General features: G+C 41.7%; 2 protein-coding genes and 1 long non-coding RNA gene across 5 annotated transcripts in view; 2 read left to right on the plus strand and 1 right to left on the minus strand.

Moving 5' to 3' along the window:
• Positions 1–26,715: 26,715 nt before the first annotated feature.
• hdac11 (histone deacetylase 11) lies at positions 26,716–160,979 on the minus strand. 3 transcript variants are annotated; one of them, XM_068051794.1, is made up of 12 exons: positions 160,677–160,979; positions 152,020–152,092; positions 151,469–151,617; positions 151,053–151,153; positions 128,364–128,390; positions 115,668–115,784; positions 81,456–81,498; positions 77,938–78,014; positions 69,097–69,159; positions 47,131–47,227; positions 31,229–31,407; positions 26,716–30,273 (listed from the first exon to the last, which is right to left on the minus strand). In XM_068051794.1, exons 2-12 carry the CDS (start codon positions 152,052–152,054, stop codon positions 30,109–30,111), a joined length of 1,053 nt encoding a protein of 350 aa, XP_067907895.1. In that variant the 5' UTR covers positions 152,055–152,092; positions 160,677–160,979; the 3' UTR covers positions 26,716–30,108. The 3 variants fall into 3 exon arrangements, with proteins under 3 accessions (XP_067907895.1, XP_067907896.1, XP_067907897.1); XM_068051795.1 differs by lacking the exon at positions 128,364–128,390 and having other exon boundaries at positions 160,677–160,978; XM_068051796.1 differs by lacking the exons at positions 115,668–115,784; positions 128,364–128,390.
• Positions 151,290–157,313, plus strand: LOC137380121 (uncharacterized). Its single transcript, XR_010976976.1, has 3 exons — positions 151,290–151,353; positions 154,185–154,287; positions 157,131–157,313. It is a non-coding gene; the product is annotated as an uncharacterized lncRNA (long non-coding RNA).
• A 25,193-nt stretch (positions 160,980–186,172) lies between the features above and the next one.
• The window catches only part of nup210 (nucleoporin 210), a 122,769-nt gene continuing 20,583 nt past the window's right edge, over positions 186,173–288,358 (plus strand). The window contains exons 1-31 of the mRNA XM_068051797.1: positions 186,173–186,893; positions 205,585–205,721; positions 206,994–207,125; positions 215,978–216,074; positions 218,283–218,433; positions 222,046–222,178; positions 225,113–225,271; positions 227,830–227,898; positions 229,240–229,346; positions 231,026–231,166; positions 235,639–235,776; positions 237,011–237,166; positions 238,155–238,353; positions 243,197–243,342; positions 246,205–246,426; positions 249,050–249,223; positions 249,461–249,653; positions 249,743–249,849; positions 250,022–250,126; positions 250,228–250,329; positions 253,728–253,856; positions 261,664–261,791; positions 261,966–262,101; positions 262,306–262,368; positions 266,652–266,831; positions 274,707–274,787; positions 274,986–275,117; positions 275,254–275,412; positions 279,593–279,684; positions 286,106–286,280; positions 287,994–288,169. Of these exons, the coding sequence (XP_067907898.1) occupies positions 186,736–186,893; positions 205,585–205,721; positions 206,994–207,125; positions 215,978–216,074; positions 218,283–218,433; positions 222,046–222,178; positions 225,113–225,271; positions 227,830–227,898; positions 229,240–229,346; positions 231,026–231,166; positions 235,639–235,776; positions 237,011–237,166; positions 238,155–238,353; positions 243,197–243,342; positions 246,205–246,426; positions 249,050–249,223; positions 249,461–249,653; positions 249,743–249,849; positions 250,022–250,126; positions 250,228–250,329; positions 253,728–253,856; positions 261,664–261,791; positions 261,966–262,101; positions 262,306–262,368; positions 266,652–266,831; positions 274,707–274,787; positions 274,986–275,117; positions 275,254–275,412; positions 279,593–279,684; positions 286,106–286,280; positions 287,994–288,169 (4,277 nt within the window). The 5' untranslated portion in view covers positions 186,173–186,735. The remainder of the gene's footprint in view (positions 186,894–205,584; positions 205,722–206,993; positions 207,126–215,977; positions 216,075–218,282; positions 218,434–222,045; positions 222,179–225,112; positions 225,272–227,829; positions 227,899–229,239; positions 229,347–231,025; positions 231,167–235,638; positions 235,777–237,010; positions 237,167–238,154; positions 238,354–243,196; positions 243,343–246,204; positions 246,427–249,049; positions 249,224–249,460; positions 249,654–249,742; positions 249,850–250,021; positions 250,127–250,227; positions 250,330–253,727; positions 253,857–261,663; positions 261,792–261,965; positions 262,102–262,305; positions 262,369–266,651; positions 266,832–274,706; positions 274,788–274,985; positions 275,118–275,253; positions 275,413–279,592; positions 279,685–286,105; positions 286,281–287,993; positions 288,170–288,358) is intronic.

The following is a 288,358-nucleotide window of genomic DNA, read 5'->3' on the forward strand; positions in this document are numbered from 1 at the left end:
GTTGGAAAAGCTGGGGTTGTTCTCCTTAGAGCAAAGGAGATTGAGGGGAGATTTGATAGAGGTGTACAAGGTTATGACAGGCATAGATAAGTTAGACAAGGAAAAACTATTCCCATTAACTGATGGTACAAGGACTAGGGGACACAGGTTGAAGGTTTTGGGCAAGAGATGCAGGGGAATATGAGGAAGAATTTTTTTATGCAGCGTGTGGTAATGACCAGGAACTTGCTGCCCACAAAGGTGGTGGAAATGGAGACAATCAATGATTTCAAAAGGATATTGGATGGTTACTTGAAGGAAATAAACTTGCAGGGCTCTGGGGATCAGGCAGGGGAGTGTGACTTACTAGATTGCTTCATGGAGAACCGGCATGGACTTGATGGGCTGAAGGGCCTTCGTCTGTCCATATACGACTCTATGACTCTAGGAGCTATGTGTTTGTAATTTTTACTCTGTAAATAAATGTAAGACGGAGTTAAGATTAGCTCCAGTTTCATCCTTCAACAACTGGTTTTCTGGAATAGAACATGCATTACCTGATATTACAGCACTAACTGGAATGAGCCATAAACAAAACAGTTCAGGGTCTTGACTTTGCACATTTCTGCTGGTGCCCATCACAATGCTGCAAATTGTCTACAAGTATATTTGCTGTAGTTGACTAACTTCTTCCCTGCAGATTCAAAGCAAACTAAAGCAATTGTCCTTGCTTATGAGCAAGTAGAAGTTTCAAGGTCAAGATTTGGTCTGCTGCCGGCTGATCTTCCTGGCATCCCTTCTTTCATCCTGTACCATCTTAAACATGTATATAAAAACAATGTACGTTGAAGGGAAAAACAATTGGCCCCAACAAGTTTTTTCCACAAAAATAGACATTAATATAAAATCACAAATATGGAAAAAATATTCTCGTAAAACAAAGAGCTAAAACATAGCAGAATTACTGCAAAAAATATGCTAAATCTGTGACACTGGAAGAGCTTTTCCTTTGCTTCTGTTGCAAAAGGATATACAAGCGAAAAAGAGCAAACCTGGAACAAATATTCCAAAATTATGCTAGACGTTCATTCAAATGTTTGCACCAAACTGGGACCTAATGAGGCAAAGGCACAAAATGGGCACAAGCACTAAATGCTGAAGACTGCGGAGTTGCAGCCCAGGAGGAAATTGGCGCAGAGCCAGCTCTCCCAATTCTGCTCTCCTTCTGCGTTGTTTGCACACCTGCTATCTTGGAACACAGGGCCTCTGAATCTGCCCAATAATAAGCCCATTGACAAAGATAAAATCTGGTCTAAATATGACTTGCAGGTCTTTTTAAACAGAAGTATGCTGTTAAGATAATTGGATTTGCCCATAATAACTATGGAAATTGGTGCTTTTTAGTTCACCAGTTGTAATCATTTACTGCTGTGGCAAAACTATGCGAGGATGTAGGTATTGGATTTAACATAGTACAAAATACAAAGAAGGTACTGACAACCATGTACTGCTTGGCTGTAAATAAATGGTAAAACTACTGACGTTCTGAATACTGGGCCCTTTGTTTTTATCTGCTGTTAAAGATCTGCAACAAATAATTAGAGCAAGTGTTAAGTATTGGCTATAATATTTAAATTGGTTTGCTGTCTAATTGAGAATAATAATTTTGATCAGCTAGCACAGCACAAACAGAGAATAAAGCTTAGGACTTTCTGCTCTCTGGGGCTTTGTAATTTATTGGGCGGTACCTTTACCAAGAACAATGTAAGAGCTGAGCCTTTGATTTTTGCACTTGTTCTTTGCATTTTCAGGACACCACAGAATTATTTGATCCTGATTGAGAAGCTGGAGTAAGTATACCCATTCTCTCTGCTTTAAATAGCCACTTCAGAAAATGATTAGAGTCGCCACGTCTCAGCATTGTGTGCATTTGCGGAGAATTATCCCTATGCACCAAATTGGTGCCTCACTTTCCTAATAATGATTAATGTTCCAAGATGTGTTAATGGTGCCATTAAGTGTGTGGGTAATATCGCTATAATTAAGTGTTCTTACTGATCTCTTCAGTAGTCGCCTGCAGACACACCACTGGAGTAACCTAAACCACGTGATATGATCATTAATTAAGTAAAGATGAAAGTCATTGGAACAAGATGTATCTACAGCTAAGTTGTAATTTTTAATTACAGGATTTGTTGATTACATTTATTTTTTTGGATGATTAAGAATCATTATTATTCTTGTTCCAGCAGTCAGTTTTTAAAATTAGAATGCTGAAAACAAAGTGTTATGACCGACCGCTCAATTCAAAGCCCCCAATCAAAATATACGATTCTGATTGTGGTGGGATATGTTGATTCAGTCCCATCCCTCCACAGATCACCAAACATATCATTTTTAAACTTTCCAAATTAAAGACCCAGCCAAATTGTACCATCTATTAACCCCCAAATGAGGCTATCCAAACCAGCTGTCTTTAATTAGAAAAACTAAATTCTTAAACACTACTAAGAAATAAACAACATTTAAAATAGAAAAAAATAGAGTCCTTGCATATTTACGCTCCTGCAGAAGTGAAATCTTCCAATGTGGAACAGTCCATGGTTGCTTGAAGTCTTCCCAACCATCCGATGGGGGGAAAAAGGTTCTTCAACAGTAGAATAATCCATAGTCTAATTCAGCAGTTGAATTGATGCTCTTCCTTTCCAGTGATGAATTTCAACAATTACAGTTCAGTAACTAAAGGAATTTGGTTATTTTCTTTTAAGAAATTAATCTGGCTTGACATCAGAATTCTGAGAGTGTAATAAATAAGTTTTAAATAAACCGAGAGAGGGCTCTCATTTCCTTCAGTATATGCTGGTCCAGCTGTCTGTCTGTGTCTCTGAGAGTTAGAACAGTCTGTTTCCACTCTAAGCCAGTTCAAAATTAAATTGTAACATTGTATCTCTCGATCTTCAGTCTCTGAGCGGCTGTATCCCAGGGCAATGAGAATGTATTCTTTAACTCAATCTCTGAGTGGCTGTATTCGGGCAACAAGAATGCAGTCTCTGGAGTTTGATTCCTTAAAGCAGTACTGCTCCTTTTCCAGCCTTAAAGGCACACCGCATTCTTCCCAGAAAAATCATAACACCTCCGCCCTGGTGGAATGAAACACCATTCCTGAAATGGGTTTCATTACAATGTGCAAAAAATACAAATTGATAAAACACTAACTTTTTTTTCGCATTTACAGGCATACAGTTTTCTAAAATGTTAAGACTACAGCAACAAGTTCCACCAGAACATTTCGGCTTTAAATTTTCAAAAGGTTGTCCCAATGAGCCCATTTCAAATTCCCCTTTTACTTCTGACAATGGATCCTGTTTAGCCATTGCTCAGGTAGCTACACACGCAGGAAATATTCCCAGAACTTGTTCCTGTAATTGCTCTGTTTCCTTAATTTCACATGGTTCCTCTGTAACTATAGGAGAAACTGATACTTTTGATCCTGCAAAATCATTTCCTAGGAGTAGATCAATTCCCGTTACTGGTAAACTGTGGACAACACCTACAGTAACTATCCCAGATATTAAGTCACTCTTAATGCATACTTTATGCAAAGGTATGGGTATATACTCCCTACCAATTCCATTAACTAAAACTTTAACATTCAAGGTGCTCTCTGGTGGAAACCTTATATCTTTCCCCAGCAAGAGTGTTTGGGTTGCTCCTGTGACCCTGAGTTTAATGATAAGTTTTCCTGCCTCACTTACAGGATACAGAATTACTCTCCCCTTTGACAAAAATTCATTATAACTCTTGGGTATTTTATTCTTAACCTCTACACTCCTTTCAGTTTTAGTATCTGGTTTTACATTTACAGTTGTCATTAAAGCTGTAGCCTGGTCTGCTATACTCTCAGTCAGAGTCTTTTCCTCTGCACTAACTTTGCGTACCCAACAAGTCCTATGGGTTTACTTCACAATTTCCAGCACTCTGAATGAAGGTGACCCGTTTTGTTGCAATGATAACACTTTGGCATGCAAACCTCACTTCTACCCTCAGCACCTTCCTTTCTGACTTGAGGAGGTGATCCTGGGGTATTCCCAGCTGTTCCTTCTTGTCCCCAGCTACTTGCCTTCCTTTCACTCTCCCACTTTCTATCCTTCTCGGGTTTATGGGGGTGACGGACAAAATAGGTTGGCTTATTCACAAGCTCAAAATCATCAGCAATTTCTGCTACTTGCCTGGCTTTCAAAACTTTCAGGTTATCTATATGAGTTCTCACTACTGTAAGAATGGCGTTATTAAATTCTTCTAAGAGAATCAACTCTCGAAGGTTCTCATTTGTGGTTTATATCTTTAATGCCCATATCCAACAGTCAAAGTTAATTTACTTCACCCTCTCAAATTCTAAATATGTCTGCCCAGCCAATCTCCGTAAGTTCCTAAACTTCTGACAGTAAGCTTCAGGAACTAACTCATATGCAGAGAGAATAGCCTTTTTTGCCATTTCATAATCTGCAGAAGCCTCTTCAGGAAGCATCGCATAAGCTTCATAAGCTCTGCCTACCAGCCTGCCCTGCATGAGCAATGTCCAGCTTTTTTTCAGCCATTTCATCTGTTTGGCTATTTTTTCAAAAGTTATGAAAAATGCCTCTACGTTCCTTTCCTCGACTTAAGAAGAACCTATATAAATTTAAACAACTTTTCGCTGGGTCCTGATCTAAATTCAGATTCTTCCTGGCCCGAATTTTCCCTGGATTTAATACTACCCCTTTGTCTTAGTTCCATCTATTTTAACAAATTCCCTCCATTCTTTTTCACTTTCTCTCCAAAATGCTCTCTCTTTTCCCCTTCCCTCCAATTCAAGTTTTCTTATTGCTATTGCTTTTTCTTTTTCCTGTTGAAGCTCCAGTTTTTAAATTTCTAACTGAAAGCTAGTCAATACCACTGCATCACTCTCAGACCTACTTGTCTCTTGTATTCCCTTTCTTGTTCCTCATATTCCCCTTCAGCTTCATCATCATCTTCTTCTACTAATTCCAGATGTTTGGCTATTATGTCAATTATCTCTGCTTTTTTGGCACCTGACTTCAATTCCAACCCTAATTTTGCTGCCAATTCTTTTAATTTGTTTTTATTTAAAGTTATCAAGTCACTCAGGGAAACATTAATCTTTCCCAAAAACTCTGCTACAACCACTAATGCCACAATGGTATAAACTGTACCATATTATACAAGAGACCTGGTTCTTTTACTTCTTTGTAATTGGCATTAGATTTAGATCCCAACAATCGAGTTTCCAATTGCTATGATCCCAGATGCGAGAGCAATTAAATATATCAAATGCAAGACCCCTATTTAAATGTTATCTCAGAAATGAGTGATTAATATGATTCCAAATGCAAGCCCACCAAATTAGTGTGATTCTGATCCAAGACACGAGCCACTGAATTAAATATGATTCAATCTCGACCAAGCCCCCAATTAATATGTTATGACCGACCGCTCAAGTAAAAGCCCCCAATCAAAATATATGATTCTGATTGTGGTGGGTGAAACGCACTGTTGATTCAGTCCCATCCCTCCACAGATCACCTAACATGTTATTTTTAAAACTTTTCAAATTAAAGAAAGACCCAGCCAAATTGTACCATCTATTAACCCCCAAATGAGGCAAACCAAACCAGGTCACAAATTACTAAGATATAAACAACATTTAAAATAGAAAAAATTAGAGTCCTTGCATATTTACGCTCCTGCAGAAGTGAAATCTTCCAACGTGGAACAGACCATTGTTGCTTGAAGTCCTCACAGCCGTCCGATGGGGGGAAAAAAGGTTCTTCAACAGTGGAACAGTCTGTAGTCTATTTCAGCAGTTGAATTGATGCTGTTCCCTTCCAGCGATGAATTTCAACAATTACAGTTCAGTAGTTAAAGGAATTTGGTTATTTTCTTTTAAGAAATGAATCTGGCTTGACATCAGAATTCTGAGAGTATAATAAATAAGGTTTAAATAAACCGAAAGACAGCTCTCGTTTCCTTCAGTATATGCTGGTCCAGCTGTCTGTCTGTATCTCTGAGAGTTAGAACAGTCTGTTTCCACCATAAGCCAGTTCAAAATTAAACTGTAACATTGTGGGCTGGATTTTACCTTAGGCGGACGGGAATTCGCCACTGACATGAAAGTTGGTGGTGAACCCGCTTCCGCCTAGCCTGGGGATCCGTCCCATACTTTACGGGTCCCCAGGCTTTAATTGTCCCGAGGCGAGACTTCCACCTGCTTGAGGGAGGAGGTCCCGCCTCAGTGAGCTGCTGGCCAATCAGTGGGCCGGTAGCTCTTAGTCCCAGCAGCGCCACCGGAAGCGGTGGCCACTGCTGGGACTGCAGCCCAGCCGACGCCATGGACCCGAGAGAGTGGGTAAGTTTGGCATGCCTCACCAGGGGGATCGGTCGTGCTCCAGTGACGCTAGGGTGGTCGTTTGGGGGGAGGTGGGCATCTTGGGTCCTAGGCGTGGGTTGGGAGGGCGGGGCAGCCCTCAAACAGGCACCCTGTGCCCGACTGCCATGCCCCCCCCTCCCCCGGGACGCAGAAAGGCCGGCAGATATCACTGGGCGGCCTTTCACATCCCTAGCACCCCCGCTTGCCATGGGTAAAATACCCGTGGAGGTGGGCGAGGGCCCTTAAGTGGCCATTAAGTGGCCACTTAAGGGCCTTGATTGGCCTCGGGCGGACGGGCCATTTTCATCACCCCCCCCCCCCACCCCCGCCCGACTGCCATAAAGTTGACCGGAGGCGGGAGCGGGGCGGGTAGGCCTCCCGATCAATTTTACTCCACCCCCACGCCACCAACTTACCCACTGGGACGGCGTAAAATTCAGCCCTGTATCTCTCGATCTTCAGTCTCTGAGTGGCTGGATCCCGGGGCAATGAGAATGCATTCTTTGACTCAGTCTCTGGATCATGTTGCTTAAAAGCAGTACTGCTCCTTTTCCAGTCTTAAAGGCACACTGCATTCTTTCTGGGAAAAAAGAACTACAGGATCATAACAAAAGCTAAGACATCTGTAATTTTGCTGCAAAATTCAAGTCAACAAGTATGTTCAAATATCTTTTACAGCTGGAACAGTTTGCTGAGTTTCAAATCCTGTTATTGGCGAATTACCATTGCCATTTCAATGTATATGTTCCCAAAGTATTTTTTTTTGGAGACATTCCTACAATAGATGTAAAATGGTTCTGACATCCTTACAAGGTTAGCAGCGTGAACCTGAAGGTTACAGCTTCATGCAGCATGACTGACAGAAAGTAAAACAGTTAGATTGCTATTTACATTTTTTTACTGTGTAATTGTGTGTCTGGTGTTTTAAAGTAAAATTGATACCCAGGCAATTTTTTTATCACCTGATGTACATTCTCTACTTTTAGCTCGTTTTCTGATCATGCACCTGAGTTGAATAACTCTGGTAGGTTCCAATACCAACAAAAGCAATAATGGAATCAGGAGGCATGTTGAAGTACAATCCTTGATCATGAAGGGGATAAGAGAAGGCTAATGGTGAAAAATAGAAGAATGATGCATAAAGGACAATTGAATAAAATCATATTGATCCCATTTATTCCCAACAAAGGCATTCTTTACACTTAATGATAATGTTCATACCGAAGTGGTAATTTTGCCGAATCTTCTCAATCAAAGGAACAACTTTGTGCAGGATGTTAGATGCCATACATTCTATAATATCAAAAACTATTAATCTCTTGGTGAAGTATTGTTAACTATGGATACTTCCCTCTCCACCATGATAGTGTGTGCAACTGAAGGAAAATTTAATCAACAGCGACTCCCAAACCCATGAGCTCTACCACCTAGAAGGACAAGGGTAGCAGGCCCGTGGGTACATCACCACCTGCAAGTTCTCCTCCATGTCACACACCATCCTGATCCTGACTTGGAACTATATCGCCATTCCTTTATGTTGCTGGGTCAAAACCCAGGAACTCCCTACCTAACAGCACTATGTGAGTACCTTTTCCACACATGGAGTCAGCAGTTCGAGAAGGCAGCTCACCATCACCTTCTTGAGGGAACTTAGGGTTGAGCAATGTATGCTTACCTTGACAATGATGCTAACATTGCATGAATGAATTTTTAAAAATTATCCACTATTTTCAGGTTAGTTGCTGATTGATTTCTGTTGGCTCTTGCTATGATTGTAGAAGTGCTTTTAAACTCATTAAACTTGTTAAAGTCTATGGGGAATGGTGTGACACATGAAGGACGTTGTCCTGACTTCAAGGATTCTGCACAAACTACTTGCTCCCAAACATGGATGCAGTAGTTTGCATTCCCCTTGGACTACAGTATGACAGGGAGAATGAGCAGAGGTGACACAGAGCAGGGTAAGCTGCTAAAAGAGGGAGGAGGAGGAGGAGGAGGAGGGGGGAAGGATTCTCTGCAGGACGCCATATCTGCCCAGTGTGCCCAGGGAGCAGTTCGCTGACCAGAACCTCAGCTAGGAACAGTGTGTCAGATCTCTCCACTTGAGTAAGGACATCCTTACTGAAATCTGCCATACTGCAGCCACAGCTGCAAACTCAGGATGACATTGCCATTGGCTGTGAAGGTGACCGCAGCCATGAACGTTTTTGTGTGTCCAACACATTTTAGGTTTGAGTAGGCGATATTTGCAACATCTGCCAGTTTGCCAGGAGGTCAATGAAGTTCTGTATTCCAAGAGAGCCAAATATGTTCATTTTCTTTTACCAGAGAGAAGCAGGTGGAGCAAGCAAGTGGCTTTGCGAGGATTGCAATCTTCCTCATGGTGCAGTGTGCCATTGACAGTGCCGCATGTCAACTTTGAGATGTACTGCAACCAAAAGGGATTTCACCTCCACAATACCCAGCCGGTGCGCAATCATACACAACATATCACGCAGGTCAATGCTTGACGTTCTGGCAGCAGTAATGATGCTTTCATTCTGAGGCGATCCACTGTGCCATCTGCATTTGAGCTATCACAACAAACCAGAGGGTGATGACTAGGCAACAAGTTTTGTTAACTCTGTCTCTCCACAGATGCTGCTAGAACTGCTGAGTATTTCCAGCACTTTCTGTTTTTATCTCGAGACTGTATTATAGGTGAGACTGCATTATTTCATAGCTGGTGCCTAGCACTCAGGCTTGATCCTGCCAATGCCAGGGCCAGTATTGTGTGCCTATTCCTACAATTTCCAGTCGTCATGCTCCAAAATAAATGAATAAAGCAGGTGCTCTGTAAAAGCAACCAAATAATTAAATGGCTGCTTTTAATTTTTCTTTTTTTTTTAGAGTGGGTGGCTGTGTTTGTAGTTGAGAGAGGCTTGAGGCTACATTTGTAGAATGAAACTTTTGGAGTCCCGCGTTATTCCAAGTTCCACGCTAAAGCGGACTGTGTTATAGTAGGGTCCCAGTGTATTAGTTTAGTTTAGTTTAGAGATACAGCACTGAAACAGGCCCTTCGGCCCACCGAGTCTGTGCCGACCATCAACCACCCATTTATACTAATCCTACACTAATTCCATATTCCTACCACATCCCCACTTGTCCCTATATTTCCCTACCACCTACCTATACTAGGGGCAATTTATAATGGCCAATTAACCTATCAACCAGCAAGTCTTTGGCATGTGGGAGGAAACCGGAGCACCCGGAGGAAATCCATGCAGACACAGGGAGAACTTGCAAACTCCATACAGGCAGTACCCAGAATTGAACCCGGGTCGCTGGAGCTGTGAGGCTGCGGTGCTAACCACTGCGCTTGCATGACAGAACGCTGAGGTTGCATGATGTCAGTCTGAGCTGCCACTGCTGCACCCTTTTGTTGATGGCTTCTGCTTGTGCTGCAATGGAAGCTGAGACATCATCCATCAAATGTTGCATCATGGTTGGGTCCACAATTGTGCCAATGGAGTCAGCCACACTGCAAAGGATGGGATCCAAGCACTGTACAAAGCACTGTGTAAAGTTGGTGCCAGACACTTCCATGCTCCTTGACGCTAACCACAGGCTTTCTGGTAGGCCTGCCAATACACCAAGCATTCATTGTGCATATCCATCAGCCTTCTATATGCTGCCCTATAAAAGTGATTATCCAAGTCATCAGCAGCAGAACTCACATGATCTCGTCCTCGAGTGAGCTGGCACCTGTGCTACCTTTGTCTCCTGCCCTGGCTGCAGGTCACTTGTGCCCGGTGTTTCAGCATGTGCAGATCCCACCTCTAAGCTGTACTCTAAAGTACAGGCAGTGTCAGCATCAGAGCTGCTGGCCACGAGTGTGTGAGAAAGAGTGAAGGTGTTTCTTTTTCATCATTGTCTTCCTGCTCTTCCACCTGTTGCTTTTCCACCATTGCCTGGTCAGGTTGCAGTTCTTGGAGATCTGAAAAGAGAAAGTAACGTGTGTAGGATTGTAGTGAGGGGAGGGATGGAAAGCAAGAGGTGCATGCTTACATCATCTCCAGTTTGTAAATTATAAGAGATTGTAGGATTAGGTAGAAGTTGAATGTGGGAGGGAGGATTAGGTTTGAGCATACTGTCGTCTTCAATAACTACAGCCCTGCTACTGGCCACTGGCTACTCCAATGATGGCGACCACCATCTCCTCTACCACATGCAGTGCTGCTTGTCCCCTGCCGGTTAGATCCTGCTGCCTCTGCTTGTACACCACATTGTCCTGCAAAAGAGAAGTGTGTCAGTGAGTGTTGTACAAACTGTTGTGATATGGCTGTCATGATTGAAGAGCTGGCAGTGTGTGCAAGCTGTGAGATGTGGATGTAAGGCTTGCAGCAATGCTAAGGGTGAAATGAATGTTATGCATGATTTGTGATTGATAGAAAGTGTTGGTAGGTGAGTGATGCGAGTGTAGTGCGTTGAACATTGTGTTAGGCTAGTGGTGCAGTTGTTAGGATATGGAATTTGAAGATACATTCACTGACTTTGACCACTTGTGTGAGGTCATTGAACTTAAGAATATAAGAAGAGCAGGAGTAGGCTATTCAGCCACTCAAGCTTGCTCCCCCATTCAATAAGACAGTATTTGATTTGATTGTGGCCTTAACTCCACTTTCTTGCCTGCCCCTATAACCCTAGACTCCCTTGTAGGTCAAAATTTGTCTAACTCAGCCTTCAATATATTCAATGACCCAGCCTCCATTGCTCTCTGGGGAAGAGAATTCCAAAGATTAACAACCTCTGAGAAAAGAAATTCCTCCTCATCTCCATCTTAAACGGGAGACCCCTTATTTTCAAACTGTTTCTAGATTCCCCCACGAGGAGAAACATCTTCTCAGCATTTACCCTGTCAAGCCCCCTCAGAATCTTCTCTTTTAATAAGATTACCTCTCATTCTTCTAAACTCCAATGAGTATAGGCCCAACCTGCTCAGCCTTTCCTCATAAGACAACCTGTTCTTAAAGGAATGGTGACCCCAAAGGCAGGCAGGCAATTGGCTACCCGTTGTGGAATTTGGCTGCAGGTCCAAAACAGGGTCGAGGCAGGGTCGCACCCACCCCCCACCCCACCCCCCCAATCTTCTGGCCTGTTGCCAGAACCCCCACTGTGGGGGTAAAATCCAGCCAAGTGATTTGAGTTTCATCTGCCATTGTTTTGTCCAACTGAAAAAATGTGAGTTCATCCACCTTGGATCCAAGGAAGACAAATTTGGAATATTTTCTTAATATTTCAAGAAGGCTAATGGAGTGTTAGCTTTTATCTCAAAGGGGTTGGAGTTCAAAAAAAATGAGGAGTTGATGCTTCAGTTGTGATTGATGGCTTTGGAGGCAGAATTTTCAACTTACAGGTTGATTTTAGTATCCCATTTAGAGAAGACAGCATTTGAAACTTGTAGCCAAAAGGCTGTCTGTGCTTTAAAGGCCTGAACCAGTTTAGACAGAGCTAATTAAGCTAGTGAAAGTTTACAGTAAGAGCTATTCTACCAAGAGATCTTTATTTGAATGTACAAAGGACCTAATGCCTGTTTCAGGCATAGACCCTAGATGCCTACTTTTTGCCTACACCAATATAGTAGGCGGTGCACTTCCATCTTTTAATGAGCATGTGTTTCCTGCCAACCATGTTGGAGGATTACATACCCGTTTAGCACCCAATAAACAGGCATGGCAGCAATCAATTTCTCGGCCAGTGTGATCTTCCATCCACTTAGAACAGGATCACCAACTGGAGTGACTGCAAAAGAAGCTTCATATAAAAGGGTGCCCTTAAAGAGGTAGAGACTTGTTTGTTTAAGTGTCCAGTTTTACAATTCATTTTAGGATTGGCTTTTATTAATCTTGTTGGTAGTTTTATGAAAAGTTTTAATTGCCAAAATAGTAGATAATGTTTACATGAAACCTTGAAATAAGCTGAATTTTGCATCTTAATTCTCAGAAAAGCAATTATAACACTTTAGCAGACCAAGTTGAACTGAAAAAATTTATCTGACAATACAATCTTTCGTGGGAGCATAGGGTACCTGACAATCAGCAACTAAGTTAAATTAAGGATGGGGATTGGTTTTAAAGTGCCATATAGTATTCCATGGTTGCATTGGTATAAGATGAAATAAGGCATGCCAAGGAGATTAGCAGGTACCCATTATTATGTATCAAGTTTGCAAGTCCTGGCACATCTATCTATCAATGATGAAGTGGAAACAAAAACAGAAATGCTGGAAATAGTCAGTAGCTCTGGTAGATCTGTGGTGTGAGAAACAGAGTTAACATTTCAAGTCGATGACCCTTCATTACAATGATAAAGTGGATCTGGCTTCAGTGCAGTACAAAATTATTGGTTGTAAGGTCCTGCAGCCAACCTACAACATGCGATGGGCACCATCAGTGACAGTCAAGGTCACTTGCTCCCTCAGCATCTTTGCCTTCACCTCTTTCCAGGTGAGCATAGGGATCATCTGAAATTAGGAGTCAATGCGTTGCTCACATATGTGCCAAATAAGTGACTGATACATCAGTTAGCACTTACACCTTTTCTCCCCCACTGAATAGTATGAGACAATTACCCAATGTCACTGCACTGCTGCACTTATTTAAAGTAGAAGACCATTAATGACAATCATGTACTGTCCTCCTTCTATGTATTAGTCAGTGAGCATTCATCATGCAGGTTCAGGTTGTATTGCAATTATGTGTGAAGACCTTGGACTGTCAAGGGTGGTAGTTTAAATGTGTCCTGCTGAAGAATAGCATGCATGATAAGCAACGAAAAAATGATACAGTTGTGAGAGGCCATGACATGAGCAAGAAGTTAATGTGGAACAGGTTGACAAGCAATCATTTGTGGCATGCTTACTTGGACCAATATCTGGTAAGTAGTAGTGTTGGATAGTCTTAGCAAGTGGTGTGTTAAGCATGGCTGCCATCTCCATCCAGGCATGCTGTTCTGTTAGTATCTGAGGGTACTCTGAAGTACCAAGCAAGTTCTCTCACCAGGCATTACATGGGGGTTTGGGTGATGTTACTTCCTCACTCACTTCTGGACTCTATTTCCTACCTCTTGTTTTATGCCAACTACTTCTTCCCCCACAACCATATAAATGGAAAAGCTGAAGCAATTGCTATCCTATATAGTTACTTAACTGAAAATGGCCTTCTAGACTAATGAAGGGCAATTTGCCCCTCCCCCACCTTACATTTGATATGCTTACAGTGCTAGGTCCAAATAGGGTGCAGGCTTGCCATATGTGACTAATCAAGACTGACCTCAAATAAAACCCTGAGGCTGCCTTCATGTCAGGTTGCAGAGAGCTAAGCTCCAGACCAAGTGTTCAAGTGGAGGGATCAGATGGTTTCCTTGAACTATGCCGAGAGTTCATATAAGATGCCCAATACATTCTCCAACTTACCTCCAAATGCAGAAAATTTCACACAGTAAGACAGATTTATATAAGCTAAAACTTCTTGGTGAGATTTATTTATAGATAAATGCAGAGACAAGAAATCAAAGCCGTATAATACTAAAAACAAGATTGGAATCAATTTTAATGGGGTTAAAACACTTTTTGATTAGTCTTTTCACAAACAAAAGTTTTAGATGGAGAAGTTAGGCTTGTCTCTTGGTAGACTTTCCAGATGCAATGTTGTTTGTGGATGATGCAAATCTTAATTCATGTACAAAGTTCAAATTTCCTGTCAGAACTAAAGACGTTCAGAGAATTCCCAAGCACTTATTCTCAAAGCTTCTAAAGTCAGGGTTGTCAATCATCCATCATTAAAAACATAACGGTAAGAGCTAGGACACAGAAAACTAACAAATGAGCGCTCACAAAGTCTCTGGGTTACCGTGCAATGTGTTGACCATAAACAATTGAATTAGGTTGGATAACAAAGTCCCATATCCTGACTAAATCAACCTGGTCTGTCTCAGTCAACCAGTCTACAGACCTTCATTTTGATATTACTTAAGGGAAGACAGCTTAAATTATGCGAAATATAATACAAAGTATACTTAATGTCTCCAAATGTTTTATATTCTATCAGAAAGCAATTAAGTGGGTATCAAAAGGATTTTCTAAAGAAAAAGGAGCAAGCAGCAAAATATATTTTCGAAAATGTATATAAAAAAATTGATATTTTCAAAAAAAAAAGTCTCATCTCCAATTGTTTGTTTTTAAAGCCTTTGAAAGCTTTTCTTCAGTCCCTCCATTTAGTTTGCAGCGGGTCACCGATGTAAAGTTTGGCAAAGCAGCCCACCCCCGCTATTAAAATACCAGCAGCGGCAGGAGGAGGCCCTTAAGTGGCGGTTAATTGGTCACTTAAGGGCCTTGATTGGCCTGGGGTGGGCAGGCCATTTCTCGTCACGGCCGCCCCTCATAAAATTGCAACGGGGGCAGGAAGACGTCGGAAACAGCACCACCCACCTCCAACTCAATTTTACTGCGCACACCCCCGCCACCCCCCACCCCCCACCCCTCCCTTGCCACCAGCCTGCTCCTGTGGAGGTGGCGGGGGGGTGTAAAATTTAATCCCGATTCAGATGAAGTTTGTGTTTTGCCCACCTCGATCTGAAAAGGCACAGGCAGGTCACAAATTTCAACCCCCGCACCCCAAAAATGGGACTAACCAATTTCTAGCCCTTCTTCTCTTTCTACAGATGCAACATGACCTGCTCAGTGTTTCCAGCATTTTCACTTTTTAATTCAAAATTCCAGCATCCACAGTATTTTGAACTTTTGTTCAACAGATATTAGCTGGCTGGCATTATTAATCCATTCATTTCAAAAGTCTGACTAATTGTTTCTGAATTATTGAGCCTAAAGTGCTGATTTGAGCGAGAAACACTGAATCCTCGGGGGACCAAAGCAGCCATGAGGCCCAAAAGAATTTAACTGAAGTCTCATTTGCATGTCCTGACTCTGACCTCTGCCCAAAGTCAGCAGGAATGCCACTGCCAGCAGGCTGAATAAGAACTGGTGAGGATCTGGTTGCCACTGGAGACTCAGGGAAATGGTTCCTGTAAGGTAAGCACAAATATGGTGGGTGGGGAGGGGGGAAAATATCAATACGTCAAGCAGGGAGAAAAGGGGAAGCCTGGTGCAGTGGTGTCTGAACTCATCCAGGTGACACCAGGTGGGGCTGGAGCACTCCTGGCCCTCCCAGCACACATGGAACTATAATTTTAAAAACTCGCCTGAGCTCAAGTCCTTGCTGTATGAATGGGGATTAGAGAAATGGCAGAGAAGCTAAATGATTACTTTCTGTCTATCTCCACTGAGGAAGATACAAGAAATCTCCCAGAATTAGAGATCCAAGGGATTAGGAAGAATGAGGAATTGAAGGAAATTAGTATTAGTAAGAAGGTTGTATTGGAGAAATTAATGGGGCTGAAGGTTGATAAGACCCCAGGACCTGATATTCTACATCCCAAGTGTTGAAAGAGGTAGCTACGGAGATAGTGGATGCATTTTTTAAATTCATTCATGGGATTTGGGCGTCACTGGCTATGCCAGCATTTATTGCCCTTGAGAAAGTGGTGGTGAGCTGCCTTCTTGAACCGCTGCAGTCCATGTGGGTGCACCCACAGTGCTGTTAGGGAGTTCCAGGATTTTGACCCAGTGATGGTGAAGGAACGGCGATAAAGTTCCAAGTCAGGATGGTGTGTGACTTGGAGGGAACTTGCAGGTGGGGGTGTTCCCATGCATTTGCTGCCCTAGTCCTTTTAGTTGGTAGAGGTCACGGATTTGGAAGGTGCTGTCTAAGGAGCCTTGGTGCATCGCTGCAGTGCATCTTGTATGTTTGTAGATGGGGTGCCAATCAAGCGGGCTGCTTTGTCCTGGATGGTGTCGAGCTTCTTGAGTGTTGTTGGAGCTGCACTCATCCAGGCAAGTGGACAGTATTCCATCACACTCCTGACTTGTGCCTTGTCGATGTTGGACAGGCTTTGGGGAGTCAGGAGGTGAGTTACTCGCCTCAGGATTCCTAGCCTCTGACCTGCTCTTGTAGCCATGGTATTTATATGGCTACTCCAGTTCAGTTTCTGGTCAATGGTAGCCCCTAGGATGTTGATAGTGGGGGATTCAGCGATCGTAATGCCATTGAATGTCAAGGGGAGATGGTTAGATTCTCTCTTGTTGGAGATGGTCATTGCCTGGCACTTGTGTGGCGCGAACGTCACTTGCCACTTATCAGCCCAAGCCTGGATATTGTCCAGGTCTTGCTGCATTTCTACATGGCCTGCTTCAGTATCTGAGGAGTCGTGAATGATGCTGAACATTGTGCAATCATCAGCGAACATCCCCACTTCTGACCTTATGATTGAAGGAAGGTCATTGATGAAGCAGCTGAAGATGGTTGGGCCTAGGACACTACCCTGAGGAATTCCTGCAGTGATGTCCTGGAGTTCTGATGATTGACCTCCAACAACCACAACCATCTTCCTTTGCGTTAGGTATGACTCCAGCCAGCGGAGGGTTTTCCCCGATTCCCATTGACCTCAGTTTTGCTCGGGCTCCTTGATGCCATACTCGGTCAAATGCTGCCTTGATGTCAAGGGCAGTCACTCTCCCCTCACCCCTTGAGTTCAGCTCTTTTGCCCATGTTTGAACCAAGGCTGTAATGAGGTCAGGAGCTGTGGTCCTGGCGGAACCCAAACTGAGCGTCACTGAGCAGGTTATTGCTAAGCAAGTGCCGCTTGATGGCACTGTTAATGACACCTTCCATCACTTTACTGATGATTGAGAGCAGGCTGATGGGGTGGTAATTGGCCGGGTTGGACTTGTCCTGCTTTTTGTGTACAGGACATACCTGGGCAATTTTCCACATTGCAGGGTAGATGCCAGTGTTGTAGCTGTACTGGAACAGCTTGGCTAGGGGCGCGGCAAGTTCTGGAGCACAGGTCTTCAGTACTATTGCCGGAATATTGTCAGGGCCCATAGCTTTTGCAGTATCCAGTGCCTTCAGTCATTTCTTGATATCACGCGGAGTGAATCAAATTGGCTGAAGTCTGGCATCTGTGATGCTGGGGACTTCAGGAGGAGGCGAAGATGGATCATCAACTCGGCACTTCTGGCTGAAGATTGTTGCAAATGCTTCAGCCTTATCTTTCGCACTGATGTGCTGGGCTCCCCCATCATTGAGGATGGGGATATTTGTGGAGCTACCTCCTCCAGTTAGTTAATTGTCCACCACCATTCATGGCTGGATGTGGCAGGACTGCAGAGCTTAGATCTGATCCGTTGTTTATGGGATCGCTTAGCTCTATCACAAGCTGCTTACGCAGTTTGGCATGCAAGTAGTCCTGGGTTGTAGCTTCACCAGGTTGACACCTCATTTTGAGGTATGCTCCTGGCATGCCCTCCTGCACTCTTCATTGAACCAGGGTTGGTCTCCTGGCTTGATGGTAATGGTAGAGTGGGGGATATGCTAGGCCATGAGGTTACAGATTGTGGATGAGTACAATTCTGCTGCTGATGGCCCACAGCGGCTCATGGATGCCCAGTTTTGCATTGCTAGATCTGTTCAAAATCTATCCCATTTAGCACGGTGATCGTGCAACACAACACGATGGATGGTATCCTCAATGTGAAGGCGGGGCTTTGTCTCCACAAGGACTGTGCAGTGGTCACTCCGACCAATACTGTCATGGACAGAAGCATCTGCGGCAGGCAGATTGGTGAGGACAAGGTCAAGTATATTTTTCCCTTGTGTTGGTTCCCCCACCACCTGCCGCAGACCCAGACTAGCAGCTATGTCCTTTATTACTCAGCCAGCTCGGAGAGTAGTGGTGCTAACGAGCCACTCTTGGTGATGGACATTGAAGTCCCCCACCCAGAGTACATTTTGTGCCCTTGCCACCCTCAGTGCTTCCTCCAAGTGGTGTTCAACATGGAGGAGTACTGAGTCATCAGCTGAGGGAGGGCGGTCGGTGATAATCAGTAGGAGGTTACCTTGCCCATGTTTGACCTGATGCCATGATACTTCATGGGGTCCGGAGTCGATGTTGAGGACTCCCAGGGCAACTCCCTCCCTACTGTATACCACTGTGCCACCACCTCTGGTGGGTCTGTCCTGCCGCTGGGACAGGACATACCCGGGGATGGTGATGGCAGTGTCTGGGACATTGTCTGTCAGGTTTGATTCCGTGATTATGACTATGTCAGGCTGTTGCTTGACTAAACTGTAGGACAGCTCTTCCAACTTTGACACAAGCCCCCAGATGTTAGTAAGGAGGACTTTGCAGGGTCGACAGGGCTGGGTTTGCCGTTGTCGTTTCCGGTGCCTATGTCAATGCCGGGTGGTCCATCCAGTTTCATTCCTTTTTATTGACTTTGTAGCGGTTAGTTACAATTGAGTGGCTTGCAAGGCCATTTCAGAGGGCATGTAAGAGTTAAGCACATTGCGGTGGGATTGGAGTCACACGTCGGCCAGACCAGGTAAGGACAGCAGATTTCCTTCCCTAAGAGACATTAGTGAACCAGATGGGTTTTTACAACAATCGACAATGGTTTCATGGCCATTAGACTAGCTTTTAATTCCAGATTTATTAATTAAATTCAAATTCCACCTTCTGCTGTGGTGGGATTTTAACCCATGTCCCCAGAGAAATACCCTGGGTCTCTGGGTTACTAGTCCAGTGATAATACCGCTACGCCACCGCCTACCTTGATTGGAAGGTCACAAATGTCACCCCACTACACAAGAAGGGAGGGAGAAAACAGGGAATTACAGACCTGACAAGCTTACATCAGTCATAGCGAAAATGCTAGACTCTATTCTCAAGGATATGATAAATAGGCACTTGTATCATAATGATCTGATTGGGCAGAGTCGACATGGATTTATGAATGGGAAATCATGTTTGATGAACCTGTTGGAGTGTTTTTGAGGATGTTACTAACAGAATTAATAAAGGGGTCAGTGGATATGGTATACTTGTATTTTCAGAAGGCTTTTGCCAGGAAGTTGGTTCACAAAATTAAAGCACATGGGATAGGAGGTAATATACTGGCATGGATTAAGGATTGATTAACAGGGAGAAAACAGAAAGTTGGAATAAACGGGTCATTCTCGCTTTGGCAGGCTGCGACTAGTGGGGTACCACAGGGATCAATGCTTGGGCCCCAGCTGTTCACAATATATATCAATGATTTGGATGTGGGGACCAAATGTAGTCTTTCCAAGTTCACAGATGACACAAAACTAGGTGGGAATGTGTGTTGTGAGGAAGATACAAAGCAGCTGCAAGGAGATTTGGACGGACTTAGTGAGTGGACAAGAACATGGCATATGGAATATAATGTGGAAAAATGTGTGGTTATCCACTTTGGTAGGAGGAATAGATATGCAGAGTATTTCTTAAATAGTAAGAGATTAGAAAGTGTAGATGTACAAAGGGACCTGGGTGTCCTTGTCAATAAGTCACTGAAAGCTAACATGCAGGTGCAACAAGCAATTAGGAAGGCAAATAGTATGTTAGCCTTTATTGCCAGAGGATTTGAGTACAGGAGTAGTAAAGCTTTGCTTCAATTGTATAGAGCCTTGTCCAGACCACACCTGGCATACTGTGTGCAGTTTTGGTCCTCTTACCTGAGGAAGGATATTATTGCCATAGAGGGAGTGCAACAAAGGTTCACCAGACTAGTTGCCAGGATGGTAGACTGTACAATGAAGAGAGATTGGGGAAACAGGGCCTGTATTCTCTCGAGTTTTGAAGAATGAGAGGTGATCTCATTGAAACCTACTAAATACTTAAAGGGATAGACAGGGTAGATGCAGCCGTTTCCCCTGGTTGGGGAGTCTCGAACCAGAGAACACAATTCCAAAATGGGGGGAAGCCAATTCAGACAGTGATGAGACATTTCTTTGGAATTCTCTACCCCAGAGGGCTATGGAAGCTCAGTCTTTGAGTATGTTTAAAGCAGAGATTGATAGATTTCTAAATACCAATGACATAAGGGGATATGAGGATAGTGGGGGGAAAAAGGCATTGAAGTGGATGATCAGCCATGATCATATTAAATTGCAGGGCAGGCTCGATGGGCTGAAGGCCTTCTCCTACTCCTATGTTTCCTTCTGTTCCTAGCTGGCCATTGCCCATGTGGGGCATTGGTGGGCCCACTGTTAAAATGTTTATCTTCTTTCTCATTTCCTCAAAGCCTATGGTTCATGCCATTCAAGCTGAGTGTCTTATCTACTTCAAATTCTGCTAATGTTTTCAGACCAGTTTCTTTTCTGTTACCTCGATTCCAACTTTTTTATTATTCATTTTTGGGATGTGGGGGTCACTGGCTAAGCCAGCATTTATTGCCCATCCCTAATTGCCCTTGAACTGAATGGCTTGCTAGGCCATTTCAGAGGGCATTTAAGAGTCAACCACATTGCTGTGTGTCTTGAGTCACATATAGGCCAGATCAGGTAAGGACAGCAGATTTCCTTCCCTCAAGGACATGTGTGTACCAGATGGGTTTTTACAACAATGGTTTCATGGCCATCATTAGACAAGCTTTTAATTCCAGATTTATTAATTGAATTCAAATTTCACCAGCTGCTTTGGTGGGATTCGAATTCATGTCCCCAGAGCACTAGCCTAAGCTCTGGATTACTACTCGTGACATTACCACTATGCCACTGCCTCCCTGACTTTCACCATAATTTGTAAAACTGCCAAAAAAAGTTTATTTAAAGCCCAGACTTTGCGATCAGCAGCAAAGTGATGGCACTCACCACTGTCCTCAAAGAAGGCTGCCAATAAAGATCTAGCAAGCTCTGGGTCGTGAATTTCATCTTTTCCAATGTTAAGTTCATTCTGGTTCCAGCAGAAGGCCTTCAGCCCATTGAGCCTGCCCCGCCATTTAATACAGTCATGGCTGGTCATTCACTTCAATGCCTTTTTCTCACACTATCCAGCAACAGCGATGTCATCTGCAGGCTAAGCAGTCAACCACATTGAAGAATTCTCAGAGATAGCAAACCAAGGCATAACAAGCAGGTTTTATCATTCATCTTTTATACTTTTACAGGGATTCAGGTAGAACTTTAAAAATTAGCTTTTATTATTTTAAAATCTATCAATTTGTTAGCATGGAATGGAGAAATTTAACATTCCACAAATATAAAATTAGTTTATCAAGGCTAAAAAGGTTGTTCAGTGGCAATTATGATTTAGTATGCTGTTAAAAACCCAGTTACACTTCATTCAAAAAGGCATAACTTTTTCATTGACATTTATGGTGAAAACTAAAGCATAGGACTGACACTCCCATGCAGTACTGAGGAAGTGTTGCACTGTCAGAGGTGCCATTTTTCAGATGGGACATTAAACTGAGCCCCCGTCTGCCCTCTCAGGTGGATGTAAAAGCTCCCATGGCATCCCCTGTGTACTGGTCAATAACGATGCCTCAACTAACATCACTAAAAACAGACTGTCTGGCTATTATCACATTGCTGTTTGTGGGAGCTTGTTGGCTGCTGCTTTCCTACATTATAACAGTGACTACACTTCAAAAGTATTTCATTGGCTGTAAAGCACTTTGGAGCATCCAGTGCTCATGAAGGGTGCTATATTTGCAAGTCTTTCTTTTCTTTTACAAGAAGTGGAAGTTCACATCAATTCAGTGATTTCTAATGGTTTCCATCTGTGAGGACTTCAACAGCGCACCCTGTGGACGAGCAGGGAATCAATGACAGAAAGTTTTGGATTTCCACGCTTAACTGCACGTGTAGATGCCAGAAGTTGCTGTCATTACAACTGCAAAATCTGGCCATTATCTTTACCATATCTTCCTCCTCCACAACTAGATTTCTACCTTTGTTTCCAATTGTTCCCCCTCTCACATCAGTTATTTGTCCATCACCCTACTGCAATCTTCAGAAATAAATCAAGCAATGCTTCTTTCTTGGGTAGACTATTATCTAGACGCTTACAGTTTCCTTTTGCTGATTTACAAATCTTTCACTTTACTTCTCCCTTTTCTCTCGCTGGTGTTAGAGCATTCCTCGGCCTTTCTGATAAACTTCCATTTCCTTTTTGTTTTAAATTAAAATTGCTACCATTTTGAAATCCCCTCTCCTCTATGCATCAATGGAAGCATATTGTTATTTTGAACAGAATCAGCGAGTATAACTCATTGCCATTAAATGACAAAACATCAAGCATGAAAAAGTACTACTTGCTTATATATTTGATTTATTAACTATAAATCTATGTTTTGCTCCCATGATTGACAGCATATTGTGGGGATGTACAGTGACACATTGCCCAACCCCAGAGGAAATATTAAAAGATATCGTGTTTTCTGTGGGAAAGTTTCATAAACATAAAACGACAATTCATTATTCAGAATACATGTTATATAAAAAGTGTGCACAGCGGAACATGAAAATCTACAACTGAGGAAGACCTTTATGACTTCACGAGTTATCACAGGATGTGTTTTCTGTTCACGACATCTAGTCATAAACAAATGTAACAGCCTCAGTATTTCCAGTGAAATTACTAATGTATTATTTTTGGATATATTTATTGCTTCTCTAGAGATACCAACTTAAGGAAGTCATTTTACATTTATTTATGATGTTGCTACAATTACCAACTAGCGAAAATCATCCCCAGCAGTCATGCTCACACATGAAATGAATAGGGTTTTCTTTTTTATACCAATGCCGATATTCACTGTCTACTTCCTCTTATATGGGACACACAACACATACTGTAACTTTATAGCTGGGAATAGACATTTTCATGCTGAGTTATAGACAGGATGCTGCCTGCTCATCCGTGGGAGATGGAGCATATATTTTATGTGCAGCTGGCATCATCACCCACAAACAAAGCAGTGAGTTGGTTATGTTGGCCTAATCATGAGTTTAAGAGGTTCTATTTTTAAAAGAAAAAATATTGACAGATTCCTTTCATTCATTTAAAATGTCCAAATGTACTAAAGAAGGATCATATAGTGTTGGGTTACGCCAGATACACTTCCAGGTCTGTAATTAAACACCTCTAAATACTCATTGCAAAATTTCAAACAGTAGTTTTAAAAAAGACAGGGGAATATTATTTAGAAATATAACTTAATAAAGGAATTGACAATTGATCCAGTTTACATATGGAAATTATTAAACAGGAAATAGTATCATTCACAGCATAGGAGGAGGCTATTCAGCCCATCAAAGCCATGCCGGTTCTCCGCGGAGTAATCCAGTCAGTCTCACTGCCCTGCTCAATCCCCGTAGTCTTGCAAGTTTATTTCCTTCAAGTGTCCATCCAGTTTCCTTTTGAAATCATTGATTGCCTCGCTTCCACTACCCTCATGGGCAAATGCTTCTCCTGGCCAGGTGAATACCATATTGAGCCAGGCAGAGGAAACAAAGCACTTCCTGGAATCCACATTGCAGCCACTGTCTGCTATCAGAAGCTGCACTATAAATGCAGCGTAAATGCTTGCAAAGTTGTTGCTCTAGTGATTACTTTGCCATTTCTGTGCTGTATCTTATTAACAAAAGGTGCATAATAAAAACCATGTAACCATAAAAAATTGCCCTGATTGTCAAAAACTTACACTATTTATCAAATTCTCTGCAGATTTATATAATGCTTCACTTTAGATTAACAAATTATCCTACCTTAACATACTGCTAAACATAAGCTGCAACCATTTTTTGAATCTTAATTATTCAAACTTACGTATAATCACAGGACAAAACAAAATGTACAAACCTACAGCTGCGCTATAATTAATGTGGAATGTTACTTATAGCCTGAGGACTATGCTATTCTTCCTCAAGTTGACATGAGAATAGCTTTTGGGTTTGCCTTGTGAAAAACTATCAGCTTGCTGTTTATGGTTGAGTTGAATATGAGAGTGGGAATCTTCATAACACATGGAGCATGTCAGTCTTTCAATGTTGTCAAGCTAATTTGGCAAAACATCATGAAGCATCTTATGAACTTGAAAATATATTGTAGACAACACCCATCATCAGTTTCATAAGTATTTGATATTTAGCTGATAGCTTGGTTTTGGAGGAATTTCAGTTCAGAATAGGTATGTGAGTAATATTCATTGCATTAATGTAATGCAAGATGCCATTAATCCTCCACTACAATGGCATCACCAACAGATTTGCTGTGTCAAGCTTTTTAAACTCAATAATTAACAGGGTGGCATCCTATTCTCTAATTATAAACACATCCGTATTGTAGCATAGTATGATCCAACAACTAGCAATGAGATCGATGAACAATTAATCAGGTTCTATTAGTTTTGGTTGAGAGAGAAATGCTGAATGGGATTCCATAAGACACTTACCTCTTCCTCGTATAGTGACACGAGATCTTTAATATCTACCCAAACCTTTAGGACAGACAGATGGGACCTCGGTTTAATGTCTCAGCTGAAGGACAGCACCTCCAAAAATGCAACACTAACTGGCACTGTATTGGAATGTCAATCTGGATTATTTGCTCAATCTGAAATAAGACTCAAATGCACACCACCTCAGACGCACTAAATTGATTAATGGCAACTAAAATAATGCTCGATTCATTTAATCAGGGAATAAAAGTACAAAATATCGATCAGCTGACTGATTGCCAAGTGCTCTTATCTAATTTATGTTTTCACTCTTCAGCACATCTGATGCAGAAAGAGAAGTCTCGAGCATGTCCCAAAACAAAAACCTGATTCAGGACGAAGCTGAAAGGGCAGAATGATCTGTTTTTATTCATAACGCTTTATGCTTTTATTAATGGCCTGTCTAGTATTTAAATCCCCTCCTTTCAAACACGCATACCAAAATTGAGAGACATTGGGTGGAATTTTACCGGTCCCCCATGTGGCGGGTTAGGAGGCGAGGTGGGTGGCCAGGGAGCCACGGCGGGACTTCTCCCCCATGCTTTCCCACCGTCAGGGATGTTTCCCCCAGTTACGGGAACAGCAGCAGCTCAGTTGCCCACCGACTAAAAGCAGGCAGCCAATTTAGACAATTAAAAGGCGGAATTAAGGTCCCTTTTCCTGGGCTATTCCCCCCACCATGTGGTAAGGTAGTTGGCTGCAAGATGGCAGCCTCCCCGTGGCTTCTGGAGGATGGGCCATTGGAACCAGAGGCTCTAGTGCCCTAGGAGGGGGCCATCAGTAGCAAAGGTTGCACCCCCAGCCCCGGGGTTTCTCCTCCGAATGCCTGCCTGCTTGGCCCCAGCAAAAGCAAAACCCCTCTGCCACCCTGCAAAGGGAGGTGCCCTCATGTTTCCCTTGCTGCCTCAGCAGCGATCACCTCTCTTGATCGTGCATCTGAGGCTACAGAGCTGCCTCTGATTGGACCAGCAGCATCGAAGGACTGTCCACCTTCCTTAATTAGCCACCTCCCCTGCCTACTGGCTCTCGAGTACCTCCTCCTGACAATATTGCAGGAAGTGTTGCCTCCTGCCATAGCATGCTGATCCCCAAAAAGCTCCCTGACGTTGGGACTGCCCCTGCTTCGAGCAAGATCCTGCCCATTAACTACCAATAAAGCAAAAATGCAGATTAGTCAAATTTCCTGTCAATATAAAGCTTTGTAACAGTGGGCTTGAACCAAAGTATGCCAATATTACATTCAGATGAAGTCAAGATTTTAACAAGATATTTACAATGCAAATTATTTCATTTGATACTTAGTATGAATGCCAACAGTGCTTATATTTTGGACTGTATAAAACAAATGTGATTGTCACCTAAATATCAAATCTAACATTCCAGATTTCTTAAAGTATTATTCTGATTTTCACTGTGGTGTTTGGTCAGTCACTGATGACGATACAAGATTGAAAGCAGGATCGTATTTACAGAAAAGTTAGCAATGAAATGTTCCAATTCAACAAATCATAATTTCCATCATTCTGCAAAGCCCTTGATAAAGGTAAACAATAAATAACTAAATAAATAAAGGTCACCTACAAATCATTAGGGTAAGTAAGTGATTTTTACAAAACTCAAAACAAATATATCACTAGCCCAAAAGTGTGATGTGTTCTGCAGGATAGGGGTTAAATGGCACATAGCTAAGCTTATGACTATAATCATGTGCACTGTGGGCAATTGTAAAGAAACACAGCTACCAAAGAGTAAATCCATCAGAAAAATAAACTGCTTCATCATAAATGGAGCAGAATTCATAATAATGACTCTGTTAATTTACACAGTATTCATAACAGGCAAACAAATCTTTAAAATCCTGCCAACTGAATACAGTGAATAGTATTCAGAATAATGCTGCAACTCAGTGTCATTTGCCTCAATTTTAATGTTAAATTGTTTGACTTTTAGCAGTAGTAGAAAAATACATTCAGAAATGATTATTAGTCAACAAGAATAGAGTTCAAACAGGACATGCAGAATGTAACACATTGGCCCGGATTTTACGATTAGCAGCGAAGTGACAGCACTTGCCACTGACCTCAAAGAAAACTGCCCACCAAGATGTAATGAACTCTGTGGCATGGATTTCATCTTGCCATTAAATTCACACTGATACCAAGTCAAGGGAATCTCTGGGGTCTAGCAACACTGATGTCAAGTAGGCTATGCAGCCAATCTCATTAAGGAATTCTCAAAGTCAGCAAACCAAGAAGTAAATTATAATTTTATTTTTAAGAGAGTGAAATAAATATTTGGACATATGCATGGGATTAAAGTAGAAGCTGAAATATAATTTTTTTTTAAAGTTTATCATTTTAAAAATCTCTGGATTTGTAGCATGGAATGGGGGAATTTGACATTCCACAATATAAAATTAGTTTTTCACAGCCACAGTGGTTGTTCAGCAGTAATTATGACTTAGTACACCATTAAAAACTCAGTTACATCTCATTCAATAAAGTGTAACTTATTAAAGTGCTTTTTACAGCAGGAATAGTAGCATATAAAGAGGTCATACACATCCATTCAGTGATTTCTCATCATTCCCATCTGATAGGACATCAACAGAGCACCCTGTGGAGGAGCAGGGAATCACTGATAGCAATTTCTGCATTTAACTGTGCATGTGCAGACTCCAGAAGTCACTCTCAGTTTTACAGTTGTAATGATGGCAAACATTGACAGTTTCATTGTTATTGCAACCGCAAAATCCGGGCCAACATTCAGCTGATAATATCTTCATGTAACAGAATTAAATCTGCAACTTTTACTTTAATCCCAGTGATAAATCAAATTTATATTTTTATTCAGTATCTCTCCTATTCATTCAGATTTTACTTAGGTTTTTTGAAAAAAAAATACCAGTTTATTTTCATTAGATTTCAACATTCTTCAAATGGCTTCAATCCACATGCCTAGCATTATAATGGAGATTGAGCTAAACAAGCTGAGATCACATTGATCAGGCTTAAATTAAAAGAAAATTAATCAATAAAGCTGTTACCTTTTTTGTCCTATTTTCCTGGCATTTTCAAATCACCATATGACATCCAAAACATCTTCCTTGATCAAGACAGGTTATTCTAGTCCTTTGACACAACCATCAATGACATTCCTTACAAAGAATTACATAGCATTTACAGCACAGAAACATGCCATTCTGTAGGTGTTTATGCTCCAGAAGAGCCTCCTCCACTCTATTTACTTCATCTCACCCTATCAACATGCCCTTCTATTCCTTTCTCTCTGGTGTACTTGCTTCCCCTTAAATGCATCAGGAAGCATTTTTCAGTAGTCTAAAAGTGACCGATTACCCCAATTTCATTCTATTTTTAGATAACTACACCAAGCACTAGCTAAGCTTACTTTCAGTAGTCTGGAAGAAGCTAGACTGTGAATATCAGTCAAGACTGGACTTCAAACTCATATCAAGCGAACGCCTGCAAGGCTTGACTGAACCCTTTTTTGCACAATTTTTGCCTGACTTTCCAACATGCATCATGAATGGATGAGGTTCCGCACCAGAAGGATAAAGTCAGAAATGTACTCCTAAAGTACAATTTTACATCTCACATTTCACTTCTTATACAACATAAGATAGATATGAATTGGACACGGGAGTTGGCCAATCCTGGAAAAACTATTCAGAGATAACCTGCAGTCTCTCTCGAACACCCTGCCACATTGCGATCACAACACCCAGACATTTCTTAAATGCTTTCAGGCTTTATTGCCTCCAGTATCCAAACCAGAAATCTAGTCTACATGTTGATCAGTCTGTGTGTAAAAAAGAACTTCCTGCCATCAGTCCAAATTTCTTCCTAAATTTCAACAGTAACTTAATTGACTGAAGTGCTTTGGGATGTCCTGAGGTCATGACTGACGCTATACAAATACATGTTCTATCCAAATTTTTCATTCATTGGAACATACCCCTCATTGCCTCATTATCAAAGTTTAATTTGAAGTTAATATTGCACATTTCCCTTTCATATACCACTTACTATCATAGATGCCTCAATGCTTTCCCCTTTTAATCACCCCATCTTGAAACTTCTCCAGACCTTCCTGATAACTCATTGTTGCCTCTGATTCTTCTCCATATCATCGCCAGACACTTTTGTTCTGGTGACCAGAAATGGGCACAGTATTCATGATGTGGTCTTACAAAAGCACTGTACAGTTTAAGCATGACTTCCTACAACTTGCAATGGCAGATTTTACCTTTCACCAGAAAAGTGGCGGTTGTAGATCGGTCACCCATTTACACCTGCCCGATTTTTCGTTCTATTGCTTTGCTGACAGCTGCTTTTCATTTTGGTAATAATAGGTTTCAATAAGATCAACTTCACAAAACAAAACAAAAATAAATTCCTCAGATTTGAGATCATTTAGCAATAAAATGCAAGCTTTGCAACTATTCAATAAAAGACACATTTAGCATCAGATATATTGAATAAAGGTCAGAAAATATTGTGGTGCACTTAGTTATTTAAATTCCACATTAATCTATAGTACAAAATACTTTCTGTAGGCCATAAATGAAAGATATTCATTCTGAATAACACCATCATATAGGAACACAAGAAGATTTTCAGCCAGAAATTGAGAACAGAAAGCTAGACACTTTGTATTTAAAGGCACATTCCTTTACAAATGGATTGCTGGGCAATAAAATAAACTTTTACAGTAATTTGATCCAATTTTCCAAAATATTTCTGCAGTTAACTCATTTCTCTGATAATTGTTTTGTTACAAATGTAATAACATTCAGAATTACATTGTGTCACCACATCCTCTATTTTGAGTATAATGGAGTGAGGATAGTGCTCGAGTATAATTATCACATTGACACACTACAGTGATTCAACTGTTACATGACTAATAGCTTGTATCAGGGCGGGGAAAAGCTTTCAAATTTTTAGATGTAAATTTTTCAAGAATTGGGGTGTGCTGAGCTCAATGCTTAATTTGAAAATTTATACTCCCCTAGATTCTTCACACAGCCAGGTGTATAATATGTATAACTGTTAATTAAACATTTTCTTGTCTTTATTGCACCAGAAAGGAATGTTCCTTTAAGATTTTAATAGTATTGTAACCCTATTTGTTTAATTATCTTAACATTTATAATTTTCTTTAGTCAGATTCTATAACATTGTTACTTTAGTATTTAAATTCTTTGCATTGATAGTGGTAGCGTTGCAGCTGATACAGACTTGTGTATTAGTAATGTTATGTTAAGAGTCATCCATTTCACCTAAAGCAACTTCTGGTCTATTAGCTGCAAACGGTGCAAATTAAGAATAGAATCAGCTATGATCCGAGCTGTAGACCTTTGGTAGCCCCCAGATGTCACCATCAGGATGGGTATCTTACGCTTGCGAGCTGCTTCAAAGACTTTTTCATCTCTTTTGATAATTCCCTAGACCAAAAAAATGGAATTAGGAGATAGATGTCATTAACACAGACAATTGTTTTTCCATTATTACTAACAATTACATTTCAACAAAACACTAATTCCCACCCCTCAAAAAAGAGCAAAAAGCTGAAAACATTAAATAGGTATACATTATCCCACAACTTAATTTTAGCATGGCATTTATTTCTCTATTGTAACTATTAGCTTCGAGCAGAAATCTCAAATGATAAAACAAAAATCTATATTTATATTTTCAGCAGCAATTTGCTTTTTATATAATCAATACAACTATGCATCTGCAACACAACACAATTATGAATCACATTTCCGCAAGTCAAAAGGGCATTAAATATGTTAAAATGACCAGAATTAAATTCTATGATAAAGAGCTCTTTAGTAAATACAATGAACAATGGAGCATTAAAACAATAATTATTTTCCCAGTTAATTTGAGCATATTTTGTATCTCCATTTATTTACACATCACATGCAAAAACACAACTAAAAAGTTTTAAAATATGTGCATCTAAATTAGTAGTAAATGATCAGTTCCTTTTAAAATGGTAACTGTTATTTTCTTGTGTATCATGTACATGCCAGTTAGGGGAGTGCAAAGGGTTGTAGTGCTACAGCAGTTTACCTGAATAAAGCTAACTAGTAAAAAGACCTATTTCAATTTATTTTAGCTGGGAAGGGAAAAAAGCCAAATGTTGTAGAAATAATAGTGAAGTAAATGTTGCACAATAGTGAAGTAGGAATTATATATATGCACAAGCAGGTATAATAAATAATTTCTTCAAATCTTCCACATGATGAACACAGGTGAATATGCATTCACCTGCATTTAATGAAGTTTGTGCATATTTCAAATTTAAGGCAGAGTTTATTTTTGAAGTGTTTTCACTAATACATATGCAAAACACAAAAATCTGGATTACCCTGACTTTGTCTTACGAACCTGAGGTGAAATAGCCAAACCTCCCAGTTGATCACCATCTAAGATGTCAGTGCCTGCATTGTACACAATGATGTCCGGAGTGACTTCCTGCAATGCTTTTGACATATGTGTTTCCACTTTCTGCAGGTACTCTGAATCCTCTGTGTCCCAGTCCAGCTCAATTTTCCACTTGATGGCTCCTAGTAACAATTCATGAATGATTGCTTTTAATGATTTAATCATTTCACACAACTAACTCTACAGGAAATAAATCTTCAAATACTGTGAGACAAACAATATGAATCAAAATCCAGCTTACAGTTATTTACTTAAATATTGCATAAACAAATATCCTTTCTGTACAGATTTATTCTACAGAAAATGCAAAGATCTTGCAAAGACAAATTAATCAGAAACATTAGAACATGCCAGATCATACCTGGATTTCAAAAACTGTAAATGAGAAAAAGTAGTGTTATGTAACAACAACTGTTACAAACTTTATCTTTAATTACTCAATTATTTTCCCAAACAGTAAGTGATGAGCTTGATCACTGTAACACAAAGAACATAGGTAACAACATCTAGTCCATAGGTAGTCCTTAGTTCCCTCCAATCAGGTTTTTGCCCTGGCCACAGTACTGAAACAGCTCTTATCATCACAAATGACATCTTACATGACTATGACAAATGCAAATTATCCCTCCTCATCCTTCTTGACCTGTCTGCAGCCTTTGACATAGTTGATCACACCATCCTCCTCCAACGCCTCTCTATTGCAATCCCATTCATATCTATCTAAGCGCATCCAGACTATCACTTGCAGTGGCTTCTCTTCTGCTCCTGCACTGTTACCTCCAGTATCCCCCAAAGATCTATCCTTGGTCCCCTCCTAGTTCTCATCTACATGCTGCCCCTCAGCAACATCATCCAAAAACACGTCAGTTTCCATATGTATGCTGATGGCACCCAGCTCTACCTCACCACCACTTCTCTCGACCGTTCCACTGTCACTGAATTGTCAAACTGCTTATTCGACATCCAGTACTGGATGAGCAGAAATTTCCTCCAATTAAATATTGGGAAGACTGAAGGCATTGTCTTTGGTTCCCACCACAAACTCTGTTCCCTCTCCACCGAATCCATCCCTCTCCCTGGCAACTGTCTGAGGGTGAACCAGACTGTTCGCAACCTAGATGTCATCCTTAACCCCAAGCTGAGCTTTCAACTACATATCCATGCCATCACTAAGACTGCCTATTTCCACCTCCATAACATTGCCAGTCTCTGCCCCTGCCTCAACTCTGCTGCTGAAATCCTCAACCATGCCTTTGTTCCTCCGGGCTTGTCTATTCTAATGCACTCCTGGCTGGCCTCCCACATTCTATCCTCAGTAACCTTAAGGTCATCTAAAGCTCTGCTACTGTGCCCTAACTCGCACCCATCACCCCTGTGCTCACTGACCTATACTGGCTCCCGGTTAAACAACACTTTGATTTTAAAGTTCTCATCCTTGTTTTCAAATCCCTCCATGATTTGGCCCCTCCCTACCCCTGTAATCTCCTCCAGTCCTACAACCCTCTGAGATCTCTGCGCTCCTCTAACCCTGGTCTCTTGAGCATCCTTAATTTTAATCACTCTACCACTGGTGGCCTTAGGCTGCCGAGGCCCGAAGTTCTGAAATTCCCTCCCAAAACTCACCCTCTTTCTACCTGTTTTCCTCCTTTAGTACACTCCTTAAAACCTACCTCTATGACCAAGCTTTTGGTCATCTGCCTTAATATCTCTTTATTTGGCTCAATTTCATATTTTATTTTATAATGCCTCTGTGAAGTGCCTTGGGATGTTATATTATGTTAAAGATGCTGTATAAATACAAGTAGTTGTTGATAGCTAAGAGTTATCCCAGACAGGCTTGATGATAAATTCTCAGGGTTTCTAAACAATCATTAGAAACTATTGTATTATCTAGTGGCAACTCCATCAGCCTAGAATGAAAGCAATGATCTAACAATGACACCTTCAGATGATGAGAAAGGAGGGCTCGAATTATCTCTGCATGGCAAAGTTGAAGCAAGCCCAAGGAGCAATAGCTGGGGGAGATTGATAGTGCAGAATAGTGCATCAAATTGTTTCAAATGGTTGACTCTTTAAATTTAACAATTAATAAGAAACCCGTTTCTCCTCTGCCTTGTCTTTTTGTATTTCATAGTGGGTAGCTACTGCTGTCATTTACTATATTTTTATAATTTTATTTACATAATGATTCTCAGACAGCCAATACAGTACCGATGGATGTACAACATGGAGTGTGTCAGACAGCTGCTGCCTGTATTGACATTATTCTCGTCTGGATTTCAGCCCAAGCAACACAGGGAAATGAGTGTGTTAAACCACTGTAACTCTTTTGGTGTAGGTTATAATTACTGCTAAATAATCTTTGTCAGATTTAGCTTAAAATCTCACCTGAGTCGAAAGGCTGTGGATTCCAGCTCTATACCAGAAACTTGAACACACGATCTAAGCTATCACTGAGAGACTGTTGCCCTGTCAGAAATGCCATCTTTCAGATAAGACATTAAACTAAAACCATCTGCCTGCTCACGTAGGCATAAAGTTTCCATGACACTATACAAAGAAGAGCAGCAGAGTTCTTCTGATATCCTGAACAACATTTATTCCTTTGTCAGTATCGTTAAAAACACATTATCAGGTCATTCATCTCACTGGCCATTCAGGAGAGAAGTTAAGATGTGCTTCTTCATACAAAGGGTGGTAGAAGTGTGGAACTCTCTCCCACAAAAAGCAATAGATGCTAGTTCAATTAATAATTCTAAATCTGAGATCAATAGATTTTTTGCTAATCAAGGGTATTAAGGGATATGAAGCCAAGGTGTGAATATAGGTGACTCAATTAGTTTACAATAACTTTTAAACTGTACCTGAAAGTAATAAGGGTTATGAAACAATATGCAAGCAGATAACAGTACTTAACGTGTTGCATTCCAAACATTGAAGCTTTTTCAGTTTGGCCTTTGTTGACCCTTTTAAGCTGAAATTGATCACTGAGGTTTGCAGCTATAGTTGTATTCTTAAGAGTACACGCTTGTTAATTCTCACTTGTCTACAGCGAGAGTCATTAGTTATGGTTTAATGTCCCTCACTCTGAAAATGAACACAGCTCCATGTGTTTAAATGGGTTTCCAACCTGTCTCCCTCTATTTAATCTCAGATGTCATTTCCACTATGTCTGTGGTGATTAAAGGATTGGTTTGAAGGCTGCAGAAAAGTAAACATCATTGGGTTTAAAGTTTGCAGAAATCAAAGCATTTGTTTTGATATAAAATCGAACACTTGGGGGTAGATTTTCAGCTTGCCGCCTGGGCATAAAGCTGACATTGTGGATCAACTGACAGTTATAGAAATCAGCTGATTTTCATTTCCATTGAAATGGTGCTTAACTATTTCAGGCTAGGCTTCTGCTGTTGAGTGCACAAACCTGATTCCACCACATAAATGTAAAGCCTTTGTGGTGTCTGCTTTAATTTCATTTGAAATTTAATAATCTCTTTATTCTAAAGTACAGAAAAGGACAAAATTCAGCAAAAAAAATGAATTAAATAGCTTAGCACCCATGTCAAAAATTCTTAGCCTTCCTCCTTTTCATGTTAAATTGTCCACAACTTGATGGATGATAGCTGAAGATATAGAAACTAATACAGTACATTTATATTTCTATAGGTATTTCAGCCTGTTTTCACGAAAATTTAATTGAACAGGAAAGCATAAATTAAAAACTTTATGTATGATTTTTGGCAATTTGGATTTGTGAAACGTCACAAGGCCAGTGGTAACAGAATATTATACAGAACTTCTAAACTGCAAACAACCAAAGAAAACTTACAAGTAAATCTTGTAAGGGTCAGCATCTACAAACTTAAGTAAATCATCCACGTTATACCAGCCTTGGAGAGCAAATGGCATTCCAACGCCCACACATACTGCAGGATGGTGTTAAATTGAGTCTACAGGGAAGGTTCCTGTTGAATGAATTCTATGCAATATCTTATCAAAAAGATAGCTGATTGTAGGATAAAACAGTGCTAGAACTAGGAGCTCCTCATCCCTGCAGTGCATACAGGCAATAAGCAGAAACTCACATATAAAAGGACCACTACACAAAGCTGAAGATCAGAATGAAGCAAGCTCATCATAACTCATCATTTATAACTCTGATATATGAGAATACAAAACAAATATTTTGCACCTAATTCAAAAGCTCTAATGTTAACAGAGCACTTTTACATGCAAGAAAATTAAACTCTTATATTGAAACTCGTTTATGGTGTATACACTAACTAGTGAAGAACTAAATTAAGGTCACAATTAAAAAGCAGCAGATTCCATTTCCAAACAATCTGGATAAATTAGTGCATCAAATGGATGATTCCCCCAATGTTCAACTGCAATTTGATTATGAAAGGCTGAATTGGCCACAATTGTACCTGATTAGTATTAAGTTTTAAATTAACATTAAATCGATGTTGGATCTATTCCAAATGCGCAGGGCATGAGAGAAGCTAGGATTAACTTAGAACAACGTTAACATAGAATTTACAGTACAGAAACAGGCCATTCAGCCCAAATGATCTATGCTGGTGTTTATGTTCCACATGAGCCTCCTCCCACCGTACTTCATCTAACCCTATTAGCATATCCTTTCATTTCTTTCTCCTTCAAGTATTTATATAGCTTCCCCTTAAATGCATCTTAGCTATTCACCTAGCCATTCCATGATTTTTTTAAAAATTCATTCGGGAGATGTGGGAGTCGCAGGCTATGCCAGCATTTGTTGTCCATCCCTAATTGCCCTTGAGAGGGTGGTGGTGAGCTGCCATTCTGAACTGCTGCAGTCCGTGGGGTATAGGTACACCAACAGTGCTGTTAGGAAGGGAGTTCCAGGATTTTGACCCAGCGACAGTGAAGGAATGGCAATATAGTTCCAAGTCAGGATGATATGTGGCTTGGAGGGGAGCTTGCAGGGGGTGGTGTTCCAATGCATCTGCTGCCCTGGTCCTTCCAGGTGGTAGAGGTCGTGGGTTTGGAAGGTGCTGTCTAAGAAGCCTTTGTGAGTTGCTGCAGTGCATCTTGTAGATGGTACACACTGCTACCACTGTGTGGAGGTGGTGGAGATGGTGAATGTTGAAGGTAGTGGATGGGGTTCCAATCAAGCGGATTGTTTTGTCCTAGATGGTGTTGAGCTTCTTGAGTGTTGTTGGAGCTGCAATAGTGGAGTATTCAGCAATGGCAATGCCATTGAATGTCACAGGGAGATGGTTAGATTCTCTCCTGTTTGAGATGGTCATTGTCTGGCACTTATGTAGCGCAAATGTTACTTGCCACTTATCAGCCCAAGCCTGGATGTTGTCCAGGTCGTCCTGTATATGGACGGACACGGGCTGCTTCAGTATCTGAGGAGTTGCGAATGATGCTGAACATTGTGCAATCATCAGTGAACATCCCCACTTCTGACCTTATGATGGAGGAAGGTCATTGATGAAGCAGCTGAAGATGGTTGGGCCAAGGACACTACACTGAGGAACTCCTGCAGTGATGTCCTGGGTCTGAGATGATTGACCCCAACAACCACAACCATCTTCCTTTGTGCTAGGTATGATTCCAACCAGCGGAGAGTTTTCCCCCGATTCCCATTGACTCCAGTTTTGCTAGGGCTCCTTGATGCCATACTCAGTCAAATGCTGTCTTGATGTCAAGGACAGTCAATCTCACCTCACCTCTTGAGTTCAGCTCTTTTGTCCATGTTTGGACCAAGGCTGTAATGAGGTCAGGAGCTGAGTGGCCTTGGCGGAACCCAAACTGAGCTTCAGTGTGCAGTTATTGCTGAGCAAGTGCTGCTGGATAGCACTGTCGACAACCCCTTCCACACTTTGCTGATGATCGGGAGTAGACTGATAGGGCGGTAATTGGCCGGGTCAGATTTGTCCTACTTTTTGTGCACAGGACATACCTGGGCAATTTTCCACATTGCCAGGTAGATGCCAGTGTTGTAACTGTACTGGAACAGCTTGGCTAAGGGCACGGCTAGTTCTGGAGCCCAAGTCTTCAGTACTATTGCCGGAATATTGTCAGGAACCGTAGCCTTTGCAGTGTCCAGTGCCTTCAGCCATTTCTTGATTTCACACGGAGTGAATCGAATTGGCTCAAGACTGGCATCTGTGATGCTGGGGACCTCAGAAGGAGGCCAAGATGGATCATCCATGTGGCACTTCTGACTGAAGATGGATGAAAATGCTTCAGACTTGTCTTTTGCACTGATGTGCTGGGCTTCCCCATCATTGAGGATGGGGATGTTTGCGGAGCCTCCTCCTCCTGTCAGTTGGTTAATTGTCCACCACCATTCACCACAGGATGTGGCAGAACTGCAGAGCTTAGATCTGATCTGTTGGTTATGGGATCGCTTAGCCCTGTCTATTGCATGCTGCTTCCGCTGTTTGGCATGCAAGTAGTCCCGTGTTGTAGCTTCACCAGGCTGACATCTCATGTTTAGTTATGCCTGGTGCTGTTCCTGGCATGCCCTCATACACTCTTCATTGAACGAGTGCTGGCTCCCTCTGGCTTGATGGTAACGGTAGAGTGGGGGAAATGCCGGGCCATGAGGTTACAGATTGTGGGTGAATACAATTCTGCTGCTGCTGATGGCCCACAGCGCCTCATGGATGCCCAGTTTTGAGTTGCTAGATCTGTTCGAAATCTCTCCCATTTAACACGGCAGTAGTGCCACACAACACGATGGTGGGTACCCTCAGTGTGAAGACGGGACTTCGTCTCCACAAGGACTGTGCAGTGGTCATTCCTACCAATACTGTCATGGACAGATGCATCTGCGACAGGTAGATTGGTGAGGACGAGGTCAAGTAGGATTTTCCCTCTTGTTGATTCCCTCACCACCTGCCACAGACCTAGCCTAGCAGCTATGTCCTTGGTGATGGACATTGAAGTCCCCCACCCAAAGTACATTTTGTGCCCTTGCCACCCTCAGTGCTTCCTCCAAAAGCTGTTCAACATGGAGAAGCACTAATTTATCAGCCATGGGCTGGGGGGTTGGGGGGGGGGGAGCGTTATGGTAATCAGCAGGAGGTTTCCTTGCCCATGCTTGACCTGATGCCATGAGACTTCATGGGATCCGGAGTCAATGTTGAGGACTCCCAGGACAACTCCCTCCCAACTGCATATCACTGTGCCGCCACCTCTGGTGAGTCTGTCCTACCGGTGGGACAGGACATACCCAGGGATGGTGATGGTGGTGTCAGGGACATTGCCTGCAAGGTATGATTCCATGAGTATGGCTATGTCAAGTTGCTGCTTGACTAATCTGTGGGACAGCCCTCCCAAATTTGGCACAAGCCCCCAGACGTTAGTAAGGAGGATTAGTAAGGAGTCGACAGAGCTGTGGAATCACTTCAGTCCTCCAATGAATCCATCTCCACAATTCTAAAACATAAGTCCTCAAAAAATATTTAAAAATAGAAGCACTTTCATGACACCAGGTCAATTGCCCGAGTGTCATTCTGTCCCCCACCACACCCTACTTACTGCTGCTCGCTGCAGGAAGTGAAGACTAGTGACTGCTCAGGTACAGGCTGCACTGCACCAACTCTCCGCTCACTTACTGCTAACAACTGGGGGACACAAATGGAATAAAATCAATCTTGACCCTTTCTGTTCACAAGCTATAAAGGATTGGTGAGCTGAATTGAAAACCTTGGCGGGATGGATTCTGGCCCGCAGGCTGCATGTTGGACAACTCTGCTCTACAGTATAGAAGAATGAGAGGTGATCTCATTGAAGCACACAAAATTCTTACAAAGCTCGACAGGACTGATGCAGAAAGAATGTTTCCCCTAGCTGGGGGGTCTAGAACCAGAAGACACAGTCTCAGTATAAGAGATAGGCCATTTAGGAGTGAGATAAGGAGGAATTTCTCCACTCAGAGGGTGGTGAATCTGTGGAATTCTCTACCCCAGAGGGCTGTGGAGGCTCAGTCATTAAGTATGTTCAAGACAAGAGAGCAATAGATTTCTAGTCATTAAAGATATCAAGGGATATGGGAATAGTGCGGGGAAATGGTGTTGAGGTAGAAGATCAGCCATGATCTGGTTGAATGGCGGAGCAGGTTCGAGGGGCCGGATGGCCTACTCATGCTCCTATTTCCTATGTTGTCTAATCTGATCTATTCTTGAAGGCAAGAGTACAGACTATCTCCCAGTCAAAGATCACATAAAGCAGGCCATGTGATGTCTCAAACTACAATGTATATCAGGAATAAAAGAATGACTAGAGTTAGATTAGGGCCAATCAAGGATAGTAGTGGGAAATTGTGTGTGGAATCAGAGGAGATAGGGGAAGCGTTAAATGAATATTTTTCGTCAGTATTTACAGTAGAGAAAGAAAATGTTGTCGAGGAGAATACTGAGATACAGACTACTAGGCCAGATGGGATTGAGGTTCACAAGGAGGAGGTGTTAGCAATTTTGGAAAGTGTGAAAATAGATAAGTCCCCTGGGCCAGATGGGATTTATCCTAGGATTCTCTGGGAAGCCAGGGAGGAGATTGCAGAGCCTTTGTCCTTGATCTTTATGTCGTCATTGTCGACAGGAATAGTGCCGGAAGACTGGAGGATAGCAAATGTTGTCCCCTCGTTCAAGAAGGGGAGTAGAGACAGCCCTGGTAATTATAGACCTGTGAGCCTTACTTCGGTTGTGGGTAAAATGTTGGAAAAGGTTATAAGAGACAGGATTTATAATCATCTTGAAAAGAATAAGTTCATTAGCGATAGTCAGCACGGTTTTGTGACGGGTAGGTCGTGCCTCACAAACCTTATTGAGTTTTTTGAGAAGGTGACCAAACAGGTGGATGAGGGTAAAGCCGTGGATGTGGTGTATATGGATTTCAGTAAGGCGTTTGATAAGGTTCCCCACGGTAGGCTATTGCAGAAAATACGGAAGTATGGGATTGAAGGTGATTTAGTGCTTTGGATCAGAAATTGGCTAGCTGAAAGAAGACAGAGGGTGGTGGTTGATGGCAAATGTTCATCCTGGAGTTTAGTTACTAGTGGTGTACCGCAAGGATCTGTTTTGGGGCCACTGCTGTTTGTCATTTTTATAAATGACCTGGAAGAGGGTGTAGAAGGGTGGGTTAGTAAATTTGCGGATGACACTAAGGTCGGTGGAGTTGTGGATAGTGCCGAAGGATGTTGTAGGTTACAGAGGGACATAGATAGGCTGCAGAGCTGGGCTGAGAGATGGCAAATGGAGTTTAATGCGGAAAAGTGAGGTGATTCACTTTGGAAGGAGTAACAGGAATGCAGAGCACTGGGCTAATGGGAAGATTCTTGGTAGTGTAGATGAGCAGAGAGATCTTGGTGTCCAGGTACATAAATCCCTGAAAGTTGCCACCCAGGTTAATAGGGCTGTTAAGAAGGCATATGGTGTGTTAGCTTTTATTAGTAGGGGGATCGAGTTTCGGAGCCACGAGGTCATGCTGCAGCTGTACAAAACTCTGGTGCGGCCGCACCTGGAGTATTGCGTGCAGTTTTGGTCACCGCATTATAGGAAGGATGTGGAAGCTTTGGAAAGGGTGCAGAGGAGATTTACTCGGATGTTGCCTGGTATGGAGGGAAGGTCCTACGAGGAAAGGCTGAGGGACTTGAGGTTGTTTTCGTTAGAGAGAAGGAGGAGGAGAGGTGACTTAATAGAGACATATAAGATAATCAGAGGGTTAGATAGGGTGGATAGTGAGAGTCTTTTTCCTCGGATGGTGATGGCAAACACGAGGGGACATAGCTTTAAGTTGAGGAGTGATAGATATAGGACAGATGTCAGAGGTAGTTTCTTTACTCAGAGAGTAGTAGGGGCGTGGAACGCCCTGCCTGCAACAGTAGTAGACTCGCCAACTTTAAGGGCATTTAAGTGGTCATTGGATAGACATATGGATGAAAATGGAATAGTTTCGGTCAGATGGTTTCACAGGTCGGCGCAACATCGAGGGCCGAAGGGCCTGTACTGCGCTGTAATGTTCTATGTATGCGGACACAGACATTGCAGCAGGAAGAATAACTACTCCTCCAATTGCAGGGACATGTTGCTATGAAGCAATAAACTTCTGATTTATTGAATAATGCACAATGGGACAAGGCTCATACTAGAACTTTGCTCTCAGCACAGAGAGTATGGACAGGATTTTCCTTCCAAGGGCAGGAAATGGATGTCGGAACTGTTTCGGGGCCCCGATCCTGCTCCCTGGGGGAGGGGAGGGGGAAAGCAGTCACAGCCTCTGATTTTCACGAGGGCGGACTATTAATTGGCTGGAGGGCAGGTTGAGCGGCCAATTAGCGGCAGCAGAGGCAAAAACGGAGGCAGTGATTGAAAGAGAGCAGACCTGATTTAAACCCACACAGCAGCCATTACTGTGGCTGCCGTTTCTCTGCATGACTTGCTCGAACAAAGATGGGGCAGCAAAAGCAGAAGCCTAGAAGCCAGGGCAGGACTCCCCCTCATTTTGCTGATGCCGACTGGAGGTGCTCCTCGAAGCAGTGAGGAAGTAGAGGGAGGTCTTCTTGCCAGAGCAGGTCACCCTCCTTGACCAAACATGTCTGGATCAAGGTGACCAACACAATGAGCAGAGGGAGTGTGGCATGCAGAAACTGGGTTCAATGCAGAAACTGGGTTCAGTGCACAAAGAGGTTCAATGACCTTATTCTCTCTGGCAAGATGAGTGCAACTCCAGACCCTCTGGGTATTCAACCTTCAGGAGACACACCAGCTGAGGAGCCCGAGACTGCATGCTGCTCCTGAACATGGGAAGAGTGTGCGCCCAGGGTACTTACTGACCCCTCAGCAAGGCTCAGAACCATAGTGCTGCTGAGGATCTGCCAGCACAGAGACATGAAGCTTGTTATGAATATGAGCTGCAGGCATTGGCCATAGAGGCCAGCAGTGCCTGATCTCCTCTCTTTAACTCCTTGCAGGAGAAATGGACATATAATTCCTGCAAGGGGGCCTAGACAGGACGAGGGGTCCCCTCCCTACAGGTCATCACCACAATGGAAGATGGAGCCATGGAGATCGCCAAGGTCGCTAACAAAGAACAAGTCAGGGAAGGCGAGATGAGCATCCCTGATGGAGATGGTGAATAGGGACTGCAATGCTTACATCAAAGGAGGTGCACTGCACTACACCCTGTCCAACAGCATGCCGAAGACTGAGTTGCATTGAGAAGCTTCAACACTGCAGAGGCTTCTGCTCTCCAATGCTAGCTCTCATGATCTCTCCTTGTGTCTCCCATAGATGCTGGTGTCAAGGTATTAAGACTGACTTGTTCGCCATCACAGGGCCAAGTGCTGCCACAGCAGAGGTCAGACCAAGCACCATCACAGCTAACAAGCGCAGGCACAGTCACCTCAGTGGGTCCTTGCACACGATTAGATAGAGTGACATCGGGTGACAAGCACGTCTCCAGTGTGCAGGAGCAGATGACAGGCAGAGGCACCTGTGGGCAGTACCCCTCGGAGGATGCAGATTAGGCACAGCCCTGCTCAGCTGGGCACAGGCCTTGCGAGTCACAGGAAAGGAGGCTGCCCTTAGGTCAGCAGCAACTGATGTAGTTCCGCATGTTGGAGTTCCCTGCGCCAGTGCAGAGTCATGGGCAGAGAATGGAGGAGTCCATCAACTCATGTTTGCCAGCATGGCTCAGGGCTTTGAGCACATGAGCTCCTCCATTGAGAGAGTGGCCAACTTCATGCATAGCCATATATGGCAGCACTTGGAATCTATGCAGGAACTGTGCACTGATGTTCACAGGATGAATGCTACATTATGTAGCCATGAATGGCCAGTGGCGCTGATGGCGCGGAGATCTTTGGAGGGGATGCCAGTTGTGCCCCAAACGCAAGCCAAGGACTGAGGGCGTCACCGAGGAGGATGAAGGTGCCGCCCCTCATGGGGCACCATCATCAGCAGCAGCTTCCTTGGCCCCCTCTGACTGATCGAGCATCTGTGCAGCATGGCCCAGTGATGGAGGCTGCTCCTGCAATGGCAGCAGTGCAGCAGCCTCTGGAAATGCCCCCATTGGCAACTCCACAACGAGGATGACTGCCACAAGCATCTCAGCCGCAAACCAAGACAAGTGAGCAGACTCCCTCCACCTCCTCTGAGACCACAAGGGGAGCACTGCGTAGAATTGCCCATGTGGAGGCCACCACATCGGGCAGAGCACCTTGTGGGTACTGGGGCATCTGTCATGTGTGAATGTGCACTTTTTGCCTTTTTGAGCACCAAGTAAATATAGACATATGAAGCCAGACATATGAGCATCCTTTTATTAATGGCAGTATAGGAAAAGAGGGATGAAGTGGTGAAGGGGAGCAAGGGTCCGTGAACGATGACTTTGAAACCTCTGTGAAGATGTGCATCCTTCATTGGCAGTAAGAGTTGAGCTGTTCCAGGCTGCGCCTTCAATAGAAGTGTTTTCACAGGCAGCTCAGGAGTTTCCTACCATGCCATTCCTCCTGCATTAGAGCGGCTCAGCTGAAATGAGTCTGAATCAGATGATCCCTGACATTAATGGCAACCTGACAAGACTCTTGAGCTACATGCCAGGCCCGGCCACCTCCCTGCGCAGCCGGAGCACCTCTGTGTTTTGCATCTTCCTACTCCACCTCCTCTTCCCATGTCCTGCTCCTCCTCTTGCTCTGTTGAGCTGTGTCCATCCAGCGCTCGACCTTCTTCAAGGTCCACACCTCTCGAGAGGACCATGTTACGGAGAACATAGCAGACCACCATCATGCACGAGACCCCTGCAGGAGTGTACTACAGGCCGTCACCCAACCAGTCCAGGCACTAGAACTGCATCTTCAGAACCCCAATGGTCTGCTCAATGGTTGTCCTAGTGAGAAGATGGCTGCGGTTGCAGCAACTCTGTGTCTCTGTTTCAGGATCTCAGAGGGGTCAGTAGCCATCTCAAGGGATATCCCTTCTCCACTAGAATCCATCCATGTAGTTTGTGGGGGGTGGGGGTAGATGTGGAAATCAAGAGCTGCAGCAACCTGGACTGCTGGAGGATGAAAGAGTCATGGCAACTGCCAAGTGAGCGCATACATGCAGGAAGCTCTTTTGTGGTCGCAGACCAGCTGAACATTGAGGGTGACAGTGAAAGCTCTGGGCAGATGTGCATCCTTCATTGGCGGTAAGAGTTGAGCAGTTCCAGGCTGCGCCTTCAACAGAAGTGTGAGGCACCATCTAACTGGATCTATATGTACTGCTCAGCTTTCAGTGACCTGTGAGATGCAGTGGTGTGCAAGTTTGCAAGACGCCACCCAGGTCTGCAGCTGATCCTTGGAAGGAGCCAGAAGCAAAGAAGTCACAACTGCGGTGGGTGCAACACACAGTCAATTCAGTCCGGTCACTCCACAGGTCGCAGCATATTATTAAGCTTTCACACCCAATCGGAAAACAGCCAAGTTAAACACTCCAGTAACCCCAGAATGAAAGATATCAAACCAGGTATCTTTAGACAACAACAAATTAACTATTTATTAAAACTAAATCTTAAGCGCTATTAAGATAAACCTATGTCTAAAGACCTGATTACTTCTTATCTTAACCTAACTCCTGCATTCATGCACCTTCAAAAATAACAGTAGTCTGGTTTTAAAAGTGGAGTTTTTAAAATTAGCCGTATCTTAAGAAGAAATAAAATAAGTAAGTTTTTATAGGTTATGTTCCTGATGGATGAGGTCTTCTAATGTGAAAACATTAGGGCGGCACAGTGGCGCAGTGGTTAGCACCGCAGCCTCACAGCTTCAGGGACCCGGGTTCGATTCCGGGTACTGCCTGTGTGGAGTTTGCAAGTTCTCCCTGTGTCTGCGTGGGTTTTCTCCGGGTGCTCCGGTTTCCTCCCACAAGCCAAAAGACTTGCAGATTGATAGGTAAATTGGTCATTATAAATTGTCACTAGTATAGGTAGGTGGTAGGGAAATATAGGGACAGGTGGGGATGTTTGGTGGGAATATGGGATTAGTGTAGGATTAGTATAAATGGGTGGTTGATGTTCGGCACAGACTCGGTGGGCCGAAGGGCCTGTTTCAGTGCTGTATCTCTAATCTAATCTAATCTAATCAGTCAAAGGTCACATGAAGCTTTCATCCAGATTTGATGAAAATAGTCCTTCAGAAGATAGGCATTCAACTCTTCGGCTTCAATGGCATTAAACAGTTCTTTGAATGATCAACACAGCAATACAAATAATTTCTTGGAAAAGAAAAGCTTTTCTTCCTCACTCAGGAAATTAGCTTGGCTTGTAACTCCTTGTAAATTTTTCCTGAGAGAGCATAAAACTGCTCCTTTCTTCAGTTGGCCTTGTTGGAAAGTCTCTCAGAACTAACTGGTTTCAGCCAGTTTCTGCCAGTTCCACACACAGTCAAATTGGAAACATCACCATGTGACCTCTCTCTCTCCTGCTGTTGCCCATGGTAACAAAAATGCAACTGCTGCACACTGTGTCTCAGGAATTCCAGAACCTTCTCTCGCTTAAAGGTGCACTGGTTTTAACATATGGTTTTTAATCCGAGGAGGAAAATAGTTACAGGTCCGTGACACAAGGCCACAGTGACTTTCATGGCTTCTGGCAGGGCACGGCGAGCAGTGCTGCGAAATGTGAGGTCTTATGCCATGAGGGCACAAATTTCTGTGACCATCTGACTGGAGAGTCATAGTCTCCTCCTACACTGGTTCTTGGTCATCTCAAGGTAGCCCCATCTTCAGTGCTAGATCATACGCTGGGGAAATGGCCTCTATTGCCTTCCTGATGCCTGGGGCTCTGTATATCTTGTGGAGGATGTTGCTCATTGCCACTGGACCAGAGATCGGAGAGTCATGCTTCCATTGCCAGCTGCTGCCTTCCTTGTGCTCAGGTGATCTCCCAATTGTGTCAGGAAGCCTTGCTCCCTCCTTTTATGCCCCCATGATGCCAGCAGGGTGACAAATCTGTGGGCTGCCCAAGCTCTTACTGACCACACTCCTGGTAACCTCTACAGACCCGATGCCACCTGTGTGCCAATGGCCAAGTCCCCCTTTGCACCATTCTCCCTTTCATGGGGCCAACCTAATATCCTGGCTCCCTGCTGTGTATCCACCTCTATGCACCTGGTCTCCCCCAGACCCAAGAAGCAGCCAGGGCACCCCCACAAAAAATCTGAAAATGGCCCTCTTGAAGTGCTTTAATTACCATTATTACCAGATCGGGTGGATTCTCTGGGGAGCCCTTCCCTCCCCCGCACTCCGCCTACCACAACCACCCACGCCCCCCCCCGGCCTGATGAAACTCACCAGCACCGGGAATGGCGACGGGAATCCGGCATGTTAGCCAGCGCTAGTATTTTCATCCCCCGTCCAGCTACATTCAAATTCCAGCTCTATGTCCTAGTTCAGTTATCTGGTTCAACTGTATACCCTTTGGCACTGACCCATGTAATACATTGCCTGCATCAAAAAAACTAGTGGGCTTCAAAGTTCAGTTGGTATGTTTATATCAATATCTGATAAAAGCATTAAATACTGTGCATGTTTTAATGATGTAGGAATAGAAGTGAGGCATCATTATGACATTTTTCATGTGTCTATTCAGTGCATAGTTTCTCCAGAATTTAAGTAGGTATGTGAAAGGTGCAGAATACATTATTCTTTCAGATTCCAAGCAGCAAAAACCATTCATATATCACAATCTTAGATCAATTTCAAAGGTGCTTTAAATTTATTTTTTATATCTGGTCAAACTGGTAAAAGTTCATTACATGTAAAGCTCTATGCAACACTAATTACATTTGAAATTTAACAGTGATGACTTACGCTTTGCAAATCCATCGCCTGGGTAGATGTATCTATTAAAAACATCCATAATATAGACTCTCTTGTCATCCATAAAATCTCTCTCATGTCCATTCCCCTAAGAGTGAAAAGATTGATGAGTATTTTAAACAGAAAATTGTTCTTTGCAAGACTCATAAAAACATTGCTGATTAAGTTTTTTGTAGGAATAATGGTGAAGAGCATCTGAGCCATAGAACATCCTTGATTGCATTCTGATTTGTTGAAGTTTTCAGAGACAATTAGGGCGCTTAGGCTACTGCTTTATAATTATGCTTGATTGAAATAAGTATTGTGCTTTTCCAACACTGCTTGGATATCCTAATGTTATCCCTCTATCAATTAAGCCATTACTTGACTGTACTGTGTGTTTATCTAAAAAGCATAAGCAGACAATACCATATGGCATTTGCAAGTACAGCATAATTATAAGCAATTACAGTGGCCCTAAAACTGTAGCAAAATCTGACACTTTAGGCCAGATTTTAACTTGAACCAGGAAAACAGTCCAAAGGGTGTAAGGTAGTGGTGGGTGCCAAGGTAGCGCCAAATTCCCTTGACCTCGTCAGTGTAAGACCCAGGCAATTGTAAATCCTGGGCTTCATCTGCATGCTGCTTCTCAGTACCCAATGGGAAGCAGCAGTTGTATGGTGGGCAGCAGCAAAATATTGGTTGGCAGGAAGCCAACGGTTGGGACCAAAGGAACAACACAGAATTCAGGTAAGACCCAGGGAGGGGGAAGCCTCACAATCATGAAGGAGCGAGCCTGAGGTAGGTGAGGCCTAGCTATTCATGAAGAAAGACTCCTGCACCTCCAGGTTCCATGAGGAAAGTAAAAAAAAAAATCCCTTTGGGCCTCTACAGGTCCTGGACCTGTTCCCACTGCCTTCATCTGGTAAGAAAGTTGCAACCATTTCCCTGCTCAGGTCACTGGTTAATAGCAGTCGCACCCCAATGATGTCATTGAGCCTGATATGAATATTTAAAGAATGATCAGTTCTGATGGAAAGATCATTGATCTGAAATGTTAACTCTGTTTCCCTCTCCACAGATGCTGCCTGACCTGCTGAATACTACCAGCATTTTCTGTTTTTATTAACGAATAACCAATGCAGTTTCAGGAGGGAGTCCTTGCCACCTTCTCAGAAAAGCAGGTTATAATTCCAGACTGAGGGAATGTAACGGGATGTCAATGGGTAAGGCTCCTGGCTGATTTTAACCATCCACCTAAGTTTCCACAAGTTGGGTTCAAAATACATCTTTTATCTTCATTTAAGTGATGTGGACACAAAGGAGTATTCCAACATGAACAGTATCTAACTTTTTTTGTCCGATGAATTCAACACCTTGAATTTTATATAGCACTTTTAAAAGTACCAAAGATCTCAAATCACTTCAAAGAACAATTAGGAGCTGTGACCAAAAGCTTGGTTTAGGGGTGGGTTTTAAGGGAACTCTTAAAAGAAGAAGATGGCAGAGGGGAGGAGAGGGTTAATGGAGGGAAGTCTTGATCATGAGGCCTGAGTGGCAGAAAGCAAAGCCATCTATGGTGGGGCAAAGGGAGGAGAAGACACAAAAAAGATCAGCGTCAGAAGAATGGAGAGTTTCCAGTGAGGTGAGAGGTGGTGGGTGAAGGGGTGTAGAGTGCAAGAGTCAAGGAGGAAGAGAGGAGAGGCCTTGAATGGATTTAAAAAAGGGGATGCATATAATAAATTTTAGGCATTGGGAGAATGCGAGCTAATGGAGGTCAGCAAGGACAGGTATGCTGGGTGAGCCAAACTTGGTGCAGGAAAGGATATAGGTAGAAGATCGAGTGACTGACTTTTACAGAGGGTGGAGCATGGGAGACTGGTCAGGAGAGCATTGAATTAGACAAGTATGGAGGTGAGAAAGGCATCGATGAGAGTTTCAGCAGGCATTTGGCTGAGCATTCTCTACCCAAGAGGGCTGCAGCTGCTTGGTTGTTAAGTAATTTCAAGACTCAGATTGATAGATTCTTGCGCACTACAGAAATTAAGGGATGTAGGATAGAACGGGAAAATGGAGTTGAGGTAGAAGATTGACCATGATCTTACTGAATGGCAGAGCAGGCTCAAGGGACTTTATGTCCTACTTCTGGTCCAATTTCTTATTCTCTATTGAGCAGAGGTGGAAGTAGGCGATAATACAGAGGTAGAATTTATAGGGTAGTTATAATGGGGGACTTTAATTAATCAAAGCATAGATTAGGATAATAGTAGTGTAAAGGGCAGGGAGGGGCAAGAGTTCCTAAACACTTTAGGAAAATTCAGGAAAATTTTCGACAACAGTATGTTGCTAGTCCAATGAGAAAGGGGCATAGCTAGACCTGGTTCTTGGGAATGAGACGGGCTAAGTGGATCAAGTATCAGTAGGAGAGTATTTAGGGGATAGTGATCATTGTTTAGGCTGACTATGGAAAAGGACAAAGAGCAATCCAGGGTAAGAATAACTAACTGGGGAAGGACTAACTTCAACGGGGTAAGAATGGAGCTGGGGCGAATAAATTGGAGTCAAAAGCTGGCAGGAAAACCGGTAGATGAACGGCCTATCTTCAAAGAAGAGATAGTTCGGGCACAGTCAAGGTATGTTCCCTCACAGGGGAAAGGTAAGACAAACAAATCCAGCACCCGCTGGATGACAAAAGAGGTACAGATTAAGATAAAAGAAGAAAAAGTGTGCTTACGACAGATGCCAGGTAGAAAATACCATTGAGAACCAGGCTGAATATGGAAGGTCCAGAGGGCAAGTGAAAAAGCAAATAAGAGAAGCAAAGAGAGAGCAGCTAGCAATGAAGGAAATCCCAAAGTTTTTTCTATAAAGTTTTCAGGCATATAAATAGCAAAAGGGTGGTAAAAAGAGGAATGGGGCCAATTCGGGATCAGAAAATGGGTATACACATGGAGACAGAGGTCATAGCTGAGATATTAAATGAATACTTTGCATTTGTCTTTGTCAAGGAAGATGATGCAACCCAGGCAATGTTGAAAAAGGAGGCAAGTCAGACGCTTGAGGGATTTAAAACTGATAAAGAAGTATTAGATAGGCTGTCTGTACTTGAAGTAGATAAAGCACCAGTGCCGGATGAGATGCATCCAAGGATACTGAGGGAAGTGAGGGTGGAAATCGCAGAGGCACTGGCCATAATTTTTCAGGTCTTCCTTAGACTCGGGGTTGATGCCAGAGGACTGGAGAATTGCAAACGTTACAAGGTGAAAAGATAAGCCCAGCAACTACAGGCCAGTCAGTTTAACTTCGTTGGTGGGAAAACTTCCAGAAAAAATAATTCGGGACAAAACCAATAGTCACATGGACAAACGCGAGTTAATTAAGGAAAGCCAGCATGGATTTCTTAAGGGAAAATCATATTTAACTGACTTGCGGGAGTTTTTTGAGGAGCTAACAGAGAAGGTTGATGAGGGCAATGCTGTTGCTATGGTGTCATGGACTTTCAAAAGGTGTTTGAAACAGTGCCACATAACAGACTTGTCAGCAAACGTAGCTCATGGAATAAAAGGGATGAGGGCAATGCTGTTGATGTGGTGTTCATGGACTTTCAAAAGGCCTTTGATACAGTGCCACAGAACAGACTTGTGAGCAAAAGTGTAGCTCGTGAAATAAAAAAATAATATGAAATTGCGTGAGTGACGGGAAACAGAGAGTAGTGGCTAATGGATGTTTTTCGGGCTTGAGGAAGGTTTGTAGTGGAGTTCCCCAGGGATCAGTGTTGGGACCCTTGCTTTTCCTAAAATATATTCATGACCTAGACTTTGGTCTACAGGGTACAATTTTAAAGTTTGCAGATCAAACAAAACTTGGAAGCATTGTGAACTGTGAGGAGGATAGTGTAGAACTTCAAAAGGACACAGAAAAGTTAGTGGAATGGGCGGAAAGATGGCAGATGAAGTTCAATGCAGAGACATGTGAAGTGATTCATTTTGGTAGGAAGAACATGGACAGATAATATAGAATAAAGAACACAATTCCTAGGAGCAGAGGAACCTAAGTGTATATGTGCATAAGTCATTGAAGGTGGAAGGGCAGGTTGAGAGAGCAGTCAATAAAGCATACAATATCCTGGGCTTTATTAATAGAGGCATAGAGTACAAGAGCAAGGAAGTTATGTTGAACTTGTATAAGACACTAGTTCGGCCTCAGCTGGAGTATTGCATCCAATTCTGGGGCCGTACTTGAGGAAAGGCGTGAGGGCATTAGAGAGAGTGCAGAAAAGATTCACGAGTGATTCCAGGGATGAGGAATTTCAGTTATGAAGATAGATTGGAGAAGTTAGGACAGTTTTCCTTGGAGAAGTAAATGCCAAGAGGTGATCGAGGTATTCAAAATCATGAGGGGCCTGGACAGAGTAGACAGAGAGAAACTGTTCCCACTCATGAAAAGATCGACAACGAGAGGGCAGAGATTTAAAGTATTTGGTAAAAGTGACATGAGGAAAAACTTTTTCACGCAGCAAGTGGTTAAGGTCTGGAATGCGCTGCCTGAGAACGTGGTGGAGGCAGGTTCAATTGAAGCAGTCAAAAGGGAATTAGACAGTTAGATGAAAAGGAAGAATGTGCAGGGTTATGGGGAGGAGGCAGGGGAATGGAACGGAGCAAGTTGCTCTTTCAGAGAGCTGGTGCGGACATGATGGGCCGAATGGCCTTCTTCTGCACTGTAACAATTCTGTGAAGTCGGTGCTCTTTGTAATGAACAGGATATGGAGTTGGAAGTTTGTTAGTTTTCCTTGTCCCGATGGCTGCAAAGTCTGTCTCCCTAATCATTTAAAGGTGTGGTGTGTATTTTTGTTTCTACACTATTACATAATAAAACTTTGTTGTTTACACTATAATAAACCTCTTCCATAAATTCTAATCCTAGTTGTGTTTACCACAGTATAAAGTGCTGTGCAAAGGTATTTCAGAATACTCATTAATCACATCCCACTCGCAGGTATAGATGCAACAGCAAAATCACACAACATCTGATATAATGCCAGGACAACAAAGGCACCTCCAGCATTTCCTTGCATTTATAATCTCTATTGCAGTAGAAGTCAACTAAGCCTCTGTGTATTAATTTAAACTAAACTGGCCTGGATTTGATCATTCTTTTTGCAATTCCTCTGTGATCTTATCTTTCTTTGCTTCCACTGGTTCTGAGGGATTTATTTTAAAGTCTTATCCTTTAGTAACCAGAAGGCATTTCAACAAAACATCCCAATTTTGTGTTCGTGATAAACTTATTCAGTTTTAGAACCACACTCATAAATGATACAAACCAAAAAACAGATTTCTAAGCATAGCTTTTTAGATTAGATTAGAGATACAGCACTGAAACAGGCCCTTCGGCCCACCGAGTCTGTGCCGAACATCAACCACCCATTTATACTAATCCTACACTAATCCCATATTCCTACCAAACATCCCCACCTGTCCCTATATTTCCCTACCACCTACCTATACTAGTGACAATTTATAATGGCCAACGCAGACACAGGGAGAACTTGCAAACTCCACACAGGCAGTACCCGGAATCGAACCCGGGTCCCTGGAGCTGTGAGGCTGCAGTGCTAACCACTGCGCCACTGTGCCGCCCATAACCACTGCGCCACTGTGCCGCCCATCACAGCATAAATTTGGTGTTCAAGTAACATCTGTACAGATATAACCAAAATAAGTATATGTATTTGGGCTCCTTTCATCTTTTAAAAAAAATATTTAGTTGCATGAAGTATATATGCAGGTTTGTCCACAATAAATTTTATTTTTTACAATGCTAACAGTAAAATACATCGAGACCTGCAGGTTAAGACAAAGAAACCAATGTCACTGCCACTGTCTGATTTTGATTTATATATATTTTGAAACTAGGTTTTATAAAGTAGTATATACAATGAAGTGCTATTTTACCAATCATCTTTTCATGTTTTCAATCCTAATCAACTGCTCAAGCTATAGGCATCTTGAGGATGTTTGTTATGGAAGTATTTAGCAATTTAAACCAAATGTGACCACAAGATGGAGCTGTAACATAATAAACAGGCTGATGATTTGTAGATTGCAGCTTGAGCTAGCATGCAGTGCAATTTTTCGTGTTTTAAAGAAACTGAACTCTGCAGACACTTATGTCACCCAACCATCGATGTATTTTAGAATGCTAACTGGCAATACTTTGTGGTTGAACTAATCCACTCTTAAACATATTTCAAGATATTTACAAGGTCTTCTTTGGCCTCCTTATCTCGAGAGACAATGGATAAGCGCCTGGAGGTGGTCAGTGGTTTGTGAAGCAGCGCCTGGAGTGGCTATAAAGGCCAATTCTAGAGTGACAGGCTCTTCCACAGGTGCTGCAGAGAAATTTGTTTGTCGGGGCTGTTGCACAGTTGGCTCTCCCCCTGCGCCTCTGTCTTTTTTCCTGCCAACTACTAAGTCTCTTCGACTCGCCACATTTTAGCCCCATCTTTATGGCTGCCCGCCAGCTCTGGCGAACGCTGGCAACTGACTCCCACGACTTGTGATCAATGTCACAGGATTTCTTGTCGCGTTTGCAGACGTCTTTAAAGCAGAGACATGGACGGCCGGTGGGTCTGATACCAGTGGCGAGCTCGCTGTACAATGTGTCTTTGGGGATCCTGCCATCTTCCATGCGGCTCACATGGCCAAGCCATCTCAAGCGCCGCTGACTCAGTAGTGTGTACAAGCTGAGGATGTTGGCCGCCTCGAGGACTTCTGTGTTGGAGATACGGTCCTGCCACCTGATGCCAAGTATTCTCCGGAGGCAGCGAAGATGGAATGAATTGAGACGTCGCTCTTGGCTGACATACGTTGTCCAGGCCTCGCTGCCATAGAGCAAGGTACTGAGGACACAGGCCTGTTACACTCGGACTTTTGTGTTCCGTGTCAGTGCGCCATTTTCCCACACTCTCTTGGCCAGTCTGGACATAGCAGTGGAAGCCTTTCCCATGCGCTTGTTGATTTCTGCATCTAGAGACAGGTTACTGGTGATAGTTGAGCCTAGGTAGGTGAACTCTTGAACCACTTCCAGAGCGTGGTCGCCAATATTGATGGATGGAGCATTTCTGACGTCCTGCCCCATGATGTTCGTTTTCTTGAGGCTGATGGTTAGGCCAAATTCGTTGCAGGCAGCCGCAAACCTGTCGATGAGACTCTGCAGGCACTCTTCAGTGTGAGATGTTAAAGCAGCATCGTCAGCAAAGAGCAGTTCCCTGATGAGGATTTTCCATACTTTGGATTTTGCTCTTAGACGGTATTTACAAGGTATTTACAGATAGAACAATTGTAGTTCATTGATGTTGTGCATTGTTTTTTTTTAAATGATGCATGAATTTGTATTTTGCCCTGTTTACACAAGCAGCTACAGATCTGCCCAAATTTAGTCATGGGTTGGGTTGGCATCCTTCCATCTATGAAAGATGATGGATGTGCAGCAAACAATCCATTTAGGTGGGGTTTCTTCTCTTGGTGGAGCTTTGCTGATGGCTGTGAAGGCCAATCCTTGAGAGGCAGGTTCTGCCACAAGTGATGCACGTGAAGCTGCCAAGTGATGCTGTTATATATTGTTATACTATCTGTAAAGTGCTAGGAAATAGGCGGAACTAATTGTTATATGCAAGTGTTCCGGGGAGGGGCCACATTCATGGCTGCACTGGAGAGTCATGTGACATGTAATAGGACAGCCGCCTGGGGCAGTCCTTTACTAGGGAGCATTGAAGCTGAATGGAATAAACAAAGACTCTAGCCTTTCCAAGTCTAAAGTGTGATTATTTCCAATATATGGGAACCAGAAAACAACCTGGAGACATAAAATGGTGGCAGCGTTTGTCTGTGAGTAAACCCAAAACATTTTAAATGAAGTTAATGCTGAATTAGATTGGGAAAAAATTGACCCAAATTAGGGCCAGAGAGAAAGAAAAACGGAATAAATCGTGCGAAAACAAAAAAACTGAATGTCAGCTGGGGCCAAAATGAATGCACAGCGGCAGCCCATTATGAATTGGGAAGCGGATGTCATAGAAACATTTGAGAAGTTTAAACAAAAGTGCAGATTGACATTCAGTAGTTTCCTAAAAGGCACTAGAGAAGAAGAGAGTGTCAGATATATCCTTCTGTGGGCAGGAGATACAGGATTAAACTTGTTTAATAGCTGGGAGCTGAGTGAAGAGGACAGCAGAAACCCAGACAAAATTTTTGAAAGATTCAGCATCCATCTCCAGCCAAAATCAAATCATCAGATATACTGATATGAATTTCAAGGCCTGACAGGAGCTAGATGAGCCTATTGACAATTTTGTAACAAGTGTTGCGACCAAGGTGAGAGTAATGCACTGTTAACTCAGTCCCACTACTCCACAAGTCATAGCATATCAAATAAAGTTTCCCACCTACCGAAGACTAGTCAAATTAAACACTATATTTTTCCCCAGAATAAAGCACACCAAACCAGGTTTCTTTAAAGAACATTAATTATTTATTTGAAAAGAAATAATAGATCTTAACTACTAACGAGATAAATCTATATCTATGAGAAAACTCCTTAATGCCTTCACCCTTGTGCACACACACATACATTCAAAAAGAAATGGTTAACTGGTTTCAAAAGGGTGTTTTACATTAACACTGTTTCTTAGGAATAGAAGGAATAATAATAATAATGGAGGCTCACGTTCTGGTAGGATGTTTTCGGTACGGTGAGGTGTCACAGAGTCGAATAGTCGGATGCCACTCGAAGTCTCTTCAGGCGAGGTTGATGAACAGTCTGTGATGGGTAGGTGTTCACAGCAATTTAACTGCAGCAGGCATCACATAGGTTTGCCATCAGGGGTGTAGTAACAGGTCTGCTTGGGCTTCGAAGCAGCAGTCTAACAGTGGAAGAATTATTCAGATTTTAGGATTTTCCTGGAAAACAGGAGGCAGCAGGAATCTCACTGGATGCAGAAATTCTTCAGAGACCGGATGCAACAGGAATCTGCTATCTTTCAAATGCAGGATTGCTTTTCAAGAGATGCGAGTCTCCTTTACAGAGAGAGGTAGCACTTTTCTGGTTTTTCTCTCTTGCTACAGGTAGGTCAAGCAAAGAATGCAAATGCCTGCTCGTTGTCCAATTCATAGGCTTTTAAAGGGTCCAAAGTGAAAAAAGAACCTTCCTGAGCATGGTCACATGACCAGACACAGCATCGCCCCTGGTTCAAAAGCTGCTCTGAAGAAAGGTCAAACCCCTGTGATTTCCTTAAAACTGCTGACCTTCCTGTCCTTTTACAAGTTTAACTTCCTTTCAAAACACCCATAAAGTTCAACTCTTTGCTCTGAACTTCCTTTCAAAACATTGCAGGACTTCCAATTATTTTGCAGGTGTCTTTCACTGAGCAAAATCCTTCTTTGATTTTTTTTTTTGGAAACTCATAGAAGTCCAAAATTTTAGTACAAAATTAAAACCTTTTGTGACACAAGATTGAAAAATGCAGCCAGAAAATGTAAACTTAAAGACACAGATGAAAGGCTGATAGATCAGCTAATTTGGGGTCCTGCACATCCTGAAGTACAGAAAGCTCTCATTGGAAAGGACAAACTCACAATATAGCAGGCTGTAGACATTACCAGAGCACATGAAGCCACAAGCAAACAGATGATGACACTCACTACCCAAACAGCTAGCCTTCAGCTAAGCCAAGAGAAAGACAGCAGGGTTGATGCAGTGAAACAACGACGAAAGAAGGTACACCAAACAGAGAGAAAGATGTGCAGCAGCTGTGGACGACCACATGACTTCACAGACAGAAGGAAATTTCCCGCACATGGATCAATCTGCAGAGCTTGCGGAAAGGCCAATCACTGGGAAAAGATGTGCAGAACAAAGGAAGGTGGTGGTAGACAAGTCACCAGAGCCAGAGTAACAAGGCAAATGAGTAGTGAAAGAAACCAAACATCCATAGCTTGGAATATGATGATGAGTTTGAGAACACAATAGCGGTAGGAACTATACAACTGCATGAAATATCTGGATGCGACATATCCCAGAGAAAAGAAATTCATACGACCACTCAGATCAGGAAAAGGGTGAGAAATAAGACCACAACGATAAATCTGAAGGTGAAGATTGATACTGGAGCACACAGTATCATCCCGCTCAGACTATACCAGAAGATCTTTCCTGAAACTCTGGAAGAAAATGGTTATCCAAGGAAAAGTGCTTTGAAATTAAACAACGTCATGCTAACAGCATACGGGGGAACTGAAACTCGACAGGTAGGAACAACCCAAATCAGAGGGACGCACAAAGGAAAAGATGTTAACTGTATGTTCTACGTCACTGAAACAGATGGTCCAGCTATCCTGGGGTTGAGCAGTTGTGAACAGCTGCAGATTATCTCAGTAAACCATGAGGTGAAGGAGGCAACACTGAGGGTTGAAAATAGTACACCCATTGAAAAGTGCCCTCCGATCAGAAGCAAAGAAGGTCTGTTACAAATGTACCCAGAGTGTTTCAATGAGATAGTTGGCTGCTTTGAAGATTTTGAGTATCACATCACTATTGACCCAGCGATGAAACCAATGATTCATCCCCCCACGTAAAGTACCAGTAGAACTAAAAGGAAAGCTTGAAAGAGAGCTCCAAGAAATGGAAGAAAAGAAGGTGATCGCCAGAGTCACAGAGCCTACAGATTGGGTGAATTCTATTGTGGTGAGAGAGAAGTCAAATGGACAGCTAAGAATTTGCCTAGATCTCAAAGATGTTAATCAAGCAATAAAAAGGGATCACTACTCTATTCCAACACTGGAAGAGATCACACCAGCACTGGCAGGGGCAAAAGTAATCAGCAAGCTTGATGCCAGAAATGGCTACTGGAACGTGAAGCTAGACACAGAATCTTCACTGTTGACAACATTCAACACAACCTTGGATGGTAAAAATTTCTGCGTCTACCTTTTAGCCTTAAAGTTTATGTTTAGTTTAGTTTAGAGATACAGCACTGAAACAGGCCCTTCGGCCCACCGAGTCTGTGCCGACCATCAACCACCCATTTATACTAATCCTACACTAATTCCATATTCCCACCACATCCCCACCTGTCCCTATATATTTCCCTACCACCTACCTGTACTAGGGGCAATTTATAATGGCCAATTAACCTACTAAAGTGAGCCAGGACGTGTTCCAACAGAAAGTAAAGACATACAGGGGATGCAAAGCAGCAATCGACGTAGCAGATGATATCCAGATATATGGTGTAGATGGAAAATATCATGACAACCATCTACATGAAGCCATGGAGAGAACTAGGAAAGCTGGGATCGAGCTAAATGCAGCCAAATGCATTGTGAAAATGACAGAAAGCCAGTTCTTCAGAAAAGTGGGCACACCTGACGGAGTCAAACAGAGTCCTGAAAGAATCTCAGCTATCTCTGGGATGGAAGTCCCAAGAGATGAGAGTGTTGAGAAGTCTCCTTGGCTTGAGCCAATACATGAGCTCCTTCATGCCGCACATGTCAGAACACACAGCAAAATAGTGGGAGCTGATGAAAGAAGATGTAGAGTATATCAGAGTCACACGACAGGTGCTTCAACAAACTCAAAAAGGTTGTATGCAAGGTGACAAGTCTGTCCTACTACAACAGAAAGAAACCTGTCACTCTGCAAGTAGATGCTTCCACAAAAGGACTGTGAGCAGCCCTGGTACAAGAGAGAAAGCCAAGAGTATTTGCATCCAAAGCTCTAACATCAGCTGAGACCAGATAGGCCAACATAGAAAAAGAGCTTTTGGCAGTCACATATGTCATGTGAGAAATTCCATACATATCTCTATGGGAGAAAGTTCATAGTGGAGAGTGATCATTGTCCACTGGAGCAGATCTACAAGAAAAATCTATGTAAAGCACCAGCAAGACTGCAGAGGTTACTGTTGAGGCTTCAAATTTACGATTTCACACTGAAATACAAGCCAGGAGGAGAAATGGTGCTGGCAGATACCCTATCTTGGTTGTTGCCACAGGAGAAACATGAGATAGAAGATCCAGCTATAAAGATTCATCACTTAGCAAACGTAACACCACCGAAACTTAGTCAAATTAGAGATGCAACAGCAAAGATGAGGAGTTACAGATGCTGGCTGAGCAAGTGATCCAGGGATGGCCTGAGAAGACAAATCAGCCAGTAATACCGCAGTACTGGTCTATCAGAGATGACATCTCACTAGAAGATGGTGTTCTGCTAGCCGGATCCAGAATAATCATACCCTTAACAATGCAGGAAGAACGTCTCCAAAAGATACATGAAGGCCACATGGGAATGGAGAAGTGTAAGTTCAGAGTTAGATCAGCTGTGTACTAGATAGGCATATACAAAGACATTGAAAACATGGTGTCTACATGCAATAAATGCTGGAAGTACAGAAACATACAGCAAAAAGAGGAAATGACAGCTACTGAAGTACCACCCAGACCATGACGTACTGTAGGGGTCGATTCATTCACACATAATCAAAAATGGTATCTCATAGTCGCAGACTACTATTCAAAGTTCACTTTTATTCGCAAGGTGAAAAACTTGAGGGCCACAACAAATCATCTCAGCAGGACGAGTTCCATTCGCTGAGCAAGGGATTCCTGAAAGATTAATATGTGACAATGTCACCCAATTCACATCCAGAGCATTTAAGGAATTCGCTGACCAGTATGGGTTCAACACTGTCACCTCATCACCACACTACCCACAGGGACACGGGTTTATGGAAAGACATGTCCAGACGGTCAAAAAAACCCTTGCGAAATGCCAAGAGACGATGGACGACCCAAACCTGGCCTTAATTTCACACCGATCCACACCTCTCAAGGCTGACATGAAATCACCTGCAGAGCTGCTGAATGGAAGAAAACATAAGACTACTCTGCCAAGCACAATACATCCTCCAAGTGACCAGGTGGAAGTGAGACAAGTCACTGAAGCACAGGTAAGAGAGCAACACTTCAACAAGCATGCTAAATCCCGACCTGAGCTGTTGAAAGGACAAACTGTACATGTACAGGATCCAATCATAAAAACCTGGAGCCCAACAAAAGTTGCTGGTGAAGCTGAGACTCCAAGGTCATACATCATTGAGACCGAAACCAGCAACCAAATAAGAAGGAATAGAATCTATATTCGACCTACACCTGAGCTGGCAAAACAGGATGTACCATCAACACAAGAAATATCACTATCCAGCGAGACAACATTATCATCATCAGCAAGTGACACAACATCACCTATGCAGCGTGCCAACTCACCACAGAGTGCAATAAATGCCAAATCTGCAAGATGGAGGCACAACATCTCGCAACCTAAGCGATTCCGTGAATAATATTTTTAGAAAAGAATACACACTATAAAAGGCTCAATAAAGGGTTTCAGATTATTTCCAAAAGTCAGTTCATAATCTTCTTTTGTTTAAAGAAAAGTTAACGACTGGGACAGTTATATTGATATAGGGGCATTATGTTTTTAAAGAGGGATATTATATATTGTTATACTACATGTAAAGTACTGGAAAATAATTGGTTAGGAACTAATTGTTATGTGTAAGTGTTTCCTGGAAGGGGGGGGGGGCGGCGTCACATTCACAGCTGCACTGGAGAGTCATGTGACATGTAACAGGACACCAGCCTGGGGCAGTCCTATACCAGGGAGCATGGAAGCTGAATGGAATAAACAAAGACTCTAGCCTTTCTAAGTCTAATGTGTGATTATTTCCAAAATGTGGGAACCAGAAAACAACGAGGAGACATAATAGACATTGTGGGTTGTTGTTTTTGATGTTGGCGCCTGTTGCCAAGCTGCTGGAGCATCTGGTCATCATGATAGTGCACACCAGTCCATAGGATGTGTCGCCAGTTCCCTCTTTCGCCAGCTAGTGACTCGCAGGTGCGATAGTCGACATTTAGGGCTTTCATGTCATGCTTGCAAGCATCCTTAAAGTGGAGCTTTGGGTGCCCCACTGGCCCCAGCTACCTCACCATACAGAAGGTCCATGAGTATGCAACTGTCTTCCATCCTGAAGATGTGTCTGATTCACTGAAGCCGCTTCTGTTTGATTAGTGCCAACACGCTTGGGAGCTCTGCCTTTGAGAGGACTGCTACATTTGTCATTTTGTCTTGCCAGGATATACCCATATTGCGCTGCAGACAGTGAAGATGGAAATTATTGAGCTTATTGAAATTATTGAAAAATTATTGTCATGGATCAGCAGCATAAACTGACCAAAATCAATCTTGGCGTAAAGTACATCTCAGGGTAGGTTTCACCCCAGGACAATTTTAGAGGCGACAGAAACACTTGTCATTGGATTTGCTGTTATAGAATCGTAGAACTGTAGAGTGTGGGATAAAGGCATTGAAGTGGATGATCAGCCATGATCATATTGAATGGCGGAGCAGGCTCGATGGGCTGAATGGCCTATTCCTGCTCCTATGTTCCTATAGCACAGAAAGAGGCCATTTGGCCCTTTGAGTCTGCTATCGCTCTGCCTGCCACATTCAAACTGTTCTGATTATATCTTCCAACTATACATTGCTAAAATTAATGAGATTCTGTTTAGTTGGGCTTTTTTGGAATATGTCACCCAAAATGAATCATAACCAGCACAAAAGATCACAGGATTCTAAGCACAAATTACATTCAGCACAACTCGAGTTTCCTGATCTTTAGCCTACGTTAAAAGACATGGTGCTCGAAGCAGGCATCATCCACAAAACTGACCAACACCACCGACCTCCCTCCATCCCACCCCCCCCAGGATCAATCACCATTGAGAGTTACCACTAATTGAACTCATTTGTGGGCCTTTGAGGCGGCTCTAAGAATTAAGTTGGTTCTTTTGGACGCAAGGACACCAATAGGAAGATTTTAGAAGGTTATGAATATAATTCTTTTCAATTTACTAAGAAAGTGACTACTTTTCCCCAATATAACTAGCAAATGGTTCTGTATATATTTTAAAATTTCATTGTCAGTAATTTGAAATTGGGTCACTCACAAGTAGTGGATTGACACGGTTATTAAAAATGCTTATTTTTGTGATAAACCTATGTTCAGCTATCTTAATAAAACTGCACCAAGTTACCACTCAAATAGATCAAGGAACATGAAAAAAAAATTTGCTTCAAAACACAGCCCGATTGAACTGGCTCATAGCAGATTTTTCGTTTGGTGACATGCAAACTAGTTTGAGCAGAAACTCGAGGGAAAAAAAACACTTCTCAAAACAGGTGCAATTTTGGGCGCAATTTGTGCCTGTTTCACTGATTCCACCCAAAACCAAAACTCTACCCCAGTATTTTTTTTTTTTAAACAGTGTTCAAATGCATACAAGTCTCATGTAGACTGATAATACATTGCCATAAATCAAAAAAAAAATCACCACTGGAGCTGCGTTTCTGAGAACCACTATATTGAATTATGTTACTCCACATAAACATTGAATCAGGTACTGAGCATAGGTTGACATCAGATGGCCATTAATGGACCTTGGGCACTCCACAAACCTGCAGTGCAGAGAGCTGACTGCACAAATGTGCAAGCTCAGCTCACTTAAATAATTCAGTGGCATTAGAAGCACACGAGGTTCAAGAGGCCAGTTATTTGTTGTCAACAGTTTTTAAATAGTTGCTGGCCACTCAAAGTTATTCTGCCCTTGAAGAGGGAGAGAAATGGCTGCATCAAGGCCACACATTAGAACAACAACATTTAGTCGATGTGATGCTGGAAAAAAAAATCCTGTTTAATGAAGAAACTTTTTGCAGCTCAGGGCTAGCATTCAGTTAACAGCTGCACTACAACAGTTTGATGAGGACCAAGACTAGGAATTTGTGGCTGAATGGAGGGAGAGGAGGCCACTAAATAACTGGTCCATCCCTTCCATTTGGTGAGTTCGGACTCTCTACCGTCACCTTCCACAGAAGCAAAAAGCAAGAAAATATACTGGGGATATTTATTGTAATAGTTAAAAAGCCTGTAATCTTTCTAGACTAAACTACCTTAGCTTCATAAGTCACAATTACAGTAGACTTATCGGGCCAGAGGCCCCCCTTCCTCCACCGGCAAACAAAAGTTGGTATGAGCCCACCTCTGCCGGGCCTGGAAGCCACACCATAATTTTATGTGGTCCAGGCCCTTATTTGTCCTTGGGTGGGACTTCCACCACTCTGAGGAAGGAAGTTCTGCCTACAAGAGCTGCCGGCCAATCAGCAGGCTGGCAACTCTTCAGTCCCAGCAGCGCCACTGGGACCGGTGACCACTGCTGGGACTGTACCCAACAAGGACCAGGCCCCTGAATACAGCGGTGTGTGGGGCTCACCATGGAATAGGCTGGGCCCCAGCGAGAGGGGGGTTGGTCACCCAAGGGGTTGCTCCCGTGGTGACGGCTTGTGCCATGGGAGGGGGGGGGGGGGGGGGGGGAGGGGCCGTCCAGATTGGGCACAGGGTGCCCGATTAGATGGGCCTCCCACCCCTCGCAAGGAAGCCGCCAGGTTTTATTGGGCAGCCTTCTGAGCTACTGCACCGCCTGCCCCACTGGTAATATTCCAATGGAGTGGGAGGAGGTTCTTAAGTGGCAAGTAAATGGCCACTTAAGGGTGTTAATTGGCCTGGAGCGGGTAGGCCTTTTGTCACCAACCCCTCATAAAACTGCAGTAGGGGCGGGAAGGTGGGGGGGCGGGGAACGGCACCCCCGGCCTCCCAATCAATTTTACACACCCCCACCTCCCCACCCCCACCGTCGTCTCCAGCCCCGCTCCTGTGGTGGGGAGGGAGTGCATAAAATTTCGGCCCAAAATGCATGAGAATGCACCAAAAAAAGTTTTTTTTTTTTTAAAGTTCACTATTCATGAGCGCATAGATCACACACTTTCAGTGCTCACATTTCCCCTTCAGAAATTTCTAAATCCACACTGGAAAAAAAGCACTTCAGTTTTTTCTGCACTACAAAAAATGGAATATTGGGTAGACATACCAGCAAATGACAAGATTGCTTTCGCATCATAGGCAAGAAGCTTGGGTTTTGGTTTCCACAGAAAACAAAAGGAATGATTAGTAAAATTGACCGCCCCCCCCCCACCCCCAAACATTGGTAATACTCCTAGAATCCTATAGAACAAAAATTTATTTTTAACTTATTCAGTCACTCTGAAGCAGTGGTCCGAGTAATAGGCTTATATTCAGGGCTGTTTAAGTTGTTCCTCGATTTTTGCAATGTCAGCTTTTTGAAGCTGTTAGCTTTTGCATGTTTTCTAGTTTGGTGTGTCTGCCATTGTAGCCACGCGCTTTGACGTATAGTTACTTGATGAAGGATGTATTTGGCAAGGGAATTGGGCACGTGTTGTGCTTTGTTTTTTTCAAGCAATTAACTAAGTGTGTCATATATTATAGCTTTCCTTCTAACTCCTGCAGAGTGACTGGTTCCTTGAGGAAACAAGTGTCCTTTCTTCTGGTCAGCCTAATATTCTGCCACTGGTTCCTGCTGCCTGCCATCTGCTTGCTACATGATAAGACCTTTTATTTTAAAACACAGAAAAGGCAACAATAATTGTGGTCACCTTAGCCTGAATGTTCTACATTCTTCCATTTTCTTTCATCATTTTTTGGATACTTGTCACTGGCAACTATTACCCATCCCTAGTTGCCCTACAGAAGCTGGTAGCGGTCCTTCTTGAACTGCTGCAGCTCATTTACTGAAGTTGCTCCAATAATGCTATTACGCAGGGAGTTTCAGGATTTTGACCCAAGGTGTACTGGTGATGCAGGGGGTGGAGGACATTTAGGCTAATGCAAGACGTGATGATCAAGTGGACTGATTTGTCATGGATCATGTTGAGCTTCTTGGACGTTGTAATAGTTACACCCATCCAGTCAAGTGGAGAGCATCCCATCACACTCATAACCAGTGCCCTGTAGATGGTAGAGAGGCTTTAGGAAGTCAGGAGGTGAACCACTCACGATAAAATACCCAGCCTCTGATTTATTTAGGAGCATGCTAAACAAAGGAGCAATACAATTTTTTTTTAAATCACAATAGAAACAATAATGCAACCTATAAATAACACAATCTTAACACACTAAGGCAAATGTTAATTTATAATTCAATGTCATACTATTGCTCAAATTTCATTGTGAATAGTGAAACACATAATCTATAAACTCAGCAACCAGTGCACATATTTTAATTTGTACTAACACATATTTCAATATTGTAACCTGAACAAAAATTCCAATTATCATTCAGAAGTAAATGGTTTCCCAAGGAGTAAACATAATATAAATACATCATATCTTTATAATAAAATTTTATGACTTATGTTGTCTAACTCGAGACAAAAATTGTTCAATGTCAATTTTTTTTTTGTTTTACTGCTTATCTATTGAAGGTTCCATGATTCCATGTTCTGCTCCAACCTGAAATTTTCGAAGGCCATTCTGCCCTTCTTGTCTGTAATGCACTTAGGCTCCTCTCAAATTATCCAACGTGTTCCCATAAACTTTAATATTCTTTTGAAGCTATCCAGTACCTTTTGAATGAAGCAATCGATTTAGGATCGATCAATCAATGCTAAATCAATTACAGTATTCAGAAAGTCAAAGCATTCCACATTTCAATAAAGCTTGGCATGAGAAAATTTCATTCAATCTCCCTCCTTAGATGTCTTGTGCCTATCAAATAAACTGTATCTGGAAATAATCCATGTTTATGCTAATGCCAAGTTTTGAGCTCTCCGTCCCTCTAATTGTTTTTTCAACAAAGCAAAGAAAAAACATCTCAAGATGTTGTACAGGGAACAAAGGGGGAGCAGGAATGAACACCAAGTCAAAGAAAGAGGCATTAAGAGGGGTGACCAAAATCTTGGTCAAAGAGGTGGGATTCAATAAACGTCTTAAAGGAGAAAGGGAAGCAGAGAGGTGGAATTCCAGACAGTGGGCCTAGATAGCTGAAGGTACAGCCACCCATAGCGTTACAACACTTCATCCTCTGGGCTGCATCTTGTGCCCATGGCGGCCCAGTACCACACCAGCACCAGATTCCCAAAGGTCTCAGGACTGAGACATTCTGGGGCCTACTGCCCCACAACACAAGAACCCTATTCCCCACAGTGATGCCATGGAAGAAATATACCTGAGGCTGCTTCCCAAAACAAAGCAAGAGTTAATTAAAATATAGAGAAAACAACAAAGAAAATGTGCTCTTTTTGATATTTGATCAAATGACAAAGCTTCTTGAATACATTTAAACACCCTAATTTCAAAGTGGAAATTAGCTATTATAACTTTAATTAAATCACAAGATAAGGAATATCATTTATCCCAGATCTCCAGTAGAAAAAAAGACAGCAATCAACTCGATCTTGAATGCCCACTGTCCTCCAAGTGATGAACACCCATTAATTTTAAGAAATAATTCTGAACACCCGAATAAATTCTTCTTTCATCAATGCCAACCCATGCTGTGGTCTATCTTGAAGTAATGCCGTGGATTTACCATCTGCTTTCAAGACTAAAACTCCAGTTTCACTGATCAATCCTCATAAAACTGAGCATCACCTTTGCAGTTTTTCTCTGAATTGCTACCAAGCCCTTAAATATTGTTGATCAAAACTGCACACTGTACTCAAGACCTGGTCACAACACTGTATAATTTCAGTATGATCTCCCCTATACTTTACTGATTTCGCAATGTACTTCAGCATTATGTTCCCATTATAAGTTGCTGTTTAACATTGATTTGACATATGAGAGTTGTTATGATCAGGTGAGGTGAGTCGAAGGACTCCCCTTTTTTCCCTCTCCTTGTTTGACCACAACAGATTTATTTCTTGTTTCTTTTTCCAAAGTGATATACTTGCCAATTCAGGCAGTGTTTAATTATTTATGCGGCATGATCTTAAAAAGAACCAGACAGATTTTCTTGAGTTTAACAAAGAAAGCTGTTAGATCGGTTTAAATACAATAAAACTAAGTAAAATAATAAACTACGCTCCACCTTTCACAGAGTGGTGAAGAATAGATTGGTTGAATTAGAGTCCAAAGAAATAAAAAGGGGTATAGTGTCTGTGGAGGTTGGTGACTCGGCTGGCTTCAGGCTGAATTTGGTGGTCCTGAGGCTTCTGGTTTTTAGATGTGGACACCTGATTTGGTGGTTCTCCTGGAGACAAGATGCGGATAATTTCCTTCAAGAGGTCTCTGTATGCAGCAGTGTTATGCCTAGGTGGTTACAGCCAGCAGACAGGGTTCAAAGCTTGCAATAATAATATTATGCTCTGATGAAGGGTCACTGACCTGAAATGTCAACTCTGCTTCTCTCTCCACAGATGCTGCCAGACCTGAGTATTTCCAGTATTTCTTGTTTTTATTTCAGATTTCCAGCGTCCGCAGTATTTTGCTTTTATTATCTCAGCTTGCAAGGTGGATTAGAGAGAGAGAGAGAGACAGAGAGAGAGAGAGACAGAGAGACAAAGAGAAGAGGGACCCCACTTGGGTCTTTTCCTATCAGTGTCTAGCTGCTTGTCTGTGCTGCAGAGAGAACACCAACTTAAGCATGCAGATGGTGGGCCTGTCACATGACCATCACCAAATGATTCAACATGGTGGTTACCAGTGTGTATTCCCTCTTGCAACTTAATCAGTCCATGTCTAGGGAATTCTCTTCTCACAACCAGGGCCCCATTGTTCAAGTGATTAGGTTTGAGTGGTTTGTCTCCATCAGTTTAATGTCCAGGTGATGGCCTTAATGTCTTGCTAATGAGAACAAGATAGGTAGTTCACTCAGATTCCCTAGGTCATTGCTCTTGAGGGGACTGTGCAGACAGTTTGTCTCCAACTCAAAGCATTGGAATGTGCAGTATAGTGACACAAATTGGGGTGGCCATCTTAGCTGCCAGTAGAGTCACCTTTTATCGTTTTAAAAAAAATTTAATTTAGGTTTCCAGCTGGTGGATCAAAAAAAAATCATCATTCGATATAGCACGTTTGCATGACAGAGTATCAAAAAGATATAGACAACATTTATTATACTGGAAAGTTGTAATTTGAGCTTTGGTTGAAATTAAGGAAAAACGTTAACTATAAACTAAATGGAACAGTGGTTCCACATGTCATTCCACAACCTACTATGATTGAGTTAAAGATAGGAACATTTGTGAGCTCCATTCATTACAAAGTAAAAAGAGAAAATGCTTGAAATACTGAGCACATCAGGCAGCGTCTGTGGGGAGAAACAGAAAATTTAATGTTTCAGGTCGATGGCTTTTCATCTTCAACATGAAACGTTAACTCTGTTTCCCTCTTCACAGATGCTGCCAGCCCTGCTGAGTACTTACAGTATTTTCTGCTTTTATTTCAGATCTCTAGTATCCACAGTATTTTGTCTTCCCTACAGAGCAGGTTCCTTAACTCACCACCTCCTCTAGGAAAGTACAGAGTGAAGATTCTGATTACCAACACTAGGCAGTAGGAATAATAGGGGAGAATTTAAATGCACAGCCACCCATTTCTCGCCTGAGAAATAGGCAGCCGGCAGTTGAAAATGAAGGGGCACCTCAGTACCCCATTGATGCCCAAGGCCTGCTTGATGTCATATTCTGGCAGGCTTATAAATGGGTGAGCAGCCTGCCACCTGAAACAGGCACAAGGTTTCTTAAATATGCAAACTGAAGTTCTACGTTGGTTGTAGGACCCTGCTGGAAAAGTTCAGGTGCAAACAGACTGAGCATAAGCCATTCAAGTTCTTTGCACCATTCATGACAATATATATCATTTGGCATCTTTTCATCCCATTTCTGAATTGCATGTTTAAAATACAATTATCTCAGCAAGTCAATTGCATGCTTCTGTTCATAAAGGAGCAAGAAAAAGAGAAAACATTTTCACTTAGTTATAAAAAGATTATGGTAAATTACCTGATGTGCATCCAAATCAATGATCATAGCCTTAGACACTCCTTCCACTCTCTCAAACAAAAACTGCAACAAAAATACAATCATGATTACACTCGAGCAAAGCATAACTACACACTTAGAATTACTTTTACATAACAAAAATTTTCAAGAATTAGGAAACTGTTAGTCTACAAAGTACAGCGAAAATTTAAAAAGGCATTGGGCACAGTAAAACAGTCAGATATTGTTATAATTAATTTTTAAAAACTCATATTTGCCACATACTTTGAAACACAGGTGACCATTTGGATTTGAAATAAAATAGAGGAAACATAGATGTAAGTATGAGGAGCACAAAAAGGAAATAACAAAAATTTGGAGCAGAAAGAAGGGTGCTTTAGAAAAGTAGAAATGCAAATGTGTGCCTACACACAAGGAATTCCAAAAATGTGTTGAAAAATATTTGACCGTAATAGAATGTTTACAGGGAAATGAATAATGTGAAGCTGTCCACTAAAATGCACATCAAGGTACTAGGATTATTTCCTAACTGTGATGTGTCATGAGGCCTTTATTATGCACAGTAAATGCTTACTGCAGCATTCACAGCTGTGCTATCTTATGTATAATGTTGGTAGCGGGTTACAGTTCAATGACACAAATCTACATGGCAGTAGCATTATAAACCACAAAGCAAGATATTCTTCAAAAAAATGACATAATTGTGGAAACTTGACATCTGCCTGAGAGAATATGATTTTATTGCATCATAAGATTTCTCCTTGTTCTGCCTTATCTCATTAGTTCCTTTCAAAAAAAGCACATTATTACAATACTGACATTTGCACAATAATACTTGTAATTTCCACTAAAAAAAATCTTTTAATGAGCTGACCCTGCAAAAAATGGGCCCAGTTATTTCTGTGCAGTGTTGGATAACAGTGCAAACCAGCCATTTCCAGCACAGATTTTTCTAATTTTGGCTACTGCACAGTTTTCCCTTTGTTGTCGCAACAATGAGAGACAGCAGTCAAATCTGGACAGATCTGGCCTTACTGTACAAAAAAAATTTACTAAAATAACAAAGACAGATCAACTGGTACAGAATATTTTGCCAGATTGTCTCAACTGGTTAAATTGAGTGATTTATGCTGAACATATAATGTGCTGTAATAAAATGTTGAAAAGGAATTCTGATTTTCAGACAGCTGATATGGATTACATAAATGTAATGATAGTGTGTAATGAAGTTGCTAATTGCTAAATATACACATATCTATATGACATGTATTAAAATTCATGTACATGAAATGTATTTTTTGATTATTTTTGTTAACATAAAATGTCAATACAGGAGAATTATCAGTATTCCATCTTTTCATCCAGCGTCGGCATCAAGCCATAAAGGTCAGTGCAGCACAAACTACAAGCACAGTTATATCAGTCTGCTGTACTCAAACAATGCACATTAATCTCAAGTGTTACAACCAGGTGACAAAGGTGTCTAGGGGTCCCTCTCAACCTTCACCTGGCCTTACCGTAACGGGGTTTAATTTTTAAAACACTGTGTTTTTGATCTCCCCCTTGGTGAATCCTTGTTATAATTACAAGGCAAAGAAACCAGCACAAACAGGTTTCTTAGGTTTAAAGAAGAAAAGATGAAATTTATGAAACTTAAACCTAAACTCTAATTCAGTTAACGCCTACGGATACACGATGCTCCCATGCTAGCATGCACACACGATACACACAGGCTGATAGAGACAGAAAGAAAACAGAAAAAATAAAGTGGAAAAGTTTGAGGCAATATCTGAGGAGGTTTTTTGTGTTATTGTTATTCAAGCTCACTGTAAAGTCCTTAATTGTAGGTAGATCGTGCATTTCGTTGGGGCCCAGTATTCTTCTTAAACCTTGTTCGCTGCAGGAGACTTTTCTCTTTTGGGGTTCATGTGTCTTCAGTGGATTCAGAGGCTTGTGAGAAAGAGATGGGAGCAGACAGACAGGAGAGATCTTCTCAGTCCAGGAACAAACAGACACTCTGCTCAAATTGTTTGTACAAATTCAAAAAACTCAGGTTGCCCAGCAGGTTAGTCATGTAACTAGCTGGTTTGACCATGTCCATTTGTGTAGTCGGCCATCTTAGAAGTCAACCTGGAATGCAAGCTCCCCCACCTTCAACGTCTGGTGATCAAAAGTCCATTGTGGGTTGAATGTGTCAGGGAATGGCTGCTTTGTCCTTCCAAACACTATCTGTTAATATGCAAATGTCTTTTCCAGCCACGGCTGATCTGTTTAACAAGTCCTTTCTTCACTCTAGTAACAGTTTAAAATCAATGTTCATGACAAAATCAATGTTCATGACAAAATTAATGTACCTCATTCTTGACAGGTGGGGTCCTAGCATGACACCAAGCCTCCAAATAACATCCCTAATTGTTCCACTTCCATTGCCTAGATTAAGCATCACTGTGAAATCTGAATGACCCTGTCAACGTAGCTTTAATTACTGCTTAAGAAAAAGTGTGCTTACGACTGATAAGATAATACAATGGAGAACCAGGCTGAATATAGAAGGTTCAGGGGGGAAGTGAAAAGGCAAATAAGAGAAGCAAAGAGAGAGCATGAAAAGAGACTGGTACCCAACATAAATGGGAATCCCAAAGTCTTCTATAGGCATATAAATAGTAAAAGATGGTAAAAGGTGGAGGAGGGCCGATTCGGGACCAAAAGGGGGATTTACACATGGAGGCAGCAGGAATAGCTGAGGGATTAAATGAATACTTTGCATCTGTCTTTACCAAGGAAGAAGATGCTACCCAGGCCACAGTGAAAGAGGAGGTAATTAATACGGTGGAAGGATTTAAAATTGATAAGGATGAGGTATTAGATAGGCTATCTATACTTAACGTTGATAAAGCACCAGGGCTATATGAGACGCAGCTAAGGATACTGAGCGAAGTGAGAGTGGAAACTGCGGAGGCACTGGCCATAAGTTTCCAGTCTTCCTTAGACTCAGGGGTTGGTGCCAGAGGACTGGAGAATTGCAAATGTTACACCCTTGTTCAAAAAAGATGTAAAGATATGCCCAACAACTACAAGGCCAGTCAGTTTAAATTCGGTGGTGGAGAAACTTCTAGAAACAATAACTCGGGAAAAAAATCAATAGTCACATGGACAAAGGTGGATTAATTAAGGAAAGCCAGCATTGATTCGTTAAGGGAAAATTTTGTTTAACTAACTGGCTGGAGTTTTTTTGAAGAGGTAACAGAGATGGTTGATGAGGGCAATGCTGTTGATGTGGTGTACATGGACTTCCAAAAGGCAAGGTCGCACAACTGAGTTGTGAGAAAAGGCAGAGCTCATGGAATATAAGGGAAGTAGCAACATGGATATGAAATTGGCTGAGTGACAGGAAACAAAGAGTAGTGGTTAATTCATGTTCTTTGGGCTGAAGGAAGGTTTGTAGTGGAGTTTTGCAGGGTTCAGTGTTGGGACCCTTGCTCTTCCTGATATATATTTATGACCTAGTCCTTGGTGTACAGGGCACAATTTCAAAATTTGCAGATGATACCAAACTTGGAACAATTGTGAACCGTGAGGAGGATAGTGTAAAACTTCAAAAGGACATAGACAAGTTGGTAGAATGGGCGGGCAAGTAGCAGATGAAGTTCAATGCGGAGAAATGTGATGTCATTCATTTTGATAGGAATAACATGGAGAGACAATATGACATAAAGGGTACAATTCTAAAGGGGCTGCTAGAGCAAAAGGACCTGAGGGTATATGTGCATAAGTCATTGAAGGTGGCAGGACAGGTTGAGAGAGCTGTTAATAAAGCATACAGTATCCTGGGCTTTATTAATAGAGGCATAGAGTACAAGAGCAAGGAGGTTTTGTTGAACGTGTATAAGACAATAGTTCGGCCTCAGTTGGAGTATTGCGTCCAGTTCTGGGTGCTGCACTTCAGGGAAGATATGAAGGCATTGGAGAGAGTACAGAAAAGATTCATGAGAATGGTTCCAGAGATGAGGAACTTCAGGTACAGATTGGAGAAGTTGGGACTGTTTTCCTTGAAGAGAAGGCTAACAGGAGATTTAATAGAGGTATTCAAAATCATGAGGGGTCAGGCCAGAGTGGATAGGAAAAAAACTGTTCCCACTCGTGACAGTATTGAGAACGAGAGGGAACAGATTTAAAGTGATTGGCAAAAGAAGCAAAAGTGACATGAGGAAAACTTTTTCACGCAGCGAGTGGTTAGGATCTGGAATGCATCTGGAATGAGTGTGGTGTAGGCAGATTCAATCGAAGCTTTCAAAAGGGAATTAGACTGTTATCTGAAAAGGAAGAATATGCAGGGTTATGGGAGAAGGCAGAGGAATGGCATTAGATGAATTGCTCATTCGGAGTGCCTGTGCAGATAAGATGGGCCAAATGGCCCCCTTCTGCCCTGTAACAATTCTGAGATTCTGTGGGACCTGGATTCAAAACTGGCACCAAGGCTGTAAAAGGTGATTCCGTCAGGATTTTTATAGGTATGGGAGTGTCAATTTATATTTGCACCCTAATTTCACATGCGGTCTGTGATTCCAAAGAGCATTTACAGCTTTGTTCATGTTCCTACTTTTTAATGTCAACATGATGTTACAAGGCTGCAAACTGGGGAAACTTCATATGGGGAACTCAAACACTTGGAAAATGGAATTACACTGTGCAAAGGGGTTTATGCTTCAGCAGCCTGGCAATTACATTTTCTGTTCCTGATTGTGAAACAGTATCAGGCTGACAATTTTACTCTGCACTTATATTTGTTCTATCTGCTTTTAATAGGGAAGTTTCTTCCTTCGTGCTTCATTTGACACACAGGCCAGGAGATCCAAAGCATACTTTGGTGCAGAAGATACAGTACTTTGGCAAAGAACTAGCTTAGCATATCAATCGTAAATCAAAAACTTCAGATACACAACAGTATCCAACAGGTTGAAGTTCTTACAACAGTCTCAGGTAAACAATTTGGTGCAAATAAGCTAGCAGTTATTCAAATCAGATGTAACATCACTTTTTCACCATTTTGCACTTGGCAAAGGAACAAGCTCCATTCTAAATATTTAAGAGACATTTAAAAATGTGTCAAGAAAACACTACATGTCAAATGAGAAATATTAATTCATCGGCTGAAAACTTACATTAGACTTTTAATGGAGAAAATCCTACAGTTAACTTTTTTAAAAAACTGGCAGCCAAGATGGCAATCGCAATTTGTATCTGAAACAACTTGGCATATTCCAAGGCCCAACCGGATCAAGAAGTCACAGAAGTCCTGGACCCAGAACAATGGCTTGCTCTAGATAACTGAACTACCAAGGATTGTTTCATAAGCATAGCAGTCAAGGCAATCCTGACACAGTGGGCTGTACTTTAAGAAGCCCTCGACGTTGTGATCCGTGGCAAGGGAGGGGGGGCCTGAAGATGGCTCTAGATGAGGCCTGCCATCAAACTCAAAGCCAGCAGGGCCCAGCCCAATTGTCCCGGCAGCAGCAAGGCTCTGTGGCAGCGCGCACCCACCCCCACCCCCCACAAACCCCACACTGGGCAACAGGATCACACTTTCAATATTCAACTCAATAAAATTAATTAATTTAAATATACTCACCCACGATCTTGAGGGCTCATCACTTTCTTCAGCGTAGTGACCAGCACTCCCGCACCTTCAGATCCCTGTCTGGGGAAACAAGGCGCCACACTGACGGGGAGGGGGAAGGAGGTAAGTTTATCAGTACGCGGGTGGAGGGGGGGGGGAGGGGGGAAGGGGGACGGGCGACGGTCAAATACACATAATTGGTGTAGGGGATGGTGGAAAGGGTTGAACCTTAAGCTTTGTGCAGTTTCGTGGGGGTTGTGGTCAGATGTTAAAGGTATGTGTTTTTTTTTGTGGGGGGGGGAGGGAAAATAGTTAATGTAATCGTTATTGGAGGGGTGGGAAAGGGGCATTGGAACTTTCTTTATTTAATTTTGGGGGAAGGGTTCATTTAAAAAATTTAAATACCCTGGCAGGGCTGGCTGACCTTTAAAAATGGTGTCAGCGCCTGCGCACAGGCAGCTGATGCCATTGCCGGGAACTGATAGCCCACCCTCTCCATGTGAACTGGGAGGGGAGGGGCGGACGCCCCAGCTATTTAGATGAGCCAGTTCATTGGCGTGCTCTCCGCCATTGGTGGTGGGCTCATAGAATCCAGCCCATTGACTTTGAAAGAGCAAACACCTCCGAATATAAATACTGGCATCCTGGGGCCTGTGGAGCCAATTCTGAACCTTGTATCTCATTCAAAGGTTCCAGAGAATACCCTGTGATCATCTGTCCAACTCTGAAAAAACTGGGAGTTTTGTTACACAGACAAGAGACAGGCAGTAACTGAATGTGCAGCACTAGAAAAGGCTGTGTGCCTCCCTTTCTTTCTCCCTCTCTCTCTTTCTCTCCAGAAAACATCAAGTTTGAAAACGGTCTGCAACTGTGGACCCTCCAAGCCTACAGACTGCTGAAGCCAAACATCAGGGAAGTGAACCACCTACAAGCCTGCCTTCAAGAAAACCCTGAGCAAAGCGGGCCAGCCACAAAGTGCACTTTGACCAGCCAAGGACTTCAAGAATACAACTTCAGCTGGACGACCACCAAATCATCCAACCCCACCAATGGTGTATTTAACTTTTATTTATTCAGGACTTTAATCCACCCAAAAAACCTACTTTTCACCTGGTAATCTACTTGTATGAACCTCGTGTGAATGTGTGCGTGAATGTGTAGAGTATTTTATTATTATTTTAAATTGGGTTTAGCTTGTGGAGTATAATAAATTTACTTCTAGTTTAAACTCAAGAAAACCTGTCCGATTTGTTCTTTCATGATCACAGTAAAGGTAAAAGGTAAAACACTCACTGATGTGTTAAGTACCACCACTATTTAAAAATGAATAAATCCTGTTGTGGTCAAATAACAGGAAGGGCAAGAGAGGCGACTGTGACCCCCTCCTCACCTTGGTCGTAACAAATGCAAGCCGGCCAAGACAAAAACATGATTTTATCATATGTCTTCTATGAATAGTTTTGAAACAATAGGTTAATTTTAAAAAGATCAAGAATTTTAATGCTTTAATGACCAGTATATATACAATCATTGCAGAAAGCAATCAAAAAAGCAAAGGAATACCTGTCTATGAAAGACAAATAGTAGACTACAAGGAAGGAGCCCTTAAGCCATATAATGCCCTGCTCTGACAGCACGTGTTGAGTCTTGGTCACTAAGACATAGGGGAGACTCTGGAGGCAAGGCTTATCCCTGGTGTGGGAGGACTAGCTATACAAAAAGATTGGAAAAATTTGGTAAAAACAAAATACCATGGAAGCTGGAAATCTGAAATAAAAACAGAAAGTGCTGGAAATATTCAGCAGATCTGTCAGCAACTGTGGAGAGAAGAACAGAGTTAACATTTCAGTTCTGATGAAAGGTCACAGAACTGAAACGTTAACTCTGTTTCTCCCTCCATAGATGCTGCCAGACCTGCTGAATATTTCCAGCACTTTCTGTTTTTATTTGGAAAAATTTGGGCTGCCTCAGTTTTGCAAAGAGGTGACCTCATGGAGGCCAACAAGATAATTAATGGTACAGTAGAGATAAATTGAAAACACTACTTCAAACTAAACCATGAGATGAGAACAAGGAGACACTGTTTCAAACCAATGTAGAGTACATTGAAAACTAAAATTGTGAAGCTCTCATCAACACAATAGACTTCTGGAAGTGGAAATAAATGTTGTGATGGGAGAATAGGCTTTTTTTCTTCATACCTAAGCAAAGAATGGATGAGTGGCCTTTCTCATCCATATATATCATTGATCAAGATGCATTAATTCCACCATTGTACTACTAAAAGAGTGAAGGTTATGTGCACTACAGGCATGTGGTCTGTAGGAAACTGATGAATATAGAGTGGAATGATCAACAATAATTGTGCATAGCTGTGAACTAAATGCATATATGGAATGTGAAAAGTGATGCTATAAGATGAAATGTGATTCCAAAGTAACAATCATCTAAGAAGATTTGTTCAGATCATTACTGATTATACATACAGACTGAATGAAAAGACATGGATATAGGAGTGTTGGGAGCACATTTAAATGGTCTGGAAATTATTTTAAGTGATATTATTATATGAACATGAATTTCATTCCTTACTTCATGATTTTAATGGAAGCATGCAGCTGTTAATTTTGAATGCTCTAGTATTTCTATTCAAATAGCAGAGAGGAATTCAATACATATGGATTAAGTATGTATGATAACATCCTCACAGTAATGCCCAAGTTAATATCTTTAAAAATGTTATATCTGCATTGAAAAGCAAGAAGTTAAATTCAATTTAACCTTATCATGTAGCAAAACAATAACACTTTGAACACGGATCATTTTTGATTGAAACGTCCCCCCCCCAATAAATTTGCTTTGCTGCTATAAACAGCTTACTGGAGGGCAATAGGGATAACAGGATATGCAGAATGGAAGTTTCTAAAAACAGTTTACATTAAAAACAAAAAGGTTTTAAAGTGTTTTCTTTAATAGTTAAGATGCTCAGTGTTACAGGAATAAAGTAATTGGTACATTTCTATTACTGAAATATTAGTGTTTATTTCAGCAAAACAGAGTGCTAAAAAAAATTCCTGAGGATTTTACACTTAAAAAATTAATATTTATAGTCATAACTAAATACAAGTAATGAGTTGCATCTCATAAATGCAATTAGTTTTCACATTTGATAGTATCTTAGAACCAGATACAAAATTTTACATTTCATTACTCTGTATTCTTACCTTAATTGCCAAAGTTATGTCAGCATAAGCACAAAACCCCCCTCCTTGTTCACTCGAGCAATGATGAAAGCCACCACCTAACAGAAGGAAAGCAATGATTACCATAAAACCTATAAAGGTGAACTTGGTAATTGTTAAAATTTAATCAGTGGTTTATGCACAAGTTTATATTTAACAAAAAATTATTAAAACAAATGAGATGACTAGCTGTAAAATTTAGAGTTTAGGAATATGAATAAGCCTATTTGCACTTCAATATCAAACTTTTTTTTAAGTATCAAAAATGGCACAGTAGCGCAGTGGTTAGCACCGCAGCCTCACAGCTCCAGCGACGCGGGTTCAGTTCTGGGTGCTGCCTGTGTGGAGTTTGCAAGTTCTCCCTGTGTCTGCGTGGGTTTTCGCCGGGTGCTCCGGTTTCCTCCCACCTCCAAAGACTTGCAGGTTGATAGGTAAATTGACCATTGTAAGTTGCCCCTAGTATAGGTAGGTGGTAGGAGAATGGTGGGGATGTGGTAGAGAATCTGGGGTTAATGTAGGATTAGTATAAATGGGTAGTTGTTGGTCGGCACAGACTCGGTGGGCCGAAGGGCCTGTTTCAGTGCTGTATCCCTAAATAAAAATAAAAATAAAAAATAAAAAGAATGAAGTTGATAGCCATGGAACGTAGCTTTTATGCATGTAGTAAAGATGATCACATAACTTCATATGCAGTGAAGTCACAGATGAGCTTTGAAATGCTGTGAGCTATTTAAATTTAGTAAGATGTCAGCCTTGGCTAAGAAGCTCACACCAAAAGCTTGAATACATATTCCAGGCCGACACTCAAGTGCATGACTGAGGGAGGGCTGCACTGTTGAAGACATAGAAATATAGAAAATAGGAGCAGGAGCAGGCTATTCGGCCCTTCGAGCCTGTACCACCATTCAATATGATCATGGCTGATCGCCCAAACTCAGTACTCTGTTCTTGCTTTCGCCCTGTATCCCTTGATTCCTTTAGCCCTAAGAACTATATCTAACTCTTTCTTGAATATTTTTAATGACTTGGCCACAACTGCTTTCTGTGGTAGAGAATCCCACAGGTTCACCACTCTCTGGGTGTAGAAATCCCTCCTCATCTCTGTCCTAAATGGCTCACCCCTTATCCTTAAGTTATGACCCTTCATCCTGGACTCCCCTGCCATCGGGAACATCCTTCCTGCATCTAGTCTGTCCAGTCCTGTTAGAATTTTGTAGGTTTCTATGAGATCTCCTCTCATTCTTCTACACTCTAGCGAATACAAGCCTAATCGGCCCAATCTCTCTTCATACGTCAGTCCTGCCATCCCAGGAATCAGTCTGGTGAGCCTTCGCTGCACTCCCTCCATAGCAAGAACATCCTTCCTCAGATAAGGAGATCAAAACTGCACACAATACTCCAGATGTGGTCTCACCAAGGCCTTGTATAATTGCAGCAAGACATCCTTGCTCCTGTACTCGAATCCTCTCGCTATGAAGGCCAATATACCATTGGCCTTCTTAACTGCCTGCTGCACCTGCATGCTTACTTTCAGCAACTGGTGCACAAGGACACCCAGGTCTCATTGCACCTTCCCCTTTCCCAATCTATCGCCGTTCAGATAATAATCTGCCTTTCTGTTTTTGCCTCCAAAGTAGATAACCTCACATTTATCCACATTATACTGCATCTGCCATGTATTTACCCACTCACTCAACCTGTCCAAATCACACCAGAACTTCTCTGCATCCTCCTCACAGCTCACACTCCCACCCAGCTTTGTGTCATCTGCAAACTTGGATATATTACATTTAATTCCCTCATCTATATCATAAATATATATTGTGAATAGTTAGGGTCCTCGTACTGATCCCTGCGGTACCCCACTAGTCACTGCCTGCCACTCGGAAAATGACCTGTTTATTCCTACTCTTTGTTTCCTGTCTGCCAACCAGTTCTCTATCCATGTCAGTACCTTACCCCCAATCCCACGTGCTTTAATCTTGTACGCTAATCTCTTATGTGGGACCTTATCGAAAGTCTTCTGAAAGTCCAAATACACCACATCCACTGGTTCTCCCTTATCTATTCTACTAATTACATCCTCAAAAAATTCCAGCAGATTTGTCAAGCATGATTTCCCTCTCATAAATCCATGTTGACTTTGTCCAATCATATCATTGTTTTCCAAGTGCTCTGCTATTACATTTTTTATAATGGACTCTAGCATTTTCCCCACTACTGATGTCAGGCAAACGGTCGATACACCACCTTTCAGAGGAGACATTAAACTGAGGCTCTGTCTGTCCTCTCAGATAGAGATAAAATATCCCATGGAACAATTCAAAGAAGAGCAAAGGAGTTCTCTTCATGTTATAGCCAACATTTATCCTTCATCTCAACATCGCTTTTTTAAAAAAAACAAATTACCTCATCATTGATCTCATTGATATCTTTGGGCCCTTACAAATTGGATATAGCATTTCTCCACACTACAACGGTGACTGCAGTTCAAAAGTAATTCATTGGCTGTGCAGCCATGTCTGGGAATAAATCAGCACTGTATAACGCAGGCTCTTCCTCTTTCTAATATTCCTAAAATGTTGATTGAATGTTCTATTCCTAACTTGTGAAAATGTGTTTATTAAAGGAATATTCTAAGGAAGGCAGGCTAAAATCATATTTGTGAAACTTACCTTGAAATTAGGCAGCCTGAACTGTTTTACACGTACTTTGAATGTTTCCAAATAAAACATTTCAACAAATATACTGGGAACGAAGACAAATACACCCCCCACACTCCTCTCTAGACTGATATGGAGCTCTTAAATGATGTATGGTGATGCAAGGGTATTTGGTATCAAATATAGCATTTCCTAATATTCAAAACTAACTAAAACTTTATGATGCTAATAAACTGCCTCTAAACATGATTTTTTTTATGATTAATTGTGCTTGAAAAGAAAAATAGATCACTTTCATCACAAGTGAAAGGATATCTGGGATTAGCAAATACAGCAGACACCTTTAAATTTAACATTTAATCTTTAAAAAAAAATCAAATAAATAAGCAAGTCATATAAATAGGTTTCTCAGCAGCATTTCAAAAATACTGGCTATAATTAGAAGCCTGTAATAGCCTCAAAAATAGCAATTTTAGTAATTTGCCTGGACGTACTGCACGACAAATAATCAGGACTGTTAAGGTGACAAAGATGACGGTTTTGCTAGCTCATTAGTCATCAAACTGACATATAAAAACAGCAGCAAAGTCTGATGAAATTTATTTGCAATAACACAGCTTCTAGTATAAGGTCACATGTTGTACAGTGTAACCTGATACTAGAAGCTTTGCTTCTTTTCCTTAACTTTATATTCAGCTAGCTGACTGCTGAACTCCAAAACACTGCACTGTCACATTAGCGGTCCAGATTATTTGTTCTACGGTAAATTAAAATTCAAAACTAGGTAGCATGTATATGGCCTAAAACATTTTCAATAATTAAGTTTCTACTACCTACCAACATTGATTGCCCATCCACGGTCAATAGCAAGTTTCCCAGCCTAAATATTAGAAACAAATAAAGGAAACAAATTACTACTGCAACAAAACTTGCATAAATCAATTGATTCAAAAGTGCAACCGTAATGAATGACCAGTTTATAAAACAATTTTACATGCAGCATGGTCGATACGATGTATAATTCAGAAATAAACAGCTATTTACTAATGCTAAAAAAAAAACACCACAGTTTCAAGAATCACATTGCAGACTGCATTCATCAGAACATTCACTTCTGAGAAACTGTTCAAGCATATCATAGAAACTTACAGCACAGAAGGAGGCCATTCAGTCCATCGTATCTGTGCTGGCTCTTTGAAAGAGCAGTTGTGTTTAGTCCCACATCCTCACATTTGTTCGTAACCCTGTAAGTTCATCATCCTCAAGTACTTGTCCAACTCCCTTTTAAAATTTATGGAATCAGTTTCCACCTTTTTAGCTAAAGCATCCAGATCCCAACAACTTTAATTAAAAAGTTTTCTCATCATCTTCCCTCTTGATCTTTTGCCAATGACTGTTTCTTGCTGCACCTGAAAACCGAGTCACAATGTTGAGAAACCCCATGTAAACACAATTAAAAGGATACTTGCATTTGAGTCAGAAGTGTGACCAGTTTTGTGGGTGGAGATTCATTCAGATGGAGGGTTTGTTTGATGAATGGATATGAAAAGATCGAGGCAACTTGGGCCTATTGCAGTTTTGCGTGTAGCTCATTTATGCCCAAAATTCCACGATCTTTTAGACCGCATAATTTGTATGCCTCCAAATTATAGGTGTATCTGGGCACAAACGCAGAGGTTGCTTTTATTGTGAGTATAACATGATTTGAAATGTAACTTAAAGTAATGTTTTTAGTCCAGTTCACTAATGCTAATGACTGCAAAGCTCTGATCAGGTGATCATTACTCATTTTTTAAACAGTACATTCTTGTATGAAATAATTATAGGAACCAAATTTGGATGAAGTCAAAATTTGACCAGTATCCATGTCCAAAAACATTAATACTGAGTGCAAATATCAGTGTGAACTGTGCAAAACTGTGCAAAGCTTTTTCTCAGTTTTAAACTCCACATTAATACATACAAAGCAGTTGTAGGATAACTTTACTAATCTGCTCCCTAATGTTTTTTTAATTACATGGCTTTAAGAGAGAACAGCTAAATAGATTGCAAAGTTTCTCCAAAGATTAATAATAATTTTCATAAAGTTTAGCATTAGTCCTCCAGGAACTCAAATGTGGAAAAAGGCTGCCTTTACACAGAACCAATTGCAGCCTTACAGAACTTTGTTTATACTGCCTGGCTGTGAAATGAAGAGTCAAGACCAGAGACATTGGTGCAGGAGTACAGAAATGTGTAAAACCCATTTCCAGTTAAAAAGCTTTAAATATTTAAGTGCTGGGATTATCCACATTTAAAGCATATTTAAAGATGAAGTGGCAGGTGCAGCTCACTGTAGCTGTGCTGAGAAAACGTGAAATAAATAGACTATTCACCATCCAGCTATCAGGCAGTGGTCATGGAAATGCATGGCGAGTGAGGGGATGTAATCTCGGGATTACTCCCTGTGCCATGTGCCAGTGAAGCTAGAAATAGGAAGATAGTGCAGCTAAACATGTGGCTAAACAGCTGGTGTAGGAGGGAGGGTTTCAGATATCTGGATCATTGGGATCTCTCCCAGGACAGGTGGGACCTGTATAAGAAGGACGGGTTGCATCTAAACTGGAGGGGCACAAATATCCTGGCTGCGAGGTTTGCTAGCGTCACTCGGGAGGGTTTAAACTAGTGTGGCAGGGGGGTGAGAACCAGAGCAGTAGGTCAGCACGTGAAATAACTGAGGGGGTACTAGTGAATAAGGCCAGTAAGACTGAGAGGAAGAGCAGGCAGGGAGATGTTGCTGAGCACAGCGAGACTGGTGGTCTGCACGTGAAATAACTGTTTCAATGCGAGAAGTATGACAGGTAAGGCAGATGAACATAGCTTGGATTAGTACTTGGAACTATGATGTTGTTGCTATTACAGAGACTTGGTTGAGGGAAGGACAGGATTGGCAGCTAAACTTTCTGGAATTTAGATGCTTCAGGCGGGATAGAGGGGGATGTAAAAGGGGTGGGGGAGTTGCATTACTGGTTAAGGAGAATATCCTTAATATCCCAACAGCCAGCGGGAGATACAGGAGCAGATATGTAGACAGATTTTGGAAAGATGTAAAAGCAACAGGGTTGTTGTGGTGGGTGATTTTAACTTCCCCTATATTGACTGGGATTCACTTAGTGCTAGGGGCTTGGATGGGGCTGAATTTGTAAGGAGCATCCAGAAGGGCTTCTTGAAACAATATGTAGATAGCCCAACTAGGGAAGGGGCCGTACTGGACCTGGTATTGGAGAATGAGCCCAGCCAGGTGGTCGAAGTCTCAGTAGGGGAGCATTTCGGGAAGAGTGACCATAATTCCGTAAGTTTTAAGGTACTTGTGGATAAGGATAAGAGTAGTCCTCGGGTGAAGGTGCTAAATTGGGGGAAGGCTAATTATAACAATATTAGGCAGGAACTGAAGAATTTAGATTGGGGGTGGCTGTTTGAGGGTAAATGAACATCTGACATGTGGGAGTCTTTCAAACGTCAGTTGATTAGAATCCATGTTCCTGTGAGGATGAAGGATAAGTTTGGCAAATTTCAGGAACCTTGGATAATGAGGAATATTGTGAGCCTAGTCAAAAAGAAAAAGGAAGCATTCATAAGGGCTAGAAGGCTGGGAACAGACAAAGCCCTTCAGGAATATAAAGAAAGTAGGAAGGAACTTAAGCAAGGAGTCAGGAGGGCTAAAAGGGGTCATGAAAAGTCATTGGCAAACAGGATTAAGGAGAATCCCAAGGCTATTTATACGTATAGAAAGAGCAAGAGGGTAGCCAGGGAAAGGGTTGGCCCACTCAAGGACAGAGGAGGGAATCTATGCGGGGAGCCAGAGGAAATGGGCAAAGTACTAAATCAGTACTTTGCATCAGTATTCACCAAAGAGAAGGACTTGGTGGATGATGAGTCTAGGGAAGGGAGTGCAGATAGTCTGGGTCATGTCGATATCAAAAAGGAGGTGGTGTTGGGCGTCTTGAAAAACATTAAGGCAGATAAATCCCCAGGGCCTGATGGGATCTACCCCAGAATACTGAGGGAGGCAAGGGAGGAAATTGCTGGGGCCTTGACAGAAATCTTTGCATCCTCATTGGCTACAGAGGACTGGAGAACAGCCAATGTTGTTCCTTTGTTTAAGAAGGGTAGCAAGGATAATCCAGGAAATTACAGGCCGGTGAGCCTTACATCAGTGGTAGAGAAATTATTAGAGAGGATTCTTCAGGACAGGATTTACTCCCATTTGGAAACAAACGAACTTATTAGCGAGAGACAGCATGGTTTTGTGAAGGGGAGGTCGTGTCTTACTAATTTGACTGAGTTTTTTGAGGAAGTGACGAAGATGATTGATGAAGGAAGGGCAGTGGATGTTGTCTACATGGACTTCAGTAAAGCCTTTGACAAGGTCCAGACTGATACAAAAGATGAAGTCAAATGGAATCAGAGGTGAGCTGGCAAGATGGATACAGAACTGGCTCGGTCATAGAAGACAGAGAGTAGCAGTGGAAGGGTGCTTTTCTGAATGGAGAGCTATGACTAGTGGTGTTCTGCAGGGATCAATGCTGGGACCTTTGCTGTTTGTAGTATATATAAATGATTTGGAGGAAAATGTAGCTGGTCTGATTAGTAAGTTTGCGGATGACACAAAGGTTGGTGGAGTTGCGGATAATGATGAGGATTGTCAGAGGATACAGCAGGATATAGATCAGTTGGAGACTTGGGCGGAGAAATGCCAGATGGAGTTTAATCCGGACAAATGTGAGGTAATGCATTTTGGAAGGTCTAATACAGGTGGGAAGTATATAGTAACAGGCAGAACCCTTAGGAGTATTGACAGGAAGAGAGATCTGGGCGTACAGGTCCACAGATCACTGAAAGTGGCAACGCAGGTGGATAAGGTAGTGAAGAAGGCATACGGCATGCTAGCCTTCATCGGTCGGGGCACAGAGTATAAAAATTGGCAAGTCATGCTGCAGCTGTACAGAACTTTAGTTAGGCCACACTTGGAATATTGCACACAATTCTGGTCGCTACACTACCAGAAGGATGTGGAGGCTTTGGAGAGGGTACAGAAGAGGTTTACCAGGATATTGCCTGGTCTGGAGGGCATTAGCTATGAGGAGAGGTTGGATAAACTCGGATTGTTTTCACTGGAACAACGGAGGCGGAGGGGCGACATGATAGATGTTTACAAAGTTATAAGCGGCATGGACAGAGTGGATAGTCAAAAGCTTTTTCCCAGGGTGGAAGTGTCAGTTACTAGGGGACATAGGTTTAAGGTGCGAGGGGCAAAGTTTAGAGGGGATGTGCGAGGCAAGTTTTTTTTTTTTACACAGAGGGTGGTGAGCGCCTAGAACTTGCTGCCGGGGCAGGTGGTGGAAGCAGATATGAAAGCGATGTTTAAGAGGCATCTTGACAAATATATGAATAGGATGGGAATAGAGGGATACGGACCCCGGAAGTGCAGAAGGTTTCAGTTCAGACAGGCATCATGATTGGCGCAGACTTCGAGGGCCGAATGGCCTGTTCCTCTGCTGTACTGTTCTTTGATATCCAACAAAACACCAGAGTCAGGTCAGTGCTGGAAGTGTGAGGGAGGAAGCAGAGCCAGAGAAGTTGGAACATGTGTCGGTCAGCGAGCAAAAGGGCAACTGGACCAATATTTGGGGTGGCAGTGAATGAGGAGTCATATTCCATGTGATGAAAACTCTTTTAAAGAGTCCATGTCTCTTGGAAGCCCAGGCCTATTTACAACAGCATGCTGTAAATGAAGTTATAAGTTTGTGTGGGTAATTTCTTAATCAATTTACCCCTCGGAGTTTGAAAATACACTCAATTCAAAATTTACAACATTCAAAGCAACACTTAAAAACTTTCTTCTCAGTCTGAGCCTCAATGAGGAGTGTCACAATAACCATATTTGGGATTTTTTGTTGCTTGTTTAAGAAGTGATTTGAACATGCTAGCACTTTTTGCTGCAATGTGACTGCAACAAAAATTAAATTCAGGGCAAGAGGTCTTTCAAACGAGTGATTACCAAATAGAAGGAAGAGAAACAGAGTTAAATATTTAACCAGCCAAAAAGAAAATAGTCTATGGCTCAAAAGTCATGACACAGATGACAGACTTGACATATATGAATGACACTCAGAACATTGTTAAGATATTGTTCCGTACCTAATTCATTAATAATACAAAGGTCTTGAAAACTCAGGAAACTTCTGTTCCTGAAATATTGAGTGGGAACTTCCTGGAGACTTGCTCTATTGGAATGATGTATGTATGACATGGGTCTGTTTTTCACTTCAAAGGTCCCAAGAGGTTATGCTGTGAGTTATGACACTATTCATATAATGCCATAATTTCCTTGGGAATTTTGCAATGTTCCACCAAAACCCTTACTGAAAGTGAAAAGCTGATCATAGTCCTGCCCCTATTCAAATCAACAATGATTGCAAATTTCCTTGGTTCTCATTAGTTTTCTCACCTCAGCCCTTAAACTGAAAAATAATTGTGCAGGTGGGCGCTTAGTTGTCTGGGGTACCATTAAAGTTGTGGAGCTTCAACTCTCCAGTCTGGAGTTGATCTCAGATTGTTTTCTTTGCCTTTTTCGTACGGAGGTCTACAGTTTTGCCAGCATCCTGGAAGTCTAAAGGTAATATCTTCAGGGTCCCGAGCCCTCTCAACACATTAAGATTAAAGGATTGCAACAGCCATTCCACAGAAAAGTTCTCTACTCTGCATTATCATAGACAAAGAGGAAGAGCAGAGGTAAGAGGCACGATATGTAAGGCACCATGGTCAGAGACTGCAACACTACTAATGTCTGCCACTGGGAATGAATGTTATACCAGTAGTTGTCAAGGGATTATTACAGACTTTGCTTCAACAGAGAAGCCATCGCTGCCTATGTAAAATGCTGAAAGAAGACCTGAATTCACAATTTACTTCTGATGTGGAAATGAAGGTGAACATGCCATTTAATTTCTACTGCTCCAGGTTCTTCCACTCATTCACTAGAAATCTGCGCAACATCAGCCAGGGAGATGTGAGGGCATTGTACTTCATATAGTATGTTCCCTGCAGAGCAAAAAGAGAGGAGGTCATCAACTTTCACAGGCTAGTTGATTTCCCCAGGGTGCAGGGGGGTGTCAATGAATGTCCATATGACACTGAAGACTCCACAGAGGCCCTGGCACATTTATCAACAGAAAGGGGCTCCACTTATTAAATATGCAAATAGTCTGCAACAGTCAGCAAAGGATCCTGCATGTAAATTCTACATACTAGGGAAGCTGCCATACCGCCTTCATCGTTTGCTATGCCACCATCAGGTGCAAGATAAAAGGAGACAGACGCATCCTGCGAACAAGGTCTATGCCCTGAAGCCATGGCTGATAGCATTGTTCCATGTCACAACAAATGCAGCACAAAATGGATATAACTGTGCACACATAGCAGGTCTAGAGTACTATGGAGGTACTGAAAGCTTGTTTCATGCACCTGGAAGGTCAAGGAGTGGAAGGTGTCCCACAGCACATCCCTATAAAATGGGAAAGATTGTAGTGTTGTGCTGCGAACTGCAAAATTTCATCCTGCAGTAGGTGCTCAGCCTGAACCTGGTAAACTAGATGCCCATGGAACCAGAGAACTCCGACCTGCACGTCCCCAAACTGAGGAGTGGTGGCCCATCAAAGGATTCTACACTGATAGTCGCCAGATAGAAAGCAGCTGATGGTACAGGTCTTCGGCCAGTGATAACATCCAACCGATCCCTTGTAATCCCCCCTACATCAAACACATGCATCATACGGCATGAGCAACTCGAGTAAGGAGAAGCAAGATAATTTAAAAGTAACAGAACTTTTATTCAGTAACAAAGGTACGATTAAAACTTATAATCAACAAACAATGAAGAAGTGCTCTAGAACTAGATGCACGAAACTTTTATCTTTACTATCAGAAAAAATGTTTACTCAACAAGATGCAAAGACAGAAAATTGAACGGTTTACAAATCAGAAGACCCAGCTGGTGAGGTCCATTACCCACTACATAAAGCAGCATTGCTGGGCAGCAGTGCAGCAGGTAAATGTGACATTTTAGACACTCAGGGTAGCATCTTGATATTGTTGTAACAGAAGGATATGACCATGGACTGAAAGTCCAGAATCAGTGACAGTAGTGAAGTAGTCAAGTATCAAGCTGGGTACAAAGATTTTTCTGTGACAACTGTTTAAATATCTAGTTGTTTAACAATGAAGAAATTTTCTCAAATGGGTGTGCATGATTGCTTTTCAAGAAACCAAGAACATAAAAATATTTACAGTAGTGGAGTTAAACAAAAATAAGGTGCACAAGGAAACCCCCAAGAGGGAGAAAAAGCAGGAAAAAAAAAGATGGACTTTACAGACAGGCAAGCATTCTACCTCAAGACACCATATTTCCCCATCACATCCTCAGCACCATGATTGCTGTTGACTCGGGAAGGGGCAACAGCTGCAGGGTGGCTGTTGAAATCGCAACCAGATTCCAAAGGTCCTGAACAACCTTCTGATAACAAGGTAGCCATCTCGTGCTATAATCCCTGGAAACCACCACTGATCACAGCAGCCAAAAGGCACAAAAGACGGATGATCAACTCCGGAGTTGGAAACAACTTGTGGTGATCAAGGATTCGTGACTGACAAGATGGAAGCATCTGAAGACCTCTTCTCATGCCTCCTCAGTCTTTGCCCTTTGCTGACCTTTCCTCAATGGGGACTGGATCACATTTCTCTCGCTACCCTCGTTTTCTGATCCTCTCTGCTTCCCCCACCTGTCAAACCTAAGGGCTGCTGAGGTGGGTGCATCTGCTACTGAGTCGCAGTGGCACAGAGTAAGCGAGGAGGCAGCACAGTCATGTGAGGAAAGGCGTCCTGGTCTTGTCCCTCCTGCACTTCAGCACCATTACAGTGCAGTGTGGGGATGGAAAGGCCCACATCCTGTCTCCCAACTTCTCCCTGGGGTTGCTCCTTATGCTGGTTCTCTGGTTCTTTCGCTCTCTCCACTAGCATTGCAGACCTCTATAGATCTGTAAGAGGGAAAGACAAAAGGATTAGAATGGTGCAGCTGTCCATCTTCAGATGCAGCCCTGGGAGACAAAACAGCTTGTGCTGAGCTGAGGTCACCAACTTCACAGCATGCCACAATAAAGGCACTGTGGCTTCTTGCATCCAGAGGGGAATCCTGTCATGCAGTCAGTGCTTTGAAAGCAACAATCCTCTGCTGGTTGCCCTGCACACATGCATATTATGTGCTAACTTGCCTCACAAAGAGAAAACAGAATTTTGAGGTGCATAGAGCATTGACAGCATGCAAGCGGTGCAGGAGTTCGGCTACCAGCTTGTTTGGAGGCTCTGCTACTCAGTGCTGCTTTCTCAGGGACATTGCAATGAGTCCTTGAGTAGGGGCATGCTTCTGCCCGATTCAATCACAGGCCACATTTAAAAGCCCATCTTAGTGGGCGAACATGTTCAAGGAGATGGTCAGCGCATTTGGTTGCTGGGTGCAGAACAGAGTATAGGAAAATATCCGGCCTGAAAGAAGTCATAGATCCTGCATCAAATGACCAATTCCTAAATGGCACCTGCTGCTGAAAGACCAGCCTGAAGTTTTAAACGTCTTTCCTTTTAAACAGTATGAAACAAAATCGGAGCAAAATCGAAACACTGAGGATGAAAGGCAGCAACTGCAAAGAAAGACAGACCTGCAGTAATTCGGTTTGGTTTCCCGTTACTCTTTGCAGGCAGCATTAGTTATCTTGTTTGCCAGTCAGATCATTGTACTTTTACCAGCATTGGTCCTGTCCATGGCACCAAAGCTGCACTCAGGAAAATTCATCTCCTCCCACACATCCAGCTTTCTTTCTCAGCATCCCCAGCAGCCACTCATAGGATCTTTCCACTTCATGGAGGGCCTGCATGTCCTCAACTCCAAAGTCTACTGCCCTCTTTTTTTGCATCATCTTGCAACATTTCTGTGAAAATGGGGATGTTCAGACACTCTGGGGAGAATTTTACAGACACCCGCAATGTCAGGGGTCATGGTAGGGGAAGGGAGGCCTGGAAAATGCCTCTAGGAGACGCCCGCCACAGGGCTCGGTGCCGGGAAGGCCCGGCCCCATACTGCCAGCGACAGCGAGGCCTCATGGCAGCCCCCCCACCGTTCGGCAACAGGAGCAGAATTTAAATATTTTAAAACATGCAAGTTAAAGAATTAATCACTCACCCGCTCCCACCATATGTCCAGCTCTGATATCAGTGCCGGTGGCCGGCACTCCCGCTCCTTCGGACCTCTGTCCAGAGATCCAATGCGGGACACTGGTGGGGAGAGGGGAGCAAATAAATATTTCAGTGCCTTGGGGGAGCGGGGATCAAAGCAACCTGATTGCTTTGGGATGGTGTGAAGGGGTTGAAGTGAAAAGTTCATAAATTTTGGGGGTAAAGGTCAGGTACACAAGGTAAGTATTTTGGGGATGGGGGGATAAGAGGGCAAGGAATGAACTGTATGCTTATTGGGGGCAGTGGGAAAGGGGCTAGAAATGTTAATTTAATTTTTTTTTTAATAAAAAAGGGCCAATATCTTTAACTATTTCAACTAAATTGAAGGGCTCTAAACCCTTTAAAAATGGTGTTGGCGCTTGCGCAATGGCACCTGACACCATTGCCAGGAACGGACCCCCCCCCCCCCGCCCCGCGGTTCGCCCCCAGCCATTTAAACGAGCCGCCACGTTTAATATCGCGGCGGCTCTGCAAAGCTGGGCCCGCATGTGCAGGCTACCACCAATCACGGCAGCAGCAACATAAATTTCAGCCCTCTATTTTGCAGCAATTTTCAATTAAAATGAAAGTTTTCAATCATTTGAAGCTATTTCAAAAGAGATAAAAGGATTCCGACACTTAGCTCACACCACCAACACCCCACATCCCCACCGCCCACCCACCCCAAGCCTCACTATGAGGAATGACATCTGTTCTGAGCTTTTTATATTGTGCATGGGATTGGTTTTCAGGGTAAGCCATTGGCAATGCTGTTTGAGGTCCTAGATTCAGGATTTTGCTCACTGCAGTGTATTCAAATTATGCTTCCAGGAAATTTTGCTGTAACGGGTAGATCATGGAGCAAAACGGCACAATTAATAGTGTATGTTGGCTTTTACATTGTTCCAGGAAATACCATAACATTATTAAGTCTGTATTTCGTTTCAAATAAGGTTCTGGCCAATTAGCTAAAAAAAAATTTTTATTGCAATTATCCCACACAACTTCGCTTCACTTCAGCTCATTGTTCTAAATTTCTATTCAAATACTGCTCACTTCAAATTTCCCTCAGTTCCATTAATCTTAATAATGTTATTGTTTCCATATTTAATTTCATTAAATGCCATCAAAAACTATTTTCTTTTGTGCAGGCGAAACAGCTTCAGATTTCTGTGTGTTGGAACCTGTAGAAGCCAAACAGGTTGCACCTGACCAGGGCTGGGATCAATGTCGTCGCAGGGAGGTTAACTGGAGCAATGGGGGAAGAGTTCAAACTAATTTACCAGGGGAGGGAAGAACCACAATGTAGCAGCAGAGAGGAGAGAGAAGGTGCATAGAAAACTAGGTGAGACAAATAACATACGAATTCAGAGCAAAAGTAGGTCATTGGGCCCCTCGAGCCTGCTCCGCCATTCAATAAGATCATGGCTGATCTGTTTGTGTCTCGAATTCCACACTCCCATCTACCCCTTATAACCTTTGATTCCCGTGCCTAACAAGAATCTATCACCGCCTTAAAAATATTAAATGACCCCACCTCCACCACCTTCTGAGGCGGAGTTTCAAAGTCACACAACCCTCAGAAAAACATTTCTCCTTATTTCTGTCCTAAAAGGGCGATCCCCAATTTTAAAATAGTGCCCCCTAGTTCTGGACTCACGCACAAGAGGAAACATCCTTTCCACATCCACCTTGTCAAGACTTTTCAGGATCTTATATCCGTCAATCAAGTCTCCCCTCACTCTTCTAAACTCGTCTAAATGTAATAAAATAGTGTAGGAAGTGCAGCAATTAGATGAGGAAAAATAGCAAACCAGACTAGCACGGTGTTGAAATGCAGAAGTACGACAAATAAAGTTGATGGGCTTCAGGCAAAAGTTGCAAAGAGGAATTACGATATAGTTCCTATAAAAAGAGACCCAGTGTAAACATGGGCAGGAATGGAAACTAAACAGCCCTGGCGACAATGTATCAAGAGGGAAAGGAAAGGAAACAAATACAGGAATGGGTTGGGGAAAGAAGGATTGATCAAGAATATTACAGTTTTAAAGAGACAGTATATTAGAAGGTTCAAAGTCTTAATCTATTTGGCTCGAGTTAAGGAACTGAAGAATAGCTGCTCTATTGTTGGGTGTTTAAAATAGACCTCCCCCAATAGTGAGCAGGAAATAAAGGAACAAATCTGTAGGCAAATTTCAGGAGAAATGTTAAACTCAAAGCCGTAATAGTAAGGGACTTCAATAACCCTAATAAAGACTGAGAAAACTCAATATAATGGGCAAGGAGGGTGGAGAGTTTTCTCAATATGTTTCTAGTGAAGAAGGAAGAAATGCTGGATCCACTTCTGGGGAATGAAATCGGGTAAGTGAAGGGTATTTCAGTGGGAGAGCACCTGGGTAATTGTGATCATAATATAATTAGGTTTAAAAGTAGTTACAGTGAAAGTAGTTTGGGGCGGCACAGTGGCGCAGTAGTTAGCAACGCAGCCTCACAGCTCCAGTGACACGGGTTCAGTTCTGGGTACTGCCTGTGTGGAGTTTGCAAGTTCTCCCTGTGACCGTGTGGGTTTCCGACAGGTGCTCCAGTTTCCTCCCACAGCCAAAGACTTACAGGTTGATAGGTAAATTGGCCATTGTAAATTGCCCCTAGTGTAGGTAGGTGATAGGAGAATGGTGGGGATGTGGTAGGGAATATGGGATTAATGTAGGAGTAGTATAAATGGGTGGTTGTTGGTCGGCACAGACTCGGTGGGCCTAAGGGCCTGTTTCAGTGCTGTATCTCTCTATGACTCTATGAAAGGGAATAAGAAAATCAAAAAGGTGAAAATACCCAATTGGAAGAGAGACAATTTCAGTGATCTGAGAAACAATCTAGCACAAGTGCACGAGAAATGAAGGTTGACCAAGAAAACAGTAACTAAGCAATAAGCCTTCAAGGCACAAATAGCTCAGGTAAAAAAAAAACAAGCATATTCCAATCAGGAAGAAAGATAGGGCATCCAAACTTGCAGCTTCCTGGATGACAAAGAAAATAAGAGGTTGAAATAAAGCAGAAAAATGAGATTCATGGCAAATGCATATACAGAATACAACAGAAAACCGGGCAGAATACAGAGTGCAGGAGGAAATTGAAATTTGTTAAGAAGGAAAGAGAGAGTATGAGACTAGATTAGCAGATAACAAAAATCTTTCACAAAACATATAAAACGTAAAAGGCTAGTGGCAAGTTGGCCAATAACCAGAGGTCATAGATTATAATAATTGGCAAAAGAACAAGATTGGAAATGGGGAATGTTACGACCGAGGCAGGAGGAGTGCACTGTCTTTCTCCAGCTTCACTTCTCCACGGTCACAACATATATTTAAATGTTTATCCAGTTACCGATACGGCCAATTATATACTCTTTTTATTTCGGAATAAAATCCACCAACCTGGTTTCTTTAATAAACAAAATTACCAATTTATTATAAAACAAGATTTATTCAGTAAAGATGCAAAAGCATTAACTCACAGACTGAAATATGAAAGTTTCCCTCTAAATTAGCCCAACACACACACACGTTAAAGAAAAAAATAAAGAAGTTTTCTCTGCAGAGATCTCTTTACAAAAAAAGACACAAAACTTTGGCCAAAAACTTGTTAATTCTTGAAGGAAAAGGAGAAGTTACGGAGTGTTATCAGTTGTCCCTTTATTCTGGCATCCGAAATACACATAAAGGGCTGTTACTGGGATCTTTTGGAGCGGTTCTCTTCAGGCGACGTCAAGGATTAGTCTGGCAGGCTTTCCTGGAGAAACGCAGCATCAGGGCTTTCAGCTATCGCACTGGATTTTCAGTGTTTCTCAGAGAGGTGGAAAAAGGATGAACTGGTGTTTTTTCACTTAGCAGGCTGACTCTCAACTGACTCAAAACAATATTCAAAACGAAACCAACTCTTGATCACCATAAATCTTGACATGTCACTTCTCTGTTAACAACTCACCCAGTCACCAAGGCTTTTGCTGTTTACTTAGCCGAAGACATGTGACTTCCAGTAAGTGTGTTTCGAAACCAAGTCCCAAAGTCCTTCCAGTGACTATTTAAAAAAAAAACAAAGTCCAGCATCTATGTAATCGCTTCAGTCCTCCAAAGGAATCCATTTCCACAATCATAAAACACGAGTCTTCACAAAATATTTTCTTCAAAATGGAAGTACTTTCATAACAGGAGAAATTTCTTTACAGAGGGTTACGATCTGGAAGCAAATTCTGCAGGAAGTTTCAAAAGACAATTGGACATGTACAACAAAACATTTATATTTATGTAGTGGTTTAACTGTAATAAAATGTCATGCTGAAAAGAGTTAGGTGAGGAAAGGCAGGAGGAGACTCAAGTGGAGCATAAACGCTAGCAAGTATTGGCTGCGCCGAATGGCCTGTTCCTTCCTGTAAGGTTCTTTTATTTGCCATCAGTGAGATAAGCCACATTGCGCTCTCAACCTTTCTCATATATGTTACCTATGACATCTTTCATAATTTATTTTACAATCTTGATATTAAATAGGACATTAGCATATTCAATGACACAACACAGCTATGGTTGAATAGGCCATAATAGTATCATGCAGCACACAATCCAAGTAGACAACATCACGGTCAGCAACTCCACTAGGAAATCAGTTACACATTCTTGACAGGATCTATCCTCCTACCAATCATGTACATAGTAGATCACCAAGTACATTATAAAATACGACAGGTATGGGGGAGTAATTTTCTTGTATCTCTCAATTTAAAGTTCAAATCACAAACTTCACTTTCCTTTATTAGTTAAAATGCTTGAGAGATTACAACCTTGTAACTAAAGCAAGGCACCAATCTACCTACAATAAACATCTTACATTTGGATGCACTTCCTTATAACTTTTCCATTATACATTCCAATGTCCACATTTAAAATGGAAAACTGTATATGTAAATTTATCATGTTGTAATTACATTTATTTGCCAGTGGAGGTGCTGCTGCATTACCATTGAGTGCAGTCTCCAGGCCTAATTACCCAATCATCTCCTTTCTGTTCGGAACCAGTGGTGTCACTATATGTAGCCGAACCAAAACCACAACATCTCTGAAAAAAGCAGGGCTATTTCTCCAGAAAATTGAGTGAGTGGAGGATAGTTATATACAAAGTCTGTGTGTAAAATCAATCCAGTCACTTGCAGATTTTTTTTCTGAATTCATTCGTGGGATGCAAGTGTCATTTCCCATCCTTAATTGCCCTTGAGAAGGCGGTGGCAAGCTGCCTTCCTGAACTGCTGCAGTCCATGTGGTGAAGGTACATTGATCCTAGGAATAATGTTCCAGGATTCTGAACCAGCGACAGTGAAGAAAAGGCGATATTGTTCCAGGTCATGATAGTGTTTGGCTTGGAGGGGAACTTGCTGGTGGTGGTGTTCTTCTGCTGCCCTTGTTCTTCTCGGTGGTGGAGGTCACATGTTTGGAAGGTGCTGTGCAAGGAGCCTTGGCAAGTTGCTATCCAAAGGCCTACCTACCGTCTTGTAGATGGTACACACTGCTGCCACTGTGCACCAGTGGTGGAGGGAGTGAATGTTTAAGATGGTGGATAGGGCGATGATCAAGTGGACTGCTTTGTCTTGGATGGTGTTGAACTTCTTGAGTGTTGTTGGAGCTGCACTCATCCAATGTGGCAAATTGTCTAAGTACATCCTGTCCACAAAAAGTAGGACAAATTCAATACAATTACCACCCCATCCATCTAGTCTCAATTGTCAATAAAGTGATGGAAGATGTCGTTGATAATGCTATCAAGTGGCACTTACTCGCCAACAATCTGCTCAGTTTGTGTTCCGGCAGGGGCACTCAGCTCCAGACCTCATTACAGCCTTGGTCCAAACACGGACAAAAGGAACCGAATTTCAAAGGTGAGGTGAGAATGACTGCACTTGACATCAAGACAGCATTTGACTGAGTGCGGCATCAAATAATTTCAACAAAACTGGTCAATGAGAATCAGGAGGAAAACTCTCCACTGGTTGGAGCACAAAGAAAGATGATCATAGTTTTTGGAGACCAGTCATCTCAGCTGCAGGAGTTCCTCAGGGTAGTGTTTGGCCTAGGCCCAACCATCTTCAGCTGCTTCTTAAATGACCTTCCCTCCAAGATAAGGTCAAAAGTGAGGATGTTCACTGATGATTGCACTTATTCAGTACCATTCACAATGCCCGAGTACTAAAGCACAACATTCAGGCTTGGGCTGATGAGTGACAAGTAACATTCATGCCACACAAATGCCATGCAATGACCAACTCCAACAAGAGAGAATCTAACTAGCTCTCCTTAACATTCAACTGCATTACCATCACTTAATTTTCCACCACCATCCTACAGGTCACCATTGACCAGAAACTGAACTGAACCAGCCACATAAATACTATGGCTAAGAGCAAGTCAAAGGCTAGAAATTCTGCAGTGAATAACTCACATCCTGATTCCCCAAGGCCTGTCTGCCATCTACAAGGCACAAGTCAGGAGTGTGATAGAATGCTCTCCACTTGCTTGGATGAGTGCAGCTCCAACAACACTCAAGAAGCTTGACACCATCCAGGACAAAGCAGCCTGCTTGATTGGCACTTCATCCACCACCATAAACACTTACTCCCTCCAACTCCAACGCACAGTGACTGCAGTGTTTACCATCTACAAGATGCACTGCAGCAACTCACCCAGGCTCCTTGCACAGCACCTTCCAAACCCAACCTCTAACACCTTGAAGAACAAGGGAAGCACGCGCATGGGAACACCACCAACTGCAAGTTCCGCTCCAAGTCACACAGCATCCTCACTCGGAACTTTATCACCACTCTTGCACTGTCGCAGTGTCAAAATCCTGGAACTCCCTTCCTAACACTGCTGTGGGTGTACCTACACTGCATGGACTGCACTGGTTGAAGAGACAGCTTCTCAAGGGCAATTAGAGATGGACAATAAATGCTGGCCTTGCCAGCGACGCTCACAACCCACGAATGATTAAAAAAAAGGCAAGTATATAGTTTTCCATCACAATCCTGACTTGTGCTTTACTGATGATGGACAGGCTTTGGGGAGTCAGGAGGTGAGTTATTCACTGCAGAATTCACAGGCTCTGATCTACTCTTGTAGCCACACTATTTATATGGCTGGTACAGTTATGTTTTTGGTCAATGGTAACACCCAGGATGTTGATATGGGGGGATTCAGTGATGGTAATGCTATTGAACATGAAAGGGAGATAGTTAGATTCTCTTTTGTTGGAGATGGCTATTGCATGGCATTTGTGTGGCACGACACCAGCCCAAGCCAGAATGTTGTCAGGTCTTGCTGCTTGCAGGCATGGACTATTTCAGTATCTGAAGAGTCATGAGTGGTACTGAACATTGTGCAATCATCAGCAAACATCCCCACTTCCAACCTTATGACAGATGAAGCAGCTGAAGATGGGTGGGCCTTGGGCACTACCCTGAGGAACTCATGCAGCAGTAAAGGATGCTGTTTCTGGTACATTGGGAAACACAAGCAAGGCAAATATGACAGGATTTGCTGCTAGAAACTTAATTTATTAATCTACAGCAATAAGATAACTGTCATTATTCTGTTGCTTACCTTTAGGAGGAGGCCGAGATGGATCATTCACTTGGCACTTCTGGCTGAAGATGGTTGCAAATGCTTCAGCCTTGGCCTTTGCACTGATGTGCTAGGCTCCCCCATAAGTGAGGATGAGGATGTTTGTGGAGCCTCCTCCTCTGGTTTGTTGTTTAATTGTCCTCCACCATTCACAACTGGATGTGGCAGGACTACACAGCTTTGATCTGATCCGTTGGTTGTGAGATTGATTAGCTCTGTCTGTCGCATGCTGTTGCCACTGTTTGGCAGGCATGTAGTTCGCTGTTAAAGCCTCACCAGCTTGGCACCATATTTTTAGGTATACCTGGTGCTGCTCCTGGCATGCTCACTTGCACTCCCCATTGAACCAGGGTTGATCCCCTGGCTCGATGCTAATGATAGGGGAAGGATAAGCCAGGCCATCAGGTTGCAGATTGTTGGTAAATACAATTCTGCTGCTACCTATGGCCCACAGCACCTCATGCATGCCCAATTTTGAATCTATCCCATTTAGCACAGTAGTAGTGCCACACAGCACAATGGAGGGTATCCACAGTGTGAAGATGGAACTTCATCTTGTCAAAAACTGTGTGGTGGTCACTCCTACCAATATGGTGATGGACAGATGCATCTGCAACAGGTAGACTAGGGAGGGTGAGGTCAAGTAGGTTTTTCTGTCTTGATGCTCTCACCACCTCCCACAGCCCTAGTTTGACAGATATGTCCTTCAGGGCTCGACTAGCTCAGTCAGTCGAGGTGCTACTGAGCCACTCTTGGTAATGGACATTTAAGTCCCCCACCCAGAGTACATTCTGTGCCTTTGCTACACTCAAGGATTCTTCCAAATGGTATTCAACATGGAGGAGGACTGATTAATTAGCTGAGGAAGGGCGGTGAGTGGCGATCAGCAGGAAGTTTCCTTACCCATGTTTGACCTGATGCCATGAGACTTCACAGGGTCCGGAGTTAATGTTGCGTATTCCCAGGGCCACTCATCCCATGTGCAATCTCCAGGCCCGATTGACGGGAGAATTACGCAATCGTCTCCATTCTGGCCAGGGCCAGTGGTGTCACTATATGCAGCCATTTTCCATTTTACATGTGCCCATAGGAATTTATAATTTAAAATAATAAAGACATAACGTATGGCTCTAAAACTGTGACAAATTACATCTGCCCTGGTCCAATTCTGCACCACACTCTAATGCTGCTTCACTTGAGGTCTATAAACGTATAGTGCCACAAGATGCAATGCATGTTCTTGTTCTACAGGTAAAGCAGGAGTTAGGCTTTTCCAATGTCTATGTGGCGGCACAGTGGCGCAGTGGTTAGCACCGCAGCCTCACAGCTCCAGTGACCAGAGTTCAGTTCTGGGTGCTGCCTGTGCGGAGTTTGCAAGTTCTCCCTGTGACCGCGTGGGTTTCCGCCGGGTGCTCCGGTTTCCTCCCACAGCCAAAGACTTGCAGGTTAATAGGTAAATTGGCCATTGTAAATTGCCCCGAGTGAAGGTAGGTGGTAGGAGGATGGTGGGGATGTGGTAGGGAATATGGAATTAATGTAGAATTAGTATTAATGGGTGGTTGTTGGTCAGCACAGACTCGGTGGGCCGAAGGGCCTGTTTCAGTGCTGTATCTCTAAATAAAATAAAAAAATAAATAATCCAGTGTTTAATCGCAAGATAAAATACAGAACCAGGACAAGACGGAACCTTAATGTTATTAACGTCTTTTCACAATCAGTGCATTATTGACGTGGTTTATGGAAGTGAAAGTCATCAGTCACAGACAATCCACTGACAGCAATGAATACTTTTTAAAATTTTAATACTGCTCAAGCCTCACTATAAATCAGAGATCTCCAGATTCAAAATGTATCCCAGGGTGCAGGAAAAAGTATATATTAGGGTCCTTTTTATCTTCAGTAATAATATTGGAAGAGGCTGCTTCTAAGGCTTTTAAATTAAAAGGCTCCTGATACATTAAGTTAAAATGCATCCCCATTAAAAAAAGGTTAAAGTCCACTGATCTAGAGTTAATCATTATCAGAATAATATTTTTGAACCATACAAAAGGCATCAAATGTCTATAGGTGTCTGCACTGTGCATAGCTTTTCTCGTTAAGCAATGGACTCAAAATTGACTGGTGCGATAACTGATTTTGGACGATGTCATGCAACATGATGTATGCCCTTTCAAAAAAAGTCAATACAGCTTCTTGTGCAGCACACGTACATTTGGTGAATGTCAAATATTTTTGGTACGTATAATCTGGTTGCACCTGCTACATCTATGGATTTCTAAATGAGAAAGAACTACGTCCCTGCAAGTTCAAATCATGAACTGGAGCTGTGGTGTTAACATTTATTTTTACAATGGAGGATAAATAGTATTGTATTAACACTAAAAATTTCAGTAGCTTTATTACAGTGGGGACCTCAATTGTACAGGCCATCTGATTTTTAACCTCCAATTATGTACTCTTATGTACATATGCAGGTACAGCCTTTGCAATAATTCTCTATTTTAATTTTAGAATATCAATTTTAAAAACAATAAGTAAATGACACTTTGCCTAATAATCTAATTATTGCCTTCTACAATATGGTACCAAGGGCTTCCTCCTCCATTCCTATCTGTTCTTGCTGATTATTGCATTTTATGTTCATGAACCTGCTTCAGATTATATTCAAAACCTACACTCCTTACAATGAATCACATCTTATGCTACTCCATGCCTTCTGATGGGGATATGAAAATCTTGCTTATTTCAATTCTTCAAAGACAGTTTCTTGATTTCTCTCATCAATCTAAGCTCTTCTCATTGGTGGCTCCACATTTGAGCTTTCCTCTTCTAATAGTATTTTTGGCCTCACTATCTAAAGAGGAACGCGCATGCTCCAACCAGCCCACCCACCCCCTTGCTAAAGGTGCACTTAAAAGGTACAATAAGGTGTAAATTGAGATAATCAACTATCCCACGGGATTAACTATTCGTGTGCTCAAGGAGAAGGAATGTAGTGTTGGTAAAGGGTTGACAAATGTGAATGGATAGACGGTTATACTGAAATTTTCTTCAGTTACCTTTGACAATGAAGGACTATTTATGCAGAAATTTCACTCCAAAGCTTAAATGGGAGGGGTTGAATTCATAGTGTGGTACATTTAACATTGTTTGTAGAAAGAGCTGGCATGATAGGCTGCGGTATTTTCTTGTTCCATACTTTATGTTCCTATGAATTTCCTAGAATCACTGCAACAGTCAAGCAAACCATTGAACATCATAAATGTACACATAATATTTATATAGATGTTGAAAGATGAATTCAGGTGCAAACTTTTGAACTTTACTTACACACAGTTGAATGGCCTCAACATGACTGCAAAAGCCTATGTTAATATCATAATTGCAGTACATGTCCATAGGCATTCAAAAAATATAATTTCTTCATTTTACAACATTCAAACTGAAGGATTTTGGTGCAATCTCAGTGCTTAAAAGAAAGTTGTATAGCTTAGTGATATTCTTCTTTTAAAAAAAAGCAGAAACTGAAATATTTAGGAAATCATTAAAAACAGGAAACCTTTCTCCTACTAAACCCATCAGTATAGTGTTCTAGCTATCAAGCTGGGATGCCAGGGAAGTGAACAGAGGCAATTCCAGAATTACATCCTGCATTGATGAGACCACATTGGAAGTATTGCATTTAGTTATGGTCTCAGCTTAATATTTTTAAAATAGTTAAGCTTTCAGACAGAATGTAGAGAGTTAATAGATCAACTGCAGACCACAAGGTTTAGAGCCACAAGGAGAGATTAGCTACCCTGTGTCTTCACTTATTAGAAAAGAAAATACAGGCCCATGATTCGTTCAACATTGTTCAAAATGATAAGCAAACTGGAAAATGCAAATTCATTTAGGTTTATCTGCCATGTGTGAGGTTAAAGAACAAGGGGTTGTACATCAAGGACAATAAAAAAAATTGGAAATTCGGGCAAAATTTTTCAATAAAAGGGTAATAAATATATAGAACAGATTACCAGCAAGGATGGTGGAAGAAAAAGCTATGAATTCAATCGGGGATTAGACAAGTTTCTGCCAGTAAATGGGATTCACGATTATTAAATCTAAAACTGTGCCGGTTGGTAATCTTATGGGAAGTTGGATGGACCAGTTATTTCCTCTTGCCCGAAAAATTTTGTTATTCATTGTATTCATTACTATACCATCAGACCAGAATTTTGTGATGTTAAAGAAGGAGGATTCTTGTATGCAGAAGTAGCATTTCACATGATGTTTGTTTTCAGGTTGATTCTAGCCAGCAGTTAAATAAGAAAGAGGCAACAAGATATGACAGAGACATGACTACATATATGAAGAAGAAGGGTCACTGACCCGAAACGTTAACTCTGCTTCTCTTTGCACAGATGCTGCCAGAGCTGCTGAGTGATTCCAGCATTTCTTGTTTTTATTTCAGATTTCCAGCATCCGCAGTATTTTGCTTTTATTTTAGTGTTTAATTCACTGCCACTTCTCTTCCAGGAATGCCTACCTTGAAGAAGTTCTGCTCTTCTCTCCGACGGGATTTTCGTTTGTCTCTTTTACCTTGTTCACCTTCATTGCTTTCTATTTCCCTCCTGGTGTTTGATAAGGTATCTACCAAAACTCGTTTTCACAGCCACATCTCCTTCCGCAGTGACTGTCTCCGGCTCCGACTTATTCCACGTGGATTCCAACTGCAGTTTCACCCATCATGTTTTGAAACCACCCAGGATCACAGGTATCTCCGAGAAATACAACGTTCCTCGGACTGCTACTCTCGCCGCATCCTGAGATCCACGCTCAGTGCTATGCGCCGCCACATGCACACACTGGACCTCTCTCTCCAGCAGCACCACCTCATCTTATCTCAAAGCTGTTCTACTCCGCAGTTTCATTTCATCTTACGTCTCATCCGACGCATTAACAAAAAACTTTTTTCCTTCCTTTCAGGGGTTAAGGAACGCAAGCTCCAGCAGCTGATGGGGACTAATGCCCCTCCAGATCCTCCCTCCGCTTCACTTCCATCTGACCCCACCCCTTCTGATCTGACCCCTTGCCGTGTATTCACTATACCCTCTGACCTCCCCCTCTCTGACGCTGAGCGTTCTGTACTCAAAGGTCTCAGTTTTATCCCCTTACGCCCCCACCTCAATGAATTTTGCGCTCGGCATGACGTTGAGCTCTTCTTCCGTCGCCTCCGCCTCCGGGCTCACTTCTTTGACCAGGAGTCCTCCCCCCGACCAGCAGACCCATTCACCCGCCTCCAGCATTCTCCCTCTACCTGGACCCCTCCCCCTGGCCTCTTACCCGCTCTTGATCTTTTCATTGAAAACTGTCGGCTAGACATTGGTCGTCTCAATTTCTCTGCCCCCCTCACTCACTCTAACCTGTCCCCCTCTGAACTTGAGGCACTCCGTTCTCTCAGGTCTAACCCCGACATGGTCATCTAACCTGCAGACAAGGGTGGTGCTGTTGTCGTATGGCGTACCGACCTCTACCTTGCAGAAGCTCAACGCCAACTCACGGACACTTCTTCCTACCTCCCTCTGGACCATGACCCCACCACCGAACATCAAGCCACCGTCCAAAGGACTGTCACTGACCTCCTCTCCTCTGGAGATCTTCCCTCTACAGCTTCCAACCTCATAGTCCCACAACCCCGGACAGCCCACTTCTACCTCCTTCCCAAAATCCACAAACGGGACTGTCCCGGCAGACCCATTGTGTCAGCCTGCTCCTGCCCCACTGAACTTATTTCTTCCTATCTAGACTCTATCTTTTCTCCGCTGGTCCAGTCTCTTCCCACCTACATCCGTGACTCTTCTGACGCCCTACGTCATTTTGACAATTTCCAGTTTCCTGGTCCCGACCACCTCCTCTTCACTATGGACGTCCAATCGCTCTACACCTCCATCCCCCACCAGGATGGTTTGAGGGCTCTCCGCTTCTTCCTGGAACAGAGGCCCAACCAGTCCCCATCCACCACCACCCTCCTCCGCCTTGCTGAACTTGTTCTCACATTGAACAACTTCTCCTTCAACTCCATGCACTTCCTTCAAGTAAAAGGTGTCGCTATGGGTACCCGCATGGGTCCTAGTTATGCCTGTCTTTTTGTGGGATATGTCGAGCATTCTTTGTTCCAGTCCTACTCAGGCCCCCTCCTCCAACTCTTTTTCCGGTACATTGATGACTGTATCGGTGCCGTTTCCTGCTCCCGCCCCGAACTGGAAAACTTTATCAACTTTGCTTCCAATTTCCACCCTTCTCTCACCTTTACATGGTCCATCTCTGACACTTCCCTTCCCTTCCTCGACTTCTCTGTCTCCATCTCTGGGGATAGGTTGTCTACCAATATCCATTATAAGCCCACCGACTCCCACAGCTATCTCGACTACACTTCTTCACACCCTACCTCCTGTAAGGACTCCATTCCATTCTCCCAGTTTCTCTGTATCCGACGCATCTGCTCTGATGATGCTACCTTCCATGACGGTGCTTCGGATCTGACCTCCTTTTTCCTCAACCGAGGATTTCCCCGCACTGTGGTTGACAGGGCCCTCAACCATGTCCGACCCATTCCCCGCACCTCTACCCTCACCCCTTCCCCTCCCTCCCAGAACCGTGACAGGGTTCCCCTTGTCCTCACTTTTCACCCCATCAGCCTCCATATCCAAAGGATCATCCTCCGCCATTTCCGCCACCTCCAGCATGATACTACTACCAGTCGCATCTTCCCCTCCCTTCCCGTCAGCATTCCGAAGGGATCGCTCCCTCTGCGACACCCTGGTCCACTCCTCCATTACCCCCACCACCTCGTCCCTGTCCCAGGGCACCTTCCCCTGCAATCGCAGGAGGTGTAATACCTGCCCATTTACCTCCTCTCTCCTCACTATCCCAGGCCCCAAACACTCCTTTCAGGTGAAGCAGCGATTTACTTGTACTTCTTTCAATGTAGTATATTGTATTCGCTGCTCACAGTGTGGTCTCCTCTACATTGGGGAGACTAAGCGCAGACTGGGTGACCACTTTGCGGAACATCTCCGCTCAGTCCGCAAGCAGGACCCTGAGCTTCCGGTTGCTTGCCATTTCAACACTCCCCCCTGCTCACATCTCTGTCCTGGGATTGCTGCAGTGTTCCAGTGAACATCAATGCAAGCTCGAGGAACAGCATCTCATTTACCGATTAGGCACACTACAGCCTGCCGGACTGAACATGGAGTTCAATCATTTCAGAGCATGACAGCCCCCCATTTTACTTTCAGTTATTTTTTCTTCCTTTTTTTTTAAAACATTCTTTTTTACAATTTTTTTTGCATTTATTTCATTTCATCTTTGTTTGTTCAGTTTGCTTACCCACTGTTTTTTTTCAGGTTTGCACTTGCTGCTGTTCAATATTCAGTGTATTTACACATAATCTGTACTAATGCTTTGTCTTTCAACACACCATTAACATATTGTTTGCCTTTGCTCAGTGACCTTTTGGTCAGCTATGTGGCCTGGTCCAATCTAGATCTCCTTTGTTATCTCTTGCCCCACCCCCACCTCACTTGCTTATAACCTGTGACTTTTCTAATATTTGTCAGTTCCGATGAAGGGTCACTGACCCGAAACGTTAACTCTGCTTCTCTTTCCACAGATGCTGCCAGACCTGCTGAGTGATTCCAGCATTTCTTGTTTTTACTACATATATATGTTTTAGAATACTGGGCAATTTAATAGAATAAATTTCCTTTTTAAATTCAGTAGCTATAGTATTATAGACTATGAGAATGCACACTGCATGAAACAGTTCCAGTGCAGTATCCCATTATAAATTTAATTACATTTATTTGAGGAAGGTAACTGCAGTTTTATAATGTGGTCTCACACTTTACTGAACTGCAATTCAATGGCTGAGCAGTTATTAGCATATAAACAAGTTGAAACTTCAATCTCAAACAACAGCTCATTCCTTCCTTAAATATTTCCTCAAATTAAGCAATTTTGAAACAGGAACCATTATAAACCTCTCTCTGTGCCATTAATATAACATACAGCAAATGATAGAGGTTACTCAGCTTAGCTAAAAGTATGGCTTCTGATCCTGGTCTCAAACCTGACACCACCAACTAAATAATAGCCAAAATAAGGAGTCAAAATATGTACTGCATAGATATGTATTAAATATTTTTTAAAATTCAATGTTGTCATAAATTTAAAGGTCTGCATTGGATATTTGCTTGAATTCAACATCACTGGTCTCTCCTGTCAGTAGAGTATGATCAAGACTTTACCTCTACTGCCCAATATCCAGGCCATATAACAGTATCACTCTCGTTATATGAGCTGAATACTACAATCCCACATATGCTCCTACATGCACTCTATGTTTGGAAAGGAAGATTGATGAACACAAGTGTAACGTGTAAACAAGTTATTTATTTTAGTATTGCAGAAAAAAAGAGACATGCTGTCGAAGCTTTCCCTCTTGCACTCATTAGGACAAATCCAAGAATTCCAAATTTCAAAATGAAGCAACAATTTATACTATGTTGTTGATATCCCAGTTGTACCCGTCTCAGGTATACAAATTGTTGCTTGGTAGTACAGAACTTGCGTATTGCTGAAAAAAAAAAGACATGCTGTCAAAGCTTTTCACATTGCACTCATTGCTTGAAATTTGGCATCCTTGCATCTATCCTGATGAGTGCAAGACAAAAAGCTTCAAAAGCATGTCTCTTTTTCAGCAATACACAAGTTCTAATTTATTTTACTTATATGGTCAGGAAAACACAATATGCCAAATGAGAAATATTATTTCATTGGTTGGAAACTTACAATAGGCTTTTAATGGAGAAAATCCTACAGTTAGCTTTTAAAAAACTGGCAGCCAAGATGGTCACCGCAATTTGCATCTGAAATACCAGGAGATCGAACTGGAGACAAAAGTCCAACAAGAATCCCAGCTAGGACAATGCTGAGTAGATTATCCAGATCACCTTCGTTAGCAGGACACTCTAAGCTATCTTGAGGCATTCATTACTGGAGATGTCCCTCCAGGGGGTAAACGCTGACAATATCACCTGAGAGAGGTTTTGGGTTTTAGACTTTGAACCTCATTAAAAACAAAGGGGATTGAGAGAACCATGTAACCATCTATCTATCTCTGGAAAAACTGAGTGTTCTGTTACACAAAGAGACAAGCAGTAACTCAGACTGTGCAGCAGGAAAAGGCTGCGTGCCTCCCTTTCTCTCTCTCTACCGCCCCCCACACACCCAAGGTAACACAAGTTTGAAAACCGCCTGCAACTATGAATCCCTTCAAGCCTACAGATTGTTTAAGATAGAGACCAGGGAAAGAGTACCAACTACAAGTCTGCCTCCAAGAAAGCCTTAAGCCAAGCGGGCCAACCACAAAGTGCACTTTGACCAGCTGAGGACTTCAAGAATACAACTTCATCTGGAAGACCACCGAATCATCCACTTCACAAACTGTGTATTTAACTTCCATTTATTCTGGACTCTAATCCAAACACAAAACATATTTTTCCCTCTCTAATCTACTTGTGTGCATGTGATTCTCATGTGAATGTGTGCATGAATGTTTGGCTTATTTATTATTATTTTTAAATCGGTTTAGACTGCTGAGTGCAATAAACTTATCTCTTTCTTGTTTAAACTCAAGAAAATCTGTCCAATTGGTTCTTTCACGATCACATTAAAAGGTAAAACACTCAGAGGTGGTAAGCACAACCACTGTTTAAAAAGTAATAAACCCTTTTGCAGTCAAATAAGAGGAAGGCCATGAGGAGCAACTGTGACCCCCTCCTCACTTGGCCGTAACAACATGAACAAACAAAACACTTAGTGAACTTAAATCTATTGCAGACTGCTCCTTTATAAAATAAGGAACTGCACTGTACTCTCCCTGTTAACAGGCTAAATTCACTCTAACTTGCAATTCTCTGAAATGGAGTAGTGCTAAACTGAAGTAGGGAGTTCTCACCATCTGTGACTGACTTCCAGTCCAGACTTCTATAAACTATCTGTTCTTATGCAGCTGAATAGGAAGCCAAAGGCTGTTTGGGGTTTTGGCCAATTAAGCTGCCAATCAAACTGGTTACCACGTCCAAAGTGTGAGCTGGCTAGCAGTTACACCCACTAAGCTTACTTGAATGAAGCCATCTCAAACTATTCCATGCAAATAACGCTCCAATGTCTCAATCTCATATGGTATGTAGGAAGCACCACTTCTTCAGATGAATTTAACTCACATTCACATGTTTTGTGCATTTAGCCTATATGTGGCCAGTTCATCTTAACAGCAACTTGATACATTACCTAACATTTCTCCTCGGTCAAATTGTGAGATGGGTGGGGGGGCTAATAAATACTTGAAAGGTGGGGGACAGGCTGACGATACAAAGCTAGGTGGGAATGTAGACTGTGAGGAGGACACAAAGAGGCTTCAAACAAATATAGACAGGGTAAGTGAGTGGGCAACAAGATGGCAGATGGAGTATAATGTGAGGAGTACGAGGTTATTCACTTTGGAACGAAGCATAGAAAAACAGAATTTTTTTTTTAAATGCATGAAACTTCTCCATGATGATGTTCAGAGAGACTAGAGCATACTCATACAAGGGACACATTTAGCATGCTGATACAGCAAGCAATTAGGAGGGCAAATAATATGTTGGCCTTTATTGCAAGGGACTGGAGTACAATAATAAGGAAGTCTTGTTGCAATTGTATAGGGCTTTGGTGAAACCACACTTGGGGTACTGCGCACAGCTTTGTTCTCTCAATCTAAGGAAGGATATGATTGAATTGGAGGCAGTACAGTGAAGGCTCACTAGATGGATTCCTGGGATGAGAGGATTTTTGCATGATGAGAGGCTGGGTAAATAGGGTCCATATTCTCTGGCATTTAGAAGAATGAGAGGTGATCTCAAAGAAACATTCAAGGTTATGAAGGGGCTTGACAGGATAGACACAGACAGGGGTGCCCCTGGGTAGGGAACAGAACATGGGGGCATAGTCTTAGCATTCGGGGTTGATGATTTAGGACTGAGATGAGGAGAACTTTCTTCACTCAGAGGGTTGTGAATCTTTGGAATTATCTACCCTAGAAGGTTGTGTTTCCTCCATCATTGAGTATATTAAAGGCTGAGATATACAGAATTTTGGTCTCTCAAGGAATCAAGGGATATGGGGAGCAGATGGGAAAGTGGAGTTGAGACAGAAGATCAACCATGATCGTATTGAATGGCAGAGCAGGCTTGAGAGGATGATGGTCTTCTACTTCTAGTTATGTTATGTAAAGGGAATAAAAGAGAATCCCAAAGTAGGTAGGGGCCGATGAGAGACCAAATAGGGGATTCACGCATGGAGGCAGAGGGCATGGCTGAGGTTCTAAATTAGTACTTTGGATTTGGCTTTACAAAAGACATTGCGAAAAAGAGGTAGTTGAGACACTGGATGGGCTAAACATTGATAAATAGTAGGTATTAGATAGGCTGGCTGTAGCTAAAAGTTGATAAGTCACCAGGACCAGAGAAACATGGAAAATAGGAGCAGGAGTAGGCCATTTGGCCCTTCGAGCCTGCTCTGCCATTTATTGTGATCATGGCTGATCATCCAACTCAGTAACCTGTTCCCGCTTTCTCCCCATACCCTTTGATCCCTTTAGACCCGAGCTATATCTAACTCCTTCTTGAAAACATACAATGTTTTGGCCTCAACTGCTTTCTGTGGTAGCGAATTCCACAGGTTCACCATTCTCTGGGTGAAGAAATTTCTCCTCATCTCAGTCCTGAAAGGTTTACCCCGTATCCTTAGACTATGACGCCTGGTTCTGGACTCCCCCACCATCGGGAACATCCTTCCTGCATCTACCCTGTCAAGTCCTGCTAGAATTTTATAGGTTTCTATGAGATTCCCCCTTATTCTTCTGAACTCCAGCGAATATAATCCTAACCGACTCAATCTCTCCTCATACGTCAGTCCTGCCATCCCAGGAATCAGTCTGGTAAACCTTCGCTGCACTCCCTCTATAGCAAGAGCATCCTTCCTCAGATAGGAGACCAAACCTGCACACAATATTCCGGTGTGGCCTCACCAAGGCCCTGTATAATTGCAGCAAGACATCCCTCCTCCTGTACTCGAATCCTCTCGCTATGAAGGCCAACATACCATTTGCCTTTTTAACCGCCTGTTGGACCTGCAAGCTTACCTTCAGAGAAGATGCATCGAAGGATAATGAGAGAAGGGTGGAAATTGAGGAGGCACTGCCCATAATCTTCCAATCCTACTTAGATATGGTGGGGGTGGGGTGGGGGGCAGTTGGATGGGCAGGGTGGTGCCAGAGGACTACAGAATTGCAAATGTTACACCCTTGTTCAAAAAGGGGGTAAGGGTAATCCCAGCAACTACAGGCCAGTTAGTCAGACAGTTTAACTTCGATGGTAGGAAAGCTTTTAGAAACGATAACTCGGGGAAGACAAAAAAAAAAATCAACAGTCACTTGGACAATTGTGGATTAATTAAGGAAAGCTAGCACAGATTTGTTGAGGGAAAAATCACATTTAACTAACTTGCTTGAGTTTCTTGATGAGCTAAGAGGGTTGATGAGAGTAATGCAGTGGATATGGTGCACATGGACTTGCAAAATGCATTTGATAAAAGTGCTACATAACAGACTTGTCAGCAAAGTTGAAGCCCATGGAATAAAAGGGACAGTGGTGGCATGGATACAAAGTTGGCTAAATGACAAGAAACAGAGAATAGTGGTGAACAGTTGTTTTTCAGACTGCTAGAATGTATATAGTGGGGTTCCCCAGAGGATAGCATTGGGCTACTGCTTTTCTCGCTATATATTAATGACCTAGGTGTACAGGGCACAATTTTAAAATTTGCTGATGACACAAAGCTTGGTAGTATTGTGAACAGTGAGGAGAAAAGTGATAAACTTCAAGAGGACATGGTCAGGCTGGTGGATTAGGCAGATATGTGCCAGGTGAAATTTGAAGTGTAAGTGAAGTGATTCATTTTGGGAGGAAGAACAAGCAGAGGCAAACAAAATAAAGAGCACAATTCTAAAGGGGGTGCAGGAGCAGAGGGAACTGGAGGTATTTATGCACAAATTATTAAAGGTGGCAGGGCAGGTTGAAAAATCAGTTAAGCATAATGGTTTCTGGGCTTTATAAACAGGGCTGTAAAGTAGAAAGGCAAGGAAGTTATAATGAACCTGTGTAAAAGTCAGATTTGGCCTCAAATGGAGTATCGTATCAAATTCTGGGCACCACAATTTAGGAAGGATGTGAAGGCATTAGGGTGCTGAAAAGATTCACGAGAATGGTTCCAGGGATGAGGAACTTCAATTTTGTGGATAGAATGGAGAAGCTGGGGCTGTTCTCCTTGGAGAAGGCAAGATTAAGAGGAGATTTGATAGAGTTGTTCAAAATCATGAGGTGTCTGAACAGATTAGATAGGGAGAAACTGTTCCCGCTAGCGGAAGGGTTGAGAATCAGAGAACACCAATTTAAAGTGATTGGCAAAAGAAGCAATGGTGACGTGAAAAAACCTTTTGTTAGGATCTGGAATGCACTGTCTGAAATTGTGATGGAGATAGATTTCAACTGTAGCTTTCAAAAGAGAATTGGATAATTGTCTGAAGAGAAAAAGGCTAAGGGGAAAAAGGCGGGGAAGTGAAACCAGGTGAGTTGCTCTTAGAAACACAGAAAAATAGGAGTAGGCCATTCGGCCCTTCGCGCCTGCACCGCCAATACAATCATAGCTGATCATCCAAACTCAATACCCTGTTCGCGCTTTCTCCCCGTATCCCTTGAACCGTTTAGCCCCAAGAACTATATCTACCTCTTTCTTGAATATATTTAATGATTTGACCTCAACTGCTTTCCATAGTAGACAATTCCACAGATTCACCACTCTCTGGGTGAAGAAATCCCTCCTCATCTCAGTCCTAAATGGCTTACCCCTTATCCTTAGACTGTGACCCTGGTCCTGGGCTTCCCCGCCATCAGGAACATCCTTCCTGCATCTAGTCTGTCCAATCCTGTTAGAATTTTGTAGGTTTCTATGAGATCTCCTCTCATTCTTCTAAACTCAAGCGAATACAACCCAATCTCTCTCCATACGTCAGTCCTGTCATCCCAGGAATCAGTCTGGTGAACCTTTGCTGCACTCCCTCCATAGCAAGAACATCCTTCCTCAGATAAGGAGACCAAAACTGCACACAATACTCCAGATGTGGTCTCACCAAGGCCTTGTATAATTGCAGCAAGACATCCCTGCTCTTGTACTCGAATCCTCTCGCTATGAAGGCCAATATACCATATGCCTTTTTAACTGCTTGCTGCACCTGCATGCTTACTTTCAGCGACTGGTGCTTAAGGACACCCAGGTCTCGCTGCACCTCCCCCTTTCCCAGTCTATCACCATTCAGATAATGATCTGCCTTCCTGTTTTTGCCACCAAAGTGGATAACCTCACATTTATCCACATTATACTGCATCTGCCATATATATGCCCACTCACTCAAACTGTCCAGATCACACTGGAGCTTCTCTGCATCCTCCTCACAACTCCCACTCCCACCCAGCTTTGTGTCATCTGCAAACTTGGATATATTAGATTTAATTCCCTCATCTATATCATAAATATATATTGTGAATAGCTAGGGTCCTCGTACTGATCCCTGCAGTACCCCACTAGTTACTGCCTGCCACTTGGAAAAAGACCCGTTTATTCCTACTCTTTGTTTCCTGGCTGCCAACCAGTTCTCTATCCATGTCAGTACCTTACCCCCACGTGCTTTAATTTTGCAAGCTAATCTCTTATGTGGGACCTTAATTGAAAGCCTCCTGAAAGTCCAAATACACCACATCCACTGGTTCTCCCTTATCTATTCTACTAGTTACATCTTCAAAAAGTTTGAGTAGATTTGTCAAGCATGATTTCCCTTTCATAAATCCATGTTGGCTTTGTCCGATCATGTCATTGTTTTTCAAGTGCTCTGCTATTACATCTTTTATAATGGACTCTAGCATTTTTCCCACTACTGATGTCAGGCTAACTGGTCTATAATTCCCTGTTTTCTCTCTACCTCTTTTTTTAAATAGTGGGGTGACATTAGCTACCCTCCAATCCATTGGAACTGTTCCAGAGTCTATAGAATTTTGAAAAATGACCAGATATGCATCTACTATTTCAAAGGCCATTTCCTTAAGTACTCTGGGATGTAGATTATCAGGCCCTGGGGATTTATCAGCCTTCAATCCCATCAATTTCCCTAACACCATTTCCCTACTAATACTGATTTCATACAGTTCCTCCTTCTCACTAGACCCTATGTTCCCCAACATTTCTGGGAGGTAATGGGTCCTCCTTTGTGAAGACAGAAGCAAAGTATGCATTTAATTGGTCTGCCATTTCTTTGTTCCCCATTATAAATTCCCCCGTTTCTGATAATAGATGCTTTTACAGTCAGTTTTTATGTTCTCTGCAAGCTTACTCTCATACTCTATTTTCCCCTTCTTAATCAATCCCTTTGTCCTCCTTTGCTGAATTCTAAACTGCTCCCAATCCTCAGGTTTGCTGCTTGTTCTGGCCATTTTATATTTCTCCTCCTTAGATCTAATACTATCCCTAATTTTTTTTGTAAGCCAAGGTTGAGCCACCCTTCCTGTTTTATTTTTGTGTCAGACAGGAATGAACTATTGTTGTAATTCATCCACGCACTCTTTAAATGCTAGCCATTGCCTATCCACTGTCAACCCTTTAAGTAACGTTCCCCAATCTATCATAGCCAACTCGCGCCTCATACCTTCATAGTTTCCTTTATTTAGATTCAGGAACGTAGTCTTGGAATCAACTCTCTCACTCTCTTGCAGAGAGCCTGGCATTGACATGACAGGCTGAATGGCCTCCTTCTGTGCTGTAACCATTTTATGATTCTATGAAGAGCTAAGATATTTACAAGCTACCATTGAATAGTTATGTAAATTATTAAACCATGGATATTGATGTATATGGAGATTTAATTGATAAATTGAACCCTCTTGGCATGCTTTGCCAGTCTTGGAAGCAACGTATTAGGTCGGAAGCAACTTGTTCTTGTACTATATGATTCAACTGCATTAGTGCAGGGAAATCCTACCCTCCAGCAGTTATGGTGGGCTGGGATTAGTACTGCTGGCTTGCATTCACTTCCTGATTACAGAGAGGTAGTTTGGGTGTTTGGCAGGGGAGTTGTAAAACTGAGTCTCCAGGAAAAGACCTCAGATTGTTCGATATTTCTCCTGTTCAAGGGAAAGGGTAAACATCAGTCATTTGGCTTGTGATGCATGTCCCATGTATGTTGGGAGGGAAGGGCAGAGTGGACTCGGTCACATTCAATGAGAGGTCATATACCTTATGCATAGTACAGGACCAAATTTTAAGGAAGCAATTTTAAAACAATAGTTCATGTACAAACTTGTAACACAATATTACCACAATCCTACTTATTCTATTTTTACATAAATGTTAACCAGTTTATTTAGGAATGGACAACAAATGCTGGCCTTGCCAGCAACACCCACATCCCATAAAAAAAAAATTTAGCCCATGTAAAAAAAATGCATACAGAAGAAATTAGTACGAAGGTATTAAGAGTTCAAACATTCTACCCTTTTATCTTGAGCAACACAATTATGTGGCATTTCTGAAGAACTGAGCAGAATCATTTGGATTTTCCAAGACAAAATTGATCTGAAGGCTCTGAATAACTTGCTAGCAGCTATTCTACAGGAATCAATCTTTCACTACATAGGAATGATAATGCACTATTTAAACAACTGGCAGCTACATGCATTGTAGAATTTAAATACTGTCTAATATTTGAAGAATCATTCATTGACAATGGCTCATCAGAGATTAAGTTCCAGATGTTCAATCACTTGTGTAAAATTAAGTGACCAGACACACACACACCCATACACCTTTGACTGTGATGAATAATTTTTCAGTTATCAAAGAATATTGGTAACTCACCATGCAAGATAGCTTTCAAATAAAACAATTTTCTTACCATAATTGTTCCACCAGTTTGTGTCCTGAAAGGTCTTAGTACTTTTCTCTGGATGATAAAGTTAGGCAGGAATGCCACAGGTAGTATCTCAGTAATAGTGGCAACTATAAATGACCACTGCAGAAGAAAGATACGTGGGAGGTTAGGTGCTGTGTAACAATTAAGTAAATTTTGTATCATGAAGAAATGTAAGAACATAAGAACATAAGAAATAGGAGGAGCAGGCCATTTGGCCCCTCAAGCCTGCCCTGCCATTCAATAAGATCATGGCTGATCTGCCCCAGACCTCAACTTCTCTTTGGTGCCAGCTCCTCATACCCCTCAACTCCTCTATATGTCAAAAATCTATCTACCTCCTCTTTAAATACTTTCAGTAATCGCGCCTCCACATATTTCTGGGGTAGAGAATTCCAGACATTCACTACACTCAGAGAAGAAATTCCTTTGCATCTCAGTTTTAAATGAGTGCCCCCTTGTTCTGTAACTATGTCCCCTAGTTCGCGATTCCCCCACTAGTGGAAACATCTTCTCAACATGTAACCTGTCAAGCCCTCTCAGAATCTTGTACGTTCAATAAGATCGTCCCTCATTCTTCTAAACTCTAATGAATAAAGGCCTAACCTGTTTAGCCGTTCTTGACCAGTCAACCTCTTCATCCTAGGAATCAGCTTAGTGAACCTCTTTTGAACTGCCTCCAATGCCAGTATATCCTTTCTTAAATACAGGGACCAAAACTGTACACTACACTGTACTCCAGGTGCGGCCTCATCAACACCCTGTACAGTTGTGACAAGACTTCCCTATTGTTAAACTCCAACCCCCTAGCAATAAAGGCCAAAATTTCATTTGTCTTAATTACTTGCTGCACCTGCACGCTAACTTTTTGTGCTTCATGCTCAAGAACACCCCGATCCCTCGGTGCTGTAATTTTTGGAGTCCCTCGCCATTTAAATAATAGTCTGCCTTCTGATTCTTCCTACTAAAGTGCATGACCTCACACTTTCCTATATTAAACTCCATCTGGCAAGTTTTTGCCCACTCAACCTGTCCATATCCCCTTGCAGATTCCTTATGTCCTCATCACAACATGCCCTCCCACCTATTTTTGTATCGTTATCAAATCTGGATATATTACACTCTGCCCCCTCCTCCAAGTCAATATAGATAGTAAATAATTGAGGCCCTAGGACTGATGCTAGTGGCACTCCACTAGTTACGTCTTTCCAACCTGAAAAAGACCCATTAATCCCGATTCTCTGTCTTCTGTGTGTTAACCAATCCTCAATCCATGCTAATACATTACTCACAACATTGTGAGCTCCTATCTTGTGCAATAATCTTTTTTATGGCAACTTATCGAATGCCTTCTGGAAATCCAAATACACTACATCTACTGGTCCCCCTTTATCAACTCTGCTTGTTAGATCCTCAAAGAACTCTCGCAAATTTGTCAAACATGATTTCCCTTTCACAAAATCACATTGACTCTGTTTGATTGCCTTAAGCTTTTCTAAATGTCCTGCTATTTCTTCCTTAATAATGGATTCTAGCATTTTCCCAATGACCGATGTTAGGCTAACTGGCCTATAATTTCCTCCTTTTTGTCTCCCTCCCTTCTTGAACAGGGGCGTCACATTAACGGTTTTCTAATCCGCTGGGACCCTCCCGGAATCCAGTGAGTTCTGGAATATTTTGACCAATGCCTCCACTATTTCTGCAGCCACTTCCTTTAAAACCCTTGGATGTAGGCCATCAGGTCCTGGCGACTTGTCTGTCTTTAGTCCCATTAGTTTGTCAAATACTTTGTCCCTTGTGATAGAGACTGTTACAAGATCTTTCCTCCCATTAGCTCCTTGCTTATCTGTGGGATGTTTATAGTGTCCTCCACCATGAAGACCGATGCAAAATATTGGTTTAAATTATCTGCCATTATCCCTGTTCCCCGTTATCAATTCTCCAGTCGCATCCTCCAAGGGTCCCACGCTCACTTTAGCTACTCTCTTTCTTTTTATATATCGCTACCCCCTAAAGGATCCTTAACTACAATATCTCTTATTAATCCTACCTCATTACACATTACAAGAAACATTGACACAGAAATCAAAATGGATGGTGTACAATGCTAAATTTTAGAAATCATTATCTGAAATTTGATGGAATGATTTTCTCAAACTCTGCTCATTCAAAATTGCATTGGATATGAAAAAATCATTTCAGTGAGCAAGCTGAAGAATTCCTTTTCCAATCTGTTACAAGAAAAGGCTCTCCATTTTATTTCTCAATCTTCATCCCCAGTAAACAGATGTCTACATAGTCAACGTCAAATGTTATTTGCCCCCATAGCAAAAAAAAAATGCGTTTAGGTATAAATTTAAAATTGTGACACTAAAGAAATCTCAGCCGATCGATATCGAGGGAAGAAGTTTTTGTACTTTAACATTACCATAGTAGGACACTACAAACCCTGGGACAATATTTGCTGGAAACTTACACCATAGTAATGGTGCATCTTTGGCGTACACTGTTGCTATGGGACATTGGTCCAGCTTTTGCGGTCATTGGCAAAATGCTGGTGTTTGCCACTGACTGCAATAAGAAATGCAAACTTACCTAGTTTGTTGACTGCGTGAAAATTTCAACTTCTTGTTGTTGCATGGCCCACGGACAAAATGATTTGTGAGGCCTAGCAGCAAGGCACATTCCCAGTGAAGCCACACCCCCTAATGACATCATGAGCTGAAGCCACGTCCCTTGTGGTCAGTCTTCAGCTCAAAGGGCAGGTGAGTGTTTTATGATGATTTTAAGTATTGTTATGAAAGTACTTCCATTTTTTGTTAAATTTTGAGGACGTGTTTTAAAGCTCAAAAAAAGAGTTCATAGCTGCTAGATTTTGTGGGGTTTTATTTAAAAATAGGTCATTTTAAGCTCTTTTGGACTTGATTTGTAAGCAACCCTTGCTTCAGATAATTACCCAGCAGGGGCTTTTTTGACATGAGGGGGCTGTTTACATAGAAGTGACAGGTCATGATTTATAGGAGTCAGGAGGCTGGACTCTTGAAAAATTATTTTGGTTTCACTTTGGACAGTCAGTTGGAGTTTTAAAATCCAGCCAATAGAGCAGTCACCCCAGATCAGCCTTTTCCATCTCTTTAAGAAGCTCTTAGAAGCGAGTGTAAGAAATAGAGAAATTGATACTACATTTATCCGGAAAGGCCTGCTTGAAATGCCTGTTGCCGCATTTCTCCTGAGACGTTGGAAAAACCTGCCGGATAAATCCTCAATGCTGCCTGAACGAATTGCTCCAGAGAAAGATCCCAGTGACAGCCGTCTACATGTATCTTGGACACCAAACTATAAAAGGGACAACTGACATCTTTCTATATCGTCTCTTTTTTCTTCAAGAATTAGCAAGTATTTGGCCAAAGTATTCTTTTTTGTCTTTTTTTTTTGGTAACAGAGCTCTGAAAAGAAAATCTTTATTTTTTCAGTTAACCTGTGTGTGTGTTAAGGGGGCCTTAGCCCCTTAAAAGGGAACTTTCACATTTCACTCTGTGTTAAGGCTTTGCTTCGTGACTGATTATATCTTGTTTCATAATAAACTGATAACTTTGTTGCTTATGAAAGAAAGCTGGTTGGTGTATTCTATTCTGGGTTAAAGAGTAGAGTATATGATTGACCACATCGGTAACTGAGCAAACATTTAAATGTGTGTTGTGACCTGTGGAGAAGTGGAACTAGAAAAAAAACAGTGCACTCCTCCCACCTCAGTCGTAACAATACTTTTAAACACTTTAAACACTTTTTATAACCTTCAAACACTTCCACAAACTTTTAAATACTAAGGCAGTAGAAGAAGGGAAGAGCAAGAGAGAAAGAGTGAGAGAGAGAGACCGGAATTTTACGTTGGGTGGGAGCAGAGTCCACCTGTCCCGGGCCTGGGATTCCCCCCCCCCCCAGGCCTTAATTGGTCTTGGGCGGGTCTTCCACCTCCTTGAGACAAGATGTCCAGTCTACTGGAGCTGCTGGCCAATCCTCAGCAGTGCCACCGGGAGTGGTGGCCATTGCTGGGTCTACACCCAGCCATCGAAAGCAAGAGGAAAGACGGCCCGATAACCCAAGTAAGCTTGTGGGGCCTCACCCCGGCAAGATGGGGGGGAGGGGGGTGGTTGGAGGCAGCCATCTGTGGGGCACAGACTCCACGGGTAAAATATGAGTGGCAGTGGTTGGAGGCCCTTAAGTGGCAGTTAATTGGCCACTTAAGGACATTGACTGGCCTGGGGTGAGCAGGCTGTTTCACCGCTGCCCCGCATAAAATTGCAGCGGAGGCAGGAAGGCGTTGGGAACGGCCTTCCCTCCCCACCCCCCCCCCACCACAGCCTCTCACTCAATTCTTCAGCCCACCCTACCACAAGCCCACTTGTTGGGGGGCCGTGAAATTCCAGCCAGAGAGGAGGGAAAGAGACAGGTAGAGAGAGAGGAGGGAGACAGACAAAGTATACTATGTGTGTGGATACACATACAAACAGGGAGAGAGGAGAGAAATCCTAGGCACACACTTAGAGACCCAGACCCAGAGGGAAACACTGAAACAGACTCACTCAGAGACTCTAGACACTGGAGGTGGGGGGGGGGGGGGGGGTGGTGGGGAAGAGAGACAGAAACACAAGAGACACACGAGTGCGAAGCTACTTTTTGTTAATTGGGTTTTCCGTGGAGGAGAAAAAGGAAAGCGATTCAGTTTGTCAGTCTCTCCCTCCACCCTCACCATTGTAAAGATTTTAAGATCCAAACTATGATTGGTTTCCATTATCTGGCTGCTGTCTGCCCAAACGGAATAAACTTACGCAACCTTTCTTTTAAAATGTATTTGTCTTTTACGGACAGTTACTGTATTTGAATACATTCTAGTTACCAACTGACACTGAGGCTGGAGGTTTATGCCCCCCAAAGAGCAAAATGGTGGTGGGGGGGGCGGGGGGTGATGTAAAATGGAGTGGGAGGCTTGGAGGGCCCCTCCCAACACGCTTCCACCACCATTTTACACAGGGCAGCAGGAATCCACCCCCCCCACCCCAGGCCAATCAAGGCCCTTAAGTGGCCAACTGATGGCCACTTAAGGGCCTTCACCCGCCGCCAGAGGGATTTTACCCATGGCCAGTCGGGTGGCCCAGGCCTGGGAAAAGCCGGCTGACTAAAGCAGGCAGCTCTCTGACAGCTGGGGGGTGGGGCGGACGGTGCCTGATGGAGGGCCACCCCAATGCCCTAACCACCCCCAACGTCCAGCACGCCACTCGCCACCCCCCAAATAGACCACCCTTGCCTCAGAGAGGCCCCTAAAACATACCTTTTCCCGGGGCCATCCTGCCTCTTCTTCGCGAAGCTGGGCTGCAGTCCCAGCAGTGGCCACCGCTCTTGGTGGCGCTGCTGGGACTAAGAGCTGCCGGCCCACTGATTGGCTGGTAGCTCCATTTGGCAGGACTTCTTGCCTCAATGCAGTGGAAGTTCCGCCTCAGACCTATTAAAGGCCTGGGGACCGTAAAATCCGGACTAGATCCCCTGACCAGGTGGAGGGAGGATCGCCACCGACTTTTCGGTCGGTGGACAGCTCCCACTCGACCAGGGTAAAATTCAGCCCTGGGACTTTACAGAAGCGGCTGCAACTAGTTTATTTAACCCAGGCACCGCTTCTAAACTCAGAACCAACTCGCCATGAAAATATTAGACTCAACACAGCTGGGTATAAACCAGAGACAAACCAGGGAAATACATTTACTTTTAGCCCCAGACTCCTGTAAGTATAGAGATGGGAATGACAGAATTAATTAAAGGCAGCAAAGTATCTCCTCTGTTCACCCAACACTCTCAGCATCAGCTCAGAGTCCTGTACACATACAGTGTCTCCAACCGCTGGCGTGTTGGGAAAATATTTCAGATGAAGAATCCAGCCTCTCGGGTTCAGACAGTCTCCCAGTATAATATGGAAGGTGGAATCAGGATTATTAATGTATAGGTAGTCAGGAGGCAGCTGTACAAAATTGTACAAGTTCATCCAGAATATTTAATTCATTTTAAAAAGTATGTCATCAGGTTACATCCCCACCTGATTCCCACATCTAACATCCAGTATCTGTGCTTTACAGCAGTTTGGTATATTGCAAAAGCTCCTTTCAATGCATTTTTTAAAAAAAATGAGTATTAAACTTTAAAAAAGTCCTACGAATCGGGAGGTTTGCACTGCAAAGTATCCCGTTGTTTGGAAATACTTTGCACATTTCAATGTATTTGTGGAAAGGTGTTTTAGGTTAAGGGGCTTGTTAATTTATCGTGTGAAATCTCCCAAAGGCCTGCTAATATCAGCTTTAAAACAAAACGTGAAAATCTCCATAACTTGTGAGAAAATCAGCCCAAATTGTTGATTTACAGGTCCCTGCCACTTTACAGAGTGGCTTGGCAAGATCCACCAGAGCCCTGCAACTGCTGGTTTTCAGCGCAAGCCGGAAGTTGCAATGCCATTGCAATCCTCAATAGCAGGGAACATCTCAGCATTTTCTGCTATCGGGACCACAGTCCAGGCCATTATTTTCCAGGAAATAACACCGTAGGTGACAAGCTATTATTTGCGCCATGCAAAGATTTCCTGGACCCTCTGAGCTGCTCTGCCGTAGTCCTCACTAAAAACTAAAAATTCCATTATTATAGCTCCACCTCCCTATAAAATCATTGACTGAACCAGAATGATGCTGGGGACCTGGAAGCGGTGTGATTGGTGTTGAAAGAAGAGAAATGAAAAGCTTAATTAATTGAAGAACTTCAACGAGCTGGAAAAGACTCGCTTAGCAAATGCTAAACTAACCAAATGGCAATTACGTTTAGTAGAATAAACACAAATTGAGATATGCATTTGGGCTGAACCAAAGCAGATTTGACCCTTCACAAATATCAAGGCCTTAGACAATAACTTTTCACAAAAAAGGCAACTATAGATGGTTGTTTTATCTTAATGCTTCATTCACACTTTTTGGGAATACAGGGTTTAAAATGCATTGGTAGTATATCTCCAAATATTTCCTGGTCGCTCTTCCTGATCAGACAATTGCAATTCATGCATCATTCAGTTCCTCTTAGCTGTTAGAGTTAAGGGATCAATACATTGGCCATCGCACTACTTCAGAAATGCCACCATCCTAATTGTTTGCTGACAACTTTGGCATAAAGCCCCTTTAAGATGCACAACTGTCTAATCTATGGTACTTGTGGCCAAATGTGTCATTCCAGCAAATTCCAGGTCAATATTCATATGCAAGCTATAATCTATGTATTTTCAAGCTCTCCACTAGAAATGAACAGAATTTGTTCCAGCCTACGCCAAAATACATATGAACATAAGAATCAGGAGCAGAAGGCCGCTCAGTCCCTTGAGCCTGCTCCGCCATTCAACAAGATGACGGCTGATCTGATAGTCACCTCAACTCCACATTCGCAGCTACCCCCAATAGCCATTCACCCCCCGCCCCCCTTGCTTATCAAGAATCTATCTACATCTGTCTTAAAAATATTCAAAGACTCTGCTTCCACCGCCTTTTGAGGAAGAGAGTACCAAAGACTCACGACCATCTGAGAGAAAAAAAATTCTCTGCATCTCTGTCTTAAATGGGCAACCCCTTATTTTTAAACAGTGACCCCTAGTTCTTGATTCTCCCACAAGAGGAAACATCCTTTCCACATCCACCTGTCAAGATCCCTCAGGATCTTTTTTGTTTCAATCAAGTCATCTCTTACTCTCCGAAACTCCAGCAGATACAAGATTAGCCTGTCCAACCTTTCCACATAAGACAACCTGCCCATTGCAGGTATTAGTCTAGTAAACCTTCTCTGAACTGCTTCCAACGCATTTACATCCTTCCTTAAAAAAAAGACCGGTACTTCAAAAAGAGCGTGGAATGCTGGGAGAGGCTTCACTTCAAAAACAGCGTGGAGAGCTGGGAGAGACTATCCTATCCTCTCCTCTATCCTATTCCCCTGTCCTATCCAGTTCAGTGGAACGAGCCCTTCAAAGAAAATCAAGTGTGACATCACAGGCAAGCAGTTAGGTGATTGGTTGGGGAAGACGCTAGCTGTTTGGTGAGTATCTGGTACATGATTAAGGTTCATTCTAATCCTAACGTTTAAAATAGTAAAGGAACTAGTGGTAAGCTTAATAAAATATATAGAAAAGGAAAACAAAGTAAATAATTTAATAAAATAATTAAGTAGTTAATTGAAACACATTAAGGATGGCATAAAGAGGCTACAAAGGGATATAGATAGGTTAAGTGAAGGAGCAAAAATCTGGCAGATGGAGTTTAATGTGGGAAAATGCGAAGTTGTCCATTTTGGCAGGAATAATAACAAAGAAGCATATTATCCAAATGGTGAGAGATTGCAGAGCTCTGAGATGCAGAGTGATCTGGGTGTCCTAGTGCATGAATTGCAAAAGGTTAGTATGCAGGTTGTTACGACCAGGTAAGAAAGGTGTCTAGGGGTCTCTTCCAGCCTTCACCTGGTCTTGTTTTAACAGGGTTTGATTTTAAACACACTGTGTTTTGAGCTTCCCCTTGCTGAATCCTTGTTCACCGCTTTCCAATTATAAGCCAAAGAAATGAGCACAAACAGACCTTTAGGTTTAAAGAAGAAAAGTGAAATTTATTAAAACTTAAACTCTAATTTGGTTAATGCCTATGGATACACACTGCGCCCCACAATAGCATGCAAACGCATATGCAAATAGAGACAGAAAAGAGAAGAAAAAATGAAGTAGAGAGGTTTGAGGCAATATCAGAAGAGTTTCTATTTACTGTGCTTCGAGCTCACTGTAGTGCTTTTGTAAGTAATCTTGCTTTTCGTTGGGGCCCAGTATTATTCTTAAACCTTGTTCACTGTAGGAGACTTTTCTCTTTTGAGGTTCATGTGTCTTCAATAGGTCTTCTGTTCCGTGAGAAAGAGATGGGAGCAGACAGGATAGAGACGTTCTCAGTCCAGGAGTCAAGAGCTTTCTGAGTTCAAATTCTCTGTGGCAAATTCAAATTCAAAAAGCTCCAACAGCCAGTTAGTCATGTGACTAAATGGGTCTGACCACGTCTGTTTGTGTATTCGGCCATCTTCGTAGTTAGCCTGGAATACTAGCCTCTCCACCTTCAACATCTGGTAATCAAAAGTCTACTGTGGATTAAATTGGAGCAGGGAGTGGCCCCTTTGTCTTTTCCAAGTACTGTCCGTTACTATGCAAAAATGTCTTTCCAGTCAAGGGTCTAGTGGGTTTTTTTTTTTTTTAAGTGCTTTCTTTACTCCAGTAACAGTTTAAAAATCAATGTTCATGTGACAAAACTAATGTGACTCATTCTTGACAGATGGGGGCCTGCATGACAAGGTACAGCACGTAACTAGGAAAGCTAATAGAATGTTAGCGTTTATCACAAGGGGAACTGAATACAAAAGTAGGGAGGTTATGCTTCAGCTGTACAGGTTATTGGTGAGACCACATCTGGAGTACTGAGTACAGTACTGGACTCCTTATTTAAGGAAGGACATAAATGCATTGGAAGCAGTTCAAAGAAGGTTTACTAGACTGATACCTGGAATGGGCAGGCTTATAAGGAAAGATTGGACAGGCAAGGCTTCTATCTGCTGGAATTTAGAAGAGTAAGAGGCGACTTGATTGAAGCATACAAGATGCTGAGGGGTCTTGACAGGGTGGATGTGGAAACGATGTGATCCTTGTGGGAGAATCTAGAACCAGGGGTCACTGTTTAAAAACAAGGGGTCGCCCATTTAAGACAGAGATGAGGAGAATTTGTTTCTCTCAGAGGGTCGTGAGTCGTTGGAATTCCCTCCAAAGGCAGTGGAAGCAGAGTCTTTGAATATGTTTAAGACAGATGTAGATAGACTCTTGATAAGCAAGGAGGTGAAAGGTTATCGGGGGTAGGTGGTAATGTGGAGAAATCAGTTCAGCCAAGAACTTATTGAATGGTAGAGCAAGCTTGAGGGGCCAAGTGGCCTACTCCTGCTCCTAAGTCGTATGTTCGCATGCACACAATTCTCCAGATGGGGTCTTACCAATGCACTGTATAACCGAAGCATAACCTCCCTACTTTTGTATTCAATTCCCTTCACAATAAATGATAACATTTTATTCGCTTTTCTAATTACTTGCTGTACCTGTATACTAACCTTTTGCGATTCATGCACTAGAACAACTACATCCCTCTGCATTTCAGAATTCTGCAATCTCTCACCATTTAGATAAATGTTTCTATTTTTATTCTTCTTGTCAAAATGGACAATTTCACATTTTCCCACATTATACTTGATTTGCCAGATCTTTGCCCACTTACTTAACCTATCTATATCCCTTTGTAGCCTCCTTACGTCCTCTTTACAACTGACTTTCCTACTTATCTTTGTGACATCAGCAAATTTAGCAACCATATCTTCAGTCCCTTCATCTAAGTCATTTATATAAATTGTAAAATGTTGAGGCCCCAACACAGATCCCTGCGGCACACCATTCATTACACCTTGCCAACCAGAAAATGACCCATTTATGTCTACTCTCTGCATCCTGTTAGCCAATCTACTTTCCATGCCAATATGTTACCCCCTACACTTCTGCAATAACCTTCTGGAAACCTAAGTACAGTACATCCATCAGTTCCCCTTTATCCACAGCACATTAGTGGATACTCCAGTAAATTGGTTAAGCATGATTCCCCTTTCATAAAACCATGCTGGCTCTACCTGATTACCTTGATTTTTCTCTAAGTGCCCTGCTATAACTTCTTTAATAATAGCTAACATTTTCCCTATGACAGATGCTAAGCTAACTGGCCTGTAGTTCCCTGCTTTCAGTCTCCCACCCTTTTTGAATAAAGGAGTTACATTCGCTGTTTTCCAATCTAATGGAACCTTCCCCGAATCTAGGGAATTTTGGAAAATTAAAACCAACGCATCAACTATCTCACTAGCCAATTCTTTTAGGACCCTAGGATGAAGTCCATCAGGACTGGGGACTTGTCAGCCCGCAGCTCCAACAATTTGCTCAATACCACTTCCCTGGTGATAGTAATTTTCTAGAGTTCCTCCCTCCTTTCCAATTCCTGATTTACAGCTATTTCTGGGATGTTACATGTATCCTCTATAGCGAAGACCAATGCAAAATACCTGTTCATTTCATCTGTTATCTACTTATTTTCCATTAATTCCCCAGACTCACTTTCTATAGGACCAACGTTCACTTTATTAACTCTTTTTAAATAAAAATCGATAGAAACTCGTACGATCTGTAATTTGTAGCATTTTCTTCATTAGCAACATCAATTGAGATAACATCTGCACAATCTAATGTGGTACAAGGCAGTCAGGAATAGGATAGACATTCTGGCTTTGGGTGAGGGGGTGAACTGTCTCCAATTTTCTGAACATAATAGTAAAAACACAATTTGTACAAATTCCTTATGAGAGATAATATTACAGCAATGGAATAGGTCTATTTGTTAAATTAATTCAAAATTCTTATCAATGCTTTTTCATTCCCTCCTAAAAAAAAATGCTACATTCACTTCCATCTTTTTCTCTGGATGCAATGCCTTATATATTGAACTCATTGCAGCAAAGTAATCATTAGATCAAAGTATATGATCTGCTGCTAAAATATCACTGCATATTTTCACTACGCAGAATGTAGAGTGGTGGAAATATTTTCATATACTACACATTTTCCATTAGTACACTGAATGAAAATTCTGTCTTTAATGTTTGTGAACACAAAACATATACACAAACAATAAGCATTCTGTAAGCACATACAGCAAGCCAAATAATCAACACGCACATTGGGATACAACATATAGGGCCAAATTTCCCTCCCCCTTCACATTCTAGGAGTAAATACTATTTGCTTATTAAAGCCAACGCACATTGCAAGTGCAAAACAATTGGCAATGAGTTTTGCAATTTTTGCACTGTTTACATAAATACGAGGAAGTAAGCACCGATATTTGGAGATTGCCAGATCAATTATCAACATAACAGGCTGCTGCATATGGCATATAGTCTTTCTTCCCTTGAACAGTAACTCTGAAATTTGTGCATATGGTTAATCTGTGGTCGGTCAAAATCAAAAATCATTTTCCATTAAGTTTTGGGTTCCCTGTCGCCATTGGGACAAAAATTCAATGAACAACCTGGGAACTTTGATTTTAAATAATAAAATCATGGAGTAATTAGAATAGTTTACTGAAGGTCGCAAACAATGATAAATTCCTTTCTATAGAGCTTCCAAATGCCCATTTAAGATGCGCTTGTGTACTTCGCTTAAATCCAAAAATCAGGCATTGGACATTTAGAACAATAACAGGTAGCAAAACAAAATGCTCATCCATGGATGTAAAGAGCCAGTTTTGCACTTCCAGTGTAAGGGTGGAGAACTGGGCCCATACTACTTAAAACAAAGAAACAATGATTTTTGTCTGTATTAAGAAAAAGGTTCCATTTTTGTTTAATATTGAAGCACAAAAAATACTTGTGCAAATTTTAATCACTACTAATCACTGCAGGCAAAAGAAATGTTAACTCAAGATCACAATCTTGGGCTAACTTTTGGGTTAATTGATTTTCACAAGCATGTACACAGCAGAAGCACAAGATGATTTACTGAGATACCTCTTGTAAGCCTTCCAAGAAATGGTTCTGTATGCAGGAAGAAAAGATATTCACAGAATTTAAAATGGATGTAACAATGAAGCAATTCATTTTAGGTGCCAGGACAGTAGTTTTTAAAAAAGGCACATGAAGAATATTGCCATCCTGCAAAGACAGCAATGATAGCACTAAGTCAATCATCCAAAATATATATTTGTGACTACTTTATTAGATTATATATTTTTAGAAATTCAAACAAACAGAGGCGTTTGAAAACAGCAATTCAGTGAAATGATTTTGGGAGCATTTGTTAGAAAGTGCGCATGATGTCAAAAGGAACCCACATAATACTTCATCTTGAATTGTAAAAGTTAAATTGAATTTGCAAGTTATAATAATAATATGCAGTAACATGGAATTAAAATGAAACAAAATACAAAAATACGTTAATAGTACAGGCTCCAAAACAGCATTTTATAAAAAGAAACCTCAGCTGACGATACAAAAACCACATGCTTGAGTGACGGGGAATTACCATTATTGTTTTTGGACTGCAAGAGGTACAAGAATTGGTAGTTTACTGAAAATTAATTTTAATGACAGGTATATGTACATGAACCCAAAGCATGCAACATATGGAGAGCAAATTATTTCATTTTATTTTCCAAAAAAAAAGACACATTATGTATCTTATCTATTTCACAGTAAATATTACAGGTTTTTTTCACCAAAATATGGAAACAAAACTTTACATTGTGGGCACTTTCAACCACCTGCATTCCGCTATGTGCTCTGTGATACAGAGCTGCTGTACTGTGATGCACTCAGGTAGCAGTTGGCAAGATCAATTGCTGGTTTATACATTGTGAGGTAATTTTTAAAAAAAGTGTAATTTATATTACACAGGAGATAATCCAGATGTCAGCATTGTGGTAAAATAATTGTTACTGGTAGAAATTTTGGTATGATACAGAATAATTTAAAATAGCTGCCATTAGGTGAACTGAAACATTAAGGGAATCAAAATAATGCCAGTTTTAGAGACAATCCAGGACAAAAAAGAACAAATAATTTTTCAGCTTACGTGTGACAAGAGAATTTCAGATGTGGCAAATATGAGAACATTTGTAGAGTTTTTCATTTCTAAAGAACACCAGGAAATTACTGGTCATTAATGCTGATAAAAATATGTTTCATATAAATATTGTACAACATTTTTCACTTACAATTTTAGCTTGAGCACCATAACATTTGTAAGTCACACAAAGCTGTATCTGGTAACTATGTTTCAAAAGTTATTTAACTGCCCAAGAGGTTTGTGATGAAAAAGCTAAAAAAGCTAACCGTCCCCTGTTGAGTACCAGCTTCTCATCAATAAGCCTCTTTCACATCATTGTTACATTGATCTCAATTTTCAAATGAAAATGGTCCAAATCACACAGGTACCATAATACTCTGCACAGTATGAGTATAAAACTAAACAAACATAATCAAGTTCTATTCTTAAATATTCATCCAGAACTTCATTTCTTTATTAAGCAACATTTCTCAAGTCTCTTTTCAACCTTTTCTTAATTCCTCAAAAGAGACGAGTCCAGTTTGGAGCCTCTTGCTTTTGTCTCCAATAGTCAGAGCATTTCTAAACAAGGTAAAAGGTGCTCCAAACTTCAGACAACACTCTAAATATATTCTTGCCAATCAGTAACATGCATTAAAGTAATCTGTTTCATTGTCAAATCAAATGCCTCCAAAGTGTATTCCAAATTTGAAGACATCTCAACACTAAGCAGATACTACAGGAAGATTTTCATATGGTGGTAAATCAGGCAGGCAGTGGGTAGCTGGTACGTAAAAACCTGGAGAAGTCAGCGCGTACCCCCGTTAAAGGCCGGCTCGAGTCTGCAAACGAAACCCGACCCGAGCCCGACCCGGCCCGAGTCCTTTCATTTTTCCCGCGCCCAACCATCAGTTTTCCTAGCTTCCGTTTTTCACTTTGTTGCTTATCTGCACAAGTTTAAAACAACTGTAACTGGACTTGAAAGGTTGTTTAAAAAGTACATTAACATTACAGCCACGTACCGGAGGTGGTGATAGTGTGTGTCCGACCCAGCCCAGTCCGACCCGATCCAAGCCCGAATGCCGGACCCGGAAGAGCGACCCGACCTGAACCGGACACATGTCGTCGGGCCCGTGGGGTTCGGGTCGGGTAGCCATTATCTACCCCCGTGCAATTATTCAGCGTGCTGTCAACACAAAAAATGTCCCCAATAGGCAGCTTGACAATTAAGATATGGGCAATCCAGCTGCGGGATGATAGCTTAAAGCCTACATCTGCACCTTAAAATAGGTGTTTTTTTTGGGAGGAAACAATCCAAGCAAGATTGTGTAACAGCAGGCAACAGTAGTTCCAACATAACCTCCATGGTTTTCCAATTATAGCAATTGTTATGACCAACTGCTCTAGTCAAAAGCCTCCAATCAAAATATAAGATTCTGATTGTGATGGGAAAAATGCACTGTTAATTCAATCCCGTCTCTCCACAGATTGCTTAACATATCATTTAAACTTTCCAAATTGGACCATCTATTAAGCCCCGAATGAAGCTAACCAAACCAGGTGTCTTTAAATCAACAAATTAACTGTTTAATAGAAAAATGAAATTCTTAAACACGAAGATATTCTTTCTTTTGGGCTTCCTTATCTCGAGAGACAATGGATACGCGCCTGGAGGTGGTCAGTGGTTTGTGAAGCAGCGCCTGGAGTGGCTATAAAGGCCAATTCTAGAGTGACAGGCTCTTCCACAGGTGCTGCAGAGAAATTTGTTTTCTTGAGGCTGATGGTTAGGCCAAATTCATTGCAGGCAGCCGCAAACCTGTCGATGAGACTCTGCAGGCACTCTTCAGTGTGAGATGTTAAAGCAGCATCGTCAGCAAAGAGGAGTTCCCTGATGAGGACTTTCCGTACTTTGGACTTCGCTCTTAGACGGGCAAGGTTGAACAACCTGCCCCCTGATCTTGTGTGGAGGAAAATTCCTTCTTCAGAGGACTTGAACGCATGTGAAAGCAGCAGGGAGAAGAAAATCCCAAAAAGTGTGGGTGCGAGAACACAGCCCTGTTTCACGCCACTCAGAATAGGAAAGGGCTGATGAGGAGCCCCCATGTTGAATTGTGCCTTTCATATTATCATGGAATGAGGTGATGATACTTAGTAGCTTTGGTGGGCATCCAATCTTTTCTAGTAGTCTGAAGAGACCACGTCTGCTGACGAGGTCAACACTTAAAATAGAAAAAAATTAGAGTACTTGCATATTTACGCTCCTGCCGGATGTGGAACAGTCCAAGGTTGCTTGAAGTCCTCACAGCTGTCCAATGGGGGAAAAAAAGGTTCTTCATCAGTAGAACAGTCTGTAGTCTAATTCAGAAGTCGAAATAGTTGCTCCTTCTCCAGCGATGAATTTCAACAATTAACAACTTGCAAACACTTTTTTTTAAATGAATCAATTTGGCTTTAGAATTTTTGAATGATAAAAGGCTGTCACAATCCAACTTCCCTTCCTTCATTTAAAATGAGAGATCTCTGTTTTGGCTTGAAGTTTTAGAATTTTGATAGAGAATAATAAACAGACTAAATTCTCTTCCTGCAATTTAAATGGTCTGAGAACACTCCTTTCAGTTGCTAACACACAGCTGTTTGTCTGTTTCTGGGTTAGAAAAGTCTGTTTCCACCATAACCCAGTTCAAAATTAAATTGTAACCATGTATCTCTCGATCTCTGGTCCTAAATGGTTGTATCCCGGGCAATGAGAATGCATTCTTTGACTCCGTTTTTGGAGCTTGCTGCCTTAAAGCAGTATGGCTCCTTTTCCAGCCTTCCATTCTTCCCGAAAAAAAAAACTGCAGGATCATAACACAATGAAGATATTAAGAAGGCAAGTGAACATTAGGAAAAAGATCTTGTTCGTCACAAATAGTTGAGGGGTACCAAGGAAAATTATTCAGTGAGCATGGAATGTGGTGACAGAAAATGCCAAGCCTCGAACCTGGCTGCAGGGCAGAAAGAAATTTAATGATTTGTGAAGGCAAGCCTCCCTTTCACATTTCTCACTCCCTCTGTATAGTCCTGCAGGACCTTACCATTGCCTCACTGGCTACACTTACTGCTTTTTCATGCCATCATGTACATGATGAAAGCCATTGCCAAGGGCACTTACTAGCACACATGCGCTTTTTGTGAGGAAAGATAGCACTCAGTAGGAGGGAGACAACCAGAACAGGATATGGCCCTTACATTCAAAGGAGGTACTGTCATTCTACTGACACTGACACCAATGGAAGAGGTCGTAATCAACATTATTGGCAAAGAGCACAGCATCAAAGATGGTCAGGTTGGAGGCCATTCATGGCAGGATGTTTAGGAATCTTTCTTTTCATTTCTCTTTCTACTAACACTCTGCACAACCTTTCTCTCCCCTTTTCTTGTTTCAGAAACTCAAGTATTCCAGAGAATCAGAGAGCCCTCCAAAGGGTGCACTGTCGCTCACTCGAATCTTTCCAAAACCCAGTACAGAAAATGATATCTTGCAGGGCATAGGAAGTTATATAGAGGTATGCACTGGACGATTCGCTGAGCACAAATTAGAAGGAGCAGCGAAAGATGGCAAGGAAGATCCAAAAAAAAAAAAGAGTTCAACACAAAGCTATCTCATATCCCAGCTCTGCTAAAGGCAGTGATCCTTAAAATAAAGATGAAGTTGCTGAATGCTTCCTCACTATCTTCTGTATACCTCAGTGTCCTCTCACTCACTGTGCTGAAAACCTTCCTCCAATGGTCATTCCATGCCTTGTGGCCACTGCAGAGCAAAGTTATATAGGATACAGCAAGCTACCATCATACAGGACACTGTTTCAGGGCTGTTGTTTGAGGAGTCCAATGGTCTACTCAACAAGGGCTTAAGTTGACTCAACGCATCAGATTGTCACGCAGTTGTAAAACCAGGCCTGGGTTTCTAAGAAGATTCATATCAAGCATGCAGGAAATAGTCCTTGTCCCCAAGCAGTCAGCATCTCACTTCATGTGTGGGGTCAAAATATTGGCAGAACATCATCAAGGCACAGATCTGAATGATCCACTGTGGGTCATCACACACCAGTCACGCATCAATGGAGTAGAAGCCTCGTAAGGCTGTGGCATTGTGTGAAGAAGTCCACAGGGTGACCAAAGTGCAGCTAATAACACCTAGCCTTTGCAGATTCCAGTAATATGTGCTGAATGAGCGAGCCCTATCCTGCTGCTTCTGGATGTCCAAGGGGAAAGTGATTAAACTGCTTTTGCAAACAAGGAATCAATCAGCTGCTTAATGCAAACATTACTGAAGTTGGTATCCCCTATGGAAGCCGTGAAGGAGCCGGAAGAAGGGAGTCGAGTGCTGAAATGATCTTCATTAGAACTGATAATGCTTTGCAATTTGTAGCCATTGATTGTGGGCCTTGTTGCAGGAGAAGGACAATTCGGTTACGAGAGCAAGAACTTTTGGAGCACATCTCATTCTGTTAGGTCTGCAGCTGAGAAAGTCCAGTTTGGCTCGACTACTTGCTGTTTCTCCTCTTGCCAGAGTGAGATCCATGGAAGGACCTCCCCCATGAAAAGAAGTGTGAAGTCAGAACTATCTCAAGAGTTTTGGATGCTCGACAGTAACTGCAAGCATTTTGAAATTGTCTAAGGTGAAAAAAACTCTAAAATACTTAATGCCAACATAACATCTCAAAATTTTCTGCAGCTTTACTTGAAAGCAGGCAAGGATGGTTCTAATTAAATATCACTAAAAATAGCCACCTGCCCGACCATGGCTGACAAGGAGGAAACAGTAAGTGCTGAAAGCAACACAGGCAGGGATCAAAATGCTACTGAGGGTTTCAATTGCATCATTTGACTCCAATCTGCAGTCAATGTGCAGGTTTATGGGTCGCCATGTTTCAGGCAGAAGCTCTGGCTGTCAGGATGGAAATCCACCTAAAAAGAAAAATGGAATGTCTCCTGACAACACAGAGCAATCGACGATGTCATCGGTGCATCCAACCATTTGCCAGCTTGCCTGTATGAGTCCACACATGCGCGGATCGACATCACCACGTAACAACGTTAGACATAATGATGTCCGAGTGCTGCCTCACCCCTCGATGGCCGCAATCGCTGCTTCCACCCTCCAACAGTATCCTTCTCCCACCCACGAGCGCTGCTTCTCTTCCCACTCCCACCTGCCTGCCGCTTCTGCTCCATCCTGCCACTTTCCCACCTCACCACTCAACACCGGGCAGCGATGCGGGGAGCAAGGGCGAGCAGACAGATGTGGGAGAGAACAACGGGGAGGGGAAATGGAGGCGGTGATCGCGGCCTTTGAAGAGTGATGGGGTTTGAGTTCAATTTGTGTGTTAAAGATGGCGCTGCTCAATTTATTACAGCAACGTTTCAGTCTATGAGGCTGCATTTGCACATGTGCCAGTAGTGCGCTACCTAGTGGTTGCATTGTCAGCAAACACGGCCAAAAGAAAAATCAAGATGGACAGAAACTCGCTGGCAAATTGGCATTTCAACAAGTTGTGTAATTTTGATCTTACTACTGTAGTATCACTTGTTCCTATGATATGTGAACTACTATAAGACTCACAGGACTTCAAGTAATATCCAAAGAAAACGTGGGTTTTTAAACAGTTACTGCACAAGCCAAATCTAAACACATCTCACTCTGGGTCAGGCTATACCCACAACTCCCTGGTCATGTGACATGACATCACTTCCTCTGGTGACCTTCACTTGCAGTTTCTTAAGGTGGTCTGCTCTTAAGGTCGTACCACAACATCCCCCTTTTTTCCAAAGATGAAAGCATATGTTTTCAATATACAATATGTTGTGGCTCGAACTAATTACACATGATAAAAACAAAACATTATTTTCAAGTAAATTTAAACACTCTCTGAAACGTAGAAGAGGTTTGTTTATTCGTCCCAATCTAATCATAAACCTCTTCCCAGAGCTGAACTCGTCTTGATGACTCTCGTTCTTCCTCTGTGCTCACAACTTCAAATTTGGTCCTTGAACGTGTCCGCGAAATGCCACAGGTTTGTCACAGTGTTGTCATACAGCTGTCTGGGTTGACTTTGGTTCCATCTGAGAATCGTACCATTGGGTGTCTGGACCTCATACATCTGGGCTAGTCACATATTCTAACAACCACTGCAGGATACAAAGTTCCCGATGCGTAGTTGAGGACTCTGACCTTCTGTTCCACTTGCAAATTGAGCTAATTCTGCTCCTGCTTGTCTGTCATACGATGCGTTCATCTTCCCTTGTTTGGAAAGTTTAGAAAAATGATGACTGGCAACTTCACCAATAAATCGACCTCCAGGTACTTGCTGCAGTGAACTGAAGCCAGAGGAGAGACTCATTTTGCTCTTTGTGTCATGACTCCCAGCCTTTGTGTCTTCCTTTACGTGGACTAACCCGATAAACTTTACCTGGATATTTTCTATCATCTTCAGTACATTATTGACTTCATGTCTTGTGACAACTCGTAGACCTCGGCATACTGGAAGTCCTGTGACAGCTGGTCCAGTTGTGTTTACAATATAAAACATTTGTGGCAGCTATTCAGAGCTCTCATAGCTGCACTGTTAGGTTGTCACAGAACTGTATTTTTTTCCCTCCTGTTTGCAACAATGTACCTTTAAGACAGAAAGAGAAGTTTTAGATTTCCGAGAACAGTGTGCCACAGCTGCACTTGTTACCTAGGCGACAGCAGGCGAGCGAGGAAGGTCACATATGTTTCAATTTAACTGTGTGTAAAGAAACAGTTTTTTTGAGACACACCAGCAAAGTGTGCTTACGAGAGAAAAAAGCTGTCTTTTTCTCTCAGCAGAAATTCTACAATGAGCTACAGACTTAATTGCCTTAAGAGGAAAAACACTTTGAAGAGGCCATTTGTATTGCTGGAGGTAGCAAAATTCTTTTTCTTTTTACTTCCAATCCAAGAAGTCTTTGCTTCAAGACTGAATCGCTCTTGATTGATTGTGGTTTCTGGAATTCGCAGTGAAGTTTCGACTGAGATACTGTCGGTTTTTAGACCCATTGTTATACGCCTTGTTTAAGGAACTGTTTGACGCCTGCTGCAGCCAAAGTGCTTTGAATGCTTATCTACTAAAGTACTGTTTCATAAAATTCGCGTGGAGACTTCAAGTGGCATTTATAATCACTAGGATGCCCCACCCATCAGGAACATAACCCAAAAAGACTTAAAACCCAGTTACTTATTTATTTTTAAGAAACTCATTTTTAAAAGATAATTTTCAAAAAAAAAGTTAACCGTTGATTTGAATGTGTGCGTGAATGGAGCAAGTTTGTCCTGTACACAAAAAGCAGGACAAGTCCAACCCGGCCAATTACCGCCCCATCAGTCTACTCTCAATCAGTAAAGTGATGGAAGGTGTCATCAACAGTGCCATCAAGCGGCACTTGCTTAGCAATAACCTGCTCAGTGACGCTCAGTTTGAGTTCCGCCAGGGCCACTCAGCTCCTGACCTCATTACAGCCTTGGCTCAAATATGGACAAAAGAGCTGAACTCAAGAGGTGAGGTGAGTGATTGCCCTTGACATCAAGGCAGCATTTGACAGGAGTATGGCATCAAGGAGCCCTAGCAAAACTGAGGTCAATGGGAATCAGGGGGAAAACCCTCCACTGGCTGGAGTCATACCTAGCGCAAAGGAAGATGGTTATGGTTGTTGGAGGTCAATCATCTGAGCTCCAAGACATCACTGCAGGAGTTCCTCAGGGTAGTGTCCTAGGCCCAACCATCTTCAGCTGCTTCATCAATGACCTTCCTTCAATCATAAGGTCAGAAATGGGGATGTTCGCTGATGATTGCACAATGTTCAGCACCATTCATGACTCCTCAGATACTGAAGCAGTCCGTGTAGAAATGCAGCAAGACCTGGACAATATCCAGGCTTGGGCTGATAAGTGGCAAGTAACATTCGCGCCACACAAGTGCCAGGCAATGACCATGTCCAGCAAGAGAGAATCTAACCATCTCCCCTTGACATTCAACGGCATTACGATCGCTGAATCCCCCACTATCAACATCCTAGGGGCTACCATTGACCAGAAACTGGAGTAGCCATATAAATACCGTGGCTACAAGAGCAGGTCAGAGGCTAGGAATCCTGTGGCGAGTAACTCATGTCCTGACTACCACCTACAAGGCACAAGTCAGGAGTGTGATAGAATACTCTCCACTTGCCTGGATAGGTGCTACTCCAACAACACTCAAGAAGCTCGACACCATCCAGGACAAAGCAGCCCGCTTGATTGGCACCCCATCTACAAACATTCACTCCCTCCACCACCGATGCACAGTGGCAGCAGTGTGTACCATCTACAAGATGCACTGCAGCAATGCACCCAGGCTCCTTAGACAGCACCTTCCAAACCCGTGATCTCTACCAACTAGAAGGACAAGGGCAGCAAATACATGGGAATACCACCACCTGCAAGTTCCCTTCCAAGTCACATACCATCCTGACTTGGAACTATATCGCCGTTCCTTCACTGTTGCTGGGTCAAAATCCTGGAACTCCCTCCCTAACAGCAGTGTGGATATACCTACCCCAAATGGACTGCAGCGGTTCAAGAAGGCAGCTCACCACCACCTTCTCAAGGGCAATTAGGGATGGGCAATAAATGCTGGCCTGGCCAGCCGCGCCCACATCCCTGAATGAACAAAAGTTAAAAGAATAAATTATAAAAGGTCTTTAGACATAGATTTATCTTAATAGCGCTTAAGATTTAGTTTTAATAAATAGTTAATTTGTTGTTGTCTAAAGATACCTGGTTTGGTCGGTTTTATTCTGGGGGTTACTAGAGTGTTTAATTTGGCTGTTTTCCAATTGGGTGGGAAAACTAATAATAAGGCTGCGACCTGTGGAGTGATGGGACTGAATTGACGGTGCATTGCTCCCACCTCGGTCGTGACGTTAATCATTCCAATGCAATTGAATGCAGTCAGCCTAGATGTGGTGGGTCATACCACAGATTCCCATTTCTTGGAGTACATCCTTCAGTATACAGATGGATGGAATATTTGCACTTGTGTCAATTTTTACTCTGAGCTGAAACCTGCCACTCTTCTGTGGACATATCATCCCAATCATGGCAAATAACTCAGACTGTGTAACGGCATTACCATGCTGATCCAAACATGTGAAACTATGTGAAATGCTTGCTCAATGTTCGCATGAGTGCATTTTTCACCCGTGTCCTCCTAACAATCTCTCTCTCTGCTGGCCTGATGTACCTGCTTGGCATTTTGTGGTGTGTTGGCATACCTTTCATTGTGTTTGCCATCCTGTCTTGCAGACGTTCTCCCTGCATGTGATCTGCCACCGTTCCTGTACGCAGTATCTGAGCTGAGCCTTCTGCATTGCCTTTCCCAATGTCCTCAAACGTCACAAGCTTTGCGCTGGTCCTGGTATGCCAGACAACTGTGAATTGGGTGAGTCAGGGCACATTTGCCATAAGGCTAAGCAGATTTCTGAGCCTTGGTTACCATAATAATTGTCATAGCCACCCTCAACGCTTGTAACTGTTGGCGCCCAGCCATGATGGTTTAAAATTTCCTTCCATCATTAAGTAGTGCATCTGTGCTGTGCCCTTTCTTCTTTTCTAGCAGGTCTTTTTGAAAGGCCTCTAGTGGGGTAAACGTGATTACTAGCCCGATAATCCATTCCAACAATTCCATATCTGCTAAGTCACATTCCTGAGCTTTGTCTCGGTATCTTGCAACAAATTGTCAATGGACTCATCTTGCCTTTGCGGCCATAAGCTTAAGCCTATGTACTCGGAAATTTATCTTCACCTTCAGCTGATGCTCCAGGAATATCCATAGCTTGCTAGGGTCCTTCTGATCCTCAGCTGCCAATCCTGATGTATAGATCTGTTACAGGACTTCATTGCCCAGTGCGATCTTAATTTTGATAGCCTGTTTGTCAGGTTTCCTCACTTCTTGACCAAAAAACAGTTCCATTCACGATCAAAACAATTTAAATTCAGATGCTATATCCGACACCTTCCAAGCTATAACTGGATATCTGAAAGCCATTGTCTTAAATGATACTGCTTTTTTTCTTTATAGAAATATGGGACTTTTACAGGTTTTCTTTTTCACAGGAACACTTTTTTTCTTGTTTAGACAGATTAGTTTTCTGCAGGTCTGCCCCCTTGAGTGAGAGTAATTTTTTTTTTAAACTGAAGATTTTTTTTTTTTTAAAAGAGGGCTGCAGCTTGCAGTACCAGGCTTTCTCACTGTGCTGTGGACCTCCAGTGGCACTGTCGAGTTCTTCCCTCTCTTTTCGGCTTAGGCCCCACTCACGAAGCAAAAAAACCTGGGAAAAGTAAAACAGTAATAGCTTCAGCTACTGCTTTTCAAATTTTTCGACCCACTACCAGATTAGATGAGAGCTGCGAGCTCCTGGCAAATTGCCTATTGTACTCAGAGTTTCAACACCTCCCGGGGTCCTGTCTATGGTTCTAGATCGCTGCACTGTTATGGGGTCTCCTGTGAACTGCTCTCCAGGATCTTCAGTCACTCCAGGTAAGCAACCTGCTGTTCTTTGTTCTCTCAGTGCGTTCTTCAGAAAAAAAAAATCAATCATGCCCCGATGTAATATTTGGTGGCCTTCAGAAAAAAATATATCCTAAATGTTGCCACCATGTAGTATTACAATAGTTCACACATCAAAGGAACAAGTAAGATTCACAGGACTCCAAGTAATATCCAAAGACAACATGGGATACATACACACAGTTACTGCAAGAGCCACATCTAAACATATCTCACTCTGTCGGGCTACACCCACAACTCTCTGGTCATGTGTGGCATGACATCACTTCCTCCAGTGACATTCACTTACAGCTTGAGGTGGTCCGTTCTTAAGGTCGTCCTACAACAGCTACCAACCCATTTTAAGCACAAACAAGGCTGCAGCAACATGAAAAATCACCCACTTTGAGTGAAAGGTCAATATTACACCCAAATCCTTTTTTGTGGTCCAATATAATGAGATCAGCTAAGCACAAATCTTCGTGATTTTAGCAAATTTTGTAACATTAATAGAAGTGCTGCCCTTTGTTTCATGTGATTTATGCACAACTCTGTAGTCTAAGTCAAACATCTATTGTTTTTCCATTTGTCACATCATCATTTCCTTTTCTATTGCCAAGCCAATTTTCAATTAAATTAACCAGTAAAAACAAATCAGTATCAGGCATTTTGAAACATTTTTCATAATGACAAATCACATGAGGCAGTCTATAAAAATAAAATGAAGATTCAAGAATTTGAGGCAAAACACACAATCATGCTAACTAGAAACAAAAAAGACATGGAAAGGAGGGTTCAATCTGAACAAATTATTTAAAATCAGGTTACTCACAGGTGGTGGACTAGACACTAATTAAAAATGCTTATTTTTGTGACAAACCCATTTTCAGCCGTATTAATCAAAATGCACCAGGTTATCACCCTTAAATGCATCAAGGAATATTTTTAAAGCAAAAACCTTTTAAAATTACATTCTATAACACTGCCCGATTGCACTTGTCATGGCAATTTTTAGGTTTGGCATAATGCAAATGAGTGAGCACAAATTTGAGAAAATAAACACTTCTCAATTTTGGGTGAAATTGCACCTGGATCACCAATTGTGCCCCAAACGGAAATCCCAGGCCATGAACATTTGGTCTCACGATGTACAAATTCTCAGAGCAAATCTACATGCAACGTTACACTTGATATTAAATAATTGTACAGTACTGCTTTTTCATTCACAAGAACACGCTTTGCTATGAAAAATCAATTGCAATGAAATATTATTTTTATTCTTTTGATCACATAAAGCAAAACATAGCAAAGTGGGGCTTGTCTGGTGGTTCATTGACAAGTGCGTTGCCTACTGTGCAAATGTGCCAGTCACCCAGGCCAATAAACCCCAAGTTTAATCCCCAGTTTGTGCTGAGAATTTCCTGATCTTAGCCACAAATGATAATAGGGTGCTACAACTAGTTTGTGCCCCTAGGGAGGTGGGATACTGACATACTGACCACACACGATTGCTGTCCAGTACATCCTGTTGGAAAGGACATTCATATAGTGCCTTAATACATATCAAAGCACTTCATATGAATTACACTGAAGGATAATGTGATTGAATAATTTGTACACAGCTCAATCCCATAAACAGCAATGAAATAAATGACCAGTTAATCTGCTTTTGATGGCAGTGGTTGTGGGAGCAAGGTTGGCCAAGAGACTGGGAGAATTCCCTGCTCTTAATCATCTAAACAATCAAAATCAAAAACCTTTCAACCAAGACTCGATTTTTAACAATGAAGTGTATACTTTCAGTATTACATAAGAGTATCACTCTTGATACACCCAAGCCTTGGAGTCAACAAAGGGCTGAATTTTATGCAGCCGTTGAAGGTGGGTCTGGTGACCTGGTGGGACAGAGAATCACATCGGAGCTGTCCACCCGGAGATCAAGCGCGTGATGTTGGTTCCAGATTTCATCAGTGGCGGGCAAGCACCTAAATGCATTTAAATATAATTAATTCCAATTTAATGATTGGCCCTCGATTTTGTGAACAATAGCCAGCACTCTCATGCCTTCAGGTTCACAACTGTTAAAACCTAATGGCACCGACGCAAGAGGCCACATTGCCACAACTGGGAGACAGCCTTGAGCACTGTTGCATAGGGGAAGAGGGGGCTCGGAGGCCATTGTGGGACTGTGTTCTGTGTGCTTTGCAAAGGGATCTGGGGGCTCTATTGGGTTAACAAACTGCTGTGTGATGTGTTTGGTCGCTCACAGCTGGAACAGAGGGTGGGCCATGAGCAAGGTTGGGCTCTGAAGTCCATAAGTGGCTCTGCCGAGAGAATTGTCAAAACCTCAGCTGCCAAGGCAGGGTTGTCTCTGCATCAACAGTGCTCTGCAGGCCCACAGGTCACCTGGCGTGGGCCTCATACACTCTGTATTTCTGGACCATGTTGGATGATGCAGTGCCTCTGACGGAGGAAGGGACAAAAGGCCACTATGCCTACCCATGGAGTTCCACAACAAGAGCAACAGCAGCTGGGCAGGCCAAGAAGGGCCCTCGTATGCCACAAAGTGTACTGGACCCAGATCAGCTACCTCCAAATGTCCGAGGACCACTGTCTGCTAAGACTATGGCTCTCCAGGGAGGCAATCACCGACTTAAGCGCCCTGCTGCAGGCTGAGTTGTGACCTCTGCTATTTGGGGGTCACCCTATGCCAATGGCCCTGAAGATCACCGTGGTACTCAACTTCTAAACATCTGGATTTTTCCAAGGATCCACCAGAGACATGTGTGGCCATCGCTGCATCAAGGAGGTGACCAATGCCCTGTTCAAGAGGGCCGGTGACTACGTGCACTACCAGACCGACCCAGAGTCAGTCGGACAGGGCCACTGGGTTCAGGGCCATCGCTTGGCTCCCCCAAGTGCAAAGTGTGACAGATTGCACACACGTGGCCATCAATGCTCCAAAGGACCACCCAGCCATCTTCATCAATAGGAAGGGCTTCCATTCAACAGGTCTGCAACCACCAGAAGTGTTTCCTGCAGCTGTGTGCCCCATTCCCAGGAAGCAGCCACGAGGCCTGCATACCTCAACAGTCCCAGATGCCTCAGTTTTACAGCCCACCCAAGCACCCCACCCCCCCACTCCACCTTCAAGGATAGATTCTCAGGAACAAGGGATACCCACTGAAGACAAGGCTTCTTAAGCCAGTAAGGAACCCTCGCAATGCAGCAGAGGAGGTAGAACAACTGCCAATGCTCCACTCGAGTGGGTCATTGGGCTACTTAAGATGAGATTCCACTGCCTCGATCGATCTGGTGGAGACCTGGGAGTGAGGGTGTCACCTATCATCGTGGCCTGCTGTGCTCTACACAATCTAGCGCTGCAGAGGGGGGAGGCCCTACATGATGAGATGCCTAAATGACACACGTCCACCGATGATGATGCAGAAGAGGGAGAGGGGCAAGCAGCAATGGATGTAAAGACCCTGCACAGGAGGCCAGATGTGTTGAGCAAAGCACAAAAGGAGAGAAGAGAGTGCCTCATAATTACCTGTCTCCAGCCACCCTTATGTCTACTCATAGAGAGTCAAATAAAGACACCTTAATGCTTGAATTCTGTCACCGCCTTTACATTTCTGCTCCCTGACTTGCCACTGACTGCTATGCACTCTAGTGCCCGTGGGAGAACAAATGCCATCATATTGGCATGTTAACATGGGCAATGATCACACTGGCATGGCTCTAAGGGGGAAGCGGGAAGTCAGCAGCTCGCAAGTAAGGTATAATGGAACATGGCATTCAAACAATGATGGCTAACAATTTGCACAAATAAACTTTTAAGCAATTACAACATTACATATTTGCTACAACTGTGAGGGCCTAAGTGTGACTACTTGTTCTTCTTAATACGGCAGCGAGTGCTCCGACACAGTGTGGTCCCTGCAACAGCAGCTGGGCTGGAGGCAGGGTGCCGATCAGGCTGCCCCTTGGCCTATGATGATTTTGACAGACATCCTCTGGCTGCCAGAGGATGGAAGGCCCCAAGTGCCTGAGGGTGTCCTGCACTGATGAAGGACTCTTCCCAGGTGCCGCGACTACTGGGGCTGGACTCACTGGCGGAGGGATTGAGGAGCCAGTGTCTACACTTGGAGCACTTTGAGGGAGAAGTCACTAGGACCCTGTTCCTTCTCTCACCTTGCCACTGCTGTGTTGAGCTCATGGCCAAGGTGATGGTGTCCAGGTCTGCACTCATCTGAGGGATCTGGCTCTCCATGAGGGTTGCTAATCACTTGATGGAGGAAGCCATGCAATCACACGCCGGAGACATGGCAGCAGTCATGGCATGGATGGACTCCTCCATTTTCTGCTCAAGGCTATGCATGGCCTCTGGCATCTCTGCCAGATGTTGCCTTACCTCTTCTGCACCTCCAGTATGCCTTGTGCTGCTGACACTAGAGGCTCGACATCAACTTGGGGCTCAGCACAGGTCTGGCCACCCATAGTCATCTCCAACTGTAAGAGGCCTCAGCCTCAGCCAGCTGCTCGGGCGCATATGTAGTGCTTTCACCAGCTTGTGACCCTAATTCTAAAGCCGATTGATTACCCACCAAGGTGAACACATCTGCACTGGTGGAAGGTGTAGGAGAGTCATGGGATGGTGTATCCTCCGAGTGGTCCTCCTCCTCAGAGGTGGAAGACTGTCCCCCTGTGGCTGCAGTCTCCTGCGCACGACAACCTGCTTGAGAGAATGCAAACAAGTGTGGGCTAGGCTGTGCAGATCTCCTCAACCATGCATGATGGGGGTCTCCATATTAATGAGAATAAATCATTGGATGCAAATCCTCACTCATTTGCACAGGGACTCCAGTCTCCCCATACAAAATTGCGAGACCACCCTGTGTCCCCGCCAGTTCCAAGGCCTCTTCCTAGGCGGTGGCAAGAGGACGCAGATCAGGAACTCCTCTACTAGTCCAGGCCGTCTCCCTCCTGTTGTGGGTCCTCTTGTCATGCAAGAGGAAGGATGGAGATAGCAGAGATTGGCAGAGAGATCAACATGACAAATCTGCTGGTGTCCGACCTTAGTCCCCTACTGGGGGATCTGATCTTCCTCATGCTGAAACACGCTGCCAGGGGAGTTAAGGCGGGTGAGCGGTGAAGCAAGATGACTGTGAAGGAAGGTTTCCTGTGGCCAAGATGCAGCAATGATTTGTCAGGATGAGTTAATACCCTAGCCTCTCTGCCATCGCCATCGTAGTGGTACCCTCCCCATGTCACACATCTTCCTATGTAGTCACATCCACTCCCCAGAAATGAGAGTGGTATGAAGCAGAATGCAGGAGGTCGTTGACCCTCTTTCAGTACTGGGCCCCATTCCGGTGGGTGACCCCACAGCTGCTGACCTCCTCTGCAATCTCCACCCGGATTTGCTTGGTCACGCAGCAGGACATCATCTTTCCATGGCTTGGCAACAGAACTTCCCACCTTTCCCTTGCAGCCTGGAGGAGAATCTGTAGGAGGCATCACTGAATGGTGGGGCCACCCTGTGTCTTGTCTCAGGCATCGTCTTCTGCCCCCCTCGACTCTTCGCTGAGGGGGGTGGGTAGGGGGGTTCCATGAATCAGTTCAGCAACATTTTCACCAATCCAATGAAAGCTGCCAGTGACACTAAGGCAGGAGTGACTGCAGGGCTGGCAGGCCTTTACATATGGTACCAGCACCTGCTCTGGAGTCATCTGATGCCATAAATCAGTGACTCACCTTCCACCCCCATCACATGATTGGGAGGACCCACACCTCCAGTATGCAAAATGGCCACCTGCTGCATGATTGCAGTTGGGTGATCACCCACGTGACGGAAGGAAACAACGCCGTTGCCGGGGTTATTAAATTCAACCCAAAGTCTACCTCAGAGACAATATATAGACATTAAACAATGACAGAAATGAGCTCAGCTATGTTGCCCCAATGGTCAAATAGCCTGTCTACTTTCATCACTAGTCCTCACATATATGAAATTGACACTTGGGCAAGATACCAAAAGGAGGCTCCAGAAAATGGAACGATATTGCAACATGAATCAGCCCATTCAGGAGAGGAGTGGAGTAAAGGAGATTTCTTTTAGAAAAGAGAGAGAAATTAGAATGCTGCTCACATCATATTGAAATGGAGCAAGTGTAGTCAGTTTTATATTTTAGCAGCTAGTCTATACTGGTCCAAGATATACAAGTGCTACAAAATTACTATTGAACACAATCTTCTATTCTTAGATGTACATCTAATTTTTCTCCATTTCTAAATAAATCAACAACTGATTCTACTAGCAGCCAATATCCCCAATTATATTAGTAACGGACAATCAGAGCAATTGCAATTGTAAACCGACTAAAATAGATGCTCTGATAAGCAGTTTTAGTACAAGATAAACCCACCTTAATTCCACTTGTAAAAAAAGTAATCAAGGCAGAGAAGTGATTTGTCCTCTCCACTATGTCATGAGGGGTTTCTTTGTGTTATCTTAAGCAACACAATGAGGTACATGGATTCCAGTTCCTTGAAGATCTCTAGAAAGTTTATTAACAGCCGAACGAGTACATACAATACAGAGCAAACTATATACAGAACCTTTGTCCAAGGTGTTGCTGTGCAGAGTGACGATGGCTTCTAGTCACATGACTACATCCTGGTACTTCGCTCATTAGCATACTGAGTTCTTAAAGGGACCATACAATACACTATACCTGTTCCATTTTGCTTTCCATATATCACCCACACAATGCAGCCTGCACACATGCAATCAACAGCTATAGGATTGTCAGAAAATACTAATATGCCTAGTGTTTCTATATGTATCAGTCTGAAATAGGTAAAGGAATAGGTTAGTGCTGTAAGTTTTGTTTTCCTGGAAACTGCTCAAGGTTTCATTTCTCTAGGACCAAATCAGTGAAATAATTATTCTTAGATCATGACAGCTGTACCTAGCCCGAAAGTGGCCCATGGGCAGACAAGGCCTCTGCAGTAGTCAGAGATCAACTGGTAAATACTTAAAACAAACAACAATACTACAAATCTGTGCTGGGCTTTTCATTCAACCTTGCTTAATTAGGACTCTGCTGGAATACAAGTTAGTTAATTAGTCTGTGGAAGGAGAATACCAGAAAAAAAAAATTATGGCACAGAAGGAGGCCATTCAGCCCACTGTGCCTGCGCCGGCTGCAAGAACTAGCTGCTCAATCTAATCCCACCTTCCAGCATTTGGTCCGTAGCCTTGCAGGTTACAGCACGCCAGGTGCACGTCTGGGTAACTTTTAAATGAGTTGAGGGTTTCTGCCTCCACCACTGATCCGGGCAGTGAATTCCAGACACCCACCAGCTTCTGGGTGAAAACGTTGTTCTTCATGCCCCCTCTAATCCTTCTACCAATAACTTTAAATCTATGCCCCCTGGTAATTGACCTCTCTGCTAGGGGAACCAGGTCCTTCCTGTCTACTCTATCTAGGCCCCTCATAATTTTGTACACCTCAATTCAGTCACCCCTCAGCCTCCCCTTTTGTTTTTTATATAACTCCTCCCCGCTCCATGTTTCTCCCGCAGGTCCGCTCCCATCCGCTGCTCTCCTGGAAGTCAAATCCTGTAGGCCGTGATCCTCTGGCTTTATTTAATTGCTCCCCGCTCAGTGTTCCTCCTGCAGGTCCGCTCCTGTCTGCTGCTCTCCCAGAAGGTAAGAACTTACTTTGGCAAATCACTCCACGGTGAATAGTTTGATAAAGAAATAAGAACACCTGAACTAAATGGCCGTTATGAACAGCTTACTAACAGGCCTTAAAAACAGCTTGAGGACAGATAGGAACTAATGAAACTTCTGAAAGTTAACTTTGAAGGCTGGAGGTGGAATTTTCCTTGAGAGGATGGAATTGATCAAGGGGAACAGCTGGAGATGAGCTAAGGAAAGGATGATGCAAGGCCTAGGCCTGATTATCAAGGACGGAAGGTATATGCGAAGGCCCAAGAAGCTAATGGCAAGTGAATGATATTAAAGGAGGATTTTTCAACCCAAAGTTTAGACAAAGAACTTGACGCTTACAGGTTATTTTTTAATAAAGTAAATCTTTATAGGGCGAAAAGGCCTGCAATAATCCATCCAGGGCCACCACTGAAAGAGGGAAACCTCAGTGCAGTGGAGAAAAACTCCTAAGGGTAGATCCATGCTCACACTATTGGGTAGTTTGAAAAGTCGTGAAGTCATGAAGACGCGAGTCATTGAGAAAAGAGAAAGAGCGAGTTGTCCATGCATGCCAGCTGTCCCACCCACCTGGACTGGTACTTGCTAGTTGTTAACGTCATATGTTTTTGCCGTATAACTGGTGTGTTATAGCCCATCTTAAACTCTAATCAAACTCAACATACCCCCCCATATTGGTTGCAATCGGTCCTGATTAAAAGATGAATATCAATACAGGGTATAGTGTATATGCTCAAGATAGTAAATTAACTTAAAAACATGGAATTGCTCTTTGAAGAGCCAACAACGTAAATAGGTCAACTTCAAGCACAGGTCAAGGCTCTGAAATTCAGTTTATTAAGGGCCATGTAACAGAATTGAATAGTCTTGTCCCAGAATACACTGCAGTTGACTGACTGTTCTATAGTTCAAAGGTTCTGAAATGTTTTCACGCCAGACTGAGTCCAACCATAATTTTTCCAGTGTCTTCGCCCCCACATGCTGTCAATATTGCAAGGAAATCTGTAAGCTAAAAAAAACTCTCCTCCTTTACTTTTGCTTCTCTGTCTTTCATTCTGTCCTTTTCTCCAATGGTCTCGTTCCTTCTTTTGTTTTTGCTTATCCTTTTTAATCCTCCTGTTTTCCTTGATTCCTCGCTACCTCCTTTGTTGTTCTCCCTACCCTACTTTCCCTTCTTCTCTTCGCTCCAGTATTTTAGTCTTCTATTTGACTCCATTTTTCACTTTAACTTTTGTCTCAGCAACACTCTTCCTTTTCCCTCCCCTCATACGTTTCTTGCAGTGTTCTTGTTGTGTTGAAAGAAATTGAGGTGAAAGTAGTTTGGATGCGATACCAGTGACAGGAGCATGAGCAGCAGGTAGTGAGTAGCTACATCAGAAGAGTCGGGCAGAAAGCAGTAACAGATCATACGAGCTGGTTGAGGGTCTCATTATGCTCCTACCTGGGTATGTCACATAAGACGCAGCGTAAAGTTTAAGCACCGCTACGCTGATATGTCATATGCCAAATGTGATTTACACTGTCAAATTTCTCCTCCGGTTTTATTTTATTTAAAACATTCATATCACACAATCTTCACAAACCACTTTTTCAAAGAAATGAATAAAAGCAACACTGAGATTAAAAAAAACAGTAATGTTAGAATGAGTCCACAATCCACATATTAATATTTTTTGCATTTGTTACTTTTACTTAATCCATGACAATCTGTGGAATACAATTTATATCCCAAATATAGCACTGACCACTTCAATTCAACTTCATTGATTATTTTAATTTCAGCCTAATCATGGGTCAATTGCATGTATTTGATTTATTTTTCAATAATTAAAATCTGATGGTGAAAATGAGGAGGAATTATATTTATTTAAAAAGGCTTCAAGAGGCAAAACCAAGCAATTAATACTAACTTCTGTTCATCAGAAAATGTAATGCCTCTCCAAAGCTTCTATTAGATTACAAAATAAAAATACAAAAATCGATTTTTTTGGTGGGGTTAAAGACAACACTGACCAAGAGTAAAGAGTTTTGTTACAGTACATTTTACTTTTCCAGAGTCTTCTGGTATCCTGTAAGTATTAAAGCTTTTTTTAAAAAAAAGCTTGAGCACAAAATGACACCTTTTTAAAAAATTGACACCTACATAGAATATTTAACATCTCTATTGTTGTAAACTAACATTTTTTCCCAGTTGTTTTAAGATTTTGATACATGAGGAAGCATATGATTTAATCCACTGGACATTGAATGCTTCAGATTAATTTAGCAGATAGAATTCCATCCATTGTTATGAAAGTGCTTCTGTTTTTTGTTAGATTTTTTTGAGGATTCATATTTAAATTGTGGAAATTGATTTTTTTTTGGAAGGTTGACGATTTCATTGATGTTGGACTTTGTTTTGTTGAAAAGACTCCATGGACATGTTTTTCTTTTTACAAGGGTCACTGAGAGGTCTTGTTTGAAAACAACCTTTTACTGGAAGTCACATGCCTTAAACTCAATAAAGAACAGAAACCTTGGTGACTTGGAGAAGATGTTTACAGAGAAGTGACATGTTACAATTTATGAGGGTCAGGAGGTTCTGACTTGCTGTTTGGTTTTGCTTCTGAGATATTGCTATTGGTTCAGTTGGATTGTGGACTGTGTTTGAAAGCGGTTGGAGATAAGCCTACGGGAGAGCAGCTCATCTTTTCCTGCTCTTTGACAGGCCCTGAGAATCAAGCGCAAGAAATAGAGAAACTGAAGCAGTATTTCTCCTGAGTTGCTCCTGGAAAGCTTGCCAGATTAATCCAGAGGTGCTGCCTGAAAAGAACTGCTCCAGAAAAATCCCACTGACCCATCAATGTGTACTCGGATGCCAGACCGTATGCCATTTTGGGACACAACCTATCTCATCTGTTTTCTTGAAGAATTCACAAGTATTTGGCCAAAGTTTTTTTTTTGTTTTTTTTTTTCTGTAAAAGAACTCTGCAGAGAAAATCTCTATTTTTCAGTTAACCTGAGTGGGTGTGTGAGGGGCTAAGGTAAAAAGGGAACTTTCATATTTCAATCTCTGTGTTAATGCTTTGCTTCATTACTGGATAAGTCTTGTTTTATAATAAACTGATAATTTTGTTGTTTATTAAAGAAACCTGGTTGGTGTATTTTATTTGGGGATAAAGAGTACAGTATATGACTGACTATATCAGTAACTAGGTAAACATTTAAATATATGTTGTGACCTGTGGAGAAGTGGAACTAGAAAAGATAGTGCACTCCTCCTACCTCGGTCATAACAGCATCCACAGTTGAGAATCACAAAGAAAGCACTGAAAATGAATCACCTTCAGCTTATTGAGATACCGCCTTGTGTGTACAACCAACAAGTCGTCTTCTTGTGCTTCTCGGGCTTTTACAATGGTCTCATCATTTATCATTTTCTCTTCTAAAAGTGCAGAAATTCAACAGAGATAAAAGCCATGACTTGCAAGAAAGCTATCTTCTCAAACTAGAGTTTTTACCAAAACTTCACTTAAAATTGGACTTGTCCCTAGCAAGATATTAAATACTGCACTTTCTCTTCCAGGAGTTGAGAACAGAAAACACTCAAGCTTATGAACATTGAATTTCCTATGTTCTGAACATGTAAGCAACATTTCTGCAAAACAATTTATGAACAAATTGGTTAATTAAAATATCTTTGGTCTGTAAAACACTTCAAATAATCAAAAAAGTAAAAAAAAAAATTAAAAAGACATACCTTTTAAAAAGTGGACAATTTTCCCCCACTTTCCTGAATCAAAAGGATGAAGCTTTTCCAGGCCCAAGAATGAGATATTATAGTCAGGAGAATACACTATAGGCCATTGAGTTGATGGAAGATCAATGTATAGGTTGGTTCTATGTGGCCTTTAAAATGAGCAACAAAACATTTAAAGAATTTTCAAGGATAACAAGAAAGATCCTGGGTGTATTCTTAATAAAGTCAATAAATGCCCTCATATACTGATCTGCTATCCACAGATATTCAGGAGTTACTGATCAAAACAAGGCAGCAGAAACTTAGGCCAAACCCTCCCCCACAAACCAAGTCTGGAGTCACAGAAGCCAAATGTTGTGTCCATGCTGCCGCCTGGGTACATAACTAGCTAACAGCACCACACTTGAAACTCCTAGCAAACCTATGCTGTATAGGCATAGCAAAGGCAATACAAAGTTATTAATACCGCATTTAAACTCACACATATCCCACTGAAATATGATATAATGAGAGATTCGGTTCAACACTTAAAAATAGTATCTCCAACTTACAGTTTGTCTTTCTTTCTGCTTTGTTGCTCTGACATCTTCTTTCTTACATATTTGTGCTTTTAGACGATTCGTCCTGGAGAAGACATAACAATTAACATTTTCTTGAAATTCCTACAATCTTTTCTCAATTAAGCAAAATTGTGTAAAGTGACTTGTTGATTTCTTGTTGCTTTGTTCACAATAGAAATAAGCATTGCACCACCCCGCTTCTCTCCAACTGTAATATTTCATTTTTGACAAGACTTTAAATCAAGGAACATGCCCTCTCACATCGATAAAAAGATCCCATGGCCCCTTTCAAAGAAGAGCAGGGTAGTTCTCCTAGTGCCCTGGCATACATTCACCCTTCACAACATCAAAAAACAGATTACCTGGTCACTATATCAGTGTTGTTTGCAGAACTTTGCTCTATGTAAATACAAAACATACAAAAATGACAGGCAGGAAAAGAACAGCTGATCCATCAAACTGTTGTGGAAAAATCTAACCACTCTCGGGTCCAGGGGATTAAAGCAAATAAAGACCCTATTTCAAGCATATGCAAGGGAGAAGCTTCTAGTAACCCAAAGAACTTCTCAGTGATAAAGTTTACAGCACACATTTATAGGATACAACAGTCATCACACTACCCCTGAAGCATACCAGGTTTACGATATGACCAATGAACTGGATTGTATTGCCCCACAGATTTCTTCCTGTTATCTCATCCTCCAACCTTGAAGCTACCAGTTCCCATGGTTTATTGCTGCCTATCTCCAGTCTTCCCCTTATGTCTCTGATTAGTGAAAAAAGGACAGCATGTTTACACAGGCTACAGAGGCAATTTCGCACCAAGTTGTACAAATCCCAGCATAATGGTCAAGTATCCCATCATTCAACGGGTCGCTCACAACTCCAGTGTTTCTTCTAAGCTTATTAATGCCTTCTAATATTGACCCTTAAGCCCCACTTCAAAACCTACCTCACATCATGATGGCTTGACCATCCAGGCTAAACACACCTTCTCCTCCTCCTTCCCCTCCTTTTTCATCAACAATTTCTAAGAATCTCTCCTGCATCCCCGAACCTTAATCTTTGGACAGGTTTGTCCTTTCTCACTCTACACAGCAAGATACCTTCCACTCTTGTCCCCTGCTCAACAGGGTCTCAATCACTTTCTATCCCTCGCTGGCTTCTTATTAATGCCAAATCCAACAGTGTAACAGCCTCACTGTCCTGTTTGACACTCACTAACTAATAAACAAACACAGTATCAGAGTATGCACAGGAGCTTTACACCATGTAAAATAAAATATTGGTTTATGTCCTGTTAATGCTAGAAGGTATTGTTACTCTGCATAATTGAAATGATTAATAATTCCACGATGAGGTCAGACTGTGAAACAAAACTTTTTTTTGATGACCGGTCAATTGTCAGTTACAGACAATGCGGTGCCTGTAAGGGGGTGGGGAAAATCCTTAAAAGATTGAGCTTTCCTACATTTACACCTTGATTTGTTTTAACTTACTTACCCATGATCCACTACAGTTCCTAATAAAATGAAAATCAGGGCTGAAGTAGAATAAATTTGTCTTGGATTATGAATGATGCAGAAGCATTATATGAAGTGTTAAACAAACACACTGCAGGAAGAGAGTGATGGCATGCATTATACAGAACACATTCATGAAACAATCTCCGGTTGCATTCTTCGAGAGAGTTAGAGGATATGCTGTTTTATCTCATGTAGCATACAATACATCACAGTCAATTATTTAAAGTTATTAAATTATCATGGGAACTTTAGAGCTATTTACTAGTTTGAATTCCATGATTGTGCCTATTGTTCTGTGAAAAATATAAATGAATTGGTGTGTTTGGCAGCAGGTAGGTAGCAATACTGGGCAATGGGGATGGGTCCCTAATGGGTTGTTAATGACACCAATGTTATTTACTTAATTCTATGGATTCTGATATTACATATTTAATGAATTCTGGCCCTGAAATTATATAAATCTTTGGCTGCATTTATCTAATTCCATAGCTTCAATAAGTTTTACATAATAATAAGAGCCAGAAATTATGTAATCGGTTCTCATATAATTCATTTAATTCTGTGGCTCTGATATTATTTCGCTGTCATACTTTTTTGATTATTTATTGCTTTTTGCATTGATCCAAACAGGCATCAAAAGTGTACAGATAGAAAACTGCCAGTCAGAAACTGCAAGAGACTTATGAAAACAACCAACCCCAACTGACCTACTAAGAAAATTGAAAAAAATAAGGTGACCAAATCAATCCACTTAAAACACTGTTGAAAATAAAATTGGTCAATTTTTTTCCTCTTAGTACCTGAAACTTCTAAGGTCCAAACTAATATTTTATATCAAATAAAACATTTTAAAATTACATATCACAATTAAGATTAATTTTAGTCATTGAATTCCCTCATGTCTGCTTTAATACCTTGATTAAAGTGTTTACTTGAAGATTTCTACCTGATTAATTGACCAACGTCACTCAACTACAATAACTTAACTTTACTAAATTAAGCCCTTGCCTTGAATATTTTTGTAAGCTTACCAGCTTACAATGGTCAATTTATGTCTCCCCTTCCAAATTTGCCTTATTTAAATATACAGCCTTGGTTTGTGACGCTCCTTTCTCCCTCTCAAACATAGTATCAAATTGGATATTATGGTCACTATTCCTTTAACATATGACTGTTAACTAACTCTATTGTGATGGGATTTGTGGTTGCAAAGCTTCTTTTTTTTTGTTACACACACACCCTAACTGAAAGAGAAACTAGAATTGAAACAGAAACGGAAACCAAAACTGAAACAGAAACTGAACCAGAAACTGAAAAAACTTCAAATTTCCAAGGAAACTGACACTGATTAGAACCAGATAAAAGGAGACAGAGTGCTCCCCGGATCAAGCAGATGAAACAGATCAGGCAGGAGTGGAGTGATGGCAAGCAGAAGAAAGTGAACACTGAATCCAGGAGCAGTTTCAGTTACTGCCAACTGACCAAAACTGGCCAAAAAGTGCACAGGTTATCACTGCAGGACTCTGACAAACAGAAGACTGGTAAATCCATGCCATCAAGATTGTCATGAGCAGAGCTGACGTGGTTCTGGAGAAGTGTGCCTTGTGAAGACTGTACCCAGTGAAGTTCGGATTCAGAGGGAACTGCTGTCAAAAGAAGAAAAGTGGCTAAATCCTTGAAGAAAAAGGACCTGAAAATCTACCTGAGGAACTTCAGGGTTGTGAAGAACTGTGTGACTGTAATTTGGTGTCATATATGCTGAGTAGACTGCTCAGTGAAACTGTGAGGCCCATCTCTGTTGTATCTGACAGTTAAGGTGCAATTTGTAATATCCATAATCTGTCTGTTGCTTCAGGTTTAATTTATGTTGGCTTTGGTTCGAGTGTTAAAGTAAAATTTATAACAGTGAAATTTTATCCATTTAATTTGTGACACTGATTGGAACCAGATAAAAGGTGCAATTTGTAATATCCATTTCTTGTGATGCCCAGTACTGGCCTGTCCTGTTCCTAACTTTAAATATGGACTATATTCAACATAGCATCTTCTGGAACTGAATATTCCTTTTGTTTTAAATGAACCACAGCGGGCGTTAAAAGTGGACAGTGGCTGCAAAGATGGCAGCCAAAGGTCAGATGACTTTCGGCTTCTATATTCAAGAACTGTCTCACTATCGGAAAGGACAAAGGAATACCTTCCAGACTAAGGGTCATCAACACCCATCCTGAAACCATAGGGAGACATTCCTGAATTGAATGGCTATCTCCTGAAACAAAAGTGATTGTCTTAACCCTTCTTAGGATGAAAGTCTTACAACAATAAACAGGATGAGGTTAATCAACCCAGATCCCCCACACCATATTTGGAAAAGGAACCGTGAGATGTCACATGGTGGGCCAGCCATGTTGGTCTCCTTTTAAAAATACAGACTGCAGAAAAAGCAGCAAGCAGATCGGGCAGCACCATCACGCCTTAAAAGAACTGGAGGCTGAAACATCTTAAAGTCTCCAAACCTGTTCCATTTCAAGTCCACCAGTACAGAAAACTAACCTCCTAATAATAAGTCTACAAGCAACTAACTTCGTGACTGCTGAAAATTCACCTCTTCGAGAAAATTCTGCAAAAACTTTAATATACTACTCCGACTTGTTGCAACCAAGGTGGGAGCAATGCACTGTCAATTCAGTTCCAGCACTCCACAGGTCACAGCACATTAAAGTTTTCCCACCCACCCAGAAAAGAGCCAAATTAAGCAGTCGAGTAACCCCCAAAATAAAACAGACCAAACCAGGTATCTTAAGACCACAACAAATTAACTATTTATTAAAACTAAATCTTAAACACTATTAAGATAAACCTATGTCTAAAGACCTTATAACTTCTTATTTTAATCTAACTTCCCCATTCACACACATTCACTTTCTTTTTTTAAATGATGTTTTAAAAATTATCTGTTTAAGAACAAATAAATAACTGGGTTACAAGTCCTTGTGGTTTACATTCCTGATGGCTGAGGTATCCTAGTGTAAAAATAATCAGAAGCCCCTCAAAGTTTCCACGCGAATCTGATGAAAGTCTTTTCTTGATAGGCATTCAAAGAACTTCAGCTGCAGCAGACGTCAAACAGTTCTTTCAACATGGGGTATAACGTCAGATCTATGTTTGCATATTAAAACTGGTAGATTTCAGTTGAAGTTTTACTGTGAATTCCAGAAAACGCAATCAGTCAAGAGAGATTCAATCTTGAAGCAAAGACTCCTTAGATTGGAAGTAAAGAAAAAGGAATTTTGCTACCTCCAGCAATACGAATGTTCTCTTCACAAGAGACTTTTTCTCCTTATGCAATTAACACAGCCTGTGGCCCGTTGTAGAATTTTTGCCAAGAGAATTCTCTTCTTTCAAGGCAAGCATGCTTCACTGTTGTCTCTCAAAACTGGTTTTAGCTGGTTTCTGCACACAGTCAAATTGAAACATTACACCATGTGACCTCCTCACTCTCCTGTTGTTGCTGAGGTAACAGGTGCAGCTATGTCACACTGTTCTCAGAAATCTAAAACTTTTCTCTCTGTCTTAAAGGTACACTGTTTCAAACAGAGGAGAAAAAAAAAAACACAGTTCCGTGACAGGTTATCGAATCCACCTAACTACACTTCAGGAGTGAAAACGCCTTCTTCACTGGGCCCACAATGCACGCCTTTTCCCCCCAAAAATGAGCCAAATCACGTGACTTATGAAATATCCCTATGCTTGTAATTTGTTAAAGTGCACTATCCTTAACAGCTTTCTTTCTCAAGTGTGTTTATGTGTGTGCGAGTGGTGAGTGACGTAGCGTTAGACTTTCGGGTTGAACGTGTGAACAAAAATAATCCTCTTTACTTAAACCCACAAAAAGTGTGCTGCTGGTATTCAAATTGTCCATAAACTCAGGGGTTAAGAAACACATACATCTTCCTGGTTAAAAACATACTGATTACAGACAGAAAAAGGGAAAAGAACTGGGGTTTCAGTTCTCTCTCAATTCTCTCCGTAACACTTCCTAAATTGTGGTCAGTCAGTGGATTTTATTATTTTAGTTTGTTGGTGATCTCCACGGGGATCATAACACTATCTAGTTACGAACATACGAATTAGGAGCAGGAATAGGCCACTCGATCCTTCGCGCCTGCTCCGCCATTCAATAAGTTCATGGCTGAACTGATTACTCCACATTTCCACCTACCCCCGATGACCTTCCACCCCCTTGCACTAAACCCGGTAATGGCCTGTTCTCTCATCAGTTCTTAAATATTCTTCCAGAACACCATCACGAGTATATTCTAGAAATTCACCGCACTTACAACTTGAGCTGTTTTGCTTCTCCCAGTGCATGTAAAAATTAAAATCACCAATTATATATGCAGGCTATCGGCTCCTCTAGTCTCTACTTATACATATTGCCACTATATCACTACTATTAGGAGGTCTGTAGACACTCAAAATCACACTGCATGCAAGGAGGCCATTCAGTGCATCGTGCCTGTGCTGGATCTTTGAAAGAGATGTTCAATTAGTTCCACTTCTCTGCTCCTTCCTCATTGCCCTGTCATTGTTCTTTCCTTTATGTCGATATCTAATTCACTTTTGAAAGTTACTAATAAATCTGCTTCCACCACCCTTTGAGGCAATGCATTCCACAGTCTTGCATCCCTTGCTGTTCCTTAATTCTATCATGTTTCCAATGCCTACTCACCCTAACTGAAATCCTTTCTTTCTACTGCAGCAATTTTGACTTTTATCAATATTACTACTCTTCCCAATTCTCCAACAACCACAACTTGTATTTATAGAGCACCTTTAATGTAATAAACTGACCCAAGTCACTTCACAGCAGCATTAATCAAATAAAATCTGACACCGAGCCACATAAGATGATATTAGGACACGTGACCAAATGGTTGTCAAAGGTTTTAAAGGCTTCAAGAGCATCTTAAAGTGGGGGAGGGGGAGGGGGGGTGGAGGCAGAGAGGAAAGAGAGAACCACAGAAAAATTACAGCACAGAAGGAGGCCATTCAGCCCATCGTGTCTGCGCGGCCGTAAAAAACTGGTCGCCCAATCTAATCCCATTTTCCAGCACCTGATCCATAGCCTTGCAGGTTACAGCACTTCAGGTGCATGTCCAGGTACTTTTTAAAGAGTTGAGGGTTTCTGTCTCCACCACCATTCCCGGCAGTGAATTCCAAACACCCACCACCCTCTGTGAAAAAGATATTCCTCGTATCTTCTCTAATCCTTCTACCAATCACCTTAAATCTGTGTCCCCTGATAACTGACCTCTCTGCAATTGTGCAGGGTAGCAATATGGGTAAATAATAACCAGAGTGTGGCAGTGAGAGACAGAGCATACAAACATAAGCATGCACCAGCAAATAGGGTCAGAGTAGGAAAAAATGGTAAAAAGACTAAACTAAAAGCTCTTTATCAGAATGCATGCAACATTCATAACAAGACAGATGAATTGATGATACAAATAGAAATAAATGGGTATGATCCGATAGCCATTACAGAAACATGGTTGCAAAGTGACCAATGCTGAAAACTGAATATTCAGCAGTACTTGACATACTGGAAGTGCAGGGGGAAAGAAAAGGAGGTGGGGAACTTCTGTAAAATAATGGGGGCTTGTAGGAAAAGTACTGCAATAATCGTGGATGACTTTAATACTCATATAGATTATACAAATCCAATTGACAAAGGTAGCCTTGAGGATGTGTTCATAAAGCGTGTTCAGGACAGTTTCTCAGAATACATTGTGGAACCAACCAGGGAACAGACTAATTTTGGATCTCGTAATGAGACAGGATTAATTAATGATCTCGTAATAAAGGATCCTTGAGGGAAGAGTGAGCATAACATGTGGAGTTTTCCATTCAGTTTGAGGGTGAGTAACTTGGGTTTGAAACTTGTGTCTTAAACTTATATAATGGCAATTACAAAAGTATGAAGACAGACTTGGCAAAGTGGACTGGGAAAATAGATTCAAAGATAACAGTAGATAAATAGTGGCAGACATTTAAGGAGATAATTATTCCAAACACAGATATATTCCAGTGATGTTGATTCCTGGGATGAAGGGGTTGTCTTATAAGGAAAGGCTGAACAGGTTGGGCCTATTCTCAGTGAACTTTAGAAGAATGACAGATGATCTTGTTGAAACATGAAAGATTCTGAAGGGGCTCAACACTGTGTTGTGGGGAATCTAGAACTAGAGGCATCATTTCAGAAAAAGGGATTGCCATTTCAGACGGAAATGAGTATCTCTTTTTTCAGAGGGCCATGAAGCTTTGGAATTCTCTACCCCAGAGGTTGTCATTGAATACGTTCAAGCCTAAGACAACAGATTTTTGAATTACTGGGGTGAGGGGTCAAAGGGTACGGGGAACAGGCAGGAAAGTGGAGTTAAAGCCAAGATCAGATCAGCCATGATCTTATTGAATGGCTTAGCAGGCTCGAAGAGCTGTCTAGCCTACTCCTACTTCTATTTATGTTTATATTCTGATGTTCTAAGGCACAGGAGTTAATAAAGGCTATTGCTTCCTCATTGAATCGGACCATTCTCAATGCTACAGGTGGCGGCACAGTGGTTAGCACCGCAGCCTCACAGCTCCAGGGACCCGGGTTCGATTCCGGGTACTGCCTGTGTGGAGTTTGCAAGTTCTCCCTGTGTCTGCGTGGGTTTTCTCCGGGTGCTCCGGTTTCCTCCCACAAGCCAAAAGACTTGCAGGTTGATAGGTAAATTGGCCATTATAAATTGTCACTAGTATAGGTAGGTGGTAGGGAAATATAGGGACAGGTGGGGATGTTTGGTAGGAATATGGGATTAGTGTAGGATTAGTATAAATGGGTGGTTGATGTTCGGCACAGACTCGGTGGGCCGAAGGGCCTGTTTCAGTGCTGTATCTCTAATCTAATCTAATCTAATCTAAAAACTACAAATCCCAAAATGAACTGCAAATACAGCACCTGCGCACAAATTGAACGCCTCCGTCCAGCATATAAAATAACACTGGCGGTTGACACAATCAGGGGTCGGTCCAACAACTGGTAAAACGGAAGCCAATTTAAAGTGCACAATTAGCATGTACCTGTCAACAGCCTCACGACGGAAGAAACTCAGCTCTTCCGGCCTGACGATGTTAAAATTCCAGCGGAGAGAGGGAGAGATTCCTGGGCTGACAGAGGCTGCGAATTCAGCCCAGCTTCCTCCTGGAGGCTGCCTCCGCAAGCGCAGCGGAATTTGCGCTTAAATACTTGGGGGCTTCTATAAATGTCACCTTTGAAAGGTCATACTCGGCTGTTCTGCCCTGAAGGTGAAGGCTGTGTTGTGAATAAGCTGAGGCCAGGGCGCTCCCTCATCACGCACCGTCTCACGCCGATTGTGCGCAGTGCGGAACGTCACTAGGGGCAACGCCAAAGTTTATGCTGCTTCTGTCTCATTCATTGTGCATCACAGCTGCTTTCTTCAGACAAGGCAATGAATGGCCAATAAATAATTGCCTCACGCGAAAGGACGTGTGTGGGACACAGAATGAAATTGAGAAGGACACAAGTCGGGTTGCTGTTTGCCTTCACTCCTATATGTAATCGAAGGCAGCATTTCATACGTCAACACAAATAACCAAAATCAAACATTTTAAGATGTACCAGGTTGTCTTGCACCAGAGATCTGTTGCAGTTTTTGATGGCTGCAGCCTAAATAAGTTATTAGTTCGCCTATTGTAGAAAAAAACTTCCTGAAACAATGTATCACATGGCTGATAGCAGGTAAAATTGTTACATATTTTAATTAATTGGTACATAACACAGGTACATTCATCAACTGCTTTAAAAAACTTGCTTAACCTGCAAAAAAGTTTTCCACCCCACTCCCTGCAATGCCTAATTCACTTTTTTTTCCGAAAATATACTTTATTCATAAAAATATGTAAAAAAAAAATTACAAAACAGTTCCAAGTTGACATTCCAGAAAGTGCAAAAGAAATCAGTTTTCTTCAATACAGAACGAGAGTTGCCTCACAGCCCTTCCATTCCATTTTACATGCAATGTACATTTGCATTACACAGCAAAACCATATTTTGTTGCATGCAGCCCGAGGGGTTTTACACAGGTTCCATCCCCTCAGTTCACTACGGCGGGAGGACCTTACACAGTGGCCTTTCCCCGTTGAGCCTTTGCGGCAGCTGCTCCAACGTTTAGTGCGTCCCCCAGCACGTAGTCCTGGACCTTAGAATGTGCCAGTTTGCAACACTTGGTTGTGGACAACTCTTTGCACTGGAAGACCAGCAAGTTTTGGACAGACCAAAGAGCGTCTTTCACTGAGTTGATGGTCCTCCAGCAGCAGTTGTTATTTATCTCATGTTACGTCCCCGGGAACTTTATGGGTAGAGTTTAGGAATAAAAAAGGGACAGCCACATTGCTAGGTGTTTATTATAGACCCCCAGATAGTCAGCGGGAAATTGAGGAGCAAATATCTGCGCAATTTGCAGAGGTGTGTAAAAATAATAGGGTAATTATATTAGGTGATTTCAACTTTCCCAACATTAATTGGGATAGTCATCGTGTTAAGGGCTTAGATGGAGTGGAGTTCTTAAAATGTATACAGGAGAACTTTTTAGCTCAATATGTAGAGGATCCAACAAGGGAGGGTGCAGTGCTGGACCTAATTCTGGGGAATGAAGCCGGACAGGTGGTTGATGTGTTGGTGGGGGAGCATTTTGGTGATAGCGACCACAACATGGTACAATTTAAGTTTGTTATGGAGAAAGAAATAGACAAGTTGCAAAAAACGGTTTTGGATTGGGGGAGAGCGAATTGTAGTAAAATAAGGCAGGATCTGGCCAAGGTAGACTGGAAAGAGTTACTTGTCGGGAAATCTACAGAAGAGCATCTGGGGGGGCATTCAAAAAGGAAATGGGGAGGGTACAGGCCCAACATGTTCCCTCTAGGGTAATAGGTAGGAGCAACAAGCCCAGAGAACCATGGATGACCAGAAACATTCAGGGTACGATGAGAAGGAAAAGAGAGGCTTTTAGCAAATACAAGGAGAGCAAATCAATGGAAGCATTAGTGAAGTACAGAACGTGTAGGATGGAGCTTAAGAAAGCAATTAGGAGAGCAAAGAGGGGAAATGAGAAAGCTCTGGCTGGTAAAAGTAGGGAAAATCCCAAGATATTCTGTAAGTATATCAATGGGAAGAGGATAACCAGGGAAAGAGTAGGACCCATTAGGGACCAAGGGGGAAATTTGTGAGTGGAGCCAGAGGACATTGGTAGGGTGTTGAATGAATACTTCACATCTGTCTTCACCCAAGAGAAAGAGGATGTAGATATGGAACTTAGAGAGAGAGACTGTGAGGTTCTTGAGCAAACTGTCATAGGGAGTGACAAGGTATTGGAGGTTTTGGAAGGCTTAAAAGTGGACAAATCTCCAGGTCTGGACGATTTGTGTCCCAGGATGCTGTGGGAGGCGAGGGTGGAGATTGCAGGGGCTCTGACCCTAATTTTTAATTCCTCTCTGGCCACGGGGGAGGTGCCAGAGAACTGGAGAACAGCTAATGTGGTCCCACTATTTAAGAAAGGTTGTAGAGATAAGCCAGGGAACTACAGACCAGTGAATTTCCGTCAGTGGTAGGGAAACTATTGGAGAAAATTCTGACGGAGAGAATCAATCACCACTTGGAGAGGCAAAATTTGATTAGGAATAGTCAGCATGGCTTTGTCAGAGGGAGGTCATGCCTAACAAATTTGATTGAATTTTTTGAGCATGTGACCAGGTGTGTAGATGAGGGTAGTGCAGTTGATGTAGTTTACATGGATTTCAGCAAAGCCTTTGACAAGGTCCCACATGGGAGACTTATCAAGAAAGCAAATGCACATGGGATACAAGGTAACTTGATAAGGTGGATTCAAAATTGGCTTAGCTGTAGGAGACAGAGAGTGATGACAGACGGCTGTTTTAGTGACTGGAAGCCAGTGTCCAGTGGCGTACCATAGGGATCTGTGCTGGGTCCCCTATTGTTTGTCATTTATATAAACGACATAGATGACTATGTGGGGGGTAGGATCAGTAAGTTCGCGGATGACAAAAAGATTGGCCGAGTGGTTAACAGTGAGGTGAAGTGTCTTAGGTTACAGGAAGATATAGACGGGATGGTCAAATGGGCAGAAAAGTGGCAGATGGAATTTAACCCTGAAAAATGTGAGGTGATATACTTTGGAAGGAGTAATGTGACACGGAAGTATTCAATGAATGGCCTGACACGGGGAAGTTCCGAGGAACAAAGGGACCTTGGCATGTTTGTCCATAGATCTCTGAAGGCAGAAGGGCAGGTTAATAGGGTGGTGAAAAAGGCATATGGGACATTTGCCTTTATCAATCGAGGCATAGATTACAAAAGCAAGGAGGTCATGTTGGAGTTGTACAGAACTTTGGTAAGGCCACAGCTGGAGTACTGTGTGCAATTCTGGTTGCCACATTATAGGAAGGATGTGATTGCATTGGAGGGGGTGCAGAGGCGATTCGCCAGGATGTTGCCTGGGATGGAACATTTAAGCTATGAAGTGAGGTTGGATAGGCTTGGGTTGTTTTCATTGGAGCAGAGAAGACTGAGGGGTGACCTGATCGAGGTGTACAAGATTATGAGGGGGGTGGATAGGGAGCAGCTGTTCCCCTTAGTTGAAGGGTCAGTTACTAGGGGTCACAAGTTTAAGGTGAGGGGCGGGAGGTTTAAGGTGAATTTGAGGAAGAACTTTTTTACCCAGAGGGTGGTGACGGTCTGGAATGCCCTGCCTGAGAGGGTGGTAGAGGCAGGTTGCCTCACATCCTTTAAAAAGTACCTGGATGAGCACTTGGCACGTCATAACATTCAAGGCTATGGGCCAAGTGCTGGGAAATGGGATTAGGTAGACAGGTCAGGTGTTTTAATGCATCGGTGCAGACTCGATGGGCTGAAGGGCCTCTTCTGCACTGTTTTATTCTGTGATTCTGAACAGACCGTAGAACACAGACTCCTGTGTTATGGAGCTGCTCGGGATGAACCGCGACAAAAACCACTGCATCTCTTTCCACACCTGCTTTGCAAAGGGACGTTCCAAAAGGAAGTGGGCAACAGTCTCTTCCCCACCACAGCTACCTCAAGTCAGCATGTGGAGGCAGGGAGATTCCGGGCATGCTGGAAGGATCTGACAGGAAGGGTCCTTCCCACCACCAACCAAGCTATATTTTGGTGCCTGTTTGAAAGTTCTAGTGATGAGGCATTCTACCAAATGACTTTGGCAGTCTACTTGGGGAGCCATCCGACAGGATCCACCATTTCCTTTTCCCATAGGGCCTTGAGGACATTCATGCAGGCCACTGCCTGATGGATTGGCGGTCTGATGTGTTATTCTGCACAAACTTTTCCACGAAGGATAGATGGCGTGGCACGGTCCAACTGGATGGAACGTTCCATGGCAATGTGGCCAGACCCATCCTTCGCAGCACTGGGGACAGATAGAACCTCAGCACGTTGTGACGCTTGGTGTTTGCGTACTGGGGTTCTATGCACAGCTTGGTGCAGCCGCACACAAAGGTGGCCATCAGGATGAGGGTGATGTCGGGTACGTTTTTTTCCCCCTTTATCCAGAGGTTTGAACATCTTGTCCCTCCGGACACAGTCCATTTTGGATCTCCAGATAAAGCGGAAAATGGCTTGGGTGACCGCGACGGTGCAGGAGTGGAGTATGGGCCAGACCTGCGCCATGTACAGTAACTTTTTTTTTATTTCCAAAATATACTTTATTCATAAACATCTGTAAAAATTACATTGCCAGACAGTTTCCAAACAGCACCAAAAAATACAAACATTGCAAGGGATATCAGTTTCCTTCAATACTGTCATGAGTTTCTTCCCAACCCTTCCGTTTCACAATTGTCATGTCAATTACAGTTTTACATTTACAGCAATTGAGAATATTAACGATACAGTTCGAGGGGTTTCCCAGTGATCCAGCCCCTCAGTCCAGCTTGGTGGGGGAACCTTACACTGTGGTCTTTCCCCATTGAGCCTTTGCTGCGGCTGCCCCAAGCTTTAGTGCGTCCCTCAGCACGTAGTCCTGGACCTTGGAATGTGCCAGTCTGCAACATTCGGTGGTGGACAACTCTTTGCGCTGGAAGACCAGCAAGTTTCGGGCAGACCAAAGGGCGTCTTTCACCGAATTGATAGTCCTCCAGCAGCAGTTGATGTTTGTCTCGGTGTGCGTCCCTGGGAACAGCCCGTAGAGCACAGACTCCTGTGTTACAGAGCTGCTTGGGATGAACCTTGACAAAAACCACTGCATCTCTTTCCACACCTGCTTTGCAAAGGCACATTCCAGGAGGAGGTGGGCGACCGTCTCTTCCCCACCACAGCCAACGCGGGGGCACTGTGCGGAGGGGGCGAGACTTCGGGTGTGCATGAAGGATTTGACGGGGAGGGCCCTTCTCACCACCAGCCAAGCTACGTCTTGGTGCTTGTTTGAAAGTTCTGGTGATGAGGCATTCCGCCAAACGGCGCCACGTACAGTAACAACGTGAGTGCCTCGCACCCGATGGCCTGGTTCTTACCCGCAACACAGAGAGAACACTGCTCTCACATGCTCAGTCCTCACTCCCCATAGTGAATGTGTATGTTTTTTTTTAATAGACACTGATTATTCACACTTGGCTGACTGATTCCAACCTCCGCATCAGTACAACTCAAGCACATCCCTCCATCAAAAACTTGACCCGTCAGCAATATAAAAGCATTTCATTCCAGGCAACACTATTTGCACTGAATTCTTCTGGGGAATTTGGCGCAGTGCATTATGGGTATTGTAGTTCCACAGGGGCAAGTGGAATCATCTCTGACATATAGAAAATTACATTAGGATCCAGAACTCCTCTGCCCTCTTTAAGCCTGGTTCTCCTGTAATACTGATGTACTCTCCATGGAACTGGGTGAAAGGTACAATTCCTGTAATGTATCTTTCTTTTGCAAACACACAATGACTTAGATTTTGCAGTCAGCAGAGAAACAATGCATTCACCACTGACCTCAAAGAATGCTGCCCCACAAAGAGATAGCGATCTCTGTGGTGCGGACTTCCCCTTTCCCAATGACAGTTTAAATCTCACACCATATCAGGATCTCCAGGCAGCAGTGATGTGACCAAGCAGGGTAAGCAGCCAATCACATTGAAGTATTCTCATAGACAGCAAAGCAGGAAGTTAAAAGCACTGAATGTCTTCACTTTTAGTTTAAGTTTACTGATAGTGGAATAAATTATAATGATTATAGATTAAGATAGAAGCTAAAATATTATAAGAAAAATGTTTTTTAAAATGTTGATTTTTATCATAATGGAGGAATTTAACATTCACAAATATAAACTTAGATTTTCAGGGCCATTGAGGATGTTTGTAAGTAATTATGTAGTATGCCATTAAAATCCCAGTGGTGTAACTTTTTCAAGGGTTTTGACGAGATTAACAGCGTAAAAGTGGGACGGTTTCATCAATTCACCGATTTCTTAGAGATTGCACTCTGGGGGGACCTCAACACTGCAACCTCTGGAGAAGCGTGACTCACTGACAGACACTTATGAATTTCTGCATTGTTCTGCATATGTGTTGTCTCCCAAGCTGTTGTCAGTTTCAGTGGAGTAATGGCAGCAAAAGCTGACAGTTTAGTAGTCATTACTACCTTAAAATTCAGCTTGGACAATATTCCAGCCACAGTGGAAAATTCCTAACATTCAGGTGAAATTGCTAACCCATGCCCCCTATGAAAGGATAAGATAATGGGAGGGAAATTATTGCACATATTTCTAACATTTAGGAAAACTATTTTATCAGTAACAGTATTAACTAATTAATTTAAGCAAATACTTATATTTTTCTAATGTGCATTTTAATGTGTTATGTTATTTCCAGGACGTTGCTCGTATCATGGACAACCACATATGCAGGAAGTGTCATCAGCTGGTAGAGCTCGAGATCTGGGTTTCAGAGCTTGAGCAACAGCCGGCACCACTGCAGTCACAAGGGGAACAAACAGGCATTTCTGCGCCTGCAAATATGATTCCAGGATGGTATGTTGCCACCCTGATGCCAGGATCAGGATGTCACTCAGCAATTTCTGAGGGGGGAATGGTGAACATACATACAATGAGCAAAGTTGAAGCCCATAATATTAAAGGGACAGTGGCAGCATGGATACAAAATTGACTCAGACAGGAAACAGACAGCAGTGGCGAACAGTTGCTTTTTGAATGGAGGAAGGTATATTGTGGTGTTCCCAAGGTCAGTACTAGGACCTCTGCTTTCCTTAGTATGTATTAATGACTTGGCCTTGCATGTACAGGGCCAAAATTTCAAAATTTACAAATAACACAAAACTTGGAAGTGTAATGAACTGTGAGGAGGAGAGTGATTGACTCAAGAGGGTAGATAGGCTGGTAGAATGGGCAGAAACATGGTAGATGAAATTTAATGTAGAGAGGTGTGATACATTTTGGTATGAAGAACGAGGAGGCGCAATATAAACTAAAGGGTATAATTCTAAACGGAGTGCAGGAACAGAGGAAGCCTGGGGTTATATTTGCACAAATTGTTGAAGATGGTAGTGCAGGTTGAAAAAGCTGTTAAAAAGACATAGGGCATCCTGGTTTATAAATAGAGGCATAGAGTACAAAAGAAAGGAAGTTATGATGAACCTTTATAAAACACTGGTTCGGCCTCAACTGGAATATTGTGTCCAATTCTGGGCACTGAACGTTAGGAAGGATGTGAAGGCTTTAGAGAGGGTGCAGAAAAGATTTACAAGAATGGTTCCAGGGATGAAGGACTTCAGTTATGTGGATAGATTGGAGAAGCTGGAGTTGTTCTCCTTAAAAAAAAGCAGTTTGAGAGGAGATTTGATAGAGGGGTCTAGACAGAGTAGATAGGGAAAAATTGTTCCCATTAATGGAAGGGTCTAGAACCAAAGGACACAAATTTAAAGTGATTGGCAAAAGAAGTAATGGCGAAATGAGGAGAAACCCTTTTTATGCAACGAGTGGTTGCAATCTAGATTGCATTGCCTGAAAGAGTGGTGAAGGCAGATTCAATCAAGTATTTCAAAAGGGAATTGGATAAGCAACTGGAGGAAAAAAATTTACAGGGCCCCAGGGAAAGAGCGGGGAGTGAGACCACTTAAATTGTTCTTGCAGCGAGCCAACATGGGCTCAACAGGCCAAATGGCCTTCTTTTGTGCTTTAACCATTCTATGATTCTATTCTTATATGATTCTAGTTGCTTCCCTGTGTAAAGAACAAAACTGGGAGACAAAGACAGAGTGAAGAAATTATGAGCATTTTCTGGTCCTTGCAGGTTAACACATGGCAGCTTTGATCGCTTGTTCTCTGTTCATTCTTCTTTATACTTTGATCCATTCACATTTAGTCAGTCAGATATTTGTTATTTTAACCATGGATGGATTAACGTACAAATATGCAGTTCCCCCCACCCCACCTCAGCCATACAACATGTCTCTGGTTTAAAGGATCAGGAAGCGGGTTGTGCTGGGGTGGGGGAAAGTACTATGGAGTATTTATGTTCGTAGTGCCCAAGGGGGAGAGGGTGGCATAGTAGTAATGTCACTGAACTAGTAATTCAGAGGCCCAGGCTGCCGCCCTGTGGACACAGGTTCGAATCCCACCACGGCAGCTGGTGGAATTTAAATTCACATAATTAATAAATATCTGGAATTGAAAGCTAGTCTCAGTAACGGTGTCATGAAATGAGCATCGATTGTCGTTAAAAAAAAACCATCTGGTTCACTTATGGCCTATAGGGAAGGAAATCTGCCATCATTACCTGGTCTGGCCTACATGTGACTCCAGACCCACAGCAATGTGGTCGACTTTCACCTGACCTCTGAAATAGCTGAGCAAGCCACTCAGTTGTCAAGGGCAATTAGGGATGGCTAACAAATGCTGGTGATGCCCACATCCCATGAAAGAGTCTTTAATATGGCTCTGATTTAAACAAATAAATGTTTATTTCAGCTGATCACTAATTTTTGCTCTATGAATGTTTGGCACTTTGACATTCCGAGTTGTGATGCCTTGAAATATGATATTTTTGAAATGAGATGCTTTTGAAAGATGGGTGTAACATACCAGACAAAACATTTTTAATTATATAGATCGGTTACCTTCATAAATGTGGACATTTGAACTTATGATGGAAATATGAAATAAGTACAGAATGTATGAATGGGAACTGAATTTCATCTGCATGCACTGGGCCAATATGCACCTCCCTCTAACCCCACTTCAGTTGAAGACTACATTTGATCTGAACTCATTGTTCAAAAAAGCTCAGCAAATACAGGCCAGTCAGTTTAACTTCGGTGGTGGGGAAACTGCTAGGAAGAATAATTTGGGACAAAATTAATAGTCACATGGATAAATGCGGGTTAATTAAAGAACAGCAGCATGGATTTATTAAGGGAAAATCATGTTTAACTAACTTGCTGGAGTTTTTTGAGGAGGTAACAGAGAGGGTTGATGAGGGCAATGCAGTTGATGTGGTGTACAGGGACTTTCAAAAGGCATTTGATACAGTGCCACACAACAGACTTGTGAGGAAAGTTATAGATAATGGAATAAAAGGGACATAGATATGGAATTGGATGAGTGACAGGAAACAAAGAGTAGTGGTTAATGGATGTCTTTCGGGCTGGAGGAATGTTTGTAGTGGAGTTCCCCAAGGATCAGTGTTGGGACCCTTGCTTTTCCTTATATATTAATGACCTCAACCTTGGTGTACAGGGCACAATTTCAAAGTTTGTGGATGATACGAAACTTGGAAGCACTGTGAACTGTTAGGAGGATAGTGTAGAACTGCAAAAAGACATAGACAAGTTGGTGCATTGGGCAGACAGGTGGCAGATGAAGTTCAATGCCGAACAATGTGAAGTGATTCATTTTAATAGGAAGAACATGGAGAGACAATATAAACTAAAGGGTACAATTCTAAATGGGGTCCAAGAGCAGAGGGACCTGGGTGTATACGTACATAAGTCATTGAAGGTGGCAGGACAGGTTGAGAGAGCAGTTAATAAAGCATACAGTACCCTGGGTTTTATTAATAGGGGCATAGAGTACAACAGCAAGTAAGTTATGTTGAACTTGTATAAGACACTAGTTCGGCCTCAGCTGGAGTACTGCATCCAGTTCCAGGCGCCGCACTTTAGGAAAGATGTGAAGGCATTGGAGAGAGTACAGAAAAGATTCATGAGAATGGTTCCAGAGAGAGGAATTTCAGTTTTGAAGATAGATTGGAAAAATAAGGACTGTTTTCCTTGAAGAGAAGGCTGAGAGGTGATTTGACTGAGGTATTCAAGATCATGAGGGGTCTGGACAGAGTAAATAGGGTGAAACTTTCCCCTTGTGTAAGGATCGAGAACAAGAGGGCACAGATTTAAAGTAATGAGTAAGAGAAGCAAAAGAGACATGAGCAAAACATTTTCATGTTGCAAGTGGTTAAGGTCTGAAATGCGCTGCCTGAGATGGTGCTGGAGGCAGATTCAATTGAAGCAGTCAAAAGGGAATTAGCCTGTTATATGAGAAGGAAGAATGCGCAGGGTTACAGGGAGAAGGCGGAGGAATGGCACTAAATTAATTGCTCATTTGGAGAGCCGGTGCAGACATGATGGGCCAAATGGCCTCCTTCTGTGCTGTAATTCTGTGATTCATTGTGTGCAACACAACAGAAAGTTGATTAGGAGTAGAAAAAATTCCAAACAAGGTTCAGAAATGTTAAGCTGAAACTCTTGAGCAAACCATTAAGTCTATAATAAATGATATGGTTATCTTTACCAAAGCTGCAAAACAGTTTAATTCTTCCACACACATTAGGATTGTTGAGAGGCAACTGACCTATTCAGTTAATTAAAGATCATGGTAAGTCTGGATGAGTTTCAGACTATCCAGAACAGAGGAAAAGTCTCTTGAAAGTCTAGCAACAGGTTGCATATTAAATGATGGAGCAAGATTATCACTAAAATCTTCTCTCTGTTAGTTGTACATTATTGTGCTTCACTTAAGTAATCACCTTACTGTAAATTGAGAAAGTAGAAGAATCATTTGGCCAAGCATCCTTGGCAGATGTTAAGATGCATCCATTCTTCAATTGTTTAATTTTATTACTTCCTTTTATATTTTTCAAAAAAAATGTGAACGGGTTTTTTAAAAAAGACTCAAACAGCCATTCTCCTTGTATTGTGGAACGGAATTATGAACTTTGGGTTTGGAGTAAACTTTAGTTCAGCGGAACAATTATTTCTGGAAAGTGCATTTCAGTCTCCAAAATGTATTTTTGTTTTTAGTAATTGCCCATAATTGAGTACAACCTTTCACTGATATTTTAATAATATTTAATCCTTAGCCCAAAATTGTTAATATCTGTCAGTGATTTCTACAGATTTTCCTGTAATATGACAGCCACCCAGCATAGAGTATTTTTCCTTTTTTGGATTTGTCGATTTGGAAGAGGAACAATTAGTTTTTTTTTTGTTTCCCTGATTAGTCCTCTTAGAAACACACTTAAGTAGCGAGACTTCCCCCTTTGAGGTAGTTTTGTGAAGTATTGCTGTGAAAAGTTTTTAAGTTAATTAGATAGGTTCAGATTTGTTTCTCAACCCTGCCATCATCTCATTACAGATCTTCTTTTAATATCCATCTAAACAGGTAGACAGGATCGTTATTTAGCATCTCATCTGGAGGATAGCACATCTGACAGTGTAGAACTCTCTCAATAAGGCACTGGAGTGTCAGCCTATATTACGTACCTGAGTTCTGGTGTAGCATTTAAGCCCATTATCTTCGGCCAAATGAAAAGAGTGTTTTATAGGTATGCAAACAGAATTGCAATTAACAATGGAACTCAGGCATGTAAATCGCACAGCTTTTTCTAAATACAATATCTTACGTAATCAATCCTCTGTTCATTGATGTGTGTTCTAGTAATGTCATACATTTTCAAATAAAATAAGTCTGTTATTTAGGTAACTATGAACTGTTGGTAATGCTTTATATTATGCAAGTTTTGCCATGTTTTCCAACAACGATTTGGAGGTCTCTCGCTGAAACTATTTTTTTTAAAGTTATACTAAATCTTCTTCTGAGCTGACAGGAACTCACTTCCCTGCAGGCACTTTTAGCTTGTCCTTCTCATGCATGTATCCTTCATTCTTCAGCTCTGTCTCCTGACTCTCCTGCTATTTCATTGCTCTACATTACACTTCCTGTTTCAGTGAATTTCATTGTAAAATGGGTGAATTGTAACTAAACTCTTGGAAAATTTAATTACTCAAATAGTACACATATTTCTTTAAAAATGACACCTTTATCATTGATTATAGACGACCACGCTCTGGAAGTGGTTCAAGAGTTCACCTACCTAGGCTCAACTATCACCAGTAACCTGTCTCTAGATGCAGAAATCAACAAGTGCATGGGTAAGGCTTCCACTGCTATGTTCAGACTGGCCAAGAGAGTGTGGGAAAATGGCGCACTGACACGGAACACAAAAGTCCGAGTGTATCAGGCCTGTGTCCTCAGTACCTTGCTCTACGGCAGCGAGGCCTGGACAACGTATGCCAGCCAAGAGCGACGTCTCAATTCATTCCATCTTCGCTGCCTTCGGAGAATACTTGGCATCAGGTGGCAGGACTATATCTCCAACACAGAAGTCCTTGAAGCGGCCAACATCCCCAGCTTATACACACTACTGAGTCAGCGGCGCTTGAGATGGCTTGGCCATGTGAGCCGCATGGAAGATGGCAGGATCCCCAAAGACACATTGTACAGCGAGCTCGCCACTGGTATCAGACCCACCGGCCGTCCATGTCTCCGTTATAAAGACGTCTGCAAACGCGACATGAAATCCTGTGACATTGATCACAAGTCGTGGGAGTCAGTTGCCAGCATTCGTCAGAGCTGGCGGGCAGCCATAAAGACAGGGCTAAATTGTGGCGAGTCGAAGAGACTTAGTAGTTGGCAGGAAAAAAGACAGAGGCGCAAGGGGAGAGCCAACTGTGCAACAGCCCCAACAAACAAATTTCTCTGCAGCACCTGTGGAAGAGCCTGTCACTCCAGAATTGGCCTTTATAGCCACTCCAGGCGCTGCTTCACAAACCACTGACCACCTCCAGGCGCGTATCCATTGTCTCTCGAGATAAGGAGGCCCAAAAGAAAGAAGTCAAACTTTTTAAAATCAGCAATGAAACAAGGATAATATTATTTGACTAGGTAGATGTTATATGGCAGGAAGTGGTGAGTTATAAAAAGAAACGATTTACTCACTTCCTGAGATATGCAGGCCTATGATTTCTAGCCACACACCAAAATGATGTCAGATTTCCATTGCCGACCGGGTTGAACATTCAGTCTGCATAGAACATTACAACCACATTATTTTTGGAGTATTATCTTATAGGTGTAATTAAGTGTCTTACATTTGTGTCATATTAAAATGTATGAAAATATTTACAGAAAATAATTTTAAAGCTACAATAGTTTAATATAGTCATTACTACTATCATAAGTTTAGAAAAGATGTTCCTAAACATCTATCCATAAACTTTCTAACCATTTAACAGCAACCAAACTTGCATTGAAAGTTCTTCCCTGCCACCACTCAGATGGAAAATAAGCCATTAATCAAAAACATAGCAAAACCTCCCCACAAGTTCACGCTGAGTTTTACCTGAAAGCGCATTACGGGTGCACTTAGCCACCAGTGACCAATGGGAATAACATGACAGTTATTGCAGGTTGATAGATTCCTTAAATTGAATCTCAGGGTCTGACCTTTGGGGAGGACAAATTTCTCTTTGGTGGATACTCACCAATCTTTCTGCTAAATCTCAATGATAGCTTTTGTTAGAAAATTATCTAATATGGATTTATTGTGAGTTAAGACAAATACCAGCAGCAATTATTTTGGATTGAAGGGGTACATGAATCTTAATGTAAGTCACATTTTTCTTGTAAAATAATTCTGTATAGAGGTGATGTTGCATAATTTTCAGGTCATACAAAATTTTCACCCTCCTCAGTGCTGATGAGGAAATATTTGAAAGAACTAGTAAGGATTCAGGCAGGGATACACAGAGTACCACAGATGATGCAGCCACAATGATAATTGTATATCAATCATTCTTGGATAATGGCCTTTATGCCTTGGAGGGCAGCAATAATCTTTAGGTGCATATACATACAAAAGAGCAGTTATACGGAGAGAAGAGTTAAGCTACTCCAGGTAGTATCAATTCATTTCTATTAATTGGATGCTACTCCAGGTAGTATCAATTCATTTCTATTAATTGGATGCATAAGAAGAGTGGCTGGTGATGCTTCTTTGTACTTAGTACCTGAGTTTAGGCATGTATCCAGTACACCCTGCAGTCCCCAAGTGTTCTCCAAGTACCACCAACAACCAGTGGATTGATTGTCTCAATAAGTCAGATCTGACAATCATAATTTGAATCATTTTTATTTACTTTGGGACTTTAGTTTGGACATACCGTCCATACCAACTGTAGCTTTGCAACCAATATGTCAGCTTGTTCCACAGGAATAATCATTTTTTCACCTGCATTGAAGATTATTGTTATGAATCAATCAGATCAGTCGGGAGACACAACTGGAGGAACCAATCAGATCAGTTGGAGACAGAATTGAAGGCTGCAAGAACATTTTTCTCCCATCGTTGCTTGCAGAAAAACCTAAGGCAGAAAGTTTTGAGAGCTGAAGGTTTCCAAGATTCAGTTACAGGTGCTGTTATTTAGTATTGCTCCCCAAGGAAGTTCTATATATTAAATAAACCCATTAAAATACAATTTTAACAGCTTGTAATATTCCTCAAAGAAATTTTTAGTTTTTGTCTTACACGATGGTTTATTTTCCTCATGACTAATTGCAGTCAATTTTTGAGATATGAAGGATGATCCCTGGAGTGAATATATTAAGTGGCTTTATTGATCATTTATGTCTCAGTACTGATGCAAGTACCAACGTTTGAAAATAAAGAGCGATGTAGTGATGGGAAGAGATTTGCGTTGTTTAAACAAATCACACAGAGATTCCTATATTTAGGACTTCACTACAGTGCACTGTTTACAGCAGTGTACAGTTGGCTTATTTATGTGTATATGACAGTACCTGATTATGTTCTGTAACCTCACTGTTATCAGTTTATTTACATACATGATTGAGTTCCCTTTGTACCCTTTGAGTAATCAGTAAGAGAGCCCACACAACCTGCATTTGAGCAAGAAACATCCAAAGGGAATAATGAGAAGAGATATTAATAATCAGTAAGTATACAATAGATTGCTATCCCTCCTCTCTAGACTAGAGATGTGCCTGCAGCACATTTTTTGTTGCTCTTAGGATGTGGATATCACTGGCAAGACAGCATTCTGAGTCAATTCCATAGTGGTCGGCAAAATCACCTATACGGCAGTTAAAGGCAGTAGGTTTCCTTCCCTGAAGGATATTAGTGAAGTGGTTTGGTGTTTACAATCCAGCAACTTTCATTTTCTTTTCCTGGTGCTAGCCCACAAATTAGTTTATTTATTACATCCAGTTTAACAACATTCCATGATGACATTTGAATTCAGAACTAGTAGGTTACTAGTTAATTACTTTCACCACTATATTACTGTATCTGTTTTCCACAGGTAGAAGGAAGCTTTCTTCATGATAAGTAAGATTGAAGCTGAGCCATGGGTGGAACAAGACACCAAGGTTTCACACAGTCTAATTCAGCCTGACCAAGTGTTTGGGGACAGGAATGGGGTCAGAAAGAGTTAATGCCAAGGGACAAAAATGGTCTTCCCAAAATTCATTTTGAGGAAATTCTGACTCATCTGTGACATGTAGAAGCTAACTCCTTGCCTGTGGATGATAACACAGACAGCAGCATGTAGATAAGGAAAACAACAGGACCAAGGATAAATCCATTGGCGATTGTGGAGGGGACTTTGTAGAGGTGGGAAGATAAGATATTGGAGGAGATGTGTAAGCTGCATTTGGAAAAATAGGGCTTGAGAACAGATCACCATTAAAAAAGGTCAGCAAGCATGGGGACAAGAGGTGAATTTGAAGGTCAGGAATTTATGGGGAAGGAATCAAAAGAATATGAGATGGATTTTACGAGAGAGATGAGCTTAGCGAAGGTGGGTAAGATGGGAGAATAACTACACACAGGTTATTGGAGGTATGGTTGATTTTAAAATTCTCATCCTTGTTTTCAAATCTTTCCATGGGCTCCCCATCCGTATCTCTGTAACCTCCTCCAAATCTATGAACCTCCAGGATCTTTGCACTCCTCCAATTCCTCCCTCTTGCACATCCCCAATTTTCATTGCTACACCATTGACAACTGTGCCTTCAACTGCCTAGGCCCCAAGCTATGGAATTTCCTCCCTCAACCTCTCCACCTCTCTGTCTTCCTTGAAGATGCTCCTTTAAACCTACCTCTTTGATCAAGCTTTTATCACCTGCCCTGATACCTCCTTATGTGACTCGGTGTCAAAATTTGTTTGGTAACAATAACTACGTGTATTTACATAGCACTTTTAACAGAAAAATGTCCCAAGGCATATCACAGGAGTCTTATCAGTGGCGCTGAGCCACATAAGGAGATATTAGGGCAGATGACCTAAAACTTGATCAAACAGCAGCGTCTTTAAGGAGGGAAGAGTGGCATAGAGGCAGACAGGGTTAGGGAGGGAATTCCAGATGTTAGGGCCTTGGTAGTTGAAGGCACAGCCACCAGTGTTGGAGAGATTAAAATTGGGGATGACCAAGGGGCCAGAATTGGAGCAGCATAGATATCTTTGAAGGTTTGTAGGACTGGAGGAGGTTACAGAAATATGTGGCAGTGAATGGTTAAAACAGTTGTTCCCCATATACATTCAGTCTGTGTCCCTTGGACTTAAGGGAGCGGACATGAGGGCATACTGAGAGAATGACCAAGGTGAGACAGAGTACTGGTTTAAATGCGAGCTCGGGCAGCAAACAGGGAAGTGAAGATGTGGTTGAACAGATCAGTAGGTACAGAAATAGTGTGATGAATGGATGGTCAAAGGCTACAATTCAGGATTTTGAAAGTGCAGTTGTAAGGGAATTGTGAGCGAGATTTTTCCAGGGTGGCACAGGAGGAAGTAGGGCTTGGGCGGGGTGGTGGGGGGGAAGAGGGATGTGAATGAACAGCGATACAAGGAAGTGATCAGAGATGATCTTATCTGTGATTGGCACAATGGGAGTAGTGAGGCCACGTGAGATGGCAAGGTCAGGAAGGCTGCTGTGAATATGGGTCAGAGTGTTTATATGGAGGGAAAGATTAAGGGATGACTAAAGCACAGTGAACTCAGAGATAGCTTGAGGAGTTGAGATGGAAGTTGAAATCTCCAAGGATGAGGTGTCACTTGGCAGGAAAGCAGGAAAGATATCTTGATGAGAAATGTGCCGTGGTACTTGGGTGGGTGGTAGTGAATGAGGGTATAAGGTAACAGGTGAGAGGGATGGAACAAGGTGAGATGCTCAAAGGAGGAGTAAATGTCAGAGGAGTTTGGGGATAGAGCATGGTGTGAATTGGTGAGATGAGACACACTACAGTGACAGTTTGGCCAGAGCAAATGGTGAAAGGTTTAACCATGTGGGAAGCTTCATGTAGGTGGGAAATGTCATCTCCCCTGAGCCAGATTTCCATCCAGGCCATGATGTCGGTGAAATCATCCATAATAATCTCAAGGATGGAAAGGGCCTTGTTCAGAAGTGCATGGACATTCTGGGTGGAGATGCAAAGAGGGGCAATGATAACTGATCCAGTGGCCAAGTCAACAGGGTCAGCATTGGGAGAGGTGAGTGAGACAGGAAGGATGTAGGAAGGATTAGACCTCAGCAGGTGAGGTGGGCAGGAAGGTCAGCAAGAGAGTAGGGTGGGCAAATAGGGATTGTTACTTGCAAGAGGCAACGATTTGGGAGGACAGAGTAGCTGAGGGGAAATATAAAAGCTGGTACGACAACAGGAGAGAGGGATCTAGGAGGGGTAAAGAGAAAAGGAGGAAGAAAATGGGGAGAAAAAAGTGGAAATAGAAGTGATGGGCTTGGGTTCAGTGTGGCAGCCAAAACCCACAAGTGAATGGACACAGGAAAAACTCAAGTTACATAGGACTGGTTATGTAGCAGGATTAGGAATGCAACGGGCAAGAAAGTGGAGTTGAGGCCAAGATGAGATCAGCCATGATCGTATTGAATGGCGGAGCAGGTTCAAGGGGCTGAATTGCCTACGCCTGCTCCTAGTTTTTATGTTCTTATGTTCTTATATATCCTGGTAATAAATGGGGAATGGAGAACAGACAATAGGAAGAGTTCCAGAGTCGGAGGTCCCATGGTGTATCAACAAAACTGTTGCCCTAGTTTGGAGACAGGTATGGTGGGTGAATGAGTCCAGAAGCTATCTGAAGGGAAGAGAATCAGAGGACACACTGCTGGAGGTATTTCCATAGGAATGGAGATCCAGGATGTGTGCAAAATAGATTGTGGGGCAGAAAAATAGAGGTGAAGTTGGAAGTCACCACATAAGACCCAAAGTGGCAGAACCAGGAGAGTGAATCTCTAGTCAAGAAGCAGACTGTAGGTTAAAGGCACCATATGAATGTAAGTTGTTGTTGAGAGACCAAAGGGAATTCAGGAGCAAGGAAAGAGAAGGAAGAGGTAGCAGCAAACACAGTTACATTGTCAATCATTTAGTGGTTTGCACTTTGTATTGGAGGTGAAGGTGGAGGGGTGATAGAAAGCAGTTTGAGGAGCCAGTTCATTATGGAGAAAAGGAATTTTGGGTTGTCCTTGAAGTCCAATATGATCTTGAAGTAATAGGAGGCTTAGTTGAGGAGTGGAGGTATGGTAATGCTTAAACTGGTACGGCTAACTCTGGTAATGAATAACCACAGCAATTATACATTTATTCCTGTTAATTCAGTCATTATTTGCATAAAAATGAAATATACAGTTAATTCAAATGAAGCATTTACTTCTTGCTTGAAAATTTTTGAGTTTGGATAATTTAAATTCAGCCCCTTTGAATTAAAAGTAGATAATAATAATAATAATAGACAAGGTACTATTTTGTTGTCAGGGTGGCATTGTGTTGAAACTGACCCAGCTCAGACTGTCTAGTTCTGTGGCCTGGATTTTGCAGAGTTAATGATGGCGAAACTGTCAGCGTTCACCGTCATTACTCCACAGAAACTGACAGCAATCTCTGGAGCCCACACATGCACAGAATAATGCGGACATCTGATGTGTCAGCTGTGGATCATTTGGTAGCACTCTCAACTCTGAGTCAGAAGTCCCACTCCAAGGCTTGAGCACAAAATCAAGGCTGAAACTCCAGTGCAGTCAAGTTGGGAGTGCTGTCTTCTGGATGAAACATTAAACTGAGGTCCTGCCCTCTCAGGTGGACGGACTAAAAGATCCCATGACGCTATTTTGAAGGAAAAAATCTAGATTAAAAAGCTAGCCTCATTAATATGATCATGAAACTACCAGATTGTTGTAAAAACTTATCTGATTCACTGATGTTCTTCAGTGGAGGGAATCTGCCATCCTTACCTGGTCTAGCCTACATGTGACTCCAGATCCATAGCGATGTGGTTGGCACTTAACTGCACTCTGAAAGGGTATAGCAAGTCACTCAGTTGTATAAAACTGCAACAGAGAAAAGCACTGTGGGTGTACCTACACCAAATGGACTGCAGCAGTTAAAGAAGGCGGCTCACACTACATTCTCAAGGGCAATTAGGGACAGGCAATGAATGCTGGCTTTGCCAATGATGCTCACATCCCAAGACCAAATTTTTAAAAAAATTGAAGAGCAGGGGAGCTATCCCCAGTGTCCTGGCAAATATTTATCCCTCAATCAGCATCACAAAAACAGATTACCTAATTATCACATTGCTGTTTGTGGCAGCTTGCTGTGCAAAAATTGGCTGCACTGTTTGCTACATTACAACAATGACTACACTTTAAAAGTTCATTGGCTGTAAACTGGTTGGGACGTCCTGCGGTCATGAAAAGTTCTACAAAAATGCAAGTCTTTCTTTCTTTTGTTTCTCCAGATGGTGCACTGTTGAGGCACCCCAAGACAGCAATCAATGGGAAATCTCTGGGCTTGATTTTGCAGTCAGCAGCGAAACAATGACACTCGCTCCTGACCTCGTAGAAAGCTGCCCATAAAGATCAAATGATCTCTGTGGTAGGGTTTGCCCCTTTTTCAATGGCAGTTTAAATTTGGCACCAAGTCAAAGGAATGTCTTGGCATGCAGCAGCCGTGATATCAGCAAACAGGTGAGCAGTTAATCATGTTTAAGTATTCACACACAACAAATGAGGAAATTAAGAGCACTAATTATCCTTCACTTTTAATTTACAATTTCAGATCGCGAAATAAATGATTATAATTAGGTTAAGATGGAAGGTAAAATGAAGATCAACAAAACTTTTTAATTATTTTTAAACAGGTGACTTTTTTATCATTAATGAGAAATTTGACATTCCACAAATATAAAATTAGCTTATCAGGGCCAGTGAGGGTATTTAGAAGTAATATTAAGTTAGCACATTGTTAAAAACCCAGTTATGTATCATTTAGCAAGGTGTAACTTTTTGAAGAATTTTTATAGCAAGTCTAATTGCTTAAGAGTGGAAGTTGTCATCAATTCAATTCATTTCCCATTGATTGCAGTCTGGGGGTTCTTCAACAGTACATCTCTGGAGAAGTGTAGAATCACTGACAGTGACTTCTAAATTTCTGCATTATTTGGCGCATGTGCAGAGTCTAAAAGTTGCTGTCAGTTTCAGTGGCGTAATGATGTTGATGATGACAGTTTTGCCATCATCAGCACGACAAAATCTGGGTCTATCAATTGGCAAGAACTTCTACTTTTAGGCTGTTAGTCTTGCTGTAAAATCTCTTGAAAAAGTTACACCTTGTTGAATGAGGTGCAACTGGGTTTTTAATAGCATACTAACTTCATAATTACTGTTAAATACCTTCACTGGCCCTCAGAAACTAATTTTATGCTTGTAGAATGTCAAATTTCTCCATAATGATAAAAGACATTTTTTTTAAATTAAAGTTTATGTTTATTTGACTTTTAGCGTCATCTAATCATAATCATTTATCTTGCTATCTGAAATTTAAATTAAAAGTGAAGGATATTACGTGCTTTTAACTTCCTGGTTTGCTTTGTGTGAATACTTCAATGTGATTGGCTGCTTACCTGCTGACATCACTGCTGCTGTCTGCCAAAAGATCCCCTTGACTTCACGCCAGATTTCCACTGAGGCCAGGGAGGAGGAAAATCATACCATAGAGATCGCTAGATTTTTTTGGGCAGTCAGCAGTTCAGTTTGAGTTCAGCAGCAAGCACCATTGCTTCATCACTGACCACAAAATCCAATTCTATATGATCTGATGCAAGTTCATCCACCTGAAACATTAACTCAGTTTCACTCTTCACAGATGTCCCTTTTAATTGAATGCTTAAGACGACACTGGGCTGCCCCAATGTCATCAAATAAAATACCTAACAAAAGTGTCTCCATTTTGCAGGGGCACAAATAATAAAACCAATGAAAGTCATAGAATCATTATGGCACAGAAGGAGGTCATTGAGTCCATGCCAGCTCTCTGTAGAGCAATCCAGTCAGTCCCATTACCCAACTCTATCCCTGTAGCCCTGCAAGTTTATTTCTCTCAAATGCCCATCCAATTTCCTTTTGAAATCATTGATCATTTCCACTTCCTCTACTCTTGTAGGCAGTGACTTCCAGGTCATTACCACCTGCTGCATAAAAACTTTCTTCCTCACAAACCCCTGTATCTCTCGCCCAAAACCTTAAATTTGTGTCCCCTAGTCCTTGTACCATCAGCTAATGGGAACAGCTGTTCTTTGTCTACCTTATCTAAAACTGTCATAATCTTGTACACCTCTATCAAATCTCCCCTCAGTGTCCTTTGCTCCAGGGAGAACAACCCCAGATTTTCCAACCTAACCTTGAAGCTAAAAACTGTCATCACTGGAATCATTCTGGTAAATCTCCTCTGCTCCCTCTCAAGGACCCTCACATCCTTCCTAAACTTTGGTGACTAGAACTGGACGTAGTACTCTTGTTGTTGCCTAACCAGAGCTTTATAAAGGTTCAACATAACTTCCCTGCCTTTGTATTCAACACCTCTATTTAGGAAGCCCAGGATGTCATATACTGTGCTAATTACTCCGTGAATATGTCCTGTCACCTTCAAAGATCCCAGGTTCCTCTTTCCCTGCACACTCTTTAGAACTGTGTGATTCAATCTATAATGCCTCCCCTATCCCTTCTGCCAAAATGCATCACCTCACACCTCTCTGAATTAAATTCCATCTGTCACTTGTTTGACCATTCTGCTTCCCTATCTATGTCCTGTTGCAGTCAATTGCGCTTTTTACAGTGAGGATGATATCAAAGAAAACGTAACAATTTAAATAATAATGCTTTGAGAGTACACACTCCACAGATATTTCCTGACCTGCTGAGTATTTCCTGCATTTTCTGGTTTTATTTCTGTCTGCTACTCTACATCGTGGTCAACTAGGATGACCCTGGTGTCATCAATCAAAATCAATTTGATAAAGGTGTCCCCTCTTTGCAGGGACAGAAACAATATCAAATTATAGGCAAAACCAAAGGAAACTTAAATCATAATATTAAGAACATAAGAAATATAAGCAGGAGTAGGCCATATGGCTGATCTGATCTTACCCTCAACTCCACTTTCCTGCCTGTTCCCCATAACCCTTGACTCCCCTGTAGATCAAGAATCTATCTCAGTCTTGAATAAATTCAATGACTTAGCCTCTACAGCTCTCTGGGGTAGAGAATTCCAAAGATTCACAACCCTCTGACAGAAGAAATTCCTCCCCATCTTAAACGGGCAATCCCTTATTCTGAAACCATGCCCCCTAGTTCTAGATTCTCCCACAAGGGGAAACATCCAATCAGCATCTACCCTGTCAAACCTCCTCTTATGTTTCAATAAGATCACCTCTTATTCTTCTGAACTCCAATGAGTATAGGCCCAAGCTGTTCAACCTTTCCTCATAAGTAGAGCACCACCAAATTCACAGCCATGAAAAATGCATCACAGACCATGAAACGTCGGGTCCTCAGTGAAATCGGCCATTTTGCGAATATCACGCGTTTTACTGATCGACACAAGGCTCAACTCACTGATTGGTAGATGAGGGAGGGCTTCTGATGCAGTTTAGAGAGTAGCAGTCTCAAGTGTTAGCAGACAAGCGAGAATGCCAGAATGAGTAAATCAAAAACAGGAATGCTGGAATGAGAAAATGAAAAAGAGCCACAAATATTACTGCAGCACATTGAATGAAAGAAATTTGGAAGCCACATTCTGATGGTGGAATACTGTTTTGCACAAGCTGCAATGTTTAGTTGGATCACACACAGTGGGCAACGGTTCAGCGCCACTTCGAGTCCTAAAGTCATCGCAGCAGAAAGAGAGCATCCGACACTGCACTGCTAAAAAACAAACACACAAAAAAAAGCAATGATTTCATCTCCTTTTAAGAAGGTAACAGAGAGCTCAGAAAATCATCAATCAATCTTCTAGTAGATGCTTTTGCAAACGGCAACATACCATTGGAAAGGCTTGATCACCCAACGCTGCGGATATTAATTTAATATAATGTGCAAAATGATGGTTGCTTGCCAAGTGCAAATAAACTACGAAAGAACTACCATGCTCACATTCAACTACTGACTTCAGTGAGTAAAGAATGTGACCTGTTGATAGCCAGCTTTTTAAAATGGCTTTTGAGTATCCAATAAATGCCATTTGAAACCAGAAACCTCCTTTGTTTTCTTTTTGTTTGTTGCAACACCATGAAATTTACGATTTAAATGCATATAATCATGTCACAATTCTTAAAATGCTATTACGGTGAAATTTGTAAAATTTGACTGTGAATTTGTTAAGCTCCTACTCATAAGCCAACCCCTTCATCCCAAGAATCAACATAGTGAACTTTCTTTGAACTGTATCCAATGCAAGTATATCCCTCCTTAAATAAGGAGACCAAAACTGTACACAGCAACGAATCTAGGTGTAGTTTCACCAATGCTCTGTACAGTTATAGCAAGACTTCCCTACTTTTGCACTCCATTCCCCTTACAATAAAGGCCAACATTCTATTTGTCTTCCAAATTACTTGCTGTACCTGCATACTAACATTTTTTGTTTCATGTACGAGAACAACCAGATGCATTCTGCAGTCTCTCTCCATTTAAATAATATTTTGCTTTCTAGTCTTCCTACCAAAGTGGATAAACTCAAATTTTCCCACACTATACTCCATCTGCCAAATTTTTGCCCACTCATTTAACCTATCTATATCTCTTTTCAGACTCTTTGTGTCCTCCTCACAACTTACTTTCCCACCTATCTTTGTATCATCAGCAAAATTGGCTGCAATACACTCGGTACCTTCATCCAAGTCAATAATAGATTGCAAATAGGTGTTATTGTCAACCCGAAAAATGACCCATTTATCCCAACTCTGCTTTCTATTATAAACACAAAAACTGCTGGATAGGGAGTGGCACAGTGGTTAGCACCACAGCCGCACAACTCCAGCAACCCAGGTTCAGTTCTGGGTACTGCCTGTGTGGAGTTTGCAAGTTCTCCCTGTGACTGTCTGGGTTTCTGTCAGATGCTCTGGTTTCCTCCCATAGCCAAAGCCTTGCAGGTTGATAGGTAAATTGGCCATTGTAAATCACCCTAGTGTAGGTAGGAGAATGGTGGGGATGTGGTAGGGAATATGGGATTAATGTAGGATTAGTATAATATAACACTTGGTGGGCCAAAGAGCCTGTTTCAGTGTTGTATCACTCTATGACTCAGCAGATCTGGCAGCATCTGTGGAGAGAGAAAAAGGTTAACATTTCAGGCCATCCTTTATCTGTACTAATATATTAGTCCCAACACCATGAACTCTTGTGCAGCAACCTTTTACGTTGCACCTTATCAAATGCCTTTCGAAAATCCAAATGCACTACAAGTACATTGTCAAAGAACTAGATTAAATTTGTCGAACTAGTGTTCCTTCCTCTCCATTTTGCATCTGTTTATTTTAATGGGCGGAAAATCACGAGTTATCAAAACCAAAAGTCTCTCTTCCAGTCTGATTGTTACAAACAGACGAAATATAAGGTTATTCTACATGCAGTCTTACCCAAAGATTTGCAGACTGCATCTCTAAGAGACGCTGATAAATGTCAGTTTCGGGTCAGAAAAAGCAGCACAAAAGGACTAACTCAATTTCATACTTGAATTGTGATTTCTAACGTTACGTTTTCAATTTTTTTTGCGGGTAAGAGGAAGAAGTGAAAGTGAGAGTTGATATTCATCCAGCAGCCAGTTGGTTAATTGAGTCAATCCTTTCGAGCGCATGCGTTAGATTTACTCTGCCTGCAGCTTTGAGGGTGTTGTGACGTTGGTCAAATGGTGGGAAAAGGCGGGTAGTTCTTGTGTGGAGGAAAGAAGCACTGGGGTGAAGCTGTATTTTTTAAATATATTAAAAGTGAGAGGTAGTGGCGCTGGGAACACAGTTATTTGCAGCGTTGTGGTGAAGGGGCCGACCGTTCAGGGTCTTTCAGGAGGCGCTGGGGAAATCACTGGGCTTTGTCCCTGTGTGGGTTAAAAAAAACACTATATGTGTCTCGTGCTTTCCAAGTGCTCAGTGAAACCTGTTTGATAGAGGTAGTGTGCCGAGTTATCGGAATAACCCTGACCGTTCGATACGCGCGTGTTATTTTGTATCCTTTAACTGCAACATGTCCGCCTGCCTTGAATACACCAAGAGCAGAGACACTTGCATTGGGCCCTCACTGTGCAATGCTAAGTTTTATTTTTGATACAAAACCCCATTTATTTCGTGTTGTATCAATCAGCAATTAGGACTTGAAGTCAACTTGCCGTCTACCTTTTTAAAGCAAATGATTGAACTGTGACGAAGGAAAGCATGCGTCTCCACTTTGGCAACTGGATTTTGATTCTGGCGAACTGCATAAGTTTTTACACTCAAGCCTCAAAACTGAACATTCCTAAAGTTTTGCTCCCCTATGCTAGAAGTACAACGGTCAACTTTACACTAGAAGCTGCGGAAGGATGTTACAAATGGTAAGTGTGACTAAGCGATAATCATTTTTTTTTTGATGGAACGTGTTCACGATTTAGTCTTTTCGTTTTGATATCCCGCAACGAGGAAATTCAACAGTTACTGGTTGAATCGGTCTTTGAGTGCAGCCAGTTCCATTGAGTGCACGTGTGTAGTGGATGCTTTGCTTGAAGGTTATACGCCATTTCTTAGCACAGACCTATAGTTAATAAAGGATCCACTGAGTCTCGTTTTACTAACCGGATTGTATAAAATATGTACTGGTCAACCAATGAGCCGACTGTGTAAGTGTTCAGCCCAGTATGTATGAAATGGGTGTAAATTCTCATGATCTGCCATTCACGTGGACATGGCGCCTAACATGTAACCAGTTTGACAGCGTCTACAGGTTAATCTACTGTAATTTCAAAAGACCCATCCATATCTTAGCCTCGCTGCCCACCCCCGCCCGCCCGCTGTATTGAATGGCCTATAACCCACTTAATTTTGAAAATATAAAGTTTATGTATTTATCTATTTGCGTGGTACTATATTCACTGAAAAGTAAGCAGAGCCAAATGAGCAGATTGTATGGTTGTCATGCATTATTTTAAAACAGCATAACGACTATTTTGTTTATGATTTAATTGCTGTCTGACTTGGCCAAATACAAGAAAACATACAGAAACGAAGCCAAAGCTTGGCCGTTCAGGGGTGATGTCAGAAAGCACTTAATATAAAATCTGGAACTTTTTCTCCCACCCCACTCCCCAGTCTGAAGAAAAAGGTTATGTCTGGTGGTCAATTGAAAATCTCAACTGAGATTGATGGATTTTTGTTGTGCAATGGCATTAAGAGTAGTGGAACCGAGGTGAGGTAAATGGAGTTATGATGCAGATCAGCTATGATCTGATCTAATTGAATGTCAGAACAAGCATGAGGGGCTGAATGGCCTACTGCTATGTTTCTACCAAGGTAGAAAAACATAGAGGATGTTCTTGAAATTACTAGCCAATGATCTAATTAATATCACAAGTGTAAATAATGCATTGTGAGCCAGCAAAGGGGATGGAAATGTATATTAAATGCTTATGCTGATTGGCATCAGCGTGAAGTGCTTTTGCTCTGTACTGATGCTGCAGTTACTGTCATTGTAGGCCAAATCCACTATCAGTGCAAAGTTGCAATGATACTTCCTGGAAGAGGCAGTAGCTTGGGCCCAGATAACAAATTTTACACAAGTTTAGTGTCTGTGCAAAGCCTAAATAGGTTTCTACTGATCCTGGCCTTAAAGTGTAGTATAAATACATTGTTACAAATATGTCACTGAAGGGAGAGGGAATCACAGTTGGGACTAGATGCCAATGATTCATTAAGTGGAAAAAAAATTAAGATGAAGCAGAAATATTTTAAGATACCAGAAAATACATCTGAAGATTGCCAATAAGAAATCGGAGCAGGAGTAGGCCATTCAGCTCTTCGAGCCTGCTCCATCATTCAGTATGATCATGGCTGGTCTACTTCAACTCCCCTGTCTTGCACTATCCCCATATCTTTAATTCCCTTAGTACCCAAAAATCTCTCAATCTCTGTCTTCAGTATACTCAACTGCTGAGCATTTACAGCTCTCTGGGGTAGAGAATTCCAAAGATTCTCAGCCCTTGAAGAAATTTCTCCTCATCAGTCCTAAATGACCAACTCTTATTCTGAGACAGTGACCCCTAGTTCTGGACTCCCTAGCCATGAGAAATATCCTCTCAGCATCTTCTCTATCAAAGCCTTTAAGGGTTTTATATGTATTATATATCTGAAGAGGTATACCAAGAACCAGTTTTATTTTGGTATAAGTATTATTGCAAAGCAGCTTCTTTTAAACTCCGCCTTACCTGTATCTAGTGTGTGCTGTTTTTATTTCTTTTAAAATGTTAGGTTGTAGGGACCAGCATAAATTTGGAAACAGTAGCTTATGCCTATTAAGTTTCTGCTGGATTTGTCAGCACCTTTTCCTCACAGTCAAATCAAAACATTATACTATGTGGTCCCTCTCCTGTTTTTGCCTAGGTAACAAAATACAGCTGTAGGACACTGTGCCCCCAGAAATCCAAAACTTCTCTCCCTGTCTTAAAGGCACACTGTTTTATTCCAAGGAGAAAAATAATATAAGTCCGTGACACTGTGCAGGTAGAAAGACTATTGATGTTTTGTTTATATGGTACCATAGTATATTTTTAGGATGTCATAGAGAGATACAGCACTGAAACAGGCCCTTCGGCACCCGAGTCCATGCTGACCATCAACCACCCATTTATACTAATCCTACATTAATCCCATTCTTCCCTCTCACATCCCCCACCTTCCCTCAATTCTCCTACCACCTACCTACACTAGGGGCAATCTTTTACAATGGCCAATATACCGATCAACCCGCAAGTCTTTGGCATGTGGGAGGAAACCGGAGCACCCAGAGGAAACCCATGTGGTCACAGGGAGAACTTGCTAACTCCACACAGGCAGTACCCAGAACCAAATCTGGGTCACGTGAGCTGTGAGGCTGCGGTGCTAACCACTGTGCCACCCCAGAGTATTTCACCCCCAGTGAGTTAATTTTTGATGTATGGTCAACTTATATGGAGCAACATGGCTGTTAATTTGCACAGGACAAGAACCCTTAAAGAGTGAGATGAATAACCAGTTAATCTGTTCTTATTTTTGTTTGCAGCAGAGATGTTAGATGAGACAGTCACCTGACCAGGTACACTGCCTCAGTTTAATGTCTCAGCCACATGATATGGTAGTAGAGTTTCCACTTTGGGTGGAATCAGTGCAAATTGTGCTAGGTTTCCAAACTGAAGCTATAGTTCAAATTTCTGCTCAGACCTTGGTAAAGGCTGGCTACCCGACCCGAACCCGACGGGACCCGACAATGTGTCGGGGTCGGGTCGCACTTCCGGGTCTGGCATTCGGACTCTTGTCGGGTCAGGCTAGGTCGGACACGCTCTATCACCACCTCAGGTAAGTGACTCCAATGTTAACTTATTTTTTGGACATTAAAGGTGCTTTTGTGTGTTCCTTACCTGCACAAGCTTGAAATAACTAGGTGAAAAACAGAAGGTAGGTTAACTGAGGGTCGGATCGGGCGCGGGAAAAAATGGAAGGACTGATCGGGCCTTGGGGTCGGATGGGGTTCTGCCAGGCTCAGGTCGGGTCTCGTTTGCACACCCGAGCAGGCCTTTAGACCTTGATGCATAATCACAAATGTAAAATCTTTCGTGACCCAGTGCAATCAGGTTGTATTTTGGAACATAATTTTTGCCCTTGCATTAAAAAAATTCTGTAATCTGGGTGGCAACCTGGTGCAATTTTATTAACACAGTTGAAAATGGATTTATCACCACAATTAGGATTTTTTAGTCAGTGTTTAGTCCACTACCTGTGACTGACCCAATTTTAAATAATTGAAAATGACTTGGGAACTATACAGGACTATTTACTGGTATCAATGGTGTACAATAGTCAGTTCTTAGCAAATTACATTTAAAAAAAAATATTTTTAAGGGCCCATGCACCTAAAATTAATCTTTTTTTTTAAGAGCCTCCTTTAAAGACCCACAAACAGTTTCAATTAGTGGAAACTCAGCTCAGTGATTCATTCATCCTGGGCATGACTGATTTTCTGGACACGGCTGGCTTTCAATGTGATGTTTTAAAGTAGCACATAGGATTACAAACATATTGGTTTTCCGCAGGGTGCGACTTGCATGAGAAATTCCTTGATCTTTCTTTTGACCTGGTTTGGTCGATTCCAGGCAAATCTCGTGGAAAAACCAGCACAACCTAGCGGAAACTCTACACCACTATATCCAACAATGTAGTATTCTCTTAGAACCGCATTGAAGTTTAGCCTGGAATTTGTGCTCAAGTCTTGGGTTAAGACTTGAACCCACAACCTGCCAATGCTAGAGGAAAGAGTTCTATTGGGCTAAGCTGATTGTTAATATGAAGTTTAAATGTGATGGGCATACAGCTGTACTTGATTCTGTTCTCGCCTAGCTGCCAGGCTTTCAGCAAGGGTTGTTGGTACTGATTAGGAGAGGGAGCCCTGCATCCCTATTCCTTCCCTTCTCAAGAGCCAGGTGAATGGCAAGTGAATTTTTGTGTGGATAAATGTAGTGTTTTGCACATTGGGACATGTAATTTGTGTCAATGGGCAAAGAATTTAGGTGTTGGCATCCATTTGAAAGTATCCAGGTTATGGTTGTTAAACTTATTAACGATTAATGGAGTGCATCTCTGGGGTGTTTGATCATAATAGGAAACAGGCTGAAGTTGAAATAAGCCACTCTGAACTCAAATCGTTGGATGAGACCATTTTTGGAATATTTTAAGGTTCACTAGATTGGTTCCTGGGATGAGGGGGTTGTCCTATGAGAGGCTAAGTAAATTGGGCCTATATTCTCTTAGAGTTTAGAAGAATGAGAAGTGATTGCATTGAAACATACAAGATTCTAAAGGGGCTGGATAGGGTGGACATTATTTCTGCTAGTTGGGAAATCTAAAACATGGGTGCACAGTCTCAGGATAAGGGGCTGATCATTTTGGACTGAGATGAGGAGAAAGTACTTCACTCGCAGGCCTCTGTTCTGAATCTTTGGAATTCTATACCCTAGAGAGTTGTGGATGCTCCATCATTGAATACATTTAAGGCTGGGATAGACAAATGTCTGATCTCCCAGGGAGTCAAGGGATATGACGAGCGGGTGGGAAAGTGGAGTTGAAGCCTGAGATCAGCCATGATCATTTTAAGTGGCGGAGCAGGCTCGATGGGCCATGTGGTCTACTACTATTTCTTGTGTTCTTGTGGAGAGGGTGTGAAGGAGGACTAGAATGAATCTGAAGAGAAGATCTCGGAACTCAACATAGTTTTACAGAAGTTTAGTTTAGTTTACAGCACTGAAACAGGCCCTTCGGCCCACTGAGTCTGTGCCGACCATCAACCACCCATTTATACTAATGCTACACTAATCCCATATTCCTACCACATCCCCACCTGTCCCTATATTTCCCTACCACCTACCTACACTAGGGGCAATTGCTAATGGCCAATTTACCTATCAACCTGCAAGTCTTTGGCATGTGGGAGGAAACCGGAACACCCGGAGGAAACCCACGCAAACACGGAGAACTTGCAAACTCCACACAGGCAGGACCCAGAATTGAACCCGGGTCGCTGGAGCTGTGAGGCTGCGGTGCTAACCACTGCGCCACTGTGCTGCCCCATAAAGTTGTGATCCAGGTCTTTAAATCACTGAGAAATGTGAGTGATGTAAAAAAAAAAGACTAATTCGGATTGAACACAGAACTAGAAGACACGCATACAAAATTGGTAACGATTCATAAGATTAGATAAGCAGTGGGAGTGGTTAATGCTTTGCTGAATTCACTTTATTTAAAAAAAATGATAAATTATATCTGAAAATCCAAGATGATTTGGTGGACTAACCCTTTCTAGAAATTGTCAGTTCCTCAAAGTATTCTATTGGATTGGTGAAACAATATTTATTGATCAACAAGAACTGCCCTGATGGCCATTACAGAGACGCGGCTACAAGGAAACCAAAGCTGGGACCTGAGTATCCAAGGGTACGTACATTCAGGAAGGACAGGACGCTGGGAAAGGTGGTGGGGTAGCTCTGTTAATTAAAAGGGGCATGAGAACTGTAGTGAGAGATGACCTTGATTCTAAAGATCAAGACGTAGAATCAGTTTGGGTGGAACTAAGAAACAGCAAGGGGCAGAAAACATTGGTGGGAGTTGTTTATAGGCCACCAAACAGCAGTGCTGATGTAAATCACACTATAAATTGACAATATTGAAAATGCTGGTCCCTTTAATTCAACAGGACTCACTTAGTGTTGATAGAGAGCAGGTGATTGCTCATTATAGTTTTGTATTTAAGGGCTGGGTTTTTGCCCAGTGGGAGAGTTGCCTCTGGACAGAGTTAGTCCAGAAGGAAAGAGTGGGAACTGATGTTTGGACTGAACTATAAAATGTCAATAAAACAGTTTTGGATCAGGGACTGTCTTTTGCTTCCTTGTTTTGGTGACTGAACATCTGCCTGTTTAACATGGTAGCAGAGGATTAACTTCGATCTCTTCAGGTGGGAATATAAGAAAAACAGTTTCTTTCCCTAACCAAAGCAAGGCTTCTGGTGGCTTTCGGGGTGAAATGGCTGAATCATGCTGCAGGCTCTCGAACTATGATTACCGGCTGATCTTTTTGGAATTGGAACCATATGAACAATGCAAGAATGAAGTGGAAATGTGGACTCTGGTCACTTCCCTAACCAAGAGGAAGTGCGGTATGGCCTTGGCTTTGTCTTTACCAGGAAAAAGCAAGATTAGAAATAAAGTATTTTCAGAACTGAGCATTACTGACTTGGATACTGAAGAGGGATTGCCAATTCTAATACAATTTATGGACAAGATTTACAAAAAAGATGATTTGTTGGAAGCCTATGAGGCATGGTCGATTTTTGATTAATTTAAGATGGGCAATCAGTCCATGGAAGAATATGTCATGGAATTTGAGAGGTTATATAACAGACTAAAAAAATTCAGTCTAGAAATTCCTGAGTCTGTGCTTGCATTCAAATTGTTAGCTTGTGCACAAATCTCTCATATAGATAAACTTGGTTTTGACAGGGGTTCAACTCCAATGGTAAAAATTCTCTTTTTGAGCAAATGACTGCAGTCCTAAAGAAATTTTTGGGAAAACCATCATTTCCAGCTACCTTCATGTCACAAATTGGAAACTCTGCAGTGATACAGATAATGGAGGACTCCATGATTACTGGCTCTCAAAATCGATGGGGGCCTAGTCACGGGTGCTTGTACAGAGAGGGAGTTGCTGGAAGACCTTTTGAAGTGGGTCGCATTTATGATGGATCTATGAATCAAAACAGAAGGCAAGGTTGGGATGATAACTGAAGGCAAATGAATCCGAGATGCGTGGGGAGTGGTTAATTGTTTTCGGTGTGAGGCTAAGTATCGCTATGCAAGGAATTGTCCTAGAACCAGGAATCGAGTATTTGAAGTGACTCATGAGACGGACGGTATCATTGGTGACTGAAAACTTGAGTCAGGCCATGAGCATTTTGGTTGCCAATTCATTCAGTTGTGCAATATTCGATAGTGGTTGTACCTCAATTGTGTGTGGAGTCGATTGGCTGAACTGTTACTTGGAATCCCTTGACAAGGTAAATAGAAGTAAAGTTAGAGAATATGAAAGTGCTACTTGCTTTAGGTTTGGAGACGATAATATGTTAACGTCTTTAAAGAGAGTGGTCCTCCCGTGTGAAATAGCAGAAATGCATCATTTCATCAGCACTGATGTGGTCCAGAGTGACACACCGCTGTTGATGAGTAAATCTTCGATTGAAAAAAGCGAGGATGAGGTTGGACATGGAGAAAGCGTGTGCCTCCGGTAAAGCGGATCAGGACATTATTGTATTCTGTTGAGGCAACCGAGTGTTTCTCGCCGAGAAGTTCAAGAAGTGGGGCGGCACAGTGGCGCAGTGGTTAGAACCGCAGCCTCACAGCTCCAGCGACCCAGGTTCAATTCTGGGTACTGCCTGTGTGGAGTTTGCAAGTTCTCCCTGTGTCTGCGTGGGTTTCCTCCGGGTGCTCTGGTTTCCTCCCACATGCCAAAGACTTGCAGGTTGATAGGTAAATTGGCCATTATAAATTGCCCCTAGTATAGGTAGGTGGTAGGGAAATATAGGGACAAGTGAGGATGTGGTAGGAATATGGAATTAGTGTAGGATTAGTATAAATGGGTGGTTGATGGTCGGCACAGACTCGGTGGGCTGAAGGACCTGTTTCAGTGCTGTATAACTAAACTAAACTAAGTATTATTGACGTCTGGAGACAAGAGCCTGGCTAACGAGGATTATCTGGAAGTTGCACAGACAATTTGCCCATCCTTCATCGCAGAAGTTAAAACTACTACTAAAGGATGCCAGGGTTGTGGATAAAGAATACGACTGTCTTGTTGAATACATCATATCTCAATGTACATATGTATTAAATAGCGGAAGACACTGCCGCGCCCACTTGTGAGTGTCCCATTAGCTCGGGAATTTAATAAAGTGTGGGACGGAGGTCATGGTGTTTATCTGTTGCATTTTGTCGATTATGGCAACTAGGTTCAGCATATCTACGGTAATAAACAATAAGGAAAAACGGACAATAGTGGATAAAGTTATGGAAAACTGGGTTGGTACAGGTCTTGGAACGCCGGCAAAATTTCTGACCGATAACGGAGGGGAATTCGTAAATGACAAGTTTAGGGACATGTGTGAGAATTTAAATATTGTAATTATGAACTCTGCTGTAGAAAGTCCATTCAGCAATGGATTGTGAGAGAGAAATCATGGGATAATCAATGACATGTTACACAAAATACTGGCGGATAAACCGAACTGTAAGCTACAAACGGCTCTGGCATGGGTAGTACATGCAAAAAATTCTTTACGAATGGTGGCCGGGTATAGCCCATACTAATTGGTATACGGCTGTAATCTAACATTGCCTTCCATACTATGACGATCCTGCGGCCCTGTAGGGAACGACTATTGGCTCTACTTTCTGTGCTCACCTAAATGTGCTACATGCTGGCAGGAGAGCGTTTATTCAAGCTGAAGCATCAGAAAAAATTCGGAAAGCATTAAGACATCGCAAAAGATGGTCTGGGGAAGACTTTAGTTCTGGAGATCTTGTTTATTATGAGAGAAGGGCATAGGGAATGGAACGGTCCAGGAAAAGTTATCGGACGTCACGGGAAAATTTTAGGAATACAACATGGGAATCAAACCATAAAAGCCCATTGTTTGCAGGTACTAGGAACGCGTTATGAATTTTCGAACACCAAGAACAAGAGGAGGTGATGATCATGAGGCACAAAGTACATTGCATACCCATGCATGCTGCGATTTTGAGCCAGAGGGGCTGAGAGATCAAGAAATATATACTGATACTTGTACTGTTCGGGAAGAACAAAAAGAAGCCATCTCATCCAGGGATCAGTTGCCCAAAGTAGGTTCCCGGGTGGTGTACCAGCCAGCTGGGTCCAATAACTGGAGGGAGGCTACAATAATTGGACAAGCAGAGAAGTCTACAGGAAAATACAAAAAAAAGGTTAAATGTCCAAGAAGAGGGACATGAAGTGAAGGCCATGGATTGGCAAACAGGAGTTCAAGAATGGAGAACGAGAAAACGTAGCTCGGGTTCAGATAGTTCAGGAGATGCGTTTGGGAGGAGAGAAAAGTCACGTACAGTTGAAAGGACCTCTAGTAGACATTTTGATGGGTAGTCCAGAGAGAGCTCGACGTGAGAGAGGTGACAGTGTAGCCTAGATAGACCTTCTCTGGATAAGGTCAGAAGCAGAAGTCCCCGTGATCGCGAAGTGTTCGTAGCCGCTAATAGCAAAAGCAACTATGAAAGTATGAGGGGCAGATTGGCTATGGTGGATTGGTAAAATATGTTAAAAGGTATGATGGTAGACGGGCATTGGCTAACATTTTCAAGAACTAATACATTGTTTACAACAAAAATACATTCCTTTAATGCAAAAAAACAAAGTGAGGAAAGTGTTCCAACTGTGGCTAACAAAAGAAATCAAGGATTGTATTAGAGCAAAGGAAGAGACATATAAAGTTGCCCAAAAAAAGTAAGCCTGAGGATTGGGAGCATTTTAGAATTTTGCAAAGGACCAAGAAAAAAAATTAATAAAGGGAAAATAGAATGAGAGTAAACTAGCGAGAAACATAAAAATGGACTGTAAAAGCATCTATAGGTATGTTGAGGAAAATATTAGCAAAAACAAATGTGTGTCCATTATAAGTGGAGTCAAGAGAACATAAAATGGGTGAAAAAGGAAATGGCAGAGAAACTAAAATATTTTATGTTCATCTTGATGGGGGAAAATACGAGAAACCTCCCAGAAATAATGGAGAATCAAGGGACTAGTGTAAATGAGGAACTGCATGATATTCGTTAATAAAAGAGTACCAGAGACATTAATGGGACTTAAAGTAGATAAATACCTGGACCTTATGATCAACATCCCAAAATTTTGAAAGAGGTGACTGTAGAGGTAGTAGATTGGTGGTCATCTATAGCCCCTAAAATGGTTCCTGCAGAACGGAAGATGGCAATTGTAACCCCACTATTTAAGAAAGATGGGAAACAGAAAATGGGGAACTACAAACCTGTTAGTCTAACATAAGTCATTGGGAAAATGCTAGAATCGATAATAAAGGATGTAATAATGGGAACGTAGAAAATAATGGTAGGATTGGGCAGAGTCAACATGGATCTAAGAAGGGAAATCATGTTTAACAAACCTGTTGGAGTTTTTTGAGGATGTAACTAGCAGAATAGCTGAAGGGGAACTGATGGATGTGATATATTTAGATTTTCAGAAAGCTTTTGATAAGGTCCCACACGAGGTTAGTAAACAAAATTAGAGCACATGGGATTGGGGGGATTATATGGCATGGGCTGAGAACTGGTTAACGAACAGAAAACAGAGTAGGAATAAATGGGTCATTCTCAGTTTGGCAGGCTGTGATTAGTGGGGTACTGCAAGGATCTGTGCTTGGGCTCCAGCTATTCACAATTTATATCAATGATTTGGGGATTAAATGTAATATTTCCAAGTTTGCAGATAAAACAAAACAAAGTAGAAGTGTGAGTTATGAGGAGGATGCAAAGATGCTTCAAGGGGATATGGAAAGACTAGGCAAGTAGATAAAAAATTGGCAGATGGAACACAATGTGGAGAAATGAGATTATCCACTTTGGTAGGAAAAACAGAAATGTGGAATATTTCTTAAATGGTGAGAAGCTGGGAAATGTTGAAATTTAAAGGGACTTGGGTGTCCTTGTTCATGAGTTACTGAAAGCTAACAGGCAGGTACAGCATGCAGTTAAGAAGGCAAATGGTATGTTGGCCTTTATTACAAGAGTATTTGAGTCTAGGAGTAGAGATGTCTTACAGCAATTATATAGAGCCTTGGTGAGACCGCACCTGGAGTATTGTGTGCAGTTTTGGTCTCTTTACCTAAGGAAATATATACTTGCCATAGAGGGAGTGCAACAAAGGTTCACCAGACTAATTCCTAGTTGCCCAATAAGGAAAAATTAAATAGACTGGGCCTTTATTCTCTGTAGTTCAGCAGAATGAGAATCTCATTCAAACTTACAAAATTCTTACAGGGCTCGACGGGGTAGATGCAGGAAGGATGTTTCCCCTAGAGTCTAGAACCAGGGGACACAGTCTCAGATTAAGGGGCAGGCCATTTAGGACAGAGATGAGGAGGAATTTCTTCACTCGGAGGTTGGTGAATCTTTGGAGTTCTCTGCTCCAGAGGGCTGTGGAGGCTCAGTTGTTGAGTATGTTCAAGACTGATTTCAAGAGATTTCTACATAGTAAAAACATAAGGGATATGGGGATCGTGTGGAAAAATGGTGTTGAAGTAGAAGATCAGCCATGGTTTCATTGAATGGTGGAGCAGGCTCGAAAGGCTGAATGGCCTACTCCTGCTCCTATTGCTTTTGTTCTTGTGGTTCCGTTGGTAGATTGGCAAAGCTGTAGTCCTCTAGAGAAAAGATTGAGAGGCAATTTGATACAGGTATTCAAAATCTTGGGTCTGGACAGAGTAGATAGGGAGAAACTGTTCCCATTGGCAGAAGGGTCGAGAACCAGAGCACACCAATTTAAGGTGATTGGTAAAAGAACCAGAGGTGACATGAGCAAAGATATTTTTACATGGAAAGCAGTTAGGATCTGGAATGCACTGCCTGAAAGTGTGGTGGAAGCAGGTTCAATTGTAGCTTTCAAAAGAGAATTGGATAATTATCTAAAGAGAAAATTTATAGGACAACAGGGAAAAGGCAGGGAAGTGGGATTAGCTGAGTTGCATTTACAGAGAGCCAGTACAGACATGGGCCAAATGGCCTCCTGTGCTGTAACAACTCTGATTCTGTTACTTCTCGTTCCACGTCCATTCTCAATCATTCATTCATTTATCATTTCGGCTGTGTTCATCCACTGTAGGATGTTGCCCTCCTTATGCCTTTTCCATTTATTTCTATCCCCTACTGATCACACCCGTGTGGTTCCTATGTATGATGTGTCATTCTCTATACATGAGGCCTATTTGGGAAATTAACCTCAATGCTTTGTTTCCTTTTTTTGCTTTGCTTTGAAATAAATTAAGAGTTACAGGATCTTTACAAGATAAAAAAAACAATGAAATTTAAATGTTAGACATTCTGATAATTATCACGTTGAAAGTGAAAATATGTGCACAGATCATCAGGCCAGTATACCACAATTTTGCATTTATACACAGCTTAAATGGTCTACAACTGTGAATTACTGTCTTTGAACACATAATCTGTACATCTTCTATTTTAATTATGTCTATGTGTGCTTAGATCAGTAATAGATGTCAGTGTGGATGAGAACTAATTACGTGCTTTCAATTCATCGGGGAGAACATTTTTGGAAGAATTGACTAATGTGGCTTCAAGTTTGTAGAAAAATGATCTACAGTTGCTTACTGACAATTTAATGAGATGGCTATTGTAAACAACAATGCCTGAAGTCTACAGCTGATTTATAAAGAATACTTACCTTGCTCTATGGCAGCGAGGTCTGGACAACGTATGTCAGCCAAGAGCGACGTCTCTGTTCATTCCATTTTTGCTGCTTCCGGAGAATACTTGGCATCAGGTGGCAGGACCGTATCTCCAACACAGAAGTCCTCGAGGCGGCCAACATCCCCAGCTTGTGCACACTACTGAGTCAGCGGCGCTTGAGATGGCTTGGCCATGTGAGCCGCATGGAAGATGGCAGGATCCCCAAAGACACATTGTACAGCGAGCTCGTCACTGGTATCAGACCCACCGGCCGTCCATGTCTCCGCTTTAAAGACGTCTGCAAACGCGACATGAAATCCTGTGACATTGATCACAAGTCGTGGGAGTCGGTTGCCAGCGTTCGCCAGAGCTGGCGGGTAGCCATAAAGACGGGGCTAAAATGTGGCGAGTCGAAGAGACTTAGTAATTGGCAGGAAAAAAGACAGAGGCGCAAGGGGAGAGCCAACTGCGCAACAGCCCCAACAAACAAATTTCTCTGCAGCACCTGTGGAAGAGCCTGTCACTCCAGAATTGGCCTTTATAGCCACTCCAGGCGCTGCTTCACAAACCACTGACCACCTCCAGGCGCGTATCCATTGTCTCTCGAGATAAGGAGGCCAAAGGAGACTTAATACAGCACCTTCAATTCTACTAAATTCACTATCATTTTGGTTTGCATTTTGCTCCAATATGTTAATATAATTCATACAAAATATTTCATTAGGTAAAACAGACACTTTGTGGTTCAAGGCCAGACTGAAGGTAGTGTGCCAGCTCCTTCCAAGGTTGCATCTGAGATTGAAGGGAATGAAGATGGGGGACAGTACCAGCGATGTGAGACATAAAATGATTTTTGTAGCAATAAAGGTGTCAAAGGCAAAGTAAAGGAACAATTCAGCAGATTGACAATAGCAGAAATATTACTGAGGGAATTGGGAGTTTGAGTGTGAATTATGGAAGAAAACGGACAATTTTTTTCCAACGTTGGTTGGTAGTCATGTTATTGAAGTTGGAGGAATAGGAAATGTGAAGGAATATGGGTAAGAGTAATGAAATAATCAGGGAGCCTGTTGCATGGAGCCATGGACATGGTTCTTAATGAATACTTTGCATCTGTTTTCATGAAAGAGGGGGATGATTCAAACATTGTAGTTTAGGAGGAGGAGTATGAAATATTGGATGGGATAAACATAGTGAGGTGGTTTTTTTATTTTTTAATGGGATATGAGCGTCACTGGCAAGGCCAGCATTTGTTGCCCATCCCTAATTGCCCTTGAGAGGCATCTTTGAAAGTAGATAAATTGCCATACATGGATGAAATGTATCCCAGGCTGTTGAGAAGCAAGCAAGGAAGGAAATGGAGAAGGCTGTGACTACAATCCTCTCTGGCTGCAGGCATGGTGCCGGAGGGTTGGAAGACTGCTAACCTTGTACTAATGTTTAAAATGGGAGGAAGGAATCGACTAAGTAGATGCAGGCCAGTCAGCCTAACCTTGGTCGTGGGAAAATTATTGGAAAAATTTCTGAGGGACAGTATAAATAGTCACTGAGAAAGGCATGGATTAATCAACGATGGCCAGTATTTGGTTGCTGAGGGAAGGTCACATCTGACTAACCTGATTAAATTTTTTGGAGGATCGATGAGGGTAGCGCATTTCATGTAGTCTGCATGGATTTTTGCCGGGCTTTTGATACGGTCACACATGACAGACTGGGCAGTAAATTGAAAGCCATGGATTGGCTCAGTGGCAGGAAGCAAATAGTAATGGTCAAATGCTTTTGTAACTGGAAGCTAGTTTCAAATGAGGTTCCGTAAATCTCCGTACTAGATCTGTTTTTGTGGTATACATAGATTGATTTGGACTTGGGCATGATTTAAAAAGTTTGCAAAGTTACAAAAATTGACCCTATGGTTGGTAGTAAGGAAGATATCAATGAACTTGTGAGATGGGCAGAAAAGTGGTAAATAGAATTCAATGTGGAGAAATGTGGTGTAATGCATTTCAGGAGGGTGAACAAGGCAAGGGAATGCACAATAACTAGTAGGATACTGAATATAGAGGAATGGAGGGATCTTAGAGTGCATGTCCACAGATCCATGAAGGTAGCAGGACAGGTAGATAAGATGGTTGAGGCATACTGGATACTTCCCTTTATTTACCAAGGTATAGATTATAAGAACTGGGAGGTTATGCTAGAACTGTATAAAACACTTATTAGAGTGCAGCTAGAGTACTGTGAACAGTTCTGGTCACCATATTGTAGGAAGGATGTGTTCATACGGGAGAGGTTGCAGAGTAGATTTACAAGGATGTTCACAGGAATGGAGAATTTTAGGTATGAGGAAAGATTGGTTTGGTTTCTTTGGGACAGAGATGGCTGAGGAGAGATTTAAGTATGATGCATAAAATTGAGAGGCCTTGTTATGCAGGCCCCCATCTGCCAAGAATGAGGCACGTTGGTTTCATCCTATGAACATTGATTTTGAACTGTTGCTGGAGCAAGGAAATAACTTGAACAGTTCAGCCGTGGCTGGAAAAAACATTTGCATACTAACAGATGGTGCTTGTGTAGACAAAGGACCATTCCCTGACACATTCAACCCACAATGGATGTTGATCACCAGACAGTAAGGGGGTGGGGAGGCACATTCCAGGATCTCCTGGGATGATGCAATCCACAGGGGCCAGGGCTAGTTGGGCCAGCTGGTCACATGACTAACTGGCTGTTCCAGGGTTTTTTGAATTAGCCACAGAGTTTGAACTGGGAAAGACTGTTTGCTCCTGGACTGAAGATCTCTCCTGTCTGCTCTCATCTCTTTCTCCCAAGCCTCTGAATCCACTGAAGACACATGAATGCCAAGAGGAAAGTCTCCTACAGCGAACAAGGTTTAAGAAGAATACTGGGCCCCAACAAAAAGCAAGATCTTCCTACAATCAAGGACTCCACAGTGAGCTCGAAGAACCGTAACAAAGTCTTCAGATATTGCCTCCAACTGTTCCACTTTATTTTTCTTCTCTTTTCTGTCTCTACATGTGTGTATCGCATATGCATGCTCGCGTGGGCAGTTCGTGTATCCGTAGGCGTTAAACAAATTAGAGTTTAAGTTTAATAAATTTCACCTTTTCTTCTTTAAACCTAAGCGAACCTGTTTGTGCTGGTTTCTTTGCCTTATACTCACTGGAAAGCAGTGAACAAGAATTCACCAAGGGGGAGCTAAAAGCACAGTGTTAAAAGTTAAACTCTGTTACGGCAAGATGGTGATGGCTGAGAGGGAGCCCGAGACACTTTTCTCACCCGGTCGTAACAGGCCCAGATAGAGTGGCTAGGAAGGATGTAGCAGATAGGTCAGTAACCAGGGGGCACAGATTGGATTTTTGTTTTCACTTGAGTGTGATGGGGATCTGGAACTCACTGTCTTGAAGTGTAGTAGAGGCAGAAACCCTCATTACATTTAAAAAGTACTTGGATATGCAGTTGAAATATAACCTGCAGGTCTACTGGGCAAGAGCTAGAAAGTGGAATTTGGCTGGATAGCTGTTTTTTGGTCGGCAGAGACAGGGTTGAATGGTCGCCTTCTGTACTGTAAATTTTCTATGCTTTTGATGACCAGCATTTCACAAGTCTAGAGGCCAGAGGTATGATGAAATAAAGTAGGTGGCCATGAGTGAGTTTTTGTGAAGAGGAAGAATGAGGGAGGCTAAAATAAGAGAAGTCTGAGGATGTGAGGCTGAGGAAGCTTAGGAGGAGGTTGTTGTGCTTGAGTAAACTAGTCATATCCCATAATGGATATTGTAAAGAATACCACCGGAGGCCATAGGCTCAAATCCTCCTTCAATGAGCCTGAAACAGTAGTGAGATGAGGCTGAGGAGCAGTGTTAAGTTGGGAAGGAGTCAAAGGGCTCATGGTGCTAGTGAAAAGGGATATAGCTGAATGAGGTGAAGAGAAGAGAGTTGAGCAGGACTGGGAAGGAATCAAAAAAAAGAAAGTGGCAAGAGGCAGCTGGGGTCCAACTCAATCATTCATCTGTACAGATTCTTCAAATACAATAGTGACTACACTTCAAAAGTATTTCCTTGGCTGTAAAGCACTTTAGCGACATCCTGAGTACATGTAGGGCATTATGTAAATGCAGGCTTTTTTTTTTACTGAAGTGAAGAATATAAGGCTACCAATTATTGAGTGCGTTTTGTGATCATTTTAATAATTAAAACAGAGTAGGGATTATAGGTAGTTACTTGTACTGACAAAAAAGGGGAGGTGGTATTCCATAAGGATTGGCACTGGGGCCACTTTGCTATTTGCATGAACGATTTGGACCTGTGAATCAGATGTACAAATTTCAGAATTTGTAGTACGGCACCAAATTGGAAAGTGTACTTAATACAAGGGAGGGCTGCGATAAACTAGAGGAAGACCTTAAACATGCAGAATAGGGTTGAATTAGCAAATGAACTTCAATATAGCTGAATGTGAGGTGGTACATTTTGGTAGGAAGAACAAAGAAGCTGCATACTGCTTGGAAAATGTGTCCAAATGGGCTCAAGGAGCAGAGGGATCTCGTGACTCATGCTGCAGGTTAATAAGGCCATTAAGAAAGAAACAAAGCACTAGGATTCATTTCTAGAACGAGAATGGAAAAGTAGAAGTTATGTTAAACTTATATTGAACCTTGGTTAGACCACACTTGGAGTACTATGAACAGTTCTATCCTCATGTTAGAAAAAGGATACAGAGGCATTGGAGAAGCTACAGAAAAATATACTGAGATGTTACCAGAACTGAGAATTAATATTTATCTGGAAAGATTGAACATGCTGGAGCTCTCTTTTTAGAAAAGAGAAGACTGAGGGGAGACCTGATAGAGGTCTTCAAGATTATGATCAGGTTTGCTAGAATAGATGTAGAAAAGATAGTTCTATTTGTGGGGGAAACCAGAAGTCGGGGCCATAATTGTAAGATAGTCACTAATATATCCAGTAAGTAATTGAGGAAAAACTTCTTTACGTAGAGAGTGGTTAGAATGTGGAACTCATTACCACGAAGAGTAGTTGAGGCAACTAACGTGGATGCAATTGGAGGGGCAAAACATGAGGGAGAAAGGAATAGAAGGATATGTTGATGGATTAGATGAACAGTGGGAGGAGACTCATGTGGAGCATAAACACCAGCATGGATCTTTTGGGCTGAATGCCATCTTACTGTGCTGCAAATGTTATGTAATACTATGCAATAATATTGGAATTGTAATGCTAGCTATTCAGACCGAATGGAAAGAACCCAGACCATCGCTATATCCTTCTTTCAAGGTCAAATCTTTATGGACATGAAATAATTTCTCCTTCCTGCACAACCTCGTGCCACCCTCCACAACCCTTTGTTGTGGTGGGACAAAATGTAATGTTTCAAAAATCTCAACAGCAAAGAAAACAAGAGGTCATTACCAACAAGATAATGAGTAAACCAAAGGTATTGTTTTCACAGTGAGTGAAGCATTAAATTATAATCTATGGGAGGGGAATGAATAATTAAGGAAAAATTATTGAGCTTTTTATTAATAGCTGTTACTGTTTCTGTTAAGCATACAGCTGTAGAAAATGTGTTTGGTTTCTGGTTCTGCCCGACATCAATCACAAGCCTTGACTTCAATCAGAAAAATAATTCTTGCTTTCAACGCTACTTTCTAATCAGTCAATATGCCACATGCTTTTTAGGCTCTTTGTTATGCATTCTTCTCACTAGAGGTTTTGGGTGTGGAAATTTCCCTGACTAACCAGCAAAAGATTTCAACCAGAGTAAATTGGATAACTACTTTTCTCCATTCAAAATTATTTGCTTTATCTGCTTGCAGGTTCAGTTCTTGGGTGAAGATGTATATAGATGGACAAAATTATGCAATCTCAACCTGAAGTTATGTTCTAAATTGGTGGTGCTATTTCTGTTATTTCTAATGGCAGTTTAATAATTATAATACAGAAGAAAAGTTTAATCATGATTTGTTTCTTGTAGGTGGTCAACAAGACCAGAGGTTGCGAGTATTGAACCCATAAGCCCAAATGATCGACAGTGTTCGCAAAGAGCAGTTGTTTTGGCACACGCATCCCAACCAGCTCGCCTCACCAGTATTATTTTTGCTGAAGAAATAGGTATGGTATTTCTGCGTCTATTCTGAAAGCTAAAATTTATACAATTGTATAAAACAAAGTTGCATTTTTTTTTTTAATTGCTTAAGATTTATGTCAGTGAATACACCTCGGCTATGCTCAGCTATAGAAACTGAGTTTGAAAATCTGTTAATACGCAACAAATTTTACAAATACATTCTGTTTTGTAGTTGTAAATTTTCTCATTTTTGTTTACCCATTACAATCCCAATGCTAGCAGGTGCGTGAGTAGGTGGCTGGCTTTCAAGCTGCTCGGAGTTTCTGTGTAACGAAATAAGCAGTTGTCTTGGAGCTGTCCAGGGTAACGTGTCCTTCTGCCTTCCCAGTATTTTGCTTTTATTTTAGTGTTTAATTCGCTGCCACTTCTCCTCAGGAATGCCTGCCTTGAAGTTCTGCTCTTCTCTCCGACAGGATTTCCATTTGTCTTTCTTATCTTGTTTTCTATTTCCCTCCAGTTCTGATGAAAGGTTACAGACCTGAAATGTTAACTCTGCTTCTCTGTTCACAGATGCTGAGCATTTCCAGCACTTTCTGTTTTTATAACATGTCCTTTATCTGTTTCTGCCTCTCAATGCCTTCTCTTGAAAGGAGAGTTGAGAATTTAAAATTTGTTACACCTATTACTGGTGTGTGCCAATGCTGCTACATTCTGACAGTTTTTATTTGTATTCTTAAACTCGATTCACAGAGTAAATACCTTAAATTGTACCTGTTAATAACTTGTAACTTGAATATTTTTTGATTTCACTGCACTCCACAAATTGTTGTAAGCCTCTGTGTGAAGAATTTTGTGACTGCTTCAGGCGCAACTGAGATGTATCCTCTGCTCTTTTTCTTGCATTGGTATGTACATGGTCTCATTCAGTACTAGGTTCTCTTCTGCCACCACGAGTTGAGAAACTGGAGGAACCTACAATTGGGTCTTGACTTCAAGGATGAACAATAATTGAATCATGACAAGCATTTTAAAAAGCAGCTAAACGTTTGAGCTAATGGGATTTTTTGAACATTGGACAAAATCAGCTGCAAAGAAATGTTAGCTGCTTCATGTAATTGCTTTCTATGTGTATCTTTTGAAATAGATTTTCAGTATTTAACAAGTGCTTGTTTCCAATTGGAAGATCTTGCGTGGACAAAAGTTTTTTATTTGATGACTGTTACTGTTTATGAAATATTGATGATTTTTTTTATTTACTTGTCCTTAATTCCTTTGTGTGTGTGTGTTAACTTTCAAGTTATTTTTTTTTTCAATAGCAATTGGACGAGTGTTACGGTGTGATGCAATAGTTGATGTCATCAGTGAGATTGAAATTGTGTCCACAACTCGTGAACTTTATTTGGAAGATTCTCCACTGAAATTGAGAATTAGAGCTTTGGATGCAGAAGGTATGTAACTAATTACTTAGTAACTAACACAAAGTTTGTATGAATATAAATTCTGGATTCCTTAACTATTTTAAATCTTATTATACAAGTCTTTTGCATGCTCAGACATATCAGTAGGCACTTAAGAGACCAAATTGTTACATGTTTCATGTTGATAATTGCTAAGAAAAGTTTTCAAATGAGAAGCAAATTTCAAAGATAATGGTCTGGACTACGAAACTGTCAGCAACTTGGAGTTTGGACATGTGCAGATAATTGCAGAAATCCAAAAGTTGCTGTCATTGTGTCTGCACTCCTCCATGGGGATGTGCTGTCAAGGTTTCCACAGACTAAATTCTCTCTTGCAATCATGAATTGACATTGTTCGTCTCAAAGGTTGCATCTTGTTGAATGAGGTGTAACTAGGTTTTTAACAGCATACTGTCTTCATAATTGCAGCTAAACACCCTTACTGGCCCTGAAAAGCTAATTTTATATTTGTGGAATGTCAAATTTCTCTACAATGATTTAAAAAATTCCATATTTTTAATTTTCTTTTTTAAAACAGTCTACATCTTTATTTTAGTTTCTATTTCATTATCTGAAAATATAAATTAAAAGTGAAGGATTTTTAAATGCTTTGAACTGTAAATATTTAAATTAGATTGGCTGTCATCACTGCTGCCAAGAGATCCATTTGATTTGGTGCCGGGTTTAAACACCACACAGATCACTCGATGTTCATGGGCAGCTTTCTTCGAGGTCAGCAGCAAGAGTCCTTGCTTTACCACTGACTGCAAAATCCAGGTCATTTGTTACTTTTCCCCTCTTGTCCTGCTTCTGAGATTAGCTAATGAAATAAATCTGTGACCCCTTGCTTTAAAAATGTTAATGTGTCCTAGATAAATATTTTAGGAGCTTATAAAAAGCTTATTTTGTCTATTCATGGTGGGATTCACTTTGACTTAATTTGTTCTGTGTACATAAAACCTTGATCTCGCACCCATTCACTCCACACACTATCTTATATAATATATAAAAAAATCTTCTATGCTCTATCTGACTTGCTGTTGTCATGTCATGTTTTTGTTGCACATTTTGTCAATCTTTACCAGTGTACATTGCTTTTTCCATATTTATTACAAAAACTGCTCGTAAACGTTTAGAGCGGTAATTGCACTGTCCTGTCAGTGGCAATGTCTGTAGCATTTTAGTTTTGGATCCATTTTATTTGTTCTTGGAATGTGAGCATCGCTGGCATGGCCAGAATTTATTGCCCATCCCTAATTGCCCTTTTAGAAGACAGTGGCGAGTCGCTGCTTTGAACCACTGCAGTCCACATGATGTAGGTGCACTCACAGGACCCAGCAACAGTGAAGGAATGGGTTTACAGTTCCAAGTCAGAATGGGGTGTGGCTTAGAGAGGAATGTGCAGGTGGTGTTCTCATGCATCTGCTGGCCTTATCCTTGTTGGTAGAGGTCACGGGTTTGGAAAGTGCTGTTGAAGGAAGCTTGGTGAATTGCTACAGTGCATTTTGTAGATGGGACACACTGCAGCCACAGTGGGCTGGTGATGGAGGGAGTGAATGTTTAAGGTGGTGGATGGGGTGCTGATCAAGTGGGCGGCTTTGTTTTGGATGGAGTTGAGTGTTGGTGCTGCACTCATTCAGGCATCACATTCCTGACTTTTGTCTCGTAGATGATGGGCAGGCGTTGGGGAGTCAGGAGGTGAGTTACTAGCTGCAGAATTCTCAGCCTCTGACCTGCTCCTGTCGCTGCAGTATTTATATGGCTGGTCCAGTGAGTTTCTGGTCAATGGTAACCACCAGGATGTTGATGGGGAATTCCACAATGCTAATGGTGTCGAGCGTTACGGAGAGATTGTTGAATTCTCTGTTGGAGATGGTCATTGCACTTGTCTGGCATGAATATTACTTGCAGCTTAGGAGCCCAGGCCTGCTGTACGAGGACACAAAATGCTGTAGGATCTGAGGAGTTGCGAATGGTACTGAATATTGTGTAATCATCAGCGAACATTCCCACTTCTGATCTTTATGATGGAAGGAAGGTTATTGAAGCTGCTGAACATGGTTGGGCCTAGGACACTACCCTGCGGAACTCCTGCAGTGATGTCCTGGGACTGAGATGATTGGCCTCCAACTCCACAGCCACCTTCCTTTGTGCTAGGTATGACTCCAACCAGTGGAGAGTTTACACCTGATTCCCATTGACTTCAGATTTGTTGAGGCTGATTGACGCCACACTCTGCTAAATGCTGCCTTGATATCATTAATGTTAACTCCCCCACACCGACCGCCGCTGCCAGCTGGACTTGGGTTGACTCTGAAGTGAATTCAGAACTGGTATCCAGTAAACGTGGATTATAATCTCTAATTTGAATTGTGGTCCAGATTTTCCTGGGGCCGTGAGCTACAGTAATGGAGCAAAAGAAAGAAGATTATGGAGTAAGTGGCTTAAGCCATTAATTATACTACTGCGTATTTTCATGGGACTTCTGCAATGCTTTGCCCATTACCTTTGCCAAACTGGTAATTCATGGTGTCCACGGATGAAAATCAGTGGAAATCAGTGTTTTCCTGTATTTTAGCCAGTTTTCATACCACTGTTACTTAGCCTGAAAAATAATGGTACTGGTGGGGGTGTGATTTATTGCTGCAAAAATGATATGGAAAAAGGAGCCGAAATCCAGTTGTATTCCATGGTGGTATTTATGCTTACTCTGAAGCTTTTTGCTGTAATTTTGTGATGATTATCCTGAGAGTTTCATCTGCCTCAGATCACAATGTAATCAAGGCAGTTTTCACCAGTTGTTGATTTAGCTCAGTAAATCATTTTTCTTAATCTTTCTATCATGCACATATTAATATTTTAGCAAGACATTAGTGCTCAATGTGAAGTTCAATTGTAGATTAAGGTTTTAGCAAGTTGCACTTCAGTTCATTTAAACTCTCCCTCGGCTTTGGACGTTGAGCATATTGTCACTTCAGCTCAAATGCCTGATCCACTGTTATGCTTATGAGAAAATGAGTAAAATTTGGAACAAGTTAGCAACATTGACATCTGGTAGACAGAAATTTATGCATACATCACCAATCTTGCCACTGCTGTAAATTCTGGACCTATACCTAGACAACAGATGTGGTAACCTATGTCATGACTGAACTTTACATCTGATTTCTTCTTTTTGTAAATAAGATAAAACTCTTAACATTGAGAAATGGAACTAAACAGCATGCTATTAAGTGTGTCCATATTGTTTTGTATAAATGGGAATAGAATATGTGAATGAGCTAGAATGTGCTGCTCACTGCCTACACCCCTTCTCCCCGCCCAACAACTCAAGGCAACAGTTGGTGAAGCCTATGTGAGTGTCAGCAGTTGAATTTTTAATTTTTAATGTGTTGTTGGCAAGCTGGCTTCCGTTTGGTCCAAAACAAATCCGGAAGTTAAAGAACAAGTGGTGGGAAGAGAAAGCTTGAGATTTGTTTTTGGGATACAGCACTGAAACAGGCCCTTTGGCCCACTGAGTCTGTGCTGACCACCAACCACCCATTTATATTAATCCTACATTAATCCCATATTCCCTACCACATCCCCACCATTCTCCTGCCACCTACCTACACTAGGGGCAATTTACAATGACCAATTTACCTATCAACCTGCAAGTCTTTGGCTGTGGGAGGAAACCAGAGCACCCGGCGGAAACTCACGCGGTCACAGGGAGAACTTGCAAACTCCGCACAGGCAGTACCCAGAACTGAACCTGGGTCGCTGGAGCTGTGAGGCTGTGGTGCTTAACCACTGCGCCACTGTGCTGTCCATCATATGCTGACCATCATGACATGCGAAGCTTTTTTGAAGCCACCAGGGCCATCTATAGACAAAGGTCAAATGGACAAAATCCCCTTCGTTCACAGGTTGGTGTCTCTCTTAAGGATGACAATGCCATCCACCAACGCTGGAAAAACATTTCAGCAAGTCCTCAACTATGAATCCACAGTGGCAGCTGATATTCTGCAGGCTATCCCCTAGTATGCTGCAGTAGAATCCATGGATGAATCACCATCAATGGGAGAGGTGAAAAAAGCAATCAAATGGATGAAAAGCAACAAAGCCTGAGGGCTTCAAAGCTGGTGGGCTTTTGCTCAGTTCAAGACTCCATGTACTCATCTTACAGATCTGGGAGGAAAAAGAACTCCAAAAATTTGGATGTCTTCACAATCCTACAATTGCTGCATGATGATATGACTGCAATTGTCCTGAGTGAGAGATCTGAAACAGACGCCTTCAAAATCCAGACTGGGGTCAAGCAAGGCTATGTGATATCCCCCATGCTATTTATAATCTACCTGATAGTGGCTATTCACCTCATCAAAGATTAACTGCCCTCTGCTGTGAGTATTAAATACTGCCTCGATAGAAAACTCTTCAACCTCAGTCCCCTCTATGCCAAAACGAAACTGACCATCATAGATATACATGATCTACAGTTTGCGGATGACTGCAGTATCGCTGCTGCTCTGCACCAGATTTGCAAGCTACGACGATCTCTCCAATTCTGCATACAAGAGACTTGGCCTGTCCTTGAACGTTGCCAAAACAAAACTCATCGCGCACACCTGGTCAGCCAAATATTCCTCCACCTATATATGTCAAGGGAGAGATTCTGGAATATGTTGAGCACTTCCCATACCATAGCAGCCGCCTCTCTCAAAGGGTCACCATTGAAGAGATCCAACACCGGATTGACTGCACTAGCTCAGCCTTCTACAAACTACAGCAGTGAGTGTTTGACAGCAAAGACCTCCACAAGTCAACAAAAATCTTAGTGTACAGAATAGCTGTCGTCGCCACATTCCTGTACTGCAGTGAGACCTGGATTGTGTATCAGCGACACATAAGAGCTCTAGAGAATTTCCATCAGCAATGCCTCTGCCACATCCTCTGGATTCAATAGGAGGACTGTTGAACAAATGCTAATGTCCTTATTGAAGCCAGTTCCACAAGCATTCAGGCAAAACACCTGCAAAATCAGCTTCATTGAACTGGACACTGTGTCCATATGACTGAAAACCATTTCGTCTGCCAGATCCTGTTTTCTCAACTCTCAAATGGCCAGCGTTCCAGGGGAGGACAAAGAAAATGCTTCAGAAGACACTGAAGCTCTCTTTGAAGCGTGGCAGCGTTGACATGGATGACTGGGAGAAACTTGCTACCAGTCATTCAAAGTGACAACAATTTGTTCAAGTTGCATCATGCTTTGATTCCAAATGCCTTAATGATTAGGCAGAGCGGTGGCAGAGAAGGAAGTAAATCCTGCACTTCAGATCCCACTACCTCATGAGACATGCTGCTGCATGTGCTCCACAATCTGCGGGTCGAGAATCGGCCTCTTCAGTCACACCAAGACCCGTGGTAGAAACTTGCAACCCTGAGTAGACGTCCTCCTCAAATCGAGGAACAACCAACGATGTTTGGTCCATTTGGTCAAGTTTTGGTTGGGGGGATGAAGCTAGTAAAGAGAACCTCAACGAGAAAGAAGAAAGCAAGAATTTATATTTATGTAGCACCTTTCACAATGTCAGGATGTCCCAAAGTGACATGCAGCTAATTAACTACTTTTGAAGTGCTGTTGTAATGTAGGAAACGTAAAAAAACAATTTGCATACAGCAAGTTCTCATAGGCAGCAATATGGTAACCAGATCACTTTTTTGTGATTTTTGATTGAGGGATAAATGTTAATGCAAACACCAGGGGACTGCCTCTGCTCTTCAAAATAGGGCCATGGAATATTTTACATCCACCTAATAGGGCAGACTTGGTTTAACATCTTATCTAGAAGATGGTACTTCTGAGAGTGCAGCACTCCCTCTGCATTCTTCAGTCGAGATTTTTGTGCTCGAGTCTCCGGAGTGGGGCTTGAACCCAAAACCTTCTGTCAGAAACTGAGCCACAAGAAAGGAAGTGTGTGCAAAATGTTTATTTGTCCATTACCATCCAAGTTGCGGGGGATGTAAGTGACTGCATTAGCAAAATATAATGGGTTTCTAAGTCTGTACTATCAGCAGAAAATGTTGTATGTGCAGAATAGGTCAGTGTCAAATTGACTAGATACATTGCTGCTCATCAAGGCTATGTGCAAGGTTTCTGTTACTGCAGTCTCCTAGTAAATACACATGAATTTAGAGCACTTGTGTGTATTCTGATGAACGGTGATAAAATCTTACAGATGCTCAATGCAGTAAAATATGACCGATGTAAGAAATGAGGTCCTCCAGTACTGTGTAAACACTAAATACCACAAATAAACAAAATTTACATTGTACACTTACACCAGCACTCCCTAGCTCGTATTTTTAGGGGGAGGAAATTCTGAATTTTTGATTTTATTAGTTCTCGGAAGATTATAAAACTGGGTACATTTTCAAAAAGTCAAAGCATGGCTTGACTGTTTTTGGCATACCGTTTATTAAGAAAATGTTTCTTTTATTCTATTGAGAGCTAGTAACAAAATAAGGACACTTCTTGCTGCCCCTCATGCAGGAAATTCCAATATTTTTGAATGAACTGCCTCTTGTAGTTTACCATTTATAGCTTTTACTGCTTTTGTGCAATAGAAATTTAATTGGCTAATTAAACATCGTTGAAAGTTTTCAGTGTTATCAGATGCATGTCCAAATGACCCAGATTTCCCTGGAGACTTGCACTATTATAATAGCAAATCTACGTCATTGTGATCTTTGGCAATAAGGGGAAATTCTGGAGTAAGTGCCTAATACCAACACCTACATTGCACCATATTTTCCTGCACCTATTGTGCCCCTCTGCCATTGCCCCACATCAATAAATTGGAAGCTAATTATCATAGCTCCAGCCCGTCATTGAAAACAACTACAATAACAATTTTGTTGGATTCCTGACATTTTTCATGTCACTACCGCTTCTACTTAAAAACCGGCAGCAGTGGCCTGACTGTATTTTATAGTTGGCTATTTTATAATCACTCAACTTATTAAATGTGAGCCCGTCTGAGCCTTAAATAGGCTCTGCACACCCGTGTAATCTCCATATTCATTCACAATATGGTATGAACAGAAGCAGGCTAACTGATTCCACCAGGAAGGCATACTATTGGGACCGGCATTTTGAATGAGTGCCATGCTTTGAATTCAAAATGAAGTAACATTTTAATACTTAAGATTGCCACCCAATTGATGTATTTGTGGAATTGTCAGGGAAAAAAATGGCAGTGCCACTTCAGACTCACTGGTATTCTAGCTATGGCGTGCATATTCTACTTATAAATGCAGGAAAATATGGAGGAACTTATCGTAGGTGAGATCGGCACATTAGATGCCTAAATTTACAACAAAGTTGCTGATCCTACTGTTGCAGTAAAATCTGGTTCACTATCTAAATGTCACGCTGTAGATTTCTACTTGAATGGCACTAATGTAAAGGTAAGCATTCCCCAGACATTGAGCAAAGAAATTTATTATTGATCCCTCTGAGCTTTAAGCAGAATGGATTTGCTCGGGTGAAGTAAAGTAGAGGTCCATCTGTTCCTTATACAGTTGATCTACTTGGAGATTACCAGCAATTTAAAAAAAAAAATCTATTTGTTACCTTTTAGAAAATGTTAGTAACGTGTGTTTTTTTTTAAACAGCTTTTCTGTGTGCATGAGGATTTGATCAAAATGATGCAGATCTTGCAGATTAAATAGCAGCATACTGCAAATAAATCCTTTCCCTCTTGCCCATTGTTGCTCTTTGTAATCTTGTGATGTAACACACATTTAGCTTTGTTTCCCTGACGTAGGAGGTACTCCCTGAGCTATTCACTGCTGCTGCTATGGACTTTCTTCCCCCTCTTTTCTTAGCTAATCTAGAGTCATTTAGGCCAGTTATAATAGCTGCCCTCCTGTGGCCTCATCGAGATAATCCAACTCTGAACAGACCAGTAATGGAACCTATTTAGTTCATTCTCATACTGGAGAGTGAATTTGCCTATTGAGCCACGAGGATGCTTTGCTTTTAAAGCAATCAATGCTGTGAAAGTTATTTTACGAGAACAGGAATTTGTGCCCAAAATATGCAGCAGATCTGGGTTCCAGAGGGAAGCAGCAGCAGTTGGTGGTAAATCCTGAAAGGACGTTTGCCTCTATAAACTGGGAAGCAAGAAGATAATAGAGTGATTGAGTACTGGGGCGGGCGGGGGGTGTGGTGGGGGTGATTTGGGTCAGTGGGGGAGAGCAAAATGCCAACATAATCCAATAGGGAGTCAGTGAACAGGCAAGTAGCAAGAATGGTAGTGTATACTTTCCATTGTGAAGAATTGTCATGTAGATTGTAGATCTTCGCGTTTGTAACAAATCGAAACAAACTTGCTTCCAGTGCCCTGTTTGTAAAATGTTATTGTTGCTTTAACATTTTGTGCAATATTGGCAACAAACCATGCAGTCCATTGTTGCTGTGCAGTTATAAAATTAGTTCAGCTGATTGAATATTAGGGGTTTGAAAGACCCACATCTCACATTTGACAGATACAAAATGTCCTACATTGCAAACTCACTTAAGCAAAATTCATGGTAATATTTTTATATTTTCCTCCTTTCAGTGCACACTGTTCCTCATGTTACTACATAAGATGTTTTGACTACATATATTCCATTTGGAAAAAAATAGAATTCTTTTACACTGCCTTTCATTTGACTTTCAAGCATCAGTCAACAGTTTCCTTTTCAGAATGTCATGAAATAGACACTGGTCACTATCGTTCATCAGCTTTTTACAGCTGCTGTTGCAAATTTGTGGTGCAGATATTAAGATATTTGTGCTTTCTCTTTCACAGGCAACACATTCAGCACGTTGGCAGGATTAGTGTTTGAATGGAATATAGTGAAAGATACAGAAGCTGCTGGATACTCAGACTCTCACAATGCACTGCGGTAGGTAGTTTTGGATTCATCAGAAGCTAGTGTTTAAAATCCTTTTGTTGCTACTTCATTAGTGACCTTATTGCAGCACAGCAAATAGAACAAGCCTGTGTTTTTACATAGCTATTTTCTTCCGTTTGTTCTATATCACACTTCCTTTAAAGCAGCTCATCCAGCTATAATTGCTTCACACGTTATGAGTCTTTTATTAGAGAGGATATCAGATGAATTTGCAATATTGTAATATTTTAACCAGTTCTGAAGAGGTTGTAGAGTTATAATCACTATTCAAGGAAAAAAAGTGCAATCTTTATATTTCTTGTACTAATCAATCTAGAGCCTCTGAAGGGATAACTTGAGTCCAAGATTTCCATCCTGTTTTTTTTAATGAAAGCGTTGTCTGCCATCTTCCGTTTTTCTCATGCTAACCGTGTCAGTCATAAAGCAATCAACACACTTAAGTGTTGTTCAAGATTGTCCTGTGCAGTTTGTTTCAGTTTCCTAATGAAAATGTTTTGTACTAGCTGCATATAGTATCTGAGGGTCTTGATATCTAGGTTCTAAATTATGTGATGTAGCACTGTGCTCTCCACTATCGGGTTGTCACACCTGGTGTTTTCCATTTGATTTGACAAGTCTTGCCTCATGCAAATTGATTGTGAGCTCAGGGAAGGGTGAAATGACGAAGATTGCAACTCCCATTAAGATTATCCAAGCTGAAAGGGGGGAGATGGGTTTGCTTTTTAAAAAGCCAGTGCAAAGGAACCAGTCAGAACGCAGTTTCTGAGCTATTTACCCTTGACAGATTACACAGGAAACATTACGAAGTGTTCATATTCATATAATCCGTGAGTGCTTTCCACATGTGCTCTGATAATACTGCGCATGGAATAATTCCATCCTTCAGGAAACTGCTATTACTTTCTAAACCTCTGCCAGTATACATGAATGGCTTATCTTGTTAAAAGGACAATCCAAGCACGAGGCATTTTCATAGCCATTGCCACATTTCTGTCTGATATTGTAGTTATCGTCAAGAAAGGTGCGCATAGATGTTAAATGCCAGCCTCTACCTCCATGCCAGATGAGTGCTTGGCACACCCTAATTCATCACTGCTTTCTGAGTCCCTTCTTGCTGCTGTACATGCATCGAGCATGATTCTTGTTTAAATAGAAGTCTAATCCTAGAGCAATTGCCACTATTCCAATTTCAAATGGGTTAGCTTGCAGTATGTATGCAAGGCAGGCTGTTCCTGCTTCGCACTTATGGCTGATAGCCATAATTTTTGGATGCTGATTTTTCCCTCCCTCTAGTGAATCCAACCTGAAATTTGTCCTCCTACATAAACTTTGCAGAGAGCAGTACTTGATTCTGGTTCTGTTGGAAGAGCATGAAAGTTACTATTGAGTGAGGTATAACTGCTAAGTGGAGCTTTGTAGATTTATACAAATTAATATTTACTTCATTGTATTGGAAGCAGTTCAGAGAAGGTTCACTAGCCTGATTCTTGGGATGAAGGGGTTGTCTTATGAGGAAAGATTGAGTAGGTTGGGTCTATGCTGATTGGAGTTTAGAATGATATTGAAACATGTAAGATTCTGAGGGGGCTTGACAGGGTAGCTACTGAGAGGATGCTTTCCACTCATGGGGGAATCTAGTACTGGGGGCACAGTTTCAAAATAAAGGATCTCCCATTTAATACCACTTCTTGGAGATCAGTGATCAGTAATTTTCTTTACATGACTTAAATGTTTTAGCTTTAATATTTGTGATTTTGCTTGGCAATTTATACAGAATAAATATAGATTTAATATTAATTGCTATACAGTATTGCCATGGTGATTCATTTGTATGGTAACAACTCACAAGATTTACAAAATGTTTTCATTTTTGAAAATGATTGAGATTTTTTGTTTATTTTGGATGATGCAAGTGCTCGTATGCATTTTTTTCTCCCTTTCATAATGGTCTTCCCAGTCCACCAAAAGCTGTGAAGCATCAAACCATTAATGGAACAGCAGATTTGGGAGTCTGGAAGTGAGCATTCAGTTAACTGTCTTGTATCAGAAATAACAGAAGTGGTGATATGAGGCCAGCCATTATGATGTAAATATTTTGTACAAATGAGTCAGATGATATGAAAGTTCCTTGATACCTTTAATCAATCTTTATTTCTCCACAATAAATTTTGAGTAAATAACACTGAAGTTTTATTGCAGCATACTTAAGTTTTCTGAATCTACCTACACTCCACCTACTTACATATCTGAGATGGAGAAACATGGCAAACAAGGGGATACAATCTTAGTGTCAGGAATGAAGACTGGAAATTCAAAGTTGAAAGGAAAAATACAAGAATCAATTTACAAGGTAATTTAATGGTGATGAATTATTTTCTGTCATTCTTTTAAGTTTTCTAATGTTAGGAGCAAGAAACAGACAGGCAACCTACTCCTGGAGCTTTCTTTGCCATTTGCTGAACTTGCCACTATGCACCATTATTTTGCTCCCATTTTGTCTCTAACTGTTGCAATTTTTGAAAGTGTTTCAATCAGGACCCCTCTTTTCAGCAGATATATTAATCTTAAAAGCAACTGTTGAAGCTCTAAAATTCAATTTTCCAGCATTAAATCAATGAATTTGGTAGCAGTAAAGCATTTTCTATGCGTTTCATGGAATATGGGTGTTGCTGGCAAGGCCAGCACTTTTTGCCCATCCCTAATTGCCCTTGAGAAGGTGGCCGGTGGTCCCACGGGTCTGCTGCCCTTGACCGTTTAGGTGGATGAGTTCACTGGTTTGGAACGTGCTGTTGAAGGAGTTGCTGCAATACATCTTGTAGATGGTACACACTGCTGTGTGTTGGTGGTGGAGGGAGTGAATGTTTAATGTGATGGATGGGGTGCCGATCAAGCAGGCTTCTTTGTTATGGATGGTGTCGAGTGTCTTGAGTGGTGTTAGAGCTGCTCTCATCCAAGCAAGTGGAGAGTATTCAGTCACACTCCTGATTTGTGCCTTATACATGGTGGACAGGCTTTGGGGAGTTAGGAGGTTGGTTACTCACTGCAGAATTCTCAGCCTCTGACCTGCTGTTGTAGCCACAATGTTCACTACAGTTCAGTTTCTGGTCAGTGGTCAGGATGTTAAGAGTGGGGGATTTAGCAATGGTTGTGCTGTTGAATGTCGTGGGGAGATGGTTAGATTCTCTTGTTTGAGTTGGTCATTACCTGGCACTTAAGTGGCAAGTAACACCTGCACCACACATCAGTCCAAGCCTAGTTAATACCAGTTTGTGTATGCATCTTTTCCTCCTCCTTCCTATACAGAAGGTCTAACAATTGTATTGCCTCGCGATTTCAGGGGTGGAAACGTGTGGGGATGATGGGGTAATAGGGTTTTTTAAAACATATAATTCATCACGAGTGCATCTGAGGTTTTTTTTTTAGTTTTGTCCCATGTTTTAATCATAAAAAAAATGCTGTTCCAGTAAGCTGTGATAGAACTACCAGTGGATGACCAGGTTTTTGTGGCTGTTTTCTTCCTGCTGCCAGTGGTAGTATCCTGTACCATAAATGGAGCATTTGAATCCATGGGTGTGGATTGGGTTCAGGCAGGTGGGTTTCAAGGAGGGCAAGAAATCAATAATTTGTGTTCTAAATTCCCTTGACAAGATAGACCTTCAGTATTGAGTTGATAAATGTGGAGTGCTGGACCAATTATCTTGGTTGGCTGATCTATTCAGTGCTTTCATGCTTTTCAGATGGGGAGACCACTTTTGGACATTCGGTCATCTTGATGACATTAGCTACAAGTTCTTAATGTGTTTTGACAGTTTCAGAAAAATAGTCAAGAGGATGATTCTGGGCTTGGAGTTCTAAATTAAATTGTCCACAGAACTGACTCTATTGGAGGAGAAAAAATTGTAAATGCACATAATTTTTTAATACATTCTTGGGATGTGAGTGCACTGCCAAGGACAGCATTTAATGCCCTTCAGAATGTGGTGGTGAACTGCTGCATTCCATATGGTGTTGGTACTGCCCAGGTGCTGTTGGGTAGTGAGTTGCAGGGTATTGATCCAGCGACAGTGAAGGAACGGAGATGTATTTCCAGGTCAGGATGGTGCATGACTTGGAGGGGAACTTGCAGGTTGTGTTCCAATGTGCCTGCTGCCCTTGTCCTTCTAGACACTGGAGGTTGAAGGTTTGGAAGGTGCTGTTGAAGTCATTTTTAAAGTATCAAGAATGGATAACATGGCTATTTAAATAGGTCTATGAGTACGACTAGCGGACACAAATCATCATGACCTCCCTTGGCCCCCCACTTGCATTTGTTTGAAGTCTGATCCACTTTGCCATGCTGTCAGGCTTTTGGGGGAGGGATGAGGAAAATATTCACAATGTTTTGTTGTGGATGGTATGTGGTCTAGGAATGAAGGTTTGATGATCTAAATGGTCTTGTTCCATGCTTTTTATGTTGATTAGATTATAAGATGCAATAAAGGTGGCAACAGTTGATTCAGGGGAGATCCATTTAATCCATCTCACCTCACTTAAAATAGGGAACTATTTGGGTATTTTATAGGAAGAGGTCCGCATTCTGTACTGTGTAACTTTAGGCTGTTAAATCTTGTTACACACACTTGGATGAGAAGAATTACTGAGCATTGAGACTCTCTTCTGTCCTGATGTTCACCAGTCTGATTCCTCACCTTTTCTATTCCATATTCTCAATGAATTTGTCTATGCATATATAATAAGCCATGCTTGTAATTGACATAAATTGACTTATGTTGGAGGCATATTAAATTTTTCAAGGTATATCAGAGATTCCACAACACACCCACACATTGACTAAATGGCATTAAATGTTTCAACGTACAAATGTATGTGAAAATAGCACAAGACAAGACCATGTGGTCCACTAAGCCTTTTGCACAGTCATGATGCTTGAAGCATCGTGATTAAACCAGCCCTATCGATCAGCAAACTGGGAGAGGCAAAAAAATTTAAAAACCCAAGACAGGCAGTCAAAACTACAACAGGAAACTGCACCAACAATGCTTTTATTGCAGAGGGAAACACTCTACATTTTTAGTTAACTGGACATTCACGTATAAAAATCCAGTATCCAAATGGAAGTGTTTCAGCGTAGAGTTTGCAAAATTGCCTTTATTCTGTCCTAAACTGTAATTGGAAAAGAATGCGTTAGATGGCTGGTTACTTGCAAGAAAACTGCTCTAGAGCAAGTGAGACTCTAGAGGAAATCCGTACAGTGATTTATTTTGGTACAGATAAATCTAGCTGGAAAATCTATGAATACATAACTTTTCTATGATTTGAAAAAGGTTAAGCAAAGGTAATGTATTTACCTTTCCCATCGCACCGGTAGGTTCAACAGCAAACATAAATGGCCACATCTGGAGGCATGATTTTGCCATTTATCTGGATGCAGATAAGCTGACTGCTCAGTCTGCCTATACAGGCCAGCTGTGTGTTCTTTGTGGTGTTGGGATGTATATATTTTTGCCCGTTGGAGGAGATCCTAAACCAGGAAATAAGTCACAGTTGCTACTTCTAAATGTGTGCCAACCTTGAGCTCTTGAAGTCTGTTCCACAATGTAAAGGGTCAGCTATCAAAACAAAGTAGTCCATTTCTGCAACTCCAGATGTAAAGAAATGGTCTCCAGTTTGTATACTGTCCTTGAGGATCAGTTATCTCATTGTGTTCGAGTAGCTTACTAAAGTTGTAGAATCTTTTGTAGTGTGTAATGCATATTCCCTGAAGGTCTGGCTGAAAATTTGATACGGTATGTTTTTACAGCAGTAACTAACTTTTTTTATTTTTTTTTTAAATGTGATTTCATTGATCGGTTTAAACAGTTTTGTTACCTAGCAAAAGGTTACACCCAATATGTGATGAGTGTATTTGATTATTTTTACATTAAATTTTAATACCCACATTTTGTCATTCCTTGTTTACAAGAATGTGCCAGCTGCCGAGGTGAGACTCCTTATTCTGGAAAACATTATGCTGAATCCAGTTCATGATATTTACTTGATGGTGGGCACCTCTATTCATTATCGGGTACAGAAGATAAGACAAGGGAAGATCACAGGTTTGCCTTTTTCCCCCATTTAAGTATTTATTGAAGCAGGAGAGCAAGTGAAGGAAAAATCTGCATGCAAGACGTCTGTAACCTGTAACGCTGCTGCCATAAGATCACAATTAAAGTAATCTTTATCTAATTAGAAAGATGGTACACTTGCCACTTTATAGCATTCAAGATTTTTGCCTTCTCTACTCCACCTGAACATCTCTTCCATGTAGTGATCACTCCTTGTTTGAAGAAGGTTCTCCTGACATCTCTGCTAAATTTATCTCAGTTTTGAAACGTGTGTCCGTTCTCTTGCCCTACTTGTTAATTGTGTCCTAATTTTAATTGTATACCAATTGTGTTTAATCATATGCAGGTGGAAGTCAATAATTGAGGTTTCATGAGGAACACTCATAAATGAACTTATTTGAAACTAAGGTGTGGTTGAGTTACGAGGTGTACTCTTGTAATGTTTCACTCTGTAAATAAATGCTGGACTGAGTAAAAATTGGCTCCAGTACTATCCGTCACAAACTGGCTATCTGGTATATAACACTACGTTTGTAATTTAAGTTTGAAGTAGTATTCCGGACCATTCACTATTTTATATATCTCTAATTCTGGTTACTGAAACACGAGATACAATCAAACATTGGAATAGTTGTGGAAGCTCAATCATTGAGCATGTACAAGACTGAAATCGATAGATATCTGAATACTAATGACATCAAGGGATATGAGGAGAGCACAGGAAAGTGGTGTTGAGGTAGATGATCAGCCATGATCTAATGGAATGGTGGAACAGGCTCAATGGGTTGAATGGCCTACTCCTGCTCCTATGTTCCTCTGTTACTAGTTCAAAGAAGAGCTGCAAAGCTGATCCTTAGTGTCACAGAGGTCCAGAGGTCTGTTATAAACAAAGTGAAGAAATGTGGATTTTCACCTTGACAGACATCTAAAAAGTGAATTTATGTAAGTTTGTGATTAATAGTTGTTGGTTAATAGTAAATCAGGAAAATTGCTTTAAAGTAAGTTGTATGCCGTGGTTAAGGGGATAGGTTCCAATTAGTAAAAGGCAAGTTTAAGGCTGATAGGATGTTATACTCTTTATGCACAGTGATTAATACATGGAATGAAATTTTACTATGTTGCATTGAGTTTCTGAATCAAAGTTGTTGACATAAATTATAAACAGTTGTGTTCCAGTACCAATGCCTGGGACTCTGCATTCAGTGCACTCTTCCTTCAATCTGCGACCCCACCCCAAAACAACAGAACTCCTTAAACAAGTACCTGCTGTTTCTCTCTTCCCACACACCACCCCTCGCCCTTCAGTCAATTTGTTTTATTCATTCCCAAAATTTACATGAATTCCCCAAACTTGGAACTTTACTATCTTTTCATATGGAAATTTGTCAAATGTGTTTTGGAAACCTAACCAGGCCACTTCATTGCAACTAAAATAGTCCATTGAGGTTGATCAGGCAAAACATTTCTAATCTAAATCCATGTTGATTACTGTTTACTAAAGTATTGTTCAGATGACGATCAAGTTTAATCCTGATCATTTATTCTGTTAACGATGTTGTATTAAGACCCTGCCTGCAGTTACTGTCGTCCGTTTTGAAAATGGCACCACATTAGCCTAACCCTCCAAACCAGTATTCACCATTTCTCTCCTAATGATTTGTAAATAGCGCTCAAATCTCCGCTCTCGCTCTCTCCCCCTCCCTCGCGCCCCCGCTTATTTATTAATCTGGAATAAATTATGATTTGTTTTGAACCCTTTTAGTCTGTTGAACACTTCCATCTACTTGATATCAAAAGTAATCTCTGTCCCAACATTATTTCTGCCAGTCACTACTTTACTCTCCATGACTGACTAAAATTTCTAGGGTCCTCTTGGCCAAATAATCTGAAATTCAGCAACTTCTTCCAGATTAGGACGTTGTTTACAGCTCAGTAAACAGGAAGCACTTCAGAGAATCGTCCTGGCATCCAACTGGAATTTTTGTTTGCATCTATGCAGGAGAGGTATTTCCTTTGTACATTACAAAACATCAACTTGCAGTGACCCACACAAAAAACCAAAGCTTCATGTCTTTGGACCATAATACTGTTGTGCTCACAACACAGTTATGACATTTATCCATGTAACTCGCGTTGTAACTTGAGGTGTTTGGGTCAGACTTAGTTGTGGAATGAAGTATACAGCAAATGTTTTCCTGTTTGAGTCTCTTGGTACTACCTTAGAACCTTAGAAAAAGTACAGCACAGAAGGAGGCCATTCAGCCCATCATGTCTGCGCCAGCTGAATAAACTATCCGCCCAAACTAATCCCACCTTCCAGCACCTGGTCCATAGCCCTTTAGATTACAGCACCTCCAGTACACGTCCAGGTACCTTTTTAAAAGAATTGAGGGTCTCAGCTTCCACCATCATTCCAGGCAGTGACTTCCAGACACCCAACACCCTCTGGATGAAAAAGTTTTCTCTCATGTCCCCTCTAATCCTTCTAGCAGTCACCTTAAATCTGGCAACATCCCTCCTGTCCACTCTATCTAGACCCCTCATAATTTTGTACAGCTCAATCAAGTCATCCCTCAGCCTCCTCGGTTCCAGGGAAAACCATCCTAGCCTATCCAATCTTTCCTCATAGCTGCAACCTTCAAGCCCTGGCAACATTCTTGTAAATCTCCTCTGTTCTGTACTCCAGAGCAATTATGTCCTTTTCTGTAATGTGACCAGAACTTTACAGCTGTCTTTTACATTAGCCAAACAGAAGAAGACTGATGGCATGTTTAATGATTTGAAGTGAATTCAAAGGACATTGAAATGTTTCTTTTAGGCTGGTTATTGTAGCTAACTTCATTTTACATGTTTTTGTATGTTAGCTTTGCAATTTAAAATTTATCTACTGTAGTTTACTATCGTTGCTTGCTTTTTCTTTTCCAGAACTAATGATGCCTTCTGATCAGTATCAATTAGAGCTGCAAAATAACATAGTAAGTCCAGGGGGAGATGCAAATCAACCGGTGGGCAAACTAAAGCAAGCCACGTCAACAGTAACCGCACTGCAGCAAGGGCAAACAAACCTGGTGCTGATGCATAAAAGTATCCTTTGCAGTTTTGATTAGCACCTTGCAGAAGCTAAATGATGATGCATGTTCAAAAGTAACAGCAATGCTAATTATATAATGCTTTCTCCATGCAAGCTCACATAACTTAATATATTTGCATGGCATGGTTATGTTTTGGTGAGCCAGCTATTTATACCGCAGTATTTGTATTTTCCCAACTTTGGCATGTTTGCACCTAAAGGATCTTAACTCATTGCTTATTCTGCATACACAATATGCACAGGAAACTGTGTTCTGGGTGCATGATACACGATGCTCCTCCCCTCGATGAACAACAAGTCAAAGTTTACATAGTTTGTGCAACTGTCATACTGATTATTATGTATCTAATCTAAATTTGTGTAATCGAGTAGGGTTTTCAATAATAGGGAATTACAATAACACAGATAATGTAACAGCATAAGTTTGCACCTACAGTACAATAGCCTTATAGGCTTGAACATAATGTAGCATATCAACGCTATCCAGCTATGTATTTTGTATAGTACATGCTTGAAAGTTGGTTGTTTTCAGTTTATTTAGCAAAACAAGTGCTAGTAATCATATTTTTATTGTTTTAACTATTTCTTGAATAGCATTCATATAAAAAAAAAAGCCAGAGTTTTAATTGTTGTATGATAATTCCAGCTTTCTCTGACTTTGAGCCTGACCTTCAGCTAATTCCCAGTAGTAGTCATCTTTCCTGGTTCATTAGTGCTCCTCCTCTACTAACTTCAACTATCACCTTGCATGTGTTTTTGTTTCTCAAAATATCTATTGGACTACTCAGCAGAGTTTACAATAATGTTAACAACACATTCTCCTTCATACATTCTTTCTGACTTCTAAATGAAACATCTTACTCTAACTAAATTTCTCTGGCTCTAACTTCTGAAATAAAACCAAACAAGAACCTCCTCTTTATAGCTGCCTAAAATTAAAACATTAGCCCAGAAATTCCACCTTTGGGATGAAATTCTGGAATCTGAAAAATGGGAGACTACACGTTGAGTCATAATACTGCTCCAGTTGGTTCCCACTATGGATTGATCAATGTCAAGTTTGATGCGGTGGGGGGAGCTGGGAGTTGGGGAGGAAGATGGGAAAAGAGGTGCTTTTTCCTCCAACGTCCCAACCACAATTTAGGGGCATGTCTAAAGTGGGTTTTAGCCTCCTCTTGGATGCCTACCAGTTATGCCGCTCTAAGGCCCATCAAAATGTAGGGGCAGGTGCAATCCTGGACTGCACATGGGATCCACTTAAAACAAGTCAATTGCCATCAGATTCTGTTGTCTCTTATCCTTGGATGATGTGGAATTTGGGTGAGCTCAAATCTTTGGCCCATCTGGCCTGTGGTTTCACTTCTCCGAGCAGCAGGATGTTGGCTTGTTTGGAGAGGACTTTTCCTTGCAGGAATTCAAGAATTTGAGCACCGTTCTCATAGCCAGTAATGCTAAATGCTCAAGCTGTTTTGGATATCATTGCTTCACTGAAACTGGCAGCAACTTTGGGAGTCTGCACATGTGCAGAGTAATGCGGATATGTAGAAGTTACTGGCAGTGATTCTACAGTTCCCGAGAGGTTGCGCTATTACAGTTCCCCCGAGTACGATCAATGGAAGATCTATGAATTGATGAGACCTTCCAGTCTTGTGCTGAGTCTCGCTGTAAAAACCTATGGAAAGTTGCACCTTTTTGAATGAGATGTAAATGGGTTTTTAACAGTGTGCTAACTTCATAATTTCTGGTAAACACCCTCACTGGCCCTGAGTAGCTAATTTTATAGTTGTAGAATGTCAAATTTCTTAATTCTGATTAAAAGAAAATCCATGTTTAAAATTAATCTTTTAAAAAGTTTATCTATATTTTAACTTCCATCTTAATCCAATCAGCAGTAATTTCGGAATCTGAAAATGTAAATTAAAAGTGCAAGATAAAGTGCTTTTAGCTTCCTGGTTTGCTGTCTGAGAATATTTCACTATGATTGGTTGCTTACCCTGCTTGCTAACATAACTGCTGCTGGACATCTGGAGAGCCCCTTGACTTGGTGGTAGAAATAAACTGGTGTCAGGAAAGGGGATGTTGGCACCACAGTGATTGCTAGATATTTGTAGGCATCATTTTTATCGACAGTAGTGAGCACCGTTGCCTCGCTACTGACTGCAAAATCCAGGCCATTATTTATTGGGGCTATTAAGGTCCAGGATTGCACCTACACCCTCATTTTGATGCGCTTTAAGCATAATTGTGAGGAACTCTAAGGAGTCTGAAAACAACTTCAGACGTGCAAGTTTAAGCTCTTCCTGATACTTGCTTTAGCACCTTTTTTTTTGGTTCAACAAGGTTGGATTGAGGGTTTGAACAGGTCAGCAAAATAGTTCTAAAAGGAATTAACCTTTTAATGTCATGTTGGCTACAAGGTCTTATGGATATTCAGTTTTATAACTATTGGCCTGTAGGAATGATTTCAAATCCCTATAATGTTCATTTCTTTTATTTGAGAAAATAGATCAGTAGCAGTTTTAAACTTGCATGACCTTAACAAATTGTTTAGGCATTCGTATGCAAGGTGTATCCCGGTTACCAAACTGTACAATTTATGTTGTTGAGCCACGTTACCTAGGTTAGTATTTTAAGTAATTTTATCAGTGTAACATATGTCAATTGAGTACACTTTGTTAGATTTGTGAACTACTAAATTATTCAGTTTAGTGATTATTGAGATGCGTATGAGTAAAAATTATTTTAAAATAGTTTATTTTTTAGTCTTGCGATCTTAATAGGGTAAGGCTTTTCCCCTTGGGAGATAAAACTCCAGTAATTGCCTTAATTTTATATTTGCAATCAGATAAAGTAGGAGTGGAATTGTTTTTCTACCCATTTCCTCATAGCCAAGTGATACTTCAGGTTGAGACAATTAATCAAGAAATGAGTTTCATTTCGCTTGCAGTATTCGAAAGCTGAAGAGATTCCTTGCTCTCAATGTTCGAACCAACTACATGAATTATTTTTATCCTTTTAGGTCATGGTGGCAAAAGGGCTGAAAAGTAATTTGCTAAGTATTTGTATGTGCACATGTGGTATAAGAAATTGTTTTCCTGTATTAGTACTAACATTGAATTGTTAGTTCTATTTTAGGATAGGAGTTAGGTTTTTAAATATATTGAAAAATAAGGCAGCAATTAATTAATAGTTCATCCAAATAGCTTGTGCTTCTAAGATTTTTACAGCCTACTAGCAGCCAGGTAAGCCACATGGTTTCCCACAGTCTTTGTTGCATATAAGCCCTTATTGTGCACTAATTGTTCTTTTTCTTGAATTCTGAGAAATAGTACTCCAGCAGCCACTCAAAAGAAAACAATTAAGTTTGTAGACTATTTGCTCATTTGTCTGTTTAAATTGCTTTAACAGTTTAACTGATAGCTTTTTCTTTATGCACAGTATATTTTTCTGTACTTGGTCTGCTTGTTTCAAGCTGCCTTGGAAATGGACCAGATAAATGTCTCTGACTGGATGTTCCATGATAAGACAATACATGTCTTTGATAGATGGGCCTATCCAAAGATCTCATGGCAACCTTCTGGAATAAATAGTTGCTGAGGTTTTGCTGCAGTAGTCTGAACAGTCAATAGGTTGTTGAGGACAATTGATCCATCTTTTGAGGATGGAAGGTTCTAGTTATATTTCATCTCTTAATTCTGAGAATCATGTACAGCATCCAGCTAGAGCAAATTACCAAAATCATATTTCAGTAGTGGCTGAGAACTTTTCTTTCCTGTCTATTTGGCAAGTAAGGCAGTATCATAAATATCTGTCATGCACTGGTGTTTCCAACAGCATAATTTCAATAAATGTAACTAATTTAGGAAATCATTTTACAGGGTGTGGAGGTTGAGCTATGCTCAGACAAAATGATTATATTGAAGACGAGGAATCTTAATGCGTTTTTTTAATATATGCACAGGGTTTACAGTTCACCCTGGAGACAGATGGATCTTGGAGACTGGCAAAGTGTATGGTCTAACTATTGATGTGTATGATAAAGAAAGTAATAAACTTTATCTATCTGATGTAAGTATTTTTCTTTACATAAATTAGATGGCTGAAAAACCTGTGACATCAGATTTCCCAGCAATTTTTTTTAAGATGGTAGTGTAAATTAAAACAAAACAATTGTGGTAATTGCTACCCTATTTTCCAATATTCTTTGACAGCACTCTCGAATGGTGTAGCAACTGGCTCACCTCTCGCAACATCTTTGTTGGAAATTGGTAAACTGAAACTGAGCAAGGAGCAAATTGTATAACTTAGACCATGTTCAAAGATTCTTCTTTCCTTCAAAAATGTGTATAGGTTTTTATGGACTATAATGGGCCAGAATTTGCTGGAGCAGGGCATCCTGCCGCATGCCTGATTAGGTAGACATTCCCAGCGGTCTTCAGCTCAGATTTTTTACCCTGGAATTGTGAACTGGTAACAATGCAGCAAGGGAGACGGAGCATCTGGGACTTTGACAAATGATGGGACCAACCGTATGTCTCCTTAATCAATCAGATTTAAAGGTTGTGAAATAAACAGAGGAAGGACTGAGATATTGAATTACAGTGGGATTCACTGTACAATCAGATACAAAGAGAAATAGAGGGAAATTAAGATTGAATTGAGAGATAAAAGACAAAAGAAAAGTAATCATTATTTAAGTTGGACTTTTTAAAACTTTCCAACAATACACTACCTGAAAGAATAGGACTGTATACTTTTAATTGTTCAATTTCTGGGCCAGAGAGTTTAGCGCTCAAGAAGACTATCATGTAATTAAAAGGGTACTTGTACTGTTAATTACTAGACTTAACTTTCATGGTGAATTAAATTGGCAATTAATGTGGAAATGCAGCAACTTCATGAACTGAACAATGAGGTTAAGGGCAAGATGCCATTTTCACGAAGTTAACTAGGAATCATCCTGCAACTTGTGGTGATTTTCAATTCATAACAGTATCTCTTGCTCATCACAAGTTGCTGGTTAGTTTGAATGTTAATACTTTCATGTGTCTCAGGCCATTATTGTTTCAACAAATGCTAGCCCAATACAAACCTATTTTTCTATGTTCTAAGTGGAGCTTTCAAACCAATTTATTTTTGATTAAACAATAATTGCTTTCCCCAACAATTGTAAAAAAAAAAGTGAGGGAAGAGTATTGAAAGATTTTCAGTTTTCAAGTACCATTTCTGCCTAAACATTGTGACCTCAATGGAAACTGGGAAAGCACAGAATGGGAGACATTTTCACACACTAACTCCCTTACAGCACCCCCCGGAACAATGTTGAGCCTTATCTTGAAAAGGCACGTCACTTTATTTTAACAGTCAGAAAACCAGGTCTCATTAGGATCCCATTTATTGAGTAGCCATTTATTTTGTCTTTTTTTTTCTGTTAAGGTATTTGCTGCTCAAATAATGAGAACTGACTTCATCAGGAGTATTGTCTTGGTGGAAACAGTTCAGGTGCCCTATGTTAACATTTATTTATTGATCACAAGGGATCTGAAGGTAGAGCAGAGTTTGTAACTTGAGTTATTTTTACTGTCAGAATTCCATTTTGTAAATTGTGGCTTTGTTTTTACCATGTTGCCTGTCTGGATAGTTGTTCATAGCCTTTTTTTTTATTGACTACATATAAGTTAAAATATACATTATTGGTTTTTGTATTTAACTTTTTGTGCAAAACCATTTCTTTATGGTAAATGTAGGATATTCGAATTCATACTGAAATTCCAAAGGAGTACTTGGAAATACTGGAGACCTCTGTGAATGGATCATACCATCGTGTAAGAGCTCTAAAGAAGGGGCAAACAATAATTGATGCTTCATTAACCAATGTGGTATCTCAGGTCAGTTGTATTCTATGTCTCGTAGTCCCTTCCCATTTAATGCCAAACCTTCATTTAGTAATAAGGAAGCATGTTGAAAAAAATAACCTAAGAAGTAAGAGCAGGAGTAGACCATATGGCCCCTTGAGCCTACACCACCATTAAATACAATCATGGTTGATTTTCTACCTTAACTCCACCTTCCCGCACTATCCCCACATCCCTTGATTCCCCAAGAGATCAAAAAACTATCAAACGAACATAGGAATTGGGAGCAGAAGTAGGCCATTCGGCCCCTCTAGCCTGTTGCGCTATTCAATAAGATCATGTCTGATGTGTTTGTGTCTCGAATTCCATGCTCCCATCTACCCCGATAACCTTAGATTCTCGATCGGCAAGGGAATCAATCTACCCCGCCTTAAAATTATTCAATGACTCCGCCTGCGCCATCCTCTGAGGCAGAGAGCTCCAAAGTCGCACAACCCTCAGAAAAAATTTCTCATCTCTGTCCTAAAAGGTCGACCCCTAATTTTAAAACCGTGCCCCCTATTTCTGGACTCGCCCACAAAAGGAAACACCTTTTCCACATCCATCTTGTCAAGACCGTTCAGGATCTTGTATACTTCAATCAAGTCTCCCCTCACTCTTCTTAACTCCAGTGAAAACAAGCCCACTCTGTTCAACCTTTCCTCTTAAAAACAACCTGCTCATTTCCAGGTATCAATCTAGTAAACCTCCTCTGAACTGCCTCCAGTGCATTTACATCCTTAAATAAAGAATCAAATTGCGCACAGTATTCGAGATGTGGTCTCAATAATGCCCTGTATAACTGAAGCATAGCATCCTTACTTTTATTTTCAATTCATCTTGTAATAAAGGATAGCATTCCATTAGCCTTCCTAATTACTTGCTGTGCCTGTAAACTAACTTTTTGTGACTCATGCACTAGAATACCTAGATCCCTCTGCACCTCAGAGTTCTGCAGTCATTCTCCATTTAAGTAATACTCTGATTTTTTATTCTTCCTGCCAAAGTGAACAACTTCATATTTTCTCACATTATACTCCATCTGCCAGATTTTTGCCCACTCACTCAACCTATCTATATCGGTCTGCAAGCTCCTCATGTCCTCTTCACGACGTACTTTCCTACCTACCTTTGTGTCATTTGCAAATTTAGTTACCATGTCATTGCTCCCCTCATCTAAGTCATTGATATAAATTGTAAAAAGTTGAGACCCCAGCACAGACCCATCCGGGACTCCACTCGTCACATCCTGCCAATCAGAAATGACCCATTTCTGCATACTGTTTTCTGCCAGCCAGCCAATCTTCTGTCCATGCTATTATGTTACCCACTACACCATGAGCTCCTACTTTGCGCAATAACCTTTTATATGGCACCTTGTCAAATGACTTCTGGAAATCCAAGTACTGTAGGTCAACAGACTCCCCTTCATCCACGGCACATGTTACTCCTTCAAAGAACTCCAATAAATTGGTTAAATATGATCTCCCTTTCGCAAAGACATGCTGACTATCGATCTCAGTCTTGAGTATACTCAACCATGAAGCATCCACAACCCTGGGGTAGGCAATTCCAAAGATGCACAACCCTCGGAGAAGAAATTTCTCCTCATTTTAGTTCTAAATGATCACCCTAAGGCTGTCTCCCATGTTGTAGATTTCCCAGTGAGGGGAAACAACCTCTGTGTTTAGTCTGTCAAACCCCTTCAGAATCTTGTATGTTTCAATGCGATCTCCTCTCATGCTTCAAAACTCCAGAGAGTATAGACCCAGTTTACTCAGCCACTCATCATAGGACAACCCCCTCATCCCAGGAACAAATCTAATGAACCTTTGCTGTACTGCCTCCAAGGCAAGTTGTATCCTTCCTTCAATATGGAGACAAAAACTGTGCAAGTTAATAGTGTACAAAATGCTGTACCTAAGCTGGTTAAAAACTAGAATGGTTTTTTGTTCCCTCTTCAATGAATAAGATGAAGCATTTGCATCCTTCCTCATTTCCTGACTTATTAGTACTGCCAGACTACAGAGAAAAATAACTTTTTGTAGGGTTAGGCAGCAGACATTTGATTTCAGCATTGGAGCAAGTTTTTAAATTGGGAAGTTGAGACCTTTGAGGTTGCATGCATTCTATTAAACTGGTTTTGGCTGAAGTTTCAAACTTGATTACAATTCTGTTTCACACCCTTTTGTTCCAAGAGGAAATTGAATTTATAGGAGTAGTATTAAATAATCTAACAAAATAACTAAAGTGTTTATAATGAAAAACACCTAATCCATTATCCAGTTTGGAGCTCTAACTTTGTACATCCAAACAGATAAAATGTGGATAAATGAATGTGACCAAATCCAGAACACCATGGAGAACTGTACTGCTCTTTAAATAGTGAAATGAGTGCTTTATATAGTGCTTTTCACCAATCTCAGGACATCATAAAGCTCTTTACAGCCAGTGAGGTAGTTTGGATGTGTAGTCATTCTTGCAATGCAGGAACACAGCTATGTAATGTACATAATGGAAGGAAATGCAACAGGTGTGTCAGAAAATATGACACTTGCCATACTAATGTACAGTAATAAACTTCTAAGTAATAAACTTCTAAATAATAACCTGATGCCTTGCTGGTTGCTGAGTTAAAACACCTTTGAAGAATTCCTACGCTTATCTTAAGTTCAGAATATTGCATTTTGGGAAATATTATAGAGTTTCTATGCTATGTATTTAACAAAATAACCTAGCTTGCTTAACTTTTTTTTGTAGGACTTGCAAGCATTTTATTCCTCTGACATAGTCAGCCTTAGCTTTTCATTCTATCGTATCCAAGTCTGACAGTCATGTGTTGAAGCCCCACTTAAGGAGATGAGCATATCATTTAGGCTGGCATTTCAGTGCAGCACTGAAAGTGTGCTGAATTGTTGGAGGTGTCAACTTTTGGATTAAAAGTTAAATTGAGATCTCTTCAACCCTCTCCAGTAGGGGGAAAAGATTCCACAATACTATTCAAAGAACAGCAGGGGAGTGCTCCTGGTGTTCTGGCCAACTTTTATCCCTAAACCGACGGTTGGAAAAGGAACAGATGATCTGGTCATTTATTTAATTGCTGCTTGTCTGACTTGGTGCAAATTGGCTGCTGTGTTTCCTGCATTGCAACAGTGACTACACATCCAAACTACATAGTTGGCTGTAAAGAGCTTTAGGATGCCCTGAGGTTGTGAAAAGTGCTATATAAAAGCAGAAAGTACTGGAAATATTCAGATCAGGCAGCATCTGTGGAGAGAGAAACAGAGTTAATGTTTCAGCTCTGATCTTTCATCAGAACTATATAAAAGTGCTCATTTCACTATTCAAAGAGTAGTGTAGTTCTCCAGGGTGTTCTGGCCAATACTTATCCCTCAACCAACAACACTCAACACATAGAAGCCAAATACTGCAGAGGCTGGAAATCTGAAATAAAAACAGTGCTAGAAATACTCAGCAGGTCTGGCAGCATCTGTGGAGAGAGAAGCAAAGTTAACGTTTCAGTTCTGATCAAAGGTCACAGACCTAAAACATTAACTTCTTTCTCCACAGATCCTGCCAGACCTGAGTATTTCCAGCACTTTGTTTTTTGTCGCTGAAACACATATCTCTGGTCGTTATATCATTGCTGTTTGTGGGAGTTTGGGATGTCCTGAAGTGTTGAAAGATGCTGTATGTCTATCTGTCTGCCTTTTGTTAGTCTGTTGAGTAGTGCTTCAAGCTTCTGTGCAGTCTGATTACTTGACGGAATACTGTTGGGTGTAAAAGTTCATTTGAGCTGGAAAAAAGAAATTGATCATACATGTGCGTTCTTTATTGTAGCAAAGTAAAATGTGGCCTTACTCGATATAATTAGCAATTATTAGTCAACCCATTCTGTTTCACACTTTCCAATTAATTATCAAAACAAAGATGTGAAATTATTTTGCATTGTTAATTTGGCATGTTTTGTTCAAATTGTTATGAATTTTTTTTGACTAAAATCATGCATAAAATGTATCAAACAAAATATGTTAATTTTCAACTTTTTTATGAATACGTTTAATAAAGTGAGAACATGAGTGTTAAATTTTATTATGTATCTGAGCTGGTGGATGAGAAAGAAAAAATTTGGAATGTCAGTCTTCAAAATCTAAGTCTGTAGTAAGAAATTAATGGATTGTAAATTTAGAATTTGTATTGCTGTAATGCAATAAGCTTTTTGTTATATAAATTACCAAAAATCTGCTTTTGTATCAGTGAAGCATAGCCACATGCTGTTGAAGTGGTTGTCGTAAACTGCAAATAGCTACAAGCTCTGAAAGTTTTTGGTTTTATTAAGTAGTTTATAAAACACTTGGTTTTTAAACATACACATCATTTTGCCGCCTTGCCTGACAAATCTTGGTTATTTCAGTACAGTTCATAATTTAACTATCTCTAATTTTTTTGTTAATTTTGACTTTCAGAATGGAATTGTACATTCCCTGCCTGTCCCTGTGCGGAACCAACAGGAAGTAGAAATTTATAATCCAATAGTTCTTACACCAAGTATTTTGACCTTTCCTTGGCAGCAGATGACTGGAACGTATCAATATGCAATAAAGGTGCATTTTTTTTCTGTAAACTTAACATTTTTTGATATTCATTATGTGCGCAAGATTTCTGTTAATTACCTTCAGTCCCATGCTACAGGTAGAAATCAGTAATGAGTTTAGTTTGTTTCTTTCAAAATAAATTGTTTTTTATACAGCTTATTCTCATTAGACTTTGTCTTTGTTTCTTTTCACCCTTTCTTTACTGTCCAGATTAATATTTAAATATGATCTCTGATGCAAAATTTGTTGAGTAGTACAGTACTAAAGGTCGGGGAAATTATTTCAGAGATTGACCGTGTAAAACTTTCTCTCCAGTTTTGTGAAGGCGAGAGTCTGTATATTGAATCTTGATTGACAGTGCCTTCTCTGTTGACTGACTGGCCCCAGTAAGCAATAATGAAAATTATCTTGACGCAAAACTACTCTTCAGTCAGTAGCTTGCTTATTGTTTCAGTGCAAAAGAATGTATGCATAATTTGAGCACTTTTTTGGGCTCCTAACCTGCTGTAGAAGCCATGGAATTATCTGGCTGGTCGAGTTGAGTTTCTGATCACTGGTGACACTAGGATGATGCTGACAGGGGTCTCAGATGATATTGCCTCTAGAGATGCTCTCAGATTGGAGTTAGTATTTGTCTGGGACTTCTGAAATGCAAATGCTACTTGCCATTTATCACCCCAAGCCTGGGTGTTCTCCAAGTCTTGCTGCATGCAGGTATGAACTGCTTCATTATCCAAAGAATTCTGAATGGAGCTAAACATTGCAATTATTAATCAACAGCCCCACTTCTGACCCGATGATGGAGAGAAGGTCGTTGAAGATAGTTTTGTCCTCCTGAGGAATTCTGCAGAGATGATTAGCCCCCAACGACCATAACCATTTTCCTTTGTGTCAAGTATAACTCCAGCACTGGAGAGTTTCACCCTGATTCCCATTGACTTCAATTTTCTTAAGGTTCCTTGGCGCCACAGTTGATCGACTGCTACCCTGTTTCGAAGGGCAATCACTTTCACACCACCTCTGGAATTCAGGTCTTCTCTCCATGTTTGGACCAATGTTATAATGACATATTAGTTTGTTTTGTGGAGGTCGTTTTGCAATATCCCAGTAATTCTTGCAAGGTATTCGATACACATTTCCAAATAAATTAGAATGGCATTCTGCTTAATGTGATTAAAGTTGCAGTATATTTTAATTACATTGTATATTTATTCCAATAATTTATGTTTAATTTGTTACACAGGCAGAAGGTGGGAGTGGAAATTTTACCTGGTCATCATCCAACCAGGCTGTGGCAAGAGTGACCGTTAAAGGAATTATGACAACAGGAAGCGATATAGGATTAAGTGTAATACAAGCACATGATGTTCAGAATCCATTGCACTATGGGCAAATGATGGTAAAATTATTTTTTTTCAAATTCCTATCTCTACTTCTGTTCATGAACTTTCAGGAAATGCAAAAATGTGTATATTTGCAATAAAATTATGTACTCAGATTTTACAAAATTGAAGCAATAAAACAATGGCCCTGATTTTGCAGTAAAATTAACAGAGGCTATTAATGCTCACTGATATTGAAGTGTAAATAGAATCTCATTCCATTGGATTTTCATTATGTTTTGAGATTTTTTTTTAAAGTAATAAATGTCTCAAAGTCTCTCTCAATCCCATCTTTGATTCCTTCTTTTCATTTTGCTTCCTGGGCATGATTTGGTGTCAGATTAGTTCTAACATTAGAACAGTTCTAATGAAGGGTCACTGACCTGAAACATTAACTCTGCTTCTCTCTCCACAGATGCTGCCAGATCTGCTGAGTATTTCCAGCATTTCTTGAAGTATAATGAATGTTCGTTTGCTGTTGACTGACTAGAGATCTGGGCCATTAATTGTTAAGGACATCCCTGTAGCTTCAGTTTTCTAAAAGGTTATTTTACCTTCGGGTAATAAGCAGGGAAAGTTAGATATGTGTGTGGTCCTGAGAATGCCATTTGGTCTAAGATATTGCCCCAGGCTTGGGCAGGCCCTTTTAAAAGAAGGACTAAAACTGTACCTTTAAGTCTTTGATCACCGTATGTTACTGTAGAGCAAGAACTATTTCTTACACTTCTGTCAGAGTTTTTGTCCCTATAATATTTACTGCAAAGTGTATGTGGTTTTCAGTGTTTTCTTTACATGTATCCAGGAAAATTTTCTCGAAACCAATGAAGTAGTTCATTAACCAGACTAATTGTTTATCAAATTATCAATTTTATCAAATGAAATTGATCAGTCCCATTTTCAAAAATGACTTGCCTTTAAGTGTTATGGCTAGTAGCTTGGATAGTTTTTAGCTTAATGTCTTGATTTTAATTTGTAATACTGTTTCAATTTTTTTTTTAAACCAAGGTTTATGTAATAGAGCCAATCCAAATGGAATTTACACCTTGCCAGGTAGAAACTCGAGTTGGACAAATACTGGATTTGCCCCTCAAAATTTATGGTCTTATGAACGTGGAAACAAAAGAAAAAGTTATGCTAACTGACTGTTCCCATTTTGATCTGGTGGTAGAAATTGAAAACCGTGGTGTTTTTAAAACCATAGAAGGTAATGAAGAAAGGACATTTATCTTTGTGATAAGACTAATAGCTGGAAGAGACAAACTAGTAATTTCTGTTTTAGTATTTTTTCATGTAAGTAAATAATATTTATCTTCAATGGAGTAAAAGATAGAGCTGTGAACACTTCAGCTTGTATTTATATAGTGCCTTTAACGTAATAAAATACCCCAAGGTGCTTCACAGGAGTGTTATGAAACAAAATGACACTGAGCTACATAGAGATGTTAGATAAGGTGGCCAGAAGCTTTGTTAAAGAGGTGGATTTAAGGAGTGTTTAAAAGGAGGAAAGAGAAGTAGCAAGGTATAAGGAGGGAATTCCAGAGCTTAGTCAGAGTCATACAGCACAGAAACAGGCCCTTCGGCCCACCGTGTCTGTGCCGGCCATCAAGCACCTACCTATTCTAATCCCATTTTCCAGCACTTGGCCCGTAGCCTTGTGTGCTATGGCGTTTCAAGTGCTCATCTAAATACTTCTTGAATGTTATGGTTCCTGCCTCTACCACCTCTTCAGGCAGTGCATTCCAGATTCCAACCACCCTCTGGGTGAAATTTTTTTTCCTCAAATCCCCTCTAAACCTCCTGCCCCTTGCCTTAAATCTATGCCCCCTGGTTATTGACCCCACAGAGTCATAGAGTTAGGGCCGAGGCAACTGAAGGCACACCCACCAGTGATGGAGTGATTAAAATTGGGGATGCTCGAGAGGCCAGAATTAATGAGTGCAGATAGCTTGGAAGGTAGTGGTTCTGGAGGGGTTAGAGATGGGGAGGGGTGAGGCCAAGGAGGGATTTGAAAACAAGGATGAGAATTTTAAAATCAAGACATTGCTTGACCTGGAGCCAGTGTAGATCAGCAAGCACAGGGATGACAAGTGAACGGGACTCAGTGCGAGTTAAGACACGGGCAGCAGAGTTTTGGAGACCTCCAGTTTACAGAGAGTAGAATGTGGCAGGCCAGCCAGGAGGGTGTTGGAATAGTCAAGTCTAGAGGTAACAAATGCATGAATGAGGATTTCAGCACCAGATGAGCTGAGGGAGGGGCAAAGTTGGCTAATGTTATGGAGGTGGAAATAGATGGTATTAGCGATGGCACGAATATGAGGTCAGAAGCTCATTACAGGGTCAAATATAACACCAAGTTTGCGAACATTCTGGTTCAGTCTCAGACTATTGCCAGGGAGACGGATGGAGTCAGTAGCTAGGAGCAGGGGCTAAAAACACTGGCTTCAATCTTCCCAATATTTTATTGCACGAAATTTCTGCTCATCCAGTACTGGATGTTAGATGAGCAGTCTGATAATTTAGCAACAGACGAGTCGCGAGGGGTGGTGGTGAAGTAAAGCTGGGTGTTCTCTGCATACATGTGAAAACTAAGGCTGTGCTTTCAGTTGATGTTGCCAAGGGGCATCATGTAAATGAGAAATAGGAGGAGATCAAGGCTCAATCCTTGGACACCAGAGGTAATGGTGCAGGAGCAGGAAGAGAAGCCATTGCAAGTAATTCTCTGGCGATGATAGATAAGAATGGAATTGGGTGAGAGCAGTCCTGCGCAACTGGGTGACAGTGGAGAGGCGTTGGAGGAGGATGGTGAGGTCAACAGTGTCAAAGGCTGCAGACAGGTCGAGAAGGATGAGGAAGGAAAGCTTACCTTTGTCACAGAGACACAGGATGTCATTTGTGACTTTGATAGCTGTTTCGGGTACTGTGGTAGGGGCAGAAACATAATTGGAGGGATTCAAAGATGGGCACGATTTGGGAGGCAACAGCACATTCAAGGACTTTGGGGAAGCATGGGAGGTTGAAGATGGGGCGGTGTTTTGTAAGGATGGTGGGTTTCTTTGAGAAGAGGGTTAATAGATTTAAAAAAGAGAGACAAAACTTGAAGATGAACTGTTAGCGTTATCGGATAACGTGGAGACCAGGAGGGGAAATTTGAGTGGTTAGCAGTTTAGTGGGAATGGGGGCGAGGGAGCAGGAGGTGGATCTTATGGACAAGGTGAGCTTGGAGAGGGAAAGGGGGGAAATGGGAGAGAAACTAGAGAAAGATGCAAGTTCGAGGCTAAGGTGGGGTCGGGAGGAAGATTTCGAAGAAGTTTGGCCAGGTGGGCAAGTGGAAGGGAGGGATGCGGCTGAAGCAGCTGATCAGACAGCCTTGATCTTAGTGACAAAGAAGTGCATGAGCTCCTCGAACTTATTGTTGTAGGTAAGGGGTTTAAGAAAACTGTTTGCAGCAGAGAAAAGAAGCCAGGGCTTATCTTTGCATTCCAGGATGATCCTGGAATTGTGAGCAGTTTTAGCGGATGAGAACAGGACCTGAAAGTGTTTTTAAATGGTCCAGCCAGATCTGGCAGTGGATGGCTAAACCACTTGTCTGCCATATCCTTTCAAGTCTGTGTTCCTTGGACTTGAACTTAAGGGAGTGGAGATGAGGGCCGTCCCAGGAGAATGGACAGGACGAGAGCATCAAAGGTGGAGGTGAGGATGTGATTGAACAAATCACTAGCTGCAGGGAAAGCGTGGGCCAAAGGCTAGATAGTTGGAATATTGACAGTGCAGTTGTAAGTGAATTGGGGGATAATTTTTTTCCAGGGACGGATATAGAAGGAAGTAGGGTTGGGGTGTGGAAGGGCGATGTGGGTGGTGAGTGCTATACGAAAGTGATCAGAGATGGCCTTATCTGTGATTGATACAATGGGTGTAGCAAGACCGCATGAGATGGCAAGGTTGTGGATGCTGTGAATATGGGCCGGGGAGTTTACATGAAGGGCGAGATTTAGGGAGGATAAGAGGTCAGCGAAGTGGAGAGGGAACATGATGAGTTGAGAGAGAGAGAGGCTGAAATCACTCAGAATTAGAAGTCATTTGGTGCAAAGGCTGAGGGAGGAAAGCAGTGACGACATGAGAATTTTTAGTGCACTTGGGAGGACAATAGAGAACAATGATTATGAATGAGGGGTGGAACAAGGTCCGATCCTCAAAGGAGGAGAAAGTGCCAGAGGAGTAGGGGGTCAGGTTGAGGTGTGATCTGGTGATGAGCGCCACACCACCACCGTGATGGTCTTAGCAGGGCAAGCAGTGCAAGATGCATCCAGCAAGGTGGCTTCATTAAGGGCAAAGGTGTCATAACCTCTGAGTCTGGTTTCTGTTAAGGCAATGATGTTGATGCAATCATCCACAATACGTTCATGGATGGCAGGGGCCTTATTCACAAGTAAACAGACTTCTGGAGCGAGATGCATAGAGTGGTGGGTGAAAACTCATTTCACTGGCAGAGTCCACAGGATCAAAGTGGGAGGGGTGATTTGATTTGGACAGGAAGGAGATTGGCAAGATTTGCCCCCGGTGGGCGCACTGGGTGGGAAGGGCGACGAGAGAGTGGGATGTGTCACTTAGGGTTACTGCACATAATGAGCCAGCGCCAAGTGCCTCAATGAGCCATTTGGAGGATGCCAAGAAGCACAAAGGGAAGCTGTAGGCTTATCTAAGAGGAAGTCAAGCCTAGGATGGAAAAAGAGAGCAGGAAGGTTGAGGAGTACTGAAAGATCGCGATATGGAATTGGGAGGGAAGAGTACCTGAGAGTGGAGAAGTGAAAGGAGGAATGACGATAGAAAAGAGGGGTCTTGGTGCGGTAAAGAGAAGAGGTAAAAAGAAAGAGGAAAAAGTGGAAATAGAATGAAGGGCTCAGGCCCAGAGCAGCAGCCAAAATGCACATGGATAGACTCTGGGAAAGCTCAAGTTGCATAGATCTGGTTAAGATTTTTAATAGTACTGTAAACTGAAAATTGAATTTTTTAGTATTTGTTACCCGCAGTCAATGCTTCAAGTGCAACCAGGATTCTGGTGATAGTGTGTATGAACTTGGGTTATAGACAGCATTGGGTTTGGTGCCAATGCTCCACTCCTTTCGTTCCTCTTCGCGCCCCCCCCCCTGCCCAATGACCAATCACACAGACACAGTCAAACCTTACAAATGAATTTTTCTCCGGGTGAAATACTGGAAGGTGCCCGCGTCTTTAGATTTAAATGCTACCAAGGAGCCTCATGGCTTCAGCAATAAGGGGAGAATACTAAAATACTAATTGGGGTGGGGAGACATGACGTCTCTTCAAAGATGACTCACATAAATTTTCTTTTGCATTGTTAGTTTGTACATCATACCGCATTTTGTGCTGGAAATAAAGCATTGTAAAGTTCCTAACTACGTTTATGAAGCAGCATTCCCACTATATAATGTTTATTTATTTATTTAAAGATACAGCACTGAAACAGGCCGTTCAGCCCACCAAGTCTGTGCCGACCATCAACCACCCATTTATACTAATCCTACATTAATCCCATATTCCTACCACATCCCCACCTTCCCTCAATTCCCCTACCACCTACCTTATCAGTATTTGAGTGAGCTCAGCTATCCAAATCCAGTAGATTGAGTCCTACAGTTCAGTTTGTCAGTTTTACACTTGAATACCTGGCTAATCAAGATTGGTTAATACATTTGTAATGGCAAGTTGTCAACCAGGATAAATTGCACGCTTTTTAATTTATTTGCTTTGTAGGATAGAAATATTCCCATTAAAATGTTCTACTCTTGCAATGATATTGTGTATGATGGAGAGATTAATGCATGATATCTGGAAGGGATAGGCTTGACACCTCTATGCTGCCTATGTTCTTAAAGGGGAAACATTTACTTGGGGTCAGAAGGAAATGTATTCTGCCTGTTCATTTCAAAGCCAATTAATGGCGCAAACGATGGGGTGTAGTGTTATAATACAGCATATAAAAATGAATGAAATGTTTAAATTTATTTAACCAGCCTCTTTCTTAACAGGGCGATTGGAACCAGGCCCTAAGCACTGCAGTGGAATAAGAGTTCAAGCCGAAGCTCAGGGTTACACCACTCTTGTGGTTAGTTATAGTCATGGCCATGTATACCTTACTGCCAGTATCACTATTGTTGCATATGTGCCACTGAAAGTAAGTATTAACTATGCAAAGGTTTGTATTTCAGGATTTACCTTTTTTCCTCCTATGTGTCTCCTCTGTTTTCATTATGTATAAATTATAATTTAATGTTGGAGTCTCTCCGCATTTATGCACATTTTAATGTTGCCATTGGTGTAAAGTTGCACAACTTGCCTTTATTTATCACCTTTTTAATATAGAAAAACATCTCCCAAGGCACTTCAGAGATATAAGGAATACTCACCAAGTCAAAGAGAGATTAGGGAAGGTGATTTTAAAATTTAAAATCAATGTCAAAAAGCTGGATTTTAAGGAGGGCTGTAAAACTGGAAAGGAAGGTGCAGAGCGAGAGGAGTTTAGGGAGAGAATTCCATAGCGTAGAGTTCAGATGCCTTAGGGCATGGCTGCCAATAGTAGGGGTTTACAAGAGACTGTGTTTGGGAGGGCTTTTGGAGCTAAAGGAGGTGAGAGTTGGGAAAGGTGAGGCCATGGAAAAATTTAAACAAACTTACAAATTTTAAGTTGACATTTTTAAGGGGCAGGAAGCCAAAGTCGTTCAGTGAGGTAATGGGCAAGTGGGTAGTGGTGTGAAATGGATTGTAAGCAGCAAAGTTTTTGGTGAGCTGAGGTTTATAAAGGGTGGAGGATGGAAGGCTGACCAAAGAGAACATTTGACTAATTGAGTCCAGAGGTGGCCAAGCCATTGATCAGGGGTTTTTGGGGACACGTGTGTTCAGGTGGGGCAGGGGCAGCCAATGTTGTGGAGTTGGAAGTAGGCAGTCTTTGTGACAGTGGGGATGTGGAATTGAAAACTTGGTTTCACAGTAAACGGGTGCCAAGCTTCTGAGCAGCCTGGTTGAACCTGAGGTGGTGGTCACAAATGCGGATGAAGTTGGTGAGAAAGTTTGTTTTCTGCAATTTTTAAAAATCAGAGATTTCGAGCAGCTCTCAACCCATTCTTGTAGTGAGAATACAAGCTTTGTCACCTCTCCTAAATCATCATCTACCGCTTGGTGAGATGCTTTGGGACTTCCATTTACATTAAAGGCACTGTATAAATCTAAGTTGTTGTTGATGGGAAGAATTTGCATACTGCTGTCTGTTATGCCAATGCTTTGTAAGGATCACTCCTTGGTTGTAACTTGACCTATTAAGTGCACAGCTGTAATGATTAGTTAATAGTACAGCCTGTGATGTTGTATTGGAAACTTTTGACTGTAGTAACATTCAGCATTTCAAATACTGGCTGCCATTTTAATTCTCATGAGTGGAGGTCCTGAAAATAAAAAGAAGAGAATATTTTGCCCAGGCAGTGCAATCCCAACATCTGTGGCACAAATGAGAAGGTTCTATTATAAAGTACAGTTTTCTGTTGACTTTGTGAAAGTTATTTAGCAGTTAATTTAGTGGCTGCTATTTGATTTTAGTTCACCTTTAACTTAAGCGAGTAAGAAAAGGGACTTGTGGGTACATAATGTTCTGTAGATAAAAGGATGCATTATGGCATTGAGAGAAATATATTCTTCATTACCCAACATTAATTTATTTGAAGCTAGGAATTCAAGAAACATTGAACTTCATCTAGATATTATAAATGGATTGAAATAACTATATGTAACACAATTGATTAGGTTGGCTACTGTGTTGTGATCTGTGTTAATTTAATATACAATTTCTGGAGCTATATTAAAAATAGTTGAATACTCTTCATGTGAAGGCAAATGAGAGACTATTTGATTGTGATTACGTTCACATACTTTGATAAACAGAATTGAAGTTTTTCATTTGAAGAAAGTAATTTGGAACATTTTTTGGATTGTTTAAATGCACTGGGAAGGGCAGAAGAACCATGGTTACAAAATACTAGGGCCCACAAGAAAGTTGAGATTCGTAGTATCACAGAAGGTTACCAATGTCCTTGTTGATCAGAATCAACAGCACTGAAATTAGAAGTCAGATGTGGCTGTATGCAACAATTACAATTGTCACAGAAAAGTTTTGAGTTCCAAGATTGGCAAAATTGCTGCAGGATAATTTAGTGCAAACCTTGTCCAGGTAAAATTTGGAGTTATATAGCTTACTCTAATGGATTTGGTGAGGTAAAAAGGGAGAAATATTAATTACTTGTATTTAAGCAACAGTCCCATAAAGCATGAAGGAGTTACTATTTAATGAATTCACTTAACCAAACAAAGAGTGCAGTTATTATGGACAGATGTTGGAGCTTGGCCTTTATCAATATTTGAATATACATTAACAAGTGATTGTCAAGTTGAACCGTTGCCTAAAGATGAAGTTATTGGCATAACAGTGGCAGATTTGATCGCAAAAATCTTTAACTTTCACAAAGACTGACAATTATGGATCTTATGGAATCCCTCGACAGGCATTTAGTGTTTATATTGTTTTAAAAATAAACAAGTGCAGTCTTGCTGTTAGTAACTTGGGTGCTTCTAATTGATGTAGGACCTTACTGGCTATTGATTTGTGATGTAATCTTGCAATAATGTTCACAAACTGTAATACAGAACATAGTCATTCTGGTTGGTTAATTCCCATGCCTCCTCCTTGCTTTGGAGACTTTTGATGGTTGGACTTGCCATATTTAGAAGATACCACTGCTACTGTTAAATTTTGCTTTGATACTTGATATGTTGTAGTTCTTTAAAAATATAAGTAAATAACCTGATGCAAAATGGACTTATATTTCTGCAATTTGCTGCCTATCATAAGCTATAGTTTTAATACCAAAATGAAATGAAGTTGCAGTATAGAAATTTGGTTTGAGTTAGTAGTACTAATTAGCATATACGTAACAGTTTGGAAGCAGGAGTTGACCATATCATGATTTTTATCTACCTAATTTTATTTCAGGCTGTTGATCCAGTATCTGTTGCTTTGGTAACTTTGGGATCCTCAAAGGATATGCTGTTTGAGGGAGGACCCAGGCCATGGGTCTTGGAGCCCTCAAAGTTCTTTACAGATCTCACAGCTGAAAATGAAGGCAGTATTATTCTTCATCTGATTAGCTCCCCAGCATTTAGAAACCAACCTAAGCATGTGGTGAGGGCTACCTGTACAGCACTGGGAGAGCAGGTGAGAAACAGCAACTTTTGCTATATACCCTGTATTGCTAAATTAAACTTCTATACAGCAGTTTCCTGGCATACCTGCTGCAAGTTGTGCAATAATATGTTGACTATATAAACTTTTTTTTTGCACAATAAATTATGTCTCACAATCTTCAGCCAGAAGTGCCGAGTGGATGATTTATCTCAGCCTCCACCTGATGTCCCTCCACAGATGTCAGTCTTCAGCTAATTCAAATCACTCAATGTAGGTAGATAGGTTGGTTAGGAAGGCATATGGGATACTTGCCTTTATTACCGAGGCATAGGATATAAGAGCAGGGAAGTTATGATGGAGCTGTATAAAACGCTAGTTAGGCCACAGCTGGAGCACTGTGTACAGTTCTGGTCACCGCACTATAGGAAGGATGTGATTGTACTGGAGAGGGTGCAGAGGAGATTCACCAGGATGTTGCCTGGGTTGGAGCAATTCAGCTATGAAGAGAGACTGCATAGGCTAGGGTTGTTTTCCTTAGAGCAGAGAAGGCTGAGGGGGGACCTGATTGGAGGGACTTTGATAGGATAGATGGGAAGAGACTTTTTCCCTTAGCAGAGGTGTCAATAACCAGGGGGCATACCTTTAAGGTAAGGGGCAGGAGGTTTAGAGGGGATTTGAGGAAATATTTTTTCACCCAAAGGGTGGTTAGAATCTGGAACACACTACCTGAAGGAGTGGTAGAGGCAGGAACCCTCATAACATTTAAGAAGTATTTAGATGAGCACTTGAAACGCCATAGCATACAAGGCTACAGGCCTAAGTGCTGGAAAATGGGATTAGAATAGATAGGTGCTTGATGGCCGACGGGCCTGTTTCTGTGCTGTATAACTGAGTCTATGGCTCTATATGATATTGTGATATCAAGAAACGGCTGAAGGCGCTGGATATAGGAAAGGTCATGGGCCCTGACCATATCCTGACTGTAGTATTGAAGACGTGCTCCAGAACTATCTGTACTTCTAGCCAAGCTGTTTCAGTACAGCTACAACACTGGCACCTACCCGACAATGTGGAAACTTGCTCAGTTATGTCCTGTTCACAAAAAGCAAAACTAATCAAATGTAGCCAATTGCCACCCGATCAGTCTACTCTCAATCATCAGTAATGCGATGTAAGGTGTCATCAACAGCGCTATCAAGCGGCACTTACTCGACAATAACTTGCTCACCGGTGCCCACTTTGGGTTCTGCCAAGAGCACTCTGCTCCAGGCCTCATTACAGCCTTGATCCAAATATGGACATAAGAGCTGAATTCCAGAGGTGAGGTGAGAGCGACTGCCCTTGACATCAAGGTGGCATTAAGGAATGCGAGCAAAATTGAATTCAGTGGGAATTGGGGGGGTAACTTTCTACTGGTTGTATTGATACCTAGCATAAAGGGAGATAGCTATGGTTGTTGGAAGTCAATCATCTCAGCCCCCAGTGCTGCAGGAGTTCTTCAGGGCAGTGTCCCAGGCCCAACTATCTTGAACTGTTTCATCAATGACCTTCCCTCCAGCATTAGGTCAGAAGCGAGGATGTTTGCTGATAATTGCACAGGTGTTCAGTACCATTCGCAACTCCTCAGAAACTGAAGCAACTTGTGTTCAGATGCAGTAGACCTGCACAATATTCAGGCTTAGGTTGATAAGTGGCAAGTAACATTCATGCCTTACAGGGCCAGGCAATGACCATCTCCAACAAGAGAGAATCTAGCCATCGCCCCTTGATATTCAATGGCATTACCATTGCTGAATCCCCCACCATCAGTGTCCTAGGGGTTACCATTGACTAGAAACTTAACTGGACCAGCCATACTGTGGCCAGAAGAGCTGTGAATTCTGCGGTGAGTAACTCACCTCTTGTCTTCCCATGCCTGTTCACCTATCTACAAGGCACAAATCAGAAGTGTGATGGAATACTCCTGTTGCCTGGATGAATGCAGCTCCAACAACACTCCAGAAGCTGGACACATCCAGGACAAAGCAGCCTGCTTGATTGGCACCCTTTCCACCACCTCAAACATTCACTCCCTCCACTGGTATACAGTGTGTGCCATCTACAAGATGCACTGCAGCAACTCGCATAGGCACCTTCAACAGCAGCTTAGAAACCCACAACTCTATCACCTAGAAGAACAAGAGCAGCACCAGCGCCTGCAGGTTCCCCTCCAAGTCACACCAGCCTAACTTGGCACTATTGCTGCTCTTTGTCGCTGGGTCAAAATTCCACAACTCCCTCCCTAACAGCAGTATGGCTGTATCGACACCATATGGACTGCAAAGGTTCAAGAAGGCGGTTCACCATCATCTTCTTGAGGGCTATTCGGGGTGGGCAATAAATGCTGGCCTTGCCAGTGATGCTCACATCCCATGAATGAATTTTTTAAAAAAAACTTACTACATACAAACTATGATGAATTTAATAGATCTGATTACTTTCTGTACTAGTTTTCCTGGTACTTGAATTAGAAAACCCATTGTTTTCCTTCAGTTTTGGAGTTAAATTTGGCTGTTTTTCACCCTAGCGCTGACATTTTGGGATGTTGTATTGGCATATTTGTTGATGTTTGTTTCTTCAAACTATATATTGTATATACTTTTTTCTCCTTTAGGTTTTGGCTTTGACAGTTGGGAACAAACCAAGTTTAAAAAATTCCTTCCCTGCAGTAGAACCAGCTGTTGTCAAGTTTATTTGTGCCCCTCCGTCCAGGCTCACATTGGCTCCTGTGTATCTGAGTCCTCAGCTGGACCTATCCTGTCCTTTGCTTCAACAAAATAAACAAGTGGTATGTCTAATTAGCTGTATTCTAAATTTGTAACATTAAAATTCCTTGTACTTTTTTGTGCCGTACTTCTAAAATATTTACCCTGTTCGGGTAAGACTCTTTATGTAGTTGCTTCAAGTATTTCAAGTCAATTGTTTTTAATTGAGAATTTTCCTTTAGTTTAGTACCTTCAATGATTTCAATTTGTTAAAAAACTCAATATTTCTTCATATTCTCATGGTACTGCTTCTCTTCTAGGTTCCTGTGTCAAACTATCGTAACCCAGTCCTTGACTTGGTAGCATATGACCAGCAAGGGCGCAGATTTGACAACTTTTCTTCCCTTAGCATTATCTGGGAATCATCAAAACTTTCCCTAGCCAGCATCGAACTCAGTATGCCATTGCAAATGAATGACAAAGATTATGGAAATGGACAAAAGAAGCAACATGGTATTGATTTGATTAAAATCAGATGGTTTATATTGCAAAAGTTGAATAGTTCACTTATTTTGACTCTGCATTTTATTTTGTTTTATTAGGTTTGCAAACTGTGTTGGTTCATCACGAATCAGGGACTACTTCTATCACAGCAACTGCAATAGGCTACCTGCAGGATCATCTTAATGCAGCTAAAGTTAAATCTAGGGTATGTCAAGTAGTTAGATTAAAGCAACTTAGTGCAGGCTTGGGTAATTGGATTTGTTTGAGTATGTGAAAAAAGTAATTTAAATCTTAAACTGTGTTGTGATCATTTTAACTTCTGACTGAATTGTAATGTAATGAGCATTCTAACTTAGTTTGGTACTTCTTTGTAACAGTATGATCCATTAATACCTGCATCTGCTACAATTGAGTTGTTGCTTGTGGAAGATGTTAAAGTCATCCCAGATAACATCACCATTTACAACCATCCTAACGTTAAGGTAAAAATATATTAATTATTTTGGGATGCATGGTCAAATAGGATCTGCTTTACAAAACATATTTATTACCATTAAAAGCTTTCAATCTTTCTGTCTAAAAGGCAGAGCTTTTGCTCAAGGAAGGATCGGGATACTTTTTCATTAATACGACTGCAACAAATCTAGCAAAAGTCATTTATCAGGAGGCCCAGGGCATTGCTCAGGTGAGTGAATATTATCTGTATAATACTTTCGGGGGGGGTGCGGAATAAAGTTCCAGTATGTTCTTGGCACTTTGCAGTAGAATTTATCTGTTATGTAGTCTTCAAGAACTGGATAGCTGAAAATGCAGTGGTTGGAGATATGTAAAATACTTGTATTGCTGAAAAAAAGACTTTCTGTCAAAGCTTTTTTGTCTTGCACTCATTAGGACAAGTGCAAGAATGCCAAATTTCAAAGGGAGTAACTATGCAGGAGGAAACACAAGTGGTATTTTCCATTAACAGGATGCTGCCGTCAAGCCAAAATGACGTTCTTTCCACACAAATGAGTAATGTGGTATATAAATTCCAGTGCCAGTGTAATGCCAAGTACATAGGCCATACGTCCCAAGGACTGGTCGATCGTATCAAACAGCGTGTCCCTTTGACTGTTCACAATAGGCAGAGTACTGATTGGACTCAACCAGCCCATATTTGGAAAACTCAACACGATGTCATGGAATCATAATTATACAGCACAGAAACGGGCCCATTGTGTCTATGCCGGCCATCAAGCACCTAACTATTCTAATCCTATTTTCCAGCACTTGGCCCATAGCCTTGTATGCTACGGCGTTTCAAGTGCTCATCCAAATACAGAGGTTCCTGCCTCTACCACCCCTTCAGGCAGTGCGTTCCAGATTCCAACCACCCTCTGGGTGAAATTCTTTTTCCTCAAATCCCCTCTGAACCTCCTGCCCCTTAATTTAAATTTATGCCCTCTGGTTATTGACCCTTCCACTAAGGGAAAATGTTTCTTCCTATCTATGCCCCTCATAATTTTGTATACCTCAATCATATCTCCCCTCAGCCTTCTCTGCTCTAAGGAAAACAACCCTCGCCTTTTCGGTCTCTCTTTATAGCTGAAATGCTCCAGCCCAGGCAACATCCTGGTGAATCTCCTCTGCTCCCTCTGCAGTGCAATCACATCCTTCCTATAGTGTGGTGCCCAGAACTGTACACTGTACTCCAGCTGTGGCCTAACTAGCGTTTTATACAGCTCCATCATAACCTCCCTACTCTTGTATTAGCCGAGGCATAGAATATAAGCAAGTATCCCATATGCCTTCCTAACCACCTTATCTACCTGTCCTGCTGCCTTCAGTGATATATGGACAGGTACACCAAGGTCCCTCTGACCCTCTGTGCTTCCTAGGGTCTACCATCCATTGTATATTCCCTTGCCTTGTTAGTCCTCCCAAAATGCATCACCTCGCACTTCTCAGGATTAAATTCCATTTGCCACTGTTCTGCCCATCTTACCAGCCCATCTATATCGTCCTGTAATCTAAGGCTTTCCTCCTCACTATTTACGACAACACCAATTTTCATGTCATCTGCAAACTTACTGATCATATCTCCTGTATTCACATCTAAATCATTAATGTACACTACAAACAGCAAGGGACCCAGCACCGATCCTGCCTGAAGTCTGATGTTTAGATGTGATTCTGCAATTGGACAGCACTTGCTGAACAATCCCGAGTGTGCTAAGACAACCAATTTAAGATCATCAGTCGGGCTCGCAATGTGGTGCACTTACACTTGCCAGAAGCTACAGATGCAGGAACCTGTCTTTTGCAGGCAAAAGGAATCTGTCCAGGCATTGCGCATTTTTTGCATTTAACAAAAGCTTGGGGGGACAATAGTTCCCTGGTGCATTCTCCGTGGCAACGCTTCGACCAATCAGCACGCTTTTCTCATGCAGTATAAATTGTTCCCTTTAAAATTTGGCATTCTTCGTCTGTCCTGATGAGTGCAAGGTGAAAAAGCTTCAACAGCATGTCTCTTTTTTTTTCAGCAATACTAAAATATTTGGAGCTTTGGATGGTAAATTTCAGAACATTGAGTTTCCCTTGAGCAGAATATTCTTGAGCAATATATATATTTTATATTAGCATTATAGTCAGTAAACTAGGTTTTTAGATGAACTTTATAAAGCAATTTTTTAAAACCATGAACTACCCTCAGCCAAATAATATCATCTTTTATGTCTTGCACTAATAGTTTTCTAAAAGCTGCTTACTTTCAGAAATGTGGAATTGCACAACTCTGTTGCATTTCCAAGGCACCCAATAATTTAGCTTGCGTCCAGGCTCTGCGATGCACATGGCCAACAGTCACAGGTTTGGCCAACAAGTCTCTGAATTTAACACAGCTGGAATTGGCACTTTTTTTTTTTGTTCCTGTGTGATTAGGTACTAGCTGACTAGCAGGTTGTTTTGGAGCAGTAAGTCTGGCTTTGAGTTCAAGTAAAATGAAGCAGGCTCCAAACATAACTATTGAAAGGAGGTCTAGATTTTTGTAGCTTGCAGACCTACTGTTAAATGTCAGATCAGAAGTACCTCGAACATTGTGCCAACATCTCTCATAGGAGGAGGATCAAGTAGCATGAAGACGAGCAAAACTAAAATTGGTGATTTCATCACTGCCAAGGAAAAATTGCAGAATGGCATTGCAATATTCTGTAGTATCTCCAAATTGTCTCGGAACTTGGGGTGAGGAAAAGAATACATTAAAAATGTTCTTTATCCCATTACATTATAAAGTAATATCTGTGGCTGTGGATCAAAAACCATAATTCAACTGGATTCCTATAGATGCATAAATTTTGTTCCTGTGGTTTATGGCTTAGTCAGAACCCATTCAGTTATACTCCTGTGACTCATTCCCATGTAATGACAAAATTTCATTTTAGGCCTAAAATTCTTTTAAATTTTATTCGTCTATTTAACATTAGCAATGCCACCAGGTAGCATGGCCAAAACTTGTATAAAAACATGGATATGTTGAGTCTTGGACATAGGCTGGAGCTTCCTGTGGCTTTGTTTGGGAGCAAAGCCTTCACGCCCCAAATACCACCACAAACGGAGGTGTGGGGTAAGGGCAGCAACTCCCTATGCTGGAAATTGCCACATCTACAGCCTTAGAACAATCCAGTGTACGTTGGTGAATAAATACGCCATGTTGTGGGGGAAGTTCACACAAAGACCATGCTTGACCCCTCAAGAAAATGTTACGGCACAATTCAGAGTGGCCCCTGTGGCAGAGGATTGTTGGTGGCATAGGCAGGACAAACGGGGAAGGAAGAATTAACTTTTCTCTCTTCCCCTCCCACCTTGACCACAAATGTTGAATTTTGTGGTCTCCAAATGTAAGGAGGCATTGAGGATGTCCCTTGTGACAGGGACATTGGCTGGGTCCATGCAAGTTGAATGACTTTTCACTAATCCTGCGTAATCTGGCAAAGTCGGTAGTGTAGGTCACTGGCGTTTACAGTCCATGTGCCCTAGTAGTTTCAGGCTGACATGAGTTTCTCAAATTACACAATCTGCAAAACTTTTTTTTTCTCTGTTAAACAGGTGCAGCCAATTCATCCAGGAATTCTAACGGTTTTAGTCCATGATTTGTGTCTTGCTTTTTTGGGGCCTGCTAGAGCCGAAGTACATGTGTCTGACATATTGGAGTTGTATGTACGAGTTGTGGATAAGGTTGGTTGAATGACAGTAGCTTAATGGTTGAAATATTTTGGTTTCTATTTTTCTTGAAAGTGCAGGTAGGTAAGCCATAAAAGTTAATAAAATGTTGAGTTTAATAAATTAAGATAATAAATATAAAAGCAAAGAAGTAAACTTCAATTTGTGCAAGGTAATGGTTACATCACAGTTAAAGTTTGGGCAGCCCATTATAGAAAAGGCATTAAAACCATGGAGATTATAAAGTGTAGATTTAACTAAATGATAGAGATGAGAAACTATAGTTATGGGAAGAAATGTACAATATAAAGATTAATTCCACTGAAGCAGAGAAGGCTAAAAGGAGATTTAACAGAATTTGTAAAACTGTCAAGGATTTTGATAGGGTGACTTGGGAATACCTATTGCTGTCTCCACAAGCAGAGAAAAATGTATCAGTTCTCAGTGAGTGAGGAAAGCCATTAGGAGAAATTTCTTTACATTAATGTGCTGTTTGAGCATGAAATGTTTGTCTCAGCTATTCTCTGTGGTAAAGAAACCATTGCATCCTTTAAGGGAAAATTGGATCCATATTTTAAATGGAGGAACATGAAAAATTATGGGGAGAGAGCAGGGCTGTTGCATTTATGGAAAAGCAAAACACTGGATGTTAGAAATCCAAAATAAAGACAGAAATGTGGGAAATACTCAGGTCAGGAAGAATTGGACAAAGTTGGAGATGTAACAGGTTTTAAGTAAATGCAAAGGCAGGGAAAGGAGTGGGGGGTGGTGGTGAAGAAAATAAAGGAAGGTCTGTGATGGGGTGGAATGTAGGAGAAATTAAATAACAATTATAATGGGACCAGTTTTTATAAAAAATGTATCTCAGGGAGGTGTAAATGGGAATAACGGAATTAGAAAGGTCATCGACCTGAAATGCTGTTTCCTCCACAGATGCTGCCTGACCTGAGCATTTCCAGCACTTCTGTTATAGTAGGATTAATGGATTGCTCTAGTGCTCTAGCAAATAGATGCAGACTTGATGGGCCAAATGGTCTTCTGTGCTATAATTTTTTTTAGAGTTTTAGAATGTGTTTTGCGAATTATAATTGAGATGTTCTGACTACATTCTAAAAACTTCAAAATAGTTGCATTTATTTCTATTGAATTTAACATCATTTTATAAAGTGCTGTCTTCCCATCTCAGCACATTATCTGAACTGTTTCATGAAAAAAAATGCAGATTATAACCCTTTCACCTTGCTGTTAAAACTGAGCTATGTTGTACTATAGAGCAGCTTTTTAAAGAGAAACCAATAGGTTTATAATTAGTAAGGGAGAAAGAAACCAAACAAATTATTGTGAGAGGTCTAACAGTAATGCTTCACAATAAACGAAGACTGTATTAGCAGAGGGATGAAGTATAAATGAGGGCACATTATATTTGCGTAAGTCATTAATCAGGCCTCAGTGAACAATAAAAGCAAAATACTGTGGATGCTAGAAATCTGAAATAAAAACAAGAAATGCTGGAACCACTCAGCAGGTCTGGCAGCATCTGTGGAAAGAGAAGCAGAGTTAACGTTTCGGGTCAGTGACCCTTCTTCGGAACTGACAAACAATAGAAATGTCACAGGTTATAAGCAAGTGAGGTGGGGGTGGGGCAAGAGATAACAAAGGAGAAGGTGTCGATTGGACAAGGCCACATAGCTGACCAAAAGGTCATGGAGCAAAGGCAAACAGTATGTTAATGGTGTGTTGAAAGACAAAGCATTAGAACAGTTGAGGTGTTAACGGACTGAAGATTGAACAGCAGCAAGTGCAAACATGAATAAAAAACAATGAGTAAGCAAACTGAACAAACTAAGATGAAATGAAATAATTGCAAAAAAAAAAGATTGTAAAAAATGTAAAAAAAAGAAAAAACGACTAAAAATGAAAGTAAAATGGGGGGCTGTCATGCTCTGAAATTATTGAACTCAATGTTCAGTCCGGCAGGCTGTAGTGTGCCTAATCGGTAGATGAGATGCTGTTCCTCGAGCTTGCGTTGATGTTCACTGGAACACTGCAGCAATCCCAGGACAGAGATGAGAGCAGGGGGAAGTGTTGAAATGGCAAGCAACCGGAAGCTCAGGGTCCTGCTTGCGGACTGAGCGGAGATGTTGCGCAAAGCGGTCACCCAGTCTGCGCTTGGTCTCCCCAATGTAGAGGAGACCACATTGTGAGCAGCGAATACAGTATACTACATTGAAAGAAGTACAAGTAAATCGCTGCTTCACCTGAAAGTGTTTGGGGCCTGGGATAATGAGGAGAGAGGAGGTAAATGGGCAGGTATTACACCTCCTGAGATTGCAGGGGAAGGTGCTATGGGACGGGGACGAGGTGGTGGGGGTAATGGAGAAGTGGGCCAGTGTGTCGCGGAGGGAACGATCCCTTCGGAATGCTGATAGGGGAAGGGAGGGGATGATGTGTTTGGTCGTGGCATCACGCTGGAGGTGGCGGTAATAGCGGAGGATGATCCTTTGGATATGGAGGCTGATGGGATGGAAAGTGAGGACAAGGGGAACCCTGTCACAGTTCTGGGAGGGAGGGGGAGGGTTGAGGGCTGAGGTGCGGGAAATGGGCCAGACACGGTTGAGGGCCCTGTCAACAACAGTGGGGAGGAATCCTCTGTTGAGGAAAAAGGAGGTCGTATCAGAAGCACCATCATGGAAGGTAGCATCATCAGAGCAGATGCGTCGGAGACGGAGAAACTGGGAGAATGGAATGGAGTCCTTACAGGAGGTAGGGTGTGAAGAAGTGTAGTCGAGGTAGCTGTGGGAGTCGGTGGGCTTATAATGGATATTAGTAGACAAATAGTCTACTCAGTGAACAATAGTCGTTTACGGCATAGAAGGAGGCCATTTCTCCCATCGAGTCCACGCCGGTTCTCTGCCGAGAAGTCCAGTCAGTTCCACTCCCCTACTTGATCTTCACAATCCTGCAAGTTTATTTCCTTCAAGTGTTTATCCAGTTTCCTTTTGAAATCATTGTCTCCACCTCCACCACCCTCATGGACAGCGAGTTTCAGGTCATTACACTGGTTGCGTTAAAAAAAAAAGTTCCTCACATTTCCCCCTGCATCTCTTGCCCAAAACCTTCAATCTGTGTCCCTTGCCCTTGTACCATCAGGTGGTGGGAACTATTTTTCCTTGTCTAACTTACCTATGCCTGTCATAATCTTGTACACCTCTGTCAAAACTCCCCTCAATCTCCTTGCCTCCAGGGAGAAGTACCCCAGCTTTTCCAGCCTAAATTTGTAACTAAAATCCCCCATCCCTGGAAGCATTCTGCTAAATCCCCTCTGCACCCTCAAGGACACTCGCATCTTGTTTAAAGTGTGGTGACCAGAACTGGATGCAGTACTCCAGTTTGGGTCTAACCAGAGCTTTATAAAGTTCAGCATAACTTCCCTGCTTTTGTACTCTATGCCTCTATGAAGACCAAGATCCCATATGCTTTGCTAACGACTCTGTGTCCTGCCACCTTCAAAGATCGATGCAGATGCACCTCCAGGTCCCTTTGTTCCCGCATACTCTTTAGAACTATGCCAGAAGTCTGTATTGCCTAACCCTATCCCTTCTACCAAAATGCATCACCTCACACTTGTCTGTATTAAATCTATCTGCCACTTGTCTGCCCATTCTGCTAGCCTATCTATGTCCTGTTGCAGCAGCTTGTATCATTCTCAGTGTTTGTCACTCCTCCAAGTTTGGTATCGGCAAATGTTGAAATTCCACTCTGTATTCCAAGATCCAAGTCATTTATATAAAGCCACAATAGCAGTGGTCCTACCACTGACCTATGGGAAACACCACTGTCTACCGTCCTCCAGTCTGAAAAACAACTATTTACTATGATTCAATTTTCTGTCCTTGAGTCAATTTTTTTATCCAATTGAACACTGACCCTCTTATTCCATCAGCCTCAATTTTATTAACCAGCCTTTTATGTGGTACTTTGTGAAACATTTTCTTAAAATCTAATATAGACAACATCCACTGCATTTCCTTCATTAGCCATCTGTTCAAAAAATTCAATTAGATTAGTCAAGCATGATCTTTCTTTTATAAATTTGTGCTGGCTATCCTTAACTCAAACCTCTTCAAGTGTCTGATTTTTTTTTTTCTCTGATTTATTGTTTCTAAAATCTTACCCACCATTGATGTTAAGCGAACTGGCCTGTAGTTGCTAGGACTGTCCTTAAACCCTTGAATAAGGATGTCACATTTACCACTCCCCAATCCTCTGGCACCTCCCCAATATCAAGGGAAGATTGGAAGATTACGGCAAGCCCTTAAGCTATCTCCATCCCCACTTCTTTTAGCAACCTGGGATGCTAGCTATCCAGACCAGGTGGCCTGTTTACCCTAAGCAGAGCCAGCCTTTCCAGTACCATCTCCCTCTCCATTTTTACCCAATCCATTGCCTTTACTCTCTCCATTTCTACTGGTATTTTGCCAGATTCCTCCTCTTTAGTAAACACTGCTCCAAAGTACTCTAAGTGTTCTAGCCTTGCCCTGTGCTGCTAAGCATATTTTACCCTCTTAGTCCCTAATAGGTCCTGCTCCACCTCTTACCACCTGCTTAGTATTTACATGCCGGTAGAAAATTTTTGGGTTCCCTTTTATGTTGACTGCCATTCTATTCTCGTGTTCTCTCTTTGCTAGTCTTATTTTCCTCTTCCTCCCCCCTCAACTTATTATATATGGCCTGGTTCTCACTTGAAGAATTCACCAATCATGCACCCTTTTTTTGTTTCATCATAATCTCTATCTCCCTCATCATCCAAGGAGCCCTGTTTTTGGTTCTTGTACCTTTCGCCCTTGTTGGAATGTACTGAGTTTTTCCTGTCAGTCTTTGGTTCCGTTTAATCCTGGCTAGACCCCTTCTTGTTGAAATTAGTCCTCTTCCAATCTAGCTGTTCTACCTATTTATTGTTTTCTGCATTGCTAGTTTAATCCTTATGATACAATGGTCTCTGTTACCCAAGTGCTTCCCTGCAAACACTTGGCCCATCTCATTTCCCAGCCCCAGATTGCAGTGCTTCCTGTCTAGTTAGGCTGTGAACATACTGATCAAGGACGTTCTCCTGAATGCAATCCAGAAATGCCTTCCCCCTCCTTTCCCTTTACTCTACAATTATCCCAATTAATATTTGGGTAATTAAAGTCTGTCAATATCACTGATCTGCAGTTCTTGCACATCTCTATGATTTCCCTGTAGATTTGCTCCTCTGTCTCTCTTTTACTACTTGTAGGTCAATAGAATACCCTCAGTAGTGTGATCATACCCTTTTTGTTTCTCAATTCTAACTAAACGAACTCTGTCCATGCTCCCTCAAGGGCATGCCCTCTTGCCAACACTACAGTATCTTCTCTAATCAGTACTGCCACTCCAGCTTTTTTTCCCCCCCTTGCTCTTTCCTGAACACTTGATATCCTTGTATATTAAGCACCCAGTCCTCTCCATTTTTAAGCCACGCTTCCGTTATTGACACTACTGCCCATACTGCTATTTGTGTTTGTAGCTCACCACACTTTGTGTGTTTGCATACATGCATTGTAATCCTGTCTTTGCATTCCTCGTAGCTCTTCTCAGTCTGCTCCTATCTAATCTGGAACGACTTCCTTCTCTAGTACTATCCATAACTCTCTCATTATGCACCTTTATTCCTCTTTTCTACTTCTATATGCTGGTGCCCATCCCCCTGCCAATTTATTTGAGACCCTCCCCAACCACACTAGTGAACCTCCCCATGAGGACATTGGTCCCACTCCTGTTGAGGTGTGACCTGTCCCTTTTTTGAATAGGTGCCTCCTGCCCCAAGAATCTGAAGTGCTCCTTCCTGCACCATGCTTCAAGTCAGGCATTGATCCTTCCTGTCTTCCTATTTCTACACTTGCTAGTGTGTGGCACTGAGAGTAGTCCAGAATTCACTACTTTTCAACCTCCTCCCTAGCTCCTGAAAATCTGAAAGTAGGGCCTCAATACCTGCCCTTGCTATGTCTTTGGTACCAATATGTACCACAACTTCTGGCTCACTCCCTTCCCCCTGCAGAATATCCTGCACCCTTTCCATGATGTCCTTTACTCTGGCACCAGTGAGGAAACACATCATGTGGGACTCACTATGACTGCTTCAGAAATACATGTCTGCCCCCTGACTATGGAGTTGGGCGGCGCAGTGGTTAGCACCGCAGCCTCACAGCTCCAGCGACTCGGATTCAATTCTGGGTACTGCCTGTGTGGAGTTTGCAAGTTCTCCCTGTGTCTGCGTGGGTTTCCTCCAGGTGCTCCGGTTTCCTCCCACAGCCAAAAGACTTGCAGGTTGATAGGTGAATTGGCTGTTATAAATTGTCATGAGTATAGGTAGGTGGTAGGGGAATATAGGGACAGGTGAGGAGGTGGTAGGAATATGGGATTAGTGTAGGATTAGTATAAATGGGTGGTTAATGGTCGGCACAGACTCGGTGGGCCGAAGGGCCAGTTTCAGTGCTGTATCTCTAAATCTAAAAAAAAAATCATAAAATCTCTTAGAACAACCGCATTTCAACACTTTGCTACTTCCTCCTGTGAAGTCCCATTGGTGCCATGGTCTGGACTGCTCTTATTCAGGGTAACATCGTTCTCAGCAGTCTCCAAAGCTGAGTATCTGTTTGAGTGTGGCACACACCCTTAAGATTCCTGCACCTCCTGCCTGTTCCTCGTGTTCCAGGTGGCCACCCACCTCGTAACCTGAACTCTTATTGCCTTTGTGGTGACCACCTCCTGGAAGGTATGATCCCGGAATGCTATTGCTCCCTGATGCTCCGCAGTGACTCCAGCTGCCCCTCAAGCACCGAAATCCTTCCTACACATGTGTTTGCCCAAGACGCATGAAGTGTCCTGAAATTCACTAATGGTGCAGGAATTACAAGCAACAGGTTGCAGCTGCCGATACATGATCTTCAAACAAAAGCTCTTCCCTTGTTTCAAATCAATCTGGTACCTTGTTTAAACAATTAATTTTAATTAATACCTCTTGACATGCTCTGTGCTGATACTTATTAATTGACTCACTGTTGTACTTACCCTGATTTGAGGTTATTAATTTCCCAGCACCTAATTTGATAAACTGCCCAGTTTAGAGAGTGAAAAAGAGAAATGCTCCCCCACCAATCACTTACCTGCTTTCCTGTAACTACACTCCTCAATTTTTTTTTTCTCCTCTCTTTATCCCTGCTATGCTTTTGGATCATTTGTGCTGTTCTCGCAGTTCTCCCTCTTTCACGCTCTCACGCATGTGCGCGCTCTCTCTCCTCCCGCTGTTCTCGCAGTGCCCTCGGGCATGCGCGCTGTCCCGCCCAGCTGTCCTTCTGGAGAGTGAAAAATCATTAACGTTTCTGGTCGATGAACTTTCGTTGGCAAGGTCATCGACCTGAAACGTTATCTTTTGTTTTTCTCTCCACAGATGCTGCCAGACCTGCTGAGCATTTGCAACATTTTTTGTTCTAATTTCAATTTTTTTCAGCAGTCACAGTATTTTGCTTTTCTCATCTTGAGTATTCTGTGCCCTTGTGATCACCTTATAAGGATATTATTGCTCGTGAGAGCATAGAGGCAAAAAACTGGGAATCCTCAGAATCAGAAGTTATGAGAAAAAAACTAATATTGAGCTTAGTTTTACATAAAGCTTGATTGGCTTGTGCAATAAGTTACCAGGAAAGCCCATTGCTTCTAAAAGTGTCCATAATTTCTTCAAATTTACCTGGTGTATCTAAATCTTTAATGTGAAGTATTTTCATAATTTTGTCTTCCACAGGTGGAAATTGGTAACACGGTTAAAGCCTATGTGCGAGTACTGGATTATTCAAAAAAACCTTTCTTTTCTAAATACTTCCAATTTATGAATTTAAAGCTGAAAGCGGCCTCGCAAATACTTGCTTTAGAGTAAGTAACCTTTTTCAGCTTTGAAAGAATGAATAGCTCAGTCTCTTTAACCTTTGATTAGATGCAGTGCTCCACTGATGTCCCTGTTGGGTTGCTGACGCATTTTTCATTCTTAACCATTTAAGTGCTTGATTTGTATGCGGTTATTTTTTGAACAAATACTTCCTGTTTTAGGCCACTTGATGAAATCCTTGATGATTACACTGCAAGCTTTACAGTTCAGGGTAACGCAGTAGGACAGACCAGTTTGACAGCAACTGTAGCGAGCAAGGATGGCAAAAAGCTAAGTTCTGCACCTCAGCAAATAGAAGTAAGTTTGAGCATTTTCCCTCTACTAACTACAAATAATTCAAAATGCCTAATTTTTCCAATGTTGTTTAAAAACCACAGAACTGACGTGCAGAAATATTCAAAAGCTGATATTGTAAATGTTAAAAATTAGGAAAAGATTTCTGGTGTCATCTCGGTCTCAAAATCAATGCACTTTAAATCTTGATTTGTTTCTGTTCTGTAGGTATTTCATCCCTTTCGCTTGATTCCAAGAAAAGTAACACTCATTGTGGGCGCAATGATGCAGGTACATTGTGTTCAGAATGCAATTGCTTCTAATCATTTAAAAACCCTGCTGAAGTAATGATTACCATCTGTTGAAAGACGTTGAATTCAGTTCCCCAAAGTCCATTGGCAGTACAGTATCAAAATATGATCTCCTTTTTCCTCATTTGTTTTTGATGAATATTCATTTTGATATTGATGAATCTATTGTTAAAATGTCAGCCAAACATAATTTCCCTGCAATTTTATTAATCAGAAGTTCTATGAATATTGGTCTCTAAATTGGAATATGTTCATGAATACTTCATGCTGTCACATATGACCATAAAACTACAACTTGTTTGCACTTAAAGTATTAAAAAAAATTGTATGCCTGCCCAAAACCAATATGCAGAGGAGCACTGGTTTCAACAGTCAGATGAAGGAATTCTTGATATTCACTTTCAGAAGATTTTCACTTGTTCATAGTAAATATCAAATGGCAGTGGAAAATACCTCTCCCCAGCATTCCTAATGCCATTCTTGTACTACAAATTAATAATGAGAAAACTGCTCCGATTAATAGCTTAATAAGGAACAAGTGAGTAGCTGTTTTTTTTTTTTGGAGTAAGGTTCATTTTAACTAGTGAACTGTATTTTTTTTTTTGCAGGATTTATCAGTACTAAGGTTTTATTAATTCTAAGGTGTTGTAGTATTAAGGTTTTTTTTTTAGCAGTAGCAAAGGGTCAACTAATAAAGGAATGGCAGGGTTGCTTCAACCTCGTGAGTGCACCTCCTGTGCGATGTGGGAATTCCAGGATGCTTCCTGTATCCTGGAGAACCATTTGTGCAGGAAGTGTCGTCAATTGAAGCAGCTTGAGCTCCGGGTTTTGGAACTTGAGCGGCAGCTGGCGACACTGCAGTACACATGAGGATGAGTGCTATGTGGATAGCATGTTTATAGATGTGGTTGCCCCAGAGCTTAAGAGTATGTAGGGACAGAGGGAATGGGTGACCACCAAACAGTCAAAAAGAATCAGGCAGGTAGTGCAGGAGACCCCAGAGTGCATCTCATTCTCCAGCAGGTATTCATTCTGAATACTGAGGAAAATGATGCTTCACCTGGGGAGTGCAGCCAGAGCCAAGTCCATGGCACCACGAGTGGCTCAGCTGCACAGGGGGTTACATGGAATACTGGAAGAGCCATAGTGATGGGTGATTCAATAGTCAGGGGAACAGACAGGCATTTCTGTGGCCGCAGATGTGAATTCAGGACGGTGTGTTGCCTCCCTGGTGCTAGGGTCAAGGATGTCACTGAGCAGCTGCGGTCCACATCGGAACCAATGACTTGGGTCGAAGGAGGGATGTGGTCTTGCAGTCAGAATTTAGGGAGCTAAGTAAGAAATTAGCAAGCAGGACCTCAAAAGTAGTAATCTCCGGATTACTCCCAGTGCCACGTGCATGTGAGTATAGAAATAGGAGGATATAACAGATGAATGCGTGGCTGGAAAGATGATGCAGGAGGGAGGACTTCAGATTCCTGGTACATTGGCACCGGCTCTGGGGGTGGTGGGACCTGTACAGGCCAGACGGGTTGCACCTGAACAGAGCCGGGACTGAGTTGCTTGCGGGACGTTTTGCTTGTGCTGTTGGGGAGGGTTTGAACTAGTGTGGCAGGGGGACGGGGACCTGAGGGTAGAATCAGTTGGGACAAAATCAGGACTTAAAATGGAAGGCAGAAAATTAATGGATGAGTTTGGAAGACCGAGGAAATGAGGGTTAGAAAAAGAGTTTGGCAGTGCTCAAGGGTATCTATTTCAATGCAAGGAGTATGGCAAATAAAGCAGATGACCTGAGGGAGATAGAGCAGATGTGTAGGCAAATCTCTGAAAAGTGCGACAATAGGGCAGTAACAGGGGATTTTAACTACCCCAATATTATGGAAATAATAATTGTGGAAAAGGACGGAGATAGAACAGGAGTTAGAACTCTCAATTGGGGCAAGGCCAATTTTACTAAACTGAGGAGTGATTTAGCGAAAGAGGACGAGAAACAGCTACTTGAAGGTAAATCAGTGTCAGAACAGCAGGAGGCATTCAAAGGGGAGATTCAAGGGGTTCAGGGTAAAGATGTTCCCGCAAAGAAAAAGGACGAGGTGGCCAAATCTAGAGCCCCATGAATGTCAAGGAACCTACAGGGTAAGATAAGGCAGAAATGGACAGCTTATGTCTGACACCAAGAACTCAATACTACAGAAAGCTGAGAGGAGTATAGAAAGTGGAGGGGTGAAATCAAAAAGGAAATTAGGAAAGGAAAGAGAGGGCATGAAAGAATATTGGCCTGCAAAATCAAGGTGAACCCAAAAATGATTTATCAATACATTAAGAGTAAGAGGATAACTAAGAAGAGAGTAGGGTCCATAAAAGACGAAAAAGGTAACCTATGTGTAGGAGCAAAAGATATTGGTATGGTTCTTAATGAATACTTTGCATCTGTCTTCACAAAAGAGGGGGACGATGCAGATATTGTAGTGAAGGAGGAAGAGTGTGAAGTATTGGATGTGATAAACATAGGGAGAGAGGAAGTATTAATGGGATTAGCATCCTTAAAAGTTGATAAATCACCAGGGCCGGATGAAATGTATCCTAGGCTGTTAAAAGATGCAAGAGAGGAAATAGCAGAAGGTCTGACCATCATTTTCCATCCTCACTGAATACAGGTGTGTCGGAGGATTGGAGATTTGCTAACATTGTACCTCTGTTTTAAAAGGGAGCGAAGGATAGACTGAATAATTACAGGCCCGTCAGTCGAACCTCAGTAGTGGGCAAATTATTGGAATCTATTCTGAGAGACAGGATAAACTGTCACTTAGAAAGGCACAGGTTAATCAAGGAAGTCAGCATAAATTTGTTACGGGAAGATCTTGCTTGACCAACTTGATTGAATTTTTTGAAGAAGTAATAAGGAAGTTAGATGAGGGTAGTGTAGTTGATGTGGTCTACATGGTTTTTAGCAAGACTTTTGACACGGTTCCACATGGCAGACTGGTTTAAAAAAAAATTAAATCCCATGGGGTCCAGGGATATGCAGCAAAGTGGATGCAAAATTGGCTCAGTGGCAGGAAACAAAGGGTACTTGTTGACTGCTGTTTCAGCAACTAGAGGGCTGTTTCCAGTAGTGTTCCGCAGGGCTCAGTACTGGGTCCCCTGCTTTTTGTGGTGTATATTAACGATTTGGACATAAATGTAGGGAGCATGATCAAGAAGTTTGCAGACGACACAAAGATTGGTCATGTGGTAGATAGCGAGGAGGATAGCTGTAGGCTACAGGAAGATATTGGTAGGCTGGTCAGATGGGCAGAAAAATGGCAAATGGAACTCAACTTGGAGAAGTGTGAAGTGATGCATTTGGGGAGGGGTCAGCAAGGCTAAGGAATACACAGTTAATGGGAAAATAATGAGAAGTGCAGAGGAAGTAAGGGACCTTGGAGTGAATGTCCACAGATCCCTGAAGGTAGCAGAACAGGTCGAATAGGTGCTTAAGAAGGCATATGGACTCATTTCCTTTATTAGCTGAAGTATAGAATACAAGAGCAGGAAGGTTATGCTGGAACTGTACAGCTCATTGGTTAGGCCAACTTGAGTACTGTGTGCAGTTCTGGTCACCTCATTACAGAAAGGATGTAATTGCACTGGAGAGGGTACAGAGGAGATTTACGAGGATGTTGCCAGGACTGGAAAAATGCAGCTATGAGGGAAGATTGGATAGGCTGGGGTTGTTCTCCTTGGAACAGAGAAGGCTGAGGGGAGATCTGATTGAAATGTACAAAATTTGGAGGAACCTGGATAGAGTGGAGGTGAAGGGTCTATTCACCTCAGCAGAGAGGTCAAAGACAGGGGGCATAGATTTAAAGTGATTTGTAGAAAGATTAGAGGGGAGATGAGGAAAAGCTTTTTCACCCAGAGGGTGGTGGTGGTCTGGAACTCACTGCCTTAAAGGGTAGTTGAGGCAGAGACCCTCAACTCATTCAAAAGGAGTCTGGATATGCACCTCAAGTGCCGTAAGACCAAATGCTGCAAGGTGGGATTAGAATAAGTGGATCTTTTTTGTCCGGCACAGATACGATGGGCCAAGTGGTCTTTCTGTGCCTTAAACTTTCTATGATTATTGTTAAGCTGAAATTTTTATTGTATCCAAGCATTGAGAACAAAAACCTGTTGAAGTATTTTTACTTCAGTTTGAGGCGTTGAATGGTAAAAACATTTCATTAAAAATCTGAATGCTTCAACTAAGATATTAATTTTTAATCTGTTACTGTGTTACAGATTACTTCTGAAGGTGGTCCACAGCCTCAGTCCAACATAATGTTTTCAATAAATGATCAAAACCTTGCTTCAGTAAATAACATTGGGCATGTAAAGGGACTTGCAGTTGGAAATGGCAAAGTGACTGGCGTAGTTCAAGCTGTTGATGCTGAAAGTGGCAAAGTAGTGGTGATCTCTCAGGTAAGAGATGGGAAAATGAAATCCGATGTGTTTCAAATGCATTTTACCTCAATTTTGAGAGCTTTTGTAGGCCTGCTGAATTTATTTTGTCTATTCCAGATTACAAGCAAAATATTAGCTAAATACTTATTTTTTTAAAAAGTGTTTCTTTGAACTTGCATGTGAGATGCCTTTTGCTCCAAGGTACACAGGAGAATCCTTGTAAAATTTATTCACGGTCATCGAGCATGTCAATTCAGAAACATTTATTGATCCTCTAGTTCTCTAGTTATAAACCAATGGCTGAAGCCCTTATTGTTATGAAGTGATTTAATTTTTGAATGGATTTACACTTGCAGGTTTTCTATTAGTTTTATCATGTGTGGTCACCAGGAGTTTGTTTTTATTTTGCAATGGTGGCATCATCATTCAAAACAATTAACTTTTTGCCCAAAACAGTTTGATTATATTACAAGATAATTGCCAGTAAGGATAGCCATAATGCCAATCTTCATTCATCCACAAATACCTTACATTCTGTATTTCAGCATCCGATTGTTCAGTGGTTTTCACCTCCACAATTGTCTTGAAGTCCATTCCATGTGTTGATTTACTCGGTGTGAAAAAGTTTGCAAATATCAGTTTGAAGTTTACTACTTATTAATTTGAAACTCTGCTGCTTTTCTTACTCTTGCAATAAGTAATATTTCATTTATAAGAATATAAATAAAAGTAATTATCTTGTATAATTCAAGACCACGTCATGAGTGTTGCCTCTTGAGGATGAAGTTACTCCAATCTTTCCTCATAATTCAGATCCTTTTACACTTGGATCAGCCTCATGGCTCTTCTCTGTACTGCCTCCACTGTCAAATGCTTCCCCTGTTTCTCAGCAACCAGAAACGGATACAGTGCTGTCTTACCAGATCACCTATACAGTTCAGCAACAATCTCTCTTGACTTGTATTCTATTATTTTAGTATGCGCTTTAGTTGAACATGCAGAGTATCATGTTTATTAGGTGTCCTAGATCATCATCAGCATTATTCTTGGCAATTTCAGCCTCATTTATCAAAGGGTGCACTTGACAATGCAACCACTAGTTGACACAGTTATAGCACATGCGCAAATGTAGCCTCTTCCACTTAAACGTCACTGCGATGTTTCAGGCAGCTGCCAGTAATAAAGATGGCACTGCTCAATTTATCAGAAAAAACAAATTCAATCCGAAAATCCCCTCAACAGTCGCCATCGCTGCTTCCATCCCATCCCCAACAGTTCACCGCTCCCTCCTGCCATTACGGTTCTCTTCGCTGCTCCTTCCTGCAGTCATCTTCTCGCCGCTCGCTCCCTGCTGCCTTCCCTGAGCCACTCGCTCTGACCTTGCCGCTCCCCCACCTCCGGCTACTCGCTGCCTGCTTCTCGCTTTCTCTCTTTCACCCCGCCAAACCCCCCCCCCACCCAGCCCAACCTGCTCTCCAGCTGCTTACTGCCTGCTTCTCATTTCTCCCCCACCCCCAGCCGTTCGCTCCAGGCCGCGCAGCTTCCCTCCTCAGCCACTTGCTCCCATGTTCAATTGTTCGCCGGCAGGCCACAAAGGGTGACGGAGCCATGTGGGAGCAAGTGGCCGAGAGGAGGGAAGTGGCGCGGCCAGGAGCGAGCGGCTGTGGGTTGGGGGTGGTTGGGGGAGCGGGGATTGAGTGGCCGGAGGTGTGAGGGTAGTGGGGGGACAGGGTAGGGGATAGTGAAGAGCGGGGAACAATCAGCCACGGGGAGGGGTGTGGGATGAGGGGGAGCAGTGGCGAGGTCTGGGGTGAGTGGCTGTGGAGCGGTGGGGGGGGTGGGAAGCGTCAAGGGTGGGAGCGAGTGGCTGAGAGGAGTGAAGCAGGGAGGCCTGGAGCAAGTGGCTGAGGGAAGGCAGCAGTGTGGTGGGGAGTGAGTGGGGTGAAGCGGCGATTGAAACAGGGATGGTGTGAGGGAGCAGGTACTGTTGAGGTGAATGGAGACAACTATTGAGGGGTGAGGACGTCATTGTGTGGTGACGTCTTGCGTGCTTTCATACTGGCAAGCTGGCTAATGTTTGCATGCACTGATGACATCTGCGATTGCTCTGTGTTGTCGGGAGTCACTTCATCAAATGCATGTAATCCATTTTTCCATGTGTGTAGTACTTAAATTGCATTTGCCATTTTTCTGCTGTCATACATATATTTTATCCAAGTCATTCTACATTTTATGAGCAGTCTTTTTAGATTCCATTGCCCCCCCTTTGTTTGATTATCAACTGTAAATTTGACTCATTTGCATTAAGTTTTTGATTTCATCATTGCTATTTAAAAACTGTAGCAATTCCACTGATGAGCCCCAGGGCACTCCATTTGGTATTCCCCAATTTCCCCTCTCCTCCCAATTCCTTCATAATTCCTACCCAAGTTTCTGTTCTTTACTATGCTTCAGACAATTTCTTATCCGTTCCCAAGATTTACTTGGATCCCTCTTGCTTTGAGGTTAATTACCTTTTCATGTGAATCTCTTGGTAAATGCCCTTTTAGCAATTTGTGTCCATAATCTGTGAATCGGTATCAGTTTACATTTTAAATTGATTTTAATTGTCATTTCGACTGAACATATAATGGACAATTCGGTGGAGTGTAAATCCCATTACACTTGGCATGATTTATAATTCCCTCTTGATTTTGTGATTTGTCAAAGCTTTGTACCATTGTAACATAAATGCGGCCATGTTCATGTACTCAACTGCGATGAAGCTCCATTATGCACATTATGATTCTCCTTTCTGATTATCTGAGCATTTGTATAGGTGCACCTTCATTGCAGGGGCTGCTAATTTTTTTTGTTGGTCATGAAAAAATATATTTGCCAATTTGTCTTAGTTACTGGAGGGAGATGATCCATTATGGCAGTTAATGAAGCTCTGTCATATTCCAAAATGTGAGATTCTGGGCTCTTTAGTAATTGTGAATTGCATTCAAAAACAATTTTTTTAGCCAATTGTTAGCAGCTACATAGTTATACTATGTTGTTTAGTTTGTTTCTACTGTGCCTACCCACTTTTTTTTTCGTGTTTGTGCTTGGTGCCAGGCTGTTCATTTTTCTGTCAATTAACACTCTATCTGCACTAACACTTTGTCTTTCAACGCAGCATTAATGTACCGTTTGCCTTTGCTCCATGTCCTTCTGGTCAGTTATTCCGTGATCCTCTGTCCTATCAATACCTTGCCTTTTGTTATCTCTTGCCCTTTGCATTTCTAATACTTGCCAGTTCTGATGAAGGGTCACTGACCTGGAACGTTAACTGTGCTTCTCTCTCCACAGATGCTGCCAGATCTGCTGAGTATTTCTTGCATTTCTTGTTTTTATTTCAGAGTTCCAGCATCTGCAGTATTTTGTTATGTCATAATTGCCTGTTTTCAAGACTTTGTATCACAGGCTGCAACATGTTGAGACATAATTTTCCTTTAACACACTAAGCCAACCCACCTTTTACAAAACCAAAGTACTACAGATGCTGGAAATTTCAAATATAAACAAAATGCTAGAAATACTTGTCAGACAGCATCTATGGGGAGAGAAACTGCGTTAATGTTTTAGGTTGGTGACCTCTCGTCAGAACTGGAAAATGTTAGAGACACAACAGGTTTTAAGTACATAGGCAGGGAAAGGTGGGAGGTGAGGGGAAAAAAACGAGAAGGTCTGTGAGAGGGTGGAAGGCAGGAAAGATTAAATGGCAAAAGAGGTGATGGTGCAAGGCAAAGGGGGTTAATAGGATAAGTAAAGAAACACATCATGGCAGTTTGCATAAACTGATGTTTACAAACTTAAGTAACTGGGGTAGGCACCCTATCTGCATACTCTTGATTACTTTAGTGCCCAAAAAGCTGTTGATCTCAGTCTTAAATATACTACCAATTGAGCATGCATGCCCCTCCAGAGTAGAGAATTCCAAAGATTCACAACCCCGAGTGAAGAAGTTTCTCCTAATCTCAGTACAAAATGTCCAATCCCTTATTCCGAAAACGGCGACCCTTGGTTCTAGACACTCCAGCCAGAGAAAACAGCCTCTCAGCATTTACCCTGTCAAAACCTTTAACAATTGTATACATTTCAATGCGATCACCTCTCCTAAACTCCAGAAAATAAGAGCCCATTCTACTAAACCTTTCCTCGTAGAACAGCCCTCACGTCCCAGGAATCAATCTAGTGAACCTTCGTTGCACCCCCTCCAAGGCAAATATATCTTTCCTTGCGTAAGGAGACCAAAACTTATACAGTCCTCCAGGTGTGTTCTCGCCAAAGCCGGATATAATTGTAGCATTACTTCGTTACTCTTGTACTCCAAACCCCTTGCAAAAAAGGTTAACATACCCTTTCCCTTTCTAATTGTTTGCTGCACCTGCATGTTAACTTTGATTTGCATGCTTGATTTAGAATCCTTTAACTTTTATACAACCTAATGGGAGTGAGTGACATGAAAGGGATTTAGCTATCTGCTGATTTATGAGGACAATTTTAATTTTATTTTGGTAAGTGATCTGGGCAATAATGTGACAGCTAGGGACCACTACACTTATCCAGTATTTAACACTGCATGTACCTTTACTCCCTGGACTTGAAGTAAAATAAGGTTAAGATCTACTTATTTCAGTGTACCTTGAAGGTTATCTGTACTGAACATTTGGAATGCCCTTTTACTGAAGTATGTTCACCTTTACTCCTTGTACCTTGCAGCAATATGACAGGGAAAACTTATTCTTAAAATAACTATAAATAATTACCTTATTTTATGTACATTTTTGTTCTAAAGTCCATTGCTCAACCAAAAAAAAGCTACACATTCTGCAGTCTGGACTTTCTTGTATGTAAGCTATTAAGACTTCTGAAAGTTCTCCTATCACAGTTGTGCTTAGGAGAACAGTCCTTTACCCTGCTTGACAAGTTGCATGATGCATTGGTAATTCCATCTGCTTTAATGCTATTTTGCTTCCTCTTCATGTGTAGTAGTTCTGTCCAGGCCCTATGTAATATGCTGCTTTTCAGTCTCTCATCCAGATCAGTCAGCTCAAATCTTTGGTTTATCCTTCGAGCTACCTTGGTTGTCTGCTACCTTTTTATTTATCTCTTTCTATATTTAAGTTGGTAAAAGCAAAGCAGAAGTAATTGTGTCAAAGGCACCCTCTTGCCACCCAAGACCTGGCTTTTCACCTGTTAGTTTTATTTTCCTTTCCTTTCCTCACTCTGCTATCAGGGAATCAGCTGCTTGGTTTTCCTTGACCTCTTCGCTTTTGATTCCTCTAAACAATTTTTTCAAACTGAGCCATTAACTGGCAATCATGTTTATGTGCACACTTCCAGAGCCTGTTTTCTTGACTTCGGCTATTCCCTGTCTGGTTCTCTTGACCTTAACATAAACTGCTGGGATGTTTGTTAGATGGAATGGTGTAGTATTGTTTTCCTCCACCTTCCCTACCCTCACCCCAAAAATAATGCAGTTAACAAACTGACAGTTTTGTGAGCAGGCATCCGTCCTGATTGATCTGGACCCTGATCACATCTGCATTTCCAGTTACACTTGGAGCTCATCCAAGATTTAACTTCTTCAGTTAAAAATAACGGACAACATCAGAGCTTGCCCATTATTACTGTTTTATTTTATCAGAATCCTTCTGATCTATTTAATCAGTTAGGCTGGCATTAGTGTTCAGTTAGTGTTGATCTTGTGTCTTAACTTAGAACCATAGAGTTAACAGCACAGAAACAGGCCCTTTGGCCCATCATATCTGTGCTGGCCATCAAGCACCTATCTGTTCTAATCCCATTTTCCTGCACTTGGCCTGTAGCCTTGTGTGATATGGCGTTTCAAATGCTCATCTAAATACTACTTCAATGTTGTGTGGGTTCCTGCCTCTACCACTCCTTCAGACAGTGTGTTCCAGATTCCAACCACCCTCTGGGTGAAATATTTTTTCCTTGAATCCCCTCTAAACCTCCTGCCCCTTATCTTAAATCTGTGGTTATTTACCCCTCTGCGAAGGGAAAAAGTTTTTTCCTATCTAACCTATCCGTGGTCCTCATAATTTTGTATACCTCAATCAGGTCCCCGCCCCCCCCCCCCCCCTCTCAGCTAATAAAGGCAAGTATCCCATATGCCTTCCTAACCACCTTTACCTGTGCTGCTGCCTTCAGTGATCTATGGACAAGTATGCCATGGTCCCTCTGACCCTCTGTACTTCCTAGGGTCCTACCATCCATTGTATATTCCCTTGCCTTGTTAGTCCTCCCAAAATGTATCACCTCACACTTCTCAGGATTAAATTCCATTTGCCACTGCTCTGCCCATCTTACCAGCCCATCTATATCATTCTGTAATCTAAGGCTTTCCTCCTCACTATTTACGACACCACCAGTTTTCGTGTCATCTGCAAACTTACTGATCATGCCTCTTATATTCACGTCTAAGTCATTAATGTACACTACAAACAGCAAGGATCCCAGCGCTGATCCCTGCAGTACACTGCTGGTCACAGGATTCCACTCACAAAAACAACCCTCGACCATCACCTGCCTCCTGCTACTCAGCCAATTTTGGATCCAATTTGCCAAATTGCCCTGGATCCCATTGGCCTTTACTTTCTTAACCAATCTCCCATGCGGGACCTTATCAAAAGTCTTGCTGAAGTCCATGTAGACTACATCACTGCTTTATCCTTTACTACACATCTAGTCACCTCCTCGAAAAATTCAATCAAGTTTGCTAGACACGACCTCCCCCAACAAAGCCATGCTGACTATGCCTGATTAATCCCTCCCTCTCCGAGTGGAGATTAGTTCTGTCCCTCAGAATTTTTTCCAATAGTTTCCCTACCGCTGTAAGTAACTTGTAGTTATCAAGTGTCAGCATGCTTGCTGCTGAGTCATAAGATTGTGGGTTCACACCCCACTGCAGGGTTTGAGCGCATAATCTAGGCTTGCAGTGTGGTACTGAGGGAGTACTGCATTATCAGAGGTACTGTCTTTTGGATGAGTTGTTAATTTGAGGCCCTGCCTTCATGCCTCAGTGTTTATAATAGATCTCTTAAGCATTTGAAAAATAGCTGGAGTGTTCAGCCAGTGTTCTGGCTAACATTTATTTGTCATGTTGTTAGTGTATGTAGTTTGCCTGTATAATGACCACTTCAAAAGTAACTCATTGCCTGTAAGCACTTTGGGATGTCTTAAGGATATGAAATATGTTATATAAATGTAAATCCTTCTTAACAAATCCTGCTAGAATAATCGAGCGCCAGCATCTTTCCTGAATTCAAATAGCTCTTCTAAATCTGGCCACCATTTCACTATAGTCTTCAGCTCAAATAGGTAATAAAATAGATGAGTGCAAATCAGATAGACAACCCTTTCTGCTTTATCCCCACCAAGGAAACTCGGGGTGATTCTGTAGCATGGACTGTTATGATTACTTTTCACGCGTAATCATGCCAACTCTTGTTTGGCTCCTTATACTAACTCATTTGTGATTGAAGCATTGCTGCAATTTTATAACCGGGGTACAACAAATACAACTGAAGTTTATATTTGCCAATGTTGCTCCTTGAGTTGTATTTCTGACCTTGGATATGTGGTGGTGCCCTATTTTATATTGCTATTGTATTGTATAAATCATTTTAACTGAAGCTTGCCATGTGGATGAATTCTTCAGTGTGTAAGTCTTGCTTTGGTGATTAGCTTTTTTTTAAAATCCTTTGCAAGCACTCACCCACTTAACTTTTAGTACAAAAGCCTTCACTATTGTAGCAAATTAGGGATGACAATGTTTTGTTTAACCACTCAACTCTATAATGTGGTATGATTAGCATATAAACTGATTTTATTTCCTTAAAGGATGAAGTAGAAGTGGAAGTAGTTCAGCTTAAAGCTGTGAGAATTCATGCACCCATTACAAGAATGAAGACTGACACTCTGGTAATTTTATTTTCTGAATTTAAAACCAGAATATCTCTGTATTCTTGAATAAGTTCGCAAGTTCATATATTCAGGACAGTAATGAAAATTCAAAGATTCGTATTGCTTTTTAAGTTTACTCTGTTATGTTTGAATTTGGTACTAGTGATGATGAATTTTGATGAATTTTTGGTTTTGATGAATTTTCTTCATTTGAAGATGCCTGTCTATGTAATGGGAATTACAAGCAACCAGACACCATTCGCATTTGGTAATGCAGTACCAGGACTGACATTTCATTGGTCTGTTACTAAAAGGGACATTATTGACCTTGGCACAAGACATTCTGAGGTAAACTGAGCTGTTGAGACTCATTAATTTTTGCTTCTTCCATCTGTTCCCACATATAGAAATAATGTTATCATTTTCTTGCGATGGTTTGTTTGTGTAGTATTTACAAATCATTTTTTGTGTTTTCTGTCTTTAGGCATCTTTTCAACTTCCAGCAAGTAATAACTTTGCAATGTATGTGTACAGTCGAGTGAAAGGCAGAACTGGGTTGAAAGTTGTTGTAAAAGCCACAGATCCAGCAGGTGGACAGTTTGAAAACAAAGCCAGAGAATTGTCAGATGAAATGCAGATTCAGGTACTGCTCCCATCTCCTTTTCACTTTTTTGGCATTACTATGCATGTCATGTTATTGCACATTGGGAATGAAAATAAAGCACATTCCGAAGATTGAGCAGGAATAGAAGGCAAGTGATAACTGGGCTGGAGGTGTGGGAGAGAAGAAACAGAATATTGCAATTCTGGAAGTGGGAAGAGGGCAGTGATAGAATGGGTAGCAGAAGGGATGGTAGGGTGGATTAGAAACTGGGGAGGAATAGGCTTGAAGGTAAAGGAGGAGGGTGGGGAGAGGGGAAGAGTAGGATTTTCTCTTGATACTGTTTGAGGGCAGAATGTTTCGGCAGGAAAATATTAGGGGGGAAAAAAATCAAAATTTGTTGGGCTCTTGGGAGATGTGGTGAGGTTGCATCATGCTCTGGCTGTAGGACAAACCACTGTTGATCTAGGTCAAGTATAGTACCTGTACTGAAATTATGCTAGATCTTTTAACCTTGTATTTTTTTGGTAAAGCATAGCTCTAAGTCCCCAGAAGCTGCACACCTTCAAACAACTACTTTTTTTTTATCGGCTGCACTCTGCATTCTGAATCATTCGTTTTACAGATGTTAGAGGAAAGAAAAATTTACCAAAAGATTCGAGGTGTAGGAAGCTCTGGAAGTGTCTATTTGTTTAAATTATTACGATTTGCCACAAACTATTTAAAATAGTGTTATTCATTTGCCTGAAATAGACTTGACAGGGGAATAGACGAGCACTTCTGCAGCTGCAGACATGAGTTCCAAATGGTGTCTTGCCTCTTTAGTGCCAGAGTAAAGGATATCATCTGAAGGATGCTGAACATTATGTAAGGGAAAGGGGACCAGCTAGAAGTAGTGTTCCACATTAAAACGCATGGCAAAGGAATTGGGTTAAGGTCCTGCAGGCAGAGTTTCAGGCGTTAGGTAAAATACATGTCAGCTGGGGCTCAGTTGGTAGCACACTCACCTCTGGCTTCAGGTCCCACTCCAGGGCTTTAGCACAACAATCATGGCTGATATTCCAATGCAGTACTGAGGGAGTGCTGCCCTGTCAGAGGTGCAGTCTTTTGGATTAGACGTTAAACCGAGGCCCTATCTGCCTGCTTGGGTGGATGTAAGAAATTATTTTGAAGAAGCGCATGGGAGTTATCCCCAGTGTCCTGCCTAATATTTATCTCTCAATCAGCATCACAAAAAAACAATTATCTGGTCATTACCACATTGCTGTTTGTGGGAGTTTGCTGTGTGCAACTTGGCTGCAGCATTTCCTATATTAAAATCGCAACTACACTTCATAACTACTTCATTAGCTGTAAAGCGCTTTGAGACTTCCAGTGGTCGTGAAAAGCACTACATAAATACAAGTCTTTTCAAAAGGTTTTCAAAGGTGATAAACTCTGGATTGCTTCCCTTGCCATGTTCTAGTAAGTACAGAGAAACAGGAAGATGCTGCAGATGAATACATGGCTGGAGAAGTGGTGCAGGAAGGAGGGCTTCTAACCCTGGGTCATTGGAACCAGTTCTGGGGCGGGATAGACCTGAACAAGCTGGACACCTTGCACCTGAACAGGACTGGGATCAATTACCTCGAGGGGAGGTTAACTTGTGTTGTGCGGGAGGCTTTAAACTAATTTGGCAGGGGGAATAGCACCAGTATACAGCAACAAACGGAAGAGACATGGTGCATAGAAAAATTGACATTACAAATAGCAGCAGAACAGACTAGTATGGTGTTTGAATGCAATGTGTATCAAATGCCAGGAATGTTACAAATAAGGTTGTTGAGCTATAGGAGCAAGCTGCCACATGGGGTTATGACATGGTGACTATAACGGAGACCTGGCTTAAACATGGATAGGAATGAGAACGCAACATGCCTGGCTGCAATGTATTCAGGAGAGATCGGGAAGGGGAAAACACAGGAGGGCAGGGTGGCATTATTGATAAAGGATAATATAATTCTACATGGGTTCAAAGACTGACATTTATTGAGTGTTAAGGAACTCTTTTATATTGCTGAATATTTACTATATAACCCCATATGGTGAGAAGAATTTAGAAGAGCAAATCTGTAGGAAAATTTCAGAGAAATGTAAAAATAATAGAGTGGTAATAGTGGGGGACTTCAGTTTCTCTATATCGACTGGAAATCAAAATCAGTCTAATGTCACTGGTGGGAACACTACGAGAGACCATTGTCGAGCACAAAATTAATTCTTGTGGAGAAGCAGAGTTAATATGGAACACCTGACATCGATTTGTTAAAGGCAAATCGTGTCCTGAGTACCCTGTTGAGTTCCCTGAAGTAACAGAGGGTTGATGTCCTGGATGGTGTCGAACTTCTTGAGTGATGTTGGAGCTGCACGCATCCAGGCAAGTGGAGAGTATTCCATCATGCTCATGACTTGTGCCTTGTAGATGGCAGACAGGCTTTTGGGAGTCAGAAGGTGAGTTACTCACCACAGAATTCCCAGCCTGTGACCTCCTGCTCTTGTAGCCACAGTATTTATATGGCTGGTCAAATTTAGTTTCTGGTCAATAGTAACAATCGTGGGGCACTCAACAATGATGATACTGTTGAATGTCAAGGAGAGATGGTTAGTTTTTATTTTTTATTATTTTTATTCAGAGATACAGCACTGAAACAGGCCCTTCGGCCCACCAAGTCTGTGCTGACCAAGAACCACCCATTTATACTAACCCTACAGTAATCCCATATTCTCTACCACCTACCTACACTAGGGGCAATTTACAATGGCCAATTTACCTATCACCTGCAAGTCTTTGGCAGTGGGAGGAAACCGGAGTACCCGGCGAAAACCCACGCAGACACAGGGAGAACTTGCAAACTCCACACAGGCAGTACCCAGAATTGAACCCGGGTCCCTGGAGCTGTGAGGCTGCGGTGTTAACCACTGCGCCACTGTCATTGGAGATGGTCATTGCCCAGCACTTGTATGGCATGAATGTTACTTGCCATTTATCAGCCCAAGCCTGAATGTTGTGTGGGTCTTGCTGCATGCCAACACCGATTTGCTTCAGTATCTCAGGAGTCGCGAGTGGTACCGAACTCTGTGCAATCATCAGCATACATCCCCACTTCTGACCTCATGATGGAGGGAATGTCATTGATGAAGCAGCTAAAGATGGTTGGGCCTAGGACACTACCTGGGGAATTCCTGCACTGATGTAATTGAGAGGTTTTGACAGTGAATAAGGAGGAACTGTTTTTCCTCTGGCTGATGGATTGGTAACCAGAGGTCACAAATTTAAAATAATTGACAAAAGAAATAGAAGAGCAATGTGGAGAAATTTCTTCAAAGGGTTGTTAGCGCAGTGCATTCGAGAAACTATCTGAAAAGGTGGTGAAATCAAATCCCACAGCAACTTTCAAAAGACAATTGGACGTGTACTTGAAGAGGACTAATGGTCAAAAGCTGGAATGTGGAGTGAAATTGCGTCGCTCTTTCAAACGTCAGCACAGGCATGACACTGGTGATTCTGTGTTGTAACATTCTATCATTCTATGGTGACTGTTCTCTTGTTGCATTTTAATGGAAAGTCCAATCGCCATAAATGGCTTCATATTCGTGGGTGAGGTTGAGTGTGCCATGAATCTTTCAGAAAATGTATTCGGTTGCCAGGAGCCAGCAGCCTCTCTAAATGGGAAAAGAAGTAAAGAATCTACTAAGATATTTTTAAACTAAAAACTTAACCTAATTAGTTACCAAGATGGCTGACACAAGTGAAACTGAGAACCTAAAAAGTGCTTCAGAGACCCACTTGGTGGCCAGAGCATGGAACTGCAACAGTCAGATCATGTCACAGTTTATTGCATAAAATTAAAAAATTCTATTAAGCCAGCTTTGCATCCAGACATCAAAGGAAAGGTCTACTTCACGATTTTTCAATGGAGTATTACAGGATAGACTAAACTCTCTCTACTGGTTGATTTATAAAAGCATTGTATATGGAGAATGTAGTCACTGCCCTACCTGTCTGTCTCAACATTGTTGATTCTCGATCTCCTTTCTGTTTGTCTTTCTCTTTTTTTTTTGTCTATTCTCTCTGCGCTGCTTCTCTCTCCCCAATTCTCCTTTTCATGGTGTACTTATAGCTGTTAGCTACTTGTAGTTTTAGACATTATAGGACCATTAATAACAAATTGCTTTTCCTTTTTAGGTGTTTGAAAAACTACAGTTGTTTATCCCTAAAGTTGAAGTAGAGCAGATACTAATGTCGCCAAACTCTTTCCTGAAACTTCAAACAAATCGGTAAGGCTTAAGAACTAACTAGTTATTATTTATTTCTGTCTGATCTAAATGTATCGTGGATAGTCTGGAGAAATGCAAAATTAGAGCAGCAATCCAATTTTTTCAAATACATTACTTAGAGTCCTGCCATCAGTACTTATTTGGATCTGCTGTGACATCAGTTGTTCTTGGATGCAATCTGAGCTCTTAAATTTTATGGGAATTTTTTCATGCTCCTCTGTATATATTTTTTTGGTAGCAGGACCCAGGGTGTAACAATGGAAACCCCCTTTGACCTAAACTAGATTTCCTTGTTTGCAAGTTTTTCTTCCATCTCTTTTGAAAGCAGACCAAGTTCACATTAGACAAGGTGAGACTTGGTTCAAATTTTTGAGCCGTTTTCTTCGATATTAAGGTAAATTTTACAGAGCAATAATTAAGATCCAGGTTATTTTAATTCAGTTGGTGCAACTTAACTTGTAATAATATGAAAATGATGTGCACATTATGCTACCTCTCTTAAGCAGGTTGACATAAACAAACCCATTCTTCGTATTTGAGCTGGGCTTTTCTGCCTGAGTCAAACATCTGTTGCAAATGCTAGACAACTTTTTAGAGAGTCTGAAATTTTGCTGTAATTCTGAGATCAAATGCTTCTAACAAAATAGTGGTGAATTTCTTACATTTAGTAGTTTGTCTCTAATTGTTATCATGTCGTCTTTGAAGAAACTGCAACCATGCTATATCTTTCATATCTTGGCTACATACAGAGTCATAGTCATTTACAGCACAGAAGGAGGCCATTCAGTCCATCGAGTCCATGCCGGTACTCCACAGTAATCCAGTCAATCCAACTCCCCCACCTGATCCCCGCAGCTCTGCCAGTTTATTTCCTTCAAGAAGACATTCAATTTCCCATTGAAATTGTTGATTGTCTCTGCTTCCACCATGCTTGTGGGCAGCGAGTGCCTGCTCATTACCACCTGCTGCATATAAAAGTTCTTCCATGTGTTTTCCCTGCATCTCTTGCCCAAAACCGTCAATCTGTGTCCCCTAGTCATTTGCCTATTTATTAATGGGAACAGTTTTTCCTTGCCTAACTTATCTGTGCCTGTCATAATCCTGTACACCCCTATCAAGTATCTCCTCAATCTCCTTTGCTCCAAGGAGAACAAACCAGCTTTTCTAACCTAACCTTGTAACTAAAATCCCCCATCCCTAGAACCATTCTGGTAAATCTTCTTTGCACTCTCAGGGACACTTGCATCCTTCCTAAAGGGTGGTGACCAGAAGTGGACGCAATAGTCTTGTTGGAGCCTAACCAGAACTTTATGAAGGTTCAGCATACCTCCCCTGCTTTTGTATTCTCCCACTGTTTATGAAGCCCAAGATCCCAAATGCTTTCCTAACTGCTCTCTCTGTCCTGCCACCTTCAAAGATCTATGCACATGCACCTCCATGTGTCTCTGCTCCTGTACACTCTTTTTAGAACTGTGCCGTTAAGTATATATTGCCTCTCCCTATTCCTTCTGCCAAAATGCATTACCTCACACTCGCCGGTGTTAAATTCCATCTGCCACCTCTAAGCCCATTCTGCTAGCCTATCTATGTCCTGTTGCAAGTGGTTTATATCATCCTCACTGTTTACCACACTTCCAAGTTTGGTGTCATCAACAGATTTTGAAATTCTACTCTGTATTCCAAGATCCAAGTCATTTTTATATACCAAAAAAAAGCAGTGGTCCTATCACTGACACTTGGGGAACGTCACTGTCTACCATCCTTCAGTCTGAAAAGCAACCATTTACCTCAACTCACTTTTTCTGTCCTTGAGCCAATTTTTTTATAGGAGATAATAACTCCCCTATTCCATGAACCTCAATTTTGTTAACCAGCCTCTTGTATGGTACTTTTTATCAAACACTTTCTTCAAATCTAGATAGACAACATCCACTGCATTCCCTTCATCAACATTCTGTTAGTTCATCAAAAAATTCAACTAAATTAGTCGAGCATGATCTGCCTTTTACAAATCTGTGTTGGCTCTCCTTAATTAACTCTAACCTCTCCAAGTGTCTGTTTTCTCTGATTATTATTTCTAAAATCTTATCCACCACTGTTGTTAAACTAACTGGCCTGTAGTTACTAGGACTGTTCTTGCACCCTTTCTTGAATAAAGGTGTCACATTTGCCACTGTCCAATCATCTGGTATCTCCCCCATATCTTGGAAGATTATGGCAAGTCTTCCTACTATCTCCACCCCCACTTCCTTTTAGCAACCTGGGATGCAAGGCATCTGGACTCTGTAACTTATCTACCCTGAGTATAGCCAGCCTTTTCAGTAAACCCCATCTACCACCTCTCAATTTTTACGCTATCCATTGTCTCTACCTTCTCTGCTTCTGCCAATACTTTAAGATTCCTCTTCCTTAGTAAGCACTGATACAAAATACTCATTAAGTATTCCAGCCTTGCATTGTGCCTAATTGGCCCCACTCCACCTCTTACTTCCCTTTTATGTTGACTGCCATTCTATTCTCATGTTCTCTCTTTGCCAGTCTTATTTTCTTCTTCGCCTCCCCTCTCAACTTATTGCATATGGCCTGGTTCTCATTTAAATAATTCACCTGACATGCACCATACCCCTTTTTTTGTGTTTCATCATAATCTCTATCTCCCTTATCACCCAAGGAGCCCTGTTTTTGGTTCTTTTACCTTTCGCCCCTGTTGGAATGTACCTAGCCTGTAACTGAAGTATCTCTTCCTTAAAGATAATCCATTATTCCAATAAAGCTTTTCTTGTCAGTCTTTGTTCCATTTTGCCCTGGCTAGATCCCTTCTCATTACGTTTAAATTAGCCCTCTACCAATCTAGACGTTCTACCTTATTTCCTTCCTTGCTTTTCTGCATTACTAGTCTAAACCTTATAATACAATGATGCTCCCCGACAGGCACTTAATCCACTTGGCCCACCTCATTCCCCAGCACCAGATCCATCAATGCCTGCTTTCTAGTTGGGCCGAGAACATACTGATCAAGGAAGTTCTCCTGGACACATTTCAGAAATTCCTTCCCCTCTTTACCCTTTACTCTTAAAATTATCCCAATCGATATTAAAGTCCCCCAATATCACCACTCTATAGTTCTTGCACATCTGTGATTGCCCTGCAGATTTGCTCTCCTATCTCTCCCGCACTATTTGGAGACCTATAGAATATCCCCAGTGGCTTCTCATCTCTAACCAAATGGTTTCTGTCCTTGCCCCCTCAAGGACATCCTCCCTTTCCAAAACTACAGTGTCTTCCCTAATCAGTACTGCCACAGGGCCTCCCCTTTTTTTCCTTCTATATCTTTTCTGAACACTGTCGGAGCGGCGCAGTGGTGAGCACCACAGCCTCACAGCTCCAGCGACCCAGGTTCAGTTCTGGGTACTGCCTGTGCGGAGTTTGCAAGTTCTCCCTGTGACCACGTGGGTTTCCACCAGGTGCTCTGGTTTCGTCCCACAGCCAAAAACTTGCAGGTTGATAGGTAAATTGGCCATTATAAATTGCCCCTAGTGTAGGTAGGTGGGAGGAGAATGGTGGGGATGTGGTAGGGAATATGGAATTAATGTAGGATTAGTATAAATGGGTGGTTGTTGGTCGGCACAGACTCTGGGCCGAAGGGCCTGTTTCAGTGTTGTATCTCTCTGACTTTATATCCTTGTATGTTAAGCACCCAGTCCTTGCTATTTTTAAGCCATGTTTCTGTTATTGTCACCATAGCATATTCCTATACTACTATTGTGCTTGTAGCTCACCAGTCTTATTCACCACACTTAGTGCATTTGCACACATGCATTGTAATCCTGTCTTTACATTCCTCGTAGTCCTTCTCAGTCTGCTATCTAATGTGGTACTGCTCTCTTCTCTAGTACAGTCCAACATGCGCTGATTATGCCCTTTATTCCTCATTCCTACTTCTATATGCTGATGCCCATCAGATTCCCCTTGTTTTTAAACTTGCAGTAATCCACTGTGCTTTCAAAACACATTCAAAGTAACTATTTTTCCAAATCCTTTCTCTTATAACAATTGATGCTCATCAGTGATGACCTTTAGCAACTATTCATGGATGCAGTTTGATCTCTAGTTAAGTGGGTTTGTTAAAGGTCACCATTTGAATCAGCTTTAAATGACCACAGGGATTGTGCATGTGAAATTGTTGTCTATCATCTCTACTGATTTTCACAAATCTGGATCTAAATGGCACAAAAACTTAATAGCCTAGCCTTTATTAAAAAGTAAAAGCAGCCCAGCGGTAAGAGTATTGATTTCCAAAGAGGCATAAATACTTGGGTTACAGAAGCAAAATACTATGGATGCTGGAAATCTGAAATAAGAACAGAAAATGCTGGAAATACTCCAGGTTAGGCAGCATCTGTGGAGAGAGAAAGTGTCAATGCTTCAGGTCAATAACCTTTCATCAGAACTGTCACTGTTTTGATGTTTGTCTATTTATATTAAAATTGCAGTATTTTCATTAGTTGTCCTCTTAAAAATGGTCTGAATATTTTCTTGGATCATGCCTTGAGACAGCAACAGGTGAATAGCACTTGGAACCTTTTTACTTAGATGCATGTTGTGGCTATAAACCCCCTGCAAGCAGATGTGTAAAAATTGGCTACAGTATTAAATGAAAAAATAGGTGAGGTGAAAGCTGACCAATACTGTGGAAGCATTTTTAGTCAATATTAAGTGAATTATTTTAATGCAGGCAATCTCGCGTAACTCTGTTCTTCGGTAACATTGGTATCTCGTAATGCATAACATTAAAGAAGCACTTGAACTTGGTTGGCACAACATAATGAAGAGCCAATTGACTATAAACTTGCATTAGCTCAACTAAATAACAAATTAGTAAGTAAGATGTAGCAAATCGTGACTCCTGTTTTTAAAAAAAAATGAACCTGTCTTTTCCCATATGTTTTAGAGGAACCAAGCCATTCTACTTTGCCTAAATTGTTTAAATTTACTCTCTCATTCTTTCCTAATTGAGAAATAATTTTGTAATCAGTACAAATGTTTTTTTTTTGATTGGTTCATGGGACGTGGACATCGCTAGCTGGCAAGACTAGCATTTGTTGCCCATCCCTGATTGCCATTGAGAAGGCCTTGGTGGTGAGCTGCCTTTTGATCCACTGCAGTCTGTGTGGTGGTACCCCCACAGTGCTGTTAGGTGAGGATTGTTGTTCTCTGCCAGAGATGAAGATAGTGTTTGACAGCAAGTCAGTCTAAGCTAGCGATGCAACCATACAGAGACATTAAGAGAGACATCTACTGCCAGTATAAAATGAATTGAGAGAAAAAAGTAAATGGGAGACTAAGGTATTACAATGTCAAAATGGAAAACTTTCAATATTTTTTGTAAGAGTTGCCCAATAGAAATATTTTAAAAACACACAATAAGAACACTATCTGTTACAAAGCTTATGAATGCCTAAATTTGTCATTCCGTTAATCACAAATTTATGTCCTAGTAAGCCTGGGGTCGTAACTTGACTGAAAGCTCAGATTACTGAAGGTTTTGTGGATATTGTCTGGATTAAATGTATAAGCATAGCTTTTGTTGATGTTTGGACTGACAGCGGGCTATTGGGCCTCAGCACTCGCTTGTTAGTCTCGACTGTCTTCAGCTTTTGGGTGGAGTGAGCTCTTAATACGGGAGTTGTATGTCTTGATGCTCCAACATTTGTATGGGCAGCACCTGCATTACTCTCCAGAGCAGCATTTTATCCAAGTTTGCCATGAAAGGGTTTTGGTTGTGGCTGCAGCATTCATCGCAGAACAGTTTCAGTCACCTACATGAAAGAACATTGGTAAACTCCAAAGCACAAGTGTTGAAACTGGAAAAACAGGAAGGAAAGCTAGCTAGTGAGGAGGCCCAAGACCAGAAAGGTGAACTGCACTTTTTAAAAATAGTGCAGTTACTTATCGCAGTTAAAGCACCATTATTTGTCAGAGGGATTGTCATGCTACATTTAGAAGCTTTTGTCTGGGAGGAGTTTCCTGGGTTAGCTTTAGGTCCAGTGACGGACTGGACCATGGACCTATTGCTTGAGTGCGATGTTGTGAATGTTGAGCAAAAACTCAATCCCCCTATTCTGGATTTAAGGTTTAGCTCAAAATCAATCAGATCATGTACATCTGCCACACCCTGCTGACTTTCTTAATCCTTCTGCCATTGCCAATGTTTTTGTCTGTCAAGTTGTATTTAAGAAAATGCGCATGCTTATATACCATCACCATTGAGAGTAGACAGATAGGGCTGAAAGCAATCAAACACTATAAATATTTGAAGAGGATGTTTGTATGTAAGTGAGCTTCACTGTTGAAAATATCACCTTTTGTTTAGCAACTGGAAATTAATTTTAGTTAATCACGATGCTTGCTCGATTGGCAGAGATGGTGTGGCTTCTCTCAATTATCGAGTACAAGACTCTTTTGACAAAACTCCTGTGGTACAAGTGGATGAAAATGGACTTCTGACATCTGGTGCCATAACTGGAACATCTACAATTGAAGTGAACTCTGAAGAGCAGTTTGGTATAAACCAGACAATCGCAGTTGCAGTTAAGGTAAGAATGTATTATCATTATGATTAAATTTATTCTTTGAATTGTCTTTTAATACCTTTATTGCAGTTTTTATTTGAGAATTATTTTATAGTTGCTGCTCAAAAGTCAATTTCAAAATTATTTGAAGCGAAGAGGAGACAAACTTCAAAAGCTTGACTATGGTAAAATTGGTGGGGTGAGAAAAATTGGCTCTTATCATCCATTCTTTTTGGCTGACTTAAGTCGTGGGAGTCAGTTGCCAGCGTTCGCCAGAGCTGGCGGGCAGCCATAAAGGCGGGGCTAAAGTGTGGCGAGTCGAAGAGACTTAGCAGTTGGCAGGAAAAAAGACAGAGGCGCAAGGGAAGAGCCAACTGTGTAACAGCCCCGACAAACAAATTTTTCTGCAGCACCTGTGGAAGAGCCTGTCACTCTAGAATTGGCCTTTATAGCCACTCCAGGCGCTGCTCCACAAACCACTGACCACCTCCAGGCGCTTACCCATTGTCTCTCGAGATAAGGAGGCCAAAGAAGATGATGATCCTGTAGCACTATTTGAAGAGCAGGGAGTTCCCCTGATGTCCAAGCTGACATTTTTCTCTCAATCTGCGTCACTGAAACAGATGATCTGGTCATTTATCAAAAGGGTTTTTGTGAACATTGCTGTCCACAGTTTGGCTGGTGCATTTTCCTACATTATAAAAAAAAAAATTTAATTGGCTGTAATATGCTTTTCAGCCTCATGAGGTTGTGAAAGACACCATATAAATAAAATAAGTTCTTGCATTGTATAAAAAAAGGCACATACGGTTTTTACAGAATAATGGACAGTTATAACATTAGATTTCCAGTGCACCTGGGGAAAAAAGTCTCAAACATTGGGAATTGTGTTACATGGCATAAGACCTTATATTAAAATAGCGTGTCTTCTAACTTTTTGTGCAATGCCATGGGGGAATCTGCTGGTAATATATTAAAAATGGTATGCCTCATTCCAATGTCACATACGTGCAATGGAAGTTTCTGTTTCACACTTGATTCAGGATCCAGAATATCTGAAGTCGTGAACTGGACTTTTTCAGAAACAGCCAGTGTTCTGGTTTTCAGTCTGACCTAAACATTGATTTGAATGTGAAAGTAATTACACCTTGCTGCTTTAAAGGAGCTTCAGAATAATAACATTTTATTTTTAAGCACCTAAGGGGGAGTGGTTAGACAGCTTAGGCGGCACAGTGGCGCAGTGGTTAGCACCGCAGCCTCACAGCTCCAGCAACCCGGGTTCAATTCTGGGTACTGCCTGTGTGGAGTTTGCAAGTTCTCCCTGTGTCTGCGTGGGTTTCCTCCGGGTGCTCCGGTTTCCTCCCACAGCCAAAAGACTTGCAGGTTGATAGGTGAATTGGTCATTATAAATTGCCCCTAGTATAGGTAGTTGGTAGGGGAATATAGGGACAGGTGAGGATGTGGTAGGAATATGGGATTAGTGTAGGATTAGTATAAATGGGTGGTTAATGGTCGGCACAGACTCGGTGGGCCGAAGGGCCTGTTTCAGTGCTGTATCTCTAAATCTAAATCAAAGCTTTTGAAGCCAAACAATTTTAGAAATTGAACAAATATGTTTTTGTTTTTAAAGTATATAATTCCTTTATGCTGATTTTTTTGTTTTACTTTTAATATCAGTGCAAAGGAAATCGTGGTTTTATGCACTCTACTCAATGTTATGGTTTGCATACTTTTTAGGTTGCACCTGTTTCATACTTGAGAATCAGCACAAGTCCAGTAATACATACACTTAACAAGGAGTCTCCATCAGCCATTCCAGTGGGGATAACCTTGACTTTGACTGTTCATTTCCATGACCATTCTGGCGACACCTTCCATGCCCAGAATACATTAATAAACTTTGCTATGAACAGGTAAACCAATGATGGTAATTATAGTTCATCCATATTTAACTGGAATAAAAACATACTGCTAGCTAATATTTCTGGTGCCCATGGATTTAAAAAGCAACAGTGTTATCTAAGGGCTTAATAACAATCCACTGTTAACAATGGGATTAGCAGTTTGTATGCAATACTATGTATGCAATTGGCTATCTGTGT

Source organism: Heterodontus francisci, chromosome 19 (genome assembly GCF_036365525.1).
Source record: "Heterodontus francisci isolate sHetFra1 chromosome 19, sHetFra1.hap1, whole genome shotgun sequence".
Classification (NCBI taxonomy): Eukaryota; Metazoa; Chordata; class Chondrichthyes; order Heterodontiformes; family Heterodontidae; genus Heterodontus; species Heterodontus francisci.

Bases quoted from the DNA above. Each gene is read 5' to 3' on its own strand.
- hdac11 (XM_068051794.1), bottom strand. From the start codon at position 152,054: ATGTCAGAGCAACAAAGCAGAAAGAAAGACAAACT. The intron at 151,154-151,468 runs GTATGTCTTTTT...CTGCACTTTTAG, and splicing joins AATTGTCCACTTTTTAAAAG to AAGAGAAAATGATAAATGAT. The intron at 31,408-47,130 runs GTAAGTCATCAC...AATTGTTACTAG, and splicing joins AGGCGATGGATTTGCAAAGC to GAGCCATCAAGTGGAAAATT.